The sequence below is a fragment of the Poromitra crassiceps genome (genome assembly GCF_964638095.1).
Source record: "Poromitra crassiceps genome assembly, chromosome: 11".
Taxonomy (NCBI): Eukaryota; Metazoa; Chordata; class Actinopteri; order Beryciformes; family Melamphaidae; genus Poromitra; species Poromitra crassiceps.
In genome coordinates this window covers 47,154,687-47,438,206 of record NC_139643.1, presented here as the reverse complement: position 1 = coordinate 47,438,206, position 283,520 = coordinate 47,154,687, and the positions used below count along the sequence as shown (strand labels likewise).

At 44.4% G+C, this 283,520-nt stretch overlaps 18 protein-coding genes across 31 annotated transcripts in view; 6 read left to right on the top strand and 12 right to left on the bottom strand.

The window, feature by feature from the left end:
• Positions 1 to 8,043: 8,043 nt before the first annotated feature.
• On the top strand, positions 8,044 to 37,633 carry LOC310785181 (uncharacterized protein). Its single transcript, XM_083646171.1, has 11 exons — positions 8,044 to 8,154; positions 19,016 to 19,151; positions 31,420 to 31,517; positions 31,598 to 31,676; positions 31,756 to 31,824; positions 31,922 to 32,152; positions 33,068 to 33,154; positions 35,933 to 35,980; positions 36,273 to 36,339; positions 36,457 to 36,510; positions 36,765 to 37,633. The coding sequence occupies exons 4-11, from the start codon at positions 31,658 to 31,660 to the stop codon at positions 36,787 to 36,789; spliced, it is 600 nt and encodes a 199-aa protein (XP_083502297.1). The 5' UTR covers positions 8,044 to 8,154; positions 19,016 to 19,151; positions 31,420 to 31,517; positions 31,598 to 31,657; the 3' UTR covers positions 36,790 to 37,633.
• A 113-nt stretch (positions 37,634 to 37,746) lies between these two features.
• Positions 37,747 to 53,910, bottom strand: LOC310785180 (sialin). Of its 2 annotated transcripts, none has more exons than XM_083646169.1 (11): positions 53,795 to 53,910; positions 48,628 to 48,781; positions 46,117 to 46,337; positions 44,427 to 44,660; positions 43,679 to 43,853; positions 42,447 to 42,565; positions 41,714 to 41,875; positions 41,484 to 41,616; positions 40,763 to 40,910; positions 40,210 to 40,300; positions 37,747 to 39,484 (listed from the first exon to the last, which is right to left on the bottom strand). In XM_083646169.1, the coding sequence occupies exons 2-11, from the start codon at positions 48,710 to 48,712 to the stop codon at positions 39,317 to 39,319; spliced, it is 1,536 nt and encodes a 511-aa protein (XP_083502295.1). In that variant the 5' UTR covers positions 48,713 to 48,781; positions 53,795 to 53,910; the 3' UTR covers positions 37,747 to 39,316. The 2 variants fall into 2 exon arrangements, with proteins under 2 accessions (XP_083502295.1, XP_083502296.1); XM_083646170.1 differs by having other exon boundaries at positions 46,117 to 46,334.
• Positions 53,911 to 54,170: 260 nt separating this feature from the next.
• LOC310785241 (c-Myc-binding protein-like) lies at positions 54,171 to 57,255 on the top strand. Its single transcript, XM_083646250.1, has 5 exons — positions 54,171 to 54,464; positions 54,614 to 54,686; positions 54,780 to 54,828; positions 55,349 to 55,478; positions 55,793 to 57,255. Exons 1-5 carry the CDS (start codon positions 54,450 to 54,452, stop codon positions 55,835 to 55,837), a joined length of 312 nt encoding a protein of 103 aa, XP_083502376.1. The 5' UTR covers positions 54,171 to 54,449; the 3' UTR covers positions 55,838 to 57,255.
• A 162-nt stretch (positions 57,256 to 57,417) lies between these two features.
• On the bottom strand, positions 57,418 to 58,917 carry LOC310785476 (gap junction alpha-9 protein-like; the record flags this gene model as incomplete). Its single annotated transcript, XM_083646562.1, has 1 exon — positions 57,418 to 58,917. The coding sequence occupies one exon, from the start codon at positions 58,915 to 58,917 to the stop codon at positions 57,418 to 57,420; it is 1,500 nt and encodes a 499-aa protein (XP_083502688.1).
• A 5,122-nt stretch (positions 58,918 to 64,039) lies between these two features.
• On the bottom strand, positions 64,040 to 70,612 carry LOC310785611 (uncharacterized protein). Its single transcript, XM_083646745.1, has 6 exons — positions 70,476 to 70,612; positions 67,838 to 67,942; positions 66,737 to 66,840; positions 66,381 to 66,579; positions 66,225 to 66,281; positions 64,040 to 64,918 (listed from the first exon to the last, which is right to left on the bottom strand). The coding sequence occupies exons 1-6, from the start codon at positions 70,538 to 70,540 to the stop codon at positions 64,702 to 64,704; spliced, it is 747 nt and encodes a 248-aa protein (XP_083502871.1). The 5' UTR covers positions 70,541 to 70,612; the 3' UTR covers positions 64,040 to 64,701.
• Positions 70,613 to 70,700: 88 nt separating this feature from the next.
• On the bottom strand, positions 70,701 to 72,794 carry LOC310785074 (fatty acid-binding protein, liver-like; the record flags this gene model as incomplete). Its single annotated transcript, XM_083646064.1, has 4 exons — positions 70,701 to 70,727; positions 71,205 to 71,294; positions 71,556 to 71,728; positions 72,728 to 72,794. 4 exons carry the CDS (start codon positions 72,792 to 72,794, stop codon positions 70,701 to 70,703), a joined length of 357 nt encoding a protein of 118 aa, XP_083502190.1.
• Positions 72,795 to 73,632: 838 nt separating this feature from the next.
• LOC310785225 (Na(+)/H(+) exchanger beta-like) lies at positions 73,633 to 86,975 on the bottom strand. The gene is made up of 13 exons (XM_083646231.1): positions 86,649 to 86,975; positions 83,417 to 83,877; positions 81,569 to 81,819; positions 80,641 to 80,858; positions 80,214 to 80,410; positions 79,618 to 79,707; positions 78,741 to 78,811; positions 78,342 to 78,503; positions 77,346 to 77,448; positions 76,765 to 76,860; positions 75,967 to 76,039; positions 75,383 to 75,710; positions 73,633 to 74,911 (listed from the first exon to the last, which is right to left on the bottom strand). Exons 1-12 carry the CDS (start codon positions 86,914 to 86,916, stop codon positions 75,451 to 75,453), a joined length of 2,250 nt encoding a protein of 749 aa, XP_083502357.1. The 5' UTR covers positions 86,917 to 86,975; the 3' UTR covers positions 73,633 to 74,911; positions 75,383 to 75,450.
• A 5,242-nt stretch (positions 86,976 to 92,217) lies between these two features.
• Positions 92,218 to 108,720, bottom strand: cfap69 (cilia and flagella associated protein 69; the record flags this gene model as incomplete). Its single annotated transcript, XM_083646063.1, has 23 exons — positions 92,218 to 92,373; positions 96,771 to 96,881; positions 98,606 to 98,692; positions 99,088 to 99,285; positions 99,551 to 99,627; positions 100,297 to 100,434; positions 100,905 to 101,097; positions 101,510 to 101,591; positions 101,871 to 101,989; positions 102,421 to 102,536; positions 102,692 to 102,856; positions 103,641 to 103,875; positions 103,981 to 104,102; positions 104,204 to 104,252; positions 104,414 to 104,537; positions 104,837 to 105,014; positions 105,263 to 105,415; positions 106,815 to 106,913; positions 107,175 to 107,251; positions 107,727 to 107,836; positions 108,187 to 108,252; positions 108,397 to 108,456; positions 108,634 to 108,720. The coding sequence occupies 23 exons, from the start codon at positions 108,718 to 108,720 to the stop codon at positions 92,218 to 92,220; spliced, it is 2,802 nt and encodes a 933-aa protein (XP_083502189.1).
• A 1,605-nt stretch (positions 108,721 to 110,325) lies between these two features.
• On the bottom strand, positions 110,326 to 129,003 carry LOC310785198 (uncharacterized protein). 7 transcript variants are annotated; one of them, XM_083646186.1, is made up of 29 exons: positions 128,906 to 129,003; positions 128,390 to 128,507; positions 128,085 to 128,225; positions 127,850 to 127,990; positions 127,588 to 127,758; positions 127,332 to 127,472; positions 126,013 to 126,156; positions 125,395 to 125,472; positions 124,424 to 124,513; positions 123,076 to 123,198; positions 122,813 to 122,956; positions 121,521 to 121,613; positions 121,274 to 121,432; positions 121,038 to 121,175; positions 120,775 to 120,918; positions 120,341 to 120,418; positions 119,367 to 119,456; positions 119,146 to 119,274; positions 118,879 to 119,019; positions 115,434 to 115,526; positions 115,189 to 115,344; positions 114,900 to 115,097; positions 114,464 to 114,541; positions 113,494 to 113,586; positions 113,246 to 113,401; positions 112,950 to 113,147; positions 112,506 to 112,583; positions 110,520 to 110,663; positions 110,326 to 110,429 (listed from the first exon to the last, which is right to left on the bottom strand). In XM_083646186.1, exons 2-29 carry the CDS (start codon positions 128,499 to 128,501, stop codon positions 110,362 to 110,364), a joined length of 3,519 nt encoding a protein of 1,172 aa, XP_083502312.1. In that variant the 5' UTR covers positions 128,502 to 128,507; positions 128,906 to 129,003; the 3' UTR covers positions 110,326 to 110,361. The 7 variants fall into 7 exon arrangements, with proteins under 7 accessions (XP_083502312.1, XP_083502315.1, XP_083502314.1 ...); XM_083646187.1 differs by having other exon boundaries at positions 110,344 to 110,426; XM_083646189.1 differs by lacking the exon at positions 114,464 to 114,541.
• Positions 129,004 to 129,773: 770 nt separating this feature from the next.
• On the top strand, positions 129,774 to 132,783 carry LOC310785632 (uncharacterized protein). Its single transcript, XM_083646769.1, has 4 exons — positions 129,774 to 129,898; positions 130,798 to 130,944; positions 131,026 to 131,338; positions 131,708 to 132,783. Exons 2-4 carry the CDS (start codon positions 130,882 to 130,884, stop codon positions 132,655 to 132,657), a joined length of 1,326 nt encoding a protein of 441 aa, XP_083502895.1. The 5' UTR covers positions 129,774 to 129,898; positions 130,798 to 130,881; the 3' UTR covers positions 132,658 to 132,783.
• A 3,780-nt stretch (positions 132,784 to 136,563) lies between these two features.
• On the bottom strand, positions 136,564 to 143,451 carry LOC310785199 (uncharacterized protein). Of its 2 annotated transcripts, none has more exons than XM_083646193.1 (8): positions 143,109 to 143,451; positions 142,212 to 142,280; positions 141,053 to 141,154; positions 139,939 to 140,058; positions 139,475 to 139,597; positions 137,927 to 138,004; positions 137,490 to 137,633; positions 136,564 to 137,404 (listed from the first exon to the last, which is right to left on the bottom strand). In XM_083646193.1, the coding sequence occupies exons 1-8, from the start codon at positions 143,158 to 143,160 to the stop codon at positions 137,334 to 137,336; spliced, it is 759 nt and encodes a 252-aa protein (XP_083502319.1). In that variant the 5' UTR covers positions 143,161 to 143,451; the 3' UTR covers positions 136,564 to 137,333. The 2 variants fall into 2 exon arrangements, with proteins under 2 accessions (XP_083502319.1, XP_083502320.1); XM_083646194.1 differs by having other exon boundaries at positions 136,564 to 137,401.
• Positions 143,452 to 144,347: 896 nt separating this feature from the next.
• kdm1b (lysine demethylase 1B) lies at positions 144,348 to 160,873 on the bottom strand. Of its 2 annotated transcripts, none has more exons than XM_083646128.1 (21): positions 160,732 to 160,873; positions 159,369 to 159,511; positions 159,149 to 159,270; positions 158,420 to 158,509; positions 156,755 to 156,866; positions 156,343 to 156,456; positions 156,218 to 156,256; positions 155,503 to 155,692; positions 154,484 to 154,668; positions 153,677 to 153,847; positions 152,932 to 153,006; positions 152,105 to 152,239; positions 151,388 to 151,559; positions 151,111 to 151,238; positions 150,171 to 150,302; positions 150,006 to 150,080; positions 148,202 to 148,318; positions 147,767 to 147,901; positions 146,422 to 146,544; positions 146,162 to 146,314; positions 144,348 to 145,603 (listed from the first exon to the last, which is right to left on the bottom strand). In XM_083646128.1, the coding sequence occupies exons 1-21, from the start codon at positions 160,745 to 160,747 to the stop codon at positions 145,520 to 145,522; spliced, it is 2,511 nt and encodes an 836-aa protein (XP_083502254.1). In that variant the 5' UTR covers positions 160,748 to 160,873; the 3' UTR covers positions 144,348 to 145,519. The 2 variants fall into 2 exon arrangements, with proteins under 2 accessions (XP_083502254.1, XP_083502255.1); XM_083646129.1 differs by having other exon boundaries at positions 147,776 to 147,901.
• A 1,677-nt stretch (positions 160,874 to 162,550) lies between these two features.
• On the top strand, positions 162,551 to 176,604 carry LOC310785123 (putative C-mannosyltransferase DPY19L4). The gene is made up of 19 exons (XM_083646108.1): positions 162,551 to 162,781; positions 162,966 to 163,160; positions 164,093 to 164,217; positions 164,345 to 164,435; positions 164,808 to 164,929; positions 166,196 to 166,341; positions 167,967 to 168,090; positions 168,918 to 169,052; positions 169,602 to 169,733; positions 170,038 to 170,139; positions 170,259 to 170,332; positions 170,956 to 171,114; positions 171,799 to 171,918; positions 173,064 to 173,184; positions 173,456 to 173,512; positions 173,722 to 173,804; positions 174,052 to 174,184; positions 174,635 to 174,793; positions 175,034 to 176,604. Exons 1-19 carry the CDS (start codon positions 162,691 to 162,693, stop codon positions 175,196 to 175,198), a joined length of 2,334 nt encoding a protein of 777 aa, XP_083502234.1. The 5' UTR covers positions 162,551 to 162,690; the 3' UTR covers positions 175,199 to 176,604.
• Positions 176,605 to 177,275: 671 nt separating this feature from the next.
• On the top strand, positions 177,276 to 196,913 carry ints8 (integrator complex subunit 8). Of its 2 annotated transcripts, none has more exons than XM_083646532.1 (28): positions 177,276 to 177,409; positions 178,203 to 178,332; positions 179,334 to 179,508; positions 179,856 to 179,996; positions 180,712 to 180,783; positions 180,983 to 181,034; positions 181,292 to 181,471; positions 181,625 to 181,732; positions 182,877 to 183,029; positions 183,529 to 183,629; positions 184,234 to 184,375; positions 184,999 to 185,069; positions 185,569 to 185,744; positions 187,189 to 187,319; positions 187,907 to 188,017; positions 188,497 to 188,701; positions 189,073 to 189,194; positions 190,092 to 190,276; positions 191,220 to 191,253; positions 191,369 to 191,428; positions 191,689 to 191,750; positions 192,768 to 192,886; positions 194,316 to 194,419; positions 195,056 to 195,106; positions 195,231 to 195,304; positions 195,417 to 195,481; positions 196,537 to 196,580; positions 196,767 to 196,913. In XM_083646532.1, exons 2-28 carry the CDS (start codon positions 178,209 to 178,211, stop codon positions 196,881 to 196,883), a joined length of 2,979 nt encoding a protein of 992 aa, XP_083502658.1. In that variant the 5' UTR covers positions 177,276 to 177,409; positions 178,203 to 178,208; the 3' UTR covers positions 196,884 to 196,913. The 2 variants fall into 2 exon arrangements, with proteins under 2 accessions (XP_083502658.1, XP_083502659.1); XM_083646533.1 differs by having other exon boundaries at positions 177,312 to 177,409; positions 178,208 to 178,332.
• Positions 196,914 to 197,584: 671 nt separating this feature from the next.
• LOC310785459 (G1/S-specific cyclin-E2-like) lies at positions 197,585 to 203,521 on the bottom strand. The gene is made up of 12 exons (XM_083646539.1): positions 203,402 to 203,521; positions 202,274 to 202,308; positions 202,102 to 202,159; positions 201,962 to 202,012; positions 201,465 to 201,607; positions 200,944 to 201,079; positions 200,329 to 200,475; positions 199,634 to 199,729; positions 199,402 to 199,536; positions 198,705 to 198,816; positions 197,970 to 198,127; positions 197,585 to 197,716 (listed from the first exon to the last, which is right to left on the bottom strand). Exons 1-12 carry the CDS (start codon positions 203,477 to 203,479, stop codon positions 197,639 to 197,641), a joined length of 1,227 nt encoding a protein of 408 aa, XP_083502665.1. The 5' UTR covers positions 203,480 to 203,521; the 3' UTR covers positions 197,585 to 197,638.
• Positions 203,522 to 205,561: 2,040 nt separating this feature from the next.
• LOC310785751 (T-cell differentiation antigen CD6-like) lies at positions 205,562 to 214,974 on the top strand. 3 transcript variants are annotated; one of them, XM_083646883.1, is made up of 14 exons: positions 205,562 to 205,658; positions 206,952 to 207,020; positions 208,354 to 208,650; positions 208,813 to 209,127; positions 210,206 to 210,517; positions 210,828 to 210,887; positions 211,255 to 211,404; positions 212,125 to 212,241; positions 212,762 to 212,887; positions 213,039 to 213,110; positions 213,387 to 213,458; positions 213,552 to 213,632; positions 213,824 to 213,937; positions 214,154 to 214,974. In XM_083646883.1, the coding sequence occupies exons 1-14, from the start codon at positions 205,607 to 205,609 to the stop codon at positions 214,201 to 214,203; spliced, it is 1,887 nt and encodes a 628-aa protein (XP_083503009.1). In that variant the 5' UTR covers positions 205,562 to 205,606; the 3' UTR covers positions 214,204 to 214,974. The 3 variants fall into 3 exon arrangements, with proteins under 3 accessions (XP_083503009.1, XP_083503011.1, XP_083503010.1); XM_083646885.1 differs by lacking the exon at positions 212,762 to 212,887; XM_083646884.1 differs by lacking the exon at positions 206,952 to 207,020 and having other exon boundaries at positions 205,568 to 205,658.
• A 23,203-nt stretch (positions 214,975 to 238,177) lies between these two features.
• Positions 238,178 to 240,256, bottom strand: gdf6b (growth differentiation factor 6b; the record flags this gene model as incomplete). The annotated part of the gene is made up of 2 exons (XM_083646180.1): positions 238,178 to 239,076; positions 239,908 to 240,256. 2 exons carry the CDS (start codon positions 240,254 to 240,256, stop codon positions 238,178 to 238,180), a joined length of 1,248 nt encoding a protein of 415 aa, XP_083502306.1.
• A 1,269-nt stretch (positions 240,257 to 241,525) lies between these two features.
• pkhd1l1.1 (PKHD1 like 1, tandem duplicate 1) overlaps positions 241,526 to 283,520 on the bottom strand; it is a 66,017-nt gene continuing 24,022 nt past the window's right edge. The window contains exons 33-79 of one of the 2 annotated variants that reach the window (XM_083646213.1): positions 282,205 to 282,397; positions 281,563 to 281,699; positions 280,838 to 280,942; positions 279,874 to 280,059; positions 279,276 to 279,449; positions 277,895 to 278,103; positions 276,684 to 277,302; positions 275,938 to 276,360; positions 274,952 to 275,200; positions 274,370 to 274,519; positions 273,043 to 273,217; positions 271,089 to 271,245; positions 267,657 to 267,813; positions 267,047 to 267,256; positions 266,552 to 266,681; positions 264,190 to 264,431; positions 263,735 to 263,871; positions 263,125 to 263,495; positions 261,601 to 262,259; positions 261,271 to 261,462; positions 260,962 to 261,113; positions 260,373 to 260,532; positions 260,087 to 260,261; positions 259,711 to 259,799; positions 259,095 to 259,261; positions 258,505 to 258,634; positions 258,186 to 258,304; positions 257,789 to 257,918; positions 257,100 to 257,276; positions 256,362 to 256,465; positions 256,081 to 256,207; positions 255,549 to 255,670; positions 255,345 to 255,435; positions 254,596 to 254,744; positions 253,597 to 253,722; positions 251,085 to 251,196; positions 250,581 to 250,697; positions 249,952 to 250,117; positions 248,532 to 248,764; positions 247,926 to 248,090; positions 247,264 to 247,421; positions 246,714 to 246,849; positions 245,098 to 245,442; positions 244,835 to 244,986; positions 244,568 to 244,714; positions 243,427 to 243,580; positions 241,526 to 242,638 (exon numbers count right to left, since the gene is read on the bottom strand). In XM_083646213.1, coding sequence (XP_083502339.1) covers positions 242,352 to 242,638; positions 243,427 to 243,580; positions 244,568 to 244,714; positions 244,835 to 244,986; positions 245,098 to 245,442; positions 246,714 to 246,849; positions 247,264 to 247,421; positions 247,926 to 248,090; positions 248,532 to 248,764; positions 249,952 to 250,117; positions 250,581 to 250,697; positions 251,085 to 251,196; positions 253,597 to 253,722; positions 254,596 to 254,744; positions 255,345 to 255,435; positions 255,549 to 255,670; positions 256,081 to 256,207; positions 256,362 to 256,465; positions 257,100 to 257,276; positions 257,789 to 257,918; positions 258,186 to 258,304; positions 258,505 to 258,634; positions 259,095 to 259,261; positions 259,711 to 259,799; positions 260,087 to 260,261; positions 260,373 to 260,532; positions 260,962 to 261,113; positions 261,271 to 261,462; positions 261,601 to 262,259; positions 263,125 to 263,495; positions 263,735 to 263,871; positions 264,190 to 264,431; positions 266,552 to 266,681; positions 267,047 to 267,256; positions 267,657 to 267,813; positions 271,089 to 271,245; positions 273,043 to 273,217; positions 274,370 to 274,519; positions 274,952 to 275,200; positions 275,938 to 276,360; positions 276,684 to 277,302; positions 277,895 to 278,103; positions 279,276 to 279,449; positions 279,874 to 280,059; positions 280,838 to 280,942; positions 281,563 to 281,699; positions 282,205 to 282,397 — 9,065 coding nt within the window. In that variant the 3' untranslated portion in view covers positions 241,526 to 242,351. The remainder of the gene's footprint in view (positions 242,639 to 243,426; positions 243,581 to 244,567; positions 244,715 to 244,834; positions 244,987 to 245,097; positions 245,443 to 246,713; positions 246,850 to 247,263; positions 247,422 to 247,925; positions 248,091 to 248,531; positions 248,765 to 249,951; positions 250,118 to 250,580; positions 250,698 to 251,084; positions 251,197 to 253,596; positions 253,723 to 254,595; positions 254,745 to 255,344; positions 255,436 to 255,548; positions 255,671 to 256,080; positions 256,208 to 256,361; positions 256,466 to 257,099; positions 257,277 to 257,788; positions 257,919 to 258,185; positions 258,305 to 258,504; positions 258,635 to 259,094; positions 259,262 to 259,710; positions 259,800 to 260,086; positions 260,262 to 260,372; positions 260,533 to 260,961; positions 261,114 to 261,270; positions 261,463 to 261,600; positions 262,260 to 263,124; positions 263,496 to 263,734; positions 263,872 to 264,189; positions 264,432 to 266,551; positions 266,682 to 267,046; positions 267,257 to 267,656; positions 267,814 to 271,088; positions 271,246 to 273,042; positions 273,218 to 274,369; positions 274,520 to 274,951; positions 275,201 to 275,937; positions 276,361 to 276,683; positions 277,303 to 277,894; positions 278,104 to 279,275; positions 279,450 to 279,873; positions 280,060 to 280,837; positions 280,943 to 281,562; positions 281,700 to 282,204; positions 282,398 to 283,520) is intronic. The other variant, XM_083646214.1, reaches the window with a different exon arrangement.

Sequence of the window (283,520 nt, the reverse complement as noted above, 5' to 3'; positions counted from 1 at the left end):
GAGAAAGAAAACAAATTAGCAGATACCACCACCACTGCTTTTCATCCAAACCCTCACCCCCACATCACCCTGCCAGCCCTCCCGGTATCCCCCACATGATGCACCAGGTACCACTATGAATATGGTGATTTACATATAAATACATACCTACACATACATTTACACATTCTGTGTGTTCACCTATTATGATTATTCTAATCTAAGGCATAACTGCCCTTCTTACAGTGTCCCGGAGGGGTTGGGGTAGGTGCATTAGAAAGGCTGTCCATGTTCTCTCAAACAGACTGTCATCAGCCTTCATTCGTGCAGTAAGCTGAAAAGGCAATACTTTATATAAGCATCATAGAACCATCGTGTGACTGAGGGAGGTGTGTCACATCCATTGGTCTATAAAAAAAGGCAGCAAACACACTCAAACAAGACAAAGCACACTCTGTCTGTAGCTGCTTAAATATATTTAGACAGCGTTTCAGGCAGTGATATAAGGATATTGTGAAGAATCAGAAAAGCTGAATAAATGTGTCCGTTCCAGATAACTGTTACTCATAATGGAACATGGTCACGTCGTATGGAGTGGTGACTTTGGCATAAAGTCTGTGATATACAGAGCAACCAGACAGCTATGGCAAAAGCAGCAGACAGTTGGCGTCAGCATCATTGCATTATTTCAGTTTTTAACATGAGAATATTTGTCTGGAAACATTTGAATAAAGCCTTTTGACCCAGTGACTCAGTTTTCCCGTCTGGTCTCAGGGTTTCACTTCCTAAAGGACCAAAAAACAAGCTGTCAGCTTTATTGCGTTCATCCTTTTGATAATGGTGGGCCTATGTGTGTATGTATGACATGTACAGTATATGTGTCCATTGTCAATAAAGTCTTCAATCAATCAATCAATCAATCACTTTGTTGCTTACTGCTGAGAGTATCGCCGATCTAACCCTATCCATCCCTAACCAGACAATTAAAAACACCATATAGATTCTATCTTTTAGAGGCTTCACATCAACACCAGGTGCCGGCCAGCTCCCGGAACAGATTCTGGGCCTTCTGAGTCCACCCAGCTCCTTGGGACTGTTTCCCGGATCTATCAAGACCGATGACCTCACAATGCAGCCTGTGACATCATGAGAGACGTGATGTCCTTGCCGATGATGTCATGGTCGAGTATGACATCATCACAGATGCCATCACAATGAGGATGTCACCATCTCCGATGACATCACAATGGGATGTGTGACATCATCAGCTGGGAATGAAACGAGTTATGACATCACCAGTGGTGTACACAGCTGTATACGTGTATTGAAAACAGGTTGAGGTAAAACGTGTGGCAGAATTGGAAAGGTTTCAGTATTACATTCTGCGTACAGTACGTTGTGGCCTGTCACTGCCGCGCTCAGGGCACTGTGTGAGATCAAATGTAGGCTGCAGGTTATCTGAATATGGCGTCTGTCTGTGGTCTGTCTGTAGATCAGGGTGTATCTATGTGTATGCAATTGTAAGTAATAACTAATACCAATAACTATGTGTATGTGCTTTATGGCTATTGATTATGAAATAAGCCAATGTAAGTTAATTTTTTTTATATCAGCGTATACTAAACAGAAAATTGTCTATAGAACAGTTGTCTCAGCTGATTCATAAGGAGAGTTCGTTGGTGTGATGAATAGTTTCCTTTCACGAATTGACTATATTGACACTATATTGAGACGGATAACACAAACCGCAACTCTGCGCTGCATGTCACATACTGACACATTATGACACATGCTGAATGATTTGATTTCTTTCTAACCTTCAGTTAGACCTTAAGTAACCCCAGATGCAGAATGCCATCTCTTAAGAGGTTAGGACGTTTTTACGGTGCAGGTTAAGAGGTTAGGACGTTAAGATGTTACAGTGCAGGTTAAGAGGTTAGGATGTTAAGATGTTACAGTGCAGGTTAAGAGGTTAGGATGTTAAGATGTTACAGTGCAGGTTAAGAGGTTAGGATGTTAAGATGTTACAGTGCAGGTTAAGAGGTTAGGACGTTGTTACAGTGCAGGTTAAGAGGTTAGGATGTTAAGATGTTACAGTGCAGGTTAAGAGGTTAGGACGTTGTTACAGTGCAGGTTAAGAGGTTAGGATGTTAATAAGTCATTTGTAAAACATTAGCTGATGCTGCCAGTAAAATTCACACTTTGACCTTTGATGATGGTGTGTGTGTGTGTGTGTGTGTGTGTGTGTGTGTGTGTGTGTGCGTGCGTGCGTGCGTGCGTGCGTGCGTGCGTGCGTGCGTGCGTGCGTGTGTGTGAGAGAGAGAGAGAGAGAGAGAGAGAAATACTGCTCTTTCTTGCACACACTGCTCTACTACTATCTTGGCAGCATCTAAGATAGCAGCAGCTCTGTTTTTTTCTGTCTTTGTTCAGTATTTGTCTTTGTCCTGATTTTTAAACAAGACTGCCATCCTTTTAAAAAGGATGGATTACTGTTTTTTTTTTGGGGGGGGGGGGGGGGGGGGGGCACCCCACCCGATACTTTGATACTTTTGGACTACAAGCGGTCTGCATTGTTTGTGCTGACTCACTGAACTCACAGCAGTAGCAGTAGCTAATAGGCCTCAGCAATAAGCACCAGCCTATCTTCCAGGCCAGTCCCAGGCCTCAGCACTAAGCACCTGCCTATCTACCAGGCCAGGCCCAGGCCTCGGCAGCAGCCAATCTGCCAGGCCAGGCCCAGTCCTCAGCACAAAGCACCAGCCTATCCACCAGGTGTCCACCCGCAATGCCGACCTTATCGTGCATTCCTTTATAACTGGGAACTGGTAATCTTACGACTTAAAAGGTCATGAGCTGGGCGGTGACATCATCAGAGCTGGTATTTCCCACTCCAAACTCGTAGGAGCCTCAGCAGCCCCGACCTCAAAAATCCAAGATGGCTGCGCCGCGCAACAACAGTAGTTATAATCGTAGTAATGTTGTTTAGCACTTCTGTTTTGTTTGTGTCTCACTAAATCAGCTGTTCACACAACACTGTCTAACTTCTATCTGTGTGGACATGAGGCTGCAGTGTTTATATGCGCAAAATGCCGCGAAATGCCTTGTTATCAACTGTTATTGCTAACAATGGCTAGCCTGTCTAGCGACTGGATCTGACCAGTGAACAGTGAACTTCCCAGCTCAAGTTTTCTGCAAATGGAACGCTAACAAAACGGATGTGACGTCATTTAGCCTCCACATCCCAGTTATTTTGCGATAAAGGAACGCACCATTAGGTTTAGGCGTGGGGGCTGGGAGAGCTTAGCTTCAGCCGGTCCACCGACACGCTGCACACCGCCTGGCTCAGCTGGTTCTGCTTGTGGGCTATCGGCATTGCGGCATGTCGGCACTGCGGTCTGTCGGCACATAGATGCGGCACCGTCTACCAGGCCAGACCCAGGCCTCAGCACTAAGCACCAGCCTATCTGCCATCATCGGCCGTGACCTCCCCCCAATCTGGACTTTTACTTTTCTCTGCTGCTGTATGTTTCTCTGTGCGTGCTGTAATGTTTATATGGTGTTGTGTCTGTTTGTCTACTTCTTGCACTGAAGCTGAGCTACCATGCTGTACCTAACAATTACCACCAACATTGTTGTGTGGCACTAATAAAGTATCTTGTATCTTGTAGGCCAGGCCCAGGCCTCAGCACTAAGCAGCAGCCATCTGCGATCAAAACCCTGGACAGCCCGGGTTGAGTCGGGGTTGAGTCGTGCTAGTTTTGGTCCCTGCTTTGTTGAGGTTCCAGCCGGTACCATAGGGTGACGTGAAAACACTGCAGACGACTGATTGGTCAGGCAGAATTGTGTTTACTGTGTCTGGATACTGTCTGTCAATGCTGGATACCAGTTTAATAATAATAATAATAATAATAATACATAGGTTTTATATCGCGCTTTTCTGGGGAACTCAAAGACCCTTTACAATACATAGAAACAATACATAAAAACAGTAAACAAACTACCGTAAATAACAAGAACAAATACAGATACAAAACAAATACAATGAAAAGATTCCAGTTTAGTGAGACTTACCTTCTCTTCTGTTATTTCCATGAGTCTTTTGTGTTGCTGCCTTCGGCTCTGGTGAAATAAAATTGATCTCCTTGCTCAGCTTTAACATGACGGTGGTTTTCAATTGTTTTGAGAGAAAACGTCTGCTGCTTGTGGAAGCCCTTGTTGTGTGTAACGTCGGCTCCGCTAGGCCGGAGGCGGGGGTTTAGGGAAGCCGCGGCCTTGCCTGGTGAGTGTCCGCCGGGCTGGTGGCTTCCCTTCTCCCCCTAGGGGGTGCATGTAAATGCGAATGCATGTAAATACAGATCGATATCCATTCTCATGGCCGATGGTCTTATTTGTCCATGTATGTCATATAGAGGCACCAGTATTTCATAACTAGTTTAAAAGTTCAGTGGATTTTTTTATTTTTTTTTACGTTATACATTATACCCTACTTGGGCTATGGGCGGAGGCCAGATACTGTATGCGGTCGCTATGACGACCAGGTGTGGGCAGAGGTGAGTTAACTTGCTGTGGAAGCAAAGTCTATATCAAGTAGAGTCGAGTAAGGCAGGTAAGAGTAGAGCCGTACTGTGCTGTTATGGTGGAAATGAGCCATAAAAGGCCAGGCCCAGGCCTCACCACTGAGCACCAGCCCATCTACCAGGCCAGACCCAGGCCCAGCAATCTCTCCACGGAGCTGCATATATTTTTTGTGGGTATTTGGTCGATAATATAGGAGATCAGACAAAAAGATGAAATATCTACTGGCAATATACTGTTTAATTATACTCGGCTATGAACAGAGCTGGGTCAAATTTCTATCATGAGCACCCACCACAGAAAAATGTCCCAGTAACTGCAGTGGTGACTCACTCATCACAACCTTGTCCCGTGTATCAACATTGTGTCAACAAACAATTCAAGAGTTTGTTTGTTTTACTCTTGGTGATATCTGGAAATGTGCAACCAAATTCTGGCCCAGATACAGGCCTAATATGTTTAGATACTCCGTCAGACTTGAAATGTTCCTGATAAAGATCTTTCTCTACATGGATGGATGTAGTGTTTACAAAGGAAGAGTAGCAGGTGTAGCTGTGTCAGCTGAAGCTTCTTTTGAATGCTGATAAGACCAAGCTGATGGTATTTACCAGGTAAAAGAGAGAGCCCTAATCTTTACCTCAGGTTACAACACTGCAGGATAAATCAGTTGAAAGAGTATCAGCTTACAAATACTCGTTTTTTTTTTTTAATAGATAATCGTCTCACTTTTAGGTAGGTCATAGGGGTCCCTGGTGAAAAGGCTGAGACTCAAGTCAGGTTTTTATTTTAGAAACAAGCCCTGTTATTCTTTTGGGGTGAGGAGGACAAAAGCTTGTTGTCTCTCGGGAAGTGTGTCACTTCTTTAATTGCTTAAAAAAATACATCCTCCAGCCAGAAGTCTTCCGCCCACGCCGGGAGAAAGCAGACTGTTACGGCCCGGCCACATCTACGCGTCGTTTGACGCGGGCTGACGCTGCTGCCCATCCACTTTGTATTGGAACATGCTGCTCGCGTCTCTTGGTCTCCCAGCATGCTTTGCGAGGCGTCGAGCAGCATGTTCCAATCAGTCCCCATTACAGCCAGTCTCTTTTTGAGGCCAATGCGGAAGTTGCCATACTCTCAAATGGCCAGTGGGGGGCGCAGCTTGTGTAACATCATCCCTGAACGTCCATTCAACTCTATGTGAAACGAGCCAACTTCTCTCTCGGTCTCTGTCTTAAATAAACACTTTACAAATGAGTTTATGGTCTGAAAAAACAATTTCAAGTATTTTTCATGCTCTCAAGGCCCCAGTTTTTTTAATTATAGCCCCATTCCGAGGAAAATAGGCGATATACTTTGGATATTGGGAAACAGTAATACTTCCGCCCGTTAGAGGCAGCAATGTGCCGCAAAGGCATCTAGTCTGCGGAAAGTACACGAATAAGAAAACCTAGCAAAACAAGGCTAGTATGGCTAGCAGATAGCAAGTCATACTTTAGCAAATTATCAGAAAATAGCGCTACTTTATGATATTTTAATAATGTTAGTAGACACACGTAACTGTATAGATGGCATACATGTAACGTGACGCTCATAACATGGCGGACCATTTAACGTTATCTAACGGTATGTAAAGTAGCCTAACGTTAAATGGTCTGTCCATGTTATACAGTAAGCGTCATAAGGTTATATGTCAACGTGACATAACATCACAAGTTTTTGCAGACATGAATGCTGTTGGTCGTTTGTTCAATTTGCTTTTCTGTATGGTATTGGACATTTAAAAATGATACATACTTGTCTTGAGGCATCCGCCAAGCTCAGCAATTTGTTATCCTTATTTTAAAACATACTTTATCAGATCGATAGAACTCAACATAGCCTAAGGTCTTGCACTAATATGTCTACTGGTAAATTAGGCATATATAGATAATCTACCAAGCAACACTTGATACAAATATAGGTAACCATTTCACAGCAGTACAGCCTACCATGGTGGAAAATTAACCATTCTTTAAGTTTGAATGATATCAAAATATATGTTGCATGGTGTAGCCTTTGTTTATGTCGAATTGTTACAGCTAACCATATTTCAATAAATATAAATCATTCGTTGATTTGAAGCAGTCGGTTGGTTCTCCATCTTCATTCTTCTTCCTGGTCATTTGGTCGAAGCTGGTTCACTCGACATCAAATATCTTTATATCACATCTTATTAACAACCTGCCTGCTCTGACCAGACAACTATAATGGGCTTGTTCTATGAGATTTGCGGTACATTCGGGTACATGATTTAATTAGCACATAGCCTACACAACAAGGTTCTTTGTTGGCAATGTTTATTGACAAAAACACACTGGCAGATACATACCAAATGGTTCAAAGTAAATATATCAAAAGTCTCAAATCTGTCAGCATTTAGCTTATGTTATTGCAATATCTTAGGTTGAACAACTGATGATCAGCAATATTCTCACAGTATATGCACATGGGAATCAAAACGTAGCATTCATTTTCACAAATAATTTGACCAAGGGACAATGTGCCTCTGTTCTGTTGTGCTGTTCCTGCTCCACCATGGTACTCCGACGGCCATCCCTTGAAGAAACAAACGACACCTTGTTATATTAATTACTATAACATAACGCCACCAAATTTCAGTTAAAGTAGGCTATAACGGTGCTCACACGTTAGCACACGATGCTAATCGAGCTAGCGTTAGCTTACAAACATGAGCATCACTCAAACAGTCCAACGAGTCCAACATAGCAGAGCACCAAGTGCGCGACCAAATCCACCTCAGTTATAAATTTTAGAGTTTGCACAGAGATAAGTATAATAGCAGTTTACCTTGTGGAGGCTTAGCAGCAGCTAGCAGGCTGGAGACTCACACCAGGCACAATGCACCAGGATCACACCACACCATGGTCTCTTGGCCAGGCCCCGGACAAGACGGTGGTCGGCTGGCTGGACTCCTACTCGCCCATACCTTCGGACTAAAAGTTATTATATTTGTTGTGCTGGACCATTTCACCACTGCAACCAGCCAGCCAGCGAGCAAGCTAGCAAACAGAAGCGAACAACAAGATGGCAGTCGTTCAAGCCTGTGAGACAAATTCGGAAACTCCCCCGGCAGCCGCTAGGGGCAGCCGCCCCCTCCTCCTTCTTCTTCTTCTACTAGTGTTTAACAGCCCTCTCTCCCCGTACTTCCATGTAAAGTTAATCCATTCAACCAATCAACGATGAGCAGGAAGCGGGAGATTCAAGCCTCATTTTGTTCCATCAAAACCCAATGGGTGACGTCACGCTGACATTATCCAGTTCTATTATACAATCTATGGTTCCAATACAAAGTGGATGGGCAGCAGCGTCAGCCCGCGTCAAACGACGCGTAGATGTGGCCGGGCCGTTAGCAGACCCGCAGTGTCACTTCAGTTCAGCAGCTCCCGTGAGTGAACGTGCCTCTGTCCTCTCCCACTACTCCCTGGGCCGCTTATACACGCTCGGTCGTCGCATTGCTGCTCAGTCGGTGGAAGCCGAGGCAGAGTGAAGAGAGGATACACACTGACGCCATTCAACTTCACCTCACAACCGGACAAGGACCACGAGCTGTTTGAGGTAAGGTTTATACATATTTTATAAAAACAACGACTTTTCACACAGTCCAGTCGTCCCCGGCCAGTTTGCTAGCTGGGGAATAGAATAGAATAGAATAGAATAGAATAGAATAGAATAGAATAGAATAGAATAGAATACCTTTATTGTCATTGCAACTTGTACAACGAAATTCATTGTGTGCAGTAGCCTCAAGCTACGTAGGAGGAATAAAAAAAAGAGTAACTAAGTCTAAAAGAAATTTATCCTACATCTACCACATGCAATGGATAAAAAGACAAGATAATAGAATAAAATAAGTATTAAGAAGGGGCAGCATTCGTATCATGTGCGTCATAACATAGGACATTAAAGTGCAGCATACGTATCATGTGCGTCTTACTAAATAATGACATTAAAGTGCGATGTGTAAACAATAAACAGATGTAGCAGCATACAATAAACTAATAAACTAATGTGCCAGTGTGGGGATATGCTCGCTCTCGATGGATACGAGATAAGATGTTGGTTTTCCCAACAGCGCCAGATAAGTTATATCTGTCATTATCACGGGGGCTTAGCTTAAGAAACATGTCACAATGAATGAAACACAACTGTTATGGGATCAGGGTAACTACGTGCGTAGCCATTTAAGAGAATGGGAGGTGCTAGTGGTTTTAGGCTGGTTTCACACCGACAAGCTACGCCTTGCCTTGCCTCAACCCACGCCTACGCCGAGCTGGGCGTGAACCTGGGTCGCCGGTTTCACACCGGCGACCCAAGCCTTGCCTATGCCTTGCCTTTACCCACGCTTTTTAATAGGCGTCCGTTTTAGTCAACGAGGCTGTGTACACCGGGCGCCTGAGCGTGAACCCTGCGTGTACCCACGCCTTGCCTATGCCTTGCCGATTTTATCGAATAGGCGTGAGTTCTATTTTGAAGCCGACAAGGCGCGTGCAGGCAGGCTTCTTCTGTCAAGCCATGAAAGAAAAACGCACAATATCCGTCGGAAATTGCAAAGTCAACTGAATTTCAAAATAAAATTGAGTTTCTACAACAGTATTGAGCAGAGAGAGAGAGCGAGAGAGAGATTGACGGGTGGCTATCACGTGGAGCTTTCTCCCTGTCGGCAAACAAATCTTCATGAGAGAGAATAGCGACCGAAGAAGCAAGATGGACCATGTTGTTGTGCCAGCACATATTCTTGCAAGATCACCTCTCTAAAATGTCCGACTATAGTCAGACCTGGTTATACATATCCAGCATCAATAGAACATTAAATATATCAGATTTATTTTACCTAGAGGCTACCCATGACAATTCTGGACAACACGTGAAAAAATACAGTAGGGAGAGAGGAGAGGCGCTTGTGACTCGGCTCCAGGTTCGGCGTGCAAAAGGCGTGCGGTGTGATCGCAAAAGCGTGTAACAGGTTCACGCCCAGCTCGGCGTAGGCGTGGGTTGAGGCAAGGCAAGGCGTGGGTCGTCGGTGTGAAACCAGCCTAAAGGCAAGGCATAGGCAAGGCTTGGGTCGTCGGTGTGAAACCAGCCTTACGTAGCGAGTGCGTGGTGGAACGAGAGAGAGCGAGTGGGCGTGTGTGTGCGTGGGTGAGACCGCGCTCAGCAAGACAAGGAAGAGGCTGCGTGTGAATGAATGAGCGGACAAGTCTAACGTTAATAGCAAAGTTAGCACGTAACATAGAATAATAATAACAACTGTACTGTACGGAAGAAGTGGTCGGTAATAAATGCAACATCATCTCAAGGCTGAAGGTGTGTCCCGGTGTGCTGTTGTGTCTCCCGCTGATGTGTATTGTGGGTGGTTGGTCCCGAGGCTAGCAAGTAAGCTACTTCGGCCCTGGAGGACAGAGGAAACCTCCCCTGTGCTTCTCGACTACGGTCTGGGAGCAGAAGCAGGAAAGATCTTCCAACACTGGCGACCACGAAGGGACGTTCTAACGTCCAACAAGCAGCAGTGGTGAGCACAAAAACAGTGAAATAAACCGGGACAATTACCTAGCCCACCTGGCTAAAAGCTAGCTACCAGGGGTGCTAACTGCTAATTGCTAACTGCTAAGAAGACCACGTGCGATGGTACGCATACTACGCAACGGAAAATGGCCGTCGCTGAACGGGGGGAAGGAGCTTATACTGGGTCCCCTTATAGTGGCGTTCAGCTCGATGCTGGCGGGCATGGAAGCCCGTGTGTTGAAGGAGGTCGGACGGCTGTTGGAAGCCACGCCTGCCTGGGCAGAGGAGCTGATGCGGGCGCTACGAGATGTCACGCAGCGTGTGGACTTGCTGAGCGCGGTGGTGGCGCAGCGTGGTGCACGGCCGGAGGAGCCGCAAGAGAGACTGTGCTGGACATGCAAGGAGCCGGGGCACCGAGCGAGGTGGTGTCGCAGCGGTCCCGGGGAACAGACCAGGTACGCGGGACAACGACCTGGACAGCAGGGAGCCTGCTGGGCATGCGGCGCGATTGGACACCTGGCTAGAGAGTGTCAAAAGGCTGTCGGAGATCGGAGGACAGCGGGAGAAGAGAGACGTGCGGGCGGCGGGCAGGTGAGACTCTGCTGGACTTGCCGTTCGCCGGAGCACTTAGCCAGAGACTGCACTGAGAGTGTGAGTGGACGGAGAGAAGAGAACGTTGTTCCGGTCAGGAGAACGGTGCTCCAGGGGAACCGCCAGAAGGAGGAGAGAGACATCCCCTGCAACGCTGTTACGGCCGGGGGAGCGACGCTCGTGTCTCCGGGGGAGCGAGAGGGGTTACCGCGGGAGGAGCCGGCCCAACCTAGCTGCTACACACCCCCCACGGTTGCTGCGGAGGTGGAGGTCGCTGTCGTTGGTGTTCCCCCTGCTGTCCTGAACACGCCGCCCCCTGGGGGAGGGGGACAGGAGGACCTGGTGGGCGAGGGCGACATGGCCATTTGGTCGGTCGAAGCGGAGGGGTGGAAACGCAGGCAGGCAGAGGACGCGGATATCGGTCCGGTGTACACGTGGGTGGTGGCCGGACGCCGGCCCCCTGTGGAGGAGATTCACACGTTTTCCGGTGCCACGAGGGGACTGTGGGATATGTTTGCGAAGCTGCGTCTGAGTGAGGATGGAGTTTTGGAGAGGGGGGAGAAAAGAGGGTTCCAGACGGTTGTACCCAGCTCCCTCCGAGGGCTGGTACTGCGGTGGGCGCACAAGGGCCTCGGCTGTCTCGGGCATCGCGGGCCTGAGGAGACGCTCCGCCGTGTTCGTGGGGGACACTACTGGGGCAAACACAAGGAGGATGTGCGGAACTACTGCAGTGCGTGTGAGGACTGTGGGACACAGGGGGGGGGGCGAGGAGAGTCACCTGGCGGAGGAGTGACCCCACTTGGGGAGTCGAGGGCCCCCAGATCCGGTCCCCCCGGATCCGGTCTCTTAAGCCACGAAGAGACACTCCGCCATCTTCATACAGTTGGCTTCTGGAAAAATCTTCCGGTTATAATGAAAGGAGGAGAGGAGATGAAGGACTAACCCCACTGGGGGTTGGAAGGGAGTCTGAGGATAGTGGGGGTGGTGTCGCGGCGCGACATCAGCGGGGCCCTCGTTCCCAAAGGCCGAACCGCCGGCGAAGATCACCCACCAGGCATGGTGAGTGGGTGGATCACTGAGTTGAACAGTTTGATGGACAGTTGCTGAGTTCAAAGGATAACTCATCCTGACAAGGTGCAAGCCGAGCGCTGCCTTGGTCAGAGAAAGAAAGAGAAGAAATGTTTTGCAATGTTTCGCTGCTGTCCGAATGTTATATGTTCTCGAAGAAAAAGAAAAAAAGCCTTGAGTAGTGGTTTGCATACCACATGTGATGTGATCAGAACTTGAAGCTGTGCTATAATTCCCTGTGAGGGTAATGTTTTTGACTTAAAAGAAGTTTAAGATTGAATTTTCACGCTCGCTAATTTGCTCAAGATAAGCCATAGTCTGTATTATGGGTGTAATGAATGCCTTTGTCATGGTTTATGTCCACTGTGATATATGCTCACTCTAGAAAGCTTGTTGCTGCTACTTAATTAGATAGCACTGAAAACCTGTACCTTTACTATTGCCCACTGTCTTACACCTAGACTGAATGCAATAAGGATTGCTTAAATGCATGTTAAGAAAAGAAAACATGTTGTATCTACGGTGCTGGAGTGCAATTGTTGTGCTGAAAATTGCTATCCAGAGTGGGGGTAGTGTTATGGGATCAGGGTAACTACGTGCGTAGCCATTTAAGAGAATGGGAGGTGCTAGTGGTTTTACGTAGCGAGTGCGTGGTGGAACGAGAGAGAGCGAGTGGGCGTGTGTGTGCGTGGGTGAGACCGCGCTCAGCAAGACAAGGAAGAGGCTGCGTGTGAATGAATGAGCGGACAAGTCTAACGTTAATAGCAAAGTTAGCACGTAACATAGAATAATAATAACAACTGTACTGTACGGAAGAAGTGGTCGGTAATAAATGCAACATCATCTCAAGGCTGAAGGTGTGTCCCGGTGTGCTGTTGTGTCTCCCGCTGATGTGTATTGTGGGTGGTTGGTCCCGAGGCTAGCAAGTAAGCTACTTCGGCCCTGGAGGACAGAGGAAACCTCCCCTGTGCTTCTCGACTACGGTCTGGGAGCAGAAGCAGGAAAGATCTTCCAACACTGGCGACCACGAAGGGACGTTCTAACGTCCAACAAGCAGCAGTGGTGAGCACAAAAACAGTGAAATAAACCGGGACAATTACCTAGCCCACCTGGCTAAAAGCTAGCTACCAGGGGTGCTAACTGCTAATTGCTAACTGCTAAGAAGACCACGTGCGATGGTACGCATACTACGCAACGGAAAATGGCCGTCGCTGAACGGGGGGAAGGAGCTTATACTGGGTCCCCTTATAGTGGCGTTCAGCTCGATGCTGGCGGGCATGGAAGCCCGTGTGTTGAAGGAGGTCGGACGGCTGTTGGAAGCCACGCCTGCCTGGGCAGAGGAGCTGATGCGGGCGCTACGAGATGTCACGCAGCGTGTGGACTTGCTGAGCGCGGTGGTGGCGCAGCGTGGTGCACGGCCGGAGGAGCCGCAAGAGAGACTGTGCTGGACATGCAAGGAGCCGGGGCACCGAGCGAGGTGGTGTCGCAGCGGTCCCGGGGAACAGACCAGGTACGCGGGACAACGACCTGGACAGCAGGGAGCCTGCTGGGCATGCGGCGCGATTGGACACCTGGCTAGAGAGTGTCAAAAGGCTGTCGGAGATCGGAGGACAGCGGGAGAAGAGAGACGTGCGGGCGGCGGGCAGGTGAGACTCTGCTGGACTTGCCGTTCGCCGGAGCACTTAGCCAGAGACTGCACTGAGAGTGTGAGTGGACGGAGAGAAGAGAACGTTGTTCCGGTCAGGAGAACGGTGCTCCAGGGGAACCGCCAGAAGGAGGAGAGAGACATCCCCTGCAACGCTGTTACGGCCGGGGGAGCGACGCTCGTGTCTCCGGGGGAGCGAGAGGGGTTACCGCGGGAGGAGCCGGCCCAACCTAGCTGCTACACACCCCCCACGGTTGCTGCGGAGGTGGAGGTCGCTGTCGTTGGTGTTCCCCCTGCTGTCCTGAACACGCCGCCCCCTGGGGGAGGGGGACAGGAGGACCTGGTGGGCGAGGGCGACATGGCCATTTGGTCGGTCGAAGCGGAGGGGTGGAAACGCAGGCAGGCAGAGGACGCGGATATCGGTCCGGTGTACACGTGGGTGGTGGCCGGACGCCGGCCCCCTGTGGAGGAGATTCACACGTTTTCCGGTGCCACGAGGGGACTGTGGGATATGTTTGCGAAGCTGCGTCTGAGTGAGGATGGAGTTTTGGAGAGGGGGGAGAAAAGAGGGTTCCAGACGGTTGTACCCAGCTCCCTCCGAGGGCTGGTACTGCGGTGGGCGCACAAGGGCCTCGGCTGTCTCGGGCATCGCGGGCCTGAGGAGACGCTCCGCCGTGTTCGTGGGGGACACTACTGGGGCAAACACAAGGAGGATGTGCGGAACTACTGCAGTGCGTGTGAGGACTGTGGGACACAGGGGGGGGGGCGAGGAGAGTCACCTGGCGGAGGAGTGACCCCACTTGGGGAGTCGAGGGCCCCCAGATCCGGTCCCCCCGGATCCGGTCTCTTAAGCCACGAAGAGACACTCCGCCATCTTCATACAGTTGGCTTCTGGAAAAATCTTCCGGTTATAATGAAAGGAGGAGAGGAGATGAAGGACTAACCCCACTGGGGGTTGGAAGGGAGTCTGAGGATAGTGGGGGTGGTGTCGCGGCGCGACATCAGCGGGGCCCTCGTTCCCAAAGGCCGAACCGCCGGCGAAGATCACCCACCAGGCATGGTGAGTGGGTGGATCACTGAGTTGAACAGTTTGATGGACAGTTGCTGAGTTCAAAGGATAACTCATCCTGACAAGGTGCAAGCCGAGCGCTGCCTTGGTCAGAGAAAGAAAGAGAAGAAATGTTTTGCAATGTTTCGCTGCTGTCCGAATGTTATATGTTCTCGAAGAAAAAGAAAAAAAGCCTTGAGTAGTGGTTTGCATACCACATGTGATGTGATCAGAACTTGAAGCTGTGCTATAATTCCCTGTGAGGGTAATGTTTTTGACTTAAAAGAAGTTTAAGATTGAATTTTCACGCTCGCTAATTTGCTCAAGATAAGCCATAGTCTGTATTATGGGTGTAATGAATGCCTTTGTCATGGTTTATGTCCACTGTGATATATGCTCACTCTAGAAAGCTTGTTGCTGCTACTTAATTAGATAGCACTGAAAACCTGTACCTTTACTATTGCCCACTGTCTTACACCTAGACTGAATGCAATAAGGATTGCTTAAATGCATGTTAAGAAAAGAAAACATGTTGTATCTACGGTGCTGGAGTGCAATTGTTGTGCTGAAAATTGCTATCCAGAGTGGGGGTAGTGTTATGGGATCAGGGTAACTACGTGCGTAGCCATTTAAGAGAATGGGAGGTGCTAGTGGTTTTACGTAGCGAGTGCGTGGTGGAACGAGAGAGAGCGAGTGGGCGTGTGTGTGCGTGGGTGAGACCGCGCTCAGCAAGACAAGGAAGAGGCTGCGTGTGAATGAATGAGCGGACAAGTCTAACGTTAATAGCAAAGTTAGCACGTAACATAGAATAATAATAACAACTGTACTGTACGGAAGAAGTGGTCGGTAATAAATGCAACATCATCTCAAGGCTGAAGGTGTGTCCCGGTGTGCTGTTGTGTCTCCCGCTGATGTGTATTGTGGGTGGTTGGTCCCGAGGCTAGCAAGTAAGCTACTTCGGCCCTGGAGGACAGAGGAAACCTCCCCTGTGCTTCTCGACTACGGTCTGGGAGCAGAAGCAGGAAAGATCTTCCAACACAACAAACACAATGAAACACAATTAAATCAGCTAGCACTCGGCAAACTCGGCAAAAAGTTTGCGTGACGGCGGCTTCAACACTTCAACACTTGACGGCTGATGTAGGCTTTTTGTTAAATGAAAGAATGGTAACGCTTTAGAATACAGCCCGCAAATAAGCATGTAGTTATAGTATAACAACGGGGTTTAGGGCTGCAGTTATAGTCTAACTACGGGTTTTAAGGGGTGAATTAATACTTTAACTAGAGGGTAACAAGATCTGTACTTATGGTATAACAACGGGGTTTAAGGAGTGTAGTTATAGTATAACAACGGGGTTTAAGGAGTGTAGTTATATTATAACTACGGGGTTTAAGGAGTGTAGTTATAGTCTAACTTTAAGCAGTGAAAAAATACTTTAACTAGAGGGTAACAAGATCTGTACTTATAGTCTAACTACGGGGTCGCGGGCTGTATTATGAAGCAGGGGACCAATGTTTGTACTTATAGGCTAATTACGGGGTACCACACTGTACTTACAGGGTAACTACGGGGTTTAAGGAGTGTAGTTATAGTATAACAACGGGGTTTAAGGAGTGTAGTTATAGTATAACAACGGGGTTTAAGGAGTGTAGTTATAGTATAACAACGGGGTTTAAGGAGTGTAGTTATAGTATAACAACGGAGTTTAAAGGAGAACTAACCTCCAAAACACTTTTTTTCAGCTTTTAACCAATATATATGACTTTGGGGGTGATGTGTGAAGAATTCTGGTCAGAATTTCCACATTTGACACCAAACTGTTGCCATTTTACCATTTGTATCATTTTTCAGCAGCATAACTGGCATAAGCGCCCTCTACGGGTCGAACACTGCTTTTTTTTTTCTCAAATGAATGGGAGATTTGGTACAACCTGACGTCAGGTTGTCCCCAAAGACTATGGGATTTCAAGATAATTACTCCCCTACCCCCTCTGTACCCTTTCGGCTCCTCAGAACTCCAAGCCTATTCTTATTGAAGTTTGCTCTTAAGAACCAAACGTTGTCAAAGTTGGCACATGTCTTAATTATAGTTAGTTTCCCGCTGAATGTGTCACTACTTTATTAATATCTTACCTGAATAAGCTCGAATGATGATGTATATATTATCAGTCCGAGTTGGAAGCAGCTGTCTCCAGCCCAGGCATGCGGGAGAGAGTCGTACTGTAAACCTCATGCACTAGCTCCAAGCTCCGCGGGCGCGCGCAGCAGAGCAGAGCTCTCTGTGCTCTGAGAGTAGAGAGAGCAGTCTGATATTTCCGCAAACAAATATGGTCGCAGTTTAGCGCACATGTAAAATATAACGCTATACTACGACGTGACAACGTGACAAAGCTTCTCTAAACACATCGGCTACTATCATTTCCCTGCATCCCTCCTACTGAGATTATATCGGTAATGATTTTGGACAGACTGAATGCGCGGAGGAGGAGGAGGAAAGATCTGCAGCTGTGCCCGGAGAGACACTCGCCTCGCTCCGACTACTGTGCCTGTCTGTGAAAAGCGTCCTGTCCAGTCGCACCTTCGCAAACAGATGCGGGATTCCCTCAATCCTGTACCCAATCTCAGACTGTATTCTCTAAATCGCACACCAGCTATTTCTGTCTGTTTGTTTGTTGCTCCGTGAGGTTACAAGCGCCCCATGCATGCAGCAGGCTGTTTCGCCAGCCGGGGTCTGGCAGGAGGGAGGAGGCGCAGGCAGCCTGCACTGCGCTGAGAGGAAAACCTTTCCACAACTTTTAACAAGAATCACGAAAAGCCCCCAAACTAAAATGAAAAAGGGACTATATGGCAACTTGGACGAGGGAATGACGTAGAGAAATCTCGCATTGTGTTACCCCAGAACGGGGGGTTTGTCGTATTGTGCGGTGTGCTGCTGTAACGAGCCCATGCCACTTTGCTCTCGTAACGTAGTTTAACACACTGCCATAGAGTTACATGGAGAAAAATAATTAAATTTCTAGTTCGCCACTGAATTACCAAATTGATATAACTTTCAAACATTTTGAGCAAAGCTCTTTCCAAACAGGCCACCAGCGTTGGCTAGTTGTTGATATTTATACAGATATGGCCCCTCTCAAATAAATTATTTTTGAGGCAGTAGGCAAACTGTAATGGCGTCGATTTCCGAAAAAAAATCTGGACTTCAACACAGCCAAAGAGTCCAGTATAGACAAGAGCATATGTCATTTCTTGTTTTTTTCCAGGTATTTTCAAATCACTGTTCTAATACATATCTAGGGGGTTAGTCCCCCTTTAAGGAGTGTAGTTATAGTATAACAACGGGGTTTAAGGAGTGTAGTTATAGTATAACAACTGGGTTTAAGGAGTGTAGTTAGAGTATAACAACGGGGTTTAAGGAGTGTAGTTATAGTATAACAACAGGGTTTAAGGAGTGTAGTTAGAGTATAACAATGGGGTTTAAGGAGTGTAGTTAGAGTATAACAACAGGGTTTAAGCAGTGTAGTTATAGTATAACAACGGGGGGGTTTTAGGAGTGGAGTTAGAGTATAACAACGGGGTTTAAGGAGTGTAGTTAGAGTATAACAATGGGGTTTAAGGAGTGTAGTTAGAGTATAACAATGGGGTTTAAGGAGTGTAGTTAGAGTATAACAACGGGGTTTAAGGAGTGTAGTTAGAGTATAACAACGGGGTTTAAGGAGTGTAGTTAGAGTATAACAACGGGGTTTAAGGAGTGTAGTTAGAGTATAACAACGGGGTTTAAGGAGTGTAGTTAGAGTATAACAACGGGGTTTAAGGAGTGTAGTTAGAGTAGGCTATAACAACGGGGTTTAAGGAGTGTAGTTAGAGTATAACAACGGGGTTTACACTCCTTAAACCCCGTTGTTATACCATAACTACACTCCTTAAACCCCGTTGTTATACCATAACTACACTCCTTAAACCCTGTTGTTATACTCTAACTACACTCCTTAAACCCCGTTGTTATACTCTAACTACTCACTCTCTCTCTCTCTCTCTCTCTCTCTCTCTCTCTCTCTCTCTCTCTCTTTCACACACACACACACACACACACACACACACACACACACACACACACACGACACAGACACTGCTGCCACATGTCTCTATCTGCCACCATCAGTAACCTCGTGTCACCAGGCTCTCTCAGCTCGCCAGGCAAGCAGCAATCTGCACATCTCTCTGCAGTGCCCCTCCCTCCTCCACTCTGTGTGCGTGAGTGACTGCGTGTACACGCGCGCGTGCATCCCATTGAATCACCATTTTTTTGGGGCCTCAGAACTAAGCAGCAGCCATCTACCAGGCCAGGCTAGAGGTCCAGCGGTCAGGCCGGAATTTCCCTTCTATTCCTCGGTCAGGCCAGGCTGGGCTCATGGTCAGATATTTATATAATTGGGGTAACCCAGCGTCTCCCCTGTGCTTCCGCACCGATCTCGCGTCTCTCGCCCCTCGTCTCTGGGCGGCGGGTGTTATGCTCTGCCGGACTGTATAAAAAAACCTTCTCTGTCTCCCCTGCTGTCAGGTGTCAGTGCTGCTAGTGTGTAGTAGCAGACAGAGAGAGAGGACGAGGGAAGAGGGACATCAGCGCGCTGTGCCGCAAACATCAATTGTGAGGCTGCATCGCCACGACCATCCAGCCGATCCAGGAGTGCCATCAGGTGAGTCTGACAGAGGTGTAGTGCTATCTGGAGAAGTGGAGGAACGCACCTTAGATTAGATTAGATTCTTTAATGACCACACAGCCAGGCTGGTGGATTTTTTTTTACCTTTATTTATACAGGGGGAGTCTCACTGAGAGCAATGCTCTCTTTTTCAGGAGTGCCCTGTTCACATTCACACACACATTCAAACCTGGAAGCTGCCCAGTACAACCACAGTCTGATCTGCTGGCCACTGAGCAGCTCCACTGGAGCAGTTGGGGTTAAGGGCCTTGCTGCTCAAGGGCACCTCAGTGGTGGTAATGAGGGAGGGGCAAGCGCTGCCTTTTCACTTTCCCCACTCAGATTTATCCTGCCGGTCCCGGGGATTGAACCGACGACCTTCCGGTCACAAGCTAACTTCTCTAACCATTGGGCCACCACTACCCAATTTGTTTTCAGTACAGTTCATATGTAAGCAATGGTCCAACATTAAACATCATAATACATACATAAAACACAATAACAGATAACCTATATGGGGAACACCCCCTCCCAACAGCCTACGTAGCAGGCGGGCACGTTACGGCTATGTTACGGCTGCGTTGTGGATCCGGTAAAACTGCCGGATCGACTCTCGCCCATGTTAATAGATGGCCGATACCATGCAGTACGGACAAATGATGCTGCGTTATAACCGGGTTTTGAACTAGTCTCTCAAGCCAGTCTATCTCTTCCACAATACTTCTGAGCATTTGCAAATTGCAAAGCATCTGTTTTATGGTTTTAAAGTCGAGGTGAACTGGAACTGTCTGTCTGTCTGTCTGTCTGTCTGTCTCTGTCTGTCTGTCTGTCTGTCTGTCTGTCTGTCTGTCTGTCTGTCTGTCTGTCTGTCTGCCTGTCTGTCTGTCTGGCTGTCTGTCTGGCTGGCTGGCTGGCTGGCTGGCTGTCTGTCTGTCTGTCTGTCTGTCTGTCTGGCTGGCTGTCTGTCTGTCTGTCTGACTGTCTGTCTGTCTGTCTGTCTGTCTGTCTGTCTGTCTGTCTGGCTGCCTGTCTGTCTGGCTGGCTGGCTGGCTGTCTGTCTGTCTGCCTGTCTGTCTGTCTGTCTGTCTGGCTGTCTGTCTGGCTGGCTGTCTGTGTCTGGCTGTCTGTCTGTCTGTCTGTCTGTCTGTCTGTCTCTGTCTGTCTGGCTGTCTGTCTGTCTGTCTGTCTGCCTGTCTGTCTGTCTGTCTGTCTGTCTGTCTCTGTCTGGCTGTCTGGCTGTCTGTCTGTCTCTGTCTGGCTGTCTGTCTGTCTGGCTGTCTGTCTGGCTGTCTGTCTGCCTGTCTGTCTGTCTGTCTGGCTGGCTGTGTCAGCACAGTGTTTGGGGGCTCTGGAGGCGACACTGTATCTAGCAGAGCTTGTCTATTTAATGAAGAGGTTTATGTGCGACAGAGAAAAGCAGAAAGGCTGACTGGGTGTGTGACAAAGCAAGAGTAAGAGAAAACAGTGCAAGAGAGAGAGGGGGGGGGGGTAACCTGATGCTGCTACAGTAGCTGGTTTGTTTCACAGAACCATCTGGCTGTGATTGGATGAACCATCTGTCTATCACGGGGCTGCCCGTACCTGCCTCTGGACACTGATTGTTCCCAATCACCGGTGGTTCCGATTCAACCCAATAGAGATCGGAGCGTGGCGAGATGGATTTGTCATGTGATTGTGATCTTGTGATCTCACACAAATCCAGCTGACTGGCAAGGTTACAGGGCGGGGCCAGATCTCCTCTAAAGATGTGATCTTCTATTCACAGTGCGGGGGCGGGGCCAGATCTCCTCTTTGTAGTTCACTGGGTGTTAGGACACGACAGGAAATTAAACCTCGTCAAGCTCCCACTCTTTCAAGCTGTCATCTCTCTATTTCTTGTGTGTGTGTGTGTGTGTGTGTGTGTGTGTGTGTGTGTGTGTGTGTGTGTGTGTGTGTGTGTGTGTGCGCGCATCAAGTCTGCTATCATACTGCAGAGCTAAAGCTAAGGAATTCAAAGCATGTACTGTATTATCCTCACTCTTTTATCTAATTTATTAGTATACAGCAGGGGTTCCCAAACTTTTTCTTCTTGGGACCAAAAAGATAAATGTTGTGTCTCCCTGGGACCCAAACTCACAAAAACATACAGTTGCCATGACGACCAGTTGGCGACCCACCCCCCACGGGTCCGCGACACTGGCATACAGTATCAGCATTAGTTAGTTGACATTATTATTAGTAGACCCTTCCTTAATGTTAATACACACACAAATTAAGTGTTCACTTCACTAGCAAGGACCACGCCACAACAAGAGTATCGTTAAGGTTCTTTACTGAAGAGAATGAGTTGTGTATGGTGTAGTGTGGGTGCGTGATGAGCCGTCTGTTCCAGGAGGTCACGTGTTCCGGGGGGAACGTCCTGATGACCGGGGCAGAGGGAGACTCAGGGTGGGGGTTCCGTCTCAGACGTGGTCTGCCCGAGCGGGTCTGGCGTGAGGCGTGTTTCAGCCCGAGCAGATTTCAGGCCCCCCCCGGATGGATCCTAGAACGAGACATGGAGGGGCATGCACCGTGCCTAGTCAGAGGGAATGAGGATGTTAAGGGTTGAGGGGTGCGGGAAGGGATAGGGGATTGAGGGATGAGATATACAAGGGAGGGAGGGTGGGTCGAGAGATCGAGACAAACAGGGTGAGGCAGGTTAACCAGGTGTAGTAATATTGCCACGTAATTAGAGGAGTGGTTTAGAGGGGTGGTTAGGAAGTTGGGGGAGTGGTTGAGGCGTGGCCCAGCTCCTGAACTTAAGTTAAACGTTAACTTTCATTTCACTAGCAAGGACCACGCCACAACAAGAGTATCGTTAAGGTTCTTTACTGAAGAGAATGAGTTGTGTATGGTGTAGTGTGGGTGCGTGATGAGCCGTCTGTTCCAGGAGGTCACGTGTTCCGGGGGGAACGTCCTGATGACCGGGGCAGAGGGAGACTCAGGGTGGGGGTTCCGTCTCAGACGTGGTCTGCCCGAGCGGGTCTGGCGTGAGGCGTGTTTCAGCCCGAGCAGATTTCAGGCCCCCAAAATAAGTCGGATTAAGTTGAGCTGAGTTGCACGTGAGCTTGACTGATCCTTGAGATCGTTAAGATCATTGAGATCGTTAAGATCATTGAGATCGTTAAGATCATGGAGATCGTTAAGATCATTCAGGATGCAGAAGCGACATGCGAGAGATTATGAAGGGTCGAGGGGCTTGATGGTTTGGTTCGATGTGCTCAGTCTGACGTCTATGGAGGAGTGGCTTGAATAGTGTTCTGGAGATAAGCCTGGAGCTGAGGCTCGGTGTAGGTACTTCTGGAACCAGAATAGTGTGGCAATTCTTCCTGTTTCCATGAAGAGAGTGGATGTTGAGGTGATGCCTGTGGCATGCCTGAAACTGTTGTATTTAGTCGCTGGCTTGTATAACTAAGATAGGAGTTGAGGTGGAAGTAGGTCGGGAGACCGATTCTCTGATAATCTATTGCTCCGTTGGAGTGGCAAATGCAGGTAGTTATGACCGATAGACTGGGATGAGGAGAAGACCATAGGCAGGTGAGGTCAGTAATTCGGGGGACCTCCGCAGCCTGAATCCGGCGTAAGCGTGGATTTATAAGTAGCTTAACCATTGAAGATATGTTGACCGAATGTAGAGAACTGATACAGAGGCTGAGTGGAGAGAGAATGGCGAGTAAGAGGCCTTTTAAGATGGCTTCTAGGAGCTAGTAGAATGATGTGGCTGTTCCTGAGATGAAGAGTCTGTATTCCTGTTAGGAGGAGTGAGGGTGGATGAGTTGGGACTTCCCAGACCCTACGTGCCCCCAAAAAATGGCCTATCTGAGGCTGATGTGGCGAACTGCCTCTGCGGCAGCTGATGGGTCTGTAGCAGCTGATGAATTGAACTGCGTTCTGTGCAGTGACTGAAGGAGTAAACTGCATCTGCAGCAACTGATGAATTGAACTGCGTTCTGTGCAGTGACTGAAGGAGTGAACTGCGTCTGCAGCGACTGATGAATTGAACTGCGTTCTGTGCAGTGACTGAAGGAGTAAACTGCGTCTGCAGCGACTGATGAATTGAACTGCGTTCTGTGCAGTGACTGAAGGAGTGAACTGCATCTGCAGCAACTGATGAATTGAACTGCGTTCTGTGCAGTGACTGAATGAGTGAACTGCGTCTGCAGCGGCTGATGAATTGAACTGCGTTCTGTGCAGTGACTGATGAATGGAACTGCACTCTGCGGTGGCAGATGGAGCTAACTGCATCTCGACAGCTGACGGCGTAACTGCTCTGCTCTGTGCCGTAACTGATGGGGCAGACTATCTGCAATAGCTGATGGAGTGAACAGTACTCTGTGCGGTAGATGAGGCTAGTCTGTGCATTAGATGAGGCTGACTGCGTCTGCAGTAGCTGATGGAGTGAACTCTACTCTGTGCATTAGATGAGGCTGACTGCGTCTGCAGTAGCTGATGGATTGAACTCTACTCTGTGCATTAGATGAGGCTGACTGCGTCTGCAGTAGCTAATGGAGTGAACTCTACTCTACTCTGTGCAGTGGATGAGGCAGACTGCGTCTGCAGTAGCTGATGGAGTGAACACTACTCTGCGTGGTAGATGAGGCTGACTGCGTCTGCAGTGGCTGATGGTTTGAACTCTACTCTGTGCAGTAGATGAGGCTGACTGCATCTGCAGTGGCTGATGGTTTGAACTCTACTCTGTGCAGTAGATGAGGCTGACTGCATCTGCAGTAGCTGATGAATTGAACTCTACTCTGTGCAGTAGATGAGGCTGACTGCGTCTGCAGTAGCTGATGGAGTGAACTCTACTCTACTCTGTGCAGTGGATGAGGCTGACTGCGTCTGCAGTAGCTGATGGATTGAACTCTACTCTGTGCAGTAGATGAGGCTGACTGCGTCTGCAGTAGCTGATGGATTGAACTCTACTCTGTGCAGTAGATGAGGCTGACTGCGTCTGGAGTAGCTGATGGATTGAACTCTACTCTTTTGAACATACAATTTGGTCAAGTTCAAGTTCATTGAGTGTCCCGTCCCAGAAGGGCAATTTGGTTTGCAGCGAGCGTAAAAAAACACAGAGACATATAGGCACACATGATTAAGACACATATAGGCACACATGATTAAGACAAAACATAAAAGCAAACACAAAGCAGCAGATTAAAAGTGGACAACAATTCAAAGTGCAAGTAAGAGTAAACTAAAACAGATACAAAGTGCAACTAAACAGGCATACATAGTTTAAGGTGCGCATCAGTGCAAAGTGCAAGTAGATGCTACAGTCAGCAGCATAGCACCATAGTTTCATTAATAGGCCGGTGTGGTAATGGTGCTAGTCATTTTCTCTTCCTTGTTCGGTTCTCTGTTCCTCCTTTTTTGTGTCACTTTAGTGGTGAGCTGAAATCTTTATAGCACACATCAACAACCATTTCTAATTCTAAGTATTTAAAAGTGTCGTTTTGGTGGTGTTTCTATGAATCTGACACTGTAAAAATGTCTGTTTTAGTGAACGTTTCTACCTCTCATGTCTTTCTGTAATGATGTGCACAAGATATTCTGATGTAGTTTGTAAGTTGTGTAGGCCTAGCGTCATTATACGCTCCATATTATTAAGAGTGTTGATCTGTCCTGACAGGAGTGCTGGCACTCTGGGCCCTCGTCACACACATCATGTACCTGCAGGACTACTGGCGCACCTGGCTCAAAGGCCTCAAGTTCTTCATCGCCATCGGCGTGCTGTTCTCTGTGTTGGCTGTGACTGCCTTCATCATCTTCCAGGTGCTCCTGCCTAGATTGGCTGCTGCCAATGCTGGAACTGGATGGCAGGGCTCTGTGTCATTCCCTGAGTGAAGCGGGTTGACCACGACGACCGTCCTGTGGTATGTCGTCGTGTCTTGTTGTGTTCTGTGATTGAGCTCACTAAATTGAAATCCTGTCAACGATGATGAAAGGCAATGAAGTATTGGAACTTGAAACTTGTGGTAGCGGCAATATCGGTTCTGATGGGGACTGACTGTAGGTGGCGCTGTAGTAATAAACTGAAGCACCGGCCGTAGGTGGTGCTGTGGTGAAGGCTGGAGAACCTGCTGTAGACAGCGCTATGCTGAAGCTGGATGACCGAAGGCAGGAGCGCTGAGGTAAGGCTAGGGATCAGCTGTGGAGGTGTTATGGTTAGAGAGACAGCCAGGTGAGTTATACATTTGGGTGATGGGGAAGGGAGGGGGGGTTGAGGGGGGGGGGGGGGGGGGTTGACAAGGACAGACCAGTTGGGAAAAGAGGAGGGTTGGGTTGATTAGCCGAAGCCGTGTTGGCTGAGACAGAGAAAGTGGGGGCAGAAGCCATGTTGCTGTTCATGGCTGAATGAGAGTTAGAGGAATTGAGGGATGAAGGGATGAAAGGATGCATGTGTACAGGGTTTTTGTGCAGCCTGCGGGACTGGGATGAGAGGGAAGCTGAGATCAGCTGAGAGAGATGGGAGACATAGGGAGCAGGCACGGGATATGACTTGAATATCATGTTTTGAATGAATGTAAACAATAATACATGAAGAGATGAGATCAGCTGTGAATGTCTGGCAGAGGGAGCCAGGGAATATACGACCTGGCTGCAGCCATCTGCAGCTTCAGTGGCACTGTGACATCAAACCGGACAGCGCTGACGGTGATTGGCTCATGGCTCTCGCAGGTTTGGCTCTGGATTGGCTCTGCCAAGCAGGACCCGGAAGCGCTGTCTGCTCGGAAAGTTTGTTGTGATGGACGGGATATGACTTGAATATCATGTTTTGAATGAATGTAACAATAATACATGAAGAGATGAGATCAGCTGTGATTCACAGCGATACACTAGTATCGTTCATAATTAATGATTTTGCAGTCTTTCGTTTGACAGTTATTGAAAGTTTTGCGGGGGGGCACCACAAAACAATTACGCTTAGGGCACCCAAATGGCCAGCAGCGGCCCTGGCTGTCAATGTTTGGCAGAGGGAGCCAGGGAATATACAACCTGGCTGCAGCAGTCTGCAGCTTCTGTGACATCAAACCGGACAGCGCTGACGGTGATTGGCTCATGGCTCTCGCAGGTTTGGCTCTGGATTGGCTCTGCCAAGCAGGACCCGGAAGCGCTGTCTGCTCGGAAAGTTTGTTGTGATGTATGCTGAATGGCATGAATTACTATCGCTTTTCCTCTCTCTCTTATGTTGAAAGGGGATGCATTTCCTTCTCTGGAACGTTAGGTGCAGGTGACGGTAAAGTCTGTATTCGGCTCCGTTGTGTGAACGTGGAGTTTGGCACGTGAAGACCCGGGTGCGCCGTGTTGAAGGGGATTCGGCATGATACCGGGACACGTAGTTGAAGATGCGCTGCCTCGTTGGAATGGATCGCCTTCCGCGTTTGTCGAGTCGATTTGGCCCAGGAATATTGACTGATGATGCCATCTGGCTGGCCGTGGAGACTCTGCTTTGGCACGGAGGCTGTGATGTGACGATAGCATGTCTGGTGGACGCTGCTAATCGGTAGCAAATCACGCAGTCGCCGTCTGAATTGGGTGGATTGCAGATCTGGATTGCGGTGAGTTTGGCTGTTTGAAATGGTAATTCCAGCGTTTGGCAAAGTTTACTGATGTGTAAGTGTGTGATGTATGTGTGCTGCCTGCACAACCTGTCTGTCGAGAGATCGAGACAAACAGGGTGAGGCAGGTTAACCAGGTGTAGTAATATTGCCACGTAATTAGAGGAGTGGTTTAGAGGGGTGGTTAGGAAGTTGGGGGAGTGGTTGAGGCGTGGCCCAGCTCCTGAACTTAAGTTAAACGTTAACTTTCATAAGTCTCAAATCTCAAGTCTCAAGTCAAGTCTCAAGACTTTGAGGACAAGTCTCAAGTCAAGTCTCAAGTCACTCACTGTGGGTGTGACTCAAGTCCATGTCCCCATCTCTGCTTAAAGCACAGCAGCATGATTTATTTAATTACACTTAAGTAGTTTGAAACGTATCTGTGAGTGCTGACGTCATCTGATTTTCATGCCTTTTTGGAGAGCACTTTCTATAACAGGCTATAACAGATTTAAGGTGGGGAGAAATTAGGTTTTCATGAATGTGACTGACACCACTGTTTCTGTGAAGAAAGATGAGATGTGGAGCACACGGTCAAATTCAGCAATTTAATTTGGGTGCCAACAGAGACTGATGTTTTAACACAAGTGTCTTCCTATGGTTTGACTCTGAGGAACACACTTGTAGTGTCGAAACGTCAGTGTTAGATGATGTCACCAATGATGACGACTATTAGATGATGTCACCGATGATGATGATGGATGATGTCAGCGCTGTTGTCAATGCTGATGATGTCATCATTGATGATTTCACTGATGTCATAATTGAAGATGATGTCAACAGTGAGGAGGTCATAATTGATAAGTTCATCATTGAATATTTACACCAGACATGTTACTGTTGAAGTTTAGTGATTTCCCTTATGGGTAACACTTTACAATAACGTACACAAATACTGTAGTAGTTACTAGTAAACTAATCATTAACTAATAGTTAGTTAATGAGTAGCTAAGGAATAATTTGTCATTAGTCAATCACTAGTTAATCATAGTTAATGAGTAGGTAGTCATTAGTTAATGATTAGTATCTAAGTTCCTGAGTAGAGTAGTTAATCAATACTTAATGATTACTAAATGTTAGCTCGTGAATATAGTAGTTAATCATTAGTCGGTCAGTTCCATGAGTAGAGTAGTTAATCGTTCGTTAATGATGAATAAATGTCAGTGCGTGAATATATTAGTTAATCATTAGTTAATCATTAGTTAAGGTCACATTGTGAGTATAGTAGTTAATCATTAGTTCATGATTAGTTGTTAGTTCCTTAGTAGAGTAATTACTCATTAGTTAATGGTTAGTCAATGGTCAGTTTGTGAGTATATATTTAATTGTTAGTTACTCATTACTTAATTATTACCTGTCCATTAGTTACTCTTTTTGTGTACCCTATTGTAAAGTGGTACATCATACTCAGTAGTTTATGAATACTGAATCATTACTTATAAAGAAAGAAAAAAAACATCGCATGGATGCATAACTGGGACGTATCCTCAGTGATGTACCCTGGGGTCATAGGATGTTTCGGGTCTCGCAACATCATACACCCTCGCCCAGGTGACCCAGCCGGGGCTGGCCAAGCCCCAACTTACGTCCCAGTAGCTACCCACGGTCAGCCCTATAGGGAGGGTCGAGGGTGGTCATGTGGTCAGGGCCACTCAATCCGCTGCTCCGGAGCTACTCTGCCGGGACCGGGGGAGGGAGAGGGCTCTGGTACGTAGAGGGACCGGGCTCTGTGGGTTGCCACCCGGCCGGGTTCCTCCCTCGTCTCACCAGGTCTAGGACCTGTGCGCTGCACCAGACTCCCCCGCTCCAAACATCTCATTCCGAGGTGATAAGGTAAAGGTAAAGTCCCACTGATTGTCACACAATGTGTGAAATTTGTTCTCCGCATTTGACCCATCCCCTGGGGGAGCGGTGAGCGGCAGCGTGCGCCGCGCTCTGGAATCATATGGTGATCTAACGCCCCAATTCCAACCCTTTGATGCTGAGTGCCAAGCAGGGAGGCAATGGGTCCCATTTTTATAGTCTTTGGTATGACTTGGCCGGGGATCGAACTCACAACCTCCCAGTCTCAGGGCGGACACTCAGACCACAAGGCCACTGAGCTGGTGATGGTATCTTAGTGGACACCATGCAGTACCAGTACTTGGTGGCACTGCAGTCTCCACTTAATTATTATCTGTCTATTAGTTAGTCTTTTTGTGTACCCTAATATAAAGTGAAATATATCCTTATCAAATAAACACTCGCTCCAGGTGAGATTTGAACCCTCAGCCCCAAGATTGTTACATTGTAAGTCTGGTTCTCTACCATCTGAGCTAACCAGCCTGTTGCTTGTTAGAGCCATACTATCGAATGTAGAGCCGGAGACCAAGTACCGTAAATTCCGGACTATAAGACGCACCGGTGTATAAGCCGCGGGACCAAAATTGACTATTTTTTTCTTCTATAAGCCGCACCGGTCTATAAGCCGCGGGTGTTTTGATGTTTAATTACCATATGAAAGGGTTCGTGCACAGAGAGGAATGTCGGGAAAGCGATGGCTGTTTGGGGAAGCTCCCATTTATTAACATTTCAACAAAACAAAACAAAAGTCAGGTCACTAATCCCCAGACAAAATCACACAACAATAGGCTATATGTGCAGCAAACCTGTAACCAGAGAAGTCAAGTCACTAATCCTCGTCTTCCTCTTCTTCCTGCGTACTGAAACCACCAAAGTCCTCATCTTCAGTGTCGGAAACGAACAGGTTCAGGGTGGCTTCGTCAACCACTCTCCTCTCTCCTTCATTGTCACTCAAAACCAACGAACTCCTCTTCATCTATAGCTGTGTTTCCATTACAGTTTTTCGCAAAAGAATTGCGATATTTCTACAACTTCGACAATGTACAATTGCGACTTGTAGGCGTTTCCATTGAAGTTGCGTTTGAGTGATTCCCCGTTGCAGCAGCTGCCACAGTGATTACGCACGGGGATCTGCCCCATATCCCGTCCCCTGCATGCTCAAATCCAACCAATGGTCAATGGAAATCCCAACATGAAGTTACAATGCATATAAACGAGCCTGATTATCAATTCAAAAGAAAATGAGTCGCAAAATGTTGCTGGCTGCGTGAATGCAGTCAGCGCGACAGGCAGAGGAAAAAAGGTAGCCTAATAGCCTACAACTGGTCCGATTTAGAGATGGAGGGGGGAAAAGGCTGATTTGGTTCTATAATTGCACCTGAAACGTGTGCAATGTATTAGCCTACTCACAGTCACTGTATTCACTTCAGACAGCACCACCGCACCAGTGTGTGCTTTTCATCCTCTCATCTCGCCGCTGTGCCAAATGCGCGCACACAGGCAGCCTGCTGTCACCATGGACCGATTTCTGCCATTAAACATTATCTAATTTGCCCGGCTACGCTTTTGCACAACACTCGTCTTTCTGCTAGGTAGCGTTGCTTCAAAGTTTTCCACTTGCTGCGGAGGTTTTGACACGGCTATCGAACCTTACTTACCAAACTTATTTTCCGCTCCTTTTCCAAGGGATAATATGGGTCACATGACGTGCAAATGCGAAAAATGTGTTTCCATTACACTTTTGCGATAAACTGCTATATCGACACGTCTGAAAAACCACCTCATGATCATCTACTGCTCGTTCTCATGCTGTCGAGAACGAGCAAAGCTTTTTTTTGGTGAAAGAATCCTCCAGGGCGCTTCTTGTTAACAGTCCGAGTGAGTGGCAGGTCGAACGTCAAAGGCACTTCATCCATATTTATGATCTGCTCCGGTTCGATGGAATATTCCTTGATCTTCCTTTGTGTGAATTCGCCGAAGTTTGTGATTTTCTCCTGGTAGTCGGGGGAGGGATTTGATGGGCTTGTGGCCGTTTGCTTACCGTAATTACCATATGTAAGTGGTCACGCACAGAGGGGATTGTCGGGAAAGAGATGGCTGTTTGAGGAAGCTCCCATTTACCGTATTACCGTAACATTTCAACAAAACAACATAACACAACACCACCGTTGTTTATTTTTACAGTGCACACAGTGTCCGCGGTGTGGTGAAAAGAGGGCAAGAGAGGAAATTAAAACAGAAGTGGATTTATAGTTAGAAAGAGTGCTAAAAAAGAGAGATTTTTTTTTTTTTTTTTTTTTTTTTCCTGAAAAAATCCATAGATAAGACGCACCGTTATATAAGCCGCAGGGGCCAAAAAACGGGAAAAAAGCCGCGGCTTATAGTCCGGAATTTACGGTATTATAGTTTTGAAGGTATATTCCTCCAAAATACTACTTTCTGTCCAAGTACTTACAAGTACTTAGACATAAGTAGTATTTGGCTGAAACATACCTAAGTACTTGGACATGAAGTAGTATTTGGATGGAATATACCTTTAAAACTATAAGTATTTGGAGAGAAGGTAGTATTTGGGTGGAATATATCTTAAAAACTATAAGTACTTGAACAGAAAGTAGTATGTGGATAGAACATAATACTTAGTCTCTGACTCTACAGACCCCTAGTATGGCTCTACCAAATAACAGGCTGGTTAGCTCAGATGGTAGAGAACCAGACTTACAATTTAATTTATCTTGGCGTTCAGGGTCAGAACCTAAGACGTGTGTGTTATTAAAAGTGTTGTTCTGTGTCACGGTGTGTTTCAGCAAGTCGTCGTCCGACAACAGAGGGCGTTGAGGTGAAGCTGCCGGAACATCCATCAGAGAAGGAGAGAAGGAATTCCCTTAGACCTGCAGATATATTTGTATGTGTTTTAGTTCTCCTTGGATAATATTGAATGTGTCATAATTGTATGCTGATATGCTGTATCCTGTGTCTGTGTAGCGTACCTGTACTGTATCCTTTCTCCTGAACCTCATCTGTGCAAGATCCAGTCTTTCAACAATGATCTCTAACATGAAAAGTAGGTTTTTGACCTCATACATATTTTAAAATGTGTCCATGTCAGAACTTATAATGTAATTCTACTTTTGTCTTCACAGAACTATTCGTCTTTCTTATGCTGGGATTAATAGGGCTATCAGAGAACGCTTCAACTACATCAAGCCCAAGTAAGTCTTAATCTGTTTATACAGTCTGAATAATGTATTGCAAATGGTTTTTTACCTGTTATTTATGTGGCTTACTCATAGATGCATCATCTTGCAGGTGGAGATTACACGGTCTACGCCTGCAATGACACAAGATGCCATGTGAATATGACCGTATATTGTGAAAATAAAGATAAACCGGTGAACAAAATTGACACCTGCACAAGAAATCTACCCCCCGAGCACCTCTGCAGGTGTGGTGGTTGGGTGCTGGTGTTAGTGAATTCCACCCGTCCATGCGATTTTGAATTGGACGGCAATCCTATTGCTAGCAATAACATCACTGCAGGTAGAGTTTTCACTTTTATGGTTAGATGCCTTCATCTACAATGTGGTCTTTTTTTTAGCGAGCTAATTCAGCAACTGATTTTAATTAATAGAAAACAATCACAGATTCAACAGCTTCTGACACTGATTATGTCAAATTAGAAAATTACACACAAGCCTCAAGCACCCCACCCACCCCCACTGGACCCATCCAGTCCAAAGATCTGCAAGTCAGGTGAATTGGAGACTCTAAATTGCCCATTGCTTGAATGAGAGTGTGTTTGATATATGATGTAGTAGGCTATACCATATGGTATCATATGGTATCATCATACCATATGTATGATGCAGTATAGTATATGATATGGTATGTAAAACCCTTTGAGACATGGGTTTCTCTGCAACATCATCACAGAGACATAATGCACAACTAGGTGGCAGAAAGCAGCATTCTGCAGCAAATCTAGCAGAGCCGAGCTTCAAAGCAGACATGACAAGGAGTTGCATCATATCCTGTGTATTGGTAAATGTCTACCAATAACTCGGGTGATTCAATCTAATATATATCACTTCTATTATTTTCTGAACTAGATGGCAACAGTATTTCTGTTACTAATATATATATATATATAGCCTATATATATGTGTGTGTGTGTGTGTGTGTGTGTGTGTGTGTGTGTGTGTGTGTGTGTGTGTGTGTGTGTGTGTGTGTGTGTATATACTTCTACTCTCTACCACCATGCCACGTCACGCCGCAGTTGAATGTGTGATTGTCACAGATTCTATTGATCGTATGGATGAATAAATCTAAAGTGTGACATGCATAAACAGCTGGAAACTATAGTGAAAGTAAAGACCTGTGTGTTCTCTCTCTCTCTCTCTCTCTCTCTTTCTCTCTCTCTCTCTCTCTCGCTCTCTCTCTCTCTCTCTCTCTAAGTTGGAGACATTGCCAGCCTCTGTCCCTCTGTCACTCTGAGTCTGACCACCAAGGGGAGCGGCCCACGATCCTTTGAGGACATGACAGGTGCAGGAAAAACACTGAAAAAAAGTGCACATGATCACAGTGTAGCTGAGATTTTGAGGTATAGCTGTTGTGTGCTGATAACAATGTCAGATAATATGAGTCAAATCATTTTGTGGTGTGGCTTTGTGGTAAAAGGAAGATATTGGCCCCTATCTTTGCATCGGCGTAGAAACTAGGCCGAGCGCCTGGCGCAGTGGGCGTGGACCAGCGCACTTGATATCTTGGTGTTGGCGCTACACGCAGCCTAAAGCATTACAGCACGCCTTTTAAGCGTAAAATTATGCACCATCATGCTCATTGGATAAGTGCAATAAACGAATCACACGCTTGCCTTTTAAGCTCCAATTCCAGTGGTCCAGCAAAACCAGACAAAGCCAAGCGTTTTGCTCCCCCCCCCCTCCCTTCATCCCGTCTGTCTGTCTCCATATATAGGCTATTATTCCATATTATTATGCTTCTCAAACCAATCTAACTGCAGTTTAAATACTGCAAGCATGTAAATACGCTACACTATAGCAATATCAAAGTGAAAAGAATGTTCTAAAGGCATCAGCTAGAAAAATATAGCCTATCCCTATATGATGAGATTAATTAGATTGGTGAAAGTTTGTCCAGAAAGATATCGTTTTCTCTCCCCTGCTAGGATGGTAGGATATGCACATAAATATAGCCTACATTATGTAAAGTCATTGCATAAATGTGTTTTTATTGTAAAACTAAAATGTGAAGTAGAGCCAATTTATTGGAGCGGAGATCACAGTAGGACATGACAGTAGAAGCGCATTACATTATCACTTATCTAAATCACGTTAAATCGACAAGGGATATATATAGGCCCAGGATGACATAGGCTATAGGTTTCACATAGGGTGGTGTTTTCATTTCGATGTTTTATTTGGTCCAATATTGAAATGTTCTACAATTGCAGGTTGTGTTACTATTACACATTATTTAGATCGACCTTTATATCTATTTCGGCTCATTTGGTTGCTATTTAGTAGCAAAATGGAGTACCCCATTGCATGCTGGGACATTCACAGGCAGTGAACTTACAACTGCTATTTCCTATGGGACGTGTGTTGTGTCTGTCTGAGCGAGGGAGTCAGAGAGAGACAGTCGTATTGTGCCTGTCAGACTGAGGAGAGAGGGAGAGAGTGACACAGAGAAGGGTGACAGAGGAGAGCCAGAGGGGAGCGCTCCGCGCAACTGGTGCACTGAATAGGCCTGGTTTTCAAAAGCGCTAAGCGCTAAATTTACGCCAGGTGGGAAGATATCATTAGGCCGATATTTAAGGCCGACACGCCCATTCTCGCCCATTCTGGGACTGCGCCACGCCCATTCGGCCTAAAGCACATTTGGCAGCGTAAAGCCATATTGATATCTTCCCGAGGCAGGTGCAAGGCACGTTTTTTTGCGTTTAAGGCCCGTTTTAGCGCCGAAGCCCTGTGGGAGATGGTCTGTGGAGCAGTAAACTGAAGAAGAAATTCTACTTTTGTGTTGCAATGGTGGAGACAGCAGCAGCGCCGGTGGAGAAGCAGCAGGTTTGAGCTTTTAGTGAATGAAGCCAGGCGCGGACTGCATAATCGGGCACGTCGGGTCGATGCCCGGTGGCCTGGCCTGGCCTGCAAAAAAAAAAAAAATGTGTGTGCCCGCAGTCAGGCCACTCACTGAACAGCAGGCCAGGGGCCGCCTACTGGTTTACTAGTGGTTTTATTACTTATTGGTTAGTCTGAAGTAATAATTACACCTCAGGGTTAAAGTGGGTGCATCTCATTGTAAAATTGGACTCAGAAGCTCGGAACCATAGACGGTATGAAAATATGGACAGAGCCACCGTGATGTCACTCATTCATTTCTGGACTCTTGTGTTGGAGCCTTGAGTTTTGCATTGCTCAACACTTGGCTATAGGCTATAGAGACTAAACATTGTTGGCCTAATTTTTCAGAAACAAAGGTTGGAGCTTGAGCAGAACACACTACCATGTGTTTAATGTTAGGGGCTTGCTTAAAAAGGAAGATGTTTAATGAAACTGAGAATATGTCAATGTTTATTATTATTGTTATTATGACGTGTAGTTCTTAATATAAGCCTGTGGAGAATAACGCAGTATGCATGATCTGATCATCACTCTTCCTTAAATAAAGTTAGCAGAGGCATGTTTTTGGTTTTACTTCTTTATATTATACTTGCAGTTATGTAGGCAATGTTGAAGTTTCTATTAGTGAACAAATAAGTAACATGTATCATCGCCTTAGCATTATATTTACTAAATCTTGCTTCAAACGACCCAAATTGGGCTTCAAACGGCCCAAATTGGGCTTCAAACAGCCCAACTTTTTCGCGCATCGGCCCATGTCGGCCTGGCCTGCTTGGTAACTGATGCCCGGCCTGAATTAATGATCCCAGTCTGCCCCTGAATGAAGCTGTGCCCCATGTGGGATGGACTGCTGTTGGGACTGTATAGGGTCTATGTTGAATAGATTTCCACAACGATGTTGGCAAGTAAACGGACAGGACACTTTTTAGACCACAGTTGATTATGGTAGGATTATGGTTTGCTATTGCTGTAATGGCATCAGAGACATTTCTTGAGGTGTGGCTTGTTTGTCCAATAAGAATTGAGGTAAAGTTCACAATCCACTGATGGCTACAGTATTCAATGGTCTCCTTATGCGGGGTCTCTGGGGAGACCACTGCCCCCTGCTGTACGTCACAGGAAATCACACAGGTCATTGTTTCCATTGATCATTGACTAGAGTTTTTCCTTTTGTCTGCAGATGGTATGACATCATCCCGGCAGATCATCGTGATCTTGGCAGTTTTGGGTGAGTTACGTCACATTTCTTCTGGTACTGTGCGTCTTGGGTCTCACCTAAACCTTTCACACCTTTAAACCCACCTTTTAACCAACTGTTTAAACTCTGCTAACCCTACTTGCTGCTCTGTCCTCTTTTTTGTCTTTGGAATGCTTCACCTGCTTTCGTCCAGAACTGTCTTTCAAACACTATCCAAACTAAAGAATAAGGTGAGATTCAAACTTTCAAACTATGGTGCAGTGCATGCATCATACTGTATATTTATACAATGATCTGAAATATCCATCTCTTGTTCCCACAGGTCTGTTTCTCTGTGCTTTGATTGCACTTTGGTTCTTTTGGAGAAGGGGGGGAAATGCCAACTTCAGGTGAGATTCAAAGGAGAAGTTCAGGAGGAGTCACTATCGTCCATCATAGATAGATCACATTACCAACACTTGCTCTTGTTAAATATGAATAAATAATAATAATAAATAATCTTTCAGTGAACCCGATGTCGCCCTGAAACATGTGACAACTGCTGAAGGAAACGGAGAGAGGTTTGTGCTCACTGACTTGGCATCATTCATAGCCACAGTATGTTTGATTTGATTGATTGATTGAAACGATTTATTTCAAACAGTTAAAACAATACATAAAGTGAAAAAAACAGTAAACATAACAGTCTAATAGACTTCATCAAAAGGAAAATACGTAAACTCAAACATAAAAAAGGCGAACTGTTTGAAAAGTGTGACTATGTGTGACTGTGGGCAGAAAGACATAACTCTGGGATGTCATCTTACACTTTTAGTGATGCTGTGATGGTCCTGGACTAGATGATGACAACACTGATCCTGAGCTTGATCAGTGTTGAAGAATGAACAGCCTGACGAAAACCCAACGGTTGAAACGCGTTGCGGTATTGATCTTGCCCGTATCACCTTCATGAAGATGTACTCAGCAGTAGGGAGAGAGGGAGATATGAAAAGAAAGATATACCAAAGGCAGCTCTATTGGACGTTAGATACGTTAGATACAATTCAACCTTCAAGCCTCAATGAAGATTTAGATTTGAGTGTTATCCAAGATGTTTTATTTTCTAGTGTAGAATTTCTGGGTATCTCAAAGCCCCATTTACTATATGTGATGAAATTATTTGATATGTACGATACTCCTCTATGGTGTAAAAGGGAGTCTTTTGCACAAATTTAAGTGTGTATTTTTTTTCTTTTTATTATTATACTCATTGCTTCCTACAACTTAACAAAGACTTAGCTAGGTGGAGTAGTTTTTCCTGCATGCAGCCACTTAATCAAAAAGTATCGGTAAGCTATTCAGTTGTTCGAATATAGTCTGATGTTGCCTTTTGTGTTTTTATCTTGTGTAAAATTCCTCCATCACATTTGTTTACAGTATTCAAGAGACTTTGTTTTAATGCATCCTCAGCCTCTGGCTCCCATCTACGTACTGTTTGAGATCAAAACCACTGTAAAAACGTACTGTACTGCTATTTAACAACCTATTTAAAAGTGGAAGCTATAAGTTTAGAGAGACGCACTGATATTTCATTGTGTGATGTTTTTATGTACTGAAACGCCGGCTCATACTTGTTTTATAATATTTTGTGTTACTGAATAAAGCAAGTATGCATTTTTGTATTTTACAAATGACACGTATTTTAACCCTGTCGCCCATCTACATTATAATCGATTTTAAGCTTAGGCTACATGTTCACTCAAACCACAATATTACACACACACAGAGCATGCAATTCTCAAAATGTAACTCGTCAATCCACTTATATATTGCTGATTTTACTTTCACATAGAAATACAAATAGATTACTTTCACAATAAAATAAAGTATTTGAACATCATACATTTACAAAGAAGGTAAAAACATTATTGCATCCGTTTTAAGAACATCATACAATCACAGTGCACTGTGGGTTGACAAAAACAGTCACAGTCGTAAAACATCTTATATTCCACAAAGACACCAACAAATTGGGTCTAAGAATTTGACAGTGCCGGCTGCATCTTGATGGGACAGCGAACTTGAAAGCACCACGCAAGTCCATCCGTCCCTGGGAAAGTGAACGTGATGAAGTTGAGCGAACGCTCCAGTGGTGCTATTCATGCTAAACGCTCCACTGGTGCTATTCATGCTGAACGCTCCACTGGTGCTATTCATGCTCAAATGGCTCTAATCACGGCAGTGGAAGGTGCTTTGGGAGAAAAAAACATCCAGCAAATAGCTTAATATGCAGTTATGCTACGTGACACATGGGCAGCATTATCAGCATCAGCATTATCTTCCATTAGTCCTGCTGGACAGTCTGTGGTCCCAAAACCAATACAGCTGTAAACAATTAAACTATTAAAGGCATGTGGTTAATAATAATAATAATAATAATAATGATTGTGATAATAATAATAATAATAATATTGGGTCCCATCTTATTCACAGACAAAGAAAACCATAAAAAAATACACAAAAATATCAGACAGCTGGCGACGATGTGCACTAACCTGAGGTGTTGAATGTTAAACACTGAATATCTCATTGGTCAATCTTAGTTCATTTTTAAGGATGTTGTGTAAAGTACAAAGAGAAAGAGAGGCCATAAGTATCATAAAGCAGAAGGAATGATGATCTGTTGTTTGGAAAAAGCAAGGAATGCCCAGTACAGTGGATGGTGAATCAATAATGTCAGTGAGCTCTATGTAGGAGTCTCACATCTCATAATAAATATGAAATCCAGTTGTTTTATCTTCCTAGTAGAGATGCATCTACGCCTTATCCTCTTAAAAAAAAATCCCAACATCCTCCCCTTTCCTCTTTTAAAAATGTGCCTAAAACATTATTTTAATGTAGCATTTTAAAATCAAACGGCTACACAATCTTCAGTTAATCCTGCGTGGGCATAGAGTGGTCTAATGCAGAGACAATTTCCCAACATTTAAACCAACATTTTGACAACAACATCTTGTCCTGGTATAAGGATATGAGCGTTCGATCACCGTGTTGAAGGCAGGGTTTGTTAATACAGTAACACCGCTCTCCTTCATCTGTCTCTGTGATGAAAAGCACATGTCCCTTTCTGTGCCCTGATTTGAGCGGAGGTACACCTCTCACTGTTTTATTATCTTTGTGAAGTGGGCATCCTGCAGTATATATATATATATATATATATATATATATATATATATATATATATATCTGCCTGTTTACCTCACTTTAGGCAGACAGACGTCCCACTTTCCTTCTTATCCAGTACCTGTCTTTCATAATGGCAGTACACCTGTCATGTCACAGTTTCTTTTTGTTCCTAACGAGACATGTCCGGCAGCGCATCTGTCTTCATGCGGAGACGGGGCTGTCTCTCTTGCTCTCGGCCTCCGCCCTCTCCTCCTCGGTCATGACCCACTTCTGGAGCTTCCCGCTGCCGAATGACGTGTAGACGATCGCACCGGTGACGCTGGTCCCGGCCGCCACCCAGAACACTCTCCTCCAGCCCTCCAGGGAGTGCTGCAGCACAGAGGAAGAGGGGACATCAGTAGCAGGGCACTGCAATGACTATGTGGGTGTCTTACATAGGGATGGGCATTGTTAATTTCTATTAATATTGATACCATTTTCAAGACGGGGGGGGGGGGGGGGGGGGGGCTACCTTAGGTGTGTGCGTGTGTGTGCGTGCGTGCGTGCGTGCGTGCGTGCATGCGTGTCTGCCTGCCTGCCTGCCTGTTAATGTGTCTAAACTGTATGTCTTTCTATTTTCTCATTTAAACTGTATGTCTACCTGTATGCTATGTTTGGCTGTTACCATAGGAGCATCTAAATCGATTTGATGATCTGAGTGACCGGTATGGTGATGAAGGTCAAACAAATACAGATACACTAAAACATGGAGGAGCAGCCTCCTAAAAGAAGCTCTCTTCCATCATGGTTTGGTCAAGATATCTGGCAATTAATGAAAAGGCGTGACTTTGCTCTTAAACAAAAGTCTCCAGCATCTAGTGACCTCCTTGTCAATACATTTGTATGTGTGGCTTTACTCTTGTGGTTTTATATTTGTTTGTGTTTCTCTTTGGGTGTGTCCTCTGGGGTGTATTTTAATGTAGGGGTCGCTGTGGACAGGTGTTGAAAATTAGCGTTCCGCTATAAACACTTAACACTGTGTATCTGGTTGTTGTTACATCTCCAATGCTCTCTGAAATAAACTTAACCTTAACCTTAAGTTTGTGGGAACTTACCTGTTCGGTCAGGTATCCGGTGACTATAGGTGCCAGGATACCCGGGATGGTCCCAAAGGTATTGGTGAGTCCCATGAGGATGCCTGCGTACCTGCAGAGGAGAGGAGAACACATGCATTGGTCATATTTTAGTGGTGTCACATACAGTATCTTCATAGAAACAGGGAAGAAAGCGAGTGAGTGATTTGAGTCGCCGAAAACGTGTAACAAAACATTTATGTGGCCTTTAACTAAATCATCATGTATGTCGGTGTAACAGGTGTTATTATTGATTTATTTCTGTTTCATTATCTTTCTTTCTTTCTCTTGTTAAAATAATATTCATATATATATTTTTGTATTGTTATCCTTACCTATTATTATCTTTATTTATTTTTCATTCTCATTTTGCTAGAGGAAATTACGTATTTTTGTATGCTTTCTGTGACGCACATAGAATTTGCCTTAGTGGTCTTAGTGCATGACTACATTTGGAAGCAAAGGGGAAGTGTAAGACGGTAACCTAACACGGTGTGACCTTATGAAACGACAGAGCCGAGGCAGAGGCACCCACCGAGGAGCGATGTCTAGCTGGTTGACGTAGACCCCGGCGCCCGAGGCTCCCCCGGTGGTGGTGGAGAGGGTGAGCAGGGTGACGGTCAGGGTGGCACTGCAGCCAGCATAGCCCACCGCCACCAGGCAGGCTGCAGGCAGCAAGGAACCTGCTCACAGAGGGGAGGAGGGCGCTGTTAAAAAAAAACAACGTAAGCATTCTGCTGCTGGTTGTAGAAGCGGTTCGGCCTGCGGACGCCAGCAGAGGGGGCTGTTTACCAACATTTATATCTCAAGACGTTTCTGCTTTTTGTGGTGGCGACAGTTACAGAGAGACAGGACAGAGGCAGAGGAGGTGAGATAAGTTAAGTTATCGTTTATTTATCCTCATGGGGAAATTGAACCTCTGCATTTGACCCATCCTCTACTAGGAACCTTCGTAGAACTAGGAGCAGTGGGCAGCCGCAGTGCAGCGCCCGGGGACCAACTCCAGTTCTTTTGCCAGTGCCTTGGCCAGGGGCACTGACCTGACTGAGGAGTATTAACCCTAACATACATGTCTTTGATGGTGGGAGGAAACCGGAGCACCCGGAGAAAACCCACATGAACATGGGGAGAACATGCACAAGTAAGAAGTACGTTAATAATCTCATCTGAACACACACACACACACACACACACACACACACACACACACACACACACACACACACACACAAAGAGGAAATGAGAGGTTCCCTTGCCTATGAGGGTAAAGATCTTGCGTACGGCGGTGACAGTGAGCTGCTTCTTCCCGATCAGACTGTCTGCTATCACACCAGAGAGCAACGACACACACCAGGCCCCAATGTAGGGCAGGGCTGACAGAAAGGCATTCTGGGAGAGACAGAGAGAGACAGAGAGAGAGATGATCCCAAAATCTGCCTGTATCTTCAAAACGGGACACAGATGAAGGAATGAGGCTGAAGCTCACCTGGCTGAGGTCAAAGTGCAGCACGTTGTCCATGTAGGTGGGCAGAGAGGTGAGCAGTGTGTAGTAGGACCAGTTGGAACACATCTGGGTCACCATGATGGCCCACACAGGCCCCGACATCAGCATGGGCAGCAGGGGCAAGGACCAGTCATGACCTGTCCCCTGTGGGGGGCAGTGAAGATTGGGTGAATTTAAAAATTAAATAATACACATACATACACATACATACAAGAAGAAAGTGGGAAGATAATGATTATTTTGGACAGATTTATTTTTTATACAGTGGAATTTGAGCAGATTTCAAGGGTTCAAACTAATAAACAAACACATAAATATGTCAGCTTTCAATGTCAATGGAAGAAAGAAAAACATAAAACATTCAGTTAGATGCCTTTTCCCTGAAAGCAGCAATATGGATTTCTAAAATGATTAAATAAATAAATAAATAAATAAAAATCAAAAGGCACAGACATATTTCCATTAGGGAGAAGAGGGAAGAGGACTATTCTGGGGTAAGGAGAAAAACTGTAGCCTGACTCCGCCAGATGGGGGCGGCATTGTTCCACAAATTCACGATGTTGGTTGTGAAACAAATGTGAACAAACATCCATCTGGCAGCGTCAGGTTAGAAAAACTGTAGAACAGTAGAAAAGAAATGGATAGCTCACTTGTAAAGATTTACAAGAATAACAAGATGACAACATTTATAGTCGGTGTTTCATGTGTAGCCTACCTGGGGTCCAATGGAGTTGATGATGTAATCTCTCTCCCGCTCACTGATGCGACTATGGGTGCGAGGGTCATCTGACACCAAAAGAAACCAAAACACTGCCCAGAGGCAACCAGCACCTCCTGCAGGAGAGAGACACCGCGTGCGCGCGCGCGCGCGCGCGCGAGAGAGAGAGAGAGAAAGATTTACAATTTGCTATTTATTAAGTAAATATAAAAATGTAAATAATGAAAAGTTACATGTGTTCATATGCAGGGTTCAGAGTGAAGGCAGGTCACCTCAACAAAACAACTATGAAATCATAAAAACCATGGGCATGATACATAGGTGTGTAGGTTTGTCTGTTTCTCCCTGTATTTTTGTTATATTTTAGTAGTAGTATTTTATTCTTGTTCTTGAGCTTTTTATTATTATTATTATTATTATGATTATTATGTACTCTTGTCTTGGTTGTCATTAATGTTCTGTTAAGAAAACAAAACAAAAAACATTAACAAAATTCCTGTGTGAACACACTTTTATAGCAAATAGCTAACCCTAACCCTAACCCTTTTTTTTTTTTTTTTATCTAACTCATCCATTTATAGTCTAACTAAGTCAAAACTAAGTCAAACTGTATAAAAGTCGAATTGAAAATTACTCTCACTTGATTTATTACCCCAGTAAACACTTTCCAAATGAGTTTATGGCCTCAATCACTATTTTCAAGGCTCTTTCAATACACCATGATGTTCATTTTGTCAATTATGGTCACATTTCGAGTAAAATATATGATAAAGCAAACTATGTTTTGGGGCGTGATTGAAAGGTCGCCTGTCTAATTGACCCCACTGCTCGTCAATCATGGACTAATAGACCCTTTTCACAGCAGCCATTGTGTGTCACAAGACAGGGTAAACACAGGTCTAACCAATAATATTAATGATGTTTTCCAACTTCCATTCCATTTAAGTGTTGCAGTGCTGAAGGGGAGGGGGGCACTAATGGTGACGTTACACTCACTACAGTCAATGGTCATGATGAATGTGTGTGAACATGTGAGGATTGTGTGTGTGTGTGTGTGTGTGTGTGTGTGTGTGTGAGTGTGAGGAGTGTGTGTGTGTGTGTGTGTGTGTGTGTGTGTGTGTGTGTGTGTGTGTGTGTGTGTGTGTGTGTGTGTGTGTGTGTGCGCGCGCGCGCGCGTGTGATTGTGTGTGTGCGCGCGCGCGCGCGTGCGTGCGTCTTCCGTCGCTCACCACAGAGGTAGAAGACGGCGGGCCAGCCCAGGGTTTGGCAGATGTAGGCGGTGAGAGGCAGAGCCACGAAGGCACCGAAGTTTGCCCCGCTGCCGGCGACCGTCGTGAGGCGCGATCGCTCCAGAGGAGGAGCCCAGCGAGCCAACATCGCCATCATGGCCGGAAACGTCACGCCCTGGAGGGACAGACAGAGACAGACAGAGATACAGACAGACAGAGACAGACAGACAGATACAGACAGAGAGACAGAGACAGACAGAGAGACAGACAGACAGACAGACAGAGAGAGAGATGAATCTCTGAGGTACAGTACATTAATGCATTTAAATGAGGAATGAAGCCACTACAAAACACTAGTGAGCAATTAAATCAATAAAATGTGCAAAGATAATACAATGTGCAGGTCTTTAATCGGCTAATTAATACTAATACTGACTGGCTGATATTCAATATTTAATAAAAAGCCAATTAGCCTTTTTCACTTCCCACCCAATTCAGCCATTTTGTGTCTAAAAGGCAGGAGGTAACACAGGTGCAAGCAAAACATTAACAAGGGCCTGGCCCTGGATCACCAAATGGACTGAAAGTTGGAAGCCCTCATTGAGGTTTTGCTTGCACCTGTGTTACTTACCTCCCTCACTCAATCTATTTGGATGCTATTTCAAAATGCATTCTCTGTATCCGTTTACACACAAACGTAAAAACACACACGCGCGCGCACAAAATCCCAACGCCTCTCGCCTCCTACCTCCCCGAAGCCCTCCAGCACCCGCAGAGCAAACAGCCAGGAGATCCCCCACTTTGCAGCCAGGGGGGTGAGCATGGTGAGGGCAGCGGTGCCCAGCACGCCCCCGCCCAGGAACGCCTTCCCCCCGTAGTGTCCCGACAGGTAGCCCCCCGGCACCTGGGTGAGCAGGTAGCCGAAGAAGAAGGAGCCCAGCAGCCAGCCCTGCGTCTCCGAGTCCCACTGGTACTGGGGGGTCTGGGAGAAAAGGGGGAGGTTATTAGGGGCACTACACGACATTCATTGAATCATTCTGTCTTTAATTTTCTTCAACTGCTTATTCCTATTCACAATCACTGTTGAGGTTATAGCTTCAATGAAGCAATGACACATAACTTGTTATTTTACAGTACAAATTACTTATTACTCCCCGACCAAAGTAATGAGTTACTTTAACGCTACATTACTTTTGCGTTAGACCTGAAGATGATTGTGCCACTTGCGTTCATGGGGCCGATAAATATTGTAGAACTAAGCCCACATTAACAGCATAAGTATCTAAATAATGAGGAAGACAGAATCTTTGTTTTAAGGTTTTTATAATAAAACAGAGCCTGCTGCATTAAAATCTGACTTTCCGAGCTGTATTTAGGGGAATCTGTCAATAGATATATTACGTCAATAAAGAGGTTAAAAAGGCTGAACTATGAAGTGCAATTAAGTAATGACAAGGAAAGGAAGTGAAGTTGTTCCTCAGGAATTTTGCACAATTTTGCACAATTTTGCACACTCAAACTCTGGATACCATCATCGTCTCATCTCATCTCTACAACATTTGGACAAGGACAAAGTGCTGTTCTCCTAAAGTCACAGCTCCATGCAGAGGCCCAACCAGTTCTCTAAGCATTACTCCACCACAGACCCTATGACTTTATTCCTATGACGATACATTCCAACACGTTTCAGATTGTCACCCCATTCAATCGTCGTTATCAGCGTCTTATCGCCCCATTCATATCGGCCAGTAGGGCCCTACTGACCTGCTAGTAGGCGCAGAAGGTCGTTATCAGCGATTCGATATCAGAAGAGGTTTACGTTTTCGTATTTTAACGCATTTTGTTGCTTAATTCTAACCCTAACCCTCACCCTAACCCTCACCCTAAGTTGTTTTATTTGCCTAAATATCAAGTTGTTTGATAACGGCCATTGAAACCTACTAGCAGGTTTATCAGCGATAGGAATGGGGCTGATGACGAACCTACTGAATCTATGGTTGACAACAACCAGATCGGGTGTCTGAAGTGTTTGAGGTTGACAAAATACTGAATTTGGTCTAATTTGATGCAATTCAATCAGGTTTGTGGAGTGATTTTGATGCAATGTGCTTATTACAAAATAACAACATGTGTTAGGATAATATTATAAAAAAAACAAATATATGCTGTGCCAAACAACCCACATTGATTCTTTATAAGCGTTTCCAAAAGCTGAAATTTCACTTTGTTTATCGTTCTCACCCCATCAGGCTGGGAGTGATTTTGACATAAGGTGCTTATGACCAAGTAACAAATCTAATAACATGTGTTAGGATAATATTATCAAAAATTAAAAAAGCAAATATATGCTGTGCCAAACTACACAAATCGATCCTTTAATAAGCATTTCCAAAAGATGAAATTGCACTTTTGGGGGAAACGGTGTTTGTGGTTCTCACCCCGGCAGGCTGGACCACACTGTGGCTGGTGTTGTCCCGGCCTGCAGGCACGGGACACGCGGGGGCCACCGATCTGTTCACCTCGGGCTTGGGCTCGGTGCTGTTCACCATGGCTACCATGGCAACGCTGAGGTTGACGCGGAGGCCGTAGACGACGGCGAAGCCCAGGAACATCAGGAAGGCCAGGCTGAGCCGAGCTGAGCAGCACTGAGGAGGCACTGCTGATACGACCATGACAAGAGATCACAGGTTACAGACCACCTGAAGTCTAGACTGAAGCAATGGATTCGTCTGATTGGTATTGACTGAAATTCTCCGTTATCTCCCTTTTTGTGTCCCTTTTCCTTTTCCCAACAACCATAACAACCCCAGGGCATAATGACATTATATCCTGTTTATAGCCAAATGACAGTACTGCAAGCTCATAAAATACTAAAACAATCTCATAGCATTCAGCCAACAGCCTGGGAAAGTTGGCTACAGTTACTTCATCTGCAATACAATTTGAATTTGGACTGAAAGATTGAAAGATGAGTCAGGCAAAAGTCTGACAAACTTGGAGTATGTGTCTTTTTTTCTGATTTCCCCCTCATTTTCTCCCCAATTATACTTGGCCAATTTCCCCCTGCTGCCCCACGGTCGGTGCTCCACCCTCTGCCGATCTGAGGAGAGCCATAGACTAGTAGCCTAGGTAAACCCAGCCCCCACGTGACCTGCTCTCTCAGCTGAAAAAGAAACAGCTGGCAACTGCGCATGTGTCGGAGCATGGTGCTAGTCTATTAGCCTAGGTAAACCCAGCCCCCACGTGACTGAGAACAGGTCTGAGAGCAGGTCACGTGGGGGATGGGTTTACCCAGGCTAATAGACTAGCACCATGCTCCGACACATGCGCAGTTGCCAGCTGTTTCTTTTTCAGCTGACAGCGGGGAGCTTCACCGGTCCGGCAGCGGGACGTAGCACGTGGGAGGATCACGCTATTCCCACCGGTCGACTACGTGTCTTTATTGACCTACTGTACATGTTATACAACAGTCAAAGCAGCAACTTGACCTCGCTGTAGCTCCCACGTCTATATTTCAGTAACATGTGATTTCACAGGTCCATCGGTTGAACTAGACTAGAGCCATCTGACATCTACTGTAGGTCTTGTTGCACAACAACTCATCTCTGGCCAGTGGCCACTGAAGTGCTGATGAGCACATTGTCGCCATAAATGTTGGCTGAATAAGCAGAAAGACAGGTCGGTTTGGACAGCAGATTCCAGCATGACGCTGCACACCAGCCATGGTGACTACTAACACTGCTTGTACTGTGTCTTTTACTTTTTACTTTACTTTATTTGTTTATTTGGTCAGGACAGTACACATTAATGAACAGTTAGCTATACAGTGTATATGACAGTAAATAACAGTAAATATGTCGGATAAGATAAGATAAGATAATCCTTTATTCGTCCCACAAGGGGAAATTTCAGAGCTACATAAAAGCATACAAGATAAAAGACAACATCAAAACAGAATACAGTAGAAAAAAATGCCAATGAAAACAACAATGTGGCCAAATGGACATAATAATGGTGCGTTAAAAACTAAAGTGCGCGGGATAAAAGTGCGAAATTACAAAAGAATAAAGTGCATGGGTAGAGACATACGAGAAATAGTTATGGTCGGTTATGGTTGCAGTGTTGATTTATTTTTGAGCCATTCCTTGAGGTTTATTTTGAAGGTTGGATATGTGGGGTATTCCCTTATTGCAACTGGGATGCTGTTCCAGATTGTCCCACCAGGGATAGATAGGACATTGTTACCGAAGGCGGTGCACCTGCGGGGAATCTCACAGCCCGATGCGACCCGACCAATTAGCAGAAATTGTCAGCCCGGGATAAAACGGAGAACTCTAAGCTGTGTGTGTGTGTGTGTGTGTGTGTGTGTGTGTGTGTGTGTGTGTGTGTGTGTGTGCACGTGCATGTGTGCGTGTGTGTGTGTGTGTGTGTGTGTGTGTGTGTGTGTGTGTGTGTGTGTGTGTGTGTGTGTGTGTGTGTGTGTGTGTGTGTGTGTGTGTGTGTGTGTGTGTACTGTATGTGTGTAAGCATGGAAGAGAGTGAGAGAGAATAGCAGGTCAGGTCCCGTCGGGCTCGGGCCGAAACTGAGAACTCTAGTTTACGGATAGAATTACATTCAACCAGACACACATGGATGGAACACTTAGGTCCAAATATGGCAAAACTGTAAGTGTCATAATGCAAAGGCGTATGCGGAACGTTACTTTTTTCAAGCACAATTCAGGTTGAAAGTAAAAATCGCACATTTTTTTTTTTTTTTTGTAATGTTAAAGGGACAGCTCACCCTAAAATCCTAAATTACATGTTTTTCCTCTTACATGCGTATTGGCTCATTTTAGGGTGAGCTGTCCCTTTAAAAAAAACAGAAAAAAGAAAAGAAACTATAAGAATTTGGCTTGAGTGTTTCACTGACCAGTCTTTTACCCGCTACAACAACAACAAAAACACACCTGTTTCATTCTCGAGGAGGGGTTCGCCATCTTCCCCCTCGTCCGAAGGCACCGAGTTGATGACGTAGCCATTTTGTGACGGCATGGCGGTCAGCTGACACGGGGAAGATTGGTCGGCAGAATGATGTCACCGAGCCATGGTTGTCCAGGAGATCTGCGGGACAAAGATGGCAACCGGACAGAAAAAAACAAACACAGATGAACACAAAGCGGATATGAGATAAAGTGACAGTGAAGTCAATAAGCAGGTCAAATGACATGACCGCAGATCGGCAGAATTAGAGAGCGACTGAAAACGAGGCAACTTGTGACTTTTCTCAACGTCATTAAGACACGACAGAATGAGGCCAAAGCTAGTCAAATGACACGACCACAGATCAGTAGAATTTGATAGCAAATGAAAACTAGATCACTTGTGATTTTCATGACATTAACACAATGATCCCAAACATCAGCTGCTTGATAACACTGATACTGTACACGATCGAACACACGCGAACAAATCGCCTGAGGGACAGTTTCTTCCCGCAGGCCACGAGACTCCTTAACACACACAAATAAACAATCATGTAGTAGCTGCTACCATTACATAATGATAATTATGCCTGTGTTATTTGCACCTGTGCAAACAGAATGTTTAATTATGTTTTAAGGTTTAAGTTTACTGTTATTGCTTGTTGTTTCTCTTGTTTTACTGCATCTATATGCCCTGTTTTTGCACTGTTATACTGTTATTTGCACTATGTTGTAACAGAGTCTACAGCACAAGAATTTCACACGTGATACTTGTACTACGGAGTGACAATAACAATCTTGAATCTTGAATCTTGAATCTTGAATCAATGCCACCTCATGTTGCTTGTGTGTCGGGAGAAATGATTTCGCAAGAAGTCGGACGAAACAGACTGGATCTGTACTTACATGATGTTCTCATACAGTTCAAGGTTAAGTTAAGTTATACTTTATTGTCCTCGTGTGGAAATCCATCCTCTGCATTTGACCCATCCTCTACCGGGAACCTTCCTAGAACTAGGAGCAGTGGGCAGCCGCAGTGCAGCAGCGCCCGGGGACCAACTCCAGTTCTTTTGTTCCAGCCTTGTTCAGGGGCACTGACAGGAGTATTAACCCTAACATACATGTCTTTTGATGGTGGGAGCAAAACCAGAGCACCCGGAGGAAAGAAACCCACACAAACACGGGAAGAACATGCAAACGCCACACAGAAAGGACCTGGGATGTACCAGGGTTTGAACCCGGGACCTTCTTGCTGTGAGGCAACAGTGCTACCCACTGAGCCACCGTGTGTGCCGTCTAAAAAACAACTAACTAAAGGAGAGAGAGGGGGGGGGGGGGGCAACTGTCTTGGCTGGATTCGAACCCAATCCTAGACCCCTGAGCCACCCCATTTTTTAGTGCTTTTGAAAATCCCTCAAGCCAATAAATGTCCTCGTCACTTATATAGAGATGAGGAAAGGGAGCATATGTCTCCCAGACTAGCTTCTGTGCACTGGCTCCCAGTCAAATCCAGAATATAATTTAAAATCCTTCTCCTACAAAAACAATTATCTCCCTCGACGTTCTTTTGTATTTTGCGCCGTGACCGCCGGAAGTGTTAACACGACCTGGAAGAATTTGGCCCACCCCCGCGTATGAACATAAGGTGAAGGGCATTAAATGGTCAGGCACCATCATATCTTAAGGAGCTCATAGTACCTTATCACCCTACCAGAGCACTGCGCTCCCAGAATGCAGGTCTACTCGTGGGTTCCTAGAATTTCAGAAAGTAGAATGGGAGGCACAGCTTTCATCTACCAGGCTCCACTTCTTTGGAACCATCTTCCAGTCTCGGTCCGGCAGGCAGATAGTCAGATACCCCTCTCCACATTTAAGACTTAAAACTTTCCTCTTTGATAAAACATATAGTTAGGCCTGGCTTACTAGTTATGCTGCTATGTGCTATAGGCTTAGACTGCTGTTTTTCTTCCCTTCCTGTTAAAGGGAAGTCATTTCCAAGACACACTGAGCCATATCTGTTTCACATTCATGTCCCATTCATGCATCTTCTAACTTGACTTCTTCCCGGAGTCTTTGTGTCTCGTATTTCCTGCAGGAGCTCTGGACTCAGACTCCAGTGAGAAGAGACCTAGCACTACTATTATTAGTCCTGTTCTTATTACAACTGCTACTGTCACTACTGTCGTAACTGTTACTACTGTTACTACCGTTACTACTGTTACTACTGTTACTACCGTTACTACTGTTACTACTGTTACTACTGTCGTAGTACTGTGGTTAATTAATGGTATCATTATTACTGCAATTATTGTGCATCTCCCCCCCCCCCCCCCCCCCCCCCCTCTCTCTCTCTCAACCCCAACCGCTCATGGCAGATGAATGAACGCCCACCAAGATCCAGGTCTGCTCAAGTTGTCTTCCCCGTTAAAGGGTTATTTTCTTTACATTACATTACATTACGTCATTTGGCAGACGCTTTTATCCAAAGCGACTTACAATAACACATTTTTGTCAGCAATAGAGCAATCAACTATGCAACACAGTCTAGATAGCTACAACTTCTGAAGAAATAGTGGTAAAGTTTAGTTGTTGTTTTTTTGAGAGAGAGAGAGAGAGAGAGAGAGAGAGAGAGAGAGAGAGAGAGAGAGAGAGAGATAGAGAAAGATGTTAGTTCAAGAGGGGCCCAGATGGAGCCTGAAAAGGTGTGTTTAAAAAAAAAAATCCTTGCTGCTGTCGCCAAGTGCTGCTCTTGTTGGGTGATTGTTTCAGTTGCCACATGACATGTGCAGTAAAGTCACCAGTGCATGTGAGAAGTGTTTACATTGTTGGGTCTAAAATCAAGAGCCTGCTCTTCTACCTGCTTTATTTGTAAAGCACCTTAGCATAACTCTTGTTGTGATTTGGCGCTATATAAATATACAATTGATTGATTGATAGATAGATAGATAGATAGATAGATAGATAGATAGATAGATAGATAGATAGATAGATAGATAGATAGATAGATAGGCCTATAGGAGCCTGCAATCCTTCAGCTGAATTTAAAACATGAAAATCACCTAAATTGGAGCTACAAGGTTTCAAAAAGAAAGCTAAAAGAGAAATAAGGGAAAATAAATAAAAGCATATTGATGTTGTCTTGGTGGCAGGGCCGCACTACAAACAGCACTAACTACTTTTGATCCCTGGCCACAGTAAATAGTTGTCCGCAGCTCTTGGTCTGCCCAGCAGAGGAAGGATGGCCAGATAGGAAAATGCAGAGGATACCTTTAATGGCGCCGTTGAATTAATTAATGTGTGTGTGTGTGTGTGTGTGTGTGTGTGTGTGTGTGTGTGTGTGTGTGTGTGTGTGTGTGTGTCCGTGCGCGTGCATGTGTAGATGGACCAAATGCCCATGTGCATGTGACCAAATAAAGACAGGGTTTGTCTGTCCTGTCTCTTTCTAAAGGTCAAGGCCCACAGAGAGAGTTTAGAGCGGATATTAATATATATATATATATATAGGGGAGAGTGCAAGGGAAAGACATTACAACTGAATGAAAAACAGTGTCATCGCGCGCGTGTGTGTGTGTGTATGTGTCATGAGAGTATCTAGAAGGAGAAAAACTAGAAACTAGAAACTAGAATAACTGGCTAGCGCGCTGCGCGCGTGTGTGTGTGTGTGTGTGTGTGTGTGTGTGTGTGTGTATGTGTCATGAGAGTATCTAGAAGGAGAAAAACTAGAAACTAGAAACTAGAATAACTGGCTAAGAAACAGTTCAGCTCTGAATGAATGAACCAGACAGTGACGTCTCATCTAAGTCTGCAAAATAACTAAGATATTGATGGATCAAACTATCTATAAATAATTTGTAGCATTTGATTTAACCTCTACGGAGCACCAGACTGTATGAGAACAATTCAAACAGTCAATTAAGTTGTCAATCACAGAAAAGTACAGTATGCTAATGTAGCTTTCAGTCAGTTTCTGAATAGTATTATGGCATGGCACTCAATATATTGTAACCAGTTCATTTGATAACTTGGTGCACCATAACCTAACCACTACGAGTATTGCAAGAATGTGACCGTCTAGACGTGTGCGTGTGCTTAGTGTGTTTATGCTGAAGTCTGCATTTTCCAGTGAATCCCCTCATGTGATTCCTGACCTATAGCCCGGTTCACTTGTCCATTCTGTGACAATCCATATATTATCCACAGAACACTTCACCACTCATGAACATATTGTATATATTTACTCGATTTGATTGCACTTGCAACTTTGTGATTGTCTTTAGTTATCTTCCTACTTCTTATCTCTGTACATTGATGTGACCGCTACGCTGCATACAGACACTAAGACAAATTCCTCGTATGTAACTTGCATACTGTGGCAATAAAAGTGATTCTGATTCTGATATTATAACATATTATGACACTGAACTGCAGCACTGTACTTCAAATCAAATCAAGCCAGTTAGATTGGTCACACAAGTTGTAGAAACACAGCTTAGCCGAAGTCGTTTCCGAAAGGTCTGTTCAGGTGTGTCAAGGAAAGTGAGTGAATTTTATTTCCTCATTTCTGTTTCCCCTTTTACAGTGAGTGTAACAGAGTTGCTCTTTGGATTCAGACCATGTAAGTGTAAATAATTATCTTGACCCCCCCCCCCACCACCACCACCCATGTTCTCCTCTAATAGCTAATTGGTTAATTGATGGATTAAAGTTTCCATCATCACCATGGCAGTATGGACAAAGTAATGTTCACTACTGATTTCCATGGCTCTAACAGGATGATGGTGCTAATACACTGTTATACTCAGATTATTCACCCGTTCGGGTGGATTATTACTATAATACTTACTAACGTTATCTCATTGGATCAGTAAATTCAGGTCACACCAACAGTTAGGCTAACATATTCAAATGTGGCCTATATACCCAAATCCTCTATTCTCTGTGAATGTCCAACAGTCAATTAAAATCCCTCACTGTTATTGTAACATTGTAACAATATGAGAAGCAGATATAACGTTACAACAAAGGACAGCCTGCCAAAAATGAAATAAACCACAGGTCAGACAGTGGCCAGTGGCGACAGGGCTAAACTTGACCTACTGTATCGTGTTACACTAGTCAGTTTAGATCAGATGTGTTATTAACTGAAGCTTACCATGTAAAGGATGTCGAACCCCAGTCTCCTGGTTTAGTCTCAACGGGTCGATCGCACCGGTACAGAACGTAAAACAAAGCAGTCAAACGTCTCTCATATCCGCATCAGCCGGTGTCTTGTATGGGGAAACTAGAGCTCAGCTGAGTGCTTTTTACTAGCAGGAAAAACAGACGGTCACATCGGACACATCGGGTCACATGACATTTTGGAGATGACCACAGATCTATATAACGCAACTCATTACAGACTACAAGTGAAGTCGTTCCACATGTTCTACAAATCACTAGTGAGGATCTAGAGTTATCGAGCACATGACCAATGGAAGGCCCCTCCTCCCTCCCAGTCCCTCCTCGCCTTTGCATTCGAGAACCAGGCAGCTTCTGGGTGTAGTAGGCTATTAACAAGTAATACACGCGTTATTAAAACGCACTCTTTTGTCACGGTGGTAGACTGTTCTCCCCGCAAGTCGTTTATCTTATATGCTATCGTCGGGGATAAATGCATGTTATTTCCGCATCTTTATGAGCGTTTTCGTCTGTTGTTATGGCAACGTGAGTGTAGCACAACACATCGCACAGCTGCCGGGAGTTGAGCGTTAATTACTCTTTGTCACAACTTTTTTCGCTAACTGTGACAGCTATAAAACGACGCACTCATGGCCCATTACAGAGTAAGTATTCGGTAACGTCACTTTTTAGTTGAAATTCTTGTTTAAGTTTCATTGTTGTTATGCGTTATAGCTAGTCTTCCGCAGCCCCAGCTGTGCTAACTACACAGCAAGGTGCGAGCTAACCGTATGTCACTATCGTTTGTTTTCAGGCCCCAGAATCGAAACGAGAACAATTTCGAAGGTACCTAGAAAAATCTGGGGTCATTGACAGTCTAACCAGTGGTAAGTAACTATAAAGTTCAAACACCAATGTAATGCAGACTTGTTACTAATAATGCATGTTGATTAAACCATCCATTTATTTGCCTTTTGCAGTATTAGTGACACTTTATGAAGAGACCGACAAACCCAATAATGCCTTGGAGTATCCTTTTGTTGAGTATGCAGCTTTGGTTAGTATTTGAAACAGTTATTGTTTGTAAAGTGATGTTTGAGGACACCCCCCCCCCCCCCCCCCCCCCGCCCGACACACACACACACACACACACACACACACACACACACACACACACACACACAAGTAATGCTGTGTTTCTATGAGCCTAGATCACAGGAGAAGTCGTTATTTCTTGGTCTGTGTGTGTCCCAAGGTAAGGTAAAATTTGACATTTCTGTCACTGGCTTGGGGGGGATACTAAAGCCTGGTAATTATATTATTATATAATTATATAAATTCAGTGATTACCAAACTGGAGAAAGGCTGAACATACACAAGCATCACAAAATATATGTAGGTACGGTGCCGATATTTAATTTTAAAACATTTATCGGCCGATACCCATGGCGTCCCAGAATCCTCGTGCATCCCTAGTCAGGATCAAGCTACATTATGACCACAGATTACGCTGAAGGTTCAGAGAACACGTTGACCTTGACCGACACAGTTTCATAAAGGTCCACCTGGGCGCGGGCGGTCCGGTGCCGGCCGACACCGACGGTCTGCACGCAGAGCTGGCTGAGCTGCAGCAGAAGTGCACCCTACTCCTGGAGGAGAACAAAGAGCTGAGAAACAGGGTGAGATGCTGCTCAAATATTTTTTGCCAGATAGACCCTTTTCACGGTGGTCATTTTGTGTCTCAAAGGCAGGATAAACACTGGTCTACCAAAACATTAATTATGGTTTCCAACTTCCAGTCCAGTTAGGTGTTCCAGTGCTGGGGCCTTAATTAGTGAGTTGGTGCACCTGTGTTTACCCTGCCTTTTAGACACAAAATGGCAGCCGTGTAAAGGGTCTATAGACAAAAACGTATGTAGAACCGCACGCTTCCCCCCCCCTGTTGCAAATCAAATCTTAACCGTACTTTTTTATATGTATATAATTTTTTCAGCTTTTGAAATATGAACCATCGCCTGAGGAAGGAGCAGCAGAGTAGAGAAGAGGAATCTAATTCCCAAACAAAAAAGTTGTATAATGGTATTTCTTTGTAGAAATATGTAAATGTTTATTACCTAATGATGGGTGTACAGTGAATAGTAAAATCACTGTAGATTTTTGTTATGTAACAAGCAGCAACTTGTTCTTTCTCAGTAATAAAAATGGCCTTTCACCATTCAGCATAATTTTGTTGATGTTCTAAGTTGATTTTTGCTCCTCTGATCCCAACAACAGATTTTGCGTAGCTACTTAGTCACTGATTTGAAATAACTTGATTAACAAAAACATTAATGACATTATTTGTTAGAATGGCATTTTATTTGTCAAAGAAATTATATAATTGATATCAATTGCATGGCTCAATGTCAAGTAAAAAACAAATAATATAAATGCAATAAATCGCTAGTAACTGCCCACAAGCTTGATAGGAAATTGAGATCTGATAGAAAGCAACACATCGAAAGATTAAAATTTTAAGTATGTCACAATTAGTACCACAACAGCAAATATTTTTGATATTTTGTAGCTACTTTTTTGTTTTGTTTTTATGTTTTTGTATGGCTTCAAATTGTTGCAGGCACCTTCAGAGCTGCGTGTTTTGTGTAATAGTTCATTTTGTCATTGAATCAACACTTGTGTTAAACAGGTAAACGCTAAACAAGATAAAGACAGTCGTCGTGCGTATAGAGAATTCAAACCACATTGAAACATGTTGGAACAACGGTTGGATTCATTCAAACACAGTTATTGATTCAATTGTTCAATTGTCTGGTTACATAACAACAAACTCCTGCCTAGAGCAGTATAGCCTACTAGGTTTTATGTTTTCCATGACTGTTGTTTTATTTTAAACCGACTTGTTTCCCACAACCAAAAGATTAAAGGTCCATCTGAATCTCTAACAGAACAGAGACACAAACAATGAGTGCGTTTACATGCTCAGAATAATCCGATAAGTGTCAGGAATAATCAGGTAATGACAATAATCTGATTGACATGTTTAGATGCACTTCAGTAAGTAGCGGGGACCACGCCTCAAAGTGTGTCAGAGTGTGGACATTGAGATTGGGCCATGCACTGAATAAAATTGAGGAGTCAGCAAAAAGCTAGGTGTGTTTATCGGATTTCTCATAATCCAGTAACAGCCTTTATCTGATAAAGCATATCGGACTATGCTGTTAAATTACCACTTGAATAATCTGGTAACTCCATGAATCAGATACTGATCGCTTTATTCGTGTGTATGTAAACGCACTCAACGTGTTGTGGTCAGTGTGAATATCACTAAACATAATCTGTTCAACTTGCAGGCTAAGAGCATTAGAACGCATCTTTGCTTTATTCTCCAATAACTGTTTTTTAAATTGTTTGTAAAAAAGGGTGTTTAGAGTCACAGGTATAAGAATCTCTTGCAAACAAGAGAAGGCCATAACCATTATAGCAATAAAGGCTTTTTAAACGTTTGCACCTGCAAGTGCCTTGGCTTTCTCTTTTTTGAACTGAAACTATAGCTGTGTCCACATAACTCGCATGCAAACATGGCCGACTCTGGAGTTCCGTTGCCATGGTGACGTATGTTTAGATCTGCAGGTCGGTCGGTGCCTGCCTGCTGCTGGCGCTGCTTGCTGCTGACGCTCTGCCGTTGGGAGAGGAGGCGGCGGGGGCGGGGCTGTCGCTGTGCCGAGACACAGAGCTCAGGTGCCCCGCGGACTCGGGGCTCTGCGAGCCGTTCAATCTGTCCAGGTCTGATTTAGTGAGCGTCCTGAGGCGAGGGGCAACCAAGCTGCCCCGCGGCTTCATGCCGATGCTCCCGGGGTAGGAGTCCCCGCTGTCCGAGCTGTTCCCCTCCACCACTGTGGAGCAGTTCCACGGCGCACTGACCCTCTGTGATCTTCTCGCGATGCCTGACAAGGCGGCTGCAGAGAGGGCGGGAGAGAATGCAGAGCTCCCTGGGTCCTCGCGATGGGGCGGAGGCCGGCCCAGATGCTCCGGCTCGTCCTGTTTGCCCGCGGGAGGAGAGCGCGTCTCGCTGCTCGTGTTGTTGGAGTTGCTGTTGTGCTCAGTGGGGCTCGGCAGAACCTCCTTGCGGTCCCTGTGGCTGTCCGAGGCGGGCTTTGCGCCGGGCTCTCCTCCCTGTATCGGGACAAAGACCGAGGAGGCGTTGAGCAGCGGGTACGTCGGCCCGTTGCCCTGCGTCTCCAGCAGTAATGTGTAGCCACTCGGCGCTGTGGGAATAGTAGCCTTGCGACCCGCAGATGTGCCCGCGCACACCTGATGCACACCAGAGTTCTTTTTGGACGTGCTGACGCAGTAGTCATCGACGTCATCCTTAAGATGTGGGTAGCAGTCCAGGATGGCCGCCTTCAGCTTCTTGTAGCCCAAGTGCATGATCTCCAGCAGGCTGAGAAACAGCGAGATGCAGGCTATCACCTGCATGAACATCATGAAGACGCTTTTCTCTGTGGGTCTGGAGACAAAGCAGTGTACGACATTCGGACAAGGCTCCCTTTCACACTCATAAAGAGGGGTCAGGTAGAGGCCGTAGAGGAGATACTGGCCCGTCATGAAGCCGACCTCCACCAGTGAGCGAGTAACAATGTGGGCCACGTACGTGCGCAGCAGAGAGCCCCTCAGCGGTGCCTTGTTGAGCTTCCCCTGCTCCAGTTGCCTCATCTCGCGCTCGATCCGCCTCCGCACCGCCACCAGCTCCGCGTCCACCGACCCGAGTTCCCGGCGAAGGGCCACCTTCTTCCAGTGGCGCTCCTTCTCCAGGGCTCGCAGCTGGTAGATGGCGTGACCCATGTAGACGAGGGACGGCGAGGACACGAAGATGACCTGCAGCACCCAGTAGCGGATGAGCGAGATGGGGAAGGCTTGATCATAGCAGACATTGCGGCAGCCAGGCTGCTCAGTGTTGCAGATGAAGTCGGCCTGCTCGTCGGTCCACACGTCCTCCGCTGCCACGCCCAATACCAGCATCCGGAATACGAACAGGATGGTCAGCCAGATCTTACCGACCATGGTGGAGTGGATGTGCACCTCCTCCAAGATCCCACCCAGGAAGTTCCAGTCTCCCATTTTCACACCAGCAGTGCTGTAATCAACAGGAGGGGGGGGGGGGGGGGGGGTCATGTTGTTGTTTGCCAATTGCTTTGTTATTGTGAGAATGGAAATTAGATTGTTTTGATTTTGATTCGGCAATAGAAAAAGCAATAATACAAAATACAACTTATTTCCATTGTGGTCATTGATCTTATGGCAGCAAAGATCTGAATGGCCAGGCAGTCTCAAACAATAAAACTGACCACTAATATCTACAAATTTCAATAACATTACAGCTGAGTGAAGAGCAAAAGAAAAGCAGCAGCAATAAACTAAAAACGAATAAATTATGCCCCTTTTTGCTGAGGACCCCCTGGAACCCCCTCAAGGACCCCTGGGGGTCCCCCCGGACCACACTTTGAAGTTTAAAGTTTGTGTGTTATGAATGGAATTATTGTTAAATTACTGCAAAATGTTGCTGTTTACCTGATATGAAGAATATAAAAGATAATTATAAATATTTACACGGTTATTACAGCAATTTATTAGCAGTCTAATAAAATGTCACTTGCAAAGACATGGGAATTGGTCATCATTAGACATGATCCATTTCAAAATAATCAAATAACCATTGATAGCTAATTGTAACCCACAATGTCATTTTTAGGTGTGTTTACCACAACAAAGAACATAGAAAAACATGTATTAAACTGATCGTTTTGTTTTGGCCCACAGCAATGTCTTTGCAACATGAAAATGTTTGAAATGAGTAAACTTACCTTTCATTTTGGATATGAAATGTAAAGACAATAAAATAAAATAGGCAATCAAATCTGCTGTTGAACACAATCGTAAGTACATGGTTAATCTCTTTTTTATCCTCTTCGAGAAAATGGCAAATATAAAATTTGAAGCGCTGTTGGAGATCTCAGGCTGCGCTGCTGGTGAAAGCTAAAATAATGATCCATGTTGGCTCCAGTTGATCAGAACTTATAGCCTGCGAAGGGAAATCAATGCTGTGTTGTGTTGCCAATTGACCTTCCAGCGGTATGCTGCCAGTCATCGGCTTGATTGTGTTTATAAAAATATTCAATCAGTTGTTGGATGCCGAACCGGTTGACCCTGAAATTCACCCTGTGCTGCAGGTCAGACAGAACACCATGGGTTCCTGCTGTGCTTATTATTTATGAAATGGTTCAAATGTTAACTTGTGTTTGTGACCACAAGATTTATTAAAATATTCCATTTCCAGTGGTCATTTTAGGACAGATGTTTTCAAACATTACATTAGTTATTCCACTTTCCCAGAGTCAGAAACTAATAAATGTGTTCAGACAGACCTTTTTTTTATGTATTTGGTGTAGTCTGAAGTGTGTCAAACAGCAATATCAGGCTATCTTGGCACAATTGTTGGGAGTGTCTATGGGATCAAATAACATAATCATGATCCCATAGGCCAGTGGTTCTCAGTGGGGTCCCCACTGCTCAGCAAAAATGTCCCGACCCCCAGGTTGAGAATCACTGGTCTAAATTGTCTGGGGGGAGGCCCACAGTTTCACACTTTGAAAACCCGTTTTAGGACATTCGATTGTTTCTCCTTAATGTCTATGTTGTACAGTGAAATATTTAGATCTGCCCAAAACAAGAGACCCCAGTTTTATTTCTTACCTTATTCAAACTATGTGATAAAAGTCAAATCTCGCAATAAGTTGGGTTATGTGGTGAGAAGATATTTGCAGCTGGGGGATCTACTGACAACTTTATCTAGAGCAGAGGTTCTCAAATGTTTTACAGCCAAGGACCCCTTACAAGATAGAAAATATATGGGGACCTCCTCATTCTGATTTGTGATTTTGGCCTAAGCCTAATTGTTTCCACGGCAACGTGCTTGACTTTTAAATTGATAGGTTTGTTAGATTAGAATGTAATCCATGAACCATTTAAATTTTAAAGCATACAATATTTTTGTTGAACTATGAAGCTTTTGGGAAAAAAATTGTTTATTTTTATTGAAAACTTTTCGCAGACCCCCTTGGCACTATGATTTCCATAGGAGGCCCCAGTGTGAATCAACCCTCTAACCCTGGTGGTGTTTGTGCTATGATCTACCTGTTGAGCTGCACAGCAGACCAAGCTGCTCCGCTTGTGGTCAACAAGGTGCGAATTTCTCACTGGACCTTTGACTTTTCTCAGCCATACGTGCAGCATCTTGGTTGCCAAACAGTAGAATCTGCGAGCTCCTGTGTTTTAATCTCAGCTATGCTCGGCAATGCAACTAAAGCGGAGCTTGCACACTACCATTGTACTTCTGATCAATACTATTTATTTTTCAATACCATGATCAATGGGGCATGTCCGATTTCATACATGGTTGCTTCTCTGTGAATCTAATTAAGTTGTTCCTCCCAGCTACCATGATTTACAGTATATCCCATTGACAGGAAATCAATGGACCAGCTGGCTCGCTTGACAAACTGTGCTGCTCGGCTTTCCATGGAGGCATCATGCTCTTCCCCTCCCCGAAATACTACCATTAAACAGCCCTTGAGCAAGGCACTTCTGCACAATCACCAACAGCAGTGGTTCCATTACTAGTCCTAATAATAAACTCTCTTCAGGTAACTATCTAAAAGGAGTTTTAGTGCTTTACAAGCCACAAAATAAGGCAAATACTGTATATAGCAACAGCATAGGAAAGGTTACATGACTATGGTGTTAATAGTCATGTTAATGAACTTTTCATAGCAGCCCTTTTGACACGTCGAAAGCAGGGTAAACACAGCTGTAACCAAAAACAATAATGTTCCATTCCATTTAGGTGTTCCCTCGTTAATGTTATTGCTACACCCAGGGCTGTAGTGGTGGCTAAACGCACGTAAACCGTGTTTACGTACCTTTTTCAATGCTCTGCAGCGTTTAGGCACCTTTTAAGATCGTTTACTCACATGTTTAAATCGTTTATGCACACTTATTATTGTAAGAGTTTTAACACGTTCGCGTAAACTCCGTTGATGCGGAGACCACACCAAGCACGTCACACACCAAAAGAAAAGAAAAAAGATTACACATGGGCATGGCACTGACCAGGATCTCCGCGAACCGTAGCCTATTTTTGTGGAGCGCTCCGCGGGAAAGGTACACGGCCCCGGTCACGTTGGTGCCTTTATCGAGCTGTGCTTGCCTGCCCAGACAGCGCTCCCTTCAAACAACTTAACGGTGCCATTGTGCCAGCGATGCGCAATGCGCATTTGGAGACCAGCTCATGGTGAGCTGAACATAGGTAAGGTAAAGGTTGGTTAAAAATGTGTGTCCGGAGTGGGGAAAATCATATAGGCTCACCGTTTTACAACTGAAGAGTGAATCACTGGCGTAAGAAACATGATTGATTTCTCTCTGATCAAGTAAAGTTTGTAACATTAGGTGCGTGCGAGTCGACTTGAATAGTCCAGGTGCTACAAAGCCAATATAATACGACCATGTTGAAAACTATCTAGAAACATACTGGTGTTTGTTGTGCCGAGATCTGTATAAATAAATATTGGCTGACTAAAATTTAGTGGCCAGAGTGGCAGAACCACTTTTATTTCCATGTACAGTATGTTGTCTACCTATCCTTGCCCAATGTGTTTGTGGACAGTTTGAATTATATATTGGTATTCAAGAATCACAGATTCAATCTGTCTACATACTTTTAGCTATAAAGCTGAAGCTGACAATCACAGGTAGCCTACAGTGTGTGAGAGAGAACTATATTACTCTTCAAACTGTATATACTGGGTTCATACAAGGTCCTTTAAAGTAGGCTACCTACTGTATAATTTAACTTTTCATACCTGGAGAAATTCAACAAATGTTCAATAAATACATTTTATATTGATTGTTTAGGCCTAATTATTTGTAAAGTCACAACACATTAGAGGTGTGTGTAGTTCATTTTGCTCTCAAATGCACCAGGTTGATGAATTTTACTTTAAAATGTAAAAAAAAAATCTTCCGGGGGAGAATCCCCCCGGACCCCCCTTGAGGGGCAAGGCCCATCCCATAGCCAGCTACTTTTTCTATCTGGCTGGCTACTCAGAAATGTGGGGGAACCCCCTGATATACCTTATAGGGCTATATGATTCAGATTAAGTTGTTATATATACTCTCATATTTTGTCTTGTATATCGGTCACGGAAGCTTATTTATCCGCCGTTATAACACTGCCGGTGCCGCAAGAGAAAGCTGCCTCGAGTCAAAAGTATAGTTTACCCACTTTTTTTTTTACCACTACAGCACTGGTTACACCCGTTTACCCTGCTTTTCACATGTCAAAATGGCTGCCGAGTCTGAATAAAAATAAAAGCAGCGATGACCTCTTGTTCAGTAGTGGATTTAAACATTTGATCTTTGCTGCTGATTTGTAGGGAGCAAAAGACTGCACTGTTCAAGATTTAAGACATAAAAAGGAACCAAGTGTTTGATTTGTGCAACTGTATGAATGTGAAGCACCATGTGGCTGAAGACACAAACATGCTTTGTCAACCTTAACTGAATAAAGGTAAAAAAAAATAAGGGAGGTACGGTGGTGCAGTGGTAAGCACTATCGCCTCACAGCTCGAAGGTCGTGGGTTCGATTCCCACCTGGGGACGAGGTGAACGCTGAAGGAATGCGTGCCCGTCCGCATGTCCTCGAGTGCCCACCGCCCGGGTGGGGTCGGCAAAAGGGCCTTTCTGTGTGGAGTTTGCATGTTCTCCCCGTGCCTCCCGGGGGTTTTCCTTCATATAGGAACCCCCTTCACAAAAACATGCAATATCCTGGTTGCTAATGTGGTTCCTCCTCTGGTCGTTAAGGGCGCCTGTTCAGAGGGAGGGGAACTGGTTGGAATAGCGTGAACCTCCCACGTGCTATGTCCTACCGGTGAAGCTTCCTCTGTCAGGTGAAAAGAAGCGGCTGGCTAACTGCCCATGTCTCGGAGGAAGCATGGAGCCAGTCTCGGCTCTCCCCAGATCGGCAGAGGATGGAGTAGCAACCAGGATTGAGAAATCAAGTGAGCACTAATGGGGGATAAAATGGGATAAAAAAATCAGGGGAAAAAAAATAACGACTTCGAACTCTTTGATTGCGAATAAAAATGTGATAGACAATTTCCCATACATGTTATCCATTTATTACTCTCAAAATAACATGTTTTCTTCTTCTTCCAACAAATAACTAAAGACAGAAGGTTAGGAGGATAAAACATGCAAATGGTGACAAAGCGTGGAAAACTATGGAGCTGTGTAAACCTCAGAGGAAGTCTGGCTCCTCTTCTCCGAACAATATTTGGGAAGCTGTTCCAAAATGAAAAGCCATTTGAAAAAAGTGGCACCTGCTCTTACAGAAAATGATTGATAACACAGCTAAAACAAATTATTGTACATATTAAACAGTTCGTAATTTAAGCCAGTGGTAGACAAAACCCTAAGACTTGAACAGACTGGATTCTCAGATTTTTTACATACTGGTCGGATATATAGGGTTGAGAATAGAACCCTGCATTTACGGTGTATAAAAAAAGGCAATAGAAATACCCTTGAACATGGAAGCTGCTGAAATGTCTGATATTCCTTGAGGCAAATCTGACCAAAGCCATATAAGAAAACAAAGCTTAACAGAATAGAACAAACACTCCACACCTGGATCAGTGGGACATCACATTCATGTCATCCCTTTTCAGAAACAAATACAGATGATTACAAAGCATTTTTTTTTCCTGACAAATGACTGTTCTTTTATCAATGTATACCCCGGCCCTTCTGCCAGGGAACAGGGCTTATAGAGGAGGGAGCAGACACTTCCTAGTGTCCCCCAGACTTGCGACCAGCCCAAGATCGGGAACGAGAACGCGAACGAGAACGCGATCTCGATACGGACCGGGACCTGGAGCGGGAAGCCGTTCGTCGCACTTCCTCCTCGGTGTAATGGGAAGTGGAGGGCGGGTGGACGTTCTCTCGTGGAGTTGCGGATCTGGAGCGTGATCGAGACCTGGCTCTGGATTCTCTCGGAGGCCTCGGCCTGCATCGGACGAGAAGGGAGAGACGAAAGGAGAAAACTGGCTATGAAAGAGGAAACTCATTGAAAAGTAACATGGTGCGAAGAGGAATTTGTCCTGGTCAGGACAAATTTGTATTGGTGCAGGAACGTATTGAACTCACACGGTGACAAATGTACATGGTGGACATTTATGAGTGTGTTTTAAGCACTGAGTGCTGGTCTGGATGGATTTGGTTTACTGTATACCTTTCTGTCGTTATCTTACCTTTCTGAGTATATATACACACACACACATACATACATACATACATACATACATACATACATAAAAATAACATTATCCCAAATGTGTAAGATCCCATCATTTGGCATATAATTATGCGAAAACACGAAAAATGTATTTGCAATACCTTTTGCCCCAGGTCTGAAACTGAGACAGACATTAGTATGATCAACGCTGACAGGCGTGAACCAAATGACATCTAAACAAGGCAACAGTAAACATGTCATCCCCCACGATCGACACAATGCCCTTTAGGCCAAAAGAAGAAGAAAAAAGAAATGAAAACGAATGGAACAATTGCACACATAAATCCCCAAAAGTTTGGTCAAAATCTGAATCGGTGGCGCCCAACATATTGTGCCTGACGGACAGGCCAACCCCGGGCCGATCCATAGTACCTCCCTGAATTAATCCAATTGATCTCGCATGTCTAAACACAGGAATCCTAATCTATCACGAACTGTCCTGACATGTCAGTAATGTAACTGTCTCATCATCACACATCATGTAATCTCTGTACCACAGCTTAATGTACTGTACCATGCCTCTGTACCAGCACTAACTGATCTATTATGATGTCAGCTCTCTGCACCTCTTCCTCATCCAAGTACTGTATCCATGCCGTCTTGATGCTTGTAGGATACAGTACTTACCGTATTAACCCTTTACACCTCTTCCTCTCATGAGAGCTTAAAGCCCCCCGCCAGTCAGTTTTGTCGTTTTTAAGATATTTCATGTGTAGCTGTGTTTTTTCCCTGCTCTGCTAAGTAGCTAAAGTGTTTGTCACTGTATTTTGTTGACAAACAACCTTATTCTGGACTCAGTCATAAAAATGGTCTCGCGCTAAAAATGGGTGCTGCCGACGACCTCGGGTCGGATTCAAACCCGCGTCGGCCACGCAAAAGACCGAGCCTCGGTGGTACGCGTGCTACCAGGTGAGCCTTAAATCATCTTAAATACATGTATATTCAAGTAAGCCAAACCTCTGACACAAGAACCTTTACTTAAATGATTTTACATCATTGAAGAAAACGGAAGGTTCACCTGTCTTCTTCGCGACTCCTGCTTCTTCCTCTTGCATACGGCCGCCCACCACGAGACCTAAAAAGAGAGAGAGGGGGGGGGGGGGGTGTAATTTCTCGTTTCCCTTTTTCATAACGTTAAAACACACCACCGTTAAGTTAGCGACGTAAAACTCACTCTCTGGGACTCTCGGACCTCCTGGGTCGGCGCTCGTAAGACGGGCTGCGTGATCGATAACGGTCGTAGCTGCGGCTGCGGGAACGTCTGCGTCTGTTGCCCCGGTCGCCCCGGTCGCCCCTCTCGCCGCGGTCGTAGTCATCGTATCGCGATGAGCGGCCTGGAGGGCTGCTCTCCTTTGTCTTCATCTGGCCCGGTGCTGCCGCGCAACAGTGATGAGGCAACGGTCAGAAGGTGCACAAGACATCTTAATACATGCAGCAAGTCCAACCTTACACATTGTTATCACACTGCAATGTGATGTCACCTACCGATCTATTTTCAAAGAGAATTCACACACACACACACACACTTACTCTTTCGGTCTCCCTGGGCAAACTGGATTTCAATCTGTCTGCCACAAACCCATTTCCTGTCCAGGCTGTGAAGAGCATCCTCCGCATCACGCACGTCTTCAAACATGCTGAGTTGTTAAGGATTTTGTTTGTTTTCTTTGCATTAGTAAGGCCACACAATTTTAAATCAATGTTGAAAGAGAAATTCCCATAAAGCTGAAGTGAACAATGCAAAAACAATATTGTCTCATCTCACAAGATCATAACGTGATGCAAGGCATCCAATAAACATTTTAGCTTAATTTGCATGGCACAATATACAAGGTAAAAACAGTTGATATTTACAAGACATTACATGTCAGTTAACAGGGCAAAACCAGAAAAAATGGATTGGAAGCAGGAACACATTCTTTCAAAGTGGTTTTTGTAGAGATAAAAGATGAAGCAAGTATTTCAAAATACATCAAGTTGTTGTCTAAGCCAGGATCGCGACACAACATATATAACAAGAAATCAAATTAAAATACATGAATAATTAATTAAATTGTGTTTTGATTAAAATTAAAACGTCAATGACATCACACGGCAACTGATTTTGTTGTCATGTCAAATTGGTGTTTTTTGTCTTGGGAGGATACAAAATAATTCGGGCAGGTTACCTTATTAACCCCGCTTGACTTTGAACTTCATCTTGATCTTTACACTCTTTTACGGACTCCCAGAGGGACTTGGGTTTCCTGCTTTGCCTTTTCCTCCTGCTTTGCCTTTTCCTCTTTAATCTTTGCTTTTCGCCCAATCTTTGCCGCCATCTTTGTCTCCTCTTCATGCTTTAACCTTTTCTCTCTCTCTCTGTTCCTGAAGGTCTGTGTGTGACTTGTCTTTACAGCTACTCTATAAGGGTCTTTGATACTCTCTCTGTGTGGCGGCTTCCACAACTGGACGCTTTTACATTTTCTGAAGCAATGACAGAGAATAAAATATAAGTTAGATATTTATATTATGTGCAAGCAAAAATACAGTACAGTACAATCACAGCATATCTTCTCTGCTGAAAGGAAATTAAAACATTTTTTTGTTAGCATGAATCAACATTTTGAAATCTCACTCATTGGGAAAGGATATTGAATGTATGAAAATCCTCTTGGTCGACGTGTATAGAAGTCAAGTGGGATGTAGACATCTACTATTGGCCCATAGCGGCCAAACTCACGCCGCAAATCCTCAGGCCTGAACACCATAAATACAAATATGACTCAACTGTCCAAGAGAGACAAGCAACTACTTAGCAATCAGCATCAGGAGGTCAAGAGCTAATGAGTGGGTGAAGATTATGCAAGACGTATTGTAACACATTCAGACAGTGCAATGTGAATTTTTGAAATGTGACATGAATAGATTTCTCCTTTGTTTCTCCATTCGGGTGACATCTCAAATCTATAAGCTTTCAGCAATACCAGAATAACTGATTATGTCTAATGTGCACAAGTCATATAAAACCAATATGAAAACAGAATACAGAAACAGAATATAGTAAAACAGTGATTCTCAATGCTTTTCATATCAAGGACACCTAGTTTAGTCCACATTCGGACCCCCATTGGATGAAATTTGGTCTCTTGTACGCAAATGTGCTTTGCTAGATTTTGTCCAGAATTCCATGACTGGTGTTATCTGTAACGTTATTGTAGGTAGAGATAATCGTGATGCTGTGATCACGACAGGCATTCGTCAACATTCTCTAATGCAGTGGTTCTCAAAGTGGGGTCCTTAACTCATTCATGTATCTCCCTATTGGCTATACTAAAATAACAGCATTCAGTTTTCTGCTTAACTCATTCATGGCCAAAGACGTCTTTGACGTGTTATCAGGAATAGCCCAGAGGGCCAATGACGTGTTTTTGTTTTTATTAGTGCAGCGCGTAGTTCAAACACTTCCCCAGCCTGTGACATGTTATCAGGTCCCTCCCTAGCCTCAAAGACAGGCCGACAACACGCGATCAAACACATACCGCAGCTGTTGTTTTGAAATGAGCAGGAGGAAAAACAGAAAACAGAGAAACGCGCTTCCTTGTAGAGAGGAGAAACGCCATTGAAACGCCCCTCGGCGCGCTGCACTGGTCGCCTTGCTGCAGGGCGAACCTGGATTGAGTTGTTCGCGGAAGTCAAACCCGTGAGGAACATGATCGATCCGGTTCCAGCGCCTGGTCCCAAAGCCAAGCCGGACCCGTTCCTGTGTCGCAGCATTCGTCCCAGCCCGAACGAGAGGAGGAAAACGAAGCAGAGGCAGAGGAGGCTAGACGCTGATCTCAGACCAGTTTGGTGGTCCCCTCCTATGTTAATTTGCGGGGGAAGGAGGTGCGATCCAGCAGCAGCTGTGGACAGAACTCTCTGTGTGTGTGTGTGTGTGTGTGTGTGTGTGTGTGTCTGTGTGTCTGTCTGTCTGTCTGTGTGTCTGTCTGCACTCACTCACACTGAGTAAACTGTATTGTTGAATGTAAAAAAAGCACTTCATATATATATATATATATATATATATATATATATATATATATATTTTTTTTTTTTTTTGTCATTTGTGTCATAATGAATAATATTTACATGTCTGATGTCAATACAGTTCAAAATAAAAGAATTGAGAGCGAGTTCTGCCTGAGATTGTGTCGTTTACAAAAATGGCCTTTTCTCCTGTTTGTCTTCTCAGAGAGACCTTTTTGGTGAAAACAGGGTGTATATAAATGGCTATAAGTAGAGTACAGAACATGCTACAAGCTCACTTTTTTTCCCCTGGTGAACCCAGAGACATACATCTTCATTTTGAGGTATTGCAAATCACTTTGGTGCTAATAGATAATTTACTGTGGGTCTTGAAAGATGACCAACAATTATGAAAATCTTTGGCCTGTGCTAAATATTGGCAGTCCTAAACTGGCCATGAATGAGTTAAGAAGGTCCCCAGCAAAAAGGGGGATAATTTATTTTCGCTATAATTCCATCCATAGCCTATGGAACACAATTGTGGAATGTATGACTATTTGGGCCATAGGTTTCATTCTATAATAAAACATTAAATTAAAGCAACAATCTTATCAGATTGTGTGTGTGTGTGTGTGTGTGTGGGGGGGGGGTGGAACAAAATATTTAGGGGGTCCTTCACGTGAAACGTTTGAGAACCATTGCACTAATGTGTTGATTTCTTGTGGCCTTAAATGAAATAATAATAGTGTGAAGTTTTAGTTTAACAATTCATCAATTGCTAGGGATCCCCTGAACCCCCCCCCCCCCCCCCCCCTCAAGGACACCTGGAGGTCCCCGCTCCCCACGTTGAGAACCACTGTTACCACAAACAATGCATGATGCATTTTTTGTGATTAGCATGTGCTTTTGACCATCAACATTAGTTAGTTGCACTGCTAAACGGCAAAAATATATTAACAAAATTACTTGTAAACAGCATTTGTATATTTGGATCATTATTTAGGCCTTTAGTAACGCAATCGGATAGCGTTACATGTATTGCACTCTTCTTTGCAGGAAAATATATTGCTATGAAAGAAACTGTAACATTATGCTACAAAGAAATCATTCCATAAAGATCAAACTGCACAATTGGCCTAGTTAACGTTAACGTGAGACTCGTGTGAATTCAGCTAGTTAGCATACATAGGCTATGTAACATAGCTAACTTAGCTAGCTAAGCTAACGTGCCCGTTATTAACTACAGCATTTTTGCGGTGCTAACCGTGTTTAAATGTCGACTCACCTGGACTCATCAGAGATATTTCGGACGAACAGAGATGTATTTGGAGGCCTCATGTATCTGGCCATAATTAACGTTACAATCCGTGTAATCTTCGGATAAGCTACACTCACTGCTAAATTTGTTTAGAGAAAGGAATCTGCAAAGAAAAACCTGTGGCGCATGCGCACCCACAAAGCGCAAGTAAAACAAAAGGTTTAAATCACCCACAGCGCCCTCTACCTGTCACTACTGTTCAGACTCCACCTGCATCATCTGTTCATGCACGGGTATGAATCGGTACGAATAATAGTGGATAACTGTGGATTGAATCATGGAAACAGAAATCAGTTTGTTCATAAATTATGACATTTTATTCCCTCATGGTTCCTTTGTTTGAAGAAGCCGAGAAGGTCTTGAGATGATCCAAGTGGTGCTGCTGGATGCAGATTAGATTCGTTTGCTTTTACTGACGGCTGTTACAGAGCCAATGGTATAAGTCTGGGGGGGGGGGGTGAAGGAGCAGAGAGGGAGGGCAGGGGAGAGAGAGAGAGAGAGAGAGAGAGAGAGAGAGAGAGAGAGAGAGAGAGAGAGAGAGAGAGAGAGAGAGAGAGAGAACACATTAGGATCAACAACATCATGACTAGACTAGCACACATCCCTGCAAAGAAAATGTGAAAATCATAGAATATCTTGAAATGAGTGACTTCAAAGTATTGTGCAGCAATTTTGAATAAAAGCAAAGCCTCTGACCATAACCATGTCCTCTCCTTGGATTTCTCGGACAGAGGTGAACTTAGTTGTTTCAGTAATAAGCTTCCCATTCTCCTCCATGATGGTGCACTGGTCAGGAGCAAAAACAGAGTAGAGTGCATCTTTGAGGGAAATAATCTCCTTGCTGCTGTTCCCATCACATAGATATAATAAATAAATAAATAAATAAATAAATAAATAAATAAATAAATAAATAAATAAATAATACAAATTCAGGGTATAATTTATAATAAGAAATAACTGACTCATGACTTCTTAGATAGCGGAATAGATACTGGTTATTTCCCTGAAGGAAATTAAGAATTCCATCAACACACATGTAACTTTTACCTTGAACTTCCTCCCATCCAAAGCAGTGAATTCGGCCTCCTTTCCAATGCTGAAGGAGTTGACTTTGGTGCAGAGGGGGGTCTTGACCGTGAAGGTGAAATCTTTGCCTTTCTGTTCGATCACTACCACAGGTTTGACATCCCTGTGCATTTTGGTCATCGTTTCAGGTGCACCTTGAAGATAATAGTATCAAACAAACATTCTGCTATCCGTCAGTAGTGGAAAGAGTAAAATGTCCTACTCAAGAAGGAGAACTATGACATTGCTGATTTTTTTTTGCTCAAGTAGAAATAAAAAACATTTATGTAAAAATCTCCTTAAGTAAAAGAAGCTGACTTAAAATGCATGCAGAGTCAAATTTACTGAGTTACTTTTGAGAAAAGACAAGGTTGTTACTTTAGATGTGATCTTTCCCATGCGATTATAAAAGGACAAGAGGAAAAACTAGATTATTTCAATTGGAAAATTTGGAAATGACAAAATGAAGCACACCTAAAGCCAGATCTTCTCACTGCGAATGTGGCTCCACAATTTGGCCAAATTTCACGGCAGTACAGTTTCTGTTGCTTACCGAGATCCGACAAAACGGATGCCATTTAAAATCTCTTACTGTAGGTAAAAGTAACACTACTGACAGTGGTTCTGAAAGTGGAGTCCGTGATGCCTGCCTAGGCGTCCTTGGGGGGGGTTCCAGGGGATCCCCAGGAAAAAGGGGATACCCCCCCCCCACACACACATGCACACTATAACTCTAGCCTAGGTAAACCCAGCCTCCACGTGACCACTATGTACTGCTACAGTCTGTGCCATCACGTTAAGCTACTATAACTCCATCCATACGTATGACATAATGTATGACTATTTTGGTCATGGATTTCATACACTTTCTGTTATAAAACATCTAAAAACAAAAATATTATCAGATGGGGGACCCTGGGACAAAATATTATCAAATGGGGGTCCGGGGTCTAATTTGTGTCAGTTTAGGCCTCAGAGGTCCTTGATGTGAGAAAGTTTGAGAACCACTGCTTTAAAAGATAATCAAAAAAGCACAAGTAGCCTACACAAGAAAGCCCCTCAATTATAGAGGAGTAAATGAGTTGCTCCCTGCCTTGGTATCCATACATACAAATAATAACATTAATAATTTAAATATTTGAAAATGTACTCACCTATTGCTTTAAGGAACTCATCAAGGTTCTCATTAGAATAAGCTTGCCAGGTGCCATTGAAGTCCATGTCTGGAGAGTGTCTGCTGTGCTGCCTGGTGGAGGGACTGTCATCATTCCCCTCACACACTGCTGGTTGGCATGTTGGGGACCGCTAACTCCCTGTTGTCGGAGGTGTCATTTCCACTGAGGGACGGGGCAGGTTTCACTTCAGTCTCTATTGTCATGTCTTTAAAGAAGAGAAAACTCCACACGGCAACAAGAGATCAGGTTGAGGATAATGCATTGTTGTGCTAAGGCAGTTGCATTAATATGCATGGCCTCAAGTCTTGAAGCACAAGTTCTGTAGAACACCAAGTCAAGTCAGAACAAATCAAAAGTCCAGTATCAATTTAATATCTTAAAGAAAACTAAATATTAAGGACGTTCAATGGAATATAGTTGTAATAGGATAGCCTCCAAACTTGATAAGAGCATCATTGAGTTTCATTTCTATAATCCGTTTCATCTTCAATAAATTCAATAATTCCATAGAAATTCAGAAAACTGAATTTAAATTCAGTCGTCTGCTGGAACAAATCTCATCCCTTTCAATCCGAGTCATTTTACACAAACACAAGATGTCAAATCAAGACTTTAGAAACATTTTCGAGTCATCAAAGTACAAGTCAAAGTCAAATCCCCCCAAGTCACCAGAACCCGAGTCCAATCAAGTCTCAATTCTCTTTGCGCATCAAGTCAAGTCTCAAGCAATTACAACTGTGACTTGAGTCCATGTGACTCAAGTCCCCGAATCATAACTCATCATTTCACATACTAAATCCAACAAAACCATTGTATATTACTGCTACATTTAGACAACGACAAAGTCTTTATTTCACACAGAAAAAAATTAAGCTTTCCTTCACTTTACAAGCATGTAATGGCTTCAGTTTGACACAATATTCTTCTTTTTTTTTATATAAAAATAGTTCACTTGGCACACGCACAAAAAAGCAATACATATTAATTAAGGCAGATATGTGCAGGCTGCAAAAGCTCAGACAGATCCAATATCGTGCAGCGACGGTATGAGGAGACTGAGTGACTCGTTCTTTAACCACACAACAAATGGTAAAGTCAGTTACAGGAACACTGTGCTGCAGAGTTTCATTCAAAAATGAAATATCTGCTATTTAAAAAATTTGACAATACTTTGACAACACGATTGCTGCTGGTGTGAAAGTAAAAATCACACCCAGGTGTTTGGCGCCTTCCGTCTCCTCTCTCACTTCCTTGTGCATTAGAACGGAGGGGGGAGGGGCCTAGGCTAAATCTCGTCCACAGTCCACATCTCGTCTGCACACATCCGTCCACACACATCCCGTGCTCAAAGTAACACGCAGTCGCATATAGAAGCGGCTGCACCACTTTAAAAAAAAATCTGGATTATTATTGAGGTTAGTCATCAGAAGATCTTGGCTTTCAATGTTTTCGATGGATCACAGTGGAGAGCATTATGGAATAAAACCCATTCTTTTTTTTTTCTTTCTGCAAAGGGTATTTGTTGATACACTTTGCCATGTTGCAGTCCCTGAGAAACATATGGATCACTCATGCAGTGCTGTTGAAATACAGTGCAAAGCTCGCTCACAGAACATCTCACAGAACATCTCACAGAACATCTGCTCAAACAGCATCTGCATGCTGCTCTTGATTCTTGAGTTCTTTTAACCTTCTCGGGAGCGCCAGACGGCTGGAGTTTACCACATCAGGATGAAGAAGGTTGTGGACGGGCGTCCGGGTAGTGTAGCGGTAGATTCCCTGCCTACCAACACGAGGGCCGCAGGTTTGCACCCCCGTGTTACCTCCGGCTTGGTCGGGCGTCCACACAGGCACGATTGGCTGGTGTCTGCGGATGGGAAGCCGGATTGGGGGTGTGTGTCCTGGTCGCTGCACTAGTGCCTCCTCTGGTCGGGGTGGAAGTGAACTGGTGGGAATAGCGTGATCCTCCCACGTGCTACGTCCTGCAGGTGAAGCTCCCCCTGTCAGGTGAAAAGAAGCGGCTGGCAACTGCGCATGTGTCGGAGGAAGCATGGTGCTATTCTCTGCTCTCCACAGATCGGCAGAGGGTGGAGCAGCGACCGGGGCAGCAGGGGGGGAAATTGGCCAAGTACAATTGGAGAGAAAAATGGGGAGGGGGGGATTCTGAAAAAAGAAAAAGGAAAAGTTTGGACCACAAAAAGTACCATAAAATTAACTAGTGCTACCTCTCTGTGATATTCCACACTTTATGGCAGTCATTATATGGTCCTTGGTGGTGAAAAGCCCACCCGCCTGGTGCTCCAAGCAGGTTAAAACAAACATTCAAAATGATTTGTGAGCACTATATGATGCAAGTCCGCTTGTTAAGACACAAAACGCTGACAGATGGCTCACTTCTTTTTGACAGTGAGGCAGTTATAAAACCTTTAAAGCGCAAACAGTTAGTGCTGCATGCTTCTCTAATACAATTCATGATTAAAAAAACAAATCCAAACTTCCAAAAAGGAGATCTGCAAAACACAACCAAATAATTTACATGATCACAGAAAGACATATTTAAATTATAAATATCTAGCTTTGCTTCGACTCCCGTTCATATTTCGACTCCCGTTCATATTAAGTGTCTCTACTCACTGAATACAACTGATTATGAAGAGGAGAATGTATCCTCCGTTTTCCTCTCTTCAAGTACTTCATGTGCTTCAGACGTCATCGTCCTTCTTTGGCCCGGGGTCACTAAGGCAGCGTGCGAGTTTCAGTCCTTCCTGCTCCTCCTGGTTGTCCGACGCGCCGGCGCTCGGCCCCGCGGCCCCTCTGGCGCTCGGCCCCGTGGCCCCTCTGGCACGGTCCGCTCTCCTCTGAACGGCCCTCGGTGCCAATTCGTCCAGCAGGCTGATGGCTTCGAGGGTGCTGGGACTCCTGCCTCTGCTCTCTGTGCCGTCGGAGCTGAACACCTGGTGGTCTGACAGACACACAGCAGGCAGATGCACGCTAGTTAGTCCAGTTAGTTAGTTAGTCCTTTCTTGTGCTAAGACATTAGCCTGATCTCAGCCTGAACTCCCCCCCCCCCCTTTTTTTAAACAGAATCTGCTTTGTTCACATGTGTTTATGTTCTAGAAGTGTGATTTTCCGACCTGTTCCTCAATACAATGGCAGTGAATGGATTCTCCAATCTCCTCTAGCGGAGCAACAGATAACAGAGAATCACCATCACTGACCTGACTCAAAGCGGACTTTCCTCAGTGGCGGCGCCTCCTGGCGGTTGGCAGGAACTGTGAGGTAGTGACTCATCTGTGAACGATGCACAAAAAGCATAGATACAGTCAGTGTCTCGTCATAGACGTTGGGGTAGCTGGCTGGGGGTGTGGTCAGGGTGGGGTAAATCCTCCCGTTCTCCCCATTCAGCATGGTTAGCATTTAGCTGCTAACCCATCCCAGGCAGAAAGAATCGGTGATTCAACCACCGCTGTAAACGCACATCTGAACAGACGTCTATGTACCTGCTCTAGAAACCCCAATCCTGTAGTGTAGAGCCGCAGCACCGTCCTTTGGTGAGTCAGCCCAACCGGTCCCTATTAATAGTGGACTATATAGTGTGTTTGCCATTTTTTTTAATAGTGTCTGAATTCTCAACCATTAATTTGATTCACTATATAGACCGCTGTAAAATACCCACAATGCACTGCAATTCCTGGTGAACAGCGAATGTACACTACATGTTCTCCCATCTACCACAATGCAATGTGGTCGTGTTTACCAAGAGGGTTGTAGTGTCCGAAACTCGTTTGATCGTTCCCCATATACTGTAGTTCACTATGATAAACACTACATGGGGAATAGTGAGTGAGTGAGTGAGTGAGTGAGTGAGTGAGTGAATGAGTGAACCATTCCGAACACGGCAATGCAGTATAGGCAGTAAAGGATGCCAACTGCCGTAAAACACCACAGAAGAAGACACAGAGTTTCCTGTTTCAACAGATACAAAATGTTTGAATCCCAGTGCTGTCGACACTCACCCTCCTCTCCATCTCCACTCGCTGCTTCCTGAAGCGAATCTCACTCACATCTTCAAGCGGGTCGATCATCAGGTCATGTCTGCTGTAGGAGCGCAGCTGAGGGCAGACGTGGTTAAGCAGAGTGTCAGAAAGTTTTAACAACTGCAGAAAAGTCATTGAACGTTAATGCACTATATTATTTTCTCTCCTAACATGGTTAATAGTCAAGTCAAGTTTATTTGTCTAGCCCTAATTCACAAGCATGTCTCAGAGGACTTTACAGAGAGAGAATGTGTCTAGCCAGGGCTAACTATGCACAATCAATAAACAGAATTGAACAACTTATATAAAGCTTGTAAAAAACAAGCATAGCAAGAGGAGAGGAGAGGAGAGGAGAGGAGAGGAGAGGAGAGGAGAGGAGAGGAGAGGAGAGGAGAGGAGAGGAGAGGAGAGAGGAGAGGAGAGGAACCATAACAGCCATAACACCACTGGTGATAAAGCTCTTATGGCTGGATGACATGATCAAAAACGACATGCAAGACTCATCACATGTAAGAGACTCATCACACAGACAACAGATTGTGTTCAGTTGTGTCTCCTACCCTCTGTCTGGTCCTCTGCAGATTCCCTCGGAGAATCTTCCGGATCTCCTCCTCTCTGCCTTTTGAGATCTTTGGTATGACCCGTCCTTTGGGCTGGATGTTGCTGTGGAGACACACATTCATAGGCAAAGCATTACTAGTAGAATTACAAAGGAAAACACAGATTTTATTAAGGTGCCGTCATAAAGGAACAGTAAGTCAGATTTGATCGTCCCACAGCACAAAATGGCCAGCATCTATCTGCTGGGGGTTGATCGGGTTGTCGCTCAATACCAAGGACTCAACCATCAGGTGCTGAGATGTATGTCTTTCAAACAAACAATCAAGCTGTGACTAAAACGTATGATCGCTCTTAATTGGAAGAAAACTGATGTACCTTCAATTGGGGTCTGGATCAGGAACATGGCACAATGTATGACAATGGAAAGAATAACATACACCTTGAAAAGCAAATTGGAAGTGTATGAGCGGATATGGAATCCATTTAATGATTTCATCACAAGTGCAGATATAGGGGAGCTCATACAGGAGGCGGACTCAGGATAGGGATCTTGAAGACTTACAGTATGTGGTAGATTCCAGGTTTCTTCTGAAAATGTTGTTTTAATGTTTGTTTTTTGTTCAAAATTGTCTTTACTTTATTAGGTACAGTACCACTGGTCGATAGATGTTGAGAGCGGGGTTTGTGTGTGTGGGACGGTTGTATTTGTTTTGTTGTGTTTATTGTACAAAACCTATATTGTAATACTTGCAATAACAGTTGATAATTGTACGGGAAAAATTTAATAAACATATAAAAAAATTAAAAAAAAATAAAGCTGTGACTGATAAATCCAATAAACTTGTGAGTGTAAAATAAACGACAGCAAACACATAGAGCCTTGGTGCTGTGTGTGTGTGTGTGTGTGTGTGTGTGTGTGTGTGTGTGTGTGTGTGTGTGTGTGTGTGTGTGTGTGTGTGTGTGTCTGTGTGTGTCCGTGTGTGTGTGTGACTCACTGCAGGGACAGGGATGGCAGCTTGGCGGTGCTGCCGCTCTCCACCAGCATCATGGCCTGCTTCAGCTCCATCTTGTTGTAGAAGGAGATGAGCTGCGGCTCGGTGGAGCGCTCGCCTGCGATCAGCCAGCGCTTCACGTAGGTCTTGTTGAAGCGGTTCAGCCTGCGGACGCCAGGAGAGGGGGCTGTTGACCAACATTTATATCTCAACACGTTTCTGCTTAGCATTTCTGGTACTACACATCAACTGGCAATTATTGCTTCATAAGAGGTGTAAAACATTTGAACTAGTAATAACATTGGCTAAAAATTTAGTAACTCCTATGTTTAATATAATGCAATAACTTCTGAAGGTGTACGTCAAGCTACTGACACAAGTTACTGACAGAGGAAACCATACTTGTCTTTCCAGTGATGATGTCCATAGTGACCACAGACCCCTTCGATTCCTGTAAGGAGATGATCCAGGAACTAGAGGGAAAATTAGTCACAGATTCATTTAGTAGAAGTTGGATCTTTATTTTTATGATCAACAAAGTATAAAAAGTGTTTTATAAAGAGCCAACTTAAAGCAGCTACGAGCAACTTTTTCGATTGTTATTAAACAGTATAAATTTAATATCAATGCATCACATCTTACCTCTAATAGTCGACGATACCAACGCAGAGTAGTCTCGCTTGAACCCCGAGTGAATCGGCCAGTGTTAGTGTGTCTGTAGCCAGGGCAGATCAGGAATTGAAATGAAACGGTTTGCAGCAGCCACTTCGGCCATAACCACAAAATAACTTCCAAAAAACCTGTTAGAATATAACGAGAGATGTTCCCGCGAGTATGCGTGGCGTTCACATTGTTTATGTTATGTTGCTAGGCAGCGCAAACGGCGTAAAAAGGCAGCTGCGTTTCACTTCCTGGTTTCACTTCCGCGTTTCACTTCCGGGTTACCCGGTCCGGTCGCTCTAGAGAGCCCCCTGTTGGCGCGAGTTTAGACAGACTATAGACTTAATAATCACCTAAGGGAGCAATCTCAGATACACATGGCTTTGGTCTCGTCGACTATTAGAGGTAAGATGTGATGCATTGATATTAAATTTATACTGTTTAATAACAATCGAAAAAGTTGCTCGTAGCTGCTTTAACAGAAGATTGATCTTCATCTTTTATGTCTTATGTATAATTGTTCGTTACACATTTTACGGTGGACTGTTGCTTTGCCTTTTAAACGCATAAATAAAATGAATACATCCAAACCTTTCCAAAGTCTCTGTAGGAGCCTCACCTGCATATGAATCTCCTCGTTAATAGTACGCTTGCTCTCCTTCTTCTTCTTCACTGCCAGCAGGTCGACCAGAGGCCTGATTGTCATTCCCTGAAATCAGAAGAACGCTGAAAAATCAGAACCATGACTGATGACAAACGGATAATATTCACAAGAAAAACACGCACACGGCACTTTTGGGTCAAACAGTTACTCACAAATAACTTTTATAGTTGATGTTGGCTTACATAGGTGACAGACGAGTTGAATTTGTACGAGATATGAGCCGGAGGGTTTATCTTTGTTGTTGCAATTGTTGTTGCTAGTCACCAATAGAGGTCGATAAAGGCAATTGTTTACTTAACCCATTGATACCTGATGCAGCATTTGCGTGTATATCCCTCATTTGTGTGTGTATCTCTTTAAGACCGCGAACCGCGTGATGCGGTTCGCGGTCTTAAAGGGATACACACACAAATGCTGCATCAGGTACCAATGGGTTAATGCCCTTTTAAAGAAATGCAGAGAATTATTTGCAAATGTTATGTGCCCCAGGTCTGTCACAAATTCACACAAAAATGTACGTACTGGCATCGCCAATGCTTGACCGCTCTCACCTGCACAAAAACAGTGAAGAAGATGACGGTGATGATGGCCGTGAGGAACAGGTTCTTCATTTGAGAGTTGGTCAGTAGGAAGCCCAGAGAGAAGGCGATGGCGCCTCGCAGGCCGCCGTACGCCACGATGAACTGGTCCTTCTTGGTTAACTTCACAATGCGGAACTTATTGATGATGTAGGTGAGGCCGACCACTCCTGAAACACACCGACACCAGGACGTCATCAACAGGACGTCATCAACAAAATCACATAAAAATCCTGTCCTTATCTACTCAACCCCGTTGAACGTTTTTTCCCCCCCATAAAACATTCTTAACACCGTCGCAGCATTCTCTTAGACAACTGAAGTGGATGGTAACTAGCTTTCAAACATAAAAAAACAAACTAAATCTATTTTCACATAATGCGTTTTCCGTTGCGCTCACCCAGCACTCTGGACACGAGGCAGAGGACGACGGTGAGGATGACGAAGGTCCAGTTCCAGGTGTGCGGGCCGGCCACGGTGGAGACGCCGAGGAAGATGAAGATGAGCGTCTCGCTCACGCTGCTCCACATCTTCAGGAAGTACTTGATGGTGGTGTAGGACTTGTGCGAGATGTTGGCCTCCACGTACGGCCGCATCACCACGCCGCATGCTATCAACCTGTGGGGGAGAGCAACGCGTTAAGGATTACTGCACTTTCCCCACTCAGCATACTCACTCAGTGGTCCCCAACGCGGGGGACGTGGGGACCACCACAGTCCTTCAGAGGGTTCCTGAGGGTCCCCAGCAAATTGATGAATTATTAAACATCACCATTATTTAATTTACAAGAAGTCTAACACAATTAGAGAATGTAGAAGAATGCCTAAAATACTCATTCTGGACAAACATATCTAGCAAAAAGAGATTCTCAGATTTGGGATTGAGACAAAATCTCATCGAGTGGGGGTCCATGCCCCTAATGTGTACTACATTGAGGGTCCTTGCTATGAAAAGTTGAGAATCACTGCTCTAACTCAACATGTGGTTCTCAACGTGCGGTCCGAGGACCACCGGAGGTCCTCGAGGAAGTTCCAGGGGGTCACCAGGGTCACCAGCAAATTCAGGACTTGTTAAAACATCACCATCATTTCTTTCACAAGAAGTGAATGCCATTAGACTGGAGAATGGAAGAGGACTATTTTAATCATAGTTTCACTGTTATGTCTCTACCTACAAGACAGATTGTCTTGGAATTCGGGACAAAATCAGATCCAACAATAAAAAATATTCCCAGATTCGGGTCAGAGAGATACAATCTCCTCAAATGGCGGCATCTCAGACAGAGAGCAAGTTTTGATGAGTAAATATGACAGAGAGTGATAACTTACGACATGATGCCCGACAGGTGGAAGACCTCGGCGGAGAGGTAGGCCATGTAGCTGTAGAGGAAGACGAAGAGCGGCTCGATGACGCGGGTGTGCGAGGTGAAGCGGGAGGTGAAGGCGCCCAGGAAGCCGTAGATGGCGCCCACCAGGATGCCGCCCAGCGACACCACCAAGAAACACACCACGCCGAGGAAGGCGTCGCCCACCGTCACCACTCCCGCGTGGGCGAACTCCTCAAACAGGTGGTACAGCACCTGTAGGGTGGAGAGGAGGTCAACCTTCCAGCTTCTTTTATTTACATGGTGTATCACAGGTGGCTTTGACTCACAACTGAACACTTAGGACACTTCATAGAAAATACAGATATCATTTATAAGTCTATCGCCATTGAGCCTAAAAATACCAAGATATGATTATATTTGGTCCATATTTCCCAGCTTATTCTACTGTTTCACTCATCGTAAGTTGCTCTGGATAAGAGAATCAGACAAAAATGTGAAACGTAAATGAATGTTCTCTTGAACTGTTATGTAAAGTAGTAACGTCTTCTGTATTTTCGTTCTTGTATCCCTTAAAAGGGACACTCCACCAAAAAACAATGCTGATTTATTTTTGTACATATCCAAAAAACTGTAAAGAGTTTTGTAGCCATTCATTTAGTTTGCCACTAATTGAGAGTTGATTTGAGTTTGCCACTAATTGAGAGTTGATTTGAGTTAAGTTAAGTTGATGTCATCTGTGCATGAAGTTCTCCTTTAAAGATTAGCTTTTAATGATTACTAGTACTACTAACTGTAGTAGTAGTAGTAGTATCTCTTCCAGCTTCTGAAATTAAAATACTATATTTTCATTTACATTTCAATAGACTCTAGACTGTAAGCAGCAGCTTAAATATAACTGTTCTTTGGCAAAGATCCAAACATGGACAAAGGTCGATTCCAACTGGCCATTTGCCTTTTTTCCCCTCTCGTCTCCGGCACAACATTGTCTCCATCAGTGCCAAAATCTTCCTTTTGCCTCCAGGAGGCAAAAAGCAGGAGAGCAGGAATGTATTAATTTACTGTCTTTGGCACCCAGATCTGCAGCATGGCTGCATGCACACACCAGGGTAACCTGCGTTGTCTAGTCCCCCCGCAGGCAGCTGGGGTTCGAATCGGGAACCTTCGGCATGGGAGACGGACACTCTAGCAAGGAGGCAAATCCATACATGTATGGGGGCTCTAGCATAATGTCGCTAGAGCATCTCTTTAAGGCGTCAGGGAATGAGGTTTACTCACTGCACAACACGACCGCTAGCTACTGTTACAGCAGCAAAGTGCCCATTAACAGTTAACTTCCTGTTTATTATGCAGCCACATCTCGTCTCTAATAGCCTCTACAGCTGGCTCAGAGGAAGGAACATCCGGCTAATGGAAAATGGATTATGGCTTTCTCTGTAGGAATACAGACTGCATGTAGAGAAGAGAGAAGAAGAGTGAGCGTCTGAATGGACAGAAGCCAAAAAAGGCAGGAAGAAAACAGGTATACAGTGAGTGTAGTAGCCTGGACTTTATTGGGGGAAAATGTCACTTCAATCAAAGAGACACCATCCCATTGAGCAGACCTGGGCATTATGTGGCCCAGGGGCCAGAACCGGCCCTCATGATGGTTCTGCCGGGCCGGGGAAGACTAAGACAAACCACGCCATTTTACTTATCAAGCTAGAAAAGAAAATCAAACGAGATGACCGAAATTGGCTGTTTGGAGTGATTTCCAATATAATAAATGCAGAAAAATAAGTGCATATGTTTTCTATAATTTAATCTAGTGATCAAATGAGAGGTTGAGGCACGACAGTCGTCCCTCACTCACCACGGTGACGGCGTCGTTGAGCAGCGACTCGCCGAACACCAGGATGTACAGCAGCTCGTTGATGTGGATCTCCTCGAACACGGCCAGCACCGCCACCGGGTCCACGGCCGAGATGATGGAGCCGAACAGCAGGCAGGAGAGCAGGTCGATGCTGGCCAGCCCGGTGCCCTCGATCTGGCACACGGCGTACATCATCCCGCCCGTGAAGAAGACGTTCCACAGGGTGCCCACCACCGCGAACACCAGGATGGTGCCCAGGTTCTCCGTGAAGGGCCGGACGGGCAGGAAGTAGCCGGCATCGAGGATGATGGGAGGCAGCAGGTAGAGGAAGAAGAGCTTGGAGTCGAGGACCGGAGGCGACTCCCCGATGGCCTTGATGATGCCGCCCACCAGCAGGCCCACGACGATCAGCAGGCAGCTCTCTGGCACCACGCCGGGCACTCTGGGAATAATGTGAAAACCTACAGATGGAGAGGGAGTGTTCAGCATTTTTATCTCCGCCCCTCTTTTTTTACAGACTGAGAAATTAAACATATATGTATGTATAAGCCCAAGCAATTCAGACAGAACCTGGTGTGCATGTAGGGCCGCAAAATATATATGCAACGGTAGCCACTGGGTAGCGCTGTGCACTCCCTGAGACCTCAAGACACGCTCTAGAGCCCAGATGCTAGAGCCCAGATGCTAGAGCCCATATGGGTTTTAGCCTCCTTGCTAGAGCATCCGCCTCCCATTCCAGAGGTTCCCGGTTCGATCCCCAGCTGTAGTGGGACTAAACAACGCGGGTGACATTGGTGCTGTGACCCGAACGGAGTGTTTGTCGCAAGCAAGTTCACTTGGTTTTTTCCGTTCACCGAAAGATGACAGCACTATCATCCAGAACAAGCACCAAGTAGCAACAAACGCAGGCGGAACTAATATTTTCAGAAGGTGAACAAAATCCTTAAGAGTACAATTGATTGATTGATTTGATTGTGGATATGAAAGACAACAAAATCTAAGGGATAAACATGTAAAAGTGCAGACACTTATTTCCAACATGGTCCCTGATCTAGGCCCAAGAAGGTGCCTTTAGTGTGGTGGCTGGTGGCAGCTCTTTCCATCCCTATTATAAATCTATAAACTCTTCCAACCAACTGCTCAAGCTAAAACAGGCTGGGAGTTTTTATTCATAAATCAGAGTAAAATCCAGCTCAAAGAGTCACTGACTGCAGTGTGGGGCAAAGAAAAAGACATGAGGAATGAGAGTCACCGAGTTCAATATAAACACACAGGACTGGTGTTGTCTTTGTGATACTGGTGCAGGGACTTATCAGGGACTGATGTAGCAATATAAGAACTGGGACAGATAGTCTGGAGCTCATATGCACAGGGGACTGTGCAAGACTTACAAAAGACTACACTCAGCAGCTCTCTCTGGCTTGAAAATGTCGCTGCATGCAGAACTAACCGGCTGCAGAAAGATGGGAACGTGTTTCTCTGATGGTCCACAGTGAGTCCTCCTAACCTCCTCATGCTCTTAATCTATTTAGCGTTTATTTACCCAGAGGAGGAACTAGTATATCCACTTATTCTTTATTAATCTGACTCAAATTAAATCTCTCTTTATCAAAAGTGACCTGGATGGTATCACAGCAGCATCTATGACCAACATGAATGCTGCAGATAAACATAATATAATGATGTAGATGAGCAGACACAAATTCAATCAGAAGCGAATGAGAATCAGAATTGACTATATGAATCTATAGAGGACAGTTAATCCAACAGTAGACCAGACAGACAGGGCCAGACAGGGCCAAGTCTGATAGATCCAGGCTGAATAAAGTATATCGAGATAGAGAGAGACCAGTTATTTCCGTTTTAATTCATTTTGCATTGAGCGTAATTCACCGTGGGCCTGTCTGTCACATTTGTCTCTCTCTCTCTAGCAAATGAGGCCTTGGCAATTCAGCGTCAAGAACACATGACTGTTGTTGGTCCGACCGAGCTGCTGAGAGCGTTTCGGCCATGTTTGATGCAGCTTGTGTGCAGCCGTGTCCTCCTCGCCCCCCCTGCTTTCCATCTTGTGTTGACACACTGAGGTCTTTGTTATCGCGCGGGCCACCGGGGCAGGAAGTTGGACCCCGGCCCTGAGAGAAAAACGGCTGGACAAATAGATAAGCAGCAGCATGAGCGCTTCACCCATCTTCCTCGGCCAATGACAGAGCACAGGACTCAGGAGTCCAATCAGAGGCCGATCAGCAGCAGCACCAAACCCCTGTCTCTGTCTCTGAACACTCGACCTCCCCTTTGACAGGGTGGCCCGGTGGTTACAGAGACTGTCCTGTAACAGAAAAGCCACAGGTTCGACTCCCTGCCAGCAGCCCACGTCGTGTCCTGCTGCTGAAGTGTCTTTGAGCAAGACACTGAACTGAACCCCTGCCTGCTCACTCATCACCAGGCACTATATGGATAAAGACTATCAGCTAAATAAATAAAAATGCAACAGTAAACACCCTGGGCCCATTGTAAATACAGGCTCAGATGAGTGTTGATGTTCACTGATGACATAACAATCGTGACTGACACACCACAAACACCGCCGCCACAGTCAGACACCAGGCACTTAGCCAATTTTAAGAAGATCTTGTCCCAGGGTGCCTCCCATCTGATCAAATGTTTTGCTTTTAGATGTCTTATTACATAAAGTTTAATGAAACCCATGACCAAAATAGTGATGTCATTGTGTTACTTGTGGTTGTGATTATAGTGAACCCCCCCCCCCCCCCCTCCCCTCCCACACTTTTGCTGGGGACCCTCTGGAACCCCCTCAAGGACCCCTGGGGGTCCCCGGACCCCACTTTCTGAACCACTGCTGTAAATACAGAGGAAGGTCGCAGGAAAACAACTGAAAATTTCCATTTGATCCTTTTAACTAGTTTGAACAACTGCTGTGAGATACATGCTGTTAACTCCAGCACGGCTCCAATTACACTCTAATCCGTCAAAATGTGCATCTGTTCCCCTCGCAGGCAGAGGGGCTCGTAGCCTCGTACACTACTCTCTCTCTGGTGGGAGCGGCGCGGCACCGTCATTTCTGCCCTGAAATAAGTTTGTGGCACTGGCACCGTTTATGGAATCATAGCGCACTGTAAAGGCCTGCAAATAGGCTATGAATCATGAATCATGAATCATGTGACACAAACTGACGTCGGGAAGTAACGTTTCTGATGTTTATGGCTGAACTCACCAAGTTTCATGAGCAGGGCGAGCAGGATCCATAGCGAGATCTCAAACGGCGTCCTGACGTGCTCGTAGTTGAACGACAGCACGGGGAAGAGCTTTTTGTGATGCGAGGGATGATCCGTTTTGTTCTCGTTCTCTTTTGGATTCTTGCATGGCTCTTTGCTGGAGAGGTCACGACTCGCGGAGGCAGCCACGGCGAACACGAGCAATAAAACCAACCCACTGACACGTAGACGGGAACTTCCCACCGGGCCAGAACCGAACACAGCCATTTCCCCCCCCCCACACGGTCTGACAGGTGAAATCACAGCCGCGGGGCGAAAATATCTTGCTCCCGATCAGCACGAGATCCGATGAAGATGAAGATAGCACGGGAAGTGATGATGATGATGATGATGGTGCGCCCTGGAGAAGCGCGCACTTTTACGCACAGACTCCCTAGACATCTTGAAATTACGCACCGCTGCAGCTGTAATGTTAGGAGTTAAAACCGAATGATATTTGGTTATGTGCGTGGGCGAGCAGATGCATTCCCGTCTCCAGGTGGCATTGCGTTTCTTTTCTCCCGCTGAGATGGATGGACATGCGCCTGGACCTCTGCCTGCCTGGTGACCCGCCGCCGCCTTCTGGAGACCTGGGGGAATGTGCATGAAGCGTCACCATCCAGCAGAGAGAGAGGCGCGACCCCTGGGCGCGACCGAAGAAAAAGATAAATTGCCGCTGGTCTGGTGGTGGCCTCTCTCTCTCTCTCTCTCTCTCGCCAACTGGTGATAAGGCGACATCTGCTGGAGTGGAGGAGCAGGACACACGAGCACACACACACACACGCACACGCACAAGCTAGAATTCTAGGCTATTTGACAGTCCCCCCCCCCCCATATAATTTTTCTATTCTTGGTCAGTTTAATGCCTGTATCTATCAACATTAAATGGCTTCCAGATGTTTTCATTACAGTTCCCCATCCCCTGTACAGTATTCAGTTCATCAGAGGGAAGAGAGTGACTTGGAAGTCCAATTTCAACATTTAATTAACTCTGTTGGCCATAACTGCAATTACTCTCCTAGCAACTAATTTAGAAACTTGCCTATCTAGTCTTGTCATTCCCTTGTGGCTCCTTCCCTCCACACCTGCCTTCAATGTGTCCTCGTTAGCCCGGCCCTGCTCCTATGTTCCTCACAGCTGGCCCTCATGTGTCTGATTAGTTACACCTGTGTATTTATGCCTGTGTCTCCCCAGTCACTCTTGTTGAGTCATTATGAGTGTCTAGTTTATATTTCTGTTTTTGGAACCTAGCTTATGTCCTGGCAGCTATTGTACTAGCAAACACTGCAACCAGAAGTAAGCCTTAGGGGCAATTTAGAATGTTTTTATGTGTCGAGTTTTCAAAGTCTGAGACTGTTGGCCTCCCCCCAGACAAAGCTTGGACAAAGGTGCCCCTATGGGATCATGATTATGTTATTTGAGCCCATATAGATATTCAACAATTCAGCCAAGATAGCCTGATGTTGCTGTTTGACATACTTCAGACTACACCAAATAAAAATGTCTGTCTGAAGGCATTTATTAGTTTCTGACTCTGGAAAAGTGGGAAGAACAGTAGAATTCCCCAAACTTACTGTATCTCTGAACTATCTCATTAACCAAATCACACACATTTAGGATAGTATATGAGATCTCCTTTTGATAACTAATGTAATATTTTTTCACTTCCATTCACCGAGCCTCCCCTGAAACTGTTTGGAGCCCCCCTGGGGAGGCCTGCCCCCCTGGGGAGGCCTGCCACCCACTTTGAAAACCTCTGGTCTATAGTAAAAACAGTTTGTTCATCCTGAACCCTATCTGCTGCCTTGTGTGTCCATTGTTTGGGTCCACCACACTACCTCACCGTATCAGTCATTCACAGCAGGTCAGCGGGGCAAACTGGTATTTGAAATAGCTTCCAATTCTACATGAGTTCAAAATAAATGAAATGTTCACAGTTCACAAGTCCTTGGTGCAGTCTGCTATAAGCCCTGTTCTGCTGTTCTGCTATAAGCCCTGTTCTGCTATAAGCCCTGTTCTGCTGTAAGCCCTGTTCTGTTATAAGCCCTGTTCTGCTATAAGCCCTGTTCTGTTATAAGCCCTGTTCTGCTGTAAGCCCTGTTCTGTTATAAGCCCTGTTCTGTTATAAGCCCTGTTCTGTTATAAGCCCTGTTCTGCTATAAGCCCTGTTCTGTTATAAGCCCTGTTCTGCTGTAAGCCCTGTTCTGTTATAAGCCCTGTTCTGTTATAAGCCCTGTTCTGCTATAAGCCCTGTTCTGCTGTAAGCCCTGTTCTGTTATAAGCCCTGTTCTGCTATAAGCCCTGTTCTGTTATAAGCCCTGTTCTGCTATAAGCCCTGTTCTGTTATAAGCCCTGTTCTGCTATAAGCCCTGTTCTGTTATAAGCCCTGTTCTGTTATAAGCCCTGTTCTGCTATAAGCCCTGTTCTGCTATAAGCCCTGTTCTGCTATAAGCCCTGTTCTGCTATAAACCCTGTTCTGTTATAAGCCCTGTTCTGCTATAAGCCCTGTTCTGTTATAAGCCCTGTTCTGTTATAAGCCCTGTTCTGCTATAAGCCCTGTTCTGCTATAAACCCTGTTCTGCTATAAGCCCTGTTCTGCTATAAACCCTGTTCTGTTATAAGCCCTGTTCTGTTATAAGCCCTGTTCTGCTATAAGCCCTGTTCTGCTATAAGCCCTGTTCTGCTATAAGCCCTGTTCTGTTATAAGCCCTGTTCTGTTATAAGCCCTGTTCTGCTATAAGCCCTGTTCTGCTGTAAGCCCTGTTCTGTTATAAGCCCTGTTCTGCTATAAGCCCTGTTCTGTTATAAGCCCTGTTCTGCTATAAGCCCTGTTCTGCTATAAACCCTGTTCTGTTATAAGCCCTGTTCTGCTATAAGCCCTGTTCTGTTATAAGCCCTGTTCTGTTATAAGCCCTGTTCTGCTATAAGCCCTGTTCTGTTATAAGCTCTGTTCTGTTATAAGCCCTGTTCTGCTATAAACCCTGTTCTGTTATAAGCCCTGTTCTGCTATAAGCCCTGTTCTGTTATAAGCTCTGTTCTGTTATAAGCCCTGTTCTGCTATAAGCCCTGTTCTGTTATAAGCTCTGTTCTGCTATAAGCCCTGTTCTGCTATAAGCCCTGTTCTGCTATAAGCCCTGTTCTGCTATAAGCCCTGTGTGGCCCCATCTGACCCCAACCGCAGCAGTATTAATAAAAACAACTGTCGCCATCAGAAGGATTACAACGTTTTATTAAACACACTGTTCACGTTCAAACATGGCTGGTTCCCACAGCACAAGCATCCCGTCCTGTCTGCTGCCTGTCTGGCAGGCTGCGTGCAGGAACATGGGGGCTCACAGGCTGCGTGCAGGAACATGGGGGCTCACAGGCTGCGTGCAGGAACATGGGGGCTCACAGGCTGTGTGCAGGAACATGGGGGCTCACAGGCTGTGTGCAGGAACATGGGGGCTCACAGGCTGTGTGCAGGAACATGGGGGCTCATGGACGCGTAGAGCTACAGTTAGCGTCACAGCCGCTGGACAGTAAAGTGCACAGAGATATGCAGCAGAAGAGTGAAGATGTAACAACCAAATGATCTGGCAACTGGTTGGTGGCTGGTGTTACATCTACTGTGTAGCAGTGGTTCTCAAACTGTTTCACATCAAGGACCCCTAAACTGACACAAATTAGATCACAGACCCCCATTTGATAAGATTTCATCCCAGGGTCCCCCCATCTGACACAGTTTTTGCTTTTAGACGTTTCATTGCAGAAAATGTATGAACCCCATGACCAAAATAGTCATACATTCTGTCATTGTGTTATTGATGGATTGAATTATAGTGAAAATAAAGTATTCCCATATTTGCTGGGGACCCCCTGGAAAACCCCCCTTCGTGTCTAAAGGGCAGGAACTAACACAGGTGCAAGCAAAACATTAACGAGGGCCCCCAGCACTGGATCACCTAAATGGATTGGAAGTTGGAAACTTTGCTTGCACCTGTGTTACTGCCAGAATTTTAGACAACAAAATCGGCGAATTGGGGTGGGAAGCGAACAAGGCGAATGGAGGTCCAGGCAAAAACAACCTGACACAGATCGAGGAACGTCATGTGACCTCTCTCATGGCATCTGATTCATGTCAGAGCCTCCTGGTGGAGTCACTTCCCCTGGTGGAGTCACTTCCCCTCTCCCTCCCAGCTTCATGCACATGAATCGCTCCATACAGTTTGTGCAGCCAATCTGACAATATGTGTCTCCACTGAGCTTTCCACATGGACAGAGACAGAGCTTCAGAAGCATAACGCTCTTTTAAGTGCTAGAACGTTAACATGCACAAGTATGAGAACAGATGCCAGCAACATAAACACATATTTACTTGAGAAGTTAATGATTGGCTACTGCATTGCATCAGATTAACAGGAAACAAAAAGTCAACTGTCTTCCTGCTGTGGCATTTTGGTATCTACTGCTATTTCATTCATTAAAGCCTATTGTAAACATTGAACTAATTATAGCCCAAATAAAGTTACGGTATATAATTTAGTAAATTAATTATGCACAAATAAAAACAGACATTTCTTGTCTGGTTATTCTCTCTGTAGTCTCACAGTTTAGTAAATAGTAACAAATGCTCAAGGGGCGATGCTTCTCTCTCTGCCCCTGAGCAGAGCTGGCTTAGTAACAGGCTGAGGCCCCCCTCCCCCATCACATGTCACTTTAAATTACTTTATATTTTGCACTTTATAATTTGTGATTGTTTCTCTGTATTGATTTCTCTTCCACTACTGATGTGACCGCTGCTCTGCATATTTACACTAAGTCAAATTCATCATTTGTAATCTGTTTACTTACTGTGGCTGTGAATGTTGATCTTGATCTTTGCTTTGGTACTGAACACTGTACAATACAATCTATATTCAACACATGAAGGTGCTAAGGTACAACAGGCTAATCAAGTTCATTGAAATACATTAGAGCATATGTGCGAACTAACATCAGCAAATAAATTAGTTCTTCAAGGAAACTTCGGTTTTTCATCAGTAAACTAGTTTTTGGTTGTCAGTTTATGTACTTAATTTTGTTGTGGTGTCACTGAAAAATAAATAAATAAAGCATTGTAAAAATACAGGGAATGGCAAAGGTCGCAGGTCAAATCATAATGTTGAGATGCTTGTTGATAAGTCAACTGATGCACCTATTTATAGTCTAATATTTGTAGATAAAAAAAACAAAATCAGTGAAAATTGTAGTCCACTTAAAGGTGTTCAAAGGTCTTCTACAGACAATGGTCAAACCTGCAATACAATATTTTTTAGAATTTAGATTTGCTCTTGTGATCCCATTAGTGAAGCAGAAAGTTTGAAAGGGCTGAACATTGTCATTTTCCACCTGGAACACTTACATTTTCCTTCAAGCAACAACACAAATACGACTTCCTCCAACACACAAACCTTCTCCAAAACACACTAACAAACAATCTCTCATACAACAGTCTGTCATCCGGTCCATAAGTGGCTCCGGCCCTGACCTCCCCTCTGTGTGTTGTGGTTAGTCGGGGCTCTGTGTCTGTTTGAGCTGGACCCTGTCTGCCATCTGCCTGGCGCTGTACAGAGACACTCCCAAGCCCACTGTGGCCATCGTCATGGCGATGGGATTGATGAGACTGTCCTGCGGCTGCATCCGGACCTCGCCTGACACCTGCCTCTGCACAGAGGAAGACAGGATGACACACACATCGACAGACAGACAGACAGACAGAGAGAGAGAGGCAGGCAGACAGACAGACAGACAGACAGACAGACAGACAGACAGACCGACAGAGAGAGAGAGGCAGACATACAGACAGACAGACAGACAGACAGACAGACAGACAGACAGACAGACAGACAGACAGACAGACAGATAGACGGACAGACAGACAGACAGACAGACAGACAGACAGACAGACAGACAGACAGACAGACAGACATAGACAGACAGACAGACAGATAGATAGATAGGGTGTAATTAAAGTGGCAATATGCAACTTTTCCACCACATTAAAACAGTAACGAAATAAGATCTATTATATGTTATCTGTCTGTGTTCCGGCTTGTATCCCCTCTGTTTGCCTGAAATTGGCTTCTCAGTGATGAGGGGGGTATTTTTTAATCAGATCATACTACCACTTCCTGTGTGTGTGGTCAGCAGTGAGCTGGTTGTGGCTATCAAGGTGAGGCTAGTGGCCACAGAGCAGGGAAGTCACAGCAACAACTGTTTTCTAAACTGCCGACTCCCTGTTTGCTGCCTGCTCCTTCAGCGCCTGTTTACAGATGCCAGTTAGCTCAGCTTCAGTCCAGATGCCGTTTCAAAGTAGACAAAGTGCTGGATCAGCAAATTGACTAATGATCAATTCCTCTTTAGGGGAAAGCATTACTCATTCCCTCCCTTTTACATTTTTCCAGCTGCTTTAGGCTTTAGGCTCTGTTTCCAGCTCATATTCACATTTTCACCAGTCCAACAACATAAGTTGTTTTTGTGACAAGAGAGAGTATAGTGAGTGTGCAGCGTATTCTCTTGGCAGTAAGCAGGAAGTAGTCATTTGAGATGAGGTAATAATGAGATTGAAGATGAGGTACTAATTAAAAAACGGAACCCCAGGACTATATTTAAAAAAGGCCTCATTGCTATGCAAATGTAAATAGGTAATGAATAACCATAATCATAACATATCTGCCTTTGGTATGGAATCATGCAGCCTCTTATAAGACTGGAGGCACAGTCTTGAAGGTTATGTAACGTAACCTCCTGAGATCTGCATCAGCAGCATTATGAAATATTAACTAGTACATGTTTTCCTGAATTCTGCTCCATCACAACAAAGCATTTCCATTCAGTAGTGTGTGAAATACAACATTTAGCTCTATGAATAAAACAAACAAACCATAGTTTTACTTAAGACTTATAGGCTATTAATTGGGGATATAATACAAGTTTAATTACAGATACAACATTTGTCTCTTTGTGAAAACTATTTGATGAATCTGAACTCACTTATGAATAAGTGAAATGAGATAAGATGAAGCCTAAGATAAAAAAAAAAGTTCCCTGTGGGGGAATTTGGGTCATTCCAGCAGCAGATCATGAAATATGGATAAAAACACAGAACATATAAAAGTAATAATACTGCTCTGTCAGGGTAAAAGTGGTGTCCATGCATCAGACAGGTACCAGACACCGACCTGGAGCAGACGGAAGTATCCGGGCGTCAGGCGTCCCAGTCTGATAATCATGTCTGCTGCTGTAGCCTCTCAGACCAACCAACAGCTTCCCTGCAGGGGAGCAAACCTCCAGTCACTGTCCACACACAGATATGTCTATGGTCCTACACATGGTCCTACAGGTTTCATTTTGTTCATAAGGAGGGAGGCACAATATTCCTATTTTAAAATCTATGATCAATCTGTCTGCAGGCTTATATATGTATATTCCAACCAACTGATGATCAAGTTTGGGGGGATTGGTCTAGATTAGAATGATAAGAAACAAAGTAATTCAGGGAGAACTATTTTTCAGCAAAATTACAACTTTTTTTTTAAATGTTTTGTTGTTGTTGTATTATGTCCATACTGTACAATAATGTGTTTGTCCATCTGTCTGTCTGACATCACAGAAATAAGTCTTATTTCTACACAATCCTTGGACATAAACTTTTGACAACTTCACTCAAGCAATAGTCATAACAAATTCGCACTCTTGAAAACCGAAAATGTGCCATGCTTCAAAATAAAAATTAATGATATTTGCATTGATAAAAATAAACAAATAAGGGCTTTAGAAATAAATCAATATTTGCATGAAAGGATCCCCATATACCACCAGTGTTTCAGGAAAGCATAGTCCGTGTGACAGTTTGAAGTTTCTCAGTCCTTGGGAAGTTTCAGGATGAACACCCAGGGGTCCAAAATGCAGCACCCACGCACCCTCACCTGCATCAGTCCCAGCAGCGGCTCAGCACCCAGACAGACAGCATGAACAGCAGCTTGATCAAACAGTGGAAGTAGTCTGTTGCACTGAGGAAGCTCCAGTGTGTCCCTGCTCTTTTGTACAGTGTCCCATCCAACAGGCTGAATGGGCTCCGTCTGGCTGAACTGACCTGTCAGAGATGATCTGGTCATCCATCCAGCACAACGAATGGGAGAGCAGAGAGAGAAGAAGAGGCCTATGTGTGTACAGCATGCTGCGCGCTTGAAGGAACATGTGTGCTGCTAATGTGCTGCAGTGACTTATGTAACCAAAACACACTACAGAGGAAATAATAACCACCCATAAACTGTCTGCCAAACACAATATGCTGTAGGCTTTCATGAGTGTAGTGTACTAATATCAGTCTATAGATTTTTGTCCATGTCTAAAGGAATTCAATGTATTCTTTATTTTGATGTTACATAATTGCCTTTCTATTTCTGTGATGCCACATTGATGTTTCCAGGGCCTCACCATGGCAGAGATGGAAAGTAACTATAAGTACATTTACTCAAGTACTGCACCTATAAGTACAATTCTGAGGTACTCTGTGGCTTTATATTATCTTTTTCCTCCACTACATCTGACTGCTGGAGGTACTATAGTTACTTTGCAGAATAAGGTTTTACATGCAAAACATATAAGTTCATACAATATGTTGCATAGATTTTAAACTGCCCAGCAGTATATGGAGCAGTTAGACAGACATGCTTCAATAATGTAACACTCTGAAAGAAGGAGTACTTTTACTGTCGATACTGCAGTACATTTCATTGCTAATACTATATTTTTAAGGTCACCTCAGGCTGGTTGTGTATAATGGGAATAATGGACCCCATACTTTTTTTTTTACTACTACACTTTTAGAGAATCACTTGATAGGAAACTATTAGCCATCTTAACTATATACATTTTAAAGATTAGGATACAATTCAAGGTGAAAATATAATGCATGGTATCGAACAATCTAACTACTGAACCTGAAAAACAATTAGATTTTTGTTATATTGACATTTTTTTAGTAACATAGATTTTATGGGTTTTAGTCTGTAGTCATGCTGCACTGAGACCATTCATCACTATGGGGGGGGGGGGGGCAGATGTGTGTGTGTGTGTGAGAGAGACACACAGAGAGAGACTACAAGGTACTGATTATGAAGATCTACTTACCACATCTCTGCATTTGCTGCCAGTCAATCAATTAACGCAACATTACATGTAGACAATGAATTGGCCACCAGCAATAAATACAACTATTCACAATAAACAGACAAAGAGACTTAATATTATTATGCGATGTAGTACTGGTAAGGACCTTATGTCAAATAAAGGCACACAACTAGAGTGAAATGTTATTGCACTGCAATGTTTTGGGTCTACAAAAATAGTAACACTTATAAAATAGCAGCGAATAAATAGGACAGGTTTGTATTAGCTAGGTATCCTCTTCATTATCTTCAATGATTGAATCACAGACATTTATGCAGAACTGATGGAAACTGGACTCAAAAATCTTGAAGCTCAATTCAGATTCAAATCAGTTTAATCTTGCCTCGATACATCTGCATTTTCTTGCAATGCTTTTAAGCCATTAATGTCTTACTGTCCCCCTATGGATCGGTCTCCGTCTGTTCATTCATCACATACTGCAGCGTTGACTTTGTGCCGCTAGGGGGCGTCATTGACAAAGAATGGGGACCGGCTCAAGGGTGGATCTACATCACTGGTGGGGAACAACATTATTTTAATATAATATATTAAATAAAATAAATATCTAACTATCTACTCGTCATATTATGATGAGTAGAAGGATCAGCGTACGGCCAACAATCACCACTAGGTTAATTTATGCTTGCTTTTGCGTAATTTCCATGCAGTCTGATACTTATTATAATGTCTAACATGAATTTACAACACAGATATTGATTTACCTCAGCTTAGAAAGGTGGTTAAACAGTATTTCACAAAATAACAAAGGAGGATGATCTGGGTTTTGGTGTGTTTACCCTCCCACTAACATCCCTAGATAATATTCATCTTTACAGATTTAAAGCTAAGGCTCACATTGTTTCTAAAGCTGTATGGTTTTATTTGACTGAGACGGTGCTGAAGTACTCGGGGTCCTGAGCCTCCGGAGCTACCGGCCTGAAGGACGTTCTGGCCAGCGTCACAGCGCCCTCTGTGGTCAGCACTCGGCCGACGAAATGCTGAAACATGGTGACACAGAACAACACATTTAATAAAACGCGCGCACACACACACACACACACACACACACACACACACACACACACATTCTGATCAAATTCTTTTTATTTATTCTTTTTTTTCCTCCAGATTTTTCACCCATTTTTTCCCCAATTGTACTTGGCCAATCCCCCCTTGCTCCACCCCCTCTGCCGACCTGGGGTGAGCCATAGACTGGCACATGCTTCCTCCGATACATGTGCAGTCGCCAGCCGCTTCTTTTCACCTGACAGTGAGGAGTTTCACTGGCAGGACGTAGCACATGGAAGGATCACGCTATTCCCGCAGTTCCCCTCCCCCTGAACAGGGGCCCCGACCGACCAGAGGAGGCACTATAGTGCAGCGACCAGGACTCATCATACCCCAATGGCTTCCCACCTGCAGACACGGCCAATCGTGTCTGTAGGTAGGAACATCTGATCTGACCAAGCCAGAAGTAGGCAAGTGCTTTTACCTCTCCACGACCCAGATGCCCCGTGGCTTCATAATCTGAAATCTGTGATGTTTCGTTTGTTGATTTTTTGTTGTATCTGTAATTATGTCTTCTGCTGTTCTGCACAGCACTTAGACTAGTGATGAACAAGTGTGTTAAGAGCGCTTCATAAATGCATCTGAACTGATTTCAATAGCAGCCATAAGAGGAGTAAAGGGGGCAATTATAGCTGCTGCGCAGCACTGTCGGGGCCAGGAAGGAGGAAGATGAAGAAGAAGAAGAAGAAGAAGAAGAAGAAGAAAGAGGAAGAGGACGACGAATGAAAAATACACGAGGGTCTATCAACAGAGCTGCCTGGACCATAATTATCATTAAAAGTTTAAAACATCTTTGGAATCATGTGTCTCTAAACCACACACAGCACAATGCCCGAGTGCTTACTCTACATCCACCGGGGCTCGAACTCGCAACCTCAGTGTCACAGAGTGATGGACTTCATCATTCTTGGCAGCTCGAAGTAGCTGAACATTTCTGCTCATGTTGGCCTACATTATGGTGAAAGTTGCAAAGCGGTTAGCTGTAGCGCCACCATCAGGACTAGGAACCTACGATGCCAGTTGAGGAAGCTTGGCAGCATTAGGATTGGACCAATGTGCAAAGTTTTGTTAATTCCCATGCATGGGAAGGCAGATTTCCTCGTAGGAAGAAGCAGAATAATAATAATAACATTGTCAAATACCAAATCTGCCTCGCCCCTAATATAAGTACGATTTTTTTTAGCATAAATGACTTGTGTAAGAAAAGAATAAATTCTATCAATAGTCACCGATAGAGGATGAGAAAGCTCATAGATTACTTCATGTCCCTTTACAGAAAAACAGGAATTTAACCACTGTATTAACACTATAGTTTATTTATTTTTGCCAAATCTATGACACTGTTGTATATAAGAGAGAAACCTCTGCAGGCTGAAATGTGGCATCCACGTGTTCCGTTTTGGGTCTGGACGATTCAATGTATTGCTCCCTCTGTGATTTTGTCTCCTAGAGAGAGAGAGGGGGGGGGGGGGGGGACACGAGCAGACAAGAAGTCATGATTCAAATTATTCAATAGAAATGCAATTATTATTCAGATTCATTCTTATGTTTTTGTGGTTGTATGTGTGGATCTGGATCTGTGGATCTGTGGATCTGGATCTTATGTTTTTGTGGTTGTATGTGTGGGAGATCTAGGAGATCTGGGAGATCAAACCTGCAGGATCTTGTAATCTGAAGTCTTGGAAACATACTGGTCCCACGACTTGGCCGTGAGCTCCTGCTGCTTCCAGTGAGACTTGATCTGTGATACAAAGACACGGTCATCAGAGGGCCGCTTCATCAAAACAATGAAACAATGGTTCTGCTGCACAGACATGAACCGAGTCAAGTCCTGCACAAGTTATTTTCATTGAAGATGTCCACTGAGAAAACAATCCAAGTAATCCAAGGCATTTGCGTTGAACACTTTTCCAATCACAGGATCAGATCTGTGCCTAATAGCAGCTGTAACTAACTCTTGGTGTTTGTTTTAAGCTGCACAGAGTACCAGATGGGTGGAGTTTAATGCCTCGGGACATTTCAAGCAAGTTACCAATCCTTGCTCATTCACACAGAAGGAGTCTGAAACAAAAGACGCTACCTGATGCTGGTCTGACCTTAGCTGGTCTGATGCAAAGTACCATGTTGACACCTCACCTCTGTGTAGAGCATCTTCTCCTGGCTGATGTCGTCCTCCTGCTGTCTCTGCAGGATGCTGCCCTGCTCTGCTGCCACTCTCCTGGCCGTGTCTTCTGCCAGCTTACAGATGGAGTCCAGAGCCTGTTGGTCCGCAGTGACTGGGCGCACGCCGTCCAGAGCCAACTCCCTGCTGATCTCCTCCCACACCTCCCCCACCTGCAGTACCACACGATGACATTATCATCCTATATTCAGCAGAGTGTTTTATATCATCTGAAACAGAGGCAGAGTGTGTTAAAGTAACACTGTGTACAGGAAGTCATGTTCTTTTAATTTACGCTCTACATACATTGTTTTCTGGAGTCTTGAATGAATACTTTTAGTCATTTGACATTTTCCCTTCCAGTGGTGACACTTCACTTGCTGAATGACTGTCGATGAAATAATTAACTTCATTGTGGAATCACGAACCCATTTCTACCTTAAAGTCCAGATATCTTGTGACGATGCTCAAGGTGACATAGTCTTTTGTTGACAGTCCAGGAAGGTCTTGAAAACCTGAGGGTGTAAAAGCAATGAAGTGTTGACAATATTGTGCAGCAAGTTCAGGTCCCTTCAAGGCTTTTATATATCTGGGATGAACTGTATTTGCAGTTCCCACTATTTTCTTTTGACCGAACTACAGCCGCTAGCTGCTAGCTAGTTCCTACATGAGACTGCAAAAGAAAATAGTTCCTACATGAAACTGCTCACAACAAAGTCTGTGCATTATTTTGAGTAACCGGGTCATGATTTCTGGAAAGAGACAATGCTGTTGAGTTTTTCAAATGTATCTTTTTGGTGCTTCGAGCACTACAAGCCGAGTGCCATCCAGTTCCATTGTATTCAAGAGAAGGCAGACATCTCTGCGGCCGATATCTCCAAAACTCAGGCAACTAACACAAAACGATCTAGGTGGATAAATAGCACTACAGGTGAGAGGAAAAATATGTATTTGGGATTTTAGGGTGAGCTGTCCCTTCAACCCATTGATACCTGGTGCAGCATTTGTGTGTGTATCCCTTTAAGACCGCGTCACGCGGTTCACGGTCTTAAAGGGATACACACACAAATGAGGGATATACACGCAAATGCTGCATCAGCTATCAATGGGTTAAACATTGAAACCCAATATATTTTTGACTAATACCATTTTAAGCTGGCCTGCAGCCTCCATTGCTCCTTTACCAAGTTTGCAGAAGATGGAGTAAATCTTGGAGCGCAGGTTCTCTGACACATCCATCACTGCTGCACTGGGCCGCTCAGCGGGGAACAACAGCTGGGTGTCTTCTTCTTGGAAACAAGTGAGGATCGCCCTCTTGGGATCTTACAGTCAAACATGAAAAAGAAGAAAATGAAGAAGAAGAAAAAATATACATAAATATGAGATCTATTGCGCAAAAGAAGAATATTGCAACTTGTGGCTTTGATGAAGATGACGAGCCGATACGTCCAAGCAGAATCCAAGAGTGGAAGTAATCAATTACTCATGTTGCTGTAATTGAGTAACTTTTTGTGAGAAGAGGAATCTGGCTTTACTTTTTCTTTTTTGCATTTACTGTTATCTCCAAATTCCCCAATTTAAATAATCTAGTTTGAATTCTGTCCTCCCAACTTCATGGAATCGCATGGAAAAGATCACAGCTAAGAACATTCTCCTTTCTAAAAAGTAACTCAGTATCTTTATATCAGCGATGTAGCAATACTTGTACTTGAGTAGGATATTTTAGTACAACACCACTGTGTCACTCCTTAGTGAGTCACTGTGTTGATCACGTCAGTGTCTGTGTACTGACCGGCGATGCCTCCATGTGTGTCCCTTCTGACTCCCAGCTCTGCCTCCTCCTCCCTCCACAGCAGCAGCAGCAGCCCGGGGGCGGTCGCCCCCCCGGTGTCCCGCCAGCCCAGGATGTGAGACAGGGTCTTAGGGTTGTCGCATAGCTCCAGCAGGGCGGCGAGCACGACGCTGTGCACGCTCCTGGGGCTCGACTGAGACACAAGCGACAACCCTGCATCACAACTTTGGGGGTTGCATTAACATCCTTATGGGTGTTGTTGACTGACAGCAAATCAGATTTCTCCTAGCTGAAAAGTTTCATTCCATAACAGCATATCCACCAATTGAATACATACATACATACATACATACATACATGCATACATACATACATACATACATACATACATACATACATACATACATACATACATACATACATACATACATTCATTCATTCATTCATTCATTCAGTGACCCAGTGGTAATTAAAAGGAACAAAAATATATATAGATTTTGAGTGCTAGAAACTAGCAAAGATTTGCCCTTGCACTTAAGATATGGCCCGAAATTCTAAATGGTGAACTTTCTACCACAAACAGGACCAGGAAATCAGCTACTCACACTGAGTAAGTCGAGCAGAAGAAACACTCCCTCTTTGGCCAGAAAGTAATCTTCTGTGGTGTAGCAGCCCACGATACAGGACCTGATGAGATGCAGAATGTGTTTTGGATGAACCCCCAATTTCCCCCCTTAATGTTCCCTTAAGTAGCTTTAGATATTTAAGATAGCTAGACAGATCACTTTACTGTTTATCAATGTCACATACATATATATTCTGTATCTGCTTTTTAAATCACGTTTTATGGGTTTGGCAGCGCAACATGCATGTGTATTGACAGCGGGGTGGAGGTTAATTTACCAAATGAATCAATGAATCAAACTATCTATCAATCACTCAATCAGCTGTGTTGTGTGAGCTGACCAGACACAGTCCACAGTGGACAGGATGAGCTTGTTGTGTCCCAGGCCGCTGTAGAACTTGTCAGGACTGGTCTTCAGGAAGTGCACCGCCATCTCAACTCCCTCTGAGCCAAACAGCTCCTGGAGCACACAACATCACAGGACAGACAGACAGCAGCTGGAGGTGTCAGAGATATCAGCAAATCAGCTGGAGGTGTCAGAGATATCACCAAAATCCAGCTGGAAATGTCCAACCACTCATCTGAGAGTGAGCGCCATCTAGCTCTTAAGAGTGGATCATTTATCAATTATCTAAGTATATCTGCAATTATAGGTGCAGACTGATCAAAAAAATAACAAATACGGTAGTTGTAAAAAAGAAAGTTGGTTTCACACCTGTAGCGCTGACTCAAAAACAGTCAATTTATTTCTATTAACTGACCAAGTTAAATTTACCATTATATCAACAGCACCACTGTCTTAGAGTAACTTCTTTACTTATCAATACTATTTAGCATTTATACTTTCTAATAGCTGCGATGCTGCAGTCAGGGCCACGGTCTGGGCTCTACCTTCCTGTGCAGGTCGCTCTCACACAGCGCCGACAGGACCAGCTGAATATCTGACTTGATCTCCAAGGTGACAGCATCCTCCACATCAGGGCTTCCTTCCATCTGCATCAAAATCCCTGAGGGGAAAAAAAGGACATACAAATGACTTTACTGGAAAGGGCTATTTAGAGGGAGACATGTTTCATCTCTACTGTATACGCTGATATTGTGCTGTGTCAATCAAATGACTGAAATGAGCTCAGATCTATCATCGTTCCATCCCTCTGGTTACCTAGGAGCTGGTTGATGGCGCCCTGATCGCAGAGGTCCTGGTTGATCGGTCCATTGCCCAGTGCTGTCATGGACCTCAGCACTCTGATACAGTAACGCATCTGAGCCTTCTTACTGCCTCGCCCTCCCGTCCCGTGGAAACAGTGACCCTGGCCGAAGTAAGTATCTGTAACACAGGGGAAAGAACAGGAGGCAGTGGAGGAAACCCTGAGCGGTCCTTCCCATCTGTGGCTTACCTGTGCCTCACTACAGACCTGAGCATGGGCGTGGTTACGCCTGGGCATAATGTTTTATGAATAGCCCCAGATCTCTTTTTTTTTATAGCGCCGGCCCCCAGATTTTTTATTCATCTGTCTCACGAGTTGATCAGAAATGCAACATTTTGCTTCCTCTCTGTGTGCAAGTAACCTATAAAGAAGGAAGAGACATCACTCTCATCACAGCGTTCAAATTTTGCATTGGCGCTAGACTTTGGGGGCAGTTGTATTGAAATGAATGGGGCGGGCATGGAAAGTCCCACTATAAACCATTATCTGTGTTGCACCTTGATTGAAAAATGCTTCCACAAGATTGCGAAATTCGACCGCTGTGACGTGAGTGATGTCTTTTCCTTCTTTATAGGTTCCTTGTCTGATTGTCAATCAAGGCTAATGCTGAAGTTGAACAATGCATGCATTTGCTATGGGGACCGCCTGGAACCCTCTCAAGGACCCCTGGTGCACTGGTCCCGGACCCCACTTTGAGAATCACTGATCTAGTTTTTCAGTATTCAAAATGCTTGAAAATTGTGCATTTACCTGTTGGGTAAAAATATTTTATTACAATTAAGTATTTCCATTTTGTGTGTTTTTTGTGTGTCATTTAACTGATCTAGGTATCTAGGTCCAGTCTCTCTGCCCACTGGCTACCATCCAGCCTGTTGTTTGTCTCCCTCCCCGCCCCCTCCTCACCTTGCTCGGCGCACCAGTCCAGCAGCAGCAGCAGGCAGGTGTTTCCCTGACAGCTCATGTAGTCGTCCAGCATGAGCGGAGCGACGGTGGCCAGCGTGGCCAAGGCCTGCAGCTGCAGCTCCTCCTGCTGGCCGGAGGTCCAGTGACGCAAACGGGACTGGACCTCAGAAGAGGCGGCGGCAGGCGGCTTCACCAGCGTCAGCAGAGCCAGCAGCACTCGTCCCTCTTTAAACAGCTGGGGACACAAAAGCGTGGAGAGAACGTGCCGGGTGTTCAACATCACAGTGAGAAGCATCCATCCCACCATTACAAGCAGCGAGCGATTGAACCTGCGACTGACCTGCAGAGCAGAAAGGTCTTTTGACATGAAAACCAGCAGATTTAACAGCAGCCTCTTCATCTCAAAGTCCTCGTTGTTGTAGGTGAGCTTGAGGTTGCGGACCAAAGGGTTGTGACTTTTCACTAAAAGATAAATCAGGCCATACTGTTATCCTAAACGTTGCTAGTAATCATCAATAATTAAATCATGATTGCTGAAATTCACAGGAAAAGAGTCGCCTCACGCTCTGGATATGTGATGAAAACGATGAGCTGCTTGGCAAATAAACTCTCCTGGAAATCAGAAGCATGTTGTCAAGCACAGACTGAAGTGCAACATAATCAACAGTATTGGGCATAGTTATGTTAATAAAAAATTAAATCAGCATCAGCAATAGGTTTTTTATAGAGTTTATCCTACTAACTGATGATTGAACAAATTGTACTTGACTCACAATGAGCGGGGCTTTGGGGTTTTCAGCGATGAGAGTGGTGATGACGAGCAGGTCGTTTCTGAGCTGGAGGTCACAATGTCGGAAGCCGTTCAGCAGCTGGTGGAGAAATGCTTCTTTCAAAGCTCTGTGATACAAATGAACAGATTTAAAATGAGATGTCTACTTTGTACATAACGATTGAAAGTGATTACAAGTTATGCCATTTCATGGATAGAGGGGTCACTTAAGTTCTTGAGTCACATAATGATGACTTAAATGTCCAAAAAAGGTAACTGAATAACTGAAGGAAATAATGGAATTGATCCATTTCCGGTCATGTGTATCTCTCTCCCTCCTCTGATTTGGAGATGGACTCTTCCAATTATGAACAAAACACCTACGCTGCCCTCATCAGTGTCATGTTAACAGCAGGAGTTCACCTACAGCACACAGGCCAGGCTGCTGAGCTGAGCGGTGACCTGGTCCCGCCCACCGCGCTCCAGCAGGTTCCAGAGGATCTCCGAGGAGTGGAGCAGCACCTGACCCGACGGGTCGGGCTCGTTCATGTGGAGGCAGACCTTCTCTGCTCCCTGGGCGCTCACTATCAAAGCACAGTTCACATCTATGGTAGCAAAATGGAAAAACGTGATGAATAAAACACACTGACCCACTGACATTGACACAAGGAGGACACTTAAATCACTGTTGTGATTGTTGGTCTGATTGTTCTTTTAATGAGTTGATTTATGCTCTCGAGAGCCGGCTACCTTCTCTCTAATGAAGGAGGTAATCTGTTGGATTGATGTGTTTGACAGCCCCCCCCCCCCCCCTCTCTCTCTTTAGAATAGATGAATAAAAGCAGTGCTTCACCAGAGGAGCTGGAGAGGATCTGAAGAGTGTGCAGGACCTGCAGCCGCACGGCAGGCTGCTTCTCCAGGAGCACCATGGACAGAGTCAGAGTCTCAGCCAGGCCGCTGCGCTCCAGCAGCTGCAGCCGGAAGCCCGGACTGCTGGGCTGCAGCCCTGTAACACACACAGCGTGTTCACAGTAAACAAGTCACAAGTCCTTTACAGCTGGAGAAGTTTTTATGCAACCGTTATGGTTTTTACATTAGCGGGACTGGCGAGAGGCAAAATGCCTCTTGACGGGGGAATTGAATTAAGCTAAACTAGAAGTGCACTTGGAGAGTGCATACTGTACGTCCGCAAAGGCCAATACTCCAGTCTGCTATGACATGCACATTTTGTGAGTCGGATCAGAACCCTGACCCACCCACATTCCCCCAGCCACTCCCCCTACGCACCCCTCGAATCCCGACTCTCTCCGGCCTTCCTATCCCTTAGCTACAGCCGCTTTTCCCTAGCCACGCCCAGTTTCCTGACCACGCCCCGTCACACCACCCAGATACACCTAGCCACTCGTCAAACACAGACTCTCTGACCTTCCTATCCCTATAGCTACGGCCCCTTTTACCTAGCCCTGCCCCCTTCCCTTACCACGCCTCCTCTCACCACCCAGATACACCTAGCCACTTCCCCTACCCACACCTTAAACCGACTCTCTACGACCTTTCTATCGATAGTTACAGCCCCCTTTCCCTAGCCCCGCCCCAGATCAGATACGTGCCAAAATGTAATGGGTTCTTCCTTGGCCCCTGCTACACCCTCCCACCAAGTTTCATGAAAATCGGAACAGTCGTTTTTCCGTAATCCTGCAAACAAACAGACAGACAAACGGCACCGAAAACATAACCTGGTTGGCGGAGGTAATAAATAACAATAATAATCAAATACAAAACTACTACTACTACTACTAATAAATTAATAAGACAAGATGAGACGAGATGAGACACAAGAGACAAAATAGGAAGTAGTGATGCACCGATATGAAAGTTTTGGTCAATATACCGATAATCAATATTGACATTGCTGTTATGGCCGATAACCGATGTTTACCGATGTCGATATGATCTGCATAAAAAGGGTTTCTATGACATCCCAATTTTGTAGGCCTACATAGTGAAAAACACATCTAAAACACTGTGAATTTGAAAAAGTAATGTCTTTCTTTCATCGATTTACCGCATTGTTTCCACTCAATAGGAATAGTTTTGCCGATACGATAACATTGCTGTTATTTTGCTCATCGGACTGATATGATATATATATATATATTTTAAACATCGGCCAATACCGATATGATTACAGATATATCGTGCATCCATAATAGGAAGACTTGTATTTTGCAGCAGAAAACAAAACGTTAATGCAAGAAAGAAAGAAAGAAAGAACGAAAGAAAGAAAGAAAGAAAGAAAGGGAGACAACACCACCACAACAGCGATGAGAGCGTCTCACTCATTGAAAGTCTAGAGGATGTGTGGAGATCATGGAGAGGCCTGGCAGGGGGCAGACGCTCCGTACCGTCTGACGGCACGCCCGGAGACACGCAGCTGTAGAAGGACTGGACGCTCTCGCAGATCTGCAACCTCACCTCAGCACTGCACACCCTCATCAAACACCCTGAGGAGACGCGCACACGCACACACACACACACATCACACATTAACACATCTGTGTGCCTCAAATGACATCACTGATGACATCACAATCCGTGACACACACTGCCCCCACACACCGCCACCCAATTTGAATTAAGATCATGTTTAGTGAGTCGAGACCAACTCTCTCTTAGAAGTGGAAGTGAATAGGAATGTCCCATGCATTCTCAGTTGAGTTCACGAGTGGCTCGGACCCTGATAGTAGGCTAACTGTGCTCTGTACCCATGTGAGAGATGAAGTCTTTGGCATCGTGAGCGTACGTCTGCTCATCTGATGTCTTCTCCTTCAGGAAGGGAAGCCTATAGGATATGAGTAGAGGAGTGTTTCATTGTGATAATTGATAAAGCATACAGTAGTATCGTGATATTTTGTGTGCTAATATATCATATTGCACGAATGCCAAGTCTTGGAATATTTTGTGATAGAGCCTACATTGGCAAGTGCATGCAACATTTATGACTATGGTTTTTATGACAGTGTTGGTCAGTCTGTCTGCTTGACAATCCCATTTTGCTGCATTAAAATTGATTGAAGATGAACAGACTGGAAACTATCTCATTAGATAAAAACAGATGTTGACAAAGTTTTGCGCCCCTTTGTGCACATAATATGCAGTTGAGCAAAGGTAATAAAATCGCAGTGTGTCGCGACATATTTTAAGAACCGCAATAATATTGGATCGTGAGTTAATTATCGTAATAATATCGTATCGTGGGGTACTCTGGTGATTCCTACCCCTAATACAAATCAGTCCTCTTGATTTTCAATTCTCACCTGCAGATTCTGAGTGCGTCACACAGCACAGACTCGTAGTCAGGGTGCTCCCCCTCTCTCTCGGCACAGATGTTGAGGATCCTGGCGACGCCCGTCAGCTCCCTCAAAAGCTTGAAACGGTTTGTTCAAGGAGATGGTAATGTTCAGGTAGAATGGTTTTGGTTTCTCTACACTGTCCAATGTCCCCAGGTGTGACGGTGCGACTGACTGGGCAAAAAGTCACTGTGATAATCATCAAGTTATTTCTGAGCGGGGAAAATGCTGACACTGACAGACAGGAGTGATGCAGGTGTAAATTGGGACCTGGAGAGTTCGGTGTAGCTCTCTGAGGACGTTACCTCATGGCAAATCTGTCATCACTGCAGCAGGGGCAGAATTGAGGGACATCTGGCACCTGAGTTTATTTTGTAATGGAAGTTTTTTGTGTGGAAATAACAGTATTTATTGGTGCAAAGGATACAAAGCCATTTTGGCATCTCTTCAACAGTTTCTTCAGTACAAAAAGGTGCCTCTCCTTCAAGGTAGCCTTTAGCAAAAAGAAAAAGAAAAAGGGGAAAAAACAGAATGTGTTAATCATCTAATTTAGGGACTAAAAATTCGAATAATCAAGGAAAATGTCTAACAATGACACATTATAACGTATTGCTGTCAAAGGAATATTAAAACTTACTGTCAAAGGATCTTCTAGAAGACGAATCACTTTACTGAGTTCAAGATTTTTAGTGGCGACCTGTTAAAACATGATTTGAATCAATGGGAATGTGAATGCATGCAGAAACCAGCTAGGCTGTTTACAACACAAACGTTCTCACTCAGCTGAAGGAAGACAACATTAACTTATATAAATAATAAAGCTAACAATAATGATAATAATAATAATAATAAGGGAAAGAGAGACATTGTTTACCCCAATTGGTTGCTCCTTGTGTGATGCAGTTTGTCTGATCACAGGAATCTCGGGTTTTCTCCTTTGCCCAACTTTACTTGAATCCATTTGCAGCTGTCAGGGAAGTTGTTGGCATCGCGACTTCATTTGCCCCCGACTTTAAAGGAACTATTTTCTGGGTATTTCGTTCCAACGGATCGATGGATTGTCAAAAGAGATTGACTACTTTCGTTTACAAAAAAAGAAGATCTCAAACCATAGCGTTAATCGTCCAAACGCGTCCTCTTTGCCCCTTTTATGCTGGGCAGGTGTGAGCGCGTACACCCGTTGCTATGGTTATACTCTTCTACAGCGAGCAGTAGACGCCAAAACTAATCCTGAACGAAACGCCTATTTGAAAACCACTACTTTGAAAGAGACTGCCACAGTGACATAAAAAACCACGACAAATGGGACGTTTAACTTTAACGGATCTTACTAAGTGGAAAGGAAGGCGTGGTTAAGACAAGCTTTATCATCTTCTCAGCACAAGACAGTGGTATTACAGTAGCCTATAGTAAATAGTAGGCTAATTTCAGGTGTACAACTTTTGGGAAAACTTTAGCCAAGCAAAATGGTATTTCTGAAGCAAGTTAAGGAATAGTTAGTAAATCATTATTTTAAAGAGCAACAAAATAAGGCAATGTCTTATTTATATCTGAATTAGAATATGCCACATTATGTTGACTGGGAAATAAGACAAGGGAAATCATGAAGTCTTCAGAAAACTAAAATCACACACACACACACAACTCATAATGTAAACAGATTACTCATGCCATTTAAGCACCAATTCACCATAGGTGTAATCTCCTCTCGGTCAGATTTGGTCCAAACACAATATAAATTGATGTGCCGTTATTCCACACAAGAAAAAGACCAAAATGATATTGTCGTCATCTAGTCCACTTATGCACTACGACTTTGATCCTGTTTAACAATGCTTTTTGTTCAAAATAGCCCCTTATCTAATGGTAGCTCTATTTTGGACCAAACAGCTGGCTTGAGTTGACCTATATATGCACCTGCTGGACAGAGCCATGATCCGTTTGGAGACCAATACTAAGGAAAACAAACACACATGACATTTATAACAATGTCTTTTCTTTATTAAACCACAACACAACCTTTACCCCCAGTTGCACATTGAGAATACAGTTTAATCAAATGGAAGCAGAACTATAAACTTACACCCAAGCAACCATGAACCTACATTAAATTACTTTCTTTAAAAGTTCAAAACTACACAAAAACATACTTGTGCAAACAATTATAAAATAGTCACATTTATATCATGGACGGTCTGTATGCATAAAACCTTTAAAGTAAATTACAAAAATATATGCATAAAACATTTCCAAAATGTGGTCTCTAACTTAAACATAAAAAACACAGTGAAGATTGAGTGTGATCACAACCCAATCTATATTTTGAAAGGTGAAAACCTATATGCTAAAACAGTAAATTGATTTTGTGGACTGTATGCATAAAACATTTTTACAAAATTGCCCAAATTTGGTCTCAAAAACTTAAATGTAGTAAAAATATTCACACTTAAAATAAATACATCTGTAGAAGAAACACACTTGTTAAGACATTTCGTGAACAGTCAGTGTGATCTCAACCCAATCCAGATGGTGAAAGTTGAACCCCCCCCCCCCCCCCCCCACCAAAAAATAATAATAATAATCCATTTTGTTACAGCTTTCTTCAGACTTCTTCTTTCTCAGAGAGGTTTGAGTCTTCCCCCTTCATCTCTTCATCGATGGGCATTTCTGCTTTGGAGAGTTAATAAGAATAATGAGTCTATTTTAATATTGAAATTTCACTACAGCACTGATTATGATTATGGCTTATGTAATTAATACCTGTACTGGTTTTGTTTTGGTGTCCTGTCGCTCCAGCTTCTCCAGCGTCGCATCTCTCCAGGATTATTCTCAAGATCTTGGTCACTTGTGGGTTTTTAGCGCCTTTGATTGAGGGCTCGTCATCTGAACTGTCACTTGACGTGCCTGACCAAAAAGACAAAAAAACAAACACACAACTAATATAAACTTTGAAGTACTTAGAAATTTGGTTTGATGTTTGATGCTAAGTCAGTGTTGTAGTGCCTGAATCCAGGACACAGACTTGAGTCACAAGTCATTTTCAGGTCTTGTGACTCGAGCCGGACTTGGACTCGAGTATTCATGCATTCGAACTCGGAAGTTGGAGACGAGGACTCTGACCTGTTAATTGAAGACATTTCTATTTTTATTTTTTTTGCAATAGGCCCTAATAATTTAGCATAAGATATTGATAGCTATATTAATACCGTGGCATTATTCAGTTTTGTGCAAGGGCAGGCACGTGTGTTCCACCTACATGTGGAACCTACACGCTCATGTTCAGTAACTCCGGCCTCAGACTCAGGGAATGAGGACAGTCATATAGCCAGTCTTCTACTATTGGCCAATGACAAGCTCCACTGGAGAAGGATGTTGTTATTTTCTGTCACCTTCACTGAAGCCCTTTTCCCACATACGTACCGGAAAATTACCTGTTTAGTCAATATCGGACATTTCCCTGAATTTCCTTTCACACCTTAGCGCGCGCATATGGGAATCTAGTCGTCAAATAGCCGGTATGTTGGGGGACGGGGGGAGGGGGGAGCTTATTTGGGGGGTCGGCAAAACTTCACTCAGTCCTCCGTACTTTGCAGCAGCCTGACACAGGACAGACAAAGCGAGAATGGCAGAGGCTTGCAAGGCAAGCTGCCCAACGCTTGTAGCCTATGTATGTAGAGAAAGAAAATGCATGAAGCGAAATGTGTGGAAGTAGTTTGCTTTGATGTGCGCGAATGATTAGATGATGCACTTTGAAGAAGTTGGGATCCGTGTCTGAGAGAAATAATGTCTTAGACTGTTTTCAATAATGAAGACTACTTCACTAGTCAATGATTGTTTATCCATCCCATTCACTAATCCATGGTTCCTTTCCATTCATCTCTCTCTCCCCTGCAGCAACGCCCTCAGGTTACATCAGCCATTCATAAATATGCACGCCCTCTTTATCCCTGTCCAATCAATGTCTCCCACGCTTTCCCTCTCTTCGGCTGTTGCCAATCACCTAAATGAAGTTCTATTTAAGACTCTTGCAAGTTGTAACTCACCCTGTTTCTTCACCCATATAGCTGCTGTTCCTGTGTAGCTGCTGCTTCGCCCCTCCTCCTCCCCTGAACACCACCAATGTCATGACTCCAGTAGAACTCCCTATGGGGGTTCTCTATCCTATAAATCACTGACATCCTCCTCTTGTCTCAGAGGAGCGTCATCATTCCATGGAGTCATTCGCCAAATCTAAGTGTTGTTTTATCATTAAAGTTTATCGTACTTTCCTTCTAGTCTCTCATGATTGAAATACTGTAGTTGCTGGTTCGATGTTTATCCGTTCACCTGCGTCGCGTTGAAGCACTTTTTACAGACTGGCTTCGTTTGATGTGTCCGGGCTTGCCTTCGGAAATCAGCAAGCTGACATACTGCTCTTATTAGGCTATCACAAGATCATTTCGCCAGTTTGCTTTAATGTGCGCGAATGATTAGATTATGCCCGCTGGAACATTAAGCAACGTGTGTAGGCTACACTTCGCCCATGATTGAAGGACCGCTGTCGCGGAAAATGACTGGACCCGTTTCCACTTGCGTCCCCTTAAGAGCATACCACTCTTCTGACTGGATCGAAACTGGTGAAATGTCGGGGACGACGGGGTTGCGCTTATACCGGCACGGCGCCTTTCCCACATGCAGGCATCACACCACGTTCCGGTCATTTTGCGGTACAAAGCGCATGTGGGAAAAGGGCTTGAGTGACCTCACCTGACACAGGAGTCTCTCTCTGTTGTTTGGAGGTTGTGGCTCTCTTCTTAGGAGCTGTACTGCTTTCATCAGACAGTCCTGCCAAACACAAGTCACAGCAGAAAAGGTTTCAAATGGTTTTCCTCAATATGTTTTATGTGGGGCACTGATATCAGTGCATCAAAACATATTACCGCCACAAAACGTTGTGGCAAATTATGTCAGGCGCTGTACAAATAAAGATTATTATTATTATTATTATTATATGTATGATGCTATCAAATTAAACAGAAAACATGTTTTGACATATGACTGAGTACGTGATGCCTTCCTGGGGATTGGCTACTTTTACTATTTTTTGACAGGAGCAAGTATATTCTTTTATGGACAGTGTAGCGCTCTTTGTATCTGCTATTATAGAAAGAATTCGGACATATAAGATATAATATCTTATTGCTACAACACCTGGGCTCTTCCTCGCCACGCTGGTTTGTGACACAGGCGTCTTCTTTGCTGTCTTTGCTGTTTTCTTCTTTGTTGGTTTGCGCTGCTTGTTGCCACTCAGGTTCACCAAGGGCACATCATCGTCTGCGCTGCCGTCTGAGGATGCGTCTATCAATGCAAAAGGTTCATCATCTGAGCCGTCACCGGAAGACTCCAGAACTGGAACAAACAAACAATATCAATGTTTGTTGTTACAGGTGCTTTGCGAAACGCATTTCAACACACAGAAGTTGAGTTCAGTTTGCAGACATCTGTACCTTCACACATCCTTGGAGCTTTACTTTTGCATGTTCTATCTGGAGTTGCTTTTCTGGGTGAAGTGACGGTCGTTTTTGTCCGCTTGCGTGACTTTAGTCTCTTGGCTATGTTGCTCAAAGGCTCATCATCTGTGCTGTCACTGGAAGACTCCAGAACTGGAACGAACAAACAACATCAATGCTTGTTGTTACAGGTGAAGAAGAGAACAGCATTTCAACTCACACAAGTTGGATGCTGATATCTATACCTTTACGCTTCCCCATTTTCCGTGGAGACTTCCTTTTGCTCAAAGGCTCATCATCTTCTGAGCTGACATCATCATCATCATCATCCACTGATTCTGTGTTGAAGAGAGGAGGAAGAGTCCAGAATAGACCTCTTATATGTTTGCAAACAGCGATTACGTATTTTGTGGGCGGAGCCAAACTGGTTGCAGAAGGTGACAGCTAGCGGTTGAGCTGTCATAGGAACACGGAAGATCCCGACGCCTTCTCCGCGTATTTTAATGGTTTTCAGCAAAAGACAGGTTATCTTACCCAAATAAGCTTGCTGCTGTAATGCACATGCAAGTACAACTGTACCGTATGCACAGTACAGCTTCGACTACAACTGACACTGACTTAAGGATTATATACTACACTATTATGTACAGTGCACCCTAGTGGCCTAGTTGTTAAGACTCACGCCTCATAAACACAGCATCTGCGGTTTGAATCTGGCTGTGAACTCGTGTGGTGGTCTGTGGTTGCTATCTCTCTCTCACCCTTTATTCTTCCTGTATTTGACATTGAACTTTCAGCACTCTTTCAGTCCTACAGGCACAGTCTTCTACTATTGGCCAATGAGAGGGTCCACTGGAGAAGTTATTTTCTCTTCTGTCACCTTCACTTTTTGTTGAACCTTTATTTATACAGGAGGAGTCTCTCTGAGAGCAATGATCTCTTTTTCAGGAGCGCCCTGTTCACATTCACACCTGGAAGGTGACCAGTACAACCACAGCCTGATCTGATGGCCACTGAGCAGCTCCACTGGAGCGGTTTGGGTTAACGGCCTTGCTCAAGGGCACCTCAGTGGTGGTAATGAGGGAGGGGCAAGTGCTGCCTTTTCACTCCCCCCACCCAGATTTATCCTGCCGGTCACGGGGATTGAACAGACGACCTTCTGGTCACTTGTTTCTCTAACCTTTAGGCCACCACTGCCCACAAAAGTGACCTCACCTGACACAGGAGTCTCTCTCTGTTGTTTGGAGGTTGTGGCTCTCTTCTTAGGAGCTGTGCTGTTTTCATCAGACAGTCCTGCCAAACACAAGTCACAGCAGAAAAGGCTTTAAAATGGTTTTCCTCTGTATGTTTTATGTGGGGCACTGATATCAGTGCATCAAAACATATTACCGCCACAAAACGTTTTGGCAAATTATGTCAGGTGCTGTACAAATAAATATTATTATTATTATATGTATGATGTTATCAAATTAAACAGAAAACATGTTTTGACATATGACTGAATACGTGATGCCTTCCTGGAGATTGGCTACTTTTACTATTTTTTGACAGGAGCAAGTATATTCTTTTATGGACAGTGTAGCGCTCTTTGTATCTGCTATTGGAAAAAGAATTTGGACATATAAGATATAATATCTTATTGCTACAACACCTGGGCTCTTCCTCGCCACGCTGGTTTGTGACACAGGCGTCTTCTTTGCTGTCTCAGTTTTCTTCTTTGTTGGTTTGCGCTGCTTGTTGCCAATCAGGTTCACCAAGGGCACATCATCGTCTGCGCTGCCGTCTGAGGATGCGTCTATCTTCAGTGCAAAAGGTTCATCATCTGAGCCGTCACCGGAAGACTCCAGAACTGGAACAAACAATATCAATGTTTGTTACAGGTGCTTTGAGAAAAGCATTTCAACACACAGAAGTTGAGTTCAGTTTGCAGACATCTGTACCTTCACACATCCTTGGAGCTTTACTTTTGCATGTTCTATCTGGAGTTGCTTTTCTGGATGGAGTGACGGTCGTTTTTGTCCGCTTGTGTGACTTTAGTCTCTTGGATATGTTGCTCAAAGACTCATCCTCTGAGCTGTCACTGGAAGACTCCAGAACTGGAACAAACAAACAACATTGCTTGTTGTTACAGGTGAAGAAGAGAACAGCATTTCAACTCACACAAGTTGGATGCTGATATCTATACCTTTACGCTTCCCCATTTTCCGTGGAGACTTCCTTTTGCTCAAAGGCTCATCATCTTCTGAGCTGACATCATCATCATCATCATCCACTGATTCTGTGTTGAAGAGAGGAGGAAGAGTCCAGAATAGACCTCTTATATGTTTGCAAACAGCGATTACATATTTTGTGGGCGGAGCCAAACTGGTTGCAGAAGGTGACAGCTAGCGGTTCAGCTGTCATAGGAACACGGAAGATCCTGACGCCTTCTCCGCCTATTTTAATGGTTTTCAGCAAAAGACAGGTTATCTTACCCAAATAAGCTTGCTGCTGTAATGCGCATGCACAAGTACAACTGTACCGTATGCACAGTACAGCTTCGACTACAACTGACACCGACTTAAGGATTATATACTACACTATTATGTACAGTGCACCCTAGTGGCCTAGTTGTTAAGACTCACGCCACATAAACACAGCATCTGCGGTTTGAATCTGGCTGTGAACTCGTGTGGTGGTCTGTGGTTGCTATGTCTCTCTCACCCTTTATTCTTCCTGTATTTGACATTGAACTTTCAGCACTCTTTCAGTCCTACAGCCAGTCTTCTACTATTGGCCAATGAGAGGGTCCACTGGAGAAGTTATTTTCTCTTCTGTCACCTTCACTTTTTGTTGAACCTTTATTTATACAGAGGAGTCTCTCTGAGAGCAATGATCTCTTTTTCAGGAGCGCCCTGTTCACATTAACACACATTCACACCTGGAAGCTGACCAGTACAACCACAGCCTGATCTGATGGCCACTGAGCAGCTCCACTGGAGCGGTTTGGGTTTACGGCCTTGCTCAAGGGCACCTCAGTGGTGGTAATGAGGGAGGGGGCAAGTGCTGCCTTTTCACTCCCCCACCCAGATTTATCCTGCCGGTCACGGGGATTGAACAGATGACCTTCCGGTCACAAGCTCTCTAACCTTTAGGCTGGGTTCACACCGACGACCCAAGCCTTGCCTATGCCTCGCCTTTACCCACGCTTTTTAATAGGCGTCCGTTTTAGTCAACGAGGCTGTGTACACCGGCCGCCTGAGCGTGAACCCTGCGTGTACCCACGCCTTGCCGATTTTATCGAATAGGCGTGAGTTCTATTTTGAAGCCGACAAGGCGCGTGCAGGCAGACTTCTTCTGTCAAGCCATGAAAGAAAAACGCACAATATCCGTCGGAAATGGCAAAGTCAACTGAATTTCAAAATAAAATGGAGTTACTACAACAGTGTTGAGCAGAGAGAGAGGGAGATTGACGGGTGGCTATCACGTGGGGCTTTCTCCCCGTCGGCAAACAAATCTTCATGAGAGAGAATAGCGACCGAAGAAGCAAGATGGACAATGTTGTTGTGCCAGCACATATTCTTGCAAGATCACCTCTCTAAAATGTCCGACTATAGTCAGACCTGGTTATACATATCCAGCATCAATAGAACATTAAATATATCCGATTTATTTTACCTAGAGGCTACCCATGACAATTCTGGACAACACGTGAAAAAATACAGTCGGGAGAAAGGAGAGGCGCTTGTGACTCGGCTCCAGGTTCGGCGTGCAAAAGGCGTGCGGTGTGATCGCAAAAGCGTGTAACAGGTTCACGCCCAGCTCGGCGTAGGCGTGGGTTGAGGCAAGGCAAGGCGTAGGTTGTCTGTGTGAACTAAGCGTTAGGCCACCACTGCCCACAAGTCACAGCAGAAAAGGCTTTAAAATGGTTTTCCTCTATATGTTTTATGTGGGGCACTGATATCGGTGCCTCTAAACATATTACCGCCACAAAACGTTTTGGCAAATTATGTCAGGCGCTGTACAAATAAAGATTATTATTATTATATGTATGATGTTATCAAATTAAACAGAAAACATGTTTTGAAATATGACTGAATACGTGATGCCTTCCTGGGGATTGACTACTTTTACTATTTTTTGACAGGAGCAAGTATATTCTTTTATGGACAGTGTAGCGCACTTTGTATCTGCTATTGGAAAAAGAATTTGGACATATAAGGTAAAGGTAAAGTCCCACTGATTGTCACACAATGTGTGAAATTTGTTCTCCGCATTTGGCCCATCACCTGGGGGAGCGGTGAGCAGCAGCAGCGCCGCGCTCGGGAATCACATGGTGATCTAACCCCCCAATTCCAACCCTTTTTCCAACCCAAACGTTTGAAGAGGGCGTCAGTGTGTTGGCCGACACTGCTGGTAGAGCCCTGGGTTCAGTAATAAGTAAAGTGAAAACTTGTAAAAATCTTGGTTATGCTACATTTTCAAAGCTTTATGATGCATGTGTGTCACCAGTTTTGTTTTATGCAGCTGGAGTTTGGGGAAGAAAGGAATTTTCTAAGGTGAATGCCATCCAAAATCGTGCAATCCGATGTTTTCTGGGGGTACATAAATTTACACCTGTGTTGGCTTTTCAAGGGGATATGGGTTGGGAGCCTTGTTTGATCAAACAAAAAGGTGAAATGTTGAGATTGTGGAACCGTCTATCTAATATGCCAGAGAGTAGAGTTGCAAAACAAGTGTTTAACTGGGATAAAGCACATAAGTATCCATGGTGTAATGATATCAATGATGTGTTCAGGGAAGCTGATCAGCAATTTATTTTCAGAAACAGTTTACGTTGTAGTGTTCGCTATATTAAACATAGGCTATTTCTTGATTATAAAGAAAAATGGGCCAATGACATCTGGCTCAAACCAAAACTTAGAACATATGTTCAAATTAAAAATATGTTCACTCCAGAACCCTATGTTACTTTACCCCTGGATAGATCCAAATCATCTTTATGTGCCCAGTTGAGAACGGGTACCCTCCCTTTGGCTATTGAGGTTGGCAGGTTCAATTCTATTGCTGAGGAGGAGAGACTTTGTACTGTATGTGAATTAGGTGTTGTGGAAGATGAATTTCATTTTTTGTTTCATTGTACGCTATATGAGGAACCAAGATTATCTCTATTTCAGTTAATGCAAAGTAAGAAACCGGAACTATTTTGGTCAGGAGATGATGCGAAGTTGGAATGGTTGTTCAGAGATGAAGTCTTCAGTTTGGCTAGGTTTATTGGGAGGGCTTGGAATCTCAGAATGGAGAAGCTGTTCATCTGAATATATAACTCTGTCTTGTTTATGTTTGAGCATTTTGTAGCTTGTTTGTTGATTTGTTTGTATTGTTGAACTTGAATGATTTGTGTCTTGTAAGCCCAGACGGGCTGGGCACCTTGAATGTGGTGCATGACACAGAAATAAAAATGTATCTATCTATCTATCTACCCTTTGATGCTGAGTGCCAAGCAGGGAGGCAAATGGGTTCCATTTTTAAAGTCTTTGGTATGACTCGGCCGGGGATCGAACTCACGACCTCCCAGTCTCAGGGCGGACACTTAGACCACAAGGCCACTGAGCTGGTCTATAAGATATAATATCTTATTGCTACAACACCTGGGCTCTTCCTCGCCACGCTGGTTTGTGACACAGGCGTCTTCTTTGCTGTCTCAGTTTTCTTCTTTGTTGGTTTGCGCTGCTTGTTGCCACTCAGGTCCAAGGGCACATCATCATCTGCGCTGCCGTCTGAGGATGCGTCTATCATTGCAAAAGGTTGATATGTGAACTACTGACACTTCATTCATACTTGCATTCCTTTAGGATATGATTTATTTTATGAATCAAACCTCTGGCCTTTGTGTTCAAGTGCTGTCTAGTGTCTACCTTTTGGTGATTGGTCTTCAGGTTTTGTTTTCCTACAGTTTGTTGAAATCTTTTCTTCTGAAAAACCCACTTTCCTCTTCATTTTTATCAATGGCTCATCATCTGAGCTGTCACTGGAAGACTCCAGAACTGGAACGAACAAACAACATCAATGCTTGTTGTTACAGGTGAAGAAGAGAACAGCATTTCAACTCACACAAGTTGGATGCTGATATCTATACCTTTACGCGTCCCCATTTTCCGTGGAGACTTCCTTTTGCTCAAAGGCTCATCATCTTCTGAGCTGACATCATCATCATCATCCACTGATTCTGTGTTGAAGAGAGGAGGAAGAGTCCAGAATAGACCTCTTATATGTTTGCAAACAGCGATTACATATTTTGTGGGCGGAGCCAAACTGGTTGCAGAAGGTGACAGCTAGCGGTTGAGCTGTCATAGGAACACGGAAGATCCCGACGCCTTCTCCACCTATTTTAATGGTTTTCAGCAAAAGACAGGTTATCTTACCCAAATAAGCTTGCTGCTGTAATGCGCATGCACAAGTACAACTGTACCGTATGCACAGTACAGCTTTGACTACAACTGACACCGACTTAAGGGTTATATACTACACTATTATGTACAGTGCACCCTAGTGGCCTAGTTGTTAAGACTCACGCCTCATAAACACAGCATCTGCGGTTTGAATCCGGCTGTGGACTCGTGTGGTGGTCTGTGGTTGCTATGTCTCTCTCACCCTTTATTCTTCCTGTATTTGACATTGAACTTTCAGCACTCTTTCAGTCCTACAGCCAGTCTTCTACTATTGGCCAATGAGAGGGTCCACTGGAGAAGTTATTTTCTCTTCTGTCACCTTCACTTTTTGTTGAACCTTTATTTATACAGAGGAGTCTCTCTGAGAGCAATGATCTCTTTTTCAGGAGCGCCCTGTTCACATTCACACACATTCATACCTGGAAGCTGATCAGTACAACCACAGTCTGATCTGCTGGCCACTGAGCAGCTCCACTGGAGCGGTTTGGGTTTACGGCCTTGCTCAAGGGCACCTCAGTGGTGGTAATGAGGGAGGGGCAAGTGCTGCCTTTTCACTCCCCCACCCAGATTTATCCTGCCGGTCACGGGGATTGACCAGATGACCTTCTGGTCACAAGCTCTCTAACCTTTAGGCCACCACTGCCCACAAAAGTGACCTCACCTGTCACAGGAGTCTCTCTCTGTTGTTTGGAGGTTGTGGCTCTCTTCTTAGGAGCTGTGCTGCTTTCATCAGACAGTCCTGCCAAACACAAGTCACAGCAGAAAAGGCTTTAAAATAGTTTTCCTCTGTATGTTTTATGTGGGGCACTGATATCAGTGCATCAAAACATATTACCGCCACAAAACGTTGTGGCAAATTATGTCAGGCGCTGTACAAATAAAGATTATTATTATTATATGTATGATGTTATCAAATTAAACAGAAAACATGTTTTGACATATGACTGAATATGTGATGCCTTCCTTGGGATTGACTACTTTTACTATTTTTTGACAGGAGCAAGTATATTCTTTTATGGACAGTGTAGCGCTCTTTGTATCTGCTATTGGAAAAATAATTTGGACATAAGATATAATATCTTATTGCTACAACACCTGGGCTCTTCCTCGCCACGCTGGTTTGTGACACAGGTGTCTTCTTTGCTGTCTCAGTTTTCTTCTTTGTTGGTTTGCGCTGCTTGTTGCCACTCAGGTTCACCAAGGGCACATCATCGTCTGCGCTGCCGTCTGAGGATGCGTCTATCATTGCAAAAGGTTGAAATGTGAACTACTGACACTTCATTCATACTTGCATTCCTTTAGGATATGATTTATTTTATGAATCAAACCTCTGGCCTTTGTGTTCAAGTGCTGTCTACCTTTTGGTGATTGGTCTTCAGGTTTTGTTTTCCTCCAGTTTGTTGAAATCTTTTCTTCTGAAAGACCCACTTTCCTCTTCATTTTTATGAATGGCTTGATGAGCCATTCATCTGCGCTGTCACTGGAAGACTCCAGAACTGGAACAAACAAACATCATCAATGTTTGTTGTTACAGGTGCTTTGAGAAAAGCATTTCAACACACAGAAGTTGAGTTCAGTTCACAGACATCTGTACCTTCACACATCCTTGGAGCTTTACTTTTGCATGTTCTATCTGGAGTTGCTTTTCTGGGTGAAGTGACGGTCGTTTTTGTCCGCTTGCGTGACTTTAGTCTCTTGGCTATGTTGCTCAATGGCTCATCATCCTCTGAGCTGTCACTGGAAGACTCCAGAACTGGAACAAACAACATCAATGCTTGTTGTTACAGGTGAAGAAGAGAACAGCATTTCAACTCACACAAGTTGGATGCTGATATCTATACCTTTACGCGTCCCCATTTTCCGTGGAGACTTCCTTTTGCTCAAAGGCTCATCATCTTCTGAGCTGACATCATCATCATCATCATCCACTGATTCTGTGTTGAAGAGAGGAGTAAGAGTCCAGAATAGACCTCTTATATGTTTGCAAACAGCGATTACGTATTTTGTGGGCGGAGCCAAACTGGTTGCAGAAGGTGACAGCTCTCATAGGAACACGGAAGATCCCGACGCCTTCTCCGCGTATTTTAATGGTTTTCAGCAAAAGACAGGTTATCTTACCCAAATAAGCTTGCTGCTGTAATGCGCATGCACAAGTACAACTGTACCGTATGCACAGTACAGCTTCGACTACAACTGACACTGACTTAAGGGTTATATACTACACTATTATGTACAGTGCACCCTAGTGGCCTAGTTGTTAAGACTCACGCCTCATAAACACAGCATCTGCGGTTCGAATCTGGCTGTGGACTCGTGTGGTGGTCTGTGGTTGCTATCTCTCTCTCACCCTTTATTCTTCCTGTATTTGACATTGAACTTTCAGCACTCTTTCAGTCCTACAGCCACAGTCTTCTACTATTGGCCAATGAGAGGGTCCACTGGAGAAGTTATTTTCTCTTCTGTCACCTTCACTTTTTGTTGAACCTTTATTTATACAGGAGGAGTCTCTCTGAGAGCAATGATCTCTTTTTCAGGAGCGCCCTGTTCACATTCACACCTGGAAGGTGACCAGTACAACCACAGCCTGATCTGATGGCCACTGAGCAGCTCCACTGGAGCGGTTTGGGTTAACTGCCTTGCTCAAGGGCACCTCAGTGGTGGTAAGGAGGGAGGGGCAAGTGCTGCCTTTTCACTCCCCCCACCCAGATTTATCCTGCCGGTCACGGGGATTGAACAGACGACCTTCCAGTCACAAGCTCTCTAACCTTTAGGCCACCACTGCCCACAAGTCACATCAGAAAAGGCTTTAAAATGGTTTTCCTCAATATGTTTTATGTGGGGCACTGATATCGGTGCCTCTAAATATATTACCGCCACAAAACGTTTTGGCAAATTATGTCAGGCACTGTACAAATAAAGATTATTATTATTATATGTATGATGTTATCAAATTAAACAGAAAACATGTTTTGACATATGACTGAATACGTGATGCCTTCCTGGGGATTGACTACTTTTACTATTTTTTGACAGGAGCAAGTATATTCTTTTATGGACAGTGTAGCGCTCTTTGTATCTGCTATTGGAAAAAGAATTTGGACATAGAAGATATAATATCTTATTGCTACAACACCTGGGCTCTTCCTCGCCACGCTGGTTTGTGACACAGGCGTCTTCTTTGCTGTCTCAGTTTTCTTCTTTGTTGGTTTGCGCTGCTTGTTGCCACTCAGGTTCACCAAGGGCACATCATCGTCTGCGCTGCCGTCTGAGGATGCGTCTATCATTGCAAAAGGTTGATATGTGAACTACTGATACTTCATTCATACTTGCATTCCTTTAGGATATGATTTATTTTATGAATCAAACCTCTGGCCTTTGTGTTCAAGTGCTGTCTACCTTTTGGTGATTGGTCTTCAGGTTTTGTTTTCCTACAGTTTGTTGAAATCTTTTCTTCTGAAAGACCCACTTTCCTCTTTATAAATGGTTCATCATCTGAGCCGTCACCAGAAGACTCCAGAACTGGAACAAACAAACAACATCAATGAGTGCGTTTACATGCAGACAATAAACGGATAACTGAGAATAATCAGTTTATGGCAATAATCTGATTTCTGCGTTTACATGCACTTTAACAATCCGACAATAGGAGAAACCCGGGTTTACATGATTCAGTCAATTAGTCAGATTTCTCTCCAGAAAGGCAGCATTAATTCCGCAATAAAACAACAGAATATAGTTGCAAAATGCAAAATCACATTTTCCTAATTTATTTGTCCAGCGCAGAGGATGGTTTAGGTGAAAATTAGGTTGTGTATCTCGTCTACTTTACTAAAATTGGAATAGGCATCGCGTCGCTTTGGAAGTGCATCTGTCAATAATATTTCCAACTTTACCGAGCACACAGCACAGAGGCAGGCAGGTGAGGTGACTTAAGCACGTCAAATGTTCATGACCCACAACGTGTGTTGAATTGAAATACTATACCCGTCAGAAAACGGACAGAATTTGTCACAGATATTAACGTTATGTGTATCTTGTGTTTTGAACGACTGAGTCTGTTGTCCGTAGGCTACGTGTTTTTTTTAATCTGTCATCTGAAAAACATCGTCACGCACGCACCTTGGACAATGCGTTTTATTAATAAATTCATCATTCTATTTGCAATCCGAGACAAATGTTCATCCCTGTAATGTTCACGGCATGGCACTGGGGACTTTATTCGTGCAAGCAGACACCACAGTCGTCTCCTGTAGAATATCGACATTTCAACATGATAGTGCAGTGCAGCAGCGGTGCCTGTTAGAGGGACACCGGGGGAGAGAGAGCAGAGCTCCCCGCTCCGCTCCACTCTCCCCCCGCTGTGGCCGGAGGAGAGAGGCCAGAGTGCAGCGCGTCTCTCCCTACCTCACGCGCTCCTGTGCATCTCTCTCCTGCAACTCGTACATGCGCAGATATATAAACCCGAAAGAAACCCGGTTAAGGTGTATACATGCAGAGAGAAGACCGATTATTGGCCAGAAACCTAGGTGTGTTTATCGGTTTATTCATAACCCGTTTATGACCATAAACGGATAAAGCTTATCGGTTTATGCTGTTTACATGACCACTTGAATAATCAGGTAACTCAGAAATCCGCTAATAAACAGTTTATTGGTGTGCATGTAAACGCACTCAATGCTTGTTGTTACAGGTGAAGAAGAGAACAGCATTTCAACTCACACAAGTTGGATGCTGATATCTATACCTTTACGCGTCCCCATTTTCCGTGGAGACTTCCTTTTGCTCAAAGGCTCATCATCTTCTGAGCTGACATCATCATCATCATCCACTGATTCTGTGTTGAAGAGAGGAGGAAGAGTCCAGAATAGACCTCTTATATGTTTGCAAACAGCGATTACATATTTTGTGGGCGGAGCCAAACTGGTTGCAGAAGGTGACAGCTAGCGGTTCAGCTGTCATAGGAACACGGAAGATCCCGACGCCTTCTCCGCCTATTTTAATGGTTTTCAGCAAAAGACAGGTTATCTTACCCAAATAAGCTTGCTGCTGTAATGCGCATGCACAAGTACAACTGTACCGTATGCACAGTACAGCTTCGACTACAACTGACACTGACTTAAGGGTTATATACTACACTATTATGCACAGTGCACCCTAGTGGCCTAGTTGTTAAGACTCACGCCTCATAAACACAGCATCTGCGGTTCGAATCCGGCTGTGGACTCGTGTGGTGGTCTGTGGTTGCTATGTCTCTCTCACCCTTTATTCTTCCTGTATTTGACATTGAACTTTCAGCACTCTTTCAGTCCTACAGTCACAGTCTTCTACTATTGGCCAATGAGAGGGTCCACTGGAGAAGTTATTTTCTCTTCTGTCACCTTCACTTTTTGTTGAACCTTTATTTATACAGGGGAGTCTCTCTGAGAGCAATGATCTCTTTTTCAAGAGCGCCCTGTTCACATTCACACACATTCATACCTGGAAGCTGACCAGTACAACCACAGTCTGATCTGCTGGCCACTGAGCAGCTCCACTGGAGCGGTTTGGGGCCTTGCTCACAGGCACCTCAGTGGTGGTAATGAGGGAGGGGCAAGTGCTGCCTTTTCACTCCCCCCACCCAGATTTATCCTGCCGGTCACGGGGATTGAACAGATGACCTTCTGGTCACAAGCTCTCTAACCTTTAGGCCACCACTGCCCACAAAAGTGACCTCACCTGACACAGGAGTCTCTCTCTGTTGTTTGGAGGTTGTGGCTCTCTTCTTAGGAGCTGTGCTGTTTTCATCAGACAGTCCTGCCAAACACAAGTCACAGCAGAAAAGGCTTTAAAATGGTTTTCCTCAACATGTTTTATGTGGGGCACTAATATCGGTGCCTCAAAACATATTACTGCCACAAAACCCTTTGGCAAATTATGTTGCATGAAACTTCTTATTCCTTTTTCATATTCTACCTGGCTTACAAATGCCACTAATATTCTCATCTGCCTGTGAGATCTGACGTAAATACTGGATCAAGAGTAGAATCAGGAAGGAGGGGGAATAAGAAAATTAAAGAAAAACACATGAGTTGACTCACAATGTGCATCTATTTCTTCTAGGACAGAAAAGTGACTGAAATTAGTGGGGAAATCATTTGCATGAGTGCTTTTATTTGCAGTGTGCAGAATTACTTTATGATTCTTGTGAAAAAGACCATGAAGAGGTTAATTGTGACCTCTAGTATTGTATTGATGGGTATTTCTGCTTTGGATAATTAATAAGAATAATGAGTCTATTTTAATATTGAAATTTCACTAGAACACTGATTATGATTATGGCTTATGTATTAATACCTGTACTGGTTTTGTTTTGGTGTCCTGTCGCTCCAGCTTCTCCAGCGTCGCATCTCTCCAGGATTATTCTCAAGATCTTGGTCACTTGTGGGTTTTTAGCTCCTTTGATTGAGGGCTCGTCATCTGAACTGTCGCTTGACGTGCCTGACCAAAAAGAAAGAAAAAAACCCAAACACAACTAATATAAACTTTGAAGTACCGTACTTAGAATATATTTGGTTTGATGTTTGATGCTAAGTCAGTGTTGTAGTGCCTGAATCCAGGACACAGACTTGAGTCACAAGTCATTTTCAGGTCTTGTGACTCGAGCCGGACTTGGACTCGAGTATTCATGCATTCGGACTCGGAAGTTTGAGATGACTCGGACTTGTTAATTGAAGACATTTTAATTTCGTTTTTTTGCAATAGGCCCTAATAATTTGGCATAAGATATTGATAGCTATATTAATACTGTGGCATTATTCCGTTTTGTGCAAGGGCAGCCAGGTGTGTTCCACCTACATGTGGAACCTACACGCTCATGTTCAGTAACTCCGGACTCAGACTCAGGTAATGAGGACTCGAGATATAATAATAATAAATAAATAATAAATAAATTTTGAAAAATTTCCATAATCGAAAATCGGGAAAATTAACGATCAATTATCGTTCATATTAATATTTTTTTAATATATATATATTTTTTACAAAATGAATGCCTATGGCAGAAAATACGAAAGACAACGTGTTCTCCTCAATGAACTCTTTATTTCAATGTGTCTCCTCTCCAACACTCTGCTGTCCCCGGCGCATGCCGGTGTGAATTCCCCATGTTTAAAACAGTTTTGTTGGCACAAAGGCCCGTGCCCAGCCAGAAAACTAGAGACTATATGAAGCTCCACCTCACGTTAGTCGGCTGTGCAATGGAGTGGGGCGAGGAGGAACGAATTCCACCCAAAGTTAGTCCGCAAAAAAATAAATAATAATAATAACAATAATCGATAAAAATTCCACATGATTGATTCCATTCCTTAACGATCAATTATCAATTTTCGATAATTGATGAACATCCCTAAGATATAGTGACACACTGTGCTGAGCAACTTAGGGCAAGCCTATAATTCAATCTCATCGTTTATCATCTTTCAAAAATAAACAAACATGAAAAGATAAATTGTGACCTCTAGTATTGTATTGGCTTACATGCCTTCCTCGGGATTGACTACTTTTACTATTTTTTGACAGGAGCAAGTATATTCTTTTATGGACAGTGTAGCGCTCTTTGTATCTGCTATGAGAAAAAGAATTTGGACATAAGATATATCTTATTGCTACAACACCTGGGCTCTTCCTCGCCACGCTGGTTTGTGCCGCAGGTGTCTTCTTTGCTGTCTGAGTTTTCTTCTTTGTTGGTTTGCGCTGCTTGCCAATCGGGTTCACCAAGGGCACATCATCCTCTCCGCTGCCGTCTGAGGATGCGTCTATCATTGCAAAAGGTTGATATGTGAACTTCTGATACCTCATTCATCCAATTGCAGATATGATTATTTATTTTGTGAATCAAACCTCTGGTCTTTGTGTTCAAGTGTTGTCTACCTTTTGGTGATTGGTCTTCAGGTTTTGTTTTCCTACAGTGTGTTGAAATCTTTTCTTCTGAAAGACCTACTTTCCTCAAGGGCACATCATCGTCTGCGCTGCCGTCTGAGGATGCGTCTATCGTCAGTTCAAAAGGGTCATCATCTGAGCTGTCACTGGAAGACTCCGTAACTGGAACAAACAATATCAATGTTTGTTACAGGTGCTTTGAGAAAAGCATTTCAACACACAGAAGTTGAGTTCAGTTTGCAGACATCTGTACCTCCACGCTTCCTTGGAGCTTTCCTTTTGCACGTTTTAACTGGAGTTGCTTTTCTGGATGGAGTGACAGACGTCTCTGTCTGCTTGTGTGACTCTACTCTCCTGGATATTTTGCTCAAAGGCTCATCATTATCCACTGATTCTGTGTTGAAGGGAGGAGGAAGAGTCCAGAATAATCACCTGTTACACAGACTGACAGCTTTCTGCGGAGGCGCTTATAGAGGATGTAATCTCACCTTTCCTGTCTGTATCAACAGATGTCTTTGTAGGCAGCAAGACAGACTCCACTTTGGGCTTTTTAATCAAAGGCTCATCATCAGAGCGATGGTCTTTTTTCAAATGTGACAGAGGCTCATGGTCTGATGTGTCAGCCGAGCCTTACAACAGGAGAAGACATCCACATGAAAAGTTGACTACAGTTCGCTTTCAAATTCAACAATGTGTGTTTTGTAAATGTTACTTCAGTTTGGTTGGCACAGTATACAATGGATTACGGCACAAGACCATTGTTGGTGACATTTCTATTATATTTTGTTCTCACTTTTGTCTTTTCCTGAATTTCTGTTAGAGCTCAACGTCAGTTGGTCATCCTCATGCGACTCCTTCCGCAGCATCACCAGAGGTAGATCATCATCTGAGCTGTCATGAATCATGATGATCTGACGGACCACAGGACACATATTTCTCTCAATCACATGAAATGAGGGGAAATGGACAGAAGTTCACCAATCTCGCTAATCAAGTATCTCCCCAATTAAGCAGGCTATATATCTGCTGCTCTCCTGTGCATATTGATTTTGTTTTTCAATGCCTTTAGGTACAGTATTTCTCAAGCAACAAACTAAAGTAATAGCCTACTCTGTGATTTCTTACGAATGTATAGTGACTGACTACATCTGCTCCACTGACAATTTGGAGTTTTAGCTACTTGAGTGTTTTCGTTGGTGTTTCAAATCTAAAAGCTAAAGCACAGCCGAAACACACGTGAGCATCACTAACAGTTAGCTTAGCTAAATAAATAACGAAAGATACATCGTGCAGTACGGTGTTAGGTTACCTGATGTCTCTACCAAGCGTTATGCCCATTTCATTGGTGGTCAATCGTTAACTCATCTAAGACTAAAAATCAAGTAGCTGTTGACTTTCTGTCAGCTGTAACGTCCGCTAATGACTACACACTACTAAAACACGCCGAAGGACAAAGGGAAATATGCTTTTCGATTATTATTATTTGTTTTAGTTTAAAGTCTCGTTTTCTCGTCCTTTTCGGTCCAGTTCTCATCTCTTTCTTCGCTCGAGCGTTTTGTTTTGGATGAGTTTGGCGCTTGCTCATCGCTCGGTCGAATGTTGATGACGTCTCCAGCCGTCATTGGTCTTGTTTTCAAAATGTTGCGTAAGGAATCACGTGGTGCGTGCCGCATTCATGTGCTCCTCGGATATATTGGCTTTACCAGGGGTAACATGGTAATTACGACAGGACCCGGTTCAAGTGCTCTTGTTTTCTCGTGGTTGGTGTGTTTTCATACTAAAAGCAAGTAGTGGGTCATTATGGTAGCTACATAGGTGCCACGGACTCCATACTTCCCGCCATTGTTGTAGTTTCCCGAGGAAACTCGTGTAGCATCGAAATCTCCGAAAATCCCACTGGTAAATACGACAATGAATGGCCGTTCATGCGCTCACAATTCGTAAATCCGATATATCCGAGGAGCACATGAATGCGACATAGTGCCTACATCCAGGACCTCCCGCAGGCTCTGAGCGGGTCAGAAGCCTCCGTCACCTACAGCTTCAGCCTGACGCCCGCCCACGGCACCACCCTCACCCTGGCCTACGAGAAGGTGCAGAGAGACATCTCGTTTAGGCTGGGCTCTGTCCTGCTGGATGCTGTCCCAGAGCCAGCCGAGGCTGTGAGAGACTAACTTCACAGTCTGGAGAGGGGCAAGACACTGCAGCGCCACAACCAGAAGCTCCAGGAGGAGAACCAACGTCTAGAGCAGCAACACATCACCGCAGAGATTTCTTCTCTCGTTTATCCGCCCCTCTACAGGTAAGAAGTTAAGAACATTGTCTGTAACATGTTTTGACGGTATATGCACGGTGTTTTATGCTCTCTGTGTTGCAAGGAACACGATGATTGTGAAATATCCGGGTTTAGACTGATCGTAACAACTTTATCAGTAGTTAAACATCAAAGGGTTTGCCGACTGCAGGACCGCGCTAATCAGTCAGTATAGTATCTGCACGTGTGTGAGTCACGTAGTATTCGCGTTAAGTTTGGGTCACATTGATACAACGTGATAGAGACGTTACGGGATTATCACAATACAGCAGTAACGTAGGTTGTGACTCACGTGACAGTATTTATTGTGTATGATTAAAATACAGCAGTGATGTCAAGGTGTACAGTTTCAGGTCATACAGTGTTTGTTTCACGTCTGTGTATAGCTACTACTGTATGTATGATACATTTAAAGGATAAGAATAATTGTACTTTAGTCTAAGTGAAGGACTTTGCCATTAATAATTCCATGTATGCTGTTGGTTTACTTTAAAGGTGCAATGCAGGTATTTCTGTGGTTTCTTAAAAAGACATTACATAGGATCTACTATTTGTCTAAAAGGCTAAAAGGATGTAATTTCTTGAAGATACAGTATATATTTAACTATGTGTGTTTTGATAAGAGATATATATATATTCGGCTTAACTGTTAAAGGGACAGTGCATAAATGTTTTCTTGTACTTTACTTTCAGAAGGGAAATGTTTATTGATTGTGATAACCTTACTGCTTTTAATTGTTTATTAATTCATTAAACTGAGACGCATGAGACGCAACACCGCTTCCATTTTCTTCTCTCGTTTATCCGCCCCTCTACAGGGGGCGTAACACATGTGGTTTGATTTGACACTTGCTAACTGTTCTCTGATTGTTTTGTTGTGTTCTTAGCACTCTGATGGCAGAAAAAATGGTTGCAGGAGATGTTGTATCACTGCTGAAACTGTGTTTCATCGGCGCTCATCCTTTGGTTGCATGGCAGACCAAAACCGATCCGCTAAATTCACAGCTGAGGAGAAAATGGTGCTGGCGAATCAGGTGATATATCTGTCCACCATTCATTTTAAATAGCTACAAAACAACTCTTTACTTAAGTCGTTTATTCATCTATCCATCCAGGTTATATACCAAAAGGTCTTATTTGGGGAGGGGAATTACCCCGCCGGGAGGGCTGAGGCCTGGCGGAGAATAGCTGCCAGCGTCAGCTCGGCGTCTGGCACTGTCAGAACTGGACTGCAGTGCAAAAAAAAGCATGACACTGTCAGACGCCGAGCTAAAGAAAAGCTGGCAGCCTCTCGCCGGGCCCAGAGCCAGACCGGCGGGGGCCCCCCTCAAGATGACAGCGACACGCAGCTAAGCCCCAGTGAGGAGGTCACCGCAGCAACCATCCCCCCGGAGATGGTGGGGGGCTTTGGGGGACCACAGGTGGGCGGTAAGTAATCCAATTAACTCTTCATTTATTCCCTTTGTTTAATTATAGGAATAATACCATACTAATCCAATAACAATCAATAATCATATAGGCTAGCGGGAGACTACCACACTATCATTAGAACCTATCAATAAATGTGTATTCAGTACAGAGTAATCAGCAGTGTCCGGGGTGCGTAATGACTGCAGGCACATTTGTTGGACATGTGCTTTGTGCACTGATGGGATCAAGCACACCATTGTGGAATGGAGCTCCTGTCAGAACAGCAGAGGTAGTAGAGCTAATCAGTGCAAATATTCACATAGAACAGTCTTCATTCAGAGTCGGTGACAAACAGATTGAGTGCTCATACAATTATTTTATTTACAGCAGTGGACACCACTGAGTCCGAGGGCGAGGGCTCTCCTCCCATCCACTCCCCCTCCCCTCCCCTCCACCGGGACCATCTGAGGTGTGCGGCCGCTCGCGCAACCGGTCTGGGTCGCCGACAGGCCGCTCGAGGCCCGGCCGCTCCCCTCCCAGGCACCCCCCCTCCCCTTCACGTCCGGGGCCATCTGGGGTGTGCGGCTCCCGCAACCGGCCTGGGTCGCCGACAGGCCGCTCGAGGCCCGGCCGCTCCCCTCCCAGGCACCCCCCCTCCACGTCCGGGACCATCTGGGTTGAGCGGCAGCAGCGGCGCCCGCTCCCGCAACCGGCCTGGGTCGCCAGGGACAGGCCGCTCTGTTCCCCCTGAGACGCAGGCCTGCAGCTGTCTGACTACAAATGGACTGAAGAAGGCAGTGGTAGTCTTGCACAGACTATCTGAGCAGCATAGTGCTTTTCCGCAACCGGCTGGGTCGCCGACAGGCCGCTCGAGGCCCGGCCGCTCCCCTCCCAGGCACCCCCCCTCCCCTTCACGTCCGGGACCATCTGGGGTGTGCGGCGCCCGCTCCCGCAACCGGCCTGGGTCGCCAGGGACAGGCCGCTCCAGGACCGGCCGCCTGCATGCGGAGAGCGAGCGCTTCCTCCATCTCCAGGAGGCCGGCTTCAACATAATGGAAGTCGGTTTCAACCGTCTGGAGGCCAGCCTCTTGGGGGTGAGGGAGGAGCTCCGGGAGGTCAGGGAGGAGATGGCCTCTCGGAGGCAGATGCAGGACGGCCACCTGGGGCGGCTCACTCAGGCGGTCCAGGACTGGGCGCGGGGCGCGCGCTGGCTGCTGCTGTCGCTCCTCAGTCAGCTCCACTGCTGCGCCACCCGCCTTCGCCACCACCAGCGCCTCATAGCGCGCCAGCGCTGCTCCGCTCCCCACATCTCCTCCGTGATGCCCGGCGTCCTGTAAGGAGAAGAGGACGGCCCCCTGGAGGGAAAGCAGAACGTCGAGGATGCCCCTATTTCATCTTTTGCTTTGTCCCTTTTGTTTTGTCATTGTTTTTCATATTTTATTTAGAATTGTAGCCTAATTAAATCCCCCTCCCTTGAGATCGTTTTGTGTCCAGTCTTTCTTGCACTTAATGTAGGCTACACGGGGTATTTCCCAAAAAGGGGAAGAGTAATTCAAATTCAAAGCTTAAAATGCATTACACTACACCCATGTGAACAAAACAGTTTGCTTACCATGCGCTATCTCACCAGCCTGCCTGCCAGCTCATCCCGAAGCGCCCGTGCTGCTGCTGCTTCATTGGGCCCCCCTCTCCTCGGCCCACGCAGTTCAGCTTCACGCCTCATAATGTCCTGTAATGTCTCCTCTTCTATGTCAACGAGCAATCCTTCACGCATGGCAATGTTATGCAACACACAACATGCCACGAAGAATGCTGCGACTTTCTGAGGGGTGTATTGTAATGTACCACCTGACTTATCCAAACATCTGAATTGCATTTTCAGCAACCCAAACGTTCTTTCTATGACAACGCGTGCTCTCCGGTGTTTTGCATTGTAGGCCATAGCACGCGCTGTTGTTGGCTGGATGTATGGGGTCATCAGCCATGTCTTCAATGGATAACCATTGTCCCCTAACAGCCACGCATCCAGGGGGGGATCCCCCTGGAAGACTGCAGGAATGACAGAATTGGTTAATATAAAGGAGTCATGGCTACTTCCAGGATAATTTGCGAATGCATGAGTGATGTTACAATGAGCATCGCAAATTACCTGGATATTGATGGAATGGGTCCGCTTACGGTTCATGTACATTTGTGCATTCTGCGACGGGGCACGCAGTTGCACGTGGGTGCAATCGATAGCACCCAGAACCGCAGGGAACCCATACTTAGCCATGAAACCCGCTTTTACCCGGGCTTGGCGGTCAGGTGTGCGGGGCCATTTGATATACTTGCCTGCATGTCGGACTAGGCTTGCTGTAACTGCGTGTAAGGCCGAGCTGATGGTGGATTGTGTCATGCCTCCAATGACACTGAGGGGATGTTGGAATGACCCAGAGGCATAGAAATACAAAGCAGCAGTGACTTTTACCGCAACGGGTAGTGCATGGGGAGAGCTGGAATGAGGCTGCAGATCGGTAGCCTAGCTAATTTCGGGAGGGGGGGGGATAATAAAACGTTGAGCTATATTAATACAACGTTAATATGGCTAATCAAAATGTTCCAAAACGTTTTTTTTATACATCAAATATGTGTAGTTAGACAGCTATCCCATTTGAAAAAGATCAGACAGATATAACTCTGCTGCTGTCTGGATGCTGCACATAAATGGGGATGATTATGATATGAAAAAAGGCGATGATTATGATAGCCTAAACTAAATAAATTAAACTGTGCATTACAGCTTCACCCAAAGCCTGAGAAGGGTTGCCACTGCATGCTGTAATCTTCCAATCTTATATTCTATTGTATTCTAAACTATTTTTTTCTATATATTCTATTCTCCATTCACTATCCTGTCCCCGGCGCACTGAATAGGCCTGCTTTTCAAAAGCGCAAAGCGCTAAATTTACGCCAGGTGGGAAGATATCAGTACGCCGGCATTTAAGGCCGACACGCCTAGTCTCGCCCATTCTGGGACTGCGCCACGCCCATTCGGCCTAAAGCGCATTTGGCAGCGTAAAGCCATGTTGATATCTTGCCGAGGCAGGCGCAAGGCACGTTTTTTTGCGTTTAAGGCCCGTTTTAGCGTCGAAGGCCTGTGGGAGAATAGGGGCCATATTCTGCATACAGGTCACATATGGTAGAATTCTGCTTGCTTAAATACAATAGCCCATCTATTAGGGCTGTGAATCTTCACTGGCCTCACGATTCGATTCGATTACGATTCAGAGGGCTACAATTCGATTCAATTACGATTATCGATGCATCTCGATGCATCTTAAATCGATGCATCACTTTTTTCCGCAATACATGATTTATTTTTTCTCACTTTCTTTTTTCTCACTGTGTGGCTACTTTTAAAATAAAAGTGCACTTGGAATTGCATTGTATTATGATCCATAATTAAAATAAACAACTGCATGTACTTCCATTATATTTTATTTGATTATAAAATAAATAAATAATAAATATAGCCGCAAGCGGCGATGGGCGGGGTTCAAGCCTTGCGCAGATGACAAAACTTCTGATTTTGACTAGGACATCCTCCTTGATATATCTGACAAGTTTCGCGATCATTGGACAAACAGGTGTGAAGTTACACCCTTTTTTGAGTTAAGCCACGCCCATTTCCGGCGTTTATGGCGCCCCCTTTTGGTCGAATTGCACAAAATTTGACACGCATGGTCTAGGATGGTCTCTGAAGACCTCCTGCAAGTTTCCTGAAGATTCCTTCATCGGTAATGAAGTTATGACAATTTAGCTGATAGGCCACGCCCTCTCACAACTTTAACGATCAATATCTCCGAAACGAAAGTAGATTTCAAAAATCCACAAATCACGATTGTAGAGCTTGCTCCAGAGAGGCTTCCTGGCGATTTTGGTGCAAATCGGTCCAACGGTCTAGGAGGAGATGTCAAAAATGTGTTTTCCAAACTTTTCCAAATATCTCAAAATTTTTCCAGACGGACATTAAGGGTCCTTATGGCAAACTTGTAGAGCAGGTTCACCTGAACATCTGGAAAAAAAAAGTTTGAAAATCGGACCAACGGCGTGGAAGTTATGGCCTTTAACGTAAAACCGTCGATTATAGCGCCACCTTCAGGCCGATTCGAAAAATCTTTCTTGAGCAGCTACCTGCCAACAATATCTGTCATTGGGCCAAATTTCAGGTCTCTACCATTTACCAACTCACGGGAATTTGCATCAGGGCAGATGAACAACAAGAAGAAGAAGAATAAACCGGCACAAAAACAATAGGGTTTCAGCCCCTTAAGGGCTTGAACCCCTAATAATAATCGATTTTTGACATTTGTGAATCGATGCAGAATCGTGCACGTCCGCATCGCGATGCATCTTATAATCGATTATTTTTGACTATCTATACCAAAATCACTTACAGGGGAGAACGTAAGTACAAAGTAACATCAAGCTTGTAGGCATAAAAAAGTAAGATCAAATAAAGGGAATTTCCTAACTTTGATTGGAATGATGTTCAGTCAAGACAATACTTATATAAACCCTAAAGCAGGAGTCTGCAGTCAACTAGTTGAAATTAATATATGGCAGTCAAAATCTATTTGTGGTGGTCAAAATCTACCACCACAAATAAATAAAGGTATGGGAAACGCTGCAATAAAAGGTGGGGAATTATCAATACAATCACAGCATTGTGATGTTTAAACAGTTAAATTCATAACTGATGTTGGTACATCATTTAGCTCCTTTGATCAATTTTATGTCATGACCCTTTTGTTTTTTTTCTACCTGATGCTACATAATGAACACTGCTGATTTAAATAACGCATATTTATTTGTCATATTATAACTCAATGGTGCAGGGCAGAGCCGTGTAGATAGTGCAGGGATACTCAACTTTCTTTGCCCGGGGGCCACTTTTGCAAAATGACAGGCCAGGGGCCAGTTAATGAACAAACATTAATATTTTTTTTTCTGTAGCGGATTGTAGGTTTTTTGGGTGCCAGCCAGTTTGGTCTGACAATTTTGGGCACACAGGATAGATAGAACATATAAGTGCGTGGGTGGTGAGCAGGCAGCGATATTTGACAATGTAGATGGAGCTCAGTCAAACTTTATTTAACATTAGTTTTTATTGAGAATTAGAAAAAGGTCAGGGGCCACTCTGCACCCTATCGTGGGCCGCAAGTTGAGTATCACTGTGTTAGTGGAATAAAACCGCCAGCTGCATGTTGAGCAAACAGTTTATTATTCAAATGGCAACAGAATGAACTTACATCCAAGCAGCCTACATTAACTTACTTTCTTTAACATTTCAACTTCAAACCATACAAAAATATACTTATGCAAACGATGGTTATACTGGAACATGTTATCGTGACCTGCTGCATCCATAAAACGTTTTTAGCAAATTGCCAACATTTGGTCTCAAACTTAAAAACACATAAAAAAACAGTGTGATCACAACCCAATCCAGATATATGCTAAACATTCACAAATCTATAGAAACATGGAAACACACTTATCATTTCACTGAGTGTGCTTTCAACCCAACCTAGATGTTGAAAGGTGACCAAAATAAAGATGAAGTCAGTATGTTACAGCTTTCATCATACGAGTAAACATATCCACACTTAAAATTAAGACATTGTATAAACATATAACACACTACTGCACTGCAGTGGTTCGAAAAAAAAAGGGGGGGGGGAGGGGGTCCCCAGCAAAAAGGAGAACCATTTATTTTCACTAGCCTAAAATTCATATGACAATTTTGGTGATAGGTTTCATACACTACTTTCTGTAATAAAACATCTCAAATTAAAAATCTTTTCAGATGGGAGACACTGGGGCCTGGGACAAAATCTCATAAAATGGGGCCCCATGGTCTAACTTGTATGAGTTTAGGGGTCTTTGACCACCACAGAATTAGACTTTCAGTGATACATAAAAGGTGACAACAATAAAAACACGATGTCAGACTTTTACAGCTTCCGTCCTACTTCTTCTGCTTCTTTCTCCGGGAGGTTTGAGTCTTCCCCCCTGGTCTCTTATCGGTAGGCATTTCTGCTTTGAAGAATGAATAACAATAATGTGAGTCTTTTACATTGACATTTCTCGACAGCAGCACTATGATTTTGGCTTATGTATTTACCTGTACTAGTTTTGCTTTGGCGTCCTGTCGCTCCAGCTTCTTCAGCGTCGCATCTCTCCAGTATTATTTTCAAGACCTTGGTCACTTGTGGGTTTTTAGCCCCTTTGATTGAGGGCTCGTCGTCTGAACTATCCCTTGATGAGCCTGGCCAAAACGACAAAAATAAAATAAAATACAAGACTAATATAAACTCAGAATATCTTAGATGGATTAGAATGTGAAGTATTTAGAAGATATTTGGTTTGCAGTGAAGGGTTTTGCTGAGCAACATTCAGGCTGGCCGATAATTCTATCGTTTGTTATATTAGAAATCCTTATGATTTTCAGCAGCACAATCCTTCACAGTCATATAGCCAGTGTTCTACTATTGGCCAATGACAAGCTCCACTGGAGAAGTGATGTTGTTATTTTCTGTCACCTTCACTGAGTGACCTCACCTGACACAGGAGTCTCTCTCTGTTGTTTGGAGGTTGTGGCTCTCTTCTTAGGAGCTGTGCTGCTTTCATCAGACAGTCCTGCCAAACACAAGTCACAGCAGAAAAGGTTTCAAATTCTTTTCCTCAACATGTTTTAGTTTTTACCGATATCGGTGCCTCTAAACATAATACTGACACAAAACCTTTTGGCAAATGATGTCGCATGAAACTTGTGAACTTGTGATTTATAAATGACTTCTCATGCTGAGTTTTGGTGGCAAGAGGAATTCATGCTTCATAACTGTTGTACACAGAAAAGTAAACATGCTGGTCACGCTCATAGAGACACACTGCATGAAATAGGCCACGCCCATCACGGGGGAAAAGCTCCGTTCATTTCCACACACCAGCGTCATTTTCCTTGAATTAAACATAGCTAAAAGCTGTTGTGTGGTGGGGCTGCGCAGACAACAAATGTAAAAAATCGCCAGTTAAAGTTTTTTTGTACTCCTGAGAAAAACAAGGAAGCCATTGAGAATTGGCAAGAAGAAAAATGTGGATCCAGCTGTCAAGGAAGTAAGTTGGAGTGTTCATCTTCTGTATATATGATATTTTTGTGCAACACGCAACCATGCACGCGACATAGGAGAACGCATGGTTCTCCTATGTCGCATGTTTTCCCCCGTCCCGGCTTCTGAATGATGACGCGTTACGCAGTGTCTCTATGAGCACCTGTAAAGCATGTGCAAGAATCAAAGTATTGTAAACTAGAAAAATGGCTAGGACCAAAAAAGTAACTTTAACTTAAATTTTAATTTACTAGGCCGCTGCGTGGCCTCGCCCGTAGCTCACTTGCTCTTATGACATCACTGATGACCACTACGTGTTGTGGCCTCGCCTGCTCTATGACGTCGTAATTAGGGCAATCACCTAATTAAAAAATCCGGCTCCGTCAGGTCACCCGCACAGCCCAGGGGCGGAAGCCATCGTCTCCGTCTGGTTCCTCCCGATTCTACCTACTTATACTCCCATCACTTATATAGCCTCACACTGATGACATCATCACTGATGACATCATCACTGAACCTATAGCTTCAGCCTTACCAGACCTCTGTCAGGTCACCCGCACGGGTGCCCTTTACACACCCTGAAGGTTTCACCCCGATCGCACGTAAAACGGCATGGATGTGGCCGAACGCAGAGCCCCCTGCCCACTTGCCTACATACGCAATTTTATATATAGATTGCATGAGTGCTTTTATTTGCAGAATTTACAGAATTATTTCCCCATACTTTATACTGTAGCTTGTAAAAATAGATGAAGAGATCAGTTGTGGCCTCTAGTATTGGAATTTCAAAATGCAAAAATCTAAATCTATTTCATCTTTATTGTATTGGCTTACAGCCGATGCATTTTAGCTTACATGCCTTCATCAGGATTTACTACTTTTACTACTATAGTGCAACACTCTTTGCAGCCTCTATGCCTATGATGTTTTGACATATGATATAAAATCTTATGCCTATGATGTTTTGACATAATGATATAATATCTTATTGCTACAACACCTCGTCTCTTCCTCGCCACGCTGGTTTGTGACACAGGCGTCTTCTTTGTGGCCTCTGTTTTCTTCTTTTTTGGTTGATGCTGCTCGTCAGCCAGGGTTACCAAGGGCACATCATCGTCTTGGACTGGAACAAACAGGTGAACAGCATTTGAACACAGAAGTTGAACGGGGTACTTAATTGTACTCGATGTAACTCGATACTTAATTGGTACAATAAGTCCTCAACTCTCCACCGTGATAGCTGATGTGTGGTGAGCATTCTGGCGCAAACTGCCTGTCATGCATCACCCAGGTGGGTGCTACACATTGGTGGTGGATGAGTTGAGTTTGAGCGCCAAACATTTGAACATCATATGCACTATATATACGGTATATATATATATATAGATAGATAGTTATTTACTTTAAAAATCCATACAGTAACTTAGGTCTCCAGCTGTTTCGAACAAACAAACAAATATGCACCTGCAGTCTTTTTATTCCTGCGGCTACCATTTCTGCTGGTTGTTTTTATTGTCTTATCACTTTCTGGCTCATTTGCAGCAGGAGCAGCCCTCTTCTTCATCAAGGGTTTGTCATCTGAGCCTTGCAACACAAAGAGAAAACATCAGAAATGTTCAACAGAAAACATGGAGCAGTGGAGTGAGAGACCATCCCCCTTTCACACCAAGGGTCCAACAAGGGGTTATTCCCAGGTTGATTTGGTAAGAAAGGGTTAACCTGGGTTTGCCTGACCCCGGTTTGGTGACCCACCTCGAGAGGTGGGTTGGACCAGGGTTGCACATTTCATTTTGTGAATGGCACCACACGGGTTGCTATTTGTTATTATGCTAATAGCTTATGCAAGGGGTTTTCAAAGTCTGACACTGCGGGCCTCACCTCGGCTAAACCCTGGAACCCCCCCCCACCCCCAGTTCAATTGCTTAGTTTTGCCCAATTCCTAGATGCCTATGGGATCATGATTATGTTATTTGATCCCATAGACACTCAATAAGCCAAGATAGCCTGTATTGTTGTTTGACTTCAGTCTACATCAAATACACTAAAAGGTCTGTCTGAAGGCATTTATTTGTTTCAGACTCTGGGAGTCACACACATTTAGGCTCTTCTATGTGATCTCCTTTTGATAACTGATTTAATAACTAATGGGACTATTTTCTCACTTCCATTCACTGAGCCCCCCCTGAAACGGTTTGGAGGCCCGCCTCCCACTTTGAAAATGCTATGCTATGCTATTTGTTATACATCTCTCCCAGGTTGTGACCCGGGTCCTATGTGAATTGTCATGACCAGCGATTAACCCGTGTTGACTGACTTGGTGTGAATTGACAAAAGAAGGGTTGAACATGGGTCAAGTAACCCTGGTCATTGGTCTGAAAGTGAAAGGGGTATGTCTTGTAACTAAAATGTCATCACAGGTTCGATCCCCTGCAACGACAATATGTCATCCTGAATCTCTACCTACTCATTAGGTTTGTAGGCTTCATAAAATGTTACTTTATTTTTTTTTCTCTGCCAGATATCGTTGGCCACACCACGCTTCATAACAATCTTTTGTTTTTACTTTTCTCCCACTCACCATCGTCTTTTGTCTTTTCACGTTGCAGTTCATTATCCTTTGGTTTTTTGGGGAAAATTACCAAAGGTAAATCATCATCTGAGCTCTCTTCACTGCAAAGATCTGAGACACAAAATGGTATATATTAATATGTCATGTCATTTAGTCAAGAATAAGGCAACCTTTTTTTGCCAGTACATTTTCCAATCAGTTCTGATTCCTATTATTCAACAGCACTTTCCAAGTGCTTTTTATACATTTCATTTTTCATATTCTACCTGTCTTACAAATGCCACTAATATTCCCATTTGCCTTAGGCAGTGAGATCTGATGCAAACAGTGGTGGAAATGAAGGGACGCTTGGGAACAGAGTTCCCAGAGTAAAAACGTTGAGAGGGAACGGCAAGAACGAGAGGGGGAACGGCATTCCTCCTCAGGTTCCCCTTAAAAATGTCTTGCAATGCAGGGGAGAGGAGGCAGCATGAAAGGAGCAGAGAATAGTAGGAGAACATGTATTCATGTATTCATTCATTCATTCAGTCATGGTGATGGTGATGATGTCACAATGCCCTAAAATGGCCTGCAGAGGCCTAAAAATGTAAAATGGGCTGTTATATCAGCAAAATTTGGTAGATTAGTGTAATATTTTGTTTCTGAGCAGTGGGTGACATTTCCAAATTCCAACCTATGTGCAAAGTTTGGCTGTTGTGGGCCTTATGGTTTCTGATGTGCATAATGTTTTTTACGAACGAAGAAAAAGAAGAAGAAGAAACATAGCAAATACATCGTTTCCTAAAAACAATCAAGCATTCAGCTCTTGATTTGAACAGAAATAAAAATGCCTCCCGGGAGGGGGGGATCAGAGGTTGTCTGGACCGCGTCCAGGGCCCCCCACCCTGCCTAAGTAGGGTTCCCACATTAAAAAAAACTGGCCATTTTCACCACTGGATGTAAATATTAGATCAAGAGCAGAATCGGGGAAGGATAACAAAATTAAAGTCTGTGGTTTCTTAGCTGGCATCCAAACCTTAGAACAGGAGAAGACATCGACATGAAAAGTTCACTACTCTTTGCCTTCAAATTCAACAATGTGTCTGTTTGAAAATGTAACTTCAGTTTGTTTGGTATAATATGCCACAAGACCATTATTGGTGATGTTTCTTTTATATTTTGTTCTCACCCCTTTCATTCTCCTTTAACTTCTTCAGCAGCACTGACAGAGGTACATCATCACCTAAGCTGTAATGATCTGATGGGCCACAAGACACACAACAGGACAAATGAGTCAATCAATCACATGAAATGAGGGGAAATGGACACATGTTGACCAATTTTCCTAAATAAGTATCTCCCCAATGAAGTAGTTTATCTGTTGCTCCCCTGTGCATATTGCTTTGATTTACAATGTATTTGGGGTAGGGTAATTCTCAAGTAACAAACTAAACTAATTTAGTCTACTCTGTGATGTGTTACCAAGTAACACTACAATTAATGCGTGACTACTACATCTGCTCCACTGACACTTAATTGGAGGATTACTTCATTGTTAACGGGTTTCATTTCACCACAGTGGTCTGAAAACAGCTGTAACAGGGATGGCGTATTTTTTGTAGGCCAAACCGGAAGTTAGCGTCGCCCTGGGCCCCCTCGACAGAAAACACTTCAAGCATTAAAGTTGTGTTCATTTGTGACTATTATCTTGCTCAAGAAACGAAACATCCAAGTATCATTAACCACCTTATTTCAGGCATCTATGCACCTAACCAACAACCAATCAAACATGGCTGACGTCGAGACGAGGGAACCCATGCTAACGCATTTCCGGCTTCATTCCGGCAACACTTCTCCTCTAAAATCTCTTCCCCTCCCCAGTGACTGGACATAAAACAAAATTGATTTGTCAACAGTGACAGATAGGGAGACTTGTTTACGTCCAATTTAAAATAAACCATCTAGGAATAGTTTAACATGAGTTGCTAAGCACTGCCACTGAGATCAATGGTAGTAAGCCACAGCCGAAACAATGTGAGCAGTAAATTAGCTTAAATCTCTAATAAAAGAAAACGGTTAACGTTACCTGATGTGTCTAACGTTACTGAGCTAGCAGGTACCCTGCTTTTTTTGCCCATTGCGTCGGTCAATAACTTCGCCGGGATAATCTCATCTAGTCTGCCGCTAGCAGCTAACGTTAGTAACAAAGTTAGCTTGTTGCAAGTTAGCTTGTTGTTTCACTCAGACTTTCTGTCTCAGCTATAACGTTCGCTAATAATCTACATTAGTCTACAAACTACGAAAACACGCCAGACGAACGGACCTCGAAGGGAAATTTGCTTTTTCAAGTAATTATTATTATTGTTGTTCTTATGTTATTGTTGTTGGTTTTAGTTTAAAGTCTCGTTTCCTGTTTTCTTTGGCGCTTGCTTGGTCGAACTATGATGACGTATCCAACCGTCGTTCTTCTTCTTCTTCTCTCGATTTAATGGCGGGTCGCAAACCATTTTTAGGTGCATACCGCTACCTACTGTACACTGTAACACGGTGTAACACCATGTCATTTTACCATTCAATTTTACCTATGAAGTTTACCCTATTTCCTTCGGGTATTTAAATCCTACCCACCAACTGTGTCCCGACTCCCTTAAGAAAGTAAACACCTTAGTAAAGTAAAACAAAACATTTTTTTTTTTTTTTTTTAACAAATTGCATAGTACAGTTTTGTGTATATGGTTTTGTGCCCCCGTGTATATGCTGCTGGGTAATCCCTACTGTAGTGCTGTCAGATATCAGTCACCTCACCTCTGTGGGGACACTGGTACAGGTCACTTTTATGACTACTGCTTATTTATTTCACTCGTTTTCATTCCTACTGTTTGTAGGGTGTCTTTTTATTGTTGTATGTATCTTTTTATATGGACCCTGAGTCTGGATTAAAGTTTTGATTGATAGGAAGATGTACATTGTTTGTTAAACTTACACATGTACTTTACAACTTGCTCAAGTACCCAAGAAGCGATTTTTTTCTTCATTGTTTATGTGTCATGTCATCATGGGTGCAGGATCCTTAATAAAACAAACCAACAAAAGACATACACACACACTGCATAACTTTTGGAGAAAGACTCACATGCGTTCTCATCAGGGAGAGTAAACTCAGTTAACCGAATAGTTTTTGGACTGATACAAATCATCATAGTAAACAGCAAGCGGATGTAAAAAGCTAATAATCTGAAAATGAAACATTTGTTTATAAACAATACTTGTGATGCTTTTAGAAGTACATCACAGCCTATACAGGAGAGACACCATTATGGCAGTCAATAGCTTGCTTTATTACACACGCACAGGATAAATATTGAAGTGTAACATTTGACAGACAGGACATGGTTGTGTAGATATCCGAAATAAGGTAAACATCAAGAGACATGGGAACCTACAAATAAAGCTTCATTAAATTCATAGAAAATTAGGACATCATTATGTTATTCTCCAATCCAGACGCAACAAACACAACTACAAACAGGGATGTGATTTATTTTTATACTCCACACAGTAGTCCAAGCCTTTTCAAAATGTCCTAATAACCTGATTTCCGTCTTATCCTTATCCTTATTTCCTGCTACTTGGTGTTTCCTGATCACATCCCTGAGAACGTGTGTGAACAGCATCAGTCCCACAGGGAAGCCAACTTGTTGTTTTTTGTTGTTTAAATCAAAGTTGTTCTAAATCAAAAGTGCTGTCGCAGAAATACTATCTCTAACCTTCCAGCCAGTGAATAATTTGTACCAACACACCAATCACATAGCTACACAGTAGGCTACAATGCAATTTCATTATAGGCGTGTAACATTGGTATGGACCTCTCAAAAAGAAAGTGTATGTATGCGTGTGTGTGGTATATATATGTATATATATATATACACACACATATATATATGTATATATACACACACATGCATATATATAATGTTAAAATTTAATCTTTTAAAACTTCATCCTTGGAGATTAAATCTTATTATTCAATTTCATCAATGAATAAGTGAGAGTTGACCAATGTTTCACGCATCCTAAATTTCTCAAACAGAACATTTCTGACAATTTCATCCAAAGAAGTGCTTAGCAGACCAAATCTAAAGAACCATGAGCCTGCTTCACAGCACAACAGATGCAGGCAGGGCTTATGTGTCATTCACATCTCAATTTCACTCAACGCACCACGTTCTGTTCTCTTGTCGACAGCGAGAATGTGTTGCCAGCTGGACTACAGTTTGATAAAAATAAAAACGCTTTAACTCCTGTGTTAAACGTCTGTGAGCCCTGTGTGACGCTGCAGCCGGAAAAGCAGTGGAGGGCGTCTTGCCGATCAGTTCACATCACAGTACAGTGAATTTTAAGTGGAGCGGTCCGAGCAACTGGGTCCAGGCTGAGCGACTGTCCGACATGTTGTTCTGTGTGCTGGTGTTTGGAGTGCTCTCTCTGGGGGGCCTGAGTTCACATGGCAGCCATCTTGCTGGCTTCTCGGACCCCGCTCAGGTACGCGCCCGTCACAGTCTGAGGGAAGTGTCTGTTTGTGGCCTGGAGACAGAATAAACCAATCAAACACAAACACATGAGAAAAGAAGAATCCGATAGAATCATCAGATACAAAGCCATCACTCCTGACGACTGTAACAGAAGGTCCAACACTGACCAACTGCTCCGATCAATTCTGAGTTTTAAGAGGATTTAATAAGACTCAATTTCAATTTCAAATTCAGTTTATTGTGCAATATTTTTTGTATGGGGATCGGTGCAATTTTATCATCAAACCTATTTCTTGGGGAGAGGGGCAATATTGATCTTTGTACAAGGCATTTGTGCAATAGGTAATATTCTCGGTGTGTATGCATTTGATGTATAGGGATATCGGTATTGAATGTTAATTGTAGTTTGATTGTGGAATTCAATTCTGTTTACTGTGATTCCAATTCAGTGCATATGATCTTTCCTTCGAGCTGGGTGACATTCACATTCCAACTCCAGGAACTGAATTGGACTTCACCAAGCATCCTCAATTCAGTCCAGGAAGGGGTCCCCGACCACAATAGACATTTCCGGGCGCGCTTGATTTCAACGATGAAAGCACAGTCGTACCTCTCCGGCGAAGAACACTTTCGCCTGCACGTCCTCGGCCAGGATGTCGTACGCCTCTCCGCTGCCCCCCGTCTTCACAAAGCTGTAGGACATCTGGGACCACTTGTCTTTGCTCCAACGTGTCACAAAGAAACTTGACGGGTCTGGGACTTCCTATCGAAGACAAGAGAGGCAACAATAATGACAATTCGAATATTGCCATTGTGACTTTGTACCCTGCACCCCGACGACGACGTCTCTGCAGGATGTGATGTCGTTACCTGTTCCCTGAAGAGCTCACGCAGGACCTTCATGCACTCTTCTACCACCTCCTTGTCCTCCATGTCGCGGACGGCAGATACGGCATCACCGGTGATGACAGACATGAGCACCGACTGCTTCCCCTAAAGACAGAGAATTAGGTGACGTCAAAATGGGAATCCAGTCATATTTTTCAGCTTTTTCTGTATCTCATGCTGCTAACAACTCCTTTTTTTTTTCTTTCTTTTTTACACAAAAGCAGCATTCACCTTCCAGTTAAGCTAGCTGTGTGATGTCAACGGTTATTCTTTTGAGGTCAACAGTTATTTATTTTCCACTCGAAGGCCTATAAAATAACCATTCAGCCGGAGGGGGAACCCGCCATCTTCGGAATCCTCTCTGCTCCTCCCTACGGCTGTGCAACAGTCTCTGACGCAGGGGACGATTGTCACCAAGAGACTCATTCTGGAGGAGTGGAAGTCCCCCTCCCCACCTTCTTTTCAGCTGTGGCTGACGGACATGGTCTCAGTTATACGTATGGAGAGCCTCAGGTTCCTGAGGACCAACTCACTTAAGAAATGCTCAACTATCTGGAACCCGTTCCTGGCCTACTTTGACGAGGTTAAAGCGACAAGTAAATCGCCCGGCTGATTTTTAATGAACTACTTGCGTGGGATTCTATGTACAACATCTCTCACAAGCACATATGCGCCTTACATGGCTGGTAGCACCACGTTGTAATGTAATATGTGTATGTTTTTTCTTTCCTTTCTTTTCCGTGTCTGAGTTTGCTTTTTGTATTTCATGTTCTGATATTCTCAAATACACTGCTACCGCATGCGCTAGGACGTGTCATCAGTGATGTTATCTGGGGTCGTTAGGTGTTTCGGGTCTGTCAACATCATACACCCTCGCCCAGTAGACCCAGCCGAGGCCAATTAAGACCCCGGCTCACGTCCCAGAAGCCGCTACGGATCAGCCTTACTACTCTATCTGCAACGTTGCCCGCGGGAGGGGTAAAAAGAACCCAATCCGCTGCAATAGAGCTAGTGCTACGCCGCAGTATTGGCCCTTCGGTGCATGGAGGATCTAGGCTCTGTGGGTTTCTCCCGGCCGTGCTCCTCCTTCGTCTCACCAGACCCCCCTTATGTCAAAGGCAATCCAGAGGCTGAAAGGTTGCCTCAAGGACGCCCCAAGAGGGCCTGTGCGCTGCACGTCATTTACCTGACATTTTTTATAAATGACAAATAAAATATTGAGACAAACAAAAAAACGGTTATTTATTTACCTGGCGGCAACGGCTACCTTTAAATGATCATCAAGTATTAGGCTGGTGCTCCCTCGATAACCTGCTGGGTGAAATACCTGACACACCTGTGGATCCATGTCGTAGAAGACCCCAAACATGCCCCTCTTGTCAGGACCGGGGGGGATGTGACCGAAGTAGTCCGCCCCTTGGATTTTCTTGTCCCAGAATTTGTATGGGAATTGCAGTGCAATCTGCAGGAAGGTTTAAAAACCAGATTTGAGTGATTAATGCAGGGAACTAACAATGTATTCAACTCTACCCCGGGATAAACAGACATATCTCCATTTAGTCAGCAGCCCACAATGGTAGCAAAATCCCCACATTCTCTATTCACTTCTAGTATTTTACCTTTAGAATAGATCAGGAACTACACAAGTGGCTGATAAAGTAGATTCACAATTCACCAGCATTTGGCTGATGGCGAGTATTCATTTCCCTCCCTTGAGCCACAATATAAAATATTAAAATAATTTGACTCTGGCATCCCTTACCTTTTCGATGATACCTGCTCCAAGACTATGGATCGCTTTCAGCTTCCTTTCGGGAAGTGGAGGGTTGAACTTGATCCAGTTCTTCTGAAGTAAAGTCAATGGGACCGTAACAAGAACCTAAAAAAACGGGAAGGATATTAAAATTAAACTAAATAGAGGCATGTGCAGAGGGGGTGGAGCAACAGCAGGGACAGCAGGGGGAATTGGCCAAGTACAATTGGGGAGAAAATAATGATAATCGGCATTGAATGTTAAACATTTTGAAAATACAGATCATATTCTCCGGGCGATACCGTTTTGTAGGTAAAGGTGTGATAGAAATCATGTTGTAGCAACAAGGAGTCAGTTTTATTTAGTTTGAATCCTATCAGGTGCATGAAGTTGGCATCCCGAAAGATTAAAAAAAGATCATCCAATCAGCCCGTTTCATCCCGCAGTGTAAAGCACATCCAACGTCTTGGTAAATGGTAAATGGCCTGCATTTATATAGCACTTTTATCCAAAGCGCTTTACAGTCAGTAGTAGGGGTGGGGGAAAAAATCGATACACCACAGTATCGCGATATTTTGCCTGACGATATTGTATCGATATTTGGACGCCAAGTATCGATATTGAAGATTTTTTTTTTTTTTTTTTTGCAGGCCATGCCAGGCCACCGGGCTACTATAAACTTTAGTTCCAAGGCCAGCAGTAAACAAACGGTAGCATATTTTCATTTTGTTTTAACAGTAACAGTTTTGTCATAACAGTAATTTACAAATTCCCCAGTTACTGAATGCGCTGCACAAGATGTTTAAAACTACATAAGTACAGTAGTCCACACACACATCCAGTTAAGGTGGACTGTAAGTAGACTGTAACAAACAGTTCAGTTTGTCAGGTGCATGCAACTATGACATGACTTTATGAAAGTTGTTGGTCTGTCTACTTGACAATGTTGCTACAATAAAATGGTTGAAGTCGGATGTACAGACTGAAAAATTGTTCTTATATAAACCAGATGTTGACAAAGTTTTCCTTTGGGGACATCATTTGCAGTTGAAAAAGTAAGAAATCGCAATATATCGAAATATCGCAATATCGCAATATCGAAAATATCGCAGTATCGCAATACTATCGTATCGTGACTCAAGTATCGTTTCAGTATCGTATCGTGGGCATCTGGTGATTCCCACCCCTAGTCAGTAGGTAAATTCACCCATTCATACACCGATGGTGGCAGGCTACCGTGCACCATCGGGAGCAATTTGGGGTTCAGTATCTTGCCAAAGGACACTTCGACATGCAGTCTGGAGGAGGCGGGAATTGAACCCCTGACCTCTTTTATCCAAAGCGATTAGTGGACGACCTGCTCTACCTCCTGAGCTACAGCCGCCCCTCTTCAAACCCTCTAAAGCAGGGGTTCCCAACCTTTTTTCTGCCAAGGACCGGTAGATACATGGAAAAAAAAGTCACGGACCGGTTGTCAATTTTAATGGTTTTAGTTACATATGTATATATTTACTCACCAGGTGGCGTAAATAACAGCCTCTTGTCCTGTATGTAGCCTACAGTATTCATGTTTTTGTTTTAACTACAAACCTAAATAAACGTCAACTTGAAACTATGTTTCAACTACCACACACAGCCTATAATATTATAGCCTATGTTTGGGACCGGGCTCATGGCCCAGTACCGGTCCGCGGCCCGGTGGTTGGGGACCACTGCTCTAAAGTATCTGAGCAAGGTGCTGATGTATGGATGCCCTGCACTGCGATCATCTCATCCAATCAGCAGGCTGAACTGTTCATCTCAACATCTTTACCTTCTGCGCCGTCCACTGTGATCCACTGGAGGAAGTCACTTTGACGAGGTCACCTGAGTAGTCAATGGACTGAACCTAAAGTGGAAAAACAAAGTCAGTATTTACTGTGTTACTGTGTGTAACCAAAAGTAACAGGCTAAATAAATAGAAGGTGAAGTGACGAACCGGACACTTGGTGCGGATGTCGAGGCCCTCGGCCAGTTTGTCGAGCAGGAGAGAATAGCCCTTGCTGAGTAAAGTGTGGTCTCCTGAGAACTGGGCAAAGAACTCGTTGTGGTCCCAGGATCTTGCCGACACCTACAAAAAAACACAGAAACACGTCACACACTCACGTATTTGTCCCAACTACTGTAAACAGGCACAATATCACAAATACTGAAGCGGAACCCAGATAAATCTGTCACAAAATCAACACTTGGAGAGTGCACTTGGGAGTTTCACGGTCTGCTGGTTCGTTTTGGAATAAAACCTGTGATTTTGCACGATTGTCCCAAGGTGCCTGCCTCACCCCCGCTGACTGACTTTTTAAAACGAGGGGCATTTTCCAGATACACTAAGCCCCCACCTCAACACACAGACGCATACAGTGCTGTCAGTATCGAAACAAACCACCTCAACACACAGACGCATACAGTGCTGTCAGTATCTAAACAAACCATCTCAACACACAGACGCATACAGTGCTGTCAGTATCTAAACAAACCACCTCAACACACAGACACATACAGTGCTGTCAGTATCGAAACAAATGAGCTAGTAGTTGAATGGGTGGTGCCGAATTCTCTATGTACTGTACTCGTCAGATGGTGGTCGGATGCTTCGTCAGACTTGTCCCTTAAAGCCCAGACACACCAAGGCGATGCCTTATGACATCACTGATGACATCATCAGTGCCTCACATAACATACATGCTAGTTGACTGTTGACTCTGTGGTGTGTTTAAGTGCACCATTTTGGCCCCGACACAGGTGACGTGAGGCGACGCAACAGTCGGCTTTCGTTGCTGCTATATACACATTACACACACACTCAATGAAAAATAAGTGAAAATGGACCCAGAACGACCGACACAACAGATGGAGCTCATGGTTTTAGTGTTTCAGACCTGGTCTAGAGTGCTTCCACAGGCGAACTCCAGGTTGCTGAGATGGAACTGAAGCACTTTCTCCTCCAACTCGGTGAACTGGATCCCCGACTCCTGAAGGAAATTCTTGTAGACCTCCTGGACTTTTTCTGTAGAGGTCAAATGCAAACAAATAAACAAATAATATGGCTCAATGATCACAATAGGTTTTTTTTGGTACATTTTACTAATATAAATCAGGTGCTATTCACTAAGCACGCCCAATGAGTGGAAAGATGCCTTATAAACAGCTTCACACCTCCCAGTGGCGTGTCCTGGTTCTGCGACTTGTCCTTCCTCCACTCGGACACCACATCCAGGATGGCGTTGAAGTGGAAGTCCATGCGCTTGTCGATGGCCGGGTCGGTAACCCGTCCGCCCTCCTGGAAAAGGTCGCACCTCTCTCCCAGCTTGTGCATCTTCACGCCCAGCTGCACGCAGGAAGGATGAGTTACGAAGCCATTAAAAAAAGAAAAGAACACAAATCCTGGTCAGTCTACGTTTTGTTTGATTTATGTTTTTATGCATCATTCCTTATTGTATATGTAGTTTATGTTATTGTATGTGATCTGGCACTATAGGTACAGTATTGCTGTTCCTGTTTGAATGTACTTTTTGTTTTAGCAGCTTTTACCATCTTACTGCCCAGGGCCTACGGTTGAAAATTAGCCAAGCTAGCTAAACTGGCGCATTTACAGAAATGTTTATTAATGTGCACTGTCCCTGTAATTTTAAACTCAATAAATGAAATGAAATGACAACACAGACTTGTGATCAGCTATACAGATTTTAAGTCACGTAAAGATACGAGGGTTTTTGAGAAGTATGAAGCATTGTTTTCCGTTTATTGACTTGGCATCTAATCCTGGCGCAATGATTTTGCCAGTTGACTTTTTTAAAGCAGATAAAAGATAAATATGAACCTGCAACCCTCGTTTTGGTAGGCAGGGAATCTACCTGTTCAGTATTTTTTTACCTGCTCACACATCAGGGCGATGGGGTTGTTGACACAGCCGTTGACAATCTGAGCTCCTCGACCCACAGTGACACCCAGTGACGTGTCATCCCAGACCCGGCCACCGATTCTCTCCCTCGCTTCCAGCACCACAACCTGAAAACCAGTGAAATACACAGTGTAACGGGGCGACCGTGACAGAGCAACAAGTCATAATCTCACTACTGTAATAAGGCAGAGGGGTTCCGCGGGGCGGCGCACAATTGCTCAGTTGCTCAAATGCGACTATAAAAAGTTATACTTCTGCATCCAAATTGCTGCCACTGCTACGCCATAGATGTCAACGGCAGTGCAAGTATTTATAGCTCTGAATGCTGTGATTCTGCGTGTGTACACTAGACGGTGGCTGTAGCTCAGGAGGTAGAGCGGGTCGTCCACTAATCGCTTTGGACAAAAAGAGGTCGGCGGTTCGATTCCCGCCTCCTCCAGTCGAAGTGTCGAAGTGTCCTTGGGCAAGATACTGAACCCCAAATTGCTCCTGATGGTGTGCCAGCAGCCTGCGTGGCAGCCTGCCGCCATCGGTGTATGAATGGGTGAATGTACCTACCGATTGTAAAGCACTTTGGATAAAAGCGCTATATAAATGCAGGCCATTTACCATTTACCATTTATATTACGGCAGTGTTGCGCCTTGTTAGCTCGGAAGTAATAACAGGAGAAGTTGTAGTGTTTACATTCGCTGAAGCACGTGTTTGGGCATAATTCTCAACACAAATTCAGCGACATCTTGTAGCCTCCATAATTGGGAGATGAGGAGTATAAATTGGACTTAAGCTACAAAAAGTTACCTGAGTGCCAAAGTTTTGCAGCTGCCGTGCAGCAGCCAGCCCTGAAGCCCCAGCACCGATGATGATAACATTCTTCTGCAAAGACAGTAAAAAAAAAATCTACAGTGAAGACCTGCGCAAATCAATTATAATAATCTAAGTGAAGACCTCAAATCAATTAACACAAGACACAAATGGAAGTGTACGGCTCCCGTCAAATGGTGCCATGATGGGAGTCGAGACAGCGTTCAAGACAACTCGGACCACCAGAAAAAATGGGTTCCGACCTGTAAAAAGTGAATTGACCGTCGTCCAGGCCGGAATTACAGCTCGGAAATTCGGGTATCATTCAGAGTTCCGCTGCGTCCGAGTTGACGTCATATCCACACATCTCATCTAAAATGTTGCATTACTGCCTCCACTTCCCAGAACCCTCCTTGGTCTTTCCCAGTGTTTTCCCTCCGACAGGGAAGTGCAGCGTGAACGCAAATATGCCAGGGGCGGACGCTCCGAGATGAAACCTCCGACGGTCCCGAGTTGTCATGAATTAGGACACACCAAAGACGATGGGATTCAACAAGACGGCCCAACTTCAACTCACTTCCTGTCATTTTGTCATGTGGGTTTTGCCCATGCTTTTCCACTTAGAGATCTGAGTCAATGGTTGACCACGCCCATTTAGGTGACTTGCTAGTACCATTTGTTAGAATTGGCGGAGCCTGCGGTGACCCATCTATAGTAATATACTATCTATGGACACACTCACAGAACGGTATCTTTCAGGGAGCAGAGGCTGTTTGACTGCCAGCACGCCGGTGTTGATCAGGCCCTTCCTGGTCATGAAGTGCAGCACGCGGTCCATCTCCTGCACACAGCGCACGCGCACCAAGCCCCGCACGATGACGTGGGGCGCACACTTCTGCGGCGTCAGCACCTCCTTTCAAAAAGAGAAAACGGAAGAAAAGGCATTATTCACAGGGACAGCTCACCCTAAAATCCAAAATACATAACTTTCCTCTCACCTGTAGTGCTATTTATAATCCATCTAAATTGTTTTGTGTTAGTTGTCTGGGTTTTGGAGATATCGGCCCTAGAGATTTCTGCCTTCTCTCCAATCCAATGGAACTGGATGGGACTCGGCTTGTGGTGCTCAAAGCGCCCAAAAAAAAACACAATTGAAAAACTCAACAACAGCAATGTCTCTTTCCAGCAATCATGACCCGGTTACTCAAGATAATCCACAGGCCTTGTTGTGAGCAGTTCCATGTAGGAACTATTTTCATTCGACCAAACTACACCCTCTACCTGCTAGCTAGTTCCTACATGAAACTAGTAGCTATGTATTTTTGGATTTTATGGTGAGCTGTCCCTTTAATGTTTGTTTGTTTTTCTGGTGTCTTAGGGGGGGGGGGTCACTTTTTACAGGTGTAGAAGATCAGTTATAGAAAGGAAGTAAAACGCAAGCGGCAAGTTTTGTGTCAAGTTCATCACCGAAAACTATGTTCAAACGCGACGAACGTGAAGTGCCTGAAATGTTGGGATGTCCCTCTTGGTAAAAAGGTATGCAGCGTACCTTACAGTTCCTGTGCCAGGAGGCCAGAATGAGGTTGCGCAGGGCCAGATACATGGTGGGGTCACGGGAAAACTCTGGAAACTCGTACAGCTCGTCCAGCTCCATCATGTCTGGTCGCACACACAGAGCCTTGCCGCACTCGTTAGGCTGGTAGAAGGGCTGGAAGTACGGACACAGGCCTGCAACTGAGGGGAAAGGAGCGTGAATACTGTGCTTGTGAATACAGCGCGTGGAAATATACATGGCTCGTTCTGGATCAGCGCTTTCCAAACTGTGGGCCGTGGAGGTACTGCAGGTGGGCCGCGAGTGGTCGGCCACCACTCCCGATTTCCGCGGGCAATCAAATGGCTGTAGCAGGGTCATTTTTAAAGCCACGGTGGAGATCCTGTTATCAGGAGAAACTAGAAGACCTAAGGCATCCATTGGTCCCAAGCATAATATGCTAGCTTGTCGGGAAGGGGGATACATAACGCTCCAAACTTAGGTTAAATTTGGGCGAGGGAAAACTATTTCAATGGGGTCCCTTGACCTCTCAGCTCAATTTATCTGAATGAAAATTGGTTCAATGGGTACCCACAAGTCTCCCCTTTAGGTAGCATTTTTCACAGTCTAGCATTAATAGCTTGTGGATTGATTTCTTCTGTTGTTGCTCATCACATTTTGTCTCAACAAATGTGTTATGCATGGAAATACTTCTGATGAGTAAGAGGGTAGGAAATGTTGGCCATCTGCTTTTGGGTATTTGGCCTAAATGTTTTTGTATGTGGATGGATTACTAATTTCCCTTAGTTCTGCCCAAGTTCACATGCTCTGTTAATGAAATAAAAAATATATATAATATAAAAAACATAATAGGGAAATACATCATCTTACTCTCGTGTGTTGATCAGAGTTGTGATTAAAGGGTTGGGTTATTATTATTATTGGGTTATTCCTGCTTCGTCGTACTGCTCTCTGTATTTCACTGCAATACATTTGACTAGGACGGCCGAAATAAACCATTTGTCCCACAGACTTACTCTGCGGCGGGACGGCTCTGCAGTGTTCCGCCCGCTCGCTCAGAGACACGTTACAGGGCGAGCCGGAGGGACTCATGCCCACGCAGTCGGGATAGTAGGCGGCGAGGAACGGGCTGGCGGGACTGTCTTTAAACAGCGGGGGCAGGATCAGCATGGAGTGCCACCAGCTGTCGATCACCTCCGCCACTCTCTGTGAGAACGAAACGGCTTGGAATTAAAAACACAAAAGAGGATACTAATTATAGTAGCATCTTCTGACATTTCGAAACTTATCGATGCTTTGATTCATTCGTTGGGAGGGTGTTTCCTCTCCCTCTCCATCGCTCAAACTCTGCACTTGTGGTCAGCTTTGCCAGGTTTCCCATGGAAAGGAGAGCCATATTCCCCTAGCCTGGGTTAAACCCAGCCTTCAACGTGACGTCACAGGCTATGCCTGTAGCGTAAGTTTCGTCTGGAGCCCGGTCTATTCAGAGCGATTTCCCGCGCGAGGCGAATTCAATCTTCGTGACTGATAGTACATAGAGGTCACGTGGAGGCTGGGTTTACCCGGGCTAATATTCCCCATAGCCTACCTACTGTACCTAGTTATGGTTAAACCTAGCCTACCTAGTTATGGTTAAGCCTAGTTAAACAGAGATTGAATACATTGATCACAAACGACAATGAGACACATCAGAGATTGACCTGTTCATTCATAAGCACCTCACCAACTTACCAAGTCCTCGGGTTGGGAGCACTGGTCTGGTCCTTCGGTCTGTACATATAAAACACAAGACAGCAAATGTAATTGGATGAACGGCAGGTTGGTTCTTGGTCTGGTTGAGCCCGTTTCCTGTTTACCTTGATGTTGTTGAGCTTCATGCCGCAGCGATAGGTCGTCGCTAAGGAAGTAGTGAGTTGGATCTCCTTGGTCAGCTGACGCCACTTCCTACAGTCTGGTTTCGTACACTGAACCTGCAAAAGCACCGAGGTCACAGTAGTAACTGAAGGGCTTTGTTGCGAAACGTGAGATCTCCATTTTGGAGACGTTTTTGCTACCTGAAATTCATCTGGCAATATTTGAAAGACGGAAATCATTCTGTCCTCACAACAGAATTATTTCACAAGAAAATGTCTTCTAACTTTAATACTAACCCATAATCGCTTCACTTTCAAGCTGTTTTTTTTTTTTTTTTAAACAGCTTTCTTTGCAATACAGAGAATGTAGAATAACAACCGGCTGTTAATCAGGAGCCAGGAAAATGTCCCTTACCCAGAACGGCAGCTGCTGATCCGCCATGAAAGCTTTAAGACTTGGCTCACTTTTGCCGTTGCTAGTCCACACCTTCTTCCAGGATGCATAGGTCTCATATCCATCTTTGTGGCTGGCATGACAAGAAAAGGGATCAAAATGGATATACTGTAGTTAGATTCAATTAAAGCTTTTATTTTGAAGGAACTTTGCAGACTCATTTAATCAGTGTCATGAAAAAAGATGTGTTTAATGTTTAATGTGTTTTACCTTCTGTAGGAGTGATCAATGTCTCACCCCTAATGTGTTTTATATTCTGTAGTAGTGACCAATGCCTCACTCTTAATGTGTTTACCTTCTGTAGGAGTGATCAATGCCTCACTCTTAATGTGTTTTACATTCTGTAGTAGTGATCAATGCCTCACTCCTAATGTATTTCTATTTTACCTTCTGTAGTAGTGAGAAATGTCTCACTCCTGTGTTTTACCTTCTGTAGTAGTGATCAATGCCTCACTGCTAATGTGTTTTACATTCTGTAGTAGTGAACAATGCCTCACTCTTAATGTGTTTTACCTTCTGTAGTAGTGATCAATGTCTCACTCTTAATGTGTTTTACATTCTGTAGTAGTGATCAATGCCTCACTCCTAATGTGTTTTACCTTCTGTAGTAGTGAGAAATGTCTCACTCCTGTGTTTTACCTTCTGTAGTAGTGATCAATGCATCACTCCTAATGTGTTTTACCTTCTGTAGTAGTGATCAATGCATCACTCCTAATGTGTTTCACCTTCTGTAGTAGTGATCAATGCCTCACTCCTAATGTGTTTTACCTTATGTAGTAGTGATCAATGCCTCACTCCTAATGTGTTTTACCTTCTGTAGTAGTGATCAATGCCTCACTCCTAATGTGTTTTACCTTCTGTAGTAGTGATCAATGCCTCACTCCTAATGTGTTTTACCTTCTGTAGTAGTGATCAATGCCTCACTCCTAATGTGTTTTACCTTCTGTAGTAGTGATCAATGCCTCACTCCTAATGTGTTTTACCTTCTGTAGTAGTGATCAATGCATCACTCTTAGTGTGTTTTACCTTCTGTAGTAGTGATCAATGCCTCACTCTTAATGTGTTTTACCTTCTGTAGTAGTGACCAATGCATCACTCTTAATGTGTTTTACATTCTGTGGAGTGATCAATGCCTCACTCTTAATGTGTTTTACCTTCTGTAGTAGTGATCAATGCATCACTCTTAATGTGTTTTACCTTCTGTAGTAGTGATCAATGCCTCACTCTTAATGTGTTTACCTTCTGTAGGAGTGATCAATGCCTCACTCTTAATGTGTTTTACATCCTGTAGTAGTGATCAATGCCTCACTCCTAATGTATTTCTATTTTACCTTCTGTAGTAGTGAGAAATGTCTCACTCCTGTGTTTTACCTTCTGTAGTAGTGATCAATGCCTCACTGCTAATGTGTTTTACCTTCTGTAGTAGTGATCAATGTCTCACTCTTAATGTGTTTTACATTCTGTAGTAGTGATCAATGCCTCACTCCTAATGTGTTTTACCTTCTGTAGTAGTGAGAAATGTCTCACTCCTGTGTTTTACCTTCTGTAGTAGTGATCAATGCATCACTCCTAATGTGTTTCACCTTCTGTAGTAGTGATCAATGCCTCACTCCTAATGTGTTTTACCTTCTGTAGTAGTGATCAAAACATTCGTTGCAAAAGTGCTCCCCACACGAGAGGTGATACCAGCGTGACGTGTATCCATTTTTAGCACACCTGAGAAAAGAGGGGAGAGTTGAAACACACGAATTTGGTTCTACTCGATTCTGTCCAGGTCAGACTCTAGAGACCAGAGGTTTTCAAAGTTGGAGGCGGGACTCCAAGCTGTGGGAACTGGGGGGGGGATTACATTAGTTATCAAAAGGAGATCACATAGAATAGCCTAAATGTGTGTGATTTGGTTAAAGAGATAGTTCAATATTGTGGAATTTTGCTGTTTTTGCCACTTTCCCCAGAGTCAAAAACAAATAAATGCCTCCAGACAGACCTTTTATTTTATGTATTTGATGTAATCTCAAGGATGTCAAACAGCAATATCAGGCGATCTTGGCACAATTGTTGGGTGTCTATGGGATCTAATAACATAATCATGATTCCATAGGCATCCAGGAATTGAGCGAGGGGAGCGCCTTTTTCCAAGCTTTGTCTGGAGGGGGAGGCCCCCAGTCTCACACTTTGAAAACCCCTGCTATAGACGTTATCAACTCGACAACAAACATTCTAAATTTCCCCGAGCTTACTTCCTGTTGTGGTGTTTGCTAGTACAATAACTGACAGGACATTAGCTAGGTTCAAAACTGTTCCCTAGCAACACAATTCTGTGAAAACCATCTATTGGAGCAGGAAATGTGTCACCTTTCATTTGCGCTGGCGAAACAAACGGGGTATGTGGCAGAGCATCCAGCTTTCTCACACTTCCTGTACTTCTTCTCAGACTGGTCATCTTCTTCCTCTGTGTCTGTGGCTTTTCTTTTGCTCTAGAATCCAGTGGAACGTATCATCACAACCCAAATGATCACAGTGTGAAGTGTTTGTAACCACTCAGAAGCTAAACGCGGCTGCTGTAACCGCTTACCTGTCCAGGTGGAGGGTTGTTGGTCCTCTTCACCCGGACGTTGACCTGCCTGCCGGAGGAGCGGAGGGACTGTCCGTCTCCTGGTGATTCTCCTGAGCTCCGCTTCTTGCCCCGCCGGGCTCCAGAGGCGTTCCCAGGATAGTCTGCAAATTCAACACAGCACTCAGTCTCATAGTATTCCCATTATGTCATGTGGGCTAGATCGGGTGATAGTGAAAGCTGTAGTTCCTCAAATGGCCACTTGGCTCCAAAAGGGAGTCGTTCCCCATTCACCCACATGTTAAAACTCCCATCTTTACAACAGGATTACGGGGGGTTAATTTTTTATACTAGGCATCTCACACGCTACGCATGCTCAAATCCTAGGCTCGCCCGCAGATCGGCTGTTGCGTGGCCTCGCCTGCTCTTTTGGCATGCGCAGTGCACAATTGCCCAACTTCGCATCACTATCACTGATGACATCACTGTGACATCATCACTGAACGTATTGCCTCAGCCAGGATGACATCACTGATGACATCATAACTGATGACAGCATCACTGATAACATCACATCATTAGGTAATTAGGGCAATTACCTAATTACAAAATGTGGCTCCTCAGGTCACCCGGGTACTCTTTCTTTACACTTCCTGAAAGTTTCAGCCCAATCGCACGTAAAATGGCATAGCTGTGGCCTCATCCAATGTGGGACAAAAATTTAAACAAACAAACAGAGCCCACTTGCTCCCTTTTATATATGACGACGATGATGATAACTCACCTGTTCAGACGGACATAGAAAAAAGACTGTTTTGTGGGTGATTGATTTGATTACAATCACCTGTTTTCCTACCAAGATGGCTACCTGTTATGTGGTGATGGAACAGAATACACTTTTCCACCCAATTCACCTATTTTGTGTCTAAAAGGGAGGAAGTAACACAGGTGCAAGCAAAAGAGCAACCCGGCACTGGATCACCAAATGGATTGGGAGTGTGGAAGCTCTCATTAATGTCCTGCTTGCACCTGTGTTACTTCCTGCCTTTTGAAAAGGGCGAATTGTGAACACACTCGATAATGCAGTACAGCTGACTGACATGGCCCTTTAAAACAGACAACACGAAGTGCAAGTATAACCAACAGCCACTGAACAACAAACTACTGGTAGCTAATGATGCATGAGCAGCAGTGGTGTTCATACACAGCAAAATAAATTGTTGATAACGAAATAATACACCAGCAAGCTCTCCGAACCTGGTCCGAACCAAACAGTAACGTTAACGTAGCAGACTAGCAGTCATGTGAAGCATGTAAGCATGTTAGCAATCAGCTCAGCAGTAACGTTAACCTAACGACCTAGTAGCGTGTCGTGAACACTGACCTGCGTCCGTCAGCATGGCGGACTGCGTTCTTTCTCGGCGACTCAGGATGTATTGTTGTTTTTATTTGGCTCTATTAAGATATTGTTAAATCCGTCGCCCCTCTGGTGCATGGATCTATGCTCTATTGTTGTGGGGGGAGGCTGGATAGGATAAAGTAAGCTAAAGCAGCAGGAAAATCATTTGGGACCTCCGGTCAGGATTTTCAAAATAAAACCTTTAACGCAAACTACACAATACACAGTGACGACATAACAAAATACATAAATTGAAGTGATGTTGTGGAAAAAAGAATGGTAAACATTTGATATCACACACACACACACAATTATATTCCAAGCTGTCACTCCATATCCTTAAAGGGATGTCACAATGTCTATGACATCATTATTGACCAAAATCATCTTATGACATCACTCATGATGTCATAGGCACTGACAATCAGTGATGTCATCAGTGGCATCATCCTCATATAAAAGGGAACAAGTTTGCAATTCAAGTTGGCAATATCTGTTTAAATTTTTGCCCCACTGTGACATCATTATTGACCAAAAATCATCTTATGACATCACTGATGATGATCAGTGACAGTACCTAGTTCAATTCAGTTGTTTATCACCCCTCCATGCTTAAACAGTAGCCCAAAGAAATAATGTGTAGCACACACAGGTGGCAGTTAAACATCATGCTTTATTGGTCAAATTCATTTGGTCATAACCTCCTGTAACACCCATGCAAGGGAATACATGTATCTTAGCACAGAACATTTAATAACGTGCTAATAAAACTGTAGCACAGTACAGGTGAAAAAGCTGAAAACACCCAGAATGTCCAGTCAGTCCTTTAGTTTGACCTGGAAACTGCAAGGCTTCTGTGGTTTCTGAAGTCCCTCAGGTGACGATGTGAGCCTTGGTCAATGGCTCTGAACCTGTGGTTTGTGTGTGTTGCTGAATGCAGACAGACGACACACACTGGCAGCTGGCAGTCCTCGCAGAAGAGCTTGAGTTCCTCAGAGTGCAGACAGCAGCGAAGCTCAGAAGCTTGTTGTTCTCTCTCCAGTAAGAACGCCTCGGACAGGTTCTTCAACGCCAAGCTACGATGTGGTCCGTTTAAAGATGTGTTCTTACAAAGTGGACAGTCGTGTCTCTCTTTCCACCATCTCTGCAGACAGGCTCTGCACAAGCTGTGGCTACATTGCAGGACGACAGGATCTTTGAAGATGTCGTAGCAGACAGGACAGGTGAGATCCTTCTCTGTTTTGGAAGCCATTTGAAAACGAACCAGACAGAGATACAAAAAATTAGATCCGTGGGAGTCTCTGGTCTGGAGCAGCACAGTGGTCTCCCTGTATTTATACTCCGATTAGGCTCCGACTGATGACGCCACTTATGACGCCATCACTGACAGTGCCACTATGGTTAGTAACTAGAGTGGCGTCAGCGGAGGACCAAAATGCGTGACTCATTAGCCAATGAACAGCCAGGAAGGGGTCTCGCGCTACGTTTGAATGCTAAAATGAAGCTGATAATACACAATTTGATTAAAAAACACCAACAACAACTTTCAAAGTACAACACAAACTGTCCATTTTGCTGCAACTCGACAGTGCTGCATCCAGGACCTTACTTCCTGGAACTTTTGAGTAAAAAACTGGTCCATTGGAGTGAATGGAGATGTGAGAGAGCATGTGAGAGAGTTTCCCTGGCCCACTTCCGTCTTTGCTTAGACGAAACCGGACAAAACATCTCGTCTTGCCTGGGAGTCATCTGAGCGTGTTGCACACTTGCCCGACCGTGTCCTTTCTTGGGCAGGCCAGCAAGGTGTTCGCTTGTAGTACTAGCTAGTTGGGGCGTCAGGGCGTCAGTGGTTGGGGCCATAGGAGTTGGGGCTAGCAGCTTGATAGCTAGCATGTTGTTGTCTCGTCACGTCAGACGACTCCTTTGGGATTAATTTTTCTCGTCATGACCGAGTTAAGATGTCGCAAAACAGAGACGTCGGAGGAGGATAAAGGCGAGGAACAACTCCAGAGTGAGCCTGACTCCCAGACTGCACGTAAGTTGGTGTAGTTAGCAGTTAGCATAACATTAGCTAACGTTAAAGCTATACTGTAGATAACGGACGTTGAATCTGAAGTTATGAAAGCTAACTGTCCTTGAATCCAGTAACGTTGCCAAAACATTAACGTTATTTGTGATCTAGTAGTTGGATGCTTCTATTCATACGGCTGTCTCTTTAGCCAACGGAGCAGATTTGAATGATCATCCAGTGGCAGACAACACGGAAGATGAGAGAAGTGGTGTTGCCAGCCAGCAGGAGGATGGCCATGAGCAGAAAGGAGAAGATGGAGTTAAAGAGGAGGAAGCTCAAGACAAAGAAGAGGAACTCAACAGACAGGAGTCGCCTATCAAAAAGTCCAAGAGAATCTCAAATTGTAGGTTAAGCTGTATAGTACACATTACCTCTCACAAACAAAGTGTGGCGCAAAGCTACTTATACATTTAGTTTAGGGTAATCATTCTGATGGAAAAGTTCAATAACAACAGGACATAGCTACTGTAACACTGTAATTGTAACTCTCTCTCTCTCAAACACATACACATACACACACACACACACACACACACACACACACAGATCCATATAAGATTACATAAAAGTGGGGGGGGGGGGGATCCACCCTAAACACTTCAATACTCTTAGAGGCCATTTACACCTGGCGTTAACATGCGTTTTCTGTGACCAGATTGCAATCAGATTGTGTTTTATAAGTTGAAAGTACAGGTGTAAACACCCCCAAAACGCATTGAAGAAGGATTGCAATCTGATCGGCCAAACCACCTCCGGAGGTGGTCAAGGATGCATTGTGTACACATTGAACACAAGTGTAAATGCAATGTGTCCTCAATCTGGATACAGCAACTTTATGCGGATTAAGAGGACAACCATTTCTGCAATCGGATTGCAGAAAATGCATGTTAACGCCAGGTGTAAATGGAATCAGGCTGAAGTGATAAAATACAATCTGAATGTAATCTGATGGCAGAAAACGCATGTTAATGCCAGGTGTAAATGGCCTCTTAGAAACAGCTACTGCCAATGCACCTCACATTTCTGGACCAATTGTTGTTGTTTGGTGGTGTATTTGTCGTATTCCAGTGCATCGTTATTGGCCAAACAAACAAAAACAACTCCTGGAATGCAATGAACATGGCAAGTTGATGGTAGGTAACGTGTAATATCGCCTGGCAGTGGATTTTTCCCTCAAGAACAGTCAACTACATGTTTAACTTACAGTAAAGAGCACCATGGCTGACAACAGATTAGTTAACTGTTGCACGTTCTCTGTTATCTCCCACTCTTCAGCGGTTCTTCTCCAGCGTGTGGTGAAGCTGTTCTTTGGGTGTCTGGCAGCAGTTGCATGTGGCATGCTTTACGCTGTCTACCTCTCCACCTACCATGACAGGAAGTTCTGGTTTTCAAGTAGACAGGTGGGTTGCTCTAGTTTCACCAGCCTGGCTGTGACATTTGCCATTGTCTGATCTAGATCGCTTGTTTGTAAGATGAACTGTGTGGATCAGTGCTGAAATTCACATGTGTTCATATGTCGCACCTTAGGAGCTGGAGCGTGAAATCACCTTCCAGGGAGGCAGTGGCCTATATTACTACTACTACAAACACATGCTGACGGCACCGTCTTTTGAAAGAGGTGCACTCACTTTTTTCTGCTTCTCTGAAATGGCTAGCTGATTGTCATAGCCAAACGGAGATACTACAGGCCCATTCACATCTATAACTATCAAATACATCCAAACCGAAAACTATATTTTTGGATGCAGAGACAACAAAACATTTTCAACCAACCAGAAAGAAGAGGCAGAGAATTCAGTAGATCACTACACTGATGCTTCTTCTGGCAGTGCGTGAATGCTTGAGGATTGTAATATTATATAGTTTGTAGTTCTCTTTATACTTGTCGTTCTAGATGTGATTGGGCCTGAAATTGAATTGAAGTACATTGTTTATCACTCCCTCTCTGATGATCGTCTATTCTTACGTATGTCTGGCTTGTGTTTTCTAGGTTTTTATGAGCTGACCATAGATAACCGGACCGTTTCAGGTCAGACGGTCAACGCGGTGGAGCTTCTGTCTCTGTATCCAGAGTTCATCACAAGCTTCATATACAGAGTCACCGGAACCCAGGTCAGTCTAATATAGTGTTGGTATATGCTGACTTTTTGGCAAATGAGCAAGAAGTTTTATGTTGTGTGATGAGAAGGTTGTTACCAGATTCACCTATGTGTACTCAATAGTTACTTAGCATGCTATATGCTAAAGCAGATACACATAGTTATTGGTATTAGTTATTAATTATTTATTAATCAATCATAATTGCATACACATAGATAAATCATGATCTATGTACAGACAGGCACACAGAGACACAATCAGCACCTACAACTTACACAGCTGTGGCCTTGGCTCTGCTCTCTGCCCCTGAACCTGATATTCTCTATGCCATAGTCAAAATATGCTGTGTGTTCTCTGCCTATTATTTTCTCTACATCACCATATACAGTATGTGTCAAATCCTAATGATTCAAGATTTTTATTGTCACTCTGTAGTACAAGTATCACGTGTGAAATTCCTGTGCTGTAGACTCCGTTTACAACATAGTGCAAAATAACAGGGCATATGGGTGCAGGAAAACAAGAGAAACAACAAGCAATAAGGCAGTAAAGTGATAAGACAAGTCAAAGACAGTGACATATTCACTGCACATAGGTGCAAATGGCATGTACATACTTTAAACATAATTGACATTCTGTTTGCACAGGTGCAAATAGCATATACCTAATTAAGCATACAATTAAACATTAGACATACGTAATGGTAGCAGCTACAGTACAGTACAGTACAGCTACTGCACTATTTGTGTATGTTAAGGAGTCTCGTGGCCTGCGGGAAGAAACTGTCCCTCAAGCGATTTGTGCGTGCTTTTGGGACCCTGTATCTCCTCCCTGAGGGTAACAGGGAGAACAGGCTGTTGTGGGGGTGGTTTGTGTCTTTGATGATCTTCAGGGACCTCCTGAGGCACCGCTGGTTATACAGTTCCTGCAGTTCTGGCAGCTCACATCCTGTTACGTGCTAATGCTCGTTGTATGATAGCAAGCTAATGTGTACCATCCACTAAAAATGCTGTGTGTGCGCTAAAGTTTAGCACACACAGCATTTTTATTGCAGAGTAAGCAAATACTTGACGCACAGACCGGGAAACTACTACAAATATGACAGAATGTAAGTTTATTTGCCCCAAAATTGAGCACCCCAACTAACTTTTTTTTCTTTTTTTCTTTACATTGACTCTGGCATCAGAATAAAGTTCTACTCCTAAAATGTTAGTCTAAGAGTTAAGTTGAGGCTTTGGCTGTGTGGTGAAACTGGTGTTTCTGTCCCTCTGCCTTCAGGATGTGATGGAGCCCATCTATTTCTACATCGGGGCCGTGTTCGGCCTCCAGGCAGTCTACGTCACGGCCCTGTTTGTGTGTAGCTGGGTGATGAGTGGCACCTGGGTGGCTGGCATGCTGGCTGTGGCCTGGTACGTTATCAATAGGTACGTTGGAAACCTGTCACTATTCCTCATATTTCAATCACAGGCTTCCTTGAGATTGAAACGTTTTTAGGACCGATCGAGGCAAGGCGGACAGAATGGATGGATCGATCAGGAAGGAGGCCAGCTTCAGTCGAGTAGTAGGGAAACAGTGGATGGATAAATCCAGAAGGAAGCGGTAATGCAACATAAAGGATGCCAACTGCCATAAAACGCCACAGAAGAAGAAGAAATGTTTTTGGTGGCTCAGCAGCTTAACTCATTGAGTGCCAAGGACGGACATGTTCGTCATTTCAAATAGTAACGTAGAGTGCCAAGGACGGACATGTTCGTCAATTGCGTTTTTTGACGGTGGGGCGTCGGTCAAAGCCTTCTGCCTCTGATGTACAAATATTATAGCTATTGGATGTGTCTAACCTATTTTACAGAACCCTTAGGTGGCGACAGTGCTCTCCACATAACAGAAAGGCAAGGAAAAAACAAAGAAGAAGTCGTTATGGAAACGGAAATCGCATCGCATCCGTATGCATCGATATGCTGAAGCACGTTACTGCAGCTGTGCCTGCAGCAGCCAATCTGCTCCCACAATTGAGCCGGACAGCACATCCGCACATCCACACCGTGGAGTTGTTATTATTCTCAACTGGAAGCATCGTTGCCGGTGACAAACACACGCGGAACGCTGTAAAAAAGCAGGATGTCGATGTCCCTTCACTGTGCGCACAGCAAACTCAGCAGAGAGCCACCACAGACAGGAGGAGGAGTGTGCAGTTGAGGCGAGGCGGGGCGGGGTGGGGGGGGGGGGGGGGGGGGGGGGCACGCAGAGCAGCGCGCAACACCCAGACAGACCCAGGCAGCAGGACAGGATTGACAAACGCAAGCCAGAATATCCGATGCCCACCAGCAGCAAATCAAGACCAGCAAGAAGCTGCAACCAGCAGCGCACGCAGGGGCCAGCGCTGCTGGTTGTAGCTAAAAAATATTATTCTGCCAAACAGAATTCCCTGGCCTTCACTGTTTTATTGAAGGAAATTATTTTTGAGGTGTGACTACCGTACATTAGAAAAGATTAGCTTCAGAGTCAGTGATGTGCTTGAAATGTTTAATTTCACAAAAGGCCAATTATCTCAGCTTCTAGAAAAAAATTGCTGTTTTTGGATGAATCAAGCTATCTTCTCCGGCTCATAACTAAAGAACGGAAAATGGGATCAATAAACTTTTTTTTGCAGATGATAGAATAGAGTCTCATCGTTCTTTGTGCGTGTTCGGTGTTTACATAGTAATATCACACAATATTCTGTGGGCCTCGAGAAATCACTGAAAACGCTCTGAAACTCTGGCACTGGGAGCATCCGTTCTCCAAAAGTGGCTGGCACTCAATGAGTTAAGGCACATACCATGTAGATGTGACGTTATCGGTTGCCGTCCGCTTTCTCTCCCCCATCCTCCCTGTCTCTCCCACTGTTGTCTCCAATAAGAAATGCCTTAAAACTGTCTTACACAAAAAATCACAGAAAAGCAGACGGGGACAAAGGATGGAAAATCACGTGTTCCTTTTCTTCTCCACCAACTGCTTTCAGGGGACTTTTTCAACTCCTAATCGTCCCATCGACTGTTTCTCTCCCCAGACCAGACACGACCAAAGTGGACCATGCCATTCCCCTGCGGGACAACTGGGCTCTGCCTTACTTCTCCTGTCAAGTGGCAGCCTTGACTGGTTTCCTGAGTAACAACATCAACTCTGCTACCGAGGTGAATCTCAGTCACTTCATGTTCAATTTAAGCAGTTTCCCCATCAGATGACATGGAGTTAGTGGAGGGTAACACACAGCAGTAGAACTCACTTTACTGTTGCGTGTCCTTTATTTAGTTGACTGTGGTGCATGCTGTCACATCAGAACACTCAACACTGTGTATGTTTAGTGAATGCTGGAAGATTGACAGGACACTTAATACTAGAACACAAAAAAATGCGGAAACTGCTTCCAATGTTGTTGTCGCACAGTAACACAAAATAAAAGCGTAAATAAAGAGGAAAAAACAAAATATTCCCCCTTTCAATTTTGTAACTGTCTCTATATTGAAGTGTTTACCACTCCTGTATAAAAGTTGAGTGGAAACATTTGCATGATGCATTTAAATACTTTGATAAACTAAAAAAAATCAAAGAATGGAAGTCCCCCTCTTCACCTTCTTTCCAACTGTGGTTGATGGACATGATCTCCGTTATAAGGATGGAGAGGCTCAGATCCCTGAAAACCAACTCGCTTAAAAAGTTTCTAGCTATTTGGGACCCGTTTCTAGCCTACCTCGACGAGGTTAGGGGCGGTGGGTGACTTGCCCGGGTGGTTCCTGTTGGACGCCTTGCGTGGGACCCCATATGCGACATCTCTTACAAGCACATAAGCCCCCTATATGGATGGTAGCACCACATTATAATGACTGTTGATATTATATGTATGTTTCTCTTTCTTTTCCTTTGTCTGAGCTTGTTTTGTGTTTTGTTCATATATTGTTAAAATTGAAAATAATATATATATATTTAAAAAAATACTTTGCTAAACTGTGTTTCTCTCTAGATGTTTTGCTATCTCACCATGAGTGCCACCACCTGCACCTTCCTTGTGCTCTGGGAACACAGCCACTATGTGCTCTTCGTCCAAGGCCTGTGTCTTTTCCTGCTCGACTCTATGGACCTGGTGCCCCCTCGTAAGGTAACCTGCTCCCACAATAGCTAGTCTTCCTCATTAAAGGCCCGGTGTCAGGTTGTACTATCGCACCTCATGAAACACACTCAAACCACTACAGGCTTTTTCTACATAGTGCTTTAGTGTAGTAGTTCTCAACTTTGTGCCGTCGGGACTGAAAGGGCTGCAAATTTTCATTCCAACCAACCACTACAGCCGTTTTTAGTTCCCTCTTTGTGTTTCAAAGTATGTGTAAGTTCAAGGACTGGTGTCTTGTGAGTTGTGACAACTAAACATTCAATTTACCTTGAATAGATTTTGTTTCTAGGTGTAATGTCTGTTTAAAATAGTGCTATGTTTGCGTCTTAATGGCCTGAGAAATGTCCAAAAATCTTACATTAGTTAATCAAATGATCCAAAAACAGATTTGAATATTCCCAAACTTGAGATGATCAAAAAAATGGTGGTTGTATCTTTTAAATGCTTCATTCTGCTTAAGATTGTCCTTATATGAGGTCTTCCTCTTTCTCCTTCTTCTCTCTCTCTCCATCATCTGTCCGTCTCTGGGATGGACAGATGGCTGACATCCACAAGGTGTACCTCAGCTCGTTGTTCGTGGCCTACCTGTTCCAGTTTCAGAACCCGGCTCTGCCCAGCTCACCTCTGCTCAGCCTCCTGGTTAGCTCAGTGTTCGCGAGGTACTTCCAGGTAGAGTTAGCTCCTCCTCCCTCACATCAGAGCTCAGGCACATTACTTTGACAGAGAATGCTCAGCATTTGTTTTGACCTATTTAGCTAAACTGTACTCATTGTATTGTATAGTATGGCAAATCCCCATCAATCTGTTATCCAATAGGATAAGGATGAAGTCAGGGCACCACTCTTAACCTTAGCACACTAGTATTTCCATCCTTGCGTTGCCATGCAAGAAATTGGCAAACTCAAATTTGACACCCGACAGTAGCACTGCAGACTAACGCATCTCATTGTTGTTTTCTGTGTTTCCATTCCAGCAAAACATGAAAGTGGGACGCCTTGTGGCCAGACTAATGAAACTCTTCCTACATTTCTATCTAGTCTTCACCACAGGGATCACCTTCAGTTATTTGGTCAAGGTAAAGCCAAAAAACACTGGTCAGGTGTCTCCCATTTATCCATGTGTAGGCGATGGCACATCATGGCAGGAGTACAGATCATCAGGACTACTACTTATAACTGCTGTCTTTATTTACAGAAACTTATACCTGTAAGTGAGAGCGACTTCATATTGAAGTTCTTTGAAGTGAAATTTGGGCTCAACACAACAACGTGAGTAACAGCATTTCATTGCACTTAGAATGTAATCATGTCTGTTTTGAGTTGTAGTGGCATTATTATTATTATTATTATTATTTTTAATTTATCCAGGGAGGACCATTGAGAACAAGCTCTCTTTTTCAAGGACGCCCTGATTACAGCAACAATAATATACAATGTAGCATCATCTGTGGTTTTAGTAATCGATATATCGATATCTATAATTCCTGTCTGTAACAAGATATAATTTTACCACGATATCGAGCAAGCAACCACGATTATCGCGCCGTAGGCTTTCCCTGTAATACCGCGCCGCCCACAATATGTTGCACAATATGCACAGCGCCGCCGCCACACGCCACTACAAATAAGTTCATAATGGAGGAGCCTTGTGTAATGTAGACATTCTCATATTAGTTTCAGTTTGAGTTCAATAAAGCAATATTTTTCCTTCAAAGCAAAATACGTTTAAGGAGCATTTTGGACCTCCACCGACGCCACTCTCTTACTAGATTGCAGGATCAATACCCTGAAATACTGTGATATTTTGGTGTGAAATATATTGTTACATGCCTACTCTGTCTATAACCGAAATATCCAATAAATCATCAATATTTTGTTCCCTTCTATATAAGTGACTTTGTCACCAACTTCCTCCTGTGCCAAGAGAGTTTCCAGACTCCCAGTCAGGACTTGTTTCTGCGACTGACCCAAGCCTCGGTCCTTCCCTTCTACTTGCTGGTTCTCCTCGTCTGCCTGCTCTCCACTCTGCAGACCATTTACAGAAGACTCAGGTTAGAAGCTGTACTCGACACACTGCAATGTTTCTGCTGGTGGATGAAACCGTGTTTTTAAAATGAAACTTTTCAAAGGGATGTTTGGTAGAGTTGGAGATGAGAAGTAAACGCCAACCAAATGCTGGTACATTTTAGCAGTGGGTGGGAGGTTTGTTTATCAGCCACTCTGGCTGATAGGAGTAAACGACTGGTTTGAGGCAGAACCGTGTATATAGAAGAGTCGCGACATCTCCATTCACTCCAATGGACCCGTTTTTCCTGAAAGTAAGGTTCTGGATTAAGCAGCGCTGTCGAGTTGCAGCAAAATGGACAGTTTGTGATGTACTTTGAAAGGGTCAGACGTTTAAAGAATCAATTTCTATATTATCAGCTTTATTTTAGCATTCAAACATAGCACTCCGTCCTGGCTATTTCATTGGCTACCGAGTCACGCATTTTGGACCTCCGCTGACGCCACTCTCTTACTAGATTGCTCTGGTTTGAGGTACTGCCCTGTTCTAAAACGTAGTTGCCTTGTGAAACAGTGAATGTGGCTGGTGATTTTATTTGAGCCTCTGTGGTCTGTAGACAAAAGCTTTCCTGCTCCATTAGAAGCTGAACAACACACACAGTGCCTCTGCTCGTGGCTGTAGCCTTTAAATATGGATGTAACGGTAATTCATGCATTTTTACTTTTTACAGCGGTGAGCCAATGAAAACCGACCTCAAGCTTGAAGATGGACGAATAGGAGAGCAGCCCGAAGTCATCTATCATGTTTTCCACACGTTGCTGTTCGGAGGCTTGACTTTGCTTTTTGAGGGGTATGTTTATCAGCGTAGTGAAGACACATTACAATGTATATGTTTAAAGGAATACGTATGTTTAACAGTGTAGCGAATACACATTACAATGTATATGTTTGAAGGAATACGTATGTTTATCAGTGTAGTGAACACACATTACGATGTATATGTTTGGTTTAAAGGAATAAGCTCCCTTTTTGGCAGTCTGAAATTGCCCCCACTCTAATCGATTTCCAAAGGGGAAATCCCCCCATGGGAATTCCATTTTCCCTAAAGCCCCAGACACACCAAGCCGACAATCGGCCGTCGGCTATGTCTGGGCGTCTGTCGCTCTGGTATTGGCGATGTGTCCTGCATCGTTGGATCTAGTCTGCTTTGACGGCGGCTTGTTGGCGGCTTTTCCGTCCGATTCGGCTCGTTGGTGAGAGAAATCACACTGATTGGCTGGTCAGGGGTAGAGAAATCACTCTGGCCGGTCAGGGGAGAGGGCACACAAAACGCTCTGCTCATTTTCCAACTTCATCTCACCTGATAATTCCAAAACACGGATATTTTCACGACGACGCGGCTTTTGGAAAGCCCCTCGAGCCTGTCGCTGCATGATATCAGCCATTTAGTGCGGCTTCTCCTTATTTTTCACCTAAGGGCTGACATACGCCACTGTCATTTGCAACATTTTATCAGACATTTCTCGATCAGAAGTAGCTATATTACGAAGCCGTTTAAGCGAGTGAAATGGTAGGCAAACGCTACTTTCTATCTCATGTTTCATGAATCAGGTCTCACACCGGTGCAGAACGTACGTGCTAGCTGCTGATGTGTTTGCGTGTGTCCAAATGCAACTTTTTGCAAATGCAACACAGGAGATGTGAGGTGACCATCGGTTAGCGTCTAGTTGCCGCTAGTCCTTTCTAGTGTTTTTGGTGTGTCACTACAGACCAACATATCTGCCTGAATATAATCCAGTGGGCAGAATGGAAAAGAAAATCCCACTTTTGAAAGCAGTGTGCTGTTAAGATTTCAACCAAATGTCCTACATCTTTAGAGAAATCTTAAAACATTCTTTCACTTCTCATCTTGTTTTAAATCTGTGTAAAATAATTCAGTGTAATCATTCCTCTTCAATTATACCAACTACAAATTGATGTTGTTTTCTTGTGCAGGATGAAGTACATATGGACTCCGTACGTCTGCATGTTCACAGCGTTCGGTGTGTGTTCTCCAGATCTCTGGATGACCGTGTTCAGGTGGCTGCGGCTGAAGTCCATGCACCCTGTAGTCCTGGTGAGAAGCCTCTCATATTCACTTTGATCAAGCATAAAAGCTGTTGTGGTAGGGACTGGTGGTAGGGACTAGGGACGGACCTGCAGCTCCAGGGAGAGGCAAATCGTGCTTAAAAGAAATGTGTGTTTCACTGTTTGCTGAGCTATTTTCCACGGTTTTATGACATTTATGGGTCTCGTGAGCAGACCAGACGCGGAAGTGTCGGTCCCTGCTGCTCCTGCCAGCACTGGTTCCTGCTGTAAGGTGTTGCTTGTTTTTTTCTGCTCTGCAGGCTTTGATACTGAGCACAGCGGTTCCCACCATCATCGGCTTCAGTTTGTGGAGAGAGGTGAGATGTCCGTTACGTTACATTATGTCATTTAGCAGAGGCTTTTATCCAAAGCGACTCACAATAGTACGTTTGTCAACAGTAGTGTGAAATCAACTGTGCAACACAGTCTCCGTCAGCTAAGACTTCATCTTTTGAACCCCTGAAACTTAAAAAAAAAAAAAAATCTCTCCCTTACCTCATACGTACTCCTCTCCTCGGCCTTGCAGTACTTCCCTCGAGTCTTAGCAGAGCTGTCCGAGCTGCAGGAGTTCTACGACCCAGATACAGTCGAGCTGATGAACTGGATCAAGTGAGTCATCAAATTCTCTGATGTTCTATATACAATGTACTTTCCTCTAAGTCTAAATATTGCCAAAATTGCAGTAGTTTGCAATGGAAGGTGTTGAAAATATCACCAATGTCACACTTGTGCATGTGTATTTTCACGCCAGAGTTACCAGTAAATTCTTGGTACTGTGATTGGATCAAACGCTTGTCTTGACTTTAATTCTCCCTCACTTCACTTCTACTCGTTGTGTTTCTTCTCCTCCTGTCAGGACTCAGGCTCCGATGGCGGCGGTGTTTGCCGGCAGCCCTCAGCTGCTGGGGACGGTCAAGTTGTGTTCAGGTTGGGCGGTGACCAGTTTACCGCTTCACTCAGACATCAACCTGCTGAGGAGGAGCGAAGATGTGAGTGGCGGACAACAGTTGAGATGCTGGCCCTTTGCGTAATGAGGAATATTTGAAGAGATTCATTCCAAAATGAGATGTCTATGAGATAATCCTTTTCTTTTCTTTCTTTTTTCTTTTTCTTTTTTAACAAATGATTGATACTGGATTGATACCACTTAATACAGTATGGTCATTTTAAAGGAGAGTAGACAACATTTGTGACAATAAAGAATCAAAACACATGCTTGCATTATTTGTAAGACCATGATCATATTTGAGCATCATCATTCATTATCATAGAGGGTTCAATCTGTTTAATAAATCACCATTTTATCAACCAAACACATTAAAAAAACAAAGAAAACGTGGACGGACAAGCCCATCTTTAATAAAGATGGGCTTCTCCGTCCACGTTTTTTTTTTAAATATATAAAATAAATCTTTCATTCTTTTCTGGTCCCCCTATAGACCTACCAGGTGTATGCGATGAGATCTGCAGAGGACGTCTATAAGATCCTGATGTCTCACAAGACAAACTATGTGATCATCGAAGAGTCCATTTGTAACGAGCAGAGCCACCATAAAGGCTGCAGGATCAAAGACCTGCTGGACATTGCCAACGGACATGTGAGTATCGACACCTATTCTCTATTTCACAATAACTGGTTCCTCTTAAAGGGAAATGCAGACTTTTTTGCAAAGAACTTACTTGCAAAAAAGTTTCTCAATAATGCTATGCAAAAACCACAGGAATAATTGAACCTAACACTCGTTATCAAAAAATGACTTTTACTTGACAAAAACAACAACAAACAAAACAAACTATTACTTTCCATTGACTTGTCCATATCCTCTTGTCCGATCCAGGTCGTGTATGACAGAGGAGAGATCTACTCCTTCTCCAAACACGGGCGATTCTGCCACGAGATCAAGATGAACTACTCTCCGTACACAAACTACTTCACCAGAGTTTTCTGGAACCGCTCCTACCATGTCTACAAAGTGAACTCAGTCATCTCGTTTCAGTACTGACCGCTGTCCTCCTCCTGCTAAGTCTGGGCCGGGTCTGCCTGTCCCCGTCTCCAGCATCTCTGCTCATGTCCACGATGTATCACAATGCAGTGCAATGTCTCTTTGCAGTTTGTGCTCAGATGAGCACCGTTTGTTCTGTTACTTGACACGTTCAGGTGTGGACGGTGAAGCGCTTGGTAGAAGTAGCCGCAGTTTCACACGCGTATTGAATGACGGCCGGTGTGGGAAGCTCAGCACACTGGGAAGTTAACATTAATGAATGCTGGTAGTTTGTAAACTGTGTAGTCATCATTCAGAATCCCCACTCTATTCTAAAATCATATATTACGTGGCCCGGTGGATTTCGAATCCATCGTCTCTGTGGCTTTCCTTCATTGATCTCTTGCGTTGCGTTCAGACCAAGAGCGACAATCATGTTACTCGCTCGAGTTTGACGCCGCGAATTATTCGCCGAAGTTGAACATTTTCAGCTCAAGTGAATGGGGTGAGTTTCACGTTATTTGTGCTGCGAAATTTCACTCCATTCGCGAAATTGCATTCGGTGCGAACACCCAGTTACACAGAGATCAATAATCACATTGTACTGGGCTTGAAGTTATTGCACTGTCTATTCTCAGTGTTAGATGCCATGATGGGCCCTCTTGTGTTGAAATATGCCATGTCAATCACTGTACTGTTTTTAGTTTTCATTATTGAGATGCATTGAGTGAAAGCAGAGGTAAATATTTGAGATCTGTTTGTTCACATTCTGCTCTCTTTTAATCATGTCTGCCCTTACAATAAGTAGTCATATGTGTATGTGCTGTGTGTTTTTAAATGTTACTGCTTCTCTGATATATGCTTTGCTTCATTAGTTGGTCTCTCTGTACGCTGTGATGTGTTCTGCAGGAGGGGAACGGGCCAATCAGGATGAGCAGTGCTCACCTGTTAGAGAGGAGCACCACTTATACATGTTGTTACTGCTGTGGTCTGGCATAGTACAATCCATATTTTTTTTTAATAAAAACTCAAGACAGAACTTCTCCTCAAACTTGTGAAATCATCAGACGTAAAGTGCTGATTTGCTTCATATTGATCAGACTATGCTGGGACAGTAGGAAATCAAGTGTTATTCCCCTTTCAGCCTTAAAGGGTAGTTAAGGCAGGTTCTGAAGCTACTCGTCTCTGTTGCTCTGACCTCGGAATCCTCTTCATCTCCATGCCTTATAGTGGGAAGTAGGAACTGGGAGGTTTCTGACCTGAGGAGAGGACACCTTGTGTCCTGTGTGACCTTTCATCTCCCTCTTACATGCCTTTGGTGAATAATCCATCTTCTCCTTATATCTTGGAGGTTGGAGACTAGTTTGGTAGCTGGAATATTCCTCCTAGCCTAGGTAAACCCAGCCCCCATGTGACCTTCTCTCTCAGTTCCCAGTCACTAGCGACTGAGAACAGGTCTGAGAGCAGGTCACGTGGGGGATGGGTTTACCCAGGCTATATTCCTCCTTAATGTAACATATTGTTGTCGTACATTGGTGCTAACAGTCTAACAAACAACTGTCCCTCTGCAAACGGCCATGTTACAAGTAGGCTTTATTGAATTACTGATGCAAAAAGAAGTGTACAAGTTGAATACAAAAAATGAACTCCACAATGTGCTATCGTCTCCTTTTCTGACCTCTTTGACTTGAAATATGTACTGTGTGTGTATGTATATATACATATATATATGTGTGTGTGTGTGTGTGTGTGTATTATATATACGCACACATATACAGAGTGGAAATTTGATGTTTTGATTTATTTTCTTCCCTGCACTACAAGCAAGCAATTTAGGAATCTATGTAATGGTATGGGCCTCAAACTTCTATGGACTGATAAGTTGGAAGCTGAAGGGTAGGCTAAAGGACAGCAGATTTGCAGACAGATCTACAACTCAGTTAATCCTTCAGAAACTCCTTAATCATTCGTTTTACATTTTGGAAATATGTACAACAGTGTGGATGTAAATAGGCCAGTCCAGTAGGTGGCGGTAACGGGATGCATTGCACAGCACACTAACGTTGAATGAAGAAGAAGAAAGGAGGACCAAGCGGAACCGGAATTACGGCGGAGATGATGCGCAGAATGAATAACATGAGAACCAAACCATTTTGCTGGTTCCTGTAATAACGAGCTTTAGCGTCAAAATTAAAACGTATTTTCTCTGCTTGTTCGTTTTGGTCTGTTGAGGTAAGCTACTCCGTCCGTTTGCGCTTCAGAGCCAGAAGGATACAAGTTGTAGCTAGCTAGAAGGTTAGCTCAAAACAACGTTAGCCTGAGGAACGAGAGGGAGTGGGTGCGCTTGTTTTGAGACAGTGGCAGCCCCGAGGTACCTTTGGATCGTTTATCTGGTATCTGGCAGTTGATAACTCCTCCCCTTCGGGGTACTAGGTGGAGTAGATGAGACCAGAGTCAACTAACGTTATAGCTACTTGGATTATCATAATAACACTACTAATGACTAAAAAGAAGTGTGCAATGTCATGTTTGCCGTTTATTCTTTTGGCAAATATAAATCATAGGTCACGTCAGAGGGCTAACTACTATGAATGTCATAACATCGTCCTCTCTGTGTTGTTTACATACATGATTGTTTAGTGATCATGCAGTCCTACATGTATCAGCTGATCATTTTGCACCTAGGGCACATTTACATTATACTCCTCCTGACATTTGGATCCAAATTCTGCACATGATCTAAATCACAACTCGTCCCATTTGTTTAAACTTCTTACCTCTCTCTCTCTCTCTCTCTCTCTCTCTCTCTCTCTCTCTCTCTCTCTCTCTCTCTCTCTCCATTGAGTAATATCTAGTCAAACCACAAATTATAACAGTGTGGTGCTTTATTGATCCCTGTAATGAAACCCAGGACACTCTAGCTTAGTGGGTGCTGGCTGACGTGCGGCTTGGGTGCAGGGCAGGCTGCTCAGGTGAAGGTCTAAAAAAAACAAACAATAATCAAATGTGTGCTGCTGTTCACCAGCGCAGCATGAGTGTGGAGGTGGTGGCCGCTGTGACGGCCAGTCGGCCCAGCACTCCTCCCCAGACCTCCTGGTTCGAGTTCCTGTTGGACGGCCCCCTGCTGGAGAAGCACCTGAAGACGTGCAACCCAGGTCAGCAGTACACTGAGGCTACAAGATGATACTAATTCCTCCACTGACAGGAGCCTCAGTAAAGCAGTAAATGCAGTGCAACTAACTACAAGAGGTGTTTTGAAGTGGCAGGAGGACTATTGCTTCTTTTCCCACTGGAAAAACTTTCATTTCTCCTTATAGTAGTGCTTTCTCTACCTACATGCAAGAAGTTCACTCCTGTTCTTTCTCCCAGGTTCTTGAATGGCATTCTGGGAAAGGTAGGAAATCAGTAACTGAAGTAGATTTTTTTTTAGCTGTGACCAGCAGCAGCTCGATAAGTCACTCTGTCGGTCGGTCGGTTGGTCCGTTGATCGGTCCACAAGAAGTTCACCACCCTTTAGCGGCCACAGATTTCGTCCTAGGAGGCTGAAATTTGGCATGGAGGTGAAGTGTGTGTGCTGTGCATAAAATTATTTTCAATGCCAGTGAGGTGATCTGATACAAAGCTATAGTAAAAACTGTAAGTAAGTTGGGTAAGTGTGTGTGTAGATTTTGATATACTTATGTTGAGGACATTAGCCTCTTTCTGGTTTGATGTTGTTCAGCAGTGTTTATTATCGCATATGCATACAAACCGTGTGTGTGCGTGTGTGTGTGTGTGTGTGTGTTTGTGTTCATGCCAATTGGCTAAAAGGGGGCACTTGGGGGGGGGGGGGGGGGGGGGGGGATTTTGAAATGCAGGGTAGTAGAGGCAGAGTAGGGTGGGCTGCCTCTACCACCCTGCATTTAGGAAATTCTCAATATGTGGTCGCAGGCTCGCAGCTATTGCAAATTCACGCGTTTTTAAATGAAGCAGGTTGAGGGAACGTAGGCTCAACAAAAAAGTAAATGACAACACTTGATCACAAAACGACATCACAGATCGATGTTTAAAACAGTGTAAGAGAGTGGAGATGTAGGATGGATTTTTTCTTTAATGGAAACATTTTGAGTGTAGAAATGGACTGTGTCTGTATGCGTGTGTGTGTGTGTTTCTACAGACCCGACACCGGCGCAGCTGATCATCCAGTTCCTGGAGCAGGCGTCCAAGCCGTCGCTCAACGAACAGAACCAGGTGCAGCCTCCAGTGGACAACCGCAGGAACCGCACTCTGAAGCTGCTGGCGCTGAAAGTCGCTGCCTACATGAGGTGGGACCTGGACGTGCTGGAGAAAGGGTGAGTTTGTGGCGTTTGGTGGTCAGTGGGAGGAAGCCGCTGTATTTGCCCAAGTCAGTTTTGATGCCATTTCAGAGTGAACTGTCAATATCTGGCTTGATTTCTCATGTTCTGTACGCACTAAAAAAGTAGATATGACACTACGGGTGGGGTTGAAATCAATATCACAACACTCATAAGGATTGGATGCTAAATAAGTCAAATCGTCAATGGAATGTTCATCTCATTGAGCCGACTGGTAATGTGTGATGTCCAACAAAACTGAACTGAATTTTTCAAATAATATTCCTTAAACTGTTAAAGCTGACTGCCCAGAGGAGGTCTTATATGTCCTTCTCCCCTGCCAGCCTGACCATCCCAGTGCTCAACATGTTGCTGAACGAGCTGCTGTGTGTGAGCAAAGTGCCCCCGGGGGTGAAACACGTGGAGCTGGATCTGTCCACACTGCCGCCGACCACCGCCATGGCTGTCATCATCTACAACCGCTGGTGAGTCAGAACAGAACAGAACAGAACAGAAGCGCCCGGAAAACATAAAAGTCACTGAGCTCAGACTGGGCAACGCCAGTTGGTCACAGGCAACCTGTCAATCATGCTCCAATCATCATCAGCATCATCATCATTGTCTATTTTACTTGAAATGGGACCATAATGTACAAGTGTGGTGTAATCGTGCATTCCTTTATAACTGGGAACTGGTAATCTTACCGGTTCAAAGTTCATGAGCTGGGACGTGACGTCACTAGAGCTGGTATTTCCCATTCCAAACTCGTAGGAGCCTCAGCAGCCCCAACCTCAAAAATCCAAGATGGCTGATCCGCGCAACAACAGTAGTTATAATCGTATAAATGCTATTTAGCACTTCTGTCTTGTTTGTGTCTCGTTAAATCAGCTGTACACACAGCACGGCCTACTTCTATCTGTGTGGACATGAGGCTGCAGTGTTTGTATGCGCAAAATGCCACGAAATGCCTTGTTGTTATCAACTGTTATTGCTAACAATGGCTAGCCTGGCTAGGCGAGTGGATCTGACCAGTGAACAGTGAACTTCCCAGCTCAACTCTTCTGCAAATGGAATGCTAACAAAACGGATGTGACGTCATTTAGCCTCCACATCCCAGTTCTTTTGCGATAAAGGAACGCACGATAACACAAAGCTAAGTTTCGTCTGTCTATATCCAGTACCTCTGTTTGTCTCTTAAAGGGCCATCAGGACCATCGTGCTGAGCAGCTTTCCAGAGAAGCAGACCAAGCCCGGGCCGCACCAGATGAACATGTACGTCCATAAGCTCAACTGGATCGAGCTTCGGTTCTTTACAGGGAGACTGGATCATTTACTCATGTTTCACTGAAACGTTGTACACATTGAAAAATCCAAGCTGAATTGCACATACAGTAAACTTGTAGAAATAGCACTCAGTTTTGTAGTTGCACATCAAGGCATTGCTGAGTTTGGTCCTTGTGGTTTTTCCTAGGTTGAATATTGTGCAGCAGGAGAAAGAAATGACTGACAATATCCTCAGTGTGGTGAGTGAACTCATAAGAAAAACATGGCGTATTTGTTTTTGATGAAGACGTTTACAGCATAGCAAATATTGAATAAGCTTCAATCCAGGATTAAAGAATACGCTTGTGGTTTTGTTTCTCCCTAACAGCCTCACCTTTGTAGGGCTTCAAATGACATAAATATCTTTTTCCAATAGTCTCTGTTTTGTGAGATTCGGAAGAATGATCTTTGGTACTCGCCGCTTCGCTTTATAACACGGTGCCTTCTTGGCCTGCAGCTGAAGGAGCAGGCGGCCGACTCCATCAGCGTCCTGGAGGGCGCTCTGCAGCTGAAGAAGGACTTCTACGTTCACACCCTGAGGACTCTGGACCTGCTGGCTGCCGACGGCGCGGCCAACGGAGAGACCGAGTCGTCCACCGCTGGGCTTCGCTTCAGCGCAGACGAGCTGCAATGCAATGTGAATTTCCACAGGGCCGAAAACCAAATCAACATTTTAAAACTTTGGATATTGAAGCTACCAAAAAGTAGTTGAGAGTGAATGTCCATCTTGTGTTTCAAAATGCAGTTTTGGTTGAAGTGAACGGACTGAATTGCTTCTTCTTTTTTTTAGGTGCATTATGATTTGGGAGGTATTTTCTTCCAGCAAGGCTGCACAGACCAGCTGGCCTATGAGAAGGCCAGAGAGCACTTCAGACAGACAAAGGAGCTGCTACAGAAGGTACCAAGGCATTCATCATGGGTTTGGTGATGGACATTTCTTAGTTAGTTAACCTCGTCCTTATTTGTCTTTTTTTTTGCTCTTGATGGCTTTCCAAACTTTAGATTGAGTGGCATGTTGGTGACCCCCCCCCCCCCCCTTTACTATGGGATAGGATATGTCAGATTTGAATCTTGTACCTTCAATAAGTTAAGTAAACAGTGTGATTTCGAAACTGGCAGCCATACCTTGACCCCCACATCCGTCAAACTGTCAAATCTTCATTCTACCACCTCCGCAATATCGCCAAGATCCGGTCCTGCCTTGCACATCGTGCTGCCGAAACACTCATCCACGCCTTCATCTCCTCCCGTCTCGACTACTGCAACTGACTTCTCTATGGCATCAACTCCACCCTCATCAATAGACTCCAACTGGCCCAGAACGCAGCCGCCCAAATTCTCACTCACAACAAATCCTGGCACCACGTCACCCCAGTCCTAAAACAGCTCCACTGGCTTCCTGTCTCCTACCGGATCAACTACAAAATCCTGGTCATCATCACATACAAAGCCCTTCACCAACTGCCTCCCCCTCCCACACACACACACACACACACACACACACATCTCACTGACCTCTCCCCCTACCAACCCTCCCATCCCGGTCCCTCAGATCCACCTCAACCGGCCTTCTCTCCACCCCCAAGTCCAACCTCCACAGCTTCGGGGACAGAGCCTTCTCCAGGGCAGCTCCCAAGCTCTGGAACTCCCTCCCCTGCTGACATCAGAGAATCAGAGGCCTTCACGGTTTTTCAATCCCACCTCAAGACCCATCTCTTCTCCTCTGCCTTCTCTTAAGTCCCCCCCACCTATCCCTGTGTGTCTGTGTCATGTTTGCCCATTGTGTGTTGCACTATCGTCATCGCCATAGTGTTAGTGTATAGTGTAAAGCGTCTTTGAGTCCTTGAAAAGTGCTATATAAGTCACATGTATTATTATTATTATTATTATTACCTTTTTGAAATCCTCGAAAGGGTTCGAATGGGTTTCGTGGGTCTTGGGTAATGAAACAATGTCACTGACATGGGAACTCTTCTGGTATGACAGCAGATTTCCACCAACGTAGCTTATGGATCTCTCACAGTCTCGTTCTCTCCTCTCAGCTGGACGCTCCTCTCCACGTTCACCTGGATGAGAAGCGCCTGGCCGGCTACTTGAACGCCTGCAGGGCTTTGACCGGAACCTCAGAGCCCACCGACCCTCAGCCCACGGCCTTCAGCCAGATCAACAGTCTGATCAGGACTCACAACCACCAGGTCAGAGCAGAAAGCTGCACTAGGAAAGATTTGTATCTATGTAATCGATCAGTTTTATATGTATCTCAAAAAATATCTGTAGCATTAGTAGCCAAAATGGGAGGATATGTTAGACATATGTATCCCCCATGGGACGTTTTTACATGCATTTATACAACTACCTTTGATGTATCCATTAGAATTTTACAGCTAAAACTAATTATAGCTATTTGCCCACTAAAAAGATGATTACACAATGAAGCATCCAACAGTGTGACTTGTGGAGATTTTGTGAGGAGGACGAGGAGACTGATTTATTTTGGTATTGTCGGGAAGTTGCATTATTTTTTGATTAAAGTTGAAGAGTGGATTTCAGTTTACAGCACACATTTTTATAGCTGTGTCTTGAGTATTGTTGTTATGATTTTCTTTTTTTTACATGTAAATCTTATAGCAAAGTGGGGCTGCAGTAGAAACCAACATCCTGCGGCTAACCTGTGAATGGGTTCTCTTTGCTCAGGCTCTCATTGAGGCTTTCATCAAAGACAACGTGGGCCGTACCTTGCCAAACCACTTCAGACGGTCTGTTCTCAGGGAGTTCCTGCATAAAGTCCAGCAAGGGTGAGACCACAAACCACTTCAAAACGACCACTCACTCGAGCGGTACGGGTGGCATATTGATAGGAGTCTATAGACCTGTGAATGTGTACTCACTTGCACTGAAACGAGGCACATTTGCGTTGTATTCAGTCCAGGCTGTGAGATACTGTCACTACTACCATTTCTTCTGCTACTGTTCATGATGACGCATTCTGAGTTCTGCTATTTCTGAATGACAGAACGCTGTTTCACATCAAATCATATTGCTGCTCCACGCACGGTCAAGAAATCTGGTCTGTTTAGTTGAATCAAATCAACTTGACTTTAATAATGTGTTGCAGCAGACACTCCTGTTGGCCTGTTTTTTGGCGAAATCTTGTAAATTACTTTAATAATAACAATAATAATAAAAATAAAGATGACTGATGATGATGGTAATAATAATATAACAATAATAATAATAAAGTATCCAGTATTTCACGCCAGATGTAATTTTAACCAGGTAATATTTGGTATAATGTAGAGGTCAAATTTCAAAATAAGCCCCTTTGCGCAGTCTTGATTCCAAAGTATTGATACTGATGTCGGTGCAGAGAAGCAAGTTTTGACTTGTCTCTTTGTGCAGGGAGAGAGGCCTGGATGAGGTTTGCCACAAGCTGTGTGTTTGCAACGCCATCCGAGATGCTTTGGAGGGAGAAGTCCTCAGCGTCCGCTTCCAGCAGCTGCTGCTCAAGCCCAGTAAACGAATAGTGGACTTCATCTTAGAGGTACATGTCCGCTTTACGTGATGAATATGTTTCAAGACTTCAAGACTAAAGGCTGTTACACACCATGAGCCATGCATACAGCACGAAATTGCGTTGCGAATTGTGACCCATCGGTCAATCACAGCAACAGATGTGTACACGTCGGAAGCATATTTCAGAAAAATCGATCTTGGTCCAAAAAAGAATAAACACCGCAATAACGCTCAGCGAAACTTTGCCATTGGTATGCACGGTTGTGTTGATATTGTTGACCTGCAAATTAATCGCACGAAGCAAAACGCTCCCGATGTGTAAGGACCTTAAGTATTTCCCCGGGCTTCAGCGGATGAAGGACTCAGGATCCAGATGTGACTTTTGACTGCTGTTGCATGTCGTCCCTCATCTCTTTCTCTCCATTACCCACTATCTAATAAAGCTCACATGACCTAATAATCTATAAAGAAGTACAGAAACTGGACAGTGTCTCCATGTCATATTTCAATGTCGTTTTTTCTGAATGAGATTTATTTTCACAATAACTTTTTACACAACTTTTGCCTCTTGATGAGGCAGTGTTGCCATGGTAAAATAGAAAAGAAAAAGTGAGCTACTGTATATTTAAATCACATGTCCTCATCCTGCAGGTGTGCACACGATCGCTGGAAAAGGAGCGTCCATCTGAGACATCCAGGAGGAACATGGCCAACTTCATGAAGTGAGTGAGATCAAATCAAATCACTACCCGACTTTTTCTGTTGGTTCGGGCGTCTGGGTAGTGTAGATCGCCTTCCACCACGGAGACCCGGGTTCAAGTCCCGGTAGCTGTACTTCCAGCTTGGTCAGACGTTCCTACAGACGCTATTGGCTGTGGCTGCGGGTGGGAAGCCGGTGGGGTATGAGTCCTGCTCGCTGCACTAGCGCCTCCTCTGGTCGATCAGGGAGCCTGTTCGGGGGTAGGGGAGCTAGGGGGAATAGCTTGATACCACCATGCCCTGCATGCAAAACTCCCCGCCGCCATGTCATATCGCTGCACATGTATCGGAGGAAGCATGTGCTAGTCTACGGCTCTCCCCAGATCAGCAGAGGGGGTGGAGCAACGACCAGGACAGCAGTGGGGGAATTGGCCAAGTACAATTTGGGAGAAAAATCTGAAAATGTTTGATCACCTTTTCACCGCTGAACTCAAACCCAACTGCACCATCCATCTCCCGCAGGACTCTGTGTGAGAGCCTGGAAGAGCTCTCCCTGGTGTTCGTGGTGTCGTCCCACAAGCTCTTCATGGAGCTGCTGAAGGAGGAGGAGAGGAAGGTCCTGGTGGAGCAGATGAGGAAGAGGTCGGCCACCATCAACCTCAGCGCCAAGCCTCTGCCTTCCTTCTATGACATTCCAGGTACGGCGCTGAGTTGTAACACTGCAGGACGACATGCATGGCAGGTGGAAAGATAGTGAAATGTGAGCCCAGTGTTGGTGGTACAGCATGTTTGGACTGATTTCCTTAACTCTTCAATCCTCAAATAAACAACTGATCCAGATGTATGTCATTCACGTAGTAATCTTCAGGTGATATTGTCCAATCCAAAAAATGAGGATCTCTCAGATTACCTCTTCAAATCAGTGATATTAACTCATTGAGTGCCAGCCACTTTTGGAGAACGGACGCTCCCAGTGCCAGAGTTTTCAGAGCGTTTTCAGTGATTTCTCGAGGCCCACAGAATATTGTGTGATATTACTATGTAAACACCGAACACGCAAAAAGAACAAGGAGACTCTATTGTATCATCAGCAAAAAAAAGTTTATTGATACCATTTTCCGTTCTTTAGTTATGAGCCGGAGAAGATAGGTTGTTTTCAGCGTTTTCAGGCATTTCAAATTATAAGCTGAGATATTCAGCCTTTTGTGAAATGCAGCATTTCAAGCACATTCACTGACTCTAGATACGGTAATATTTTCTGATGTAGTGATGTGGTGTAGTTGTGTCCTGCCCTGCGTGCCCCACCCCCCCTCCCCCCCTCAGCTGAAAACTCCTCCCCACACTAGTAACACACAGCCTCGCACCAAGCGTCTCTAGGAAGCCTGGGAAGCGCCGCCTCCCAGGCAGCGCAACATGGAGAAGCCACACGCGGACTGCAGTGAAAGGTTTGGCTTTTCAGTGTCGCGCTGCTGCTTTTCTAGCGGCTAATCATGTGGAGAAACTATGCTGACAGACAGACAGAGGCAGAAGGACTCAGTTGTGTGCGCGGATTGACTGTGTTCGCACGCACCGTCAGTTGCAGCCAGAACAATCTACATGGCTCTGGATTGCAGCATGAGCGGGTTCTCTTTCATCAAGGCTAATTCAGGCTGTGTATTCCTGACATTTCTGTAATCTGGAGAGCACTGTCGCCACCTAAGGGTTCTGTAAAATAGGTTATAGACCTCCAATAGCTACTATAGTTGTACAGGAGCTGCGGAAGGCTTTGATCGACGTCCCACCGTCAAAAAACGCATTGGACGTCGAAGGACGTCCGTGGCACTCTACGTCACTATTTAATTGGACGTCGAAGGACGTCCATGGCATTCAATGAGTTAACACACTGCTGACATTTTGCCCATTGCAGCTCCTTATACAGTACAGTGATCAATGTTTGTGTCAGTTAACCTGCTTTCTCCCACCAGTAAGCAATGTGTTCTGGTTCTGTGGTTTGTAACAGCATTGTGGAAATCTCTGGGTTCTGGTTCTGGTTCTGGTGGTTTGTAACAGCATTGTGGAAATCTCTGGGTTCTGGTTCTGGTTCTGGTGGTTTGTAACAGCATGTGGAAATCTCTCTGAGCCTTTTGGTTGGTCCCTCCGCAGCCTCGGCGAGTGTGAACATCGGGCAGCTGGAGCAGCAGCTCATCCTCTCCCTGGAGCCGCGCAGGCTCCGGCAGATCCTCAACGAACTGCACGGCCTGGCCGAACGACCCTTCTGGAGGGTCAACAGCAAGGTCAGAGGTCAACACAGCGCTCCTGGAAGAGGAATACGACTCCGCTGCTATTATCATTTGATAAACACACATTTAGGATTTTGCGCCTTTTTCTTAAACCGTTACTCTCATCAGGGAAATACCGATAAATAATTACAAATAAACAACATGTAGTGAAAGCGATGCTGAAATAGCTGTGCATCAGTCTCGACTTGGAGCCTTGCCGGCGGCAGCTAGACCTATATCATTATTATTATTATTATTATTAATAAAGTTATTATTATATACTCGAACGTCAGCTTGACAAGGGGTCACAGGGGAGTCCCCAGCAAAATGAGTAAATTGTGTGATTTCACTAGGATTTAAATGACTAAAAGTTAACCCAAGGAGAGAATGTAGTGCATACACTTGGTCATAGCTTTCACTCAGTCTGTCCTGCTATCTCCCCATCTACATTATATTATACTTGCAGCTGTGTCAAGTCACTTTTTCGGGGAGCTGCACACCAGCTGCCCCGGCAGGCTCGCAACCCGTGGTGCGTCGGCGAGGGCTTTGACGCTGTAGCATGTAAAAGGTTTGACTCTTCATCTTGTGTGTCTGTGTCACAGTGGGAGGTTCCTCCAGACTACATCAATGTGATCCTCAGCATTAAAGACAACCTGACCAAGGACCTGCTGTACATCCTCATGGCTAAAGGCCTTCACTGCATATCCATAAAGGTCTGTTTACATTGTCAGCGCTCGTCAAATTCTGTGTTTTGGGGGAAATATTCAGTCTTTAGAAAAACCAAAACAGCTGTTTTGGTGGGGGAATAAAGCACTTGGAGAAGCAGATATCGTGTACGGTAACCTATTTTTTTTATATATATATAAAAGTGAAGTCTATGATACCAGCACTGATTGGAAAAGTCTGAGGATGTGCATACTTTTAACTTTTTGGAACTAAATATTCAGTCTTCACATGTTGCTGAAGGAAGAGTCACACAGCTGATGATCTGTTCAGGCTAAAAACAAAAACCATAGGATCCAGTGCATGGACTTTAGCTTGGCCCACTCAACATTAATTAACAGCAACGCATACAGCGGTTAGCCGTGGAGATTTTATAGCCTCTCGCTCCTCAAAGATATCCACAACACAACGTGATGATCAGAACTGCATGTAATGTGTAGTGACGCGTGTTGGCACGTCGTCACCTCAGGACTACGCCCACGCGCGGCAGCTCTTCTCCGCCTGCCTGGAGCTGGTGACAGAGTTCTCCCCCAAGCTGCGGCAGGTGATGCTGAACGAGATGCTGCTGCTGGAGGTCCGGGCCCACGAGACGGCGGCGGCCGAGGGCAGCAGGGAGCGGCCGCCCCCCGACCTGGTCAGCAGGGTCAGAGGTTACCTGGAGATGAGGATTCACGGTGAGTCATACATGTACCTGACCTGGTCAGCAGGGTCAGAGGCTACCTGGAGATGAGGATTCACGGTGAGTCGTACCCGACCTCTCCTTGTCCTGTGACTGTGTAAGGCAGTGAGTGGTCCCCAACCTTTTCCTCTTCCCGAGTTACTCCCCCACCCTCCAATAAAAGCAGAGCAGAAGCAGAGGACTTTCGTTGTCCAAAATGACATCAATGCAATGAAACTGTAAACTTCACTGGGAATTTAATAATGATAAATAATCTAGCTTTATTTTACAATGAATACACTAAACATAATTATCATATTTTGAACATTTCACTCACATATTATGTAATGCAGCGTAAACACGTTCAGCATGTTCTCACCTCTGCAGATCTGCCCCTGCGCCAGGTGGTGGGGGAGGAGTGTGTCGCCTTCATGCTGAACTGGAGGGAGAACGACTACTTGACTCTGCAGGTGCCCCAGTCTCTGGTCATGAACAACCCCTATATCAAGGTGAAGACACTCTCTCTTTGACCTGGACAGTTTGGGCATGTATGGAAAACAAATGTAGCAATTCCCAGGTCTTGATAAGTTTGCTAATTGCAATTTTGGAAAAGCATGGAAAACTATTGTACTGTCGTGTTATACAATAGTGTATGACTACACATATTCTGTGGTTAGAATAAAATGGAGCTAGTATAATACGTATTGTCTTTTTTGATGCGTTCTATTGAATTTGGATATATTGTCCCACATGCAGGCAGGCACCCAGCCATTTTTTTTTTTTTTTTACTTTTTCAGAACATAAAGAAAATAAAACAAGAACAGGAAAAAAGAAAAGAAAAAACATATACACATACATTCAACATTACAATGCTACAAAATGGTGCTACCAGTCATAGAAAATACAAAACGCTTACAAAACGATAAAAAAAAAACTGTACAAAGGATCCAAAAGAAACTCAATTACCGCTTTTAGCCTGATCGAAATAGGTCAGGAACGGGTCCCAAATAACAAAAAATGTCCTTAAAGAATTTGTCCTCTGGAACCTGAGTCTCTCCATACGTATAACTGAGATCATGTCTGTCAGCCACAGCTGAAAAGAAGGTGGAGAGGAGGACTTCCATTCCTTCAAAATTAGTTTCTTGGCAACTGTCATTCCCTGTGTCAGAGATTGCTGCACGGCCATTGGGAGGAGCAAAGAGGACTCCAAGCAGCCGAAGATGGCGAGTTCCGCCTCCAGTTGGAGGGTTTATTTTGTAGGCCTTAGACTACCAGTCAAATATTTTGGCCCAGAATCCTGATAGTGAAGGGCAAAACCAAAAAGCATCACCCAGCCAATTATTAAGACTGCTGTGGTCTTTGCGTGTATGTAAAGGAATCTCGACTCTTGTTTTCCCCCCCGACAGCTCGGTCAGCTCCTGGCCTCCACCTGCAAGGAGCTGCCAGGTCCTAAAGAGGCCCGGCGCACGGCCAAGGAGCTGTGGGAGGTGGTGGTGCAGATCTGCAGCATGTCCGTCCAGCACAAGAGGAACAGCGACGGCCGCGTCGGCCTCATCAAACACCGAGAGTCCACCATGGGCATCCTGCAGAGGTACAACAAGCTGCACAGACTTTTGTTTTCTCTTGTTGTTTGTATCATTTTTACATTTATTGACTTCAAATCAAGATTATTATTATAAGTGTAAGAATACATGCATTTGTTTATTTGTTTATTTAAAAGGATCCCCATTAGCCGCCGCATTGCTAGTCTTCCTGGGGTCCAAACACAATACACATTACATTACAAGCAATTGTAAACTGTAGACAGTAAAGTGCAGTAGTAAAATACCATATTAAAATGATAAGAGATAGTAAATGCATTGCAATACAGGAAAATCACAGAAAAACAGAGTGAAAACCGATACAAAATAGGATGGAAAAACAACAATAGTTTGGTCAGCTAGTTATGTAGCTGGCCTATTGCGCAAACATCAACTGATCTAAAAAGACACTGTACTAATCAAAACATAAAATTCAAAGTTGTGTCAAAGTGTAATCCCGAGCATCAAGGTATGTTTGCAATTAAGTGTAAGAGCATCAACACATGAACATATAGTATACACAAAAAAACCCACAAACATAGGGGTGCTTTCTCACTGGGAACGATTGCTTTCGTTCCATTCCGTTCCGTGCCCGAGTACGATTGCCCCCCTCCCCTCTCCCCCGCTGGTCAGCTTTCACATTACAACATTTATTTTGTGCTCGGGAACGGAACACTTGCAGAGTACACTTGCGCCACCAACTATGCCTGGAGTGTATCCTCGCCCGTGTGTTTGTCTACGTGGTTCGGTACGGTTGGCGTTCACATTTTCACGGCCCGGGCACGGAACGCAACGTTCACACACTCATGAAACGAACCTGCACCTGGGGTCAATTTAGGGACAAGTGTGCTCGGTTCCGCTCACGGGTCCCCAGTGAGAAAGCACCCTAAACACCGTCTGCTCTGCTGCTAATGCTAATGTGAGTTCTCTCCATTGTTTCCTTTACCCATCTAGGAGCAAATTCATCACTTTCGTCAAGAAACTTCGAGTGAGTACAGCATCACCACTCTGTTGTGGACGTATTGCATCTTTCATTGAATGAGCTGATTATGCTGAAAAGGAGATGGGGACTTACTGTGCGAGTTGCATCTCATTTCTCCCAGGAGCCGCTGGTGCTGACCACCCTCATCTCTCTGTTTGTGAGGCTACACAGCATCGTGCGGGTAAGTCTCACGTTGGGATGACACAGTGCAGAGCCGCACATACAGTAGGCTGCATGTTAGTGGTAATGTCTGTCTGGTGAAAAGGCATCATGAAATTAAAAACAAACCAGATTTTATGTTGATAGTGACTCTCCCAATCTTGTAGTAAGCGCACTAACATTGTGCCGTGGCAGTAGTGTGGTTATTGTTGCAGCTTGTTGGAGGTCTTCTCTGCACTGCTTCATCACAAACAGTCTTTGTCTTCACCTTCTCTTCTCCAGGACGATATTGTGAATGAAGTGACAGCAGAACACATTTCCATCTGGCCGTCTTCTCTCGCAAAGTAAGAGCTCCTTTTCATTTCGTCGTTTTCCTCGTTAGCATGACAGGAGAGATGGGAGGGGGAGATAGGACACTCACACTCGAACCCAAGACACCGCCTTGAACCGTTTCCTTCAGCCATTGATCCACCATCTCTCCCGCAAGAACTATGTGTGTGTCCCCTCGCCCATCCCCATGTCCTCAGTGCCTACTGCCCAGGTCCATCCCCATGTCCTCAGTGCCTACTGCCCAGGTCCATCCCCATGTCCTCAGTGCCTACTGCCCAGGTCCATCCTCATGTCCACAGTGCCTACTGCCCAGGTCCATCCCCATGTCCTCAGTGCCTACTGCCCAGGTCCATCCCCATGTCCTCAGTGCCTACTGCGCAGGTCCATCCCCATGTCCTCAGTGCCTACTGCCCAGGTCCATCCCCATGTCCTCAGTGCCTACTGCCCAGGTCCATCCCCATGTCCTCAGTGCCTACTGCCCAGGTCCATCCCCATGTCCTTACTGCCTACTGCCCAGGTCCATCCTCATGTCCTCAGTGCCTACTGCCCAGGTCCATCCCCATGTCCTTAGTGCCTACTGCCCAGGTCCATCCTCATGTCCTCAGTGCCTACTGCCCAGGTCCATCCTCATGTCCTCAGTGCCTACTGCCCAGGTCCATCCCCATGTCCTCAGTGCCTACTGCCCAGGTCCATCCCTATGTCCTCAGTCCCTACTGCCCAGGTGGGCTCGTCAAAAGTGGCCTGGGTGAACCCAGCCTTCAACGTGACGTCACAGACTATGCCTGGGTTTACCCAGGCTACGTCAACAGGGCCTTTCTGTGCGAAGTTTGCATGTTCTCCCCGTGCTCCCCTGGGGTTTCCTCCAGATAGGAACCCCCCCGCTAAAAAACATGCAAATATAATATATCTCTCTCTTGGTGTCTGATGCTTTCTCATCATATGGCATTTTTCATTCAGTGACATTGAATATATGGAATTATTTAGATTTTCTACAAATTCAACCACTAAATGGGATGATTTGTGTGATCCAGCATACAGGCGGTAGATGTGGAGGCGGTGGCAGTGACCGTTAAAGAGCTGGTGTCCTACGCTCTCACCCTGAACCCCAACAACCAGTCCTGGCTCATCACACAAGCAGACATCTACTTTGGTAAGAAGCACAAGAAGAGTCCGACAAGAGATCCCAGGTCTTTGAGCTTTCATGCTTCAATATAGCCTCCTGTTTTCTCCTTTGCCGTCTTCCATCAGAAATGAAGTCATAGATTTCCATCAGAAATGATGTCATAGATTTCCATCAAGTCAAGTCAAGTCAAGTTTATTTGTATAGCACATTTCATACACAGAGGCAATTCAAAGTGCTTCACATAAAATGGTTGACAGGAAAATAAAAGAAAAGAAGAGAGTAAAATGGACATTTAAAAGCATCACAAAAAAAAAGAGTATAAAAAGTGCATTAAGCAACTTCATTAAGCAATCAGAAATGATGTCATAGATCGGCAGAGGGTGGAGCAGCGACCGGGGCAGCAGGGGGGAAATTGGCCTAGTCCAACTGGGAGAAAAATGGGGGGGATGTCACAGGTTCAGCTGTTAAATTATGTCCCATCAATTAATTAATCAGATTGTCTAGGGCAGTGATTCTCAAACCTTTACATGTGAAAGACCCTTAAACTGACACAAATTAGACCACAGACCCCCCATTTGATAGAGCTTTTATTACAGGAAGTGTATGAAACCCATGACCAAAATAGGCATACATGCTGTCAATGTGTTACTTATGGATGGAATCAGGGTGGGAATTTCATCACTTTAGGTGCAAGGCCATCTGGAGTTCGGTGTCGCAATTTCTTTTTAGGGGCACAAGGCCACATGCCACGGCACAAAGGCAGTTGCTCTATTGACATCGTGAAGTGATTTTTCTGAAATGTGTGTTAAAATGAGCCAATGACACATCCTTTGCATAGGGCCAGGCTACATTAAACTGAGACCACTGATGATTTTAAAGCAACTGACAGTAGCAGGCTGCTAGCAGGGCACTGCCAAGGTGGCCTTAGGGCTCTCAGGGCATCACGGCCAGAGGGAGGGGCAACGCAGGCCATGGCCTCCATGTAAATCCCACCCTGGATGGAATTATAGTGAAAATACATTATTCCCTTTTTTGCTGAGGACCCCTGGGAGTCCCCGGACCCCACTTTGAGAAGCACTGGGCTAGAGGAATACGAGAGGTGTCTCAAGACTCATAGAGCACATTCTTGCTTGGTACAGTTGATGGTTTCAAGGCGCTCTCCATCCCTGTCGTCCTCTCCTGGGTCAGACTGTATTTACATGTACTTCCTGGTCTTTGCTTTAACCGTTTGGAGAAGCAGATGGGTGGGTTTACTGCACTGGGACACTTTTCCTTTTCTAGTGTTTGTCTTCTTAACCCCGTCTGCCATGAACTGCACTGTCCTATATGGCAAACCACTAACATCTAGCACCTGAGGTGGCTAAAACAAACCAAGGATAGTATTTGCAAATATACTTTTCTCCAGACGTCGACATTTGAGTCACGCTTTCCTTGATCTCCCTCTCTCGCCCTCTAGTGACCAACCAGTACTCTGCTGCCCTGCACTTCTACCTGCAGGCTGGGGCCGTGTGCTCCGACTTCTTCACCAAAGCTGTGGCGCCTGATGTCTACTCCGACCAGGTAGATCACAGGGACAATCCACTGTCGCTGTTAGACGAGTATCTACTGTTAATCACTCTGAGCTTGTGAACTTCCACAGTAAAGATGTGACGTAAATTCTTTTAGTTCACCAAATTCAGTTTCTCTCATAACTCAGAAAATCAGTGGAAATCTTTTACCATAAAAAAAGTGTCTTTCATTTTAAACTATGGTGACACTACATTTTAGGCTTTTAGCTGATGCTCTCCTCTAGAGCAACTTGCAATGAATTCAGCAGTTAAATAAGTTTAAATTCCCAGATCACTATCATTACAAGTAACCAATAGCAAGGCGTGTAAGATAGTCAGAGCCGCAGACAATATTCTGTGAACATAGAGTAGAACGTGCGTCCTGTCCTGGTGGCTCACGTGGTAGCATGCGTACCAGGGAGGCTCAGTCCTTCGTGCGGCCGACACGGGTTCGAATCCGACCCGTGGTTGTTTGTCGCATGTCATCCCCTCTCCCCACCTTTCCTGTCTGCCTACTGTAAATAAAGGCAAAAAAAAGAGCCCAAAAATAATCTAAAAAAAACTAAGGACAAAACTAAACAAATTGAGAATAAAACTTTCATCGCTGAGAATCGCAATTTCACTCTGACACTGTGAGCCTCCTCTGCAGGTCCTGAAGAGGATGATCAAGTGCTGCTCGATGATGAACTGCCACACACAGGTCAGAGGTCACACCGGAGCGTCCACTTCCCTGTCTGAATTCACTGCACTTGCTGGATTTGATGGTTTTCAGCTGAGAAAACGGCACGCATCGTCTCATTTTCATTTCCCCTCGTTCTTATCAGGTTGCTGTCCTCTGCCAGTTTCTCAGAGAGGTGGACTACATGACGGCGTTCAAAGCTCTCCAGGAACAGAACAGGTAAGGCTCGGTATGACACAAGAAACAATGATGAGTGAACACAGCCACCCCGGCCCCGGACCACTGACCTCTGACCCCGGACCTCTGAGCTATCTTGTTTTGTTTGTTACAGTCACGATGCGATGGACTCCTTCTATGACTACATCTGGGACGTCACCATCCTGGAGTATCTCACACGTATCTTTCCATTTGCTGTTGATTTAGTTATTTATCGGTTCATGAGGGGAAATACTTTTGTGTGCAAAAACTATTAGCAACTTTCCTAATATGGAGCACCCCCTCCCTTTTTTACTCTGGTATTTAAAACCCATCTCTTCAGAGCAGTCACCTGGTTTGTTATTCATAGAAACAGTGTTGCTAATGCATTGCACAGTTTAAGGCACATGTTCTATAACAGTTCTCAAACCTTTTCACGTCAAGGACCCCTAAATTGACACAAATTAGTTAGACCATGGACTCACATTCATAAGATTTTGTCCCTGGGTCTCTCATCTGATCAGATTTTTGCTTTTAGATGTTTTATTACAGAAAGGCACATGAGTCCATGAACAAAATAGTCATACATTCTGTCATTGTGTTATTTATAGATGGACTTATAATAAAAAAAAAAAATTATTAATCTTTTTGCTGGGGACCCCCTCAAGGACCCCTGGGGGTCCCCGGACCCCACTTTGAGAACCACTGTTCTATAGTGTCTACAGGAGGGGTGTCAAACTCATTTAGTTCACGGGCCACATACGACCCAATTTGGTCTCAAGTGGGCCAGACAAAGAAAATCAATAATAACCTATCAATGACAAAACATCAAAATGTTCCTGTTTCTTTTAGTGTAAATAATTACAGCTACATTTTAAGAACACGTTTCACATAGGGTTATCTCAGCTACCATCAAACAAATCATCAAATCTACTGTCTGTAACTGTGCATTACAATTGACGGGAGCTGTGCAATTCTCTATATTCAAGGGTAATGAAAATAGTTTACATTTAGTGATGAATACAGAAAACATGAATAGGCTACTGAATATTTAACTTGCTCCTGAAACATCCCTCTTTATAAGTGCATCACATTGGATTGAAAGACTTCTCAGCACAAATTTTTACACTTTGCAGTCATCCTGTGGGCCAGATTGGACCCTTTGCCGGGCCGGTTCGGGCCCCCGGGCCACATGTTTGACGACCCTGGTCTACAGTCATGCTGTGATTTTCCCCTTAACTTAACTGTGCATCCAGACATTCACCACAAACGGGGCGAGAGTGAGAAGAGACAGATAGCGGTAAGTAGTTCTGCCTCCACTTTGGTCTTATTTTTGTTAGTGGGATTAAGCCAACTATTCATGTAGCTATTTAAATAGTTAAATATAGTTACGGAGAAGCCATGATGTCACCTAGCTGTTTTTTGGGGCCTTGAATTAATTTGGTGGTATGACACAGACTCAATGTTTCCTAATTGTCCCCCTCAGATAAAAGCGATTGGACAGACAGAGCTGAATGCCAGTAACCCAGAGGAAGTGCTGCAGCTGGCTGCACAGAAGAGGAAGAAGAAATTTTTGCAAGCCATGGCTAAGCTTTATTTCTAAACATAGGACCAATGTCAGACTTAGGGGGGAAATGTACATTTTATTTTTGTGGTAGAAAATAAACATTTTAAAATAAATACAGTGATCTGTACATTTTTGATCATTTGTAACGAGTTTCCCCTCTATCAAAATAAATCGGTGATGTAATGCCCCTGAGTTACACAACAAACACCCTGGTCTTAACAGCACCAATTATAAATAATTGTATAACTTTTTCAATTGAGCCTTAAGGTAGTGTTCAACAGATGTTTACCTGTTGGCTATATACACACACACAAACATAATACAACATAAGTAAACAATTGCACATCTCAAATGTTATTTCCCTACATGCAATTCACAACCCATAGCAAACCTTAAGACTTTGTTCTATTGTGTTTTGTTTTTAGATTTGTCTAAAAACACTGATCAGTAATACTTACGTAGAATCTCCTCTCCATCGCACAGAACTGATGATGCCAGAACTTTACAAAAAAATGCAACTGAAAATCTTTGAACAGATCACAACTTTGGCCAAGATTCAAGTTTCTGTAAAAAATTCAAGTATGTAACTTATCCTGGATAACGAGAAGAGGATCTGGATCCTTGGCAGGCAGCAGGTGTCCACACACTGAGCACTTCATGTCAACAGTAGTCTTTCTGCACAGCTTAGAGCCGTCTTGAGCAGTGGTCTTCACAGATTGGACCAAGAGCCCATCTTGGTTTGTGGGACTTCTTCCATCAGACTCAGTTCAGACATTTCCTCCGAGGTTGGGTCAATCTGTGGCAGTTTTCTCTGCACTGTTGGGTGGAGTGAGGACCTGGCTCTCAAACTGCCTTTGATCAGCTTCCTCCTGTAGTAGTAGTTTTTTTTTAATGGGAAAGAAATTTGGGTTAAAATGGGGAAACAAATGAAGCAAAAAGATTCAGTGGCTTAAAAAAAAACTTAACCGTTAACTTATGGACAACAGTGCAGATTCTGATGAATAACAATTTAATTCCATAATGAGCCTCACTTAAATTTTGTATGATAGTGGTAGGGATGGTTAGATTAAAAACTCAGAATTAAAATGATGCAGCTGCCTCAAAATAATTAAGAACACTAACCAGCATGCCCATGTAGTCTGTATGCGTCTGGATGTTGTGTCTGTCGTCTGGCTTTATTTTCACAAAGTCCTTCAGTTCCACGGTGTCCCGCCTGGCCACTGTTTCCACAAAGGGGGCCATCCAGTCCACACACGGCTCGATGATGTCCCACGACAGACCTGAGGAGGGACAACACAGGTCAGTGGCTGCATTTACTGATGCACTGAGTCATCTGGCCGCCATACTTTGCTTCAGGTCTTCAGTGTTTCCCCTACCATTCTACAGGCCTGGCGGGCCTGCTCTCCCAAAATCTCAAACCTTTATGGCATACTATTACTACTGGTGTTGACAGTAATAGAAGATGGCTGCCAAATCATTCAAAACAATAAGCATTGTTCGCATCGCATCCCATAATAGTAGGATGATACTTGGGATGCCATTGCGAACATAGATGTGAACAGGTTAGCTAAAAGTTTAGCGTCGCCAGCGAGGGCCTCCACCGTTGCGGTCAGGGTACGTTCCGAAATCCCTCCAGGCCTGACATTTTTTCTAGGGGAAACACTGGGTCTTCTTTGGGTTACATGGACCTTTGACACTGTTTCCATGAATAGACCCGTTAACAGAATGTCCCTGTCTACCTATGGTGGCCTGTTAACAGCTGGAACTGCCAGCAAAAGCCTGTATGAAAAGATGCAACTGCCAGCTGTGCGCTCTGAATGAGCAGGAGGCTGAATATAGACAAGTCAGAACTCTTACCTGAAACTTTTTCAACCATTTCATATTGAATGAAATGGCACACCACTGAAGCAGCCAGCACCCGATACTTGAAGTCCAGTGAGTTTATGTTGAGGATACACAGGTCTAGAAGCTAGAAGAGAGAGGATATATACAACATGAGTCAGGAGCCAGATCTGAACCCACGATGCTGTGGTACCAGCTACCCTAGTTTGGGACAGTCAACAGGCACCACATTGGGAATTATTATCCAATGGGTGGTTAAAAAAAAAAAAAAAATTTTAACAATTATTAAGCATTTGTCTTATTTGCTCTGTGGGGACGATGTCTAATCCAGGGGTTTTCAAAGTTTGAAACTGTGGGCCTCCTCCAAGCACAACTGATGATTATCAAAAGAGAGAGAGAAAAAAGAACTTATTTTTCTCCCATGATGATTAAATCTCACATACCAATGGTTTAATGTATTATAACGCTATACAAACTATAAAAACGATTTCAGTGAGTGAAATCAGTGTGTGAATGCATGCACAGTGTCATTTGGTTGGGTTGCGGCGGGAGGGACGGTCGCGAACCCCAGCCTAAAGTTTTATGGGGGTCGCGGCTCAAAAAGGTTGAGAGCCACTGCTCTAGAGGCAGGGGTCTCAACCAGCAACCCCGACAGGCACCATGTCTGGAAATGTATTTGGTGGCTAGTCTATCGTCCCATCAGCAGACTTACGCGTGCAGCTTGTACGTAGATGTCCAGTGGAAACTGCGGATCCAGAAGGTCGGAGTTGTCGCTCATTGATGCCATTTGGATGTAGAGCTTCAGCCAAGACACAGCCGTCTCAGGACAAAGGTTCCAATTTAATGCCTGTAACACGTGGAAAGGAGAAACATAAAAACCTGATGTTAGTTGGTTTATCGACAGAAGGCAAAATAAAAGATGTACGCTTATAGACAGGCATTACCTTCAAAATGATCAACTCCATATCAAGAATATGATCATCCAAGCAGGCCCCGTCTGTCACATATGCAAACTCTGCCAGCTTGGGAGGATAGATCTCCTGCAAGGAAAGCACATTATTTAGCACAACAACAACAAAAACTTCTACACCTACGACACATTTGTATGCATGAGGAATTTGGTGTATTGCTGCCGTTAGGCAAACGACAATAGCGAGCACAACAACAACAAAAACTTCTACACCTACGACACATTTGTATGCATGAGGAATTTGGTGTATTGCTGCCGTTAGGCAAACGACAATAGCGAGGTGGTGGAACCCCCAAAGATAAAGCTCTTCAACTGGCCTGACTGCTGGGCGTCTCGCACCAAGCAGAAGCAATGTGTGAAATGTGGCAAGTCCTGAAAGTACAGTGAAGTGTGTTTTTGAAGTGGGAGTGTGAAGTGTATTCTATTAGGCACCAACAGTATGTTAACAAACCACCACTGGCTTTCCCAAAAGCTTACTGAAGACCAAGTTCATTTTTTTTTTTACATTTATGTGAATGTAACACAGGGTGAACCTTTGCCAAAATGGAGGCTTGAATTTGGGTCCTCCAGTTGAAGGGCGAGCATCTCCCTACTGTGCTGCAAAGGTGAATTTAGTCTTCAGATGCTTTTGGGGAAAGCCGGTCCAGAGCCTTCTCCTTTCTGCCTTACCTCCATCTTTGATGCTATGAAAAGACAGGTTATCCCGATGAGTTGCAGCCGGCCCTTCTCTGTGTCTTCCTGTGTCAGCATGAAGCGGTCAAAGTAGTCCTGTGCCAGGTAGAACGTCTGCCGATGAAGGGTGTACACCTCACTCACCTGGGAAAACAGGACACAAAATCTTGTCAATTTAGTAAGGACTAAATACAGATGTGATTTACAGGAAAAGGTTTAAAAAATGTATACCCTAACTATGTTTCAGAACAGCCCTTAAAAAAGGCTGTGCTGAATTAATTCTTAAAGATGATGAAAAACACTCAAGCCTAGAACATATCACAGACCAATAAAAGTGATCAAACACACAATAATGATTTGGTTGTAGCAACCATAGAAGAAGTAGAACTAAGAGTTGTGTGAATTGCTAATCGGCCACTTAGAACATTGCTATCACAACAGTATTCTACACTCCTAATATTTTGCTAGCATACACATATATCAACCAGAAAATTAAAAAAGAGGAACATGTTAAATTTAAATATTTTCAACTCCTAACTTCTTTGACTTTAAGAGCATAAACAAAGTAACAGTAGAAGCCTGCACACATATAAGATGCAGGTGACAGCTTACCTCAAGTAACCAGTCCATGAGGATTGACCTCATCTTCGGTTGTATTCCGGGGTGCTTCTGCAGGAAGCTCTTACTGTGTGTGTACTTCTGCTCCTTGCCAACCATCTTCTCCCACACGTCTTCAGGAGAACCCCAACTGTATGAGTCACACACAGAGGAACATTGGTTACACTGTCTGTTAGAACAGTGGTTCTCAAAGTGGGGTCCGGGACCCCCAGGGGTCCTTGAGGGGGTCCCCAGCAAAAAGGGGAATAATTCATTTTTATTATAAGTCCATCTATAAGTAACACAATGACAGAATGTATGACTATTTTGGTCATGGTTTAATGTACTTTTAATAAAACATCTAAAAGCAAAAATCTTATCAGATGGGACAAAATCTTATGAATGTGGTCTAATTTGTGTCAATTTAGGGGTCCTTGACGTGAAAAAGTTTGAGAACCACTGTGTTAGAAGACTTCAGCAGGACATAACGGCGTTAAACCACGACTGAATAACGGGACCAAGTTAGTGTTAATCACCTGAGAAAAGGGAGAGGGGATGGCAGGACGCAGACTGAAATGAGGTTCACGTAGCTGGGGTCATCACAGACCTCACCAAGCCCCTTCTCAGGTGTTTCGATGAGAATACAAGGCCTGGCAACACCTTCAAGTACCAGCTGGTTCTGAAATGAAATTTAGTTTTGTTGTGAGCTTCAGCAATCGAAACAAGAACTTTTTGTTTTATCCACTGGTCATAGTGGCTGTTGGGTACCAAGGTTTCCAGCTACAAAACTGCCAAATCAAAATTTAAGCACAGAATTTTGCTTTGTTATCTGGAAAAGTGGCTGGAAGAATAGACAAATACACCAGCCAGAGCTTAAGATATAATAACATTTGGTTGGTGGTCAATAATTTCCCCTTATTTACAGATAACTGCCATCAGATCTAGGGATAGAACTAGAAAATAAACAGACAGGATATGCTGCTGCATGTTGTGGTGATCCACAGTAAGAAACAACTTCAGGAAATAGACATACCTTCTCACAGTGCAATTTTGACAGGGGCTGAGCCTTCTTTCTGTTGCCTTGCTGAAATGAAAACAGGTTAAAACATGTTAGACAGTCTAGAAAACCTACTTTCTATTTACAAATGAGTGATTTGTTATTATGGCTCTTACCTTGGTTATCTTGCCTTTCTGAATTGCAGCATTTTCAGTTATTTTGTGCAGTCGACCACTGCAAAGAGAATTGGATTAAATATGTTTTGTAGATATTACAATAGTCCCAAAACCAATCCAGATACAACAATAACTGAGATGGCAAAAGTCTGGCGGATAGGATAGTCATTACCTTCGTCTAGTCATGATGAGGATTGAGGCTGCTTTCTTCTGTAAAAATGGGAACGTATTTATGGAAATTAGATGGCATTTATCAAGATGTGCTAAAGTAAGAAAACAAAAGCCAGGAAGTTAACCCTCTCTCAATGAAATGGCAACTGGCACTGCTGCCCTTTAGCTATCAGCTACACTTTAGTTATCCTTTATTCCACGAAATAGTTTATTCTGAGACAAACTTGATGAAACTTGAAAACACCCTACAAAGCTGCATTGTTTCAAGACCAATTAGTGTAACGATAAACGTTAAACCCATGTAATTATCAAACGCGCCAACAATAATGAGCGCGTAATAACTTACCCGCGAAAATAAAACTTTGCTAATAACGTCAGAACTCTTTTGTGACTTATATTACTTCAAGGAAGACCACTGGGCTCAAGTACATTCAGTCCCATGACACAAAAAGACAAAAAAAGCAACACAAAGAGACATGCAAAGATAGCCCTAGCTCCCTCCAAAAGTAGCAGCAGCTGCTGGTGCTAGCCTCAGCCTGTGAGAGCTAGACAGAGCAGCAGAGAGAAAGGCAGACAAGCTGACCAGAGCAACACAAAGGCCGGGGAGACAGTCTACAACAGTCCTCAAAACCAGGTTATTCACCAAGGTATTATTTAGTTCACCACACATGCGCACTTATCGTTCTACTACTATCGTTAAGCTACTTCTACTACTTATAAGCTATAGCGTTAGCTATGTGTTGTAGCCGGTTAGTTAAATTATCTTACTGGCTTGCAACAATGACAAATCCTTACAAATCCTCAGTATGCAAAGTCGGTTCTCAGACGCCCCTTATTCGAAGTATATCTATTCACCGTAAGCGAAACACAACTTTTAGCTGGCTAATGTTAGCTAACATTAACACTAGCTTGCTAAACACAGCCAATTGACCCAAGTTAAATAAACTAGCGCTCGCGAAACAGCTACCGGGGAGTCAGTGTCAGCAAAATAACAACCTGGCCGATAGTAATTTGCTCTATTCACGTTCTTTTAAGAACACCATTTAACACAATGGATAGCATGGTGGAGGTAAAATACAGAGCTTAGTACGCTAATAACGAGTCTGGAAGACTGGAGTTTGCTTCTTACCCCGCTGAGGTTCTGAGTCCAAATGAAACCTGTTTCCATTTGGCGCTCGCGCCAACAACTATCTATTTGTGGGCGCATTGCGCATGTGTATCAATTATCGCAACCAAGAACCATGTAGCCAATTATTCCATCATTAAAAATAAACAATTTAGTTCATAAGCAGCGGTGAGTGTGTTTTCGTGATCCTTTTTTATCCACTTTGAATTCGTTTCAATAGCATAAACATAGCGAGCGTATTTCGTCCATATACTAACCGTAGCCTACTGAAAAGAAGAACAGTACTAGGCTATTTGATGCCGAATGCAACTTTAACAGATCTAGCGTTAATGTTTAGTTAAATCTCTAGATTAAAAACTGTGATGCAAGCTTGTGAAAGTACCATTAATTTTGTACCAACTTTGCTGTTTACTTTTGTCAGCTGAAGTTTCCAGGTAGCCTTCCTCTAATGGGTGGAGCTATTGCACAGGCAGCCAATAGGAGAGAGAGTTGAGCACAGCGTGCTGCTGGCTCAGAATGTAAACAAAGCAGTGAGCTGTCAGAGCGCTGTCAGCACAGCAGCAGCCACAGGACAGGTCAAAACATCTGGCTTATCAAACAGACAGTCACAGTCCTCAGTCAATAGCTTTGAACACGCCATTGAAAGCCATTGTAAAATAAAGCATTCGCGACCGGATAACAGTCAATTAAATGGTGTGCCCCAGGCCAGCCCCTACGAAAATCATCACTCTCACCGGTAAGTTAGCTAACGCTAGGCTACTTGCTTGTCGGTTAGCTGCTAGCAGCAACCACGCTGTTTAGCAGCTGTTGAAGAACTGCTCGGTTTTACGCCCGCTTCGTGCGTGGTTTTAAAATGAGAAAACCAAATTGCTTAATTTCATGATCTGTCCGTTTGCCGTTTGAATTCGATGCTATATCTGTAGCTAGCCTGACTCTTTATAATTATAACGCTTAAGGCAAACACAACCGAATAATTGATACCAAGTGTTCTCGTGAGGTAATGTCGCCCCCAGCTGGTTAAACTTGGTTGTTGTAGCTATCACCCTTACACAAGGCCTATGTCATTTCTTTTTTGTCAGTTTGAAGATTTATCGTCTACTGTTAGGCTACATTTAATATGAGGAGGTGATTTGACATCACAGATCATGTGAAATATAGCTGAAGTCTCATAGTTTCACTCATGCCACACATAAAAAAAAAAATATTGCAGATACTTATTATGCATTCAAAACATCATTAATACAGTCAATTTGTCATATGGGCCATACCTTACAAAAAAAATCTGTAACGTTCTTTACATGCCACTAAGTAATTTTATACTAATTATAACAGTAAATGTTATATTATAACAATTCTAGCATTAATATCACATCAGAAAATTAAAGGCATTATAATACATCATGGCATACATTTTGATACAGTATGCATCTGACATGACTGTGTTATGATGATGCCCCCCCCCTCTTTTTTTATAATACGTATGTAATGTGTATGCAATACACCCCCACATATTCACCCCGTCCCACCCACATCTCATCTCTCACAGAAAGCAAAACAAAAGAGAGGAAATAATAAATAAAAGGAGAAAGGACTAGCAGAATTAATAAAGCATTATGGTAGACATATTACACTGTTCTTTAATACATTCTATACAATTATTTAGACTAGGAAGTAGTATATTATAGTGCCGCTGACATATAGAGGATTTATAGGGTTTAAATTGAGATAAGAGATAATATAATACTATATAAATTGTCATGGCTTTTACGGTATGAGACATTATATAGTTCCCCCCCATGCAGTACTATATTGTGTTTTACAGTGAGAATGTCTTTACCAAGGGAGACCGGGCCAAGAAAGCAGCAGAAAAGAGTAAGATACATTCTTTGTTTAATATTGTCTTGATATAATAATATAATTCTAATGATCTCATAACTGAGCTTGTGATGACTTTGAATGCTTTTATAAGAAACCCTTGAACCATGAATTTGCTTTGAGCCAATTTGTTTCATACTATTTGGCCATTATGGTGTCATTTCCTGTCTTGATGCACATGGGAAGTTCTGCAGATGAAATATCAAGCAGGGAACAAGAGAGGAAACCGCTTTGTGCAGACAGGCATAAAAGATAGCAGAGTATTTGTTCTGCTCACTTTGAGTTTGAGCTGTGAACAGATGCAGTAGCAGACATTTCTCTCTTGTCTACAACATGAAGTTGGTGAATTGCATTATAATTGCCCAAGTGATCTATCTCTGTCAAGGTAATGTATTCAGTTTTATACATTTACACATAAGCTATTATTAACAAATTGTTTGGTCTACGTCTACTATCAAGCATGTTCAGTTGCTTTACCGAAGTGAGTTGAAATGTACACTGACTTTTACTTTTGTGATTGCTGGCATTTCTTTTTCCAACTATATTTACATCACCATGTGGGTCTCAATTAATTTCGATCAACTTTGACTGAAATTGTATCCTGTAGATGAAATGGCAACCAGGGGAGTAGCATATAAAATACTTTTTTCCTTAAACGAATTACTTAATTTTAGGCCTGTATACTAAACTCACCTTTTTATTCACACAATAAGGTGAACCAGCTTTTTATGACATAAATCACATTTCTGAAAAATGGCACGTCAAAACTATGAACACAAATGGAATTATGCAGTGGCCAAAACAAGACAAAAAAAATTAAAACTATCTTATATTTTAGATTCCATAAATAACTCTAGAAGGGCCAGAATTCCATACTAGAATGACCGTAAGTGGCAATTTTGACCACTACTGTAGATTCCAAACTCTATAATCTCTCATGATAAATACCCAATTGAGAGATGAATGGATTCATTGTGTTAAGATATCTTTTGAAAAGATGAAATAACACCAAAATGTGCAATTTAACGAGTTTAAAGAAGTGGCAGATGTGCATATTAACAAGTTAAGAAGTGCCAGAATACTCAATATAGAATACTCATAAATACACAATTGAGATATTCATGCATTTATTGTGTTAAGATATATTTTAAAAAGACAAAAGAACACCAACACATGAAAATATAGACAAAACAATTGGTCTAGAACCCTGGGGAATTCAGAGAGGTCAAAATGACCGCCTATGGTCTTTCTAGGTAAAAATGTCAATATTTTCTTTCCATTTAGTGTAATTCATATGAAAACTATTTTAAATGAAAAAATACATATACTTTTAGGAAAAGTCAGGTACCCGCAGCATTGTATTTTTTAATTGAACAAAGTTATTGCACATCAACATTTCAAAAAGGTCAAAATGACCACTCTGGTCTTTCTAGTGTTGCCGCCTGGCTTATTATAGGCATCAACTTCACTATTTATATTTGTCAAAGAAACAAATTTCAAGCATATGTATCCATAAGCCTTTAGATCAAATACAATGGCTTGGCAGGCAGGCAGTGTTCCTAGTAAGTAGCTATGGTCAGAGGGTCTAACTAGACTTTTGATGCTCAACTGTTGGTGTGATGTCAGACTGTGACATGTTTCAAGAAAGCAACGTGTTTTTTTGTCCTCTTCATTTCAGCTTCTGAACACTCCTCCACTCAAACAGGACAACATGTGAATACCACAAAGCCAAGTGAGCTATTCAACAGTGAGTAGGCTAACGTTTCATCAGAAAGAATCTCTCTCACACACACATTTTCTTCTGTGCCGCATTTTATATAGACGGAGAAACAGCTGCCACTATTTATTAAATAGCCATTTGAATTTCTGGCTTTCCGGTTAAAGATTTTCCCAGAAGTAATCCTCCATTTTTTTCCTAGAAGTATTTATAATCAGAATACTTTTTTTTTTAGCTGTACTACAATACAACATATTTCTTCGAATTTAACATGTAATGCCACAATACATAATGTGTTCCCCAATCCTTCACACCCACCCACCCACATCCACCCACCTACATACGCATGCACGCACGCACGCACGCACGACCGACCACACACACACACACACACACACACACACACACATCCTAAAATGTGTCAGAGGATGTGGAGGTGGTCTGGGTGTAAAAGACACCCTGTTGAACTTTGCAGGTGCACGTCAAGCTGTGCGACAGTGAAACATTCCCCCGCGCAGCCTCTGGCCTGCTCCTGCACTGGTTGTTTTTGTGGCTTTCTGCACAACAACAAAGAGCTGACTAAGTGAAAGCGTACAACGGATGTGTAGGCGATTGTCTACGTGTGTCTGTCAACAGCAAAATAGGCGGGTGGCATTTTTTGCATGGAGTGTTCAACTTTTAATAGTAGGCGTTTCAGAATCTGAATGACTTTAGTTACCAGAAATGTGCAGTAATTTTTCTTGGTGACATTGTTGATATATATATATATATATATATATTTTTTTTTATGATACAAAGTACAGTTTAAGACATATAGTAAGTAGGCTACACTAAAAATATCACTTAGCATTTACACATTCATCATCAGTTGTATTCCTTCACATACCTTTTTTTGACACAATACAAAATCATCACCTTTAGTTTATACATATATTTTGGACCTTGCTTCAACAGCAACATTATAAATGTGAATCAGAATCAGGTGAGAGAAGCGAGCTTGTGACCGGAAGGTCGTCAGTTCAATCCCCGGGACCAGCAAGATAAATCTGGGTGGGGAAAGTGAACAAGTAGCGCTTGCCCCTCCCTCATTACCACCACTGAGGTGCCCTTGAGCAAGGCCCTTAACCCCAACCGCTCCGGAGCTGATCAGTGGCCAGCAGCAGATCAGAATGTGGTTGTACTGGTCAGCTTCCAGGTGTGTATGCGTGCGCGTGTGCGTGCGCGTGTGCGTGCGTGCATGCCCGTGTGCGTGATCAGGCCATTCCTGAATCTCCCCTGAATAAATAAAGGATAAAAAAAATCTCTTTTGTTTTTATGGGGATGATAATAATAACTTTGTATTTCTCATTCTGTCTCCACAAAGGCGACCCTTACATCCTTCAACATGCCGGTAAATGCACCTGGACCTTCAACATAACTGGAAACAGCAGCGGAGCTCTGCTGGCTCTCACAGCTGAGTCCAGAAATGAGCTGCTGGAGGAGATCTGCAAGGATCTGGACTGTGGCAGCTTTTATAGTGTGAATGAAACCAGCTCACCGCCCAAAACCAGCTCACCGCCCAAGATCTGCTTCCAGAACTGTTCTTACCAAGACCGTCGTCTTCAGAACTGTTCAGAGACCGTCGCAAGTGATTGTACTGTGATACCTGAAGTTATTTGCGGTAAGGTCAGCTACATTTTATAGTGCCGCAAAAATCAGTTTGTGTTTATGCTGGAGCATTAAACCTGTACCAGGCAACTTCTGAACAAAATAAAGGAACAATTTCACAAATTATCCAGCACATAGTGAGCTGACACCACACTCTTTCCCATTCCATCCTCAGGCCACCAGGCGGTGCAGCTGGCAGGAGGAGCAGACCGCTGTGCCGGACGGGTGGAATTATGGGCAAACGGGGAATGGGGCACGGTGTGTGACGACCAGTGGGACCTGAGAGACGCCCACGTGGTCTGCTCCCAGCTGGGCTGCGGCTTTGCCCTCAGCGTGTCTGGACAGGGCGGTCCCTTCCCCCGGGGCAGCGGTCCCATCCACCTGGACGAGCTGAACTGTACGGGCTCCGAGGGGAACCTGTGGGACTGTCCCGCCTCACAGCACGAGCACGACTGTGGACACAAGGAGGACGCCGGGGTCGTCTGCTCAGGTAACACTCATATAGTATTACCGTATATAGTATAATAAATGTGAATCTATATAGCCCAGGGGTTTTCAAAGTCTGAGACTGTGGGCCTCCCCCAGACAAAGCTTGGAAAAAGGCGCCCCCCTCGCTCACTTCCTGGATGCCTATGGGATCATGATTATGTCATTTGATCTGATAGACACTCAACAATTGAGCCAAGATAGCCTGATATTGCTGTTTGACAAATTTCAGACTACACCAAATGCCTGAAAAAAATCTGTCTGAAGGCATTTATTTGTTTGACACTGGGAAAGTGGGAAAAAATGTCAAATTCTCCAAAACTACTGTATCTCTGAAATATCTCTTCAACCAAATCAGACGGGTTATTCTATGTGATCCCCTTTTGATAACTAATGTAATAACTAATGTAATACTTTTTGACTTCCATTCACTGAGCCTCCCCTGAAATTGCTTCGAGCCCACCTGGAGAGGCCCACCTCCCACTTTGAAAACCTCTGATAGAGCCTATTGGACAAGGGTGAAATTATCTTATTAGATTCGGTTTTGTGGAATCTAGACGGAGCCGTTGAGGGTACATCTTCCAGCTTTATTCTGCATCACGTCTCTGATCCAGTGGTTGTGTGATGGAGGAGTGACAGCCTTCCACTTGAATAAAATCAGGCATCTAGCTATTAGAGAGGAAAAGGCAATGACCTTCTACAAGTGAGCAGGGGGACCAGACCCAGTCATAAGCTGTAGAAATGGCTTCAAAGAAGGATGACCAGAAAGGGGCAAGTTTCGGGCAGGACCAGAACATATGATAGGTGGTAAAATGTCTAATTTGTAAGTAGCGGAAAAAACTAATATTGGTCAGTCCCAATTTTTTGGATAGTTGTTCAAAGCTTGCAAAAGTGTCATCAATATACAGGTCCTCTATGAATGCCCTTGTCATACCACATTTTGAAGCCTTTGTCTAACAAAGATGGCTGGAAGAGATGATTTGTTTACTATAGGTGAGTGAATAGAAGTGCTCTGAATACCCAGGCATTTTTTCAACTGATTTACAATACGTAGTGATTTCTGTTCACTGTGTATATTGTAGAGATGAAAGCAGTGAGGCTGCGTGGAGGAGTGGACCGCTGCTCTGGCATCGTGGAGATCCATCGTAACGGGAGCTGGGGGACGCTGTGTGACACATGCTGGGACGAACAGATGGCCTCCATGGTGTGCTCCATGTTGAAATGTGGTGACCAGTGGCAGGAGTTGAAGTTTGATCCTCCCTTCGCTCACAACAATGGAACATTGTGGTTCTACCGGTGCTGGGACCACCATAAGAATCTGTGGCAATGTAAAGAGTTGATCAACCGCCCACACCTGTGCAAGGGCTCTAAAGCAGCTGCCCTTGTTTGTAAAGGTTAGTAAGAACTTCTTATGTTTGTTAATAGGCAGTGCAGTATGTTCTGTCAAACAACAGCCGGGTTAAGGCAGGCAACAAAACCCAGTGACATGGAGTTAGATGCAGTCAAATATATCTGTTAGCTGTTGCTGTTCATTCATTTCAGAATCATACAACACTTTGCACTAATGATAATTGTTTGAATTTGAAATTCACAATCAGCTCTGAGTGCTTACGTGATGAAATTGCATGCTCTCTGTGTGAAATCTCATATGTGTTCAGAAATAATACAGGAAAAAAGCAAGTAAACTATGTTTTTGTCGTGCAGGTTCACATGGATTTCCCAACGCCACCACGCCTGATACAAATTTAACTACTAATGGGACTGGTAAACATCTTATTTGACTAATTTGATAGTATGTGTAGAGTTGAGTTGAGTTAAGTTGAGTTATCCTTTATTCTCCCCATGGGGAATTTCATCCTCTGCATTTACCGTAAATTCTTTTTATCTTGCTTTCAGTTCTCTTAATTGTCAAATGGGACAATTCTGTTATTAACAACCTAACTGAAATCAAAACAGTCTTTATAGTAAACCTCAACTCATCTGTGACTGCATGCCACTTAAAAGGAAACATTACGAATTATTGACAACTTCTGTTTGACCCCGAACTGATTTGAGCCAGCCATCTATCATTAATTAGAGTGTATAAGAAGGGCATGGCAGAAACCTAAGACCATCTCCTTCCTGCTCTTAGCTTCCCCACCAGCAGACACAACTACAGTCGGCCCCAGTGGAGGGTCTGAGTTGTCTCCAGAGCTGCTCGCCTGCATCGTTCTGTCTGTTGTGCTTTTTGTGGTTCTGACTGCAAACGCTGTGCTCTGCTGCCACCACAGAAGAAGAGACGGTTAGTTAACCTAATTTCAACATGACAAAGACATCCGCAGCACATTCTCACAGCTTTGATATGCATCATAATCTTAATTCAGCAATGCTAACGATTTTAAATGATGCCAAATGAAGAGACCATACTGTATAGATTTAGCAGTTATGCTACCAGTTTGATTGAGAATAGATTTTTAGGATCTATACATATAGGCATATAGGATATACTGTATATATATATATATATATATAGCCATCAGGACAAAAGCTAATGCGTTATCTAATGCTATCCATTGCTCTAACGATTTTTGACTTTTTTACAAATTTTTTGTATTCTTTCTTATGTTGGAATTATTTATAAAATAAATAAATTGTACTATCTAGTATCTAATATCTATATTAATTGTTCATATTATTATTATTATTATCTCTATCTGTATATATAGATATATATTATTGATTCATTTAGTACAACAACTTTAAACCTCGAGACTTACGAACCTTACAACGTTACAAGACTTACGAACCTGTGTTCGTAAATCCTGCATGGGAGACAGTTTTCACCAAAGTACTCGCCAATGAAACAATCACAGATAACACAAGATAGACGTTAGATGTTTCATTCAGTCAGATTATCTTTTAACTTTTTTTTATATATTCTTTTTATTAATTGTTTTTTAACATACCAACAAAACAAGAACCACAAGACCTTAACAATTAACTTTATTATTTTTGTCCGCAGCTCTCTCAGTGCAGCAAAGGTACACCAACCCACAGATACCCGCTGGGTATCAGCGTAGTGACTACGGAGATGCTGTCGACCTCGTCAAAGTCACCACCAGCCCGGCGGAGAGAGACGGTCAGTGGTTCAATATTTCCAAAAATGTGTTAAAAACAAATGAAGATGATATGTGTCGAATTCAAACCACAGGTATAAATATGAATCAGTGTAAGATTTTGAAATATAACTGAAAACTAGAGAGAAACATCACTTTTTCATGAGATTGTCTTGGATAATATTTTTGCATGAAAAGCTTTTAAAAATGTTATTTCTGTGGGGTGTTTGTTTTCCCTTATATCCTGTATGCACTCGTACAGAAGAGGATTAGGGCCATATGTGAAGAATGTATTTGAGGTCTCAGATTAATCTTAGAATTCTGAATTCTGACATTAAACTCAGAATTCTGACTTTAATCTCAGAATCTCAGAATTCAGATAATAATCCCAGGAGAAAAATGCACTTTTTCACATGTGGCGCTAATCCTCTTCTGCACACATGCAGAGCGGTGAGCCGCGAGCGAGTTGTTGAACTGTAACGCACCCACAAAGCGTCTAGTCGTCTCATCTGGTCATCTCGTTCTCTGTGTGTTTGTTTGAAGACGTCCCCTCCAATCCCAGGTATCTTTGGACCCAGCTTAGTAGTGCTGACAGCACCTCACTAGATACAGACTATGAGCACTATGACCCAAGCAATGAACCGTCTGTCGCTTTATCAACCTTTCGGAGTGAGCTATCTTCTTTTATTTCCTCTCCATTTGTATGTGTGTGCGGTTTGAAGTGTTGCAGTGTGCAGATCAATGCTGTTTGTAGTGAATGTTTTGCACGATGCTGCTATCTGATTAAAACAATTCTCTGTATCCGTCGTTTTCCATCCAGACTCTCAGCGATACAGGACAGACTTTAACCCTTTGATGGGGGCTCCACCTCTCGGCAGCCTCTCTGAGGAAGGTAAGTCCACGTTACACTGCAATAATTACCAATAAAGACAGGGGGCAGGCTACAGCATTAATCCTATTTGACTAGATGCAAAAGTATATTGCTGTTCACATCTTCCTGATTGTTCAAATTAGATTCTTTAGATTAGTAGGTAGAGTAATAAAGCATCAAACCATATCATAGGGTTTTGATTCCCACTGGACACTAACAAACACTTGTGGTAGGCTACTCTCAATGGATAAATGTGTCCACCAAATGGCAAATAATATCATGTATTTACTGTTTCAGAACCCAGGCTGCTTACAACCTATAATGGTCCCACAGGAGATGCCTCAAAAAGTCCAAGCCGCAACCTCAGTGGTGACATTTCTTTCTTTGACCATATTTCCTTATAATAATACTAAAACGTCATCAGTGGTCTGGAAGTATTAACGCAGTTTGTCTTTGTTGCAGAGGACTCATTTGACTCTTCCAGCACCTCCTCTGGGGAATCCTATGAAAACACAAGACGTGAGGATGATTCACTACCTGATGGTTAGTCTCATTCATTCACAAAAACCCAAGACCCATCATAATGTTTCAAGTGTGCAACACTCTATCTTGTAAGGGGTCCTTGGCTGAAAAACATTTGAGAACCTCTGCTCTACACACCTGTCTCCTGATAGAGATGTGAGAAGAACTAGTTTCCTAAATGAAGTTGATAAAAGACTTTGGTCTCTGTGCAGGAGTCACAGAGCCGTACCAGCCACCTGCCTGCTACAGCAGCACCAACACTTCAAGGCCCATCCTCAATACTGAGCAGCTCCACTCTGGACAGATGGTCAACAGACAGGAGTCAGGTGAATGAATACGCACTCACAGTTCTCGTCCCACACTTGTATTTTTGAAGACTGCCTACAGACGGCGTACAGACTTTGCACTGTACGACTCGGGAAGATGCTTTTCATACTTGAACTTGAACTTGAATGAAGAACACCTCATCTTGGTGAAGAAGATGGCGTTGTACTTGTGGAAGTAAAGGCTCATAATGTATTTGTGATGCCATGTGTTTCTAGAAGAGTTGACCAGTGACGATGAGGACGACCCCAACTACATCAACTGCTGACAAACAGAGGAGGCAAACAACAGATCACAGACATGTGGGATGTATGGGCTCCAACCTGAGATTGCACTGCAGGGAACACACACTGTGTGTAGACCTGTACTGTACGACAGTGATTCTCTATCTTTTTCATATCAAGGACCGCTAATTTAGTCCCCATTAGGGCCATGGAACCCCATTTGATGAGATGTATTCTCTCGGATCCAGATATGTCAGATATGATGTTATCCATAATTCCATGACTGTCTGTATTGTAGGTAGAAAACAGGCATTCTTGTACATTTCTCTAATTGTGTTCACTTGTAAATGAAATAATGGTGAATTTGAACAATTCATAAATTTGTTTGGGGGCCCTGGCACCTCTTCAGGGACCCCAGGTGGTCCCCAGACCACACGTTGAGATCCACTGCTGGAAGACCAACTACCTGAGAAGTCTCTGAGCAAAGAGCAATATGTACATTAAAACACAAATGATGTTCTGACACCATCATGACAGATGGTTTGTGAATGTAATAGCTGTGACTGTAACATAATTTTAGTATTTTTCACATTAAGCGAATCTATGTATTTTTTTTATAGCAGTACTGTTTAAATGCTATGCATTCAAATTGGCTAATATTTGCAATGCTGTATCTTGACTTGGATGTTTGCTAAGGAACAGTCAGACTGTTGTTGAGTTCCACCACAAGGTGGCGGCACAAGCTTGTAATTATCTGAAGGCTCAAGCGCTTTGAGTGTGATCTTTTCATGTAAATGGCAGAAATAGCAAAAGTAAAAGCGTGAAATAAGTTTTCCAGGCTGTATCAATTTGTGACAAATACTGGATCTGTCTCGAAGTCACTGAGGGTGGGAAGCCAGGCAGCGGTCAAAATAACGCGATGCTGTGAGAAAATGTGAACGATGAGTTGAGCAGCGGCTGCTGGACCCTGAGCAGGGGCCAACATAAACCTTCAGAGTGGTTTGAAACCAAACCTGGCGGGGCTCTTCTTGGTCCATTACATCTGCCTGCAGCTGCAGAGCATCAACCCGGGCCTCCACCTCGCCATCCAAAACAGCATCTTAGTTTTGAAAAAGTCAAATATGACAAACTGTTTTGCAGCTTCTATCTTTGAATAGGAAGGGGGAGTGGGGGGGGGCGGCACAGGCACTGGTGTGGAGATAAACAGCCATAACTTTATTCCAACTAACGTGAGAAGTGGGAGCGATGATGCATTAAGGGCTGATAACGGCGGAATAGTTTTCCAAATGGAAGGTATTTGGGAAGGAAGAAGAGAGAAGGGGGGGGGGGTGAGTGCGTGTGGAGTGGAGGAAGGGCAGGAGGTGAAGACGAGGAGAAAAGGCGGATGATAAAGCCCGTCTGAGAGAATCGTATATCATCTTTTAGGTTCAGAGCGCCTTTGCATTGAGAAAAACAGACGAATTAAGGAGCAGATCTCCGCATGAAACGCAATCTCTTTCACATGCCAGAGAATGCGGCGCGCACAGCCGACCCACCCACCACTTAACAGAGATTCCATCTCCAAGTATGCAGGATGATATATCACAGAGGCTGCTCGAGCTCACTCTCCAACACTCTCCGTTTGCTTTTGTTTTATTCGGCTTTCCAAAGATTGATTAAGTCCGAATCTTAAGAACGGGAGATTTATGGTCGCGATTAACATCAAGGGGGAAGAGACGAAGCACGCTACTATTTCAAGGAGCTTGTAGCTATAGTATTGGGGGGATCAGGGGATAAACGCTGTGTTTTTGCTTTGGTCATTAAATCAATTACACACAGAGGATTATGCTTCCATAAGTCCTTAAGTTGCTTAATGTGTCCAAACACTCGATCCTGCGCCGCTCTGAACTTTTGAACTCTGGTGCGAGAGGCCTGGATAACCACGTATAGGCCTATATGCAAAAGAATGAAGATCCTGGAATAGTGGAGTAAATAGTGGAATCACGGAGAATTTGTCAAATTATAGTAATTTTTAAAACAAGAATTCTGGAAGTCTGATGAAAACAAATGTACCGATAATCAGCTTTAGACTTTAGCTTATGTTAAAGTTTTGAATTCCTGAGAGCATTATTAGATGAGTTGGGTTTTAGTGTTAGTCGCAGTAAATCCCAAATCTCTTGACTTTGCTTTGTCATGGGGTTCCTGTTAAATAAGTGGGGGTCTGTCACGTTTTCACCTTAATAAAGCAACTATGCTTCTCTTAATATCCTATTCTTGAATCTATGCATATTTTTTTGTATCGGTTCCCTTCTAGAAGGATTAAATAATAAGTTGACCTCTGAGGAAAAATGTTTGACATTCTTGAATATCTATTTACTGAAAAGGCGATTTCATTGTCATTTCCTCTGACTTTCAGTGAAGGTCTCTGCATCGTTACAGCTGCTTCAAGACAGGTTTCATATTCCATTACAACAATAAGAGGAACACTAACATGCAATATGTTTAATTCGTCTCTTACTTCACTATGATGACCTTTTACTGGGTTTGGCTGTTGACTTGCCCTTTGTTTTGGCACCTCTCTTTGATTGCCAGGGATTTGCTGTAGGATGGACCGCAGCCAATCCAGTGAGGTCATCAGTTTAGGTAGAACCCCAGATGGTTCCAGACCTGGGAGAAAGCTCCACTTCAGCTCATTAATCACAGCCTTTTTCTTTAGGCCGAGCAATGGCAAAGATTTATACCAAAGCCATTAAATAGGGAGCCAAAGTGAACGTCACTTCCTGCTTCAGCACTGTCCCAGAGATTTTCATCCGCCATTTATTTTCCAATAGACATTTCGTACAATGCTTAATAAAAATAGTTTTACTTGTTCAAACCAAACCACATAACATTTCACTCGGACCAAAACGTAAAGAAAATCTGCGGATTTAAAGAAAATATTTTTTCTGTTGTTGTTGTTTTTTTTTGGGGGGGGGGGGGTCAGAGTGAAATGTTCTATGGTCTCTGCCAATTCTAAATAAAGCAAACGAAATGTCTATGGGAAAATAAATGGTGGATGAAAATCTCTGGTACAGTGCTGAAGCAGGAAGTAACGTTCACTTTGGCTCTCTATTCACTGATATTTCTCCCTGGCCTTCGTCTCATGGTCACTTTCGCAGTGCTCGAGTCAACCCTGGAACAAGCCAGGTTTTAACGTCGTTTGGCTGCACGTTGTAAACGGCATTAGCGCCCGCTGGGCTGGCGCTTGGGCGCGCCGGCGAAGGGCTCAGCTAACCGCGTTGATTACTCGCCACTCATTAGCTTGCTTTCACTGCCGCCGCTAAGCCCTCGTCAGGAGGCTTCTGGGCCCTGATCCAATTCACCTTTAAAGTTCAGTGGAGCTGTCTGGGTTTGCCGCGGGTCAGCGCATCGCTAGAACATGCTGTGCGCTCCCAGAGAGGCCCGCATGACCTCATTTCCTGTCACTACTGTACCCAGACATGAGGTAGAATCTCAGGGTTTGGTTATATGAAGTTTACGATGTTTATCGCAGACCGGGGGGGGGGGGGCGAAAACTCTTGAATAAAATGCTTGAATTCCCATGATGTGCCGAAACTTGATTTTACGTCGGGGAGAAGCGAGAACCTGAGAATCAGGTGTTATTTACAGTTTTTTTTACTAGACACATTTATTAGTCTGTATAGAGAAATGAATCCCGGCTTGAAAGCGCGGCCTGCCAGTGCAGCTTTTAGCTCATTAACCTTTCTTCTTAGCACCTTGCTGGCGGTTAACAGTCCCCTGGCCTCGTCCCCACCGCCACACATTCACTTAGCCGCTAATCAGGTCAACGCCACAATTAAGCAAAGCCTTTAAAGGTGGTCAGCGGTGCTTGGAGGCAGTAAAAAAAGACTTCCGTTTGAGTGGCGAGTGGAGCCCGCGGTGGTTAAAGGCGGCATTCATGGGAGGATACATTGTGTGTTGAGTTCATGTAACTAGTCTGGTCACTGCAGGGTCAAAAGGTCAACTTGACTGAAGGACACAAAGAGGTTCAGTAGCTCCTAGAAGTTATACGGAAGTGACACACAGCCTCCTCCCGGCACGACCGAGACGCAAATATTTGAGTTTAATGAACAAGATAACCTTTGTCACCTGTTTGGGATCAACACCGTCAGTTTAACGACGCATACTGATAGTAGCAAATGGGTTTCAAAACTTGTCTTGTTCTCCACTGTAGTCCAACCGCCAGCATTCTAAAGCGACTAAGACTTTAGGGTTGTATTTGCTTGTTTGTCTGCGGCCAGATGGACTGGGGTTTATTAGTGTGTGGTGCATGTCGGACGCCGACATGCAGCTCTGTGTACCAGTCAGTCGGGACGGGCGTCATCAATCATGTCCCCCGGTGGTGAATGGCAGATGGGCTGCCATAAAGCGGGCCTGATTGCCGTGTGCTGTTCCCAGCGGAAGAGTCTTCACCAAGGGGAGGCATGGAAACCAAACCTGGCAGATACAAACAATGGATGTGAGGTCCTGTTGTCCTCGTGTGACAGTGGAAACGGTGAAGCATCTTATAAGGTGCTGTCATGCAGTGGTTTTCAACCTTTTTCATATCAACAACCCCTAATTTAGTCCACGGACCCCCATTTGATAAGATTTTGTCTCTCGGCCCCCAAATCTGAGAATTTTTTTATTGTTAGATATGATTTTGATCTTCAAGTAAATTAAATATTTGTGGAGTGTAGCAATTCATTCATTTTCTGCGCACCCCCTGGACCCCCCTCAAGGACCCCTGGACGTCCCTGGACCCCATGTTGAAAACCGCTGCTCTCTGACACAGTACAGCACAATACAACATGTGCATTTATTGTACTTGACAAGTAAAGTGAGCCTGTTCTGATTTATGTATAATTCCCATCCCTGAACCATAGACACGTTTCAGATGGTTTGGGTGGCTTATCGGACTGGATGATGTGAACAAAATGAATATGAGAAATTATGAAGAAGTTCTATGATTCCTTTTTAATTCTCCCATCTGGCGAATAAATGTGATAACAGATAATATTGAACTAGAGACCATCATCACACCAGCCACAACAACATCCGCAACTTAATACAAATGTGGGCCAGGGGCGTAAAGTTGGGGGGGGGGGGGGCTACTTCCTGCCCCCTTGCTCAGACCACACCCATGTTCGAACACTGCCTTCATTTTAATGTGAACTACACACCTGTAAAGTTTCATGACTGCATTTTGCATGGTTGTGGCGCTATAAAAATGCTCATAAACAGTGTCAATTGGGGAAAATGGAATTGTCAACTCACTCAATTTCCATCTTCTAGTCTGACATCGCCTCCTGTCTAACCGATTTCCATGAGGGGATTAGCCCAGGGCAATTCCATTTTCCCTAACCAATCACGAGAGACCAATGTACAGTATCTGCCTGAATCTATAACGTTAGTTAATCCATTCGGGAGAATTCAAAAACGGATTGGTTGATCGTCAGTCCCCCTCGGCGCTCATTGGACAAGCCGCACTTCCGACTGAGGACATCGTTGTTGCATGTCACAATGCCAGACCAGAAGCAGCCAAAACTCAACTCAGTGGAGTGGGCGGAGTCGAAGGTCTGAACTCAGGCAATACCTGTAAAGTTTGATGACTGCATCTTGCACAGTGTTGACACTATCGCAGCTGCAAAATCTGTCCACAGACATATAAACAAACAGCTGGCATAGTACTCAAAACCGCTTCTGTGGTAGCCATTACAATAGGAAAATAAAAAAGGAAATAATACATTATCACAGATCTCCAATTCCGTACCGGGATGCTCTTATATATCCAAACATTATAACATATTACAAGTTACACTTATACAGAGTAAAAAAAACTACTTACACAAACAGTACAGTGTGCCAGGTGAGGGCTCAGTGTGGGTATGAGTCACCTCCGTTGTCATGGTTACAGAGCATCGTCATTTGTTTATGCGCCCCGAGGCCGAGTCATTAATTACAGAGTCAATTTGGGACGGCCCTAACAAGTCGTGTAAAGTCAACGGCAGGCGTTTGTGCCAACAACACTTCTCATTTGTGGGGCTGAATTAGAGACACATGAGGAAGAGGAGGAGAAGAGGGAGGAGGAAGATGAGGATGAGGAGAGAGGGGTGAATGTGCTCCAGCTATTCTTGATTCCGTCCACACAGCTCTAAGACTAAGTGTCGTGTCTCAGATTGAATGAGGTCACTGCAAGATTGATAGCATAGCGCAGTAGGTGGTATAGCTATAGGTGATGGTGAGTGAGCTCGGCCAGGAACTGTGTGTGTGTGTGTGTGTGTGTGTGTGTGTGTGTGTGTGTGTGTGTGTGTGTGTGCGCGTGCGCGTGCGCGTGTGCGTGCGTGCGTGCGTGCGTGGGAGAGAGAGAGAGAGAGGCACTGAAGCAGCTCCAAATTGAAGAACTTTGTGTATTTGTAGCCCTTTGTGTGTGTGTGTGTGTGTGTGTGTGTGTGCGTGCGTGCGTGCGTGCGTGCGTGCGCGCGCGTGCGTGTTTGTATGTGTGTGTGTGTGTGTGTACGAGAGAGAGAGAGAGAGAGACTGTGCCTGGTCTGCTCCAGCTTAACCTCTGGATTCTCCACATTCCAGCCCAAAGTCAGGCACAAGTCTCGCCGCTGGTCCGTTTAAGGTGATTGACGTTATTTGCTACCATTAGGCACTACTATGTAATTGACCTTTGACCCGTCACAAGCGACCTGTTGAAACTGCTTTAAACCAGAGCGTCTAATCTCCATGGGAAAAGCCCTCAATCTAGACTTAGGGCTCTAAAAGCAATCAACACCTAAAGGTGAAAGAGGGGAGCTTGGATCACTGCCACCAGATCGCTCTGATCACGTCGGCGGTGATGATGACGATGATTTGTTCATACTCTTCATCAGAAACGCTTCGACTGTAATGTTCCATAATCCTTTTTGCAGGAAATAATCACAAACTTATTTTAAACGACTTTATTTGCTTTTATTTTGTGCCGTTTAAAAGCATTCTGTTGGAGTAGGTGTCGTGTTTTTGAAAGATATAGATTTATGATTTTCTCAGTTAATCATAATGTGAGAGAGAAAAATCTGTGTGGTAAAATTGAGATTCCTTCTTCGAGGTTGGCCAAGTAACAAGGATATTTCACAACATTTCGACACACTTTCTGGCTTTCGGACTTTGGCTGGAGAGAACTTCCTCAGCGTGTGACTGTAATCTACTTTGGTCAAGTGAAGTTTTTTTTTTTTTTTGATCGCTGGACGTGATACAGTCTGACACTTTACATTCTGAGAGATTAACAGAGGGCCTGACAGCGAGACATTGTTTAACCCATTGATACCTGATGCAGCATTTGTGTGTATATCCCACATTTAGTGTGTGTATCCCTTTAAGACCGCGAATCGCGTCTTAAAGGGATACACACACAAATGCTGCATCAGGTATCAATGGGTTAAAGTAATATTGATCAAAGTCCCCCTCAATCCTGTTAATGAAAGGAAAGAATAACATTGAGGAAAGTCCACCACTTAAAAAGAGAGACCGGCTAAAAAGACTTCATCAAAGAGGAGATTTTGATCTCATAATTCTCATGTTCATGCTTTAGCTCGCGTCGATGCTGCCCGGGCCGGCCGCTACCGGGCCGACGTCCAGAAATGTGGAGCTGAGTGACAACCTTATCAAGCCCAGAGGAGCGCCGCTGCGTTCTGAAGGCGGGCGTGGTGGGAGGTCCGTCTGACGCGCCGTTAATGCCCCCCCCGTAACACGCTGACCTCTCCCATGCCCATGTGCTGCTCAAATCCAAATATGAAAAGGGGCTTACAGATTGAGTAGATCAAAACACGCTTTCATCACGACTCTCGCAGAGAGCCAAAGGTTGGGAGAAAGAGGGAACAATATGTGGGTAACACTTTATAATAACGTTCAGTCCTAAGTCATTGATAAGCCTTTAGTTAATGATGAACTAACCATTTACAAAACATGAATATACATGTGTAGAGATGATTAATAAATGTTATGTTAACATAATACAAATGTGTTGTAAGTCATCTATAAACCTTTAGTAAATGAAGGGTTCCTCACCTGTTGTAAATGATGTGTAAATCATTTTCGATTCATTTACGAGGCTTTCTGCATCCCCTAATCTAAAGTGTAAACATTCATGACACATAAATGTGTTACATACAAGGGGGTAGCTTTGTTTGTCAAAATTGGAGCCAATGCGGAAGTGTCCTCTTTGCCTGCAGGGGGCGACCCCATTGGTTTGTGGACTTCTGTTTTGAAGCCTCAAGTATGGCCTCAGTAAACACTTTCCTAATGCATTTATGGTCTCAATCGCTAGTTTCAGACTATGTTGTAGTTGCAGACTATGTTTTGGGGCGTGATTGACAGGTCGCTTGTCCACTGATCACACAGCTCGCCGATCACGGACCAATAGCAGGCCGTGCTCTGTGCTGGACTTGTGTCGAGATGCAAGATGGCAATGGCCAAAATGCCATACGTGAGGCGTCAAAAAACAGAAGTCCACAGACCAATGGGTCGCCCCCTGCAGGCCATTCGAAAGAATGCAGGTTTAAATGCACTTCCACATTGGCTTCAATTTTGAAAGAGCTACCCCCTTGTATGTAACATATTTATGTGTGATGAATGGTTTACACTTTAGATTAGGGGATGCAGAAAGCCTTGTAAATTAATTGTAAATGATTTACACATCATTTACAACAGGTGAGGAACACTTGATTTACTAAAAGTTTATAGATGTCTTACAACACATTTGTATTATGTTAACATAACATTTATTAATCATCTACAAATGTATATTCATGTTTTGTGAGTGATTAGTTCATCATTAACTAAAGGCTTATCAATGACTTACAACTGAACGTTATTATAAAGTGTTACCCAATATGTTAATGTTACACCTAAATATGGCGTCTTTCTCAATCAATATCATTCAATAGTACAGCCACAGTTATAAGCAAGTACAAAACAGTACAGGGGTTTTGTCTTGATGTAGGCCTATTATACTGGCTCATATAGAGAAGGAGAAACAGTACCTCACATACTTTAAATAGAACTCTGTAGCTACTGCAGACTATTACCATGGGCATCATGACAAACAGAAAAGATAGAAACATTATACAACCTAAACATAAGATACGATCAAGTAAGATAAGTTAAGAAGAATGTGTGAAAAAAGTATGAGAAAATGCATGTAAGAGGGGTCTGGGTAGTGCAGCGGTAGGACTCCCTGCTTAACAACACGAGAGTCGCATGTTCGAGCTCCTGTGTTACCTCCGGCACAATAATTGGCCGTGTCTGCGGGTGGGAAGCCGTATTAAGGGGATGTGTCCTGGTCGCTGCACTAGTGCCTTCGCTGGTTGTTTGGGCAGAGGGAGGGGGGGGGGAGGGGGGGGGGGGGGAATAGCTTGATCCAGTCCAGGTTCGACAACAACTTCCAGTATTACAAAGACACCGTGTGAAAGTCTAACTGCTCCCTGTGCAAGAGGTGTTGTTCTTTCATACACATTCAAACAACATTTTGGCCCTATGGTCCCATTCTACTGTACAGTACTGTGATACTGTATTGCATGTCATCTTTAAAAAATCTTGCTGTCTAAAAATGTGTTTCTTTATTGTACAGGAAAATTCCAGCAACATGGATAAGGCTTATTATGACATGTTATTATCTGGGCATTGTTTTGTGATTTGACCCCCCTCAGTTTTGCTTCTAATGTTGCTGATCTAGGAATTTATTCTTGTAAGTAATTCTGGATAAGGTCATTAAATAGGCCGACCAAATGTAAATGTACTAAAAGGGGACCTCATTTAAATGTTTTTTTCTCTTGTTCTGTTCTACATCTGGCTGCTCTCCTGTCAACACAACACACCCTCTGTAATGACTTCTTCTGGAGAAAAACCCCAGATCCAACAGTTGATATAGTCAAAAAGGTATATAGTTAAGACAGATCCAACAGTTTATATAGTCAAAAAGACATTAGGCATATACTATACCCGCTGCACGGTCTCGCCCGCCCTACAGCTCGCCGAGCTGGCCCTGCAGCTCGCATACGCAGGTCGCCCGCAGCTTGGCTGCTGCGTGGCCTCACCTGCTCTATTGGCATGCGCAGCGCACAATTGCCCAAATTCGCATGACATCACTCACTGATGACATCACAATTGTGACATGGTGCCATCATCAGTCACAATTGCGTTGTGATGCAACATCATTGAGTGCTCGAGTGACATCACTGATGATGTCATAGACATGATGACATCACAATTGCTCGAGTGACATCACTGATGATGTCATAGACATGATGACATCACAATTGCTCGAGTGACATCACTGATGATGTCATAGTATAGTCATTGTGACATAATCAGTGAGTGACATCACTGATGATGTCATAGAAATTGTGACATCATCAGTGACATCATCACAATTGCCCGAGTGTAACCACAAAGTTGACCAAAATCGCAAAACCCACTTACTTACTCCCTTTTATATAACGGACGGGTAAGCCATATAACCCAGATTCAACAGTTTATATAGTCAAAAAGCGAGCTAAAACAGATCCAACAGTTTATAGTCAAAAAACTATCTAGCTAAAGCATAATGCTCCACTATTACAGCTATGACATGTAAAATATGTCCTCTTGAAGTTACCATACATATTCTCAAACAGCAAAAAAAAACTGTAATTGAAAACAGACAAACATGTGCACCGCTGAGTTACAGTAGCCTGAAATATGTTTGAATCTGTATCCCCCCGCCCCCTCCCCTCCTCTTCTGAGCTGGGGGAATAATACACATCTATGGATTGAATTTGTGCCTTTAATTAAAGCTTTGTTTCATGATCACATGTTGTTCTCTGGGAAACGTTACAGTGTAGCAGCATATTGTTACAGTGTAACAGCATATTGGTACAGTGTAGCAGCATATTGTTACAGTGTAGCAGCAGCAGCAGTCAGACTTCAACTTTCAACCCAAAGTTTATGTATATTTCTCACAAGTATGCATGGGAAAGACCGACTGAATGTGCTCTGTGAATAAATGCATGAGTGTGTGTGTGTGTGTGTGTGTGTGTGTGTGTGTGTGAGCGTGTGTGTGTGTGTGTGTGTGTGTGTGTGCGTGTGCGTGTGAGCATGTGTGTGTGTATGTATGTATGCGCGTGCGTCTGTGTATGTGAGCATGTGTGTGTGTGTGTGAGCATGTGTGTGTGTGTGAGCATGTGTGTGTGTGTGTCTGTGTGTGTGTGTGTGTGTGTGTGTGTGTGTGTGAGCATGTGCGTGTGTGTGTGTGTGTGTGTGTGTGTGTGTGTGTGTGTGTGTGAGAGCATGTGTGTATGTGTGTGTATGCGCGCGCGTCTGTGTGTGTGTGGCATAGCAGCGGGGCTTTTCCGTCTTGTCAATGGAAAACATTAGTGTCACGGCCCCACCCCCCTCTCGTTGCCCCCCCCCCCCCCCCCTCGCCCCAGCTTGCCCCCCCCCCCCCCCCCCCTCGCCCCAGCTTGCCCCCCCCCCCCCCTCCCCTCACCCTTCCCCCCTTGTTTAATTCAGTCCATCAACACTTCCTCCTTCAGCCTGTTAGTGTCACAGTGCATTTCCTCTCCGGACTCAACCGGCCCGCCTCGCCACAATCGCCCCGGTTTCGGGTTCCCCTCAAAAGGCAAAAGGGCTTCAAAGTCAATAACTTGCTTTTTGATTTTTATTGACCCAAAGACTCACTTTTTATTCCCCCGCCCCTCCTCCTCCTCCTCCTCCTCCTCCTCCTCCTCCTCCTCCTCCTCTTCCCACCAAATACCACTTGCCCACAGTTCTTTAAGGGCGGGACAGGGGCTTATATATATTACAGTAAAGGGAGGCGATTACGGCGTTGCCTTACTGCGTATTGCACCTGCAACTCATTTCACTAACGTTAGGTGTTCCAGAAATGTCCAGCCTTCAACACGTCGGAGGAGGACTCCTATAATACATCATGGCTGAGGTGCGTTTGATTTTCACACAGAGAAGAAGAAAAGAGCGGCAACCGAACGGGACAGAACGATTTGAAGGGGGGGAAAAAACTGATGTAGGCTTATCCTGTTGGGGCAACAACAACACGGTCTCACAAAAATACGTGAAATAGTCACGAGAATGTACGGCGTCTGGGTAGTGTTGAGCAGTGGTGCTCAACTGGTCTACCCATTCCACCCACATTTTCCATCGTGACCCAAATTTCAGAATTCAACCTAAATTTAGCCCCCCTCCACAACAAGCGAGCGTAACATGTGTGCGGGTTCAATTCCTGGCAGCGGTACTTCCGGCTTGGACGGACGTTCCTACAGACACAATTGGCCATGTCTGCGGGTGGGAAGCCGGTCGGGGTATGAGTCTCTGCACTAGCGCCTCCTCTGGTCGGTCGGGGTGCCTGTTCGCCGGGGAGGGGAACTGGGGGGAATAGCGTGATCCTCCCGTGCACTACGTCCTGCCGGTAAAACTCCTACCTGTCAGGTGACTGCACATGTATCGGGGGGAGCATGCGCTAGTCTACGGATCTCCCCAGATCAGCAGAGGGGGTGGAGCAACGGACGGCACAGCAGGGGGAATCGGCCAAGTACACACACACACACACACACACGCACACACACACAAAATACATAAATAAAATAGTCACAGAAATTTAATCAACTAGAAATCTCACATGCTAAGCGCGCTCAATTCCTATGCTTGCCTGTTGCGCGGGCTCGCTAGCTCGGCAGCTATGCGGCCTCGCCCGCCCTGCAGCTCGCACGCTGCTGCGTTGCCTTGCTTGATCTATTTCATGCGCAGCGCACATTTGCTCAACTTTGCATCACTGATGACATCACTCACTGATGACATCACAATTGCTCGAGTGACCATCACTGATCACGTCATGGAGTGCTCGAGTGACATCACTCAGCGCACAATTGCTCAACCTCGCATCACTGATGATGTCAGTGAGTGATCAGTAGTGAGAGAAAAGTAGTGTCTGCACATTAAGTGATGATGTCATAGACACTGTGACATCATCAGTGACATCACAATTGCTCGAGTGACGAGCACTGATGACATCATCGAGTGCTCGAGTGACATCACTGATGATGTCGTAGACATTGTGACATCATCGGTGACATCATTACTGACCAGAATCATCACAAATCTCACAATGTGGGACCAAAATCGCAGACAGAATGTGAGGCGCCAACAAAGCTTTATGCCACTGAAGGATGATTTGAAGAAGAAAGAGGTGTTTCAGCCTCTCTCTCCCTCTCTCTCTCTCTCTCTCTCTCCCTCTCTCTCTCTCTCTCTCTCTCTCTCTCTCTCTCTCTCTCTCTCTCTCTCTCTCTCTCTGCCCGGGAAGAGGTGGAGAGAAAACAGACAATCTGTAGGTAATCAACCGCCCAGTGAATGTCTGTGATCTTTCTGTGGAAATCGCCTCACTAATGGTTCGCCTTGTGTCCTGTGTCATTTCCTTTTGATGTGAACGGGCAGTGATGATCTGTGATCTGGCCGCGCGGCGCGCAGTAAAAGGGCCGCTCAGCAGGCACTTTTAATTAGCGGGGTGCGGGGAGGGGAGGGGGGGGGGGGACTGATTTGGCCGCGGAGCTCCGGCGCGCCTCATCTGGTTCGCATTTCCAACGCAGACTGACTGTAAAACAACACTACCGCCGCTGTCACCCAAAACCACGCTTCTAATGTACAAAAGAAGCCCAGGCCCTGATTATCATTCGGGCCCGAACACATGAGCGACAGTTGCCCTGTTTTTACTTACGACCCCCTCTTCCTCCCTCCTCCTCTTCCTCCCTCCTCCTCTCCCTTCCTTCCAGGGGGGGGGGGGGGGGGGGGGGGGTCTCACGATTAGGCAAAAGGTAGGCGACGACCTTAGACCCCAGCCACCGAAAACATACAACCTCCTTGACGGAGTTATAAACATATTTCTCATCAGTTTAAAAGAAACAGACACACTAAAAACAACCCCTCTTTTTGTTACAATAAACACGTTTTAATCTTATGTCAGGTAATAGTTGGCCTATTCCACTTAACATCTAGCACAATATTGCCTCTTGACTCTAACTTTGACACGGCATCATTTTCTGCGAGATGCAAAAGAACTTAGCAAGCGTGTCGTGGAAAATAGAAGGTATATAAATAGACAATGCTGTAAAATGTATACGAGGACAGAATAAATGATGAAAAAAAAGTGAATGTTGAGTTTCATGGGGCCCCATGCTTGTCTCTGCCTATAGGGCCCCCCAAAACCACTAAGTCCGCCCCTGCTTCTTCTAAGTATCAAACTAATGTCAAGTGCGTCCGCTACATCCACTATCTCAGAGCAAATCAGATCCAGGTGCCTGCAGCATATCTGAGAGAGTTCATAATAGAGAGAGAGCTATTGCAAACATGTGCGTGTTGTGCTGCGTGTCCTCCTGGTGCTTTGCGATCCCTCTGTGACGGTAAAAGGCTGCAGCAGCGGCGCGCAGGGTTAACGCGCCGCGGACCCGGGAAGGGAACACCCGTTATAACTCTGCCGGTTTGTTCTGCTGCCAGCACGCTGACTGATGGGGTTCAGGGAGCTGGAGCTTGGAGCGCGCACACACACACACACACACGCGCGCGCACACACACACACACACACACACACACACACACAGGCACACACAGGCACACGCACGCAGGCACACGCACACACTGACACACACACACACACTGACACACATACGCACGCAGGCACACACACACACACACACACACACACACACACACACACACAGACACACACACACACACACACACACAGATCATGGTCACTTTTTGGGACACATAAACTTGCATTCATTCCCTGGAGACTTACCGGTACAACAACCGTAACCACCACTACTTAGTCTCTGTTACCCTAACCTAACCCTAACCTTAACCACTGACCCAAAAATCTGCTTTTTCCAATTTGGGACACAGCTTTTGGCTATGGAATTAGTTACCTATCATAATGCCAGAAGTTGTTGAAATTTGTTATTTGTTATTGAAATTTGAGAGCATGATTGATCAATTTCACGTTCAGATTTTGGACCCTTGGACTCAAAAAGTCCCCGCGTGTGCTCAGATTTACTCTGCTTGTCCTTAAACTATACGGTCACGTTCAAAACTTTACACTCGCGCTCAAAACTTTTCTTTATGGACAGATTTCATGCACTCACATTCAAATATCCCCTGCTCACACTTAGATATTCTCTGTTTGTGCTCAAACTCTGTGCTTCCATTCAAATGTACTCCCCTCTCCATTCAAACTGAGTGTGCTCTCTCTTGGAATTTCTCGTCTTGGATCTTTTGTCTACGCTCGGATTTTCTGTGACACAACCCTATCAGAAACCCACAACCAATAGAATGCCAGGATAGTGTCACATGATCCCCGGCCCAGCAATCACGTGACACTATCCTGGCATTCTATTGGCTGTGGATTTCTGACAGGATTGTTGCACAACAAATCTGAGAGAAGAGAAGAGATCCAAGAGCTGAAGTTTCAAGAGCGCACAGAAGCAGTTTGAAGGGGTAGGGGAGGACATTTGCATGCAGGCACCGAGTTTGAGCACGAACAGAGTAAATGTAAGTGTGTGCAGTGGATTTTTGAGTGCGAGTGCAGGAAATCTGTCCAAGCAGAAAACCTTTGAGTGTGAGAGTACAGTTTGAGGACAAGCAGAGCAAATTTAAGCACACGCCGGGACTTTTTGAGTCCAAGGCTCCATTGCTTGAACAACCTCTTGCATTTAGATAGGTAAATAATTCCATACCTGTCCCCAATTGGACAAGCCGTCCCCAATAGACTACTTGCACAACTCCACTACTTCCTGAAATGAGTAGGGCATCTTGGTTTCCTGTCCTACACTATTGGATGAACTGATTAATGTCAGGTGTGCCTGATCACTGTTGTTGTGACTGCAGCAGTCAGGCACACCTGACATTAATCAGTTCATCCAATAGTGTAGGACAGGAAACCAAGATGCCCTACTCATTTCAGGAAGTAGTGGAGTTGTGCAAGTAGTCTATTTAACTGGTCATAAGTGTGCCCCCCATCACACGCACACACGCCACATGCGTGCACACACACACACACACACACACACACACACACACACACACACACACACACACACACACACACAGACTGAGTTTAAAGCATTGTTTAAATTGATAATCTCTAAGATTTCAGTTTTGTTCTCTTGGGTGACACCTATGGCGATGAGTGGTAATTGCAGGTGAGATCCAAACAGTGTTGCATTATGTGACATTACTAACATCACATAATGTCACTATATACTGCAAAAGGCTTCCATCAATGGACCATAGCCTCAATCAACATTGTGAGTGACCCTGATTTTTATTTTATTTTTGTATTTAGATGAAAATCTTATAGATTGATGAGATTATAACTTTATCAGGATTCTGAGAATAAAGTTTGAATTCTGAGATGAAACCCTAGATTTCCCTAGATTTTTGTGAAGTCAAAGTAGGGTCACAAGCCACAAAAGGTTGGGAACCCATGGCTTAAAAAGTCCTTGAATTTGATGTTTATGAAGGTGTGGGAACCCAGTTTATTTCCCTCTCTCTCTCTTTCACTCTACTTTCTCTTTCCCACTGTCTCACTTTCTTTGCACACACAAAGAAGAGTGTCTCTCTCTTCCTTATCCCTTCAGGTGGTTCACAGAGAGAGGGGAGTGGGATCCAGGCGTACCCAATCTCTATAAAACTTTAGCATTATGAGGTGTTGTGGATAATGTGTGTCTTTAAGCTGTCGGAAAAATGTGGATCTGCGCCGGCCGCCTTCGCATGGAAACCATCTTCACCCCGGGCCACAGTCTGTGAGAGAGAGAGGCCCACAGTCTGTGTGTGTGAGAGAGAGAGAGAGAGAGAGAGAGGCCCACAGTCTGTGTGTGTGAGAGAGAGAGAGAGAGAGAGAGAGAGAGAGAGGTGATATAAAGTATGGGAACGCACAACGTGGCTGCTGCAACCCAGAACTGCTTTGGCCACAAAACAAAATGTTGTTCCTGCCAATAAACCTATTTGAATTTGAGAAGGGGGAGGAAGGGAGGGGGGGGGGGGGGGGATTAGACACAGATGATTGATTGATTAATTGATTACCGGTAAATGATTGTTTGTTTGGCTCTCTTTTAGCCCAGCTATTCTTCCAAGAGTCCATAGCATAAAAAACATGTATATAACAAACACAATACAGTATACAAAAAGCATACACTCAACACATTCACACACATTGATGGCATAATACACACACATTATTATAAGGATAATAATACATACCACCCAATCATTCACTCCTACAGTTACAATACATCCACACCAATATAGCATACATAAATGATCTTCAATTCAGGTTATACCTTTGCATATTCTCTCAAGCCATTGACTTTAAAACTACATAGCACTACACTGTCAATACAAATACAAATATTACAAATATACAAATAATATTAGAACACATTTCCTATGCCTCATGTACCATGACAAATACCTAGACCTTATCTAATTAGCTATACCCACAATTAAAGGTTACACCTTACATAATCATACTGAGGGTTTCTTCCAATGTTCTTTACAAAATGTCTTTTAGGTTTTGTTTTTTGCTTTTTCTGTTCTCTTTGTAAGCTCCTAATGAGATCAGGTAAACCATTCCACAGCCTGACAGCACGATAAGAAGACGTTCTTTTACCAATTACAAGCCTACTCTATGGGGTAGTACATCACTCGTGTTATCTGCTCTCTCGTGTTAACCAAACGTCTGTCTTTCGCTTTTGCTGGAACCTGCTTCTCAACAGCGTTTTTGGAACAGAAGAAGAAGACAGAGCTCCAGATTTCATATCTCACGGGGGACGGACAGGAATGAGTGGATTCGTTTCACAATCAGTCCTGAGTTTGTTTTGTCCTTTTTAACTTCCAGCGGTGGAGAAGTGCGAGTTTTACTGGCCCGGAGCACATGGATGACCACGGTGCACCTGCAGCCCCACAGGAGGCAGATGATGGGGCTGTCCATCAATCTGGTGACTCAATCATCACACAGCCCAGGTGCTGCTGAGGCGTCTGGCTTCCAAAACGCTGTCCTCCTCCTCCTGTACTCTGTTTCTGCAGCTCACAGGAACTTAAAGTCCCAATGAAGTTGCAGTTTGAGAGCTTGCTTAAAGGTGTAGTTCGCCCCAAAAATGAAAATTCTGTCGTCATACACATCCCCATGCCAAATGAAACAGGTTACATTTGTTAGTCTACACACAGAGAGGTTGCCGGCACAACTTTGTAGAAGCCTTCTCCAAAACAACCGAAGTGAATGGAGACCTGCTGTTCTTTAGAGATCCAAAACAGCCAAACAATCACACTGTGAATAGAAACCTTTATACGCCATTATCTGTTGCAAATCAATCAACTGTAGTTTAGATTTGCACTAAAGGACGGCGTAGCTTACAGTCATATAGGTCTTCAGTTGTTTTGAAGGAGGCTGCTATATGGAGTTGTGCTGGCCACCTCCCTGTGTGTTATATGGACAAACTTCACCTGTGCTTCAACTGGGATGAAGGCGAGTAGATGGTGACAGAATCGAACAGAACTATTCCTTTAGTGGGCTGTATTTCCTGTTGAAACAGGAGGTTGAGGCGGGATGTGGATAATAACCCTAGACCGTATGAAAGAGACACAGGGAGAGGTCATTCCAAAGTGTAAAGCAATGCAGGGGAGACATCAGTCAGGGAGAGGAAGGGAGTTCGGAAATTTGTGAAGGCTTTTTCCAGGAAGTAAAGTTAATGGGATTTCGACACACACACACACGCACACACACACACACACACACACACACACACACGCACACGCACACATGCACGCACACATACATACGTATGTATGTATGTATGTATGTATGTATCATGTATGTATGTATGTAGCCTATGTATGTATGTGTGTATATATATATATATATATGTATGTGTATATATGTATGTGTATATATATATATATGTATGTGTATATGTGTATATAGCTCAGTGGCCTTGTGGTTTAAGTGTCCGCCCTGAGACTGGGAGGTTGTGAGTTCGATCCCCGGCCGAGTCATACCAAAGACTATAAAAATGGGACCCATTGCCTCCCTGCTTGGCACTCAGCATCAAAGGGTTGGAATTGGGGGGTTAGATCACCAAATGATTCCCGAGCGCGGCGCTGCTGCTGCTCACCGCTCCCCCAGGGGATGGGTCAAATGCGGAGAACAAATTTTGCACACTCAGGTGTGTGACAATCGTTGGGACTTTACCTTTACCTTATATATATATATATATATATATATATATATATATATATATATATATATATATATATATTACAGTGGTGTATGGTATGAAAAATGAGCTAACAAAGTGAAAATGTAGTTTTTCTTGGCCCCCACTATCAGAATAAGCTATATCTCTGCACCAAAGTCACCAGTACAAACGTCTGTAGATCTATTAAGGATGTTCTGCTTCTAACAGCAGCAGAACAAGTTCTCCACTCAGACGAGGGGCGGGGCGTGAACTGGGCTGCGTTCAAGAAGACACACAGTCTGTTTGCCGACTGTACCGACCCGTGGAGGACGCGCCTCTCTCCCAGGATGAGAGAGAGAGGGAGAGAGAGGGAGAGAGTGGCCCTGACCTCCTTGCTCCTCGCTCACTCAGCTGTGTAATCCCACTCTGAAACTATCAGATAGCACACTGAGGGATATTACTCAAATAAACAGAAGCACTGCTACTTCTATTACATTGCTCTCATGTCACGGCTACGTACTCGAGCAAAAATCACTCGCATATTTCTATACCCACACGCACACATATTTTGTGCGTGTTCCAAAACTCTTCCCCTTCGAAATCTATTCTGTTGCAGATCAGTTGATGGATCACTTTTCAGCTCAGGATGTGGGATGCTTCCCTTTGAGCCGATAGGAAAGCTATGGGATGTATAGTCCAGAATGACATGTTTACCATCAATGCCAGATGTCTCTGCACCACTTTTATGTTTGATAATAAATTTCCCCCCAGTAAAAGGGGGTAGGCCTTAGGGTGGGTCGCGTCAACAAGGATAGCATTTGAACCGTGTTCACATTGTGGATTGTCAGTAAACTCTGTTGTTGCACCAAACGTTTCAACTTTAGAAGGGGGGTTGAAAACCTCCGATCTCCAAAAAAGTAAACTTTCCAGGAACTAAAATAGTTTTAGCTGGATGGCGGCGCGGCAATGCGCATCTCTGACAAACATTACCCAGCAGGTTTTTTTGAAAGGATGATAATTGAAACGAAACCCTTCTTCAACCTTCAAGTCAAGAAGTCTCTCTGACACAGCTGGACAACTGTTGGCAAGAAATTAACCCTGAAGGAATGGAAGTCCCCCTCTTCACCCTCTTTTCAATTGTGGCTGACGGATAGGACCTCTGTTATTACGGATGGAGAGACTTGGGTTCCCCTGAGGACCAACTCACTTGGGAAATTCTCTGCCCATTTGGGACCCGTTTCTGGCCTATACCTCGATGAGGTTATAGGTGGTGACGGGTGATTCGCCAGGCTGGTTCCTCATGGACCCCCTTGTGTGGGATCCCGGACACAATACCTCTTACAAGCATATACGCACCTTACGCCACTGCTAGCACGACTTAATATTGAATGATGAATGTTATGTTTTTTGTTTTTGTGTTTTTGTTTGTTTGTTTCCCCCCCCCCCTGTGTCTGAGCCTGTTTGTTTGTCTTGTTTGTATGTTGTTAAAAAAAAAAGAAAAAAAAAAAAAAAAAAAGGTCAAGTCAAGTGAAAACTGGAGTTTCCAGCACACTATACTACTATTATTATTTTACTGTTTCAGTCGCTTCTGATCCCTGCACTCGTCTTCCCAGTCGGCGAAATTATTTCCTCCCATCTCACAGCAAATCTGCCACGGAGCAAAAAGGCCTCCATATGCCACTATAGAGACTTTTTACATTCCACTCTTTTGTTCTGCGGTGGCTGTTCAGAGCAGCTGCCTCCCCCCCCTCCCCTCTTTATTTTATATCTTACCTTGTTGTATGGGGCCGGGTGGGTGGGTGACGGCCGGGGAGGGAGAGCATCACACACATTCCTTTCCCCTGCCTCCTCCCCCCCCCCTCCCCTCCCCTCCCCTCTTGATTGCCATCCTTTTCTCAGAGGATGTGTACGCTGGTTAATGTCCACAGCCCCCAGAGACAATGGGGCCACTTGAGCTCTGACCCCGCGAGGAAAAGCCAGGCTTCAATCTGATGTTGAGATCCTCTGCCTGCCATTGTTCTGACCCGGGGTGGCTCTAGACTCGGGGGGGGTCAGTCGTTGCATCTGCCCACCAATTTGTTTGTCCCATTAAACCCGCTACGCCCCGTTCCCCGCGCACCCCCCCCCCCCCCCCCCCCCCCGCTACCTTACAGACAGACAAACCCAGCCCACCCATGGAAGATGGCACTCCCCCCGGTTGTCTGCTGACCCCGCTTTCACCCCGCAAACTGTCACTCAAGTCTGCACATCCCTCTCAATCGGTTGCCAGTCGTTCGTATAGATCAATTAAAAGGTATAGTACACCCAAAATGTATTCTGCCCATAATCTAAAATCACCTCTACACAGACAGTGTTAATGATACCTAGCTACCCGACGTTTGGTTTGATAAAGTGTTTCTTTGCATGTAAGATGCATATCTATCTGGTGGGATTTTTCTTCTTCTTCTTAGGAAAAACTTTGAGTGCAAGTTACTATGATGTCACACACCAACCAGAAAAACCCTGGTGAAGAATTAAGAGCTAAAATGAACGAAATAGCAACTGAAGAATCAAGAAATTTGACATTATAACCAGAAAGCATAGTTAAAAAGACACTTTAATTTGCCTATCGCTCTAGATATCTTACAATTCACTGGCACAGAAATAGCATAATTTGGTTAAACAATTTCATTGATTATCTTCCTTATGGATTTTTTTTCTACTGTAAAAACAAGTACAATTTTGTATGTACTGTACGCTGATGGTATAGGAATTTCTTATTTGGTTTAATTGATGCAAGATAGCATTAAGATAAAATAATAAAATGAAAACATATTGTGGCATAACACTGCATTATCCTTTAAATTTCTGATAATCAGTGTAATATATTATTTTTGAATTCCAGTAAAATAATGTAAGATGCAAACAAAAATATGAGGCTAAAAAAGTCTATCTAAATATTTAAACAACAGCACGGCCTAAAATTACAAAAAATGAATGCTTTGTTTTTCTTTGGTGAATAATAATTTCCTGTTTATACAGCAAAAACGCTGACTATACTATTTCACAGTCTGTGACTAGAACATTGTCATGTTTCCTTTCCAAAACCTAGATGATGCACTCTTGTAATCGTAAAGGAACAATATGGACAATAAAAATGCAAATAACTTATTAATAGAACATAAATTATAATTTCCATATCAAATATTTACATATGGTAACTTTGAACATCAGTGCATTACAGACAAAAATATGTATCTCCTCCACCCCCTAATGGTGGCAAGAAGTAAGCCGGTAAATAACCTTGTGGTACTTTTGGTGGAAATGTACTTGAATCAGACTTGGTGTTTCATCAGAAAAGGACTTCACATTCTCTCTAGAGCTCAAGTACGTTCCCTGAGTCAAAGGCCATGTCAAGTGCTGAAAATCCTCCATCTGAACCTGGCAGCCCAAGAGCTAGAACCCAAAATACGGCATTTTGGGAAGAAAAAAAACAAAAGAGAAAACATTACCTGAAGTTTATCATTCAATATAGCCTTTAAAGTATAGACGATGTCTGCAAAAGCATAATCATTAAGTCAGCTATTCTCCTGTAAAACAGTGGTTCTCAAAGTGGGGTCCAGGGACTCCCAGGGGTCCTTGAGGGGGCTCCCCAGTAGAAAAAAGGGGGATCATTTATTTTCACTATAAGAAGGCCATGCATAAGCAATTAGAATGTATGACTATTTTGGTCATGGCTTTCATACACTTTCTATAATAAAACATCTAAAAGCAAAAATATTATCACACGGGGGTCCGTGGGACAAAATCTTATCAAATGGGGGTCTCATTTGTGTCCGTTTAGGGGTCCCTGGCGTGAAAAAGATTGAGAACCACTGCTTTGAAAAGAGGAACAATTGTTTGTGCAACCAAGAATTTTGTAAGATCAGATGTCTTTTCTTTTTCAAACATTGGATTTCTGATTTTGGATCCGAATGCTTTTAATGCCCGGGAGTCGTCTTTAGACCAGTTGTTGGTGTTTTGCTATCTATTGATAATAAAAGGGATAGTTCAGGTTTTTTAAGGAGCCTGTCTTATTATGCACCCATGAGCTGGAACTAGACCTTATTTTAACAGAACAAACAAGAAAAATAATAATAAAATAAAATCAATAAATAAAATCCATGAGGTAATAAACATGGCCTACATAGTTATGAAATGCATCGGTCAATTTGAAATGTCAGATCTGTTGTCTTCATGTGCAGCCTAGTGGAGAGCTAGCCTGGTAAAAAACATCTTGATAACGTGACCTCACATCCTGTTTCGCTCTACGTATCAGTCTGGACTTCCAGCCGCTCACATCGACTTCAGTGGGCGGGACTACTTGCCTTGACAGACAACTCCTTCAGCCAATCAACGGTGTCACCAAATCCACTCGGAAGAACGGTGAAAACATCTTTTCCAACGAGAAACTCGTTGCTGGTGAATACTCTTGTTGTGTTTAATTGATGTTATAGAGTATTTCTGCAATAACTGCACTGTTTACTCTACTCAGGTTAACGTTAACCTCATTGACGACGCCATTACTGTTTTGCCAGCGGCATCCCTGATTGGCCGGTTACATTGTCAACTATGGCGCAGGTCGCCGATTGGTTCGGTTACATTCTAATTTCTGGAAATCACTGGGTGCGAGCAGGAGTCCAGACTGATCCGTGGAGCGTAAACAGAATGTGAGGTCACGTGACCAGGACTGTTTCACCAGGCTGGTGGAGAGCCAAAGTCTGACTCCGACCACCTTTGACGACTACCTACACCCGCAGGACTCCACCACCATGTCCTCGTACTGCTTGTAGACCACGTTGTTTCCTGAGTCGATGTACAGGATGCTGATGGGGCTGAGTTTGGAGGGCGCGCAGCAGCTGGGCGGCATGTTGCTGGGGTTCATGGAGTTCATGAGAGTCTGGATGATGGCGTGGTTGGTGGGCTCCAGGTGGGAGCGCAGCGGGAAGTCGCACACGCCCTCGCAGTGGTACGCCTCGTAGTCCAGCGGGGCGATGATCCAGTCGTCCCAGCCCAGGTCCCTGAAGTTGACGTGCAGCGGCTTCTTGCTGCACCTCGACTTGGACTTCTTGCCGTGCCGCTTCCCGTGGCGGTTCTTCGACGCGGCCGCCGTCCTGCGCCTCCGGCTGGCTTTGGCTTTGCGGGGCCCCCTCTGTTTGGCCTTCCTCTCCGGGCCCAGCAAGCCCATGCCGTCCCTCCGCTCGCTGAAGAGGGTCTGCCTCTTCCGGGACCGCGTGAACACCACCAAGATGGCTTTCTTCTGCTGGGGGCGGCCGTGCCTGTGCAGGCCCAGGAGGTGCAGGTCCAGCTCCCTCTCGGGGTTGTCGAGCGTGGCCCGCAGCTCCAGGCAGAACTGCTTCCCCGGGCCCAGCCGCCGGCGCTCTTTGAATATCTCCCACACGTCCAGAACCTCCCATTTGGGCCGGTGGGAGTCCCGGAGCTCCAGCGTCCTGGAGTCGAGCAGCTGCTGGTCGCGGCAGGAGAGGAGCTGGAGCTCGACGGGCTCCGTTTCAGATGTCCTGAAATTCCCAGACGCTTTGGTGTATATCCTGAGCTCGGCCCCCAGCACCTCCGCTTTCTCCGAGAGGGTTGAGACGTCGAACAGATACTGCTGTCTCCACAGAGGCGAGAGTGGGAGGTCATCTGTGGAACATATTAAATCAGCAGGGTCAGATGCCTCCTCAGATGATGGACAAGCCATGGAAATGTGGAATTTGATAATAAAATCTGTTAAAACAAACTTGCGAATAATGGGTTTTTGATCCACGCATGCAGGCATGCATGCACGCACATGCACCCACACAGGCAGACTCGCACGCGCACAGGCACACAGACACACACAGACACACACACACACACACACACACACACACACACACACACAGACACAGACACACGCACACACCCTTAAGTAGGGCTGGGCAAATATATCAATATCGTGATACAAGTCTAGATATCGTCTTAGATTTGGGATATATCGTGATGGCATAATGTGTTGTCTTCTCCTATAGTTTTAAAGGCTGCATTACAGTAAAGTGGTGTCATTTTCTGAACTTAAGACTGTTCTCAGCTGTTTTATTATTTGCCTTCTTAGGCACTTTACCCACTTAGTCATGATATCCACCTTGCTGTGTTGAAACTGTATTGCTGCTTTCTTGGCCAGGGCTCCCTCGAAAAAGAGATCTTGTAATCTCAATGGGACTCACCTGTGGTTAAAGGTTTAATAATAATTGTAGTAATAATAATAATAATAATAATAATAATAATAATAATAATAATAATAATAATAATAATAATAATAATAATAATAATAGGAATTCTCTGTGAAAATATTTTGTGAAAGCACCGATAGGCCTAGTCATCCCCACAATATTGTCGCAATTAGCCTAATACAGTATCGAGGTATTTTGTCAAAATTAAAAAAATATTGTGATATTTAATTTTGCCCCCTAACTTTCTACCAGGTCTACATACCTTGTCCGTTGTCCACAAAACTCGCGATGGTGTTTGCGGCTTTTGACGAGCGAAAGAAACTCGCGTTGAGTCCCAGTTTCTCAGCAGTGGAAAAAGTCTTATAAATAGAGAGCATGTAGTCGTGCGGCTCCACCAAGTCTTTAGGCGCGGCTTTATTAATATGATGATGATTGTGCCTCTCGCTGTGAAAGTCCTTGAAGTACTTCGACGCCTCTTGTCCATCAAACAGCTTGGTCACCTTGCCGCTCTTGGGGGCCGAGGGCAGGAATATGGCCAGCGTCTGGAAGCAGGGGGTCTCCCATGCAAACACGAGAGCCGCGTAGAGGAAAGAGACGCGCAGGAAATCCATTCTCCTCCAACCTCCTCTCCTCTGACTGAGCGATGCTGCTGCTGATGATGATGCTGCTGCTGGCCGAGCTGCAGCTGGAGTCTGCATCCACTCAGCAGCAAGCGGCCGCTCTGCGTGCCAGGAGGGAAGTGAACTGCTCGGGACCGGACAGGCGGTCCAAAGTTTAAAAAAAAATAAGAAAAAAAAAAAAGGGAGGAGGGGGGGGGGTTGACGCCCACCTTGTCTCCGTTCTCGTTAAGCCTAAATGGTGGGCGCAAATTAAGGCTGTAAAACTAATTGTTCCTCTGTCGCCCGGCCTGTCACCTCTCTCTGCTCGGGGCAGATGTCCAGGGCGGGACGGTCAACAGGTGTTACACCAAAATATGTGTAACCGCATGAATTGCTTCTTATAGAATGAATCACTTGTCACCCTGCATGCAGCAGCAGCCGTCAGAATATGTGACAAAATTACCCACTACACCACCCTGTGCTGTAGCCAGCATCAAGCACCCTCTGTGGTCAGTGGTCACACATTTCGGTTACACCCTAGGCTATTTGTGATCATCATCAGATCTGTGACCTGACCTGCTCTGATTAATCCCAACCATCTCACTTCTCATGCCTAAACCTAGCCCAACATAAAAAAAAAAACACAGGTCACAAATAAAATCTCCAAATCACTCAAATTATTCTCCCTCAGTAGCCCAAATTACAGGTTTCCCCAGCTCAAATAGGAGCTAAAATCTCAGTGCATCATAGTATGGGTGCAGCAGCATGGAGTCTTCCCGCCCTCTAGTGACTCACAAAAAAAGCGCGCTCGTCTTGACAGAGCAGACCTGACAGCAGGCAGCCAATCATCAGCCTTCAGCACCATGGACAGAGCCAGCTGCTTCACTCAGCAAACACACCTAATTGGATTGATCAGGTAAAACAGTGATTCTCAAACTTTGTCATAACTTCATAAGAACCCCTAATTTAGCCCACATTAGAGCCCATTCAATGAGATTTTGTCTCTCAAACCCAAATCTGATAGTCTTTATTGATATATAAATTTGTTGAGAATTCCATTACTATCTTTGTTTTAGGTAGAGTAACAGTGAAACTATGATCAAAATAGTAATTATTCTACATTCTATAATTGCATTAATGTCTTGTAAATTCAATAATGGTGATGTTTAACAAGTCATCAATTTGCTGGGGACCCCTTGGAACCCCCTCAAAGACCCTCTGGTGGTCCCTATACCCCACGTTGAGAACCACTGACACCAATACAGCATGGGACTATTTGACTAAGAAAAAATAGAATTTTATTAGAAAGCGGGCATAGTTCCAACAAAATACAAGTTTGCATAACAGTTTCAAAATGTCACTAGCCTGTTACAGAAACACCATTGCACTTGTTACACAAAGAGGTAGTCTATATGGATCGATAGAGCTCAATATCTTACACCTAATCTGCAACACTATAATATTAATTTACACATGATGAAATACAGAAAACCCAAAAAGGAACAGAAAAAGAAAAATAACTTAGAAATAGAAGCTAAACAGTAACAATTTCAAGGAATGTGATTCTTCATTTTGCTATCTCTGACATCATGCTCTGATATGAATCATAGACTGTATAAAATATGGAGTCATGACAGCTCCTCCAAAGGGAAGCCAAAACATCTTGATCGCCCTCTGGTGGCTGGCTGCAGTATAGGTCAAATAAATATTTCCAAAAGATTGTTTCAGTCATTTTTTTAGGTAGTTCTTATCACACTGATGTATGTTCAAGTGCTAATTTTTCTGATAAGTATGTTTTTAAATACCGGTAGTTATGTGATGATATAAAAAATCATGATTGACAGGCAGCTGTGATAGTCACTCTAGCTCACACCGCCGTCAGACGGCGGCACCGCCGAAGGGGGCTCAGCCCGACTCTACTGCGTAGACTCCGGTTGCAAATGACGTCACGAGCACGAGATGGCAGCTCGCAGAAACAAGATATTTGGCTTCACTTTTGCATAGCTGTAGGAAGTGTTAACCCGTCATCCATATTATATACAGTCAATGGTATAAATCCCTCACCAAACCCTGCTATAGTGTAGCTTGTTTCATGGCATCTCCAGCCTCACAGTGCTCTGAGCAGCAGGCTCAGTGCGTGGACGGCGCTCAGAAGGCGCATAGCGCTGGCGGAGAGGCCGGGGGCGGAGCCGAAGATGCTGGGGTCCTCGGTGGTGACCGGGTCCTCGGTGGTGCCCTCTGTGGTGGGGGTGGGGGTGGAGGTGGGGGTGGAGGGCGTGGTGGTGTAGTTGGCGGTGGTGGTGGGCAGCTGGGTGGTGGGCGTGGCCTTGACGTCGAAGGAGCGCGACTGGGCGCCCCACTTTTTCAGAGTGAAGGACATGGTGAGGTTCTTACCTGCAGGGAGAGGAGAGCACAATGTGATGGGATGGGGCATCACGGCTTTTCATTCAAATAAAAGACAAAGTTAAAGCTGCACGAGGGAAGATCTTGATGTATAGATAAGGGTTTCTCATAAACACATGTTAGATATTCGACACATGGGATAGATTTATAGGTGACAAAACCAGTGTATCAAAGTATTAATTTGTTTTTTCATTGAAGGTGTTTCATATATTTCTCTTCCTTACTACTGCAATAACTCAATATGCTCTAAAGTCCTCCCAACAATTTAACACAATAATTTGACACTGGAAAAAATGTATTGTAGCTGGATAAGAAAACGTAATTCATTGTCTTACAACTAGGGATGTCACAATATATCGCGATATCAAAATGTGACAATGTGTATCGTTGAGATGAAATCTCATATCGCGAGAAAAAGAAGCTGCACATGGTGGCACTGATCTGCATCTGATTGCATGCTCGCTCTCCTTTTCATTGCTTTGTTTGAACAGACGAGCGACGTTACAGACACGGAGGATGAAAATGGTGAAATTACTCAAATTAGCGTGGAGGATGCCCCCTCAACTTACAAATCGATTGCAAAAAAATATCGTTAAAATATCGTATCGTATCGTTATCGTGAACCCAATATCGTGTATCGTATCGTATCGTGAACTGAGTGTATCGTGACACCCCTACTTACAACATATGAGTGCAATACTCTGTTAAGCTACACCCAGTTCATCTGACACAGCATTATGCTCCTAACATGGTTGTTGGACAGAGAAACGGTGCCGTACCGCTGTCGAGGACGGCCAGGTCTGTGTAGTTAGCCCAGCAGCCGCTGAACAGCATGGTGATGTTTCCTGCCAGTCCGGCCACGTTGGCGCCACTGGTGTCCCGCAGGACGGCGGTGACCGTGAGCGACGTCACTCCCACCGACACGCAGTCACCCTGCGGACAAGATCACAGGTCAGCGTTTACTCCAGGACTCAAGCCCAATGTGACTTGTATTAGTAGTGTGTTTCCACTGTCTCCCCATAGTTTTATTCTACAGAATCTTATACATTTTTTGTGTTTTTTTTAACTGGTATTTAAACCTGTTCTCACCCACCTCCCTTTTATTCTAAGATATATAAAAATAGAAAAAAGGAGCTTCTTAGATATTAGGATCACGTCAAGTAATGTACAGGTGTACTACACAAGTTTACTGAACAATGTTTGAAGATGTACATTGTTCAGTAAACTTGTGTAGTACTAATAGTACTACTATCTAAGAAGCTCCTTTTTTCTATTTTTGTATTCTACTTGGCCTGCTGAGCTTTCTTGACCCACTTTTCTGTATTCACTCTAAGATATATACCAGGTTTAAATGTATACAAAATGCCATTAAAACTTGATAACATGCCAGTGGAATTATACAATGAGGGGAGAAAAGAAATCCTGCTGATAAATAGGAACAGCATTTTCTGCATTTCACTGTTCACACAAATTCAGACTGCACACATACTGTACCACTGCATCAATCATTATCAATAAAATAATCAATATTGTAAAAACACTCTAAGGGGTGGAAGATGGACTCATTGAGGACAGAAAGACAGGAAGAAAGCACTATCCTCTTCTGTTACAAACAGTGGGAGAGATGTTATCACAAATCTAAGTGGTCCAAAGTGAGTGTTACTGTATTCGCCAATATGCAATGTAAGTGTATTATTTCATAGTACAATAAAATTGCCTCCAAAAAGGACCACAATGCTTTAAAAATAAATCCCCTTGATCTGAATTTTAGAAGCATTTTGGTCCCTTTTGGAGTTAACTTTATACTTAGTTTAACTTCTTAAACCCTAAATCACTCTGTACTTTCTTTCTCTGCCTTCCAATCATCAACACTGACAGCAGCTACGAGGTGAGATTGATGTGTGTCTGTCTGCGCCTCACCTGCTCGTCCACAGCCATGAGACTGGGCTGCTGGTCGAGAGGACCCACGTAGTCCCCTGCTATGGGCTCCACCACCAGCAGCAGGCTGGACACGCTGGCCACAAAGCTGACTTTAGGCTCCTCCCTCGTCACCTCGGCGGTCGCCACCTGGGATTTAAAGACGGTGTGAGTACCGGATCTACTCGCCCTGCCACATCGGCTCTCGCCCTGGAACTCCCTCCCCCCTGAACAGATGTGTTTAAAATTCAGTGTTGGGAGGAGCCTCACCTTGTTCCAGTCGGGGTCGGACGACGGAGGGGGAGGAGGGACGACGCCCATAGAAGAGACGTTGAAACCGATGGATCTACTGAGGTTTCCAGAAACCGCCGCCTGGCCCAGATCATCGGCAATGTTCTTCAACATGGCAAACTGCTCCTCATCTGACAATGGAATACGGTAGTGATTATTACAAAAATCATAATAGTTCTGCTACAAAATGTCTCAATAGATACTTAACAACAAATCAGACTTCTGTCTTTAAACCCACTAACCGTTGGTGGTGTTGTCTGTTTGCTGGACCGGAGGCGACTTGATCTCCATCTCCACCGTCAGGCCCGTGGATCTCTTCCTGCGGCGCGAGCCTCCGTCCTCCCGCACGATTTTGGTGATCCGGATCATGTTGGCGGGAACCTTGAGGAAGGCAGCCAGGTTCTGGACTAGGCCGTCTCCGTAGAAGTCGTCCACACTCATGGCGGGCAGCTGGAAGGAGATGAAGAGAAGGGGCGAGGTTCGGATCTCCACCGGTTTGGAGCCTCTCACCAAGACCTTCAGCATCTTGTAGTCCGCATCGAAGAAGTTGGTGCCCAGAGAGGCGTTTAGCTGGGGAACGTATTGACCTGCAGAGACAGCCGAGCAGAAAATGGTGTTTAAAGAATGGCTTTCGTGTCTTTTTTTTTAGAAGATCTGAGTATGAGCATTAGTTAAACAGCTAAAACAAAAGGTCAGTTTGATTTGACATAAAGATGATTTGTTTGAATGCAATGTTTTCACAAGGAAATCATTGGCTGTGTACATACACAGGGAATAAAGAAGTCAATGTTTTTAATGCAATAGAGTCTATATGAGTGCTGCACCTTACCGTTTTGTCCCCTTTACTGACATTGTTATAGGCAACACTTTGATTCTGCTGTTTGAATTCAACTTGGTTATTCTCATTCTGTTTACATGCACAGAATAATGCAACTAGTGCCAAAAGTCCAAGCAAGACAATGGTGAGATCTTTCATTTTCATGATTCTATAAAGTTACACTTCCCCTAATAATCCAGTTGGTTGGTTATTGCAAGTATGATGTTTTCAAGCTGGTCACCTCTGAAAGTCCAACATGAGCTCCATCACCAAAAACACACAAACAGCTTGACATGATCAGAACATGGCCTGCAGAGTGTGATGTACCTGATCAGAACATGACCTGCAGAGTGTGATGTACCTGATCAGAACATGGCCTGCAGAGTGTGATGTACCTGATCAGAACATGACCTGCAGAGTGTGATGTACCTGATCAGAACATGGTGTGCAGAGTGTGATGTACCTGATCAGAACATGACCTGCAGAGTGTGATGTACCTGATCAGAACATGGCCTGCAGAGTGTGATGTACCTGATCAGAACATGACCTGCAGAGTGTGATGTACCTGATCAGAACATGACCTGCAGAGTGTGATGTACCTGATCAGAACATGACCTGCAGAGTGTGATGTACCTGATCAGAACATGACCTGCAGAGTGTGATGTACCTGATCAGAACATGACCTGCAGAGTGTGATGTACCTGATCAGAACATGACATGCAGAGTGTGATGTACCTGATCAGAACATGGCCTGCAGAGTGTGATGTACATGATCAGAACATGGCCTGCAGAGTGTGATGTACCTGATCAGAACATGGAGTGCAGAGTGTGATGTACCTGATCAGAACATGACATGCAGAGTGTGATGTACCTGATCAGAACATGGCCTGCAGAGTGTGATGTACCTGATCAGAACATGGAGTGCATAGTGTGATGTACCTGATCAGAACATGACGTGCAGAGTGTGATGTACCTGATCAGAACATGACGTGCAGAGTGTGATGTACCTGATCAGAACATGACGTGCAGAGTGTGATGTACCTGGGACGAGGGGCTCTTTCAGGGTGTAGTCGGACCCGTCAGCGTTCCAGTCGGCGTTGGTCGGAGCGACCAGGCTGTTGTCGACGTACACATCCAGCCGCTGGGGGTTGGAGTAGAAGACTGAGACCACGACGCTCTGCAAGAATAAAAAAGGAAGTTAATTTAATTCAAAGTGAAGAGAGTGACTAAAACACATGAAAATGCCCGCTGTTGATATAATCAGTCACACCGTACAGTATATCGATGCTGTGACAGAGGATTTTCTTTAACTGTAGTTCTGGTGATTTTCATGTTTTACTTTGGTTTCACTGAAGATTTACAGTTTCTCTTACAGTATAAGCTTCATTATGTGAGGGCCCAGGAAATCCATTAAAGACCATTAGAGTATAAGAAAAGGCTGTCAATCTGAAACTAAGGCTACTGTTTTCATAAAGTCCTTCAAAAACCCTTAAAAGAGGATTTTATGAAGATGTAAGGTTGTTATCCAACAGCAGGAATATACTGTATACTATAAGCATTAGCATGATTAGTGTAACATAAGGGTAGCGACCTCAGAGGGGGCGGCGTTGAGCATCATGAGACGCAGTTTCTGCGGCGAGACGCTGGTGAAGAAGACGTCGTAGGAGCGGCCAGTGGCCACGATGCTGTGGAACAGAGACACTCTCTTCTGACAGGTGTAGCCTGCGCACCAGCCATGGTCCTGAGGGCCTGGAGACACACACACACACACACACACACACACACACACACACACACACACACACACACACACACACACACACACACACACACACACACACACACACACACACACACACACACACACACACACACACACACACACACACACACACACACACACACACACACACACACACACACACACACACACACACACACACACACACATGAGCATTTCCTCAACATTTTAAATGATTACTGTACAGTACATGAAATAAGACCAGCATCTGATGGACAGTGATGTGCAGGAGTGAGCATTTTCAAAATGTGACGTTATGGTCTGGTAAAAATTCATAGTGAAACAGCTTTAGATACTACTGATATAAAGATAATTAGGTAATCTCAACTTCCATTTAGGTGCTTTTAGATGGGTTTTCAACAATAGTGCAGGCGACTCGAGGTCATCGTATCAACCTCTATTCAGATGTGACATGTTTGCTGGTGCATTAGGACTCTTAACAGTCGTCCTACCATTGATCAGATCCACGAAGCCGCCTCCCAGCACGGCCACGGGGGACAGACGTCTGGTCTCTGTGTCTGAGTCCAGGCTCTCGATCACCAACATCCTGTAGTCGAGTCCGAAGCACTTGTAGCTCTGCCAGGCAGCCATGTACGTGCAGTCTCCCCTGATCACACCTGACGACAAACCAGTCAACAAGGCATTTAGGGACCCGGTTCTTCTCATGTCCCTCAAGATCCACATACACATACACATCAGCCAATTTATCTCTAAACTGTCATTTCAAATTCAGCCTTCTAAATTCAATTTAAAGTTTTCTCAATTCAGAGCTCACTGAGAGTCCTCCTCAGTGAGTCATCCTGGGACTTAGGAACAGGTTTAATCCAACTCAATCCAAAGTCATACTGGTACTACAACTACTGGTTCTCACAAGCTAGTTGACCCAGTGCAGTTCTGTGTCTCTGCTTCGGTGGCAGTTGTGGCAAAACTGCAAAACCCCCAAATTATTTTGTTAGCTCTAATAACTCCTACTTGGGAAAATCATCGTTTCCTCTTTGAGTTGTGTGTTTCTGCCTAGTCCAAAGTGTCATGCTCTGTCTCTGGTTCTGGTTCTGTACCTTTGTGTGGAGCGATCTGGTCCACTGGGATGCGGCTGCCGTTGGGGTAGGTGAGCATGACCTTGGGGATGCGGTAGTCGCCCAGCCCCCTCCTGGGATCTCCGTCCCACTCGAACTCTGACTGTGGGACCACAGCACCCACTGCCCCCAGGAACGAGCCGTCCAAGTCCTTCAGCATAGTCTTCTTCTTCGCGTCGCATTCCATGTCCACACAGTCAGATGGGTTCACCTTACTGAGATAGAAACACAGAACACAAAGCATTTATCTGATTTTACAATTAGGCTATACACTTTACCGAGGTAAAAACAACAACACACACATTTTATCTTATTATCTTTATAGGTGGCAAATCCAGTTATAGCTGCACCAGGCAAGATTCTTTTATGCAATACAACTGTCTTATCAGCCTTATGATCCCTTTGGTTTAAAGCAGTGGTTCTCAAACCTTTTCACATCAAGGATCCCTAAACTGAAACAAATCAGACCACGGACCCACATCTGATATGATTTTGTCCCAAGGTCGCCCATCTGATAAGATTTTAGCTTTTAGATGTTTTATTACAGAAAATGTATGAAACCAATGACCAAAATAGTCGTACATTCTGTCATTGTGTTACTTATGATAGTGAAAATAAATGATTCCCTTTTTTTGTTGGGGACTGTTATAATCAATAATTTACTATAACAGGACCATCTGGGGTCCTTGAGGGACAACACTTGGAGAACGACTGGTTTAGAACATCAAATACTGGGTTGGTTGGAAAACATGATGAGCGTGACGTGAATCATAATTATTTCATGATCTCCGAGTGCTGAAGTTCAGCTTTTTACATCTTGCTGCCAGTTGGAACCACTAAAGTTGCCAAGAGCAGCTATAACTCAGAATAAGAAAAGCGAATATTTTTCACAGAGACATGTATAGCATTATGTTAATGCTCATTAAAATTTCATTTCCCACGATCCTTTGTAAAAGACAGGAGTAACAGAGAAAACAGTTTCCGTTGTTTTCATTTGCATTAGAGAGTCAACCAGGTGTTTAATTTTTCAACAAGTAGCAAATATCGAAATTTCTTCTTTACATTTCACAGAGATTCATGCATTCTCCTTTTGTGTTACAAATTGAATGAGAGTTTGCCAAGCTGATGTGTGTCCATGAAAAGGTCCTCAGCCTGTGTTTTTATTCTTGCATGTTTTTTTAGCGGGGGGTTCCTCTCTGGAGGAAACCCCAGGGGAGCACATGCAAACTCCACACAGAAAGGCCTTTTTTGACGACTGCACCTGGGCCATAGGCACTGAGGACGTAGGGATGGGGACACACCCACAGTGTCCCAGGCGGGAATTGAACCCAGGACCTTCTTGCTATGAGGCCACCGTGCCCCCTCAGCCTGTGTGTCGGTAAGACATCTTGGTAAGACTTACCCCACATCAGCCCTGTGGATGAAGACTTTGGCTTCCTCTGTGCTGTTGATGGACTTCAGGCCCCACACCTGCACGGGGTGCTGCAGGTCCTCATTGCTTGGGTTGGTCATGAACATGAAATTAGTCTGGCCCCAGCAGACGTCTCGGAAACCAACAAACGTGGAATCTTGACCGGGGACGCAAAGAGAAACAAGGAAGTCAGAGGAGAGCAAGAAACCCAGGAGAAGATTACAGGGGATCTATCCTATCTATCCCATGGCTCCACTGAGCATGCGTGTTGTCTTGTTCTGTGGCTTCATATGGAGTCGTTGCAGATGTATCTATGTAGTTGCTCATAAAAAGTATGCACATACACACAGACACAGACACAGACACAGACACACACAGACACAGACACACACACACACACACACACACAGACACAGACACAGACACACACACACACACACACACACACACACACACACACACACAAAGAAACAAAGTGCATCTAGTGCTCTGTGGTCACGGAGGCTTTCAAAGTTCACTTAACTCGTCACCGTACTGCGTAAGCAACCGCACACCTCTTCTTTTCAAAAACGTAATGTGATTCGTCTAATCGTATCTGCTGATCCGAAGACCAAACTCACCGAAGACTTTCATCAGCCCTTTGATGGCGTTGTAGTTCATATTCTTGTTATGGGGCTTTTGTGGAGCGGAGTTGTGACCAGAGTTAAAGTTTGGCCAGCTGGCTCCAGACCTCCCGCCTGAGTGAAGAGAAAATCAGAAAGAGATTCAAACGGTAATATTAGGACCATGTCGAATTTCCCTTGATCAGCATCATGCACACTATATTTAAGCAATATATCACGAGAGCAAGTGTGTTGTGGTGAATATATTCTCATATATAGTTGTGCAATCCACAGTCAAAATGGATTTACAAACAAGACAACTGCAGAAGGTTTAAAAACATAGAAACCTAAGAAGACATGAAAACACAAGAGACAGAGCCATGGGAGAGTATATCGCTTTCTCAACCCACTGAAGAACACTTCAACTGACGTTATAAAACATGATAAAAGCATGTCAAAACGTGACTGCAACATGACAGTCAGCAGCGATGTGTCAGCGACACTGGAGAGGCGGGGCCGTACCGTTGCGAGGTCTGGGCGCCCGTTGGCTGGCGCTATTGAGCACGTTGAAGTCATTCTCTGGCAAACCGTCTGAACAGTCGAAGTTGGGGCTGCTGCCGACTATCAAGGAATTCTGGGAATAGAGGAATAAATGTTTAAAAAAAACTCACACCCAGGTGTTGAAGTAAGCGGTGCAACTTCCTCCGCCCCCCTCTCCATATGCATAGGCTACTCCTGATTGGTCTATCCACTCATGCTACAAAAGGTCACCTCGTGCTACAAACGGACACACATGTCACGTATAGAAGTGGCTGCACAGCTTACAAATTATGAGTTTTCTCACTAAATGTAACACTCACTGTTGTGAAAATAAAACCTACTATTATTGAATATTATCTTAGCGAATATAATCACATATAATTAAGGTCAAGGTCAATTTTATTTATATAGCAAATTTAAAACAATTTACGTTGACCAAAGTGCTGTACAGGCAGTAAATCACAACAAATACAAAACAAAACAGTAAAAACAAACAATATACATTAAAATCAAGATGTCAAGCTTAAAGGAGAATTTCGTTTTTTTTTAACCTGGACCCATCTCCTGGCATTAATTATGATTTGGCCACTCACCCAGCGATCTCCGCGGCGTTTCTGGCCGTCCTAGCGTTGTTTTGAGATCAATAGCGTCCAAGTCAGTTGTAAAATGGAGCTGACTTGGGGCCAAGTGTGAGCCTGTCTTTCCTGCATCTAAATAGCTATTTTTATTCCCGTTTTCGCCAAATATCGTCATCATAACCTTCGTTATTTCGAATCCCACATAGGTTACGCCAAACCCCACATAGGTTACGCTAAAACCACCACCGCAAAGCGTCCTCCTGTACTTGGCCAGTCGGCAGGAAAGTATCGCGGGACTTCACGAGACTTGGTGACCGAGATCACGTTTGAGGTAATTTGATCCCTGTGCGACTCCAGGAAACAGCCTTTGGCGAAATATCACTCTGGTGGTTCTTGAGGGATCAGATTATGACGATATTTGGCGAAAACGGGAATAAAAATAGCTATTTAGATGCAGGAAAGACAGGCTCACACTTGGCCCCAAGTCAGCTCCATTTTACAACTGACTTGGACGCTATTGATCTCAAAACAACGCTAGGACGGCCAGAAACGCCGCGGAGATCGCTGGGTGAGTGGCCAAATCATAATTAATGCCAGGAGATGGGTCCAGGTTCAAAAAAACGAAATGCTCTTTTAAAGGCCAGTGAGAATAGGTGTGTTTTCATCTGTGATTTGAAAAGGTCTAGAGTCCGAGCAGATCTAACATGAACATGGGCAGCCACTGCAAAGGCTCTGTTGCCTCTGTTTTAGTATTTTGAACTCGGGACATCAAGGAGCTGGAGCATAATTAAGATGAAACGGATAAGGATATTATATACTCTTGGATATACAGTTTTGGAACGATACTTTTAACACATTGACTGCCAGCCGTTTTTTTTTTACTGTAGGTAGCTTCTGCCAGGCCTTTTTTTGAGGATTCTGGCTCATTTTACAAGAGCCGAGCATAATTTTCTGGTTGGACTTTGTGAACACAAAGTTCAGAAAAGTACTAATAGAATGTGTGCTTTCTCTGTCTAAAAGAGTTAGTTTGTAGAGTTAGTAGTTATGTAGATATTAGCCATTGAGTACAGCATGGTTTCAGCGTCTGGAAATTTATTCAGAGATAAATGGCTTTTTCTGAAATTCGATAGAACAGTCACTTTAACCATTCATTTTTGGCATCAGTAAGACCGTCAGACATTCTAAACAATAGTTTTGAACAGTAATTTCCTCCATAACAACAGGAAACACCCCTCTCATTCAAACTCCTCCCTCCGTGTGTCTTCTCCTCCTTCCTCCTGGCTCTACAGCGGGCGTGTCAGAAGCGCGTTGCTGCTGCCTGCCTGCCTGCCTGCGTGCCTGCCTGCCTGCTTGCCTGCGTGCGGACGCTCCTTGTGCGAGTCAAGATGGGCCGGGGAATGCGTGGGCGATGGGCAGATGTTGATTCTGGCCTTTCTGAGGTGTTTCAAAGTGTGTTTCACCTATAATCTATTTTGCAAATCGCTCTCCGCTCTCTGTGTGCTGCTGCCTGCGCGGCCGCTCTCGGGCAAGACAAGTCTGGAATGGATTACTGTAAAATCGCCTCGCCATTTCCTTGAATGGCTTGCTCCCGCGGCAGTTTTTTCTTTGATTTCGCTCGTCTGGGGGAGCACTGTCAACACTTAGTGGGTCGGTAAAATAGATTATACACATTCAATACCTCCAATAATTGTATAGGAGACGTAAAAGGGATTGATCAACGCCCCACCGTCAAAAAAAAAAAAACGATTTTTTTGACGACTCAACTCGTCGCTGGCAGTGAACAGCTGGATTGTGTTTGACGACTCAACTCGTTCTTGGCAATTAACGTGTTAATATAGTATGGAACAAAATAAAAATAATACAGTACTGAGGGTGTAAGGATGAAAAATAAAGGTTGAGTGAAAATACAGTCTCACCTGTATTTGTACAGATTTATCAGCGAACATGTGGGAGAGAGAGGGAGGGGCGTAGATGAGTGGCATGATGCCCATCCCGTTGTCCACCAGGGTCACATCGGCCATAATCACCTCCATCACATCCGTCTGTGAGGGGGTGGAGATGAGAAGAGGAAGAGGACAAAGAAGCGATATTACAGCTCAGAAAACCCAAACTGCAGCATTATTTAGCATTATTTAGACAATCGTTGCCCATGATTAGAAGCCAATGATACCAGGATCAGGGTTTGATAACCTTCATCTTGAGAAAAAAAAAATCACACTAGGGATGCACATTTTGCAAATTTTGTCTGATATATACCGATATTAACATTGCTGTTATGGCCACATATAATATAGAAGATATTTACAGTATTACAGTAGGTAAAGAAATTAAGAGCCGTCTAAATTGACTGGAATACAATGCAACAATAGAGACAGTCCGCATGTCTGGGAACGCCCATACAGGCTCTAGGAACGCCCACAATAGACGCTGGGTTAGCTGGCTCAGCCTTGCTGGGGGCGGGATCAGGGTGGGGTAAATTCCCCCGTTCTATCCATTCAGCAAAGTTAGAATTTAGCTGATAGCCCAGCCCAAGCAGACACGATCGGGGATTTAACCACCGCAGTAAACTCACATCTGAGCAGACGTCTTGTGTTCTGCTCTAGAACCCCCAAACATGTAGTTTAGAGCCGCAGCACCGTCTTTTGGTGAGTCAGCCCATGAGATATATCGGCGGTTTTACCTCACTCGCGCGCCAGCCGTTTAACATTTTGTGGGCGTTCCCAGACATGCGGACTGTCTCTATAGTCAGAAACCATATTCATTTTGTATTGTGTGTGCATTGTGTTCTTGGTCTTACAAAAGATCTTTAAAGATTTTTCAACAAAATGTACAGTACCAAGTAAAGTACATAGAGATGCACAAAGTGTACCGATGGAGATAAACCAGATAAGAGGACTTGAGGTCAGTTCTCATACCTGGAAGTAGATGCCGTAGTCAAAGCTCCTCCAGATGTTGAAGCCTTGGATGAGCGTGCAGCCAGGCAGGCCATCTTTGTTCAGATACACTCCGTACAGACCGCCATGGGCCTCGTTGTGACTCCACTTCTCATTCTCGTTCCAGAAACCTGCACAGACACAAGTCCAGAGAGACAACTTCTTTGAGCACGTTCCCCCTCTGTTTCCCCCCCAAATGTACTTCACCAATTCCCCCTGCCAAGCTGGCCCGGTCGTTGCTCCACCCCCTCTCCCGATATGGGGAGGGTGGAGACGAACACATGCGTCTTCCTATAAATGTGCAGGCGCCAGCCGCTTCTTTTCACCTGACAGCGAGGGGTATCATCGGCAAGACATAGCGTGTGGGAGGATCACGTTATTCCCCCCAGTTCCCCTCCCTCCCGACTGACCAGAGGAGGTGCTAGTGCAGCGACCAGGACACACACCCCACCGGCCTCCCACCCACAGACACGGCCAATTGTGCCTGCATGGACGCCCGGCCAAGCCGGAGGCACAAACCTGCAACCCACGTGTTGGTACCATAGGCAGGGAATGTACCGCGGTACTACCCAGGCACCCTGAGAAAAAAACCTCTTTGAGCAATTCTCTCCTATATCCTTTTCCTCAGTTTGAGTGTCACTGCCTCACTACTGTAGGTATTACATGATTGATATATATGTTTATGGCTCTGAAATGGTGGTGCTGTGCTGTGTGCTATGGTGCTGTGTTACCTGGGCATGGTTCACCATCGATGCGATAAGCGACTCTCTCATAACCCGCCACGATGTTATGCTGCAACACGACGTTTGTTCCCTCGTTCACCTGATATCAGACAGAAACAGGCAACATGGAGATGTTAAGCTCAATCTTGTGACCCCGCAGTGAAAATGAGCACTAGACTAGAGCAGAGTAAGAGCAAGAATCAGATGCTGAACCTCAATGGCGGCGTTCCAGTCGAAGTTGAAGTCCTCCTCTCTGTCCTGGTAGGATCCAGGCCACAGAGTCAGAGTCACCAGGTTCCTGCGCACCTTCACCTTGTCACCCCACACTCTGATACCTGCAAACAGGCACACAGTTTGACCCCCACACTCTGATACCTGCAAACATTTTCCATTTCAGTAACTCCTGACCAGTGTGGAGGAGAGTTAGTTTTAAAAGTTAGGAGTTACTTAAAAAGTTGAGTTACTTAAATTGTTACGAACTACTTATGTTACAAAGTTAAGAGTACTTTAGTGTGACCCACTTCAAAAACATGCTCTAACGATCTCTAACGATGCTGCCAAGTGTGCTGTGTCAATCATTATTTTATTTAAAATACAAGACTGTTGCTGTTAAAACAATCAACCAATCTCATGGATTACAAGGATACAATTTGTTGTTGTTGTTGAATTACTGCAAAGTTAGTAATCCCGGAGATACAGAAGCTGATGAAATAGAGCTGTACAGTATGAGAACGAGTGAGTCTACCTTCTCCGACAGTGTGGTGGACGACGTTATCGTCGACGTTCAGCCCGTCCGTCCCGAACACCCCGATGGCGGGAGAGAAGCCGTGGTGGAAGGCACAGCCCTGAACGTACGAGTCGTTTTCCGGAAGCTTCCAAACACACAAGACACGATAAAGCAATGTGTGAAATTTATGAAATAATATTCAATTGAGTGACTCTTCTATCCAAAGCACCTGAATACACTTTTAGTGTGAGAGTTGACCTCCTTAATCTCTAATCCTTAAATCCGCTGTGTGTCCGTACCTGTCCCAGGTTGAGGAAGGCCACAGAGTAGCGGGGGTCAGAGAAGTCAGGCCAGCCCAACTGACCGGAGCGCTCGAACTCCACGTTCCTGATCTGGGCGCTGCCTTCAAGACACAACGACACACAACAACACACAACGATCATCGATCTGTTTTCATGGGTTTCACTGACAGATTTTGTGAGACTTCATAATGTACTTTCACTCCACTAGATTTCTGGGTCTGGGGACCCCCAGGGGTCCTTGAGGGGGTTCCAGGGCGTCCCCAGAAAAAAAGGGGGATCATTTATTTTCACTATAAATCCATCTCTCACAATGTCACACACAATGACAGCATGTGTGACTATTTTGCTCATGGGTTTCATACACTTTCTGTAAACATTTAAAACTCCGGACCCTGGAACAAAATTTGATCAAATTGGGGTCCGTGGTCTAATTGTCAGTTTAGGGATGCTTGATGTGAAAAAGTTTGAGAACCACTGCTTTACAGGATAAGGTTTTACATGCAAAACATGTTGCATTGTTAAGAGTTTAAACTCCCCGACACTATATGGAGCAGTTAGACCTACAGTATACATTATAGGTTAATGCATCAATAATTTAACTCTCTGAAAGGGACATAATTTACTTTACTTTTACTTTTGATACTTAAGTACAGTACATTTGACTGCTGTAAACATTATGCTACTTTTACTTACTTAAGTGAAGGATTTGATATTCAGTCAAAATAGTCGACCTACCCCTGTAGTCGATTCCACCCCAGGAGTAGCTGCCGACGAGCAGCCTGGCACCGAACGACTCCTCCATCATGCCTGGATACTCCTGACCGATGATCTTGATGTTTCTGGTCAGCAGACCCACATCAGCAGCCAGGCGGTAGGTCAGAGGAGGAGAGCCTGAGATGCTGTGAGTCTCACCTGCAGGGAGAGAGGGAGGCAGCCAATCACAGGTCAGTAAGACTGAAACAGACTGACAGATACAGTCACGTCAAGATCAGACAGCAAGCTGTGGTCCATACTCAGGAAGTTAGTTTTAAGAAATTAGTCACGTTTGACGCTGCTGTAAAAACAATTTAGTTTAAATCTTTTGACAAATATAAAACAAAAATAGGTATCTAAAAACATGGGCAAGGATAACACAAACTCATAGGATTATTTCCAATGATTATTTCAGTCAGTCCATACCAACAAGCTGGCTTATACTGTATATTAATGTGCTGTTTAACTACTTTACATTAGACAGGAAAAGCTGCAGTCAATTGATAACTGTTTTGAAATTTAGATTTGAAATATTTCAGCTTTCAAATGTAAAAAGTATTTAAGTAGGCAAAATGTAAAAGTGAGTGCCAAAACGGAAATGCATTTATACGAAAATGTCACAAACTCTGAAGACATTCTCTGTTGTCTACAGAGGTAGGTGTTAAACTGACCAACGTGAATGTGGGCTAACGACTGGTTCAGGGTCAGGATGCGGGCGTTTGGTGACACAGCAGTGATCTGATGGGTCTCTGTCTCCCAGGCATTGTAACCAGTGGTGGAAATGACAATCCTGTCGCCAACCTGCACACACAACAGCAAGCAGACAAACAAATCACTGAGTACTAGTAGTAGCATTGGTAAAAGCAGTAGTAGAAATAGTAGAAGTGTTTCATTCATTTGATCTTTGAAAAATATATGCAGCCCCATGTACGGGTAAATGCAAGATTGAAAAGTTTGGCACTGTAATATGTAAAGAGATGATTCCTTAAATAGATTTGATTACTTCTGCCTTAACCCTTACACTACATGTGTTTGTACAGTTCATTGAGGTAAGAGAGAGAAGCAGACCTGCCAGTCGACGGGCTCTTGCAGGCTGAGGGTGTTGGAGCCTGCAGCAGCAGTGGAGGCCAGTTTGGTGTGGTAAACGTTATGGGGCTTTCCATAGAGCTCCAGCGTGCCAAACACACCTGTGGTACACCAACAAACACTCAGTCAGAGCTTCAGCATGGAATGACCTCTTCCATTTCTTCACATTACTTCTTTGTCGACTCATTTACTCCCCCCACCCACATTCTCCTAGCCGGTTTGGAGATCTGAACCAACGACCCTCCTCCTATCTTCAGGCTCCTGTCGTGACACAAAAGTGGACATCAGACCGTTTCCTTACCCAGAACCTTGGATCCCTGGTTGGGCCCGTTAGGCAGAGGCCAGTCAGGGGTGTGGTGATTCCCCCTCAGCTTGATGTGAAGCTGACCTCTGAAGGGCTCATCAGCCCATCCTGCGATCACCCTGCCTCCCTGAAACAGCAGGAGAAACACACACCTCACTTCAGGCTGGCATTATGGGATGTCAAAGCAGGCATAGTTACTATAAAGCCATAATTAATGTGCGAGGTGAATTTGAATTTCGTTTACATCTTGGGTGCTAAGCAGCTCTTTGGTGTAATGTTTATGCACTGCACTTGTCACAGTGCACCTGTCAATCAAACAGTGTAGGCGGGACTCATGCTAACTGCCCCAGTTCTTCTTCTATTGATTAAAAAAATGCGGTTGCTGCTACCGATCCAATACCAGGTGTTTAGAACAGAAAATGTAAACGCTTTCATAAACTGGATATATAGATTGAATCACGATTGTGTTATATCCATCTGTGACGGAGGCTAGAAAAATTGCTATTTATTTGAACATTTTACAGATTAGTCGTTTAAAGTAATAAAGTTAAAGTCTCTTGAAAGATACAGTCGAGCAGAGCACTGACCTGGATAGAGATGTAGGTGGCGTCCAGCATCACGGTTCTGTACTCAGGTGCGGCCCGGCGGCGTCTGCTGCTGGACGAGTCGCTCAGGATGTCGGGGATCTCCAGCACGCCGATGACCGTCAGCTTATTGAGGGGAGGCGTGTCTCTGTCCAACACCATCCATTTCCCTGTAGTGTGGTGGAGAAACAGAGGTATCATTGAACAAGTAGTAAACTACCAAGGAATCCCTCTGAAACTGAATTTGTGGTTGTTATTGTGCATTTTCCTAACCTGCCCCTTTTTTAATTAATTTTGAATTATTGGCTCCTGAGATAAAGGCAAATCCAATGTTTTGACATAATCACATTGCATTGTCTGAGATGGTTGAAAGATCATCTAATAGACAACCTCAAAATGTTGATTTTGGTGGGATTTTCTTGAGGGAAAAAAAGTGTTGTTCACTATACCCTATATTATTTACCCTACAGCAAAGGGAAATGAGTCATGACATCATACTGGGGGCATCTGGGTAGTATAGCGGTAGATTCCCTGCCTCAACACAAGGGTTGCAGGATCGCACCCCCGTGTTACCCAACATAAACAACACCTCCCAATTCATTCAATCTTTCATTCTCACCTGGTGGGACGACCACATCGGCGCCCTCTGCTGGTGCAGTGAAGTTATTCTCTGCTGAGCTCCGCCAGAAAGAGGTGTTGGACCACAGACTGGAAACAAGGGAGAAGCACGTTAGACATTTCAACACTACAAACCACAGTCAATAAGTTTATATCTATCTATCTATCTATCTATATATCTATCTATCTATCTATCTATCTATCTATCTATCTATCTATCTATCTATCTATCTATCTATCTATCTATCTATCTATCTATCTCTATCTATGTATCTATCTATCTATCTATCCATCCACCCATCCATCCCTCAAATCACCAACACTATCAGACTGGTTAGTGTGAATATCAGTCTGGTCATGTGTTGCAGTATTCGTACATGAAGTTGTCTGGCCGGCGGCTGGGCACGGGGGCGAGTGTGGCAGGAGGAGGTGGTGGAGGCGGGATGCAGTTGGGGAAGAAGCAGCGGTAGACCCTGAAGTTCACGCCCACGTCGACGGTGGAGCGGTCGACGCTCGAACGACGACGCCTGCTCTCGCTTCTCTTGCCGGACACTACAGGAGCAAAACAAGGAAATCGTTGAACACGTGGAAACGTTTCACTCATGGGACCACCAATGTCTCTGCTGTGAGAAGATCTACATTAAAGTGTCTAAAGAGTCTGACCTAAGTAGTAGAGGTTGTTGGTGCTGTTGTTGAAGTACCAGTCTCCGTTCTGGTTGTCGTTGTAGTTCAGCGGCACCGTGGTGCCGTTCCTCTCATCCACGATACGGAACCTGTCTGGGCTCTGGGTGAAGTTGTGGTTGATGATCACGTATTGATCTGGCTGTGAGGGAAAAAGTACATGCAAAAAATGACCGGTAAGTGTAAATAAACTGGAGGAGCTGAACTATTGCCCAAGGTTTGAAATCTGGTCTGGAATTTTAAAGATGTGTAAATATTAGCACCAAAGTAGTGAAGTTTACTGCATCTGGGCAATTTCATCATTCTAATTGCACTGTACTATGTGGACAACCCCACACATATAGTATTCCGCTAATGTCAAAACAGGAGTATTACTCATTTGATTGTCTTGATTACTAATTAAATTTTTATACAACTTCTAAACAGGAGCATTAGACAAAGATGGATTCGGTCTGATGGAACTGGACGATGAAACGTTGGCCTGGCTTGCCTCAACGGAGCTGCAGGTCTAAAGACACACGCCAGAAGAAGAAGAAGAAGAAGACAAAGATGGGAACGATCTTGGATGTACCTTGAAGCTGTAGAACTTTGCAGAGTAAGTGATGTTTGTAACGTGGTCCACATCGTCAAAGTACCAGTTGTAGGTGTGTGCAGATGGCAGCAAGGCCATCCAGCCAAGCTTATGGGTCATTCTCTTCTTCAGATAGGGAACCACACTGCTGCCTGGAACAGTGACAGATTTGAACAATCACAACAGAGGCTCCACAGCATCTAGATGGGTCTTTGTAGGGTTTGTGTAGACGTGTGTAGGAGATCAGCTGTATCAATGTTGTTCATGTATGGGTTTCTGGTTAGTAGTGCTTCTGTGTGTTCTTCATACCATGTGAGTTGGTCAGGATGACGGCCTTGGCCTTCAGAGAGGAAGGCGAGGGGTTGTTGAACGACAGGCGGTGGAAGTCGACGGTGTCGTCGCACACGGCGCCGGGGAAACCCACGCTCCACTCGGCGCTCTGGGAGCAGTGTGCCGGGTCCAGCAAGGGGCTCAGAGGCACCACCTTGTGGCCGGCGGTTCCTACGGGCAAGGTGACACCGGCAGGTTAGGGATGCATAAACACTTAGAAAATGCAAAAAAACACTTATAAATGTCAGACTCTAATGACTTACTAAGAGACAAATATGAGTAATAAGAGCCTAATATATGACCGATTACCTGTGAGGGAACCATCAAGGTCCACCAGCTGCACCTCGTGCTCCCATCGGAAGCCGGCCTTGTTGGGGGCGTTGAAGTACTCGACCCCGCTAAACCTGACCGCCCAGCCCCCGCAGTCGTGCACGCACGTCCCGTCGATGGTGGTCACCCCGATGGCCGTGCAGGAGCCGCGGTCGAAGCTGATGAACTTGGTGTTCAGGACGCTCAGGCCGTCGTCGAACGGCGTGATGACGCCCCGGCGCGTGCAGTAGTCGTCTCCCAGGCCCAGCTCGTCCACGTGGCCCACGATGACGCTGTCGGACACCGTGGCCCCTCCGTCCTCCCCGAAGCCGCTCACCGCCCACTGCATGATGCGCTTGCCCTCGACGCCCGCCTTCTCGTTGTTGACCATGAGGAAGTTGCTGAACTGCACGGCGCCCACGTTCACCCACTCGGCGCCCTTCTCGCAGTTCCACGTGGTGAGGCCGCGGAAGACGGCGGGCTCGGGCCTGCGGGAGCGGCAGCCGCCGTCCTGCATGGGGAAGTAGTCCTGGAAGATCCAGAGGCCGAACCAGCCTTGAGAGTGCACCGTGTTGTTGGTGAACTCGCCCAGGGGAACCTTCTTCTGGCAGATGTTCCTGTCGTAGGACGGGCCGTCCGGGTGCTCGTGCATGCGGTACCTGATGTGAAAGATTTAACCATCAGTCCCTGAATCATTCACTTCAATACACACACAAACATAATATATACTTTCATAACCATTAAGGACATCTCTCATTAGTCTCAACACCAGACCCATGAGAGTTCTTGCGCTGATACACTACATTACTGCATGCTGCAGATCTCTCTCTGGGTCTGGGACACTTTCCCTCAGAGGGCTGGTTATGGGAGGGAGCCGTTCACTTGGCCAGTCATATGCCAGTGATGGATTCAGTCCTCTCCAATCAGTAACGACTTTGTGATCAGACGACAAGGGAGGCGCAGCCCAATTTTCGAACCGCTCTCTCACCGGTGCTACGACCTGTCACTCATTCAATTTCAACCCGCCTTCAAAACCAGCAGTGGCTGTGAAGTGGCACAGACTCACTTATGTAGTATGCGGAGCGCAGCGATTCAACGTCATATTTGAGTGTGGGGAGAGACTAATCTCTCATTAACATTCATAGTTCACACAATTTTTCAAATCTGTGCACCATTTGATCTCACATGGTCAACCAACCACAGGAATCCTAATCTATCACGAACTGTCCTGATGTCGTGCCATGTCAGTAATGTCACTGTCACTGTCATCACACATCATGTCATCTCTGTACCACAGCTTAATGTACTGTACCAGCATTAACTTTTATTAATTAATTATTATTCCATTATGATGTCAGCGCTCTGTGCATCACTGCACCACATAATAAAAGACTGGATCAATATCTTCCTCATCGAAGTACTGTATCCATGCAGTCTTGATGCTTGTGTTACACCTCTTCCTCTCATGAGACCCTCTGAACCTCTGACTCAAGAACCTTTACTTGAATTATTTCGCATCAGTACCAGAAGCCGAAGTGGGTGCCCCCGGCGGCGGCGTTGTGGCGGACGATGTTGTTGGGATTGGTGACCCAGTAGGCGGCGGGCGTGACGTCGTCGTTCAGCAGGCTGGTGCTCTGCTTGACGAACACGGCCAGGTTGTACTGCAGGATGTTCTCCGTCTCGATGCCGTCCTCGATGAAGAAGGCCCCGCCCATGATGTTGTAGATGACGTTGTGCTCCACCAGCAGGCGGTGCGTGTTGTGGATGGTCACGGCTCTGTTGAAGGTCTGATGGATGGCGCAGCCCCTCACGTAGGACTTGTAGTCGATGTTCCCCATCAGGTGCCAGTGGATGGGGTAGCGTCCCAGCTTGAAGGCCTGGCCTGCATGGAAAACCTGCGGGAGGAATGCATACATGAGGACTTTAGAGTTTATCATTTTTATATGTGTACATACATAGATAAACAAGGAGGGACAGAGAAAACAGATTGAGCAGTTGAGATGAAGTTTCTAAAAACATCTCAAAAGGATCAGCAAAGTTAAGCGGAGTCATTTTTTTTAAATCAATTGAATCACTTGCAAGTGAAGCAGTTTTAGCAGAGGAAGTTTAATTTGACGTGTAAAATGCGTTTTACCTCGACGTATTCCAGGCGTCCAATAGCCAGATTCTCATTGGGCCTGGGTGCGTGGAACATGATACATCCTCCAAACTGATCGCTGCCGACCTCCTCGCCAAACCTTCCCTGGAAACAGGTCTGGGTGGCAAATTCACCTGAAGCCCACGGGACAGAAATACATTGAAATCACAGTTATGTGACCCTATAATGAGTTAAATGATAAAAGAAAATATGCCACATTATGAACAACTATTGTGTAAGGTGCAAGGAGTGCAAAGGTCAGGACTATAGCATCCAAATACTGTAACAAATAAGTAACAAAAATATCCGTGTCCTAAAAGTATTATTGTACCATAGAGAAAACAGAGAGAGCCACAAAGAGTTAATGTGCATATTTACTAAGAGACATACAAGCTAATATAGTATGCCACTCGTCCTAATGTATATGAATTATGTTAACTGGCATACAGTACCTGTGTCAAAACCTTCCGGGCAGGCTTCTATCTTGTCCTGCCACTCCTGGTGCTGGGAGCCGCGCACCACGATGTTTCTGGTGAGGAGACCCACCTCGGCCCGGCCCTGGAACAGCGTGCCGTCGGGCAGCGTGACGGACACCCCGAGGTGAGTGTAGTCGAGCGGCTCGGTCAGCGTCAGGGTCCTGCCGTCAGCTGACACCGAGGCGATAAACCTCACCTCGTTCTCTCTCTGGCTGTGCCTGGAAAACATAGCAAACAGAGAAAAGCAATGAGACCGGAGATAGACGAGTGGGTAACTTCCTGTGGCTTCAAGCTCTCTGGTTTATCATAATAAAAACTAGATAAGGTGAAGGGCCTAACCACTATCCTTTAAAAAGATGAATTAAATAAAGCCATACACTTTTAACTGCCTTTCTGATAGTTCTTGTGACAAAAACGCCTAAGATTTTCATCCAAAAAGGTCAAATCAATTAAAATTAAAATTGCCAGTGGATGGGGATGTGATTCTTTTGCACTCTAGTTGTGTGGTATTTTGAATTGCTATACGAGGGATCAGCCGAGCAACATTTTGGTAAACGGCAATGGGACCCTATGGAGCCAGCCTTGAATGCTCACTCTAGCCCCGGCTGTGCGGTGTACATTTTAAAAACTGCGACAGTTCACACAACTTTAACACGACATGCATATATTATACATCAAACTCTTGAGCTACTTCTGCTCTCACTCAGAATGTCAAAATATAAGCGATGTGATGTATAGTTTTTGAGATATTAACGTTTGTTTGCCACAACTCATACTAGTTAACTGCTGCGGGGCTTCCGCATTTCTGGGGGATTTGTTGTTGCTGATTCATTATGGAAGGCAAATGGGAATGAAATATGGTTATTGTTTTTCACATGACACACCTTCCCTAAACATTACCAATATTTTTACAGTGTGGCCACAGACTGTGACACTGGCAAGCCACCTAGAACAGGGTTTGTCTGTATGTCTGTCCCCACAAAAGTAGACCAATCACAGCTCACGCTGCTACGTGCATGACGTCACGTGGGCATCAGACGGCACGGAAGGCTGGGAAGCGGCTCTGTACCCGGGTGGAACCGCCAGCCGGATACCCTGCTCTGGGGCAGGGCGCAGTGTGCCAGTCAGGCGCTGCAACCTGGATTTACATGACAGTTGTATATTGTAGTATATTGAAAAGGTCATGAGGCCTACAAGAGGAGGCGATCTCCTGAAAAAACTAGCCCAGAGAGAAATGTTCTGGATAGACACACTCAAATACTATGACACCAAACGGACTCAATGATGACTACAGCTTAAAATGCTTTTTGGGTTAAAACAGTTTAGTTTGTGTGTCCCCCCGGCCCCCCTTTTTATTTTTATTTTCTTTCTTCATCCAGAGTATAATGATGTTCTGTGATGCTTCTGTGATGCTTCATGCTGTGATTTGTCCTCCCTATACCTAGATCCATGGGTGAAGGTGATTGGCTCCTAAATAATTGGGTCCAACCTCCAGCTGTGTGTGATCTCTGCCCTTGATATATTAACAAACTGAATCTGTACTATTGAAACGCTCTGAAGAAGGCTCTTTGCCGAAACGCGTAAGCGTTTTGTTTTTCTGTGATGTGAGCCAATAAATCAAGTGAAATGTGAGTATTTTGTCCTCCTTGACTTTGAAAACTGAGATGTGCTACCCTTTCACCGTTTTTTGAACATATTCTGGATTTTGGGTTTGGCACTCCACTGAGAAACCCATTGTTGAAGCGCAACCTTCTTTTTCTAAACATTATATTGTGTTTGTAACATAGACTGTTATTGAAACGTGAGCGGTACGTTTCAGACTCCTCTCTCCCTCTGCGCGTGAGGCACTGCAAGCCAGGGCAGTCGGCCTCTCTTGTCCCAGGTTTACATCGGTTACATCTAATTCCTGCAAACGTTATGTCCCGCGGCTGTCCCAGGTTTACATCGGTTACATCTAATTCCTGCAAACGTTATGTCCCGCGGCTGTCCCAGGTTTACATCGGTTACATCTAATTCCTGCAAACGTTATGTCCCGCGGCTGGACTTTAACCCATGGAAGTGAAGAGATTGTATAACAACGATTCCCTGCATCCACATTGTATCCAACAACGGCGTGGAAGTCACTCCGTTACTAGACTCTGTGTCTTGTTTCCTACTTTATGGAATTTGATTACAGATATAATCCTGAAATCTCCTCTCCAGGGCGTTTTCAGCGTCACACGTGTGTGTATGTGCATGCATGTGGATGTGTGTGTGCACATATGTATGTAAAACACACATTCACACAATAACTGGATTTTAAATGATTTCCGAGCATAAATCGGAGGCTCCGCTGCACCTGTGGCCGGTGGAGGCGATGACGATCTGGTCCCCGACCCTCCAGGTCACCTGCTTCATCAGGGTCAGGGTGACGGAGCCGTTGGTGGCGGTCTGGGCCAGGTGGGTCCAGGGAACGGGAACCGGAATACCTGGAGAGACAGGTTCATAACAATGACTGGTACCTGAAGTGGGCGTGTGGGTGTCGCTGTGGGTTTCGCTAATAACCCCTAATACCTCTAATAACCCCATACAGCTTAAATGACTGTGTTACCTGCCCGTTATGTGACATCACGACGTGCCGTCAGGGGTTTTCAGAATATGTGTCACCTCTATTTCAATTCTCTGCTGCTGAATCTCTAGCATGACATTTTTGGATCTGCACATTCAATCATTGTTCAGAATTTCAAAAAAGAAAAAGAAAATAAATTACCCAACATACATACGGGTGTATGTATGCATTTATTGTGTGTGTGTGTGTGTGAGAGTGCATGTGCGCGCGCGCGTGTTTCCATACCATGCAGATCCAGCACCCCTTCTCTGACAGCCAGTGTCTTCGTTCCATAGACGGGGAGTTCCTGGGAGCGGAGGTTTCCGTGCAGCGTGATGATGGCTTTGTGCTGGAACGGCGCCCCCTCCTGGCCGATCTGCAGCCGCCCGCCGTCTGTGATCAGGATGTTTTCGGCCTGCAGCTCGATGTCCGCTTCGTCAAACACCAACGTCCCTCCTGACAACACAGAACAGCAGGGTACAACCGGTACAACCTGAATGTTGACAATTTCACATACCAATGCTTCATCGCTGCTTATAGTGTGTGAAATATTCAAATACAAGATGCCATTTCTGACTGTATGGCTGCACCATTACATCAATTGGACAAATTTGACGTGACTTGTGCATCATTTTATAGACATTTTGCTGTAATTCAGCACATATAGTATCTTTGGAAGCCTCGGGATCTGGACTAGAATTTAAAATAACGTTCTGTGGGTTTGAGCAAAGCTTGGCCGTGCAACATGTGTTTGTAATGATGCCGGTGGGACCAACAAGATGTTAGTCCTAAGAAAGAAGCAACTTCTCAGGTGGTCCTACAACCAGAACGTGTTATTGGGAAAGTTCTTCAGTACCTTGAATGAGGAGCATCTTCAGCACGGGGGTGCTGCTGTCCAGCAGGATGGTCTGGCCTTTAGTGATGACCGCGAATGTGCCTTTCTCTGGTGGAGACAGGCCGCCCCAGGTGAACCTGGACGACCACACGTCGATGTAGAAGAAATCTGCATTGTCCTGAAAGAACCGGCGACAGATCATGATGGCAAAATAAACACAGTGAAGAAATGAAGAACATCATCAGATTATTTGATGAGTAGCATGAAGATGAAAAAAAACACTGAAGCCCTGTTCGGAATCGGTCCCTATGACAGAAATAGTGGGCTATTTAGTGTGTTCGCCATTTTGTACTAGTGTCCACTATACAATACCCACAATGCACAGCGATTTCTAGTGAACAGCGAATGTACCCTACATTTTCGCCGGCATACCACAATGCAATGCGGTCGTCTTTACTGAAGAGGAAAAGAAAGTCGCGAGCTCGCGAGGTAACGCTACTTGACCAGCACAGCTTGGGAGACAACCAGACAACAACACCATACTGTAGTTGACAAAACCACACACGTAATTAATTCGAACTTTCAACAATTTATTTAGGATTTAGCAGTCAAAACATGCAACATCAATACTACCTGAGGACATTTCAATCTGCTGGAGAGCTCGGTTTGTTTATGTGATTGCTTGCGTCACATGAATACCCGGCGCATTTTGTGACGCAATGATCTTCAGAAGAAAAATCTGTGTAGTGTCTGAAACTATTTGATTATTCCCCAAATAGTTCACTATATGATAAACACCACAAGGGTGAATAGTGAGTGAGTGAATGAGTGAACCATATAGTTCACTATATGATAAACACCACATGGGTGAATAGTGAGTGAGTGAATGAGTGAACCATATAGTTCACTATATGATAAACACCACATGGGGAATAGTGAGTGAGTGAATGAGTGAACCATATAGTTCACTATATGATAAACACCACAAGGGGAATAGTGAGTGAGTGAATGAGTGAACCATATAGTTCACTATATGATAAACACCACATGGGGAATAGTGAGTGAGTGAATGAGTGAACCATATAGTTCACTATATGATAAACACCACAAGGGGAATAGTGAGTGAGTGAATGAGTGAACCATATAGTTCACTATTGAGTGAGTGAATGAGTGAACCATATAGTTCACTATTGAGTGAGTGAATGAGTGAACCATATAGTTAACTATTGAGTGAGTGAATGAGTGAACCATATAGTTCACTATTGAGTGAATGAGTGAACCATAGAGTTCACTATATGATAAACACCACAAGGGGAATAGTGAGTGAGTGAATGAGTGAACCATATAGTTCACTATTGAGTGAGTGAATTAGTGAACCATATAGTTCACTATTGAGTGAGTGAGTGAATGAGTGAACATATAGTTCACTATTGAGTGAGTGAATGAGTGAACCATATAGTTCACTATTGAGTGAGTGAGTGAATGAGTGAACATATAGTTCACTATTGAGTGAGTGAATGAGTGAACCATATAGTTCACTATTGAGTGAGCGAATGAGTGAGCCATATAGTTCACTATTGAGTGAGTGAATGAGTGAACCATATAGTTCACTATTGAGTGAGTGAGTGAATGAGTGAACATAATATAGTTCACTATTGAGTGAGTGAATGAGTGAACCATATAGTTCACTATTGAGTGAGTGAATGAGTGAACCATATAGTTCACTATTGAGTGAGTGAATGAGTGAACCATATAGTTCACTATTGAGTGAGTGAATGAGTGAACCATATAGTTCACTATTGAGTGAGTGAATGAGTGAACCATATAGTTCACTATTGAGTGAGTGAATGAGTGAACCATATAGTTCACTATATGATAAAAACCACAAGGGGAATAGTGAGTGAGTGAGTGAATGAGTGAACCATATAGTTCACTATATGATAAACACCACAAGGGGAATAGTGAGTGAGTGAATGAGTGAACCATATAGTTCACTATTGAGCGAGTGAATGAGTGAACCATATAGTTCACTATTGAGTGAGTGAGTGAATGAGTGAACATATAGTTCACTATTGAGTGAGTGAATGAGTGAACCATATAGTTCACTATTGAGTGAGTGAATGAGTGAACCATATAGTTCACTATATGATAAAAACCACAAGGGGAATAGTGAGTGAGTGACTGAATTAACCATATAGTTCACTATAAAACCACAAGGGGAATAGTGAGTGAGTGAATGAGTGAACCATATAGTTCACTATTGAGTGAGTGAATGAGTGAACCATATAGTTCACTATTGAGCGAGTGAATGAGTGAACCATATAGTTCACTATTGAGTGAGTGAGTGAATGAGTGAACATATAGTTCACTATTGAGTGAGTGAATGAGTGAACCATATAGTTCACTATTGAGTGAGTGAATGAGTGAACCATATAGTTCACTATATGATAAAAACCACAAGGGGAATAGTGAGTGAGTGACTGAATTAACCATATAGTTCACTATAAAACCACAAGGGGAATAGTGAGTGAGTGAATGAGTGAACCATATAGTTCACTATTGAGTGAGTGAATGAGTGAACCATATAGTTCACTATTGAGTGAGTGAATGAGTGAACCATATAGTTCACTATATGATAAACACCACATGGGGAATAGTGAGTGAGTGAATGAGTGAACCATTCCGAACGCGGCTTGAGAGGTGAAGAAGAGCTTTGATCTCAAAACTCACCTGTTCAACAAAGACTTTGGCCTCTAGTCCGCTCTGTTCTCTGTTCTCTGTGTTCTTGTTTTATTTGTTATAAAACAAGAACATGGTGTCATGGTCCCGCCATTGTAAAGCATCCTTGTGTTCCTAAAGGCGCTATTCACCTTATGTTCCAACGCGGGGATCGGCCAATTACTTCCTATTGTGTTGACAGTGACACTTCCTGTGACAGCACAGTACTGACATTGTGTTTATTGTGTTATATCAGCCTCTAGAATAATCTGCTGCTCAATGTGAAATTGCAGCCAGTGAGTCAGACTAGGTTTGACTAAAACAGACGGCGTTTTGAACAGTAAGTCGTAAAACACAACTGGGTCAAGTGGGCGGGGCTGCATAAGGTGAATATAAATACAAGTTATTATTATTATTATTATTATTATTATTAATTGCCTTCCCAGCAGAGAAAGGCCTTTCTCTCCTGCTTTCTCGTTTGAACAAAGTTAAGTTAAGTTAAGTTATCCTTTATTTATCCCCACGGGGAAATTCATCCAAAGCCGCCCATACTAATCTAGAATCTAGATGTTTATGGTTTGTTCAAGCTCCTGTGGGAGTGAGAGATGAGAACCTTGAGAATCTGCTCTTAAATTCTCATGGTTCTTATCTCTCACTCATGGTACTGTATGACATTTTGCATGAAAAGAAAATGCCCGTCAAACAACATATTGACATTTCTCCGTCCTCTCTCACCATCTTGGCGATGCCTCGGTCTCCGATGCTGACCCGGACCTTGGTTTCCTGGGACCGGCGCTGAGCGTTGGTCACGCAGACGATGACCGTTTCGTTGGCCGACTGGACGTCACAGACGGATCCTGCGATGGTCACGCTCACCTCACTGCTGTTGGTGCTGCGGGGGGTGACAGAACCAGGCAACAGAGAGACTCACTTGTGAACGGAGGTGAATGAAAATTTGTGAAAAGAAGGTAGGAAAGTATATTCACTATATTCACTATGACAATCAAATCGGGGCGGCTTTAGCTCAGGAGGTAGAGCGGGTCGGCCAATGACGCAAGGGTTGGCGGTTCGATCCCCGCTCCCTCCCACCTGCCGTCGTTGTGTCCTTGGGCAAGACACTTAACCCTCCTTGCCTCGTATGATTGGTATGAATGTAGACATGAATGATGGTGGTCGGAGGGGCCGTTGAGCGCCGATGTGTGGCTGCCACGCTTTCGAACCACCGGTACGAATGGTGTGAACGAATAATGATTCTGTGAAGCGCTTTGAGCACTTGGAAAGGCGCTATATAAATCCAATCATTATTATTATTATTATTATTTATTAAAAGCAAGAAAAAAATGTTGGGGGGGTATATATATTTTTCTGACCCCCCCCCACCCCCGTTTTCTCCCCAATCATACTTGACCAATTCCCCCTGCTGTCCTGGTCATTGCCCCACCCCCTCTGTCAATCTGGGGACAGCTGTAGACTAGCACACGCCTCCTCCAATACATGTGCGAGGAGTTTCCCCGGTAGGACGTAGCGCGCCGTGGGAGGATCACGTTATTCCCCCGAGCCCCCCCCCCCCTCCCCTACGGCTGCACTACCCGGGCGCCCAAAGCAAGAAAACGTTGACCCGTGCAAAAGAGCAGGGAGGGGCAGGGTGGTGAGCGATTGTGTTGTGTAAACTGAGCATTTAATTCTGAACATTGGCCCATAATCTGGGTGTGCCGGCTCCATTGTGCCGTTTGCACACTACAGTATGTCATCACTGCAGAGGATGTTGCTGCACACTCCCTGAAACCAGAGCCGTATAGATAGAAGAGTCCCGACATCTCCATTCACTCCAATGGACCAGTTTTTTTACTCTCAAGAGTTCCAGGAAGTAAGGTCCTGGATTAAGCAAGCACTGTCGAGTTGCAGCAAAATGGACAGTTTGTGTTGTACTCTGAAAGGGTTTTCCATCCCTTGAATAAAAATTGTACATTATCAGCTTTATTTTAGCATGCAAAAGTAGCGCGAGACCCATTCCTGGCTGTTCATTGGCTAACGAGTCTGGCATTTTGGTCCTCCGCTGACGCCACTCTCTCTCTAGAGCAGTGGTTCTCAAATGGGGGTCCGCGGACCCCCAGGGGTCCGTGGCACTTTGCCAGGGGGTCCGCGAAAAGTTTTCAAGTAAAAAAAAAGAAAAAAGTTTTTTTTTTTTTTTTTTTTTTTTTTATAAAATGCTACATGTTACTTATTCCTTCTCAAACTACTTCCTACATGGTGCTAGTCTATCAAAATATCTTGGCTGTCATTGATTGTGTTGCATAGTGGTTTTCTGTACTGTTGACAAATTGTGATATTGTAAGTCGCTTTGGATAAAACAAAAGTGTCTGCTAAATGATGTAATGTAAATGTAATGTAATAAAAAAAAAAAAAAAAAAAAAAATTTGCAAAATCTTCATAGTTCAACGAAAATAGTTTATGCTTTAAATCTAAAATGGTTCATGGATTACATTCTAATAACAAACCTATCAAATTAAAAGTCAAGCACGTTACCGTGGAAACAATTAAGCTTAGCCCAAAATCACAAATCAGAATGAGGGGGTCCCCGGTATATTTTCTATCTTGTAAGGGGTCCTTGGCTGAAAAACATTTGAGAACCTCTGCTCTAGAGGACACTACCTGAAACCAGAGGCACTGATGTTGCTGCACACACTACCTGAAACCAGAGCCGCTGATCGTGAGGGCGGTGCCCCCGGCGGTGCCTCCCCTGCGTGGGGAAACCTCGGCGATCAGCGGGGTGAGCTGGGACTTGTAGGTGAAGCCACTGGAGATGTTGACGGCATCCAACTGGTTCATGACAGCGACCACACAGCCCAGCTCTGACTCAGTGCCTGAGGGGTAGACAGCAGCCACACACACGCACGCACGCACGCACGCACGCACGCACACACACACACACACACACACACACACACACACACACACACACACACACACACACACACACGCACACGCACACACACACACACACACACACGCACACACGCACACGCACACACACACACACACACACAATCAAGATGCATGCATGCAGAGGACAAGCAGCCGGAGATGTCCCGCCACGTCTCTGACAACTTATTGTCTTATCTGACACGTCTTGTCATTTCTCCGATGTGCTTGACAGGCCGACAACATTCCTCGCAGAAGAATTCATGCTCCATCAAAGCTTTTGAAGCTTCCACAGGAGTGGTCGGGCTCAAACTGTAATCAGATGGTATCTACAATGCAAAGGTTAAATGTAATTGGTAGAGACCAAAAATAAACCAGCAAGGGAATGCATTGTTGCCATACGTATAAACATGCGAAATTATTGCTAAGTATACAAGAAGGGTGGGAAAGATGAACAATCTCTTAAGATGCAATTTCGCTGGTATATTTGTCTCCTGCCTATATAACAGCATATAATATTACAGTATGTATATTACTATATTACAGCATTATCTTGCTGATTGTCGTCTGATGAAGGCCTCCTTGATGACATATCACATTTTTAATATTCTCTAAGTAAAGAAACACTATTTTTAAGCACGAGTGTGGTGCTTCAACAATAATTAAAATGGCCATTACATACATCATTTTGGAATCCACTAGTCCATGCCATGATACATACAGAATACGTAATGCACTACTAGAATAAGGCGGCTGGGGGTTCCGCGGTTGATCATAATAGACCCTTCTCACGGGGGCCATTTTGTGTCAAAAAGGCAGGGTAAACACACTAATGAGGGTTTCAAACTTCCATGATTGGAATTTGGAAACCCTCATTAGTGTTTTGCTTGCACCTGTGTTTATTCTGCCTTTTCGACACAAAATGGCCCCCGTGAAAAGGGTCTATCGCTCAACTGCGCATGCGCGTGAGCAGGCGAACACGCAAAGCGTGCGGGCTAACAGGCGAGCACGCAGAGTGTGGGAAGCAGGCGAGCGAGCTAGAGATGAGCGCCTCGATACTTCTCGTCGTTTGTAATAAGTCCCGCCATACTCACCGTTGTTGAATGGAGAGCGGCAGTAGAGATGGGTGGATGTGGACATTTCTCTGTGGACTTCACATTCCTCCCCGCAGATGCGCACAGTGGAGTCGTGAGGGTCAAACCCAGAGCCTCGCACCGCCAGCAGAGCGCCGCCGCCAAAACTGCCTGGATCACAGACAGAGACGCTTATCAAAAACTCTTGAAAATAAGATTAAACTTTAGTGACCACTGTGGGGGAATTGGGTCATTGCAACAAGGAATAGGATATAGAAAACAACAAGCAAAACATAGGCCATGTTCACATTACAGGCAAATCCGATTTGCTGCGAAAGTCATTAATCATCATTATCTTGATTGGTTTCCCAAATCAGATTTGGGAGTGTGTCCGCACTGCCACAAATCTGATTTGGGCAAGTGTTCAAGTCGGATCTGTGTGTCCAGAAGTCCATATGTGGTTTGGGACAAGTGACACAAATCAGACTTGGAGCGTCCAGACTCATAAAACCAATCTGGATAGAAGCATTAATAGATCATTAAAGTTCACAAATCAGATTTGGCCTCCTAGTCTGAACATGGCCATAGTGTCTCACTGCTTACCCTCACTGGGCTGGACCCCGCTAAGAAGCAGCTCGTAGGTGAAAACAGCATCAGACAGGGCGCGACCTTTGACCCGGTGGTGGAGCAGGACCGGATACGCCCCGCCCGCGTTTTCCCCGGCGGTGCACTGAACCTCCGTGTCGCTCACGGCCGACACGTTGCAGGGCACGCGGTTCACGGTCACAGAGACGAGCTGCGGGTCGCTGCCGAAACCCGATCCTGTCAGAGTGATCACCGAACCACTGGGGCCTGTGGGACGCCAACAGAGAGGAGGGTAAGGGGAGACGCGAGAATAAAGGAAATGAGAGAACGGATAAAAGTCATAAGAGATAGATAAGGAATAATATATTGCCTCAAAGACATTGTTTAGTTATTGATACTCTATGTTGTTGTCTGCAAGATGCACTTATTTGTGGGTGTTGCCAGGAGAAAATGTCCTGAATAAATATGGTGTCATGTTTTTATCGGAATTGCAGGAGTACATGATGCTCTGTGAGTAGATAAAATCTTCTGAGCTAGAGCTCAACAAACACTTTTAAAACCCATCTTTTCATCCTAAAAAAACCCCACCCATCATCAATCTACAAATAACGCTGTAATCGCCAGGACGCTGCACTGCAAAAATCTCCATCCTAACAAGTAATTTAGTCTATCATCCAGTCCTAAAATCGGAACTTTGTCAAAATAAATTAAAACTCTGCCAATGGGGTTAGATCATCCTACACGTGTCCAATGCAAATCAATTTGTTTCAAGATTTTTGTGGAATCAAGTAGAACGGTGATCTGCCTTATTCTGACAGCTTTCAAGATATTCACACTGATTTCTAAAAGAAGAAAACAACACGTGAAACTACATTAGTTCTCTCACCTCATTGGCAAAATTTTGTTGACTGAAGAAAGATAAGATTTGAAGGTTGAATATGAGACTAAATGACTTGTTAAGATGGATGTCTTTGGCAGTGTGAGACATGATGGACTCTGCTCACCAGTGTTGGGGCTGATGGAGCTGATGCTTGGCGTGTGATCCTGGGAGTAGGTGAAGTTGAGAGGAGGATACTCCACAGAGAAAACCTGGACGCTGACGGTCACCAGCCCCTCACTGTTAGGTGGGGTCAGGCAGCGCAGCCACCCTGGGGTGACCTCCTGGATCGTGCAGGGCGCACGGCCGACCGTCACGCTGGTGTTCCCCGGGGCGAAGCCGTTTCCGGTGAGGGTGAGAGGGGTTCCTCCCGCCACGCTGCCCACGTCTGGCTGGAGGGTCGCCTCCGCGCGGCTGCTCAGCGTGGCCTGACCGGACGCCAGGCCTTTGCTTCTCACAATCACTTGGATGTCGTGGCTCCCGGCAGGCAGAGCGCCGACCATCAGCGTGATGTTGTCGTCCGTGACCTCGGTGACCTCGAGCTCCAGGACTGGAGATGAAAACATCACGATTTATAGTGACCAAAATGATCACGGTTATCAGTATTATTAAAATGTGCTGAAAGTACTGATACACTCACTGATAATACACTCCCTGAAATAATTTCACCAAGTTTTATATTGAAAACTCAGAGCTAAAAAGCACCGATGCACTCACTGACATCATTTCACCAAGTTTTATATTGAAAACTCACACCCAGACGCTGGTTGTTGCTAACTTTGGTTGATGATGGACAGTATTTACAGTGTTTTTCAAAGAGCTGTAATCAAACATGGTTTAATAATAATAAAAATTTGAAACGGTAATACTAACCGTCAGGAATTCTATCACGGTTTATCATCACAACAAAGGCCATCCTTTCACTCCTCTCCAGGGTGCCGGCGATCACTGCCACGTCGTCCAGGCTGCTGCCGAAGCCCTCTCCGGAGATGACGACCGCGGTGTCGTTGCCGTCGACGCTGTCGGGGGAAATGCCGGTGACCGTGGGCGTCACGGAGGGATCGTAGATGAAGGAGCAGTTTGAGTGACAGGAGCTCCTGAGCCGGCCCGCCTGGAAGACGACGTCGCCCTCGCGTGGCTGGGAGGGTGCGGTGTCGCAGACGACGAGGGTGTAGTTGACTGAGCGGACGGAGCAGGGCACGCCGGCCACGGTCACCACCGCCTTCGAGAAGAAGCCCGAGCCGCGGATGCGGAGCCTGGTGTGGCCGGTGGGGCTGCCCGCGGGGGGCGTGACGGAGTCGATGACGGGCAGAAGCACGAAGCGGCGGCCGAGCTCCTGCGGCACGGCCACGATGGCGGCGCCCAGGTTGTTGACCCGGACCGCCACGGGGTGCGGCACGCCGACGGGCGCGCCGCTGTCCGGCCGGAGCCTGCAGTTGATCTCAGAGTGAGAGCTGTTGATCACCACGCAGGGGAAATCGCCCACTGTCACCTGTTACGGAGCAGACAGGTGAGAAACACAAGGAGCAGACAGGTGAGAAACACAAGGAGCAGACAGGTGAGAAACACCAAGGAGCAGACAGGTGAGAAACACAAGGAGCAGACAGGTGAGAAACACCAAGGAGCAGACAGGTGAGAAACACCAAGGAGCAGACAGGTGAGAAACACAAGGAGCAATGACTATAAGACACCAAGCAGAAGTCACATTTTTAGAACAAGTGAAAACTAAACACGGAAAAATAAAGGTGCAAACTTGAACTGAAAATGGTTGGATGGAGTGAAGCCATAGAAAAAAGTTCTTAATTCTTAGTTATTGGCTGGTGGGTGATGACATAAATGTGCAAAAATATGAATGGATTCACAGTCATATTGAGAATGATAGGGTTTGAAATAGAAAGATGTTACAAGTTCGTATTTAGACTTACTGGATAACAACAACATGGCTACTGAGTAACAAGATCAATAGTAGTAGTTATAGTTTGGGCATACAGATATCTTTGATATCTCATTTCTCATTTCATATCCTCATTGACGAAACCTTATAATAATAAGTAAATAAAATAGGCCATTAAAAGTCCTCTAACCTCGTTGGCGCAGGCGGTGTCGCTGAAGCCCGCGCCCTGGATGTGGATGAGCTGGTGCGCTGAACCCTGGCTGGGGGAGATGGAGTGCACCGTGGGGGTGGCACAGGCCAGGAAGCTGAAGGAGAGGCCGACCGACGTCTGATTGGACGGCTGGTCGCACTGCGGGGAGGAGGCGCACTGCGGCGCCGCCCTGCTGACACGACGTGACCCTGCAGGGGGGAAGAGACGAGACGCCTCTAATGTGAGTTTTGACCTCACGAGCCTGGAGATCACTGGAACAAGATCACACTTCAGGCCTGACGCATTCATGTTATTGGTTACACCTGCTTTACTTCCTGCTCTACCACCTCAAAACGGTTGCTGTGAAAAGGGCCTATTACTGTAGCTCTGGTCTCGGTCTTGACTTGATCTTCTTGATTCAAACTTGGCTGGACCTAGTCTTGGAATTGACTTGGACTCAACTAAGATGGACCACAGCCTCGCATTTTGGGGCCTGATTTGTACTGCCTACTACAGTATCTATTGTGTCTTCTACTGTCCCTCTTGCACTAGGTCCGGTCCTGTTGTCCCTGTACCATACTATGTGCAAGAATGTACTGTCTTACCATATAAATTGTCTCTGCTCCAATGCCACCAAGACAAATTCCTGCATGTTTACTGTACTTAAACAAGACCAGGCAAGCCTAGTTAAGCCGGACCCAGACTGCTGTCCACCGTTGTGCAAGTTCACGTAAGAGCTAGCTCAAAGTTCAGTTCACACAGCTTAAAATGAAATAGTTCACCTTCATAGTTCACAATTTTGAAATGTGAACTAAACGGCAGGATCAATCTGGGTGGGGAAAGTGAAAAGGCAGCTCTTGCCTCTCCCTCATTACAACTACTGAGGTGCCCTTGAGCAAGGCCCTTAACCCCAACCGCTCCAGTGGTGCGGCTCAGTGTCCAGCAGATCAGACTGTGGTTGTACTGGTCAGCTTCCAGGTGTGAATGTGTATGTGAATGTGTGTGTGTGTGTGTGTGTGTGTGTGTGTGTGTGTGTGTGTGTGTGTGTGTGTGTGTGTGTGTGTGTGTGTGTGTGTGTGTGTGAGTGTGTGTGTGTGTGTGTGTGTGTGTGTGTGAGTGTGAGCAGACTCAGCAGAGTACCCCTAAACATGCGCAAACCTTTTAAACCACAGAGCTTTTTTCCCCTCGACCCCCCGCCCCCAACACCACCCATATGCCCTTAGTCACTAACCCTCCCACCCCTCAAATCCAGACTCTCTAGCACCTTCCTATTCCTATGACCCCCTTTCTCCATCGATCGATCGATCGCTCGATCTATCTATCTGTCTGTCTGTCTGTCTATCTATCTACCCATCCATGCATCCATCATCCTTCTATTTACCGCCTGTCATGTGTCTGGCCTCCATGTCTGCCACTCTGACGGAGACTCTGCTGCTCTTCTCCTCCAGAGGCTCCACTCTCACCACGCCCTGCAGCAGCCTCTTGTGGGCGTCGTCTATATAGCCGCTGCTGTAGTAATACACACCGGGTGCAGTGAAACGGTAGCCGAAAAAGCCTGAGGGCAGAGAGAGAGAGAGAGGGAGAGAGAGAGAGAGAGAGAGAGAGAGAGAGAGAGAGAGACAAAGAGAGAGAGAGAGACAGAGAAAGAGAGACAACAGTGTAAATAATGTGTACAGTAGCACACTCGGACATGGTGTGCTCTTGTCCCATTCTGTCTGTCACACATTTGAATGGGTGACACATTCCACCACAACAAATCACATTTCTGGTGTGACTGACATCTTATGTCGTTTGTTGTTGTTTTTTTATGATTTTTCTTTTATGATTTCCGCCCCCATTTTTCTCCCCAATTGTACTTGGCCAATTCTCCCTGCTGCCCCGGTCGGTTACTGCCCCACCCCCGCTGCTGATCTGGGCAGAGCCGTAGACACACGTGCTTCCTCCGATACATGTGCAGTGACGTGTTATACCGACTGTACCTTCTTTGGTCTTGGTCTCTCCGCTGGTGAACGGTCCCCCTTCGTAGGTGTTGCCGCTCGGGCTGGAGACGCTGAAGACCCGGTAGCCCACGTTCTGGAAGGCCGGTGCCTCCCAACGCCAGACCACCGTGTCTCCAACAGACACTGTCAGCGCGGCAGGTTTCCATGCATTTCCCTCTCCGAAATCTGGACAACAATACAGCAGACGTACAGTATATTATATTATTATTATTATATACAGTATATACAGTAGTACAGTATATTAGACACACAGGCAAAAGAATCCAAAAGAAAATGGGTCATCGCCCGTGGGTTTATAAGTCTGCAACCCAACCCGGTTCATGCATGGTCAAAAGCACAATGTTTAAGGCTCCTCGCTTTGTACTGATAAGCTCTGAGCGCTGATCTCATTCTCTCTCTCTCTCTTTACAAATGATAAAGGGAAAATCAAGTCCTTTATAAATGTTATCAGTAAAAAGGAAAATGACCAAATAATACACGGACCACGAGGCTATGACTTTTAAATAGGAACGTTTTGATGTGGGGTTTTCGGGTCTGTTGAATGTTGCATTACAGTCAGACTTAAGTTGACTAGTCTCGGGTTTAATTTCCAGGCCTGTGCAGACCTCTACCGTGGGTGTGCAACATCATGTAATGTATATACTGTAATTACAACTCCTATTCAACATACGAACAGATACGAAGAAACTTCCAAGAATGGAGCAGACAAACTAGTTTTGTAACACTTAAAAGGTTTTCCCATGATATGACATCATACGTCCCCCCCCCCCCCTCCTGTTCATCCTCACACGAGCCGAGTCACATTGTCACCGCCCGGTGACAGTTTCCTGGCTCGCAGCAAATTCTTCTCCAGAAGTGGAATCCTGTTTCTGTTTTGTTCTCAGTCAATCTGCTGAGCAGTTGGCTTGACAGCTGCACAAAGGGTGGTGGAGGTAAGCCTTACCGCGGTGGGAGCCTTGGTTGGTGACGGTGTGGGTCTCCTCCTCCGTCTCCACGACACATTCCAGCTCGTTCTCCGAGGCGGCCGTTACTTCGCACTCTGCGTCTCCTGTCACGCCCCCAAAACAAACCCCGCCCACCAAGAAGATGCGTGAGATGTATGAAAGCAGCAGCAGTAGTGAGGGGACATAGTTTAGCTTGACATGATCTTCTGTGTGTGTTGCTTCACTGTAGACTCATGGAGGGGAAATGACATGCCAACATGCAAATTGTGGTGGCGGCTGGGAATTTGATCTGTCAACCGTAATTTTAATATCTGATTTATTGGCTGGTAAAAATCATGCACGTGGCGGGTGATTTCTGGGGCCCAGCGTTCATTTTGTTGACGAAAACTAAAACTTGACAAAACAAAGAAAACTAGATGTTCACTAAATGAAACAAAGATGTGATGACATAAAACTATGATGAAATGTATTGACATTTTCAACGAATAAAAACTACACGAAAATGTTAGGGAGGGACGATTTGGGAAGAGATCCAATCAGAAGAGCGGAGGGAGAAGTTAAACAGTTGAATCTGTGTCTGTATTGCATGTTCAAACCTTAATAACAGATTAATAGCTCTTTCCAATGAGTTTGGAAATTCTAGAGAAACATGCTTTACACTCCCCCCCCCTGATTTCCCTGATTTCCTGTGTTATGTTGAATTGCTTGAGCTCATGTTGCTTACCGATGGACACTTCGTTGTCAGAGGTGCTGAACCCAGAGCCGCTAATGGTTAGCGTGGTTCCTCCCAGCAGGGAGCCGAGCACCGGGGAGACGCTGTAGATCTCCAGGATGTACTCAATGGTGCCGTTCACACCATCGCTATGAAACGGAGAGCAGAAAAGAGTCCAACATAGTCTTGATCGAAGGATCCACCATTTGGAAAACATGCTTCCTTCTCTTACAAAACGTTTGCTGGCTTGATGGTAAAACTGTGAATATTTTCTGAATTAGTAGAGGACTGAAGACCTATGTACTATGTACTACTATGTAATACACAATATTTTAGAAGGTATAATCTTTTCTCCCTAATTTCACATGTAGAATTTGAGAAAGAAACCTTTGTCTTCTGATCAAAGTCAAGTAAATACAGATGACAGAAGACAGAAGAAGAGCATAATATGTTTTTTTTTTTTTTACATAAACAAATATAAATAAACAAATATTCAAAACACTAGTCACCACTTGATGAAAAATAACATGTATGGTTCGCTCTCAGTGAGAAAGCAGAAAAACAAAAAACGTTATGTTTTCTCTGTTGCAAACAAAGTCTTTCCAAATGAGGAAACCGTGTGCGAGAAACATCTTCTTCGTTTGATGATCGTACCTTGTCGTGGGGTAGCCATTGTTGCCCACCTGTACGTCCACCTGGTACAGGCCGGGGGGCAGCACGGGGAGCAGACACGTGATGTTGGTTTCTGTCCACTCTACAATGGCACACTCCTCCCTGCCGACGAGCACGGCGCTATCATTGTCTTGGCCTCCCAGGTTTGAACCCTGGATGGTGAGAACGCGGTGTCCTGCACAACAGAAGAAGAATGGAAAGCGTCAACTACAACACATCTTTCCGTGTAAGAGTTCATGCCAGTGAAGTGCCGAGGTAATTGGCATGTTGCAACTAGTTTGACAATGAGGCTTTGAAAAGTGTCATTAATCGACCTGTGGTTGAACAAACCCAATTGTTGTGTGGACATTTCTCCGTTGAATACTATAATTAAGTTGGGTGACATATCGTTTATCTAATAGTGTCTGATTTTCAAATCCGTCACCAAGGGTCTAGCAAGAGAAAAGGGCACAAACAGAGAAAACCTGCAAGTCAACATTCACAGCGCACCGGAACAAATCTAACGCGTGAGAGCTAATAAAAAAAGGTTTCCACGCAGCCTCTCGAGCAACATGCCAAAACTAAGAAGTAACGACAAAAACTCTTGTGCATTTAATTGCACAAGATCTACCCTTCTGTCTCACCACTGTGTGACAGGTGTCAGAGTCGCCATCAACTCGCCATCTTCGGCTACTCGGAGACCTCTCTGAAAAAACAACTCATTCTGAAGGAATGGAAGTCCTCCTCTTCACCTTCTTTTCAGGTGTGGCTGATGGACATGATCTCATGACTCAGGTCCCTGAGAGCCAACTCGCTTAAAAGGTTCTCAACTATCTGGGACGTGTTCTTGGCCTCCTCTGACGAGGTTAAGAACGACAAGTGACTGAGGTTAGTGGTGACGGATGGCCCGCCCGACTGGTTTCTCATGGGCCCCTTGCGTGGGATCCCATGCACAATATCTCTTACAAACGCAAGCACCTTGTTCTCTAAAAATTGAAAATAAAATATCGGAAACAATTTAAAATAAATAATAAGCAACGACAAAAGATAACGATGAAATGACCAACGCAGAATGGGATACCTGTCGGCATTCAGCCTACATTAACATGCCGTGCGTCTTCTCTTCTGACAATTACATTGACGGATGTACCACAGGATTGATAATTACAGTGTTTCCCCCGAGAAGCATTTCAGATAACGTGTCACCACCATCTCTCACGCACCCTTAGCCTCCGTTAGTCCACCAGTTGTGTCGTGAATGAAGATTGATGGCACCGATGAAAAGAAACTGCCATTGTGCCGCCATTACACACTTCTAT

Coding starts and splice junctions, on each gene's coding strand:
- LOC310785181 (XM_083646171.1), top strand. Junction 33,155..35,932: donor ATCCTTTGAGGACATGACAG/GTGCAGGAAAAA, acceptor TTTTGTCTGCAG/ATGGTATGACATCATCCCGG. Junction 35,981..36,272: donor CGTGATCTTGGCAGTTTTGG/GTGAGTTACGTC, acceptor TTGTTCCCACAG/GTCTGTTTCTCTGTGCTTTG.
- LOC310785180 (XM_083646169.1), bottom strand. CDS start 48,712: ATGCCGTCACAAAATGGCTACGTCATCAACTCGGTGCCTTCGGACGAG. Junction 46,338..48,627: donor CCTCCTCGAGAATGAAACAG/GTGTGTTTTTGT, acceptor TGGTCGTATCAG/CAGTGCCTCCTCAGTGCTGC. Junction 42,566..43,678: donor CGCCGTCTTCTACCTCTGTG/GTGAGCGACGGA, acceptor TCTCTCCTGCAG/GAGGTGCTGGTTGCCTCTGG.
- LOC310785241 (XM_083646250.1), top strand. Junction 54,687..54,779: donor CATTGACAGTCTAACCAGTG/GTAAGTAACTAT, acceptor TGCCTTTTGCAG/TATTAGTGACACTTTATGAA. Junction 54,829..55,348: donor AAACCCAATAATGCCTTGGA/GTATCCTTTTGT, acceptor TGACCGACACAG/TTTCATAAAGGTCCACCTGG.
- LOC310785611 (XM_083646745.1), bottom strand. CDS start 70,540: ATGGCCAGATACATGAGGCCTCCAAATACATCTCTGTTCGTCCGAAAT. Junction 66,841..67,837: donor AGAGGATTTTCATACATTCA/ATATCCTTTCCC, acceptor ACAACTCAGCAT/GTTTGAAGACGTGCGTGATG. Junction 66,580..66,736: donor TGCCCAGGGAGACCGAAAGA/GTAAGTGTGTGT, acceptor GTTGCGCGGCAG/CACCGGGCCAGATGAAGACA.
- LOC310785225 (XM_083646231.1), bottom strand. CDS start 86,916: ATGGCTGTGTTCGGTTCTGGCCCGGTGGGAAGTTCCCGTCTACGTGTC. Junction 79,708..80,213: donor TCTTCACTGTTTTTGTGCAG/GTGAGAGCGGTC, acceptor TTCTGATTTCAG/GGAATGACAATCAGGCCTCT. Junction 75,711..75,966: donor GAAAGTCCGCTTTGAGTCAG/GTCAGTGATGGT, acceptor TGTGTCTGTCAG/ACCACCAGGTGTTCAGCTCC.
- LOC310785198 (XM_083646186.1), bottom strand. CDS start 128,501: ATGATTCATGACAGCTCAGATGATGATCTACCTCTGGTGATGCTGCGG. Junction 127,473..127,587: donor TGAAGACCAATCACCAAAAG/GTAGACAACACT, acceptor TTGCAATGATAG/ACGCATCCTCAGACGGCAGC. Junction 121,614..122,812: donor CGTGGCGAGGAAGAGCCCAG/GTGTTGTAGCAA, acceptor TCTTCAACACAG/AATCAGTGGATGATGATGAT.
- LOC310785632 (XM_083646769.1), top strand. CDS start 130,882: ATGGCAGACCAAAACCGATCCGCTAAATTCACAGCTGAGGAGAAAATG. Junction 130,945..131,025: donor AAATGGTGCTGGCGAATCAG/GTGATATATCTG, acceptor CTATCCATCCAG/GTTATATACCAAAAGGTCTT. Junction 131,339..131,707: donor TGGGGGACCACAGGTGGGCG/GTAAGTAATCCA, acceptor TTTTATTTACAG/CAGTGGACACCACTGAGTCC.
- LOC310785199 (XM_083646193.1), bottom strand. CDS start 143,160: ATGGGCAAAAAAAGCAGGGTACCTGCTAGCTCAGTAACGTTAGACACA. Junction 142,281..143,108: donor AGTAACGTTAGACACATCAG/GTAACGTTAACC, acceptor GTGGCCCATCAG/ATCATTACAGCTTAGGTGAT. Junction 141,155..142,211: donor GTTAAAGGAGAATGAAAGGG/GTGAGAACAAAA, acceptor TTTGTGTCTCAG/ATCTTTGCAGTGAAGAGAGC.
- kdm1b (XM_083646128.1), bottom strand. Junction 151,239..151,387: donor CCAGGACACGCCACTGGGAG/GTGTGAAGCTGT, acceptor TGACCTCTACAG/AAAAAGTCCAGGAGGTCTAC. Junction 150,081..150,170: donor ACATCCGCACCAAGTGTCCG/GTTCGTCACTTC, acceptor TTTCCACTTTAG/GTTCAGTCCATTGACTACTC.
- LOC310785123 (XM_083646108.1), top strand. CDS start 162,691: ATGACCGAGTTAAGATGTCGCAAAACAGAGACGTCGGAGGAGGATAAA. Junction 166,342..167,966: donor GCCTGGTACGTTATCAATAG/GTACGTTGGAAA, acceptor TTCTCTCCCCAG/ACCAGACACGACCAAAGTGG. Junction 173,805..174,051: donor GAGCTGATGAACTGGATCAA/GTGAGTCATCAA, acceptor TCCTCCTGTCAG/GACTCAGGCTCCGATGGCGG.
- ints8 (XM_083646532.1), top strand. CDS start 178,209: ATGAGTGTGGAGGTGGTGGCCGCTGTGACGGCCAGTCGGCCCAGCACT. Junction 183,030..183,528: donor TCAGGACTCACAACCACCAG/GTCAGAGCAGAA, acceptor CTCTTTGCTCAG/GCTCTCATTGAGGCTTTCAT. Junction 188,702..189,072: donor CCTGGAGATGAGGATTCACG/GTGAGTCATACA, acceptor TCACCTCTGCAG/ATCTGCCCCTGCGCCAGGTG.
- LOC310785459 (XM_083646539.1), bottom strand. CDS start 203,479: ATGCGCCCACAAATAGATAGTTGTTGGCGCGAGCGCCAAATGGAAACA. Junction 201,608..201,961: donor CAAAATTGCACTGTGAGAAG/GTATGTCTATTT, acceptor ATTTCATTTCAG/AACCAGCTGGTACTTGAAGG. Junction 198,817..199,401: donor TCTACGTACAAGCTGCACGC/GTAAGTCTGCTG, acceptor TCTCTCTTCTAG/CTTCTAGACCTGTGTATCCT.
- LOC310785751 (XM_083646883.1), top strand. CDS start 205,607: ATGAAGTTGGTGAATTGCATTATAATTGCCCAAGTGATCTATCTCTGT. Junction 208,651..208,812: donor GATACCTGAAGTTATTTGCG/GTAAGGTCAGCT, acceptor TTCCATCCTCAG/GCCACCAGGCGGTGCAGCTG. Junction 212,242..212,761: donor CAGCCCGGCGGAGAGAGACG/GTCAGTGGTTCA, acceptor GTTTGTTTGAAG/ACGTCCCCTCCAATCCCAGG.